Source organism: Sorex fumeus, unplaced genomic scaffold (genome assembly GCF_029834395.1).
Source record: "Sorex fumeus unplaced genomic scaffold, SorFum_2.1 ptg000072l, whole genome shotgun sequence".
In the NCBI taxonomy this organism is placed as follows: domain Eukaryota; kingdom Metazoa; phylum Chordata; class Mammalia; order Eulipotyphla; family Soricidae; genus Sorex; species Sorex fumeus.
In genome coordinates this window covers 18,247,756-18,536,113 of record NW_026606129.1, presented here as the reverse complement: position 1 = coordinate 18,536,113, position 288,358 = coordinate 18,247,756, and the positions used below count along the sequence as shown (strand labels likewise).

General features: G+C 47.7%; 1 protein-coding gene across 2 annotated transcripts; it reads left to right on the top strand.

Annotated features, from left to right (window-relative positions):
- The first annotated feature begins 47,464 nt into the window (after positions 1 to 47,464).
- RFTN1 (raftlin, lipid raft linker 1) lies at positions 47,465 to 276,101 on the top strand. Of its 2 annotated transcripts, none has more exons than XM_056129331.1 (10): positions 47,465 to 47,579; positions 69,364 to 69,516; positions 142,461 to 142,647; positions 173,764 to 173,872; positions 215,771 to 216,107; positions 225,588 to 225,791; positions 239,071 to 239,186; positions 268,043 to 268,146; positions 270,715 to 270,796; positions 274,813 to 276,101. In XM_056129331.1, exons 2-10 carry the CDS (start codon positions 69,372 to 69,374, stop codon positions 275,164 to 275,166), a joined length of 1,638 nt encoding a protein of 545 aa, XP_055985306.1. In that variant the 5' UTR covers positions 47,465 to 47,579; positions 69,364 to 69,371; the 3' UTR covers positions 275,167 to 276,101. The 2 variants fall into 2 exon arrangements, with proteins under 2 accessions (XP_055985306.1, XP_055985307.1); XM_056129332.1 differs by lacking the exon at positions 47,465 to 47,579 and adding an exon at positions 59,912 to 60,033.
- The last annotated feature ends 12,257 nt before the right edge of the window (positions 276,102 to 288,358 follow it).

Sequence of the window (288,358 nt, the reverse complement as noted above, 5' to 3'; positions counted from 1 at the left end):
CAGTATTGAGGAACACAACTGTCCATTCGAGAGACTTCAGGACCTCTGGTCTGGTTCAGTGAGTTGACTGTGACAGTGGCTGTGAGAGGTAGACTTGGCTACAGGGGCTTGGTGGTAAGGGTAGAGGCTGCCTGCCCCTACACCGAGAAGACCCTCGAGTTTCAGCCTAGCACCAGGGCACCTGAAGTTATTCGCAGTTTGTTGTCTCTACAGAAAAGTATTTGCGAAGCAGTGAAGTTGAACCCTTGGCATGGCTGCAGGTTGTGGGTGGGTTGTGGGTGCAGCTACTGGTACTTCAGCATGAGGGGTGGTCAGCCTGCCTACCTCCTGAGGTTGCCCAAGAGTTTTCAGTTGTGGGGACCAGTGTTCCCATGAATGTTAGCTGCTTGACTTGCATCTCCTCCGAGGTTTAGTCATAAATTGGCAGAGCAGGGCCAGTCAGTGAGTCAACATGGCAGTGGGGGGGGCGGGGGACTATCCATTTGTTTTTCTAAATCATCACTAACACATAATTAGGAATGAATGACGACTGATTTAAAATTAGTAGCTTTAAAATATTCAGTTTATAAGTATTAATATTGTTAAAATGGCCCTCTTACCCAAAACAATTGGCATAGTGCAACCCCTATCAAAATTCCAGTGGGATTCTCCAAGGAAATAGAATAAACATTACTGAAATAATTATGGAGACCTACAAGATAGAAAATGAATATAGCAATTCTGAGAGGCAAAGAATGGAGTTTCCACAGTTTTTCAATTTCAGGTTTGGGGAAGATAGAACACATGCTGACATGCACAAAGTCCTGAGTTTGATCCTGGGCATTGTATGGCTCTCCAAGTGTGGTCTCGGTTCCTCTAGCACTGCTAGGCCCAAACACTGAACAGTTTTGCCAGCAAAACCAGACTGAACATCACTGTGAGCAGCTCCCTCTGGGCCCTCTCTACACTGCTTGGGAACTTCTCCCACAGAAAATAGCAAAATGACTTCAGAGCTATAGTAATCTAAACAACATGATAAACAAACAAAATACTGTCCTCCCGTTGTTCATGGGTTTGCTCGAGTGGGCCCAGTAACGTCTCCATTTTGAGACTTGTTGTTACTGTGTTTGGCATATTGAATATATACTCTTGGTAGCTTGCCGGGCTCTCCAAGAGGAGCTGAGGAATCAAACCGGCTCGGCCAGGATGTCTGTGTGCAAGGCAAATGCCCTACCGCTGTACTATCGCTCCAGCCCCTAAACAACATGATACTGGAATAAAAATAGAGACTTTTTAATGGAATGGAATTGAGAGCCCAGATATAAGTCCTCATATTAGATGGACAATGAATTTATGACAAAAGGAGCTAAGGCCATACTTTGAAGAAGGGAAAATCTCTTCAACAACTGGTGTTAGGAAAATAGGATAGCACCAACAAGCAAATGAAACTATATTATCTCCCCAAACACAAAAATGGACTCAAAATGGATTTAAGATGTAAAAGATGAGACCACAAAGTACATAGAAGAAAACACAGGTAATAGCAGTGTTCTCCATACTTTCATCAGCTTCTCTGGTGTGTTTAGGCACTCAAATCCAATGACAAGAGAAAGAGTAAGCATTAATGAAGTATGCCAAGCAAAAAGTGTTGTTACATAGAGAAATAAACATTACAGAAAAATATGTCGTACTTAGTGGAAGAAAATATTCACCTATATCCAGGATACTACACTGGAACCAGAGCTAGTATCTGAGATATATAAGGAACTCATAAAACACAACAGCAAAGCAACCTAAACTCCAAAATGGGTAGAAGAGCTGAATGGACAGATATAATTAATATATCTTCAAGGAAAACAAAAGAGAAAACAGGCACATGAAAAATATTCCTTATCACTAATCAGGAAAACACAAAGCAAAATGGCAATGAAAGCTCACATAAGAATGACTTATATCCCGGGGCTGGAGCAATAGCACAGCGGGTAGGGCGTTTACCTTGCATGCGGCCGACCCGGGTTTGATTCCCAGCATCCCATATGGTCCCCTGAGCACCGCCAGGAGTAATTCCTGAGTGCAGGGCCAGGAATAACTTCTGTGCATCGCCAGGTGTGACCGAAAAAGCCAAAAAAAATGACATCCCAAAATACCAGGTACAGTATTGGTAAGGATGTGGAGAGAAGGGAGGAAACTACCTTGTACACTGTTGATGGGAATGAAAACTGGTCGAACCTTTATGGAAAACAGTTTGGAGATTTCTCAAAATCTTGAAGATAAATCTATCCTATAATCCACTTCTAGGGGTAAAGGAATAATATTACTTTGGGGTAAAGGAATAATATTACTTTGGTGGTACGTGCAGCAACATTTATTTGAAGGGATCTAACACTGCAGTCCTATGACACACAGAGTTGTAAACAGTTCCCTCTAGTTGGTTTGCTTTGTTAAAGAAACAAAAGTTAAAATATGCATCTCAGAGACCGTATAACGGTGAACTGAGATCCTGGTGCCATTCCTGGCATTGGTGGTTCGTTCTTGGCACTGATTCCTGTTTCAGACCCAACCACCGCAGAGAGGTGGCTTTCGCCCAGCATCCCCATCTTCCACCGAAACTTAATACAATCATATCGCCTGCTGGAGATCTAGGAACTAACCTCAAGGACAGCCCTCAACTGCCATTCACTTTCATACTCACGCTGTTTTCCTACTGTTAACACACACTCTCTCTCTATCTCTCTGTCTCTCCCTCCCTCCCTCTCTCCTCTCTCTCTCCCTCTGTCCCTCCCTCTCTCCTCCCTCTCTCCCTCTGTCCCTCCCCTCCTCTCCCCTCCCCTCTCCTGAATGCACATTTCCACCAAAAGGAGGGAACCAGAACACCCAGGACTGACATCTTGACAAGCTAAGTCTGAGAGAGCTTCCATATTTCAAACACACCCCACTCAACAGCCCCACAAATCCAGAGAGGTTCTGGCTCCTGCCCAAGGTCTCTTGATTAAAGTGAACTGGACCACATCCCATCCAGCACGGAAATCTGCCTTCCCCGAGAACAACCTTGAGTAATGTGTCACATGCACACTAGGTGGCGCCCTAGACCAACAAAGCTTTCCAAAGACAATGCCGGTATGGAAATTGGTTTTCTTCCATGGTTACAGGATTTTTAAGTCAGAATGAGTTTGTGGGGGTTTTTTTTCCCCTTCTTCTCTTTTTCTCTTTTAAAAAAAATTATTTCAGCACACAATATAGCATGGCTTTCATTCTAGGCGTCAAATGAAATTTGCCTTAATCCCTCGCCTAGGGAGACTGTGTTTATGTGTCACAACTGACATCTGTTAAATTTAAAATGAAGTCAGCAAGCAATGAGAAGGTCTGAAATGCATTCTTTGTTCAAGACGTCGTGCAGGCACTGATCAGCTGCTCTGAACAATTAGGAATAAAACAGGAACCGTTTGTCCCCCCACTCCCCCAACCCCCTCAAGCGCTGCGTGAAAGCCCCAGCCCAGAAGAAGCAGAAGATGGGTGGATGGTCTTGCACTCCATGGGGCTAACACTTCGGTTTCCAGTTCAGGCAAATTGCCTGTGCCCAGCAGGATGACTGCTTCCCCAGCCCTATTGTACCTGCTTCTGCTCCGGCGTAGCAGGTAAAGCACTTCATCCAGGGCGGCTACATCAGTTCCATCAGCAGCACGTTATAGCAAATCCATTCCTCAATCAAAATACGTTAGTTTTTTTTTTCTTTCAGATTTCACACCAGCAGTGTCTATGGAACCAGTTCCTCTCAAGTCCACTCTTACCATCTACTCTCACGCTTCATGATTAAAAAGAGAATGCTTACATGGAAATTAAAATTTGCTCCTTACACAACGAGTACAAAGGTCATCCAATGAGAAAGGAAAGAAAGCCTTGCCTACAGAACCAAATTCCCATTGGGAAGGATGTTTGGGTATTAGGCTTGGTAAATAATGCAGATTTTATGTATACATTTTTAATTTATAAATGTGGCAGAGAGCCCTTCCGTGTCAATTCGCTCTCTTATTTTTTGTTTGTCTTCTTTTCTCTGACCCTTAGGTGTCCTAGTGATAATAGCTAGAGCAATATTAGTGGGTTTCATATTTAGTGATATTTCATCATAACTTGCATCTCCTTAATGACTAATGATGAGCATCTTTTCATGGGGCTATTGTTTATCTTCTTTGTTTTTTCTCTATTTTATATTTTTCTCACTTTATTTAAACATTGTGGTTTTCAACTTTGTGCATAATGATTTATATCATTATCGTTCACAGGCACGGAATATTCCAACACCAGTCACACCATCACTGTCACCTTCCCTCCACCATTGTCTCCATTTTCCCAACCACCCCTCACGCCTGCCCCCATTAGCAGGCCCACAGTAATTTATTTTATAGTGCTTATTTACTACTAAATGGCTAACTGAATGATCAAAAAATATTTCTGTAGAAGAAAATTTGTGAAGATTGTTGTATCTTGCCATGAGACATTAAGTCCTTGTCTGAAGATTTACTATGCTATTGTTGCAAGTTAAGCTCTCTGGTTAATGTTTTTGTTAGTTGAGACTGATCGACTTTTATGTTACATACTATCCCTATCTGATGTGCTGCTACTGGGATGTCAGTGTTGTGGATTTTGGAGATGTCGCTCCAGAAAGTCCAGAATATTTAACTGGGCAGTCTGGCTGGAGCATGGTTGCCGGGCCTTTAATAGGGCTAGGGCTTGAGCTGGCTGATCAGAAATCAGGCTCCAGGAGGTTTCGGCTGGGAACAAGTGTCAGAGATATTTGGGGGGGGGGGCAAGTTGATCTCCTTTGAGATTTATTTATGAGTCTCTGACCAGTAGATGAGCTTCCATAATGGCAGTGGTGGGACATGGGCTTGGCTGCTGGATCTCCTGGAAGTGGGGAGATATATCTTCTTTGGAGAAATGCTTATTCAAGTCCTGTGTCCATTTTTTAAGGGAATTGTTCATCTTTCTGCCATTGATTTTCTAGCTTATTGATGGAAAATAAAAGGTTAATTGAAAGTTGTTGTTTTGCATGCAGTACTTTCCAAGGGAAAAATATGAGAGAATTCAACCAAAAATGATGCAAAAGATAAATTTTTTTAATGCTTGAGGGATACCAGTGTTACAACACTTTTCACATGTTAGTTCTTCCTATTTTAATGAGGCTACAAGGTTCATTCTATCAGCATTTCCATTTCCCAAATCAGGGATAGAGAAGAGGTGCCGAGAAGCCTGTGTTCACACAACTGGTGAGTGGTAAAATGTGAATCTGAAAAGTCTGACTCAACAGACTGATCTTGAGTAGTAAACAAGAAAAGGATTTTTTTTTCCCTCATACAATAATAAGTGTATAGGGATGCAGTATTAGAGTTGATTGGTTAAGCAGTAAAACATAAAACCAGACCCAGAGCTTTGAATTTTCATGGAAAAAAAGAAAAAAAACCATGGATTTTGCCTGGTTTTCTCCCCCCTCATTCACAAAGTAGTTGTAATAGCTCCAAGCATCACATTCTTTCCCAACAATGCCCAAATATGAGAAATAGAGGCATTGTTTAGTTTCCTTCTTTTGGGGTATGAGGGCCCAGGAGCCATGTCTGACAATGCTCGGGAGACCTTATATAGGGTACCTGGGCTTCAAAATAGGTTTTTAGCTGAAGCTGCTTGAAAGACAAACAACTTTTTGCATATATTTTCTCTCTCTAGCCCTGTTTTTTTTTCTCTTTTTTAAGAGTGAGGAGAAATTCAAACTGTACTACAAAGTGGTAATGATTAAAACAGCATGATATTGGGCTGGAGTGAAGGCACAGTGGGTAGGGCATTTGCCTTGCACACAGCCAATATGGCCGACACAGGTTCGATTCCCAGCATCCCATATGGTCCCCCGAGCACTGCCAGGAGCAATTCCTGAGTGCATGAGCCAGGAGTAACCCCTGAGTAACACTGGGTGTGACCCAAAAAGCAAAACAAACAAACAAACAAACAAAACAGCATGAATTGGAACCAAAACAGACCTGCAGACCAATGAAATAGAATTGAATATCCTGGCACAGACCCTCACATATATGAACAATTAATCTCTGATAAGGGAGCAGAAAGTATGAAGTAGAGCAAGGAAAATCTCTTCAACAAGTGGTGTTGGGAAAACAGGACAGCTACATGTTAAAAAAAAAATCATCCCTTTTTCTAATGCCATGCACAAAAGTCAGATCAAAATGGATCAAAAGCCTCAATATCAGACCTGAATCCATAGGTATGTGAAAGAAAACGTAGGCAGAACCCACTGTGACATTGAAGCTCAGGGTGTCTTCAAAGATGAAATACCAAGGACCAAGCAAGTGGAAGCAAAGATTAAACAAATGTACTGCGTGAAACTAAGAAGCTTCTGCACCTCAAAAGAAATGGTATTTAAGATACAAAGACAGCCCCCGAAAGATGAAATTGAGTTCAGTTAGCAGGCATGCGATTCATCCAGAGACCCTCACACAGGAAGTAGTCAATTCTTCAGGGTCCTGGGTCCATTCCCAGCACTCACACAGACTTGGCCAGTGCTGCCTAAGGGGGATGGTTGTTGAGTTGATGACCAAAGTAATTCTGTGACTATGGTCATTTACCTTAGTGTGTAGGAAAGTGACATCTCTATGGGCCTTTATCTGGCTCCTTTCAGATCACTCTTGCAGTATATGCATGAGAGTGTGAGCATCTGTTGTACAACTATTTGCAAAACTCTGCCAACTTTTCTTTGCTTACATTTGTCTCTGCAGACCACTGGCCCATGTGTTTCTTTAGGCTGACCTTTGCCTGTTTATACTGATTGTAGATTTAAATCTTAGAAACTTCTAGTTCCCCTTGGTTAAAAAAAAATCCACAAAGATGTACCCAGATTTACGTGGTTGGCAAATCTTAAATCCAAAGGCACAAGCCAATTTACCTTTGTGCTGAAATGAGAGCTTAAACCAGCATCACAGCACATGTAGAAGTGTCCTTAGAACTAGTGGGGATTGAGTCAGAGTTTCCCCAATGTTTTCAAGTATGCCTGAACAACCCCAGTAGAGTGAGAGAGAGACAGAGAGAGAAGGAAAGAGAGAGAAATAGATAAAGCTTTCTTCTGTACTTTTAAGTGGCCACAGAAGACTAACTCTCTAAACTGTCAACATGAAATAAGTTCAACAAATCATAAACTGGACACAGTCCTTTGAATGTCTAAATTTATATATTCCTGGGGCTGGAGCAATAGCACAGCAGTAAGGCATTTGCCTTGCGTGCAGCCAGCCCAGCCGAGCCAGGTTTGATTCCTCCTCCCCTCTCAGAGAGCCCGGCAAGCTACCGAGAGGATCTCGCCCTCATGGCAAAGCCTGGCAAGCTACCCATGATGTATTCAACATGCCAAACACAGTAACAACAAGTCTCAAAATGGAGACGTTACTGGGCCCGCTCGAGCAAATCGATGAACAATGGGAAGACAGTGCGACAGTGCTACAGTGCTCTTATTTTTTGGTTAACGTTGCTTCTAAGTCATTTATAACATGTTCCTAATAATAAAAATGAATACACTTAAATTTCAAGAAGGAAGAGGAGTGACCAGAATTTGAGATGAATGCCAAGGTGCATCTGATCCAGGGATGCCCAGACGGTACTGCATGAACACGAGCCCCTTCCATCTGCTCTGGAACGTGTGTGAGGTGGTTGTGATTTCACAGAAGCAGGCTCAAGTCACAAAGCCCGTGGTCGTGAATCCTCATCAAAGAAGGTCCTGAGTTTCCTACTACAGAAAAGTTTTAAGTCAAGGGCAGACTACCTTTTGCCCTGGGTTTCTTAGAGAATAGATGTTGAGCTTAAAGAACTGACTTGGGTTTTCTTCAAGAAAATTCCCAAGTGAGTCAGGTCAAACTCTGTGTAAAATCCTGCAGTGCTTTGCAATCACACAATCCTTAGAAACCCTATAAAAACATTTCTCTCCTTGGAGCTCCAGTGAGATCCCAAGTAGGGGCCACATCATATTTTTCGTTGAAGAGAAGAAGTTGAGTTCAGTTAGCAAGCACTCAATTGATCCAGAGCCCTCAGGCAGGAAGTAGTAAGTTCCAAGTCTTTCTGGGCCCTGGGTCCATTCCCAGGACTCACACAGGCTTGGCCAGTGCAGCCTAAGGGGGAATCTGGAGGGCTGGGTACTGGGAGTGGCTATCCTAAATATCGCAGGTGTCTTCAGGGTGCTCTTTCTTCTGTATTGTGGCTCAAAATTGCCACATCTCCTTCAAAGTGAGTTTAGCGTCACTTCTGGTTTATGTTTGGTGGCAGTTTTGTCCAATTTGGGGTATATTTCCTCTGGAAAAGGGCCCTGACTGGGGCACCCTATATATGAGGGCTGTGGGGTAGATTCTCCAGCACTCGGCATCAGCTCAGGAGAAGGGGGCGTTTCTTTGTTTGCGGGGGTCTCCCAAGACATGGCACAGGGGCTACTCCACCTAGTTGGAATTGTGTGCAAACACAAAGGACAATGGCCCCGTCAGTGGGGGAAAGAATGGTGGTGCAGAGGACAGGATGTCCCGTATCCACTCCCCCATGGTCCCCCCAGGCTCTGAAGTCCACGGCAGCGCGGGTCCCCTTGTGTGAGGGCCTGGGAACGGAGCTTTCCTCCACATGCGTCTTCCTATCAGATTCTGCCCTATTCTGGTAAGTCCATGGGAAATGAACCCACCCAGGAGTTTGGGCTGGCCCCTGAAAGGAAGGTAAGTAAAACAAAGAGAAAGTCACTGCCAATTTTAGACACCACGCGTTCACAGAAATAAACAGCCATGCAGCCGAGAGGGAAAACGGGTGTGAGATTGACACGTTCTAGCAACACAGAAATGGGCCCTCTATGTTTTGCAAGCCAGACAAGTCAGAAACAGGCTGCCTGTGTTTTTTTCTTGTTTTTTCTTTATGTAGGCTCTGTGGAGGCCAGGGCAGGAGGGGAGGGTCTTCAGGGTGTGCGCGCACACACACACACTCACACACACACACACACAAACACGCACACACGCGCACACGCACATGCACACACACAAATACACACACACACACGCATGTGCACATATGTTGCTTTCTCACTACTTTTCCTGCAACAGGTGGTTAGTTATATTTTATTTCTCTTCTTGAATCTGGAGGGTTTTTTTTTCTCTGCTTACAAACCTTTGTTCCCCCCCCCCCCCCCCCAAGTATAAGACTGTTGATGAGACCTTTTCTGACAAGGAGGCCTCAGTAAATTGACATTTCGAGGGAAGCCAAGAGACTTGGTCCTGGAAGCCCAGCTTGGAAAGTGAAGCCAGGCATTCTCCCCCTGATCCCCCAATTCTTGACTCCCGGTATTTCTGCACCCCTAGACAAGATATGGCACAAGCAGGGCCTAGGTACCCAACGCGCAGCAGGCTAGTGTGTCCGTGCTGATTTTTGTCATTCCTTTTACTCTTGGGACTTTCTCCCATCAGTCTATACGGAGGTGTCGGGAGGGATGCTCAGGCATAGAAACTAAAGCCAATGTTTCCTCTCTCCTTCCTACACTGAGCTTCAGGGTGCAGGTGTTTCAGTGCCCGAGATCTCAAGGAGTGAAAATCGTGTTTCTGCTCCAAACAACAAGAATTCGGAAAATAAATGTGGTTGTAAGAGTTGGTTCTTCTTGGGAGCACCGAATAAACGGTGTTTGAAGGATCCTCCCAGGAGGGGAGATGCATGTTGAAAGTAGACTATAGACCAAACATGGTTGCCACTCAATGCCTCTCTTGCAAAACACAGCACCCAAAAGAAGAGAGAGAGAACAAGGGGGAATGCCCTGCCACAGAGGCAGGGTGGGATGGGAGGAATGGGGGGTGGGAGGGATACTGGGATCTGTGGTGGTGGGAAATGGCCACTGGTGGAGGGATGGGTATTTGATCATTGTACAATCGAAACCCAAGCATAAAAATTTGTAAGTCTACAACTGTACCTCACAGTACTTCACTAATAAAAATTAGAGGAAAAAAAAGAAAAATGTCAATAAAAAAAAAAAGAGTTGGTTCTTCTCACTCCCGAGAGAGGTGGTGAGAGAGGAGAGATTTGGGGAACAGGAGCGTTTGGATGGGAACAGACCTCAATGAGAAAGGGGACAGACCACTCTTCCCCACCCACCCAGGGGAACATGAACATAGCTGGAGGAGTGTGAGGAAAGAGGCCTTAGAATTGGGACAGCACCAGAGAAATTCAGGGACACATCTCAAGGGGGAGTGGCCTGGGCAGGGACCTGGTGGGGGTGGGGGTGGGAGGATGGGTGTCCCTGCACACACAGGACTGCTCCTCCCCCCGACCCAGCACAGGAGGTTCTCAGAACTCAAACACGACCCCCCAAGAGCATAGAGCCAGATTCTACTTGGAACCACACACAGCTGCCACTTTGGGGATCAAATAGTGGCAACCTCATATTTCAATGTTATGTCACAGGAAACCCAAAACTGCCTGCAATTTCGTATTTATCACTCGGCAGAACCAGGCTTTGAAATGACAATAAAATTCAGTCACAGTCAAACAAAGCCATTTGGGCTTCCTGCCCAGCCCCCTGCCTGCAGGCTGCCAGGGCTCCTGAGATGCATTTGACACAGAGCTGTTGTTGCAGACACCCAGTGGCCCAGGTCAGAGTGGGGTGTCACCAAGACAGTGGGCACTGACCTGGGCCACTCCCCATGCCCTACCCTTTCCGACTTCCGGTTTCCAGCGCTTGGGCGGAGCATGCCCAGAAGCAGGGAAAACTCCTTTCCTTCGAATTCAATACAGTTTGACGTCTTCTCTGGGTCTGTGCCCGGGAGATAACTCAAGGATCCGGAGCTCGTGCTTTCCATGCAGGATCCCTGGGTTCAGGCCCAGGCTCTGCTTGGGCCTCCCAGAACTGCAAGCTGATTCCCCCAGTATCTCCCCACCCCGCCCCCCAATAAAGTCTTACCTGCATCACACAGCTGTCAGCACAGGATTCCTCACCTTTACTTTTTTTTTTATTATTTTATTTTTTTCATTAATGAAACACTATGAGGTACAGTTGTAGATTTACAATTTTTTGCACTTGGTTTTCGATTATACAATGATCAAATACTCATCCCTCCACTAGTGCCCATTTTCCACCACCATGGATAATATCCCTCCCACCCCTGTCCTCCCCATCCCACCCTGCCTCTGTGGCAGGGCATTCCCTTTTGTTCTCTCTCTCCTTTTTTGGGTGTTGTGGTCTGCAAAAGAGGCATTGAGTGGCAAACATGTTCAGTTCATAGTCTACTTTCAACATGCATCTCCCCTCCTGGGAGGATCCTCCAAACACCCTTTATTTGGTGCTCCCTTCTCTATCTGAGCTGCCCTTTCCCCTAGAATGCCCGGCTGGCCTCTAAGCTATGGAGTAATCCTCCTGGTGCTGATCTCAGCTATTCTTGGGTATTAATCTCTTATTTTGTTACTTTATATCCCCCAGATGAATGCAATCTTTCTATGTCTATCCCTCTCTTTCTGACTCATTTCCCTTAGCATGATACTTTCCATGTTGTACCACTTGTATGTAAATTTCATGACTTCATCTTTTCTTTTCTAACAGCTACATAGTACTCCATTGTGTAGATGTACCAAAGTTTCTTTAACCAGTCATCTGTTCTTGGGCACTCAGGGTTCTTCCAGTTTCTGGCTATTGTAAAGAGTGCTGCAATGAACAAACAAGTGCAGATGTCAGAAATGAACAGAAACTTTCTCAAAGAAGAAATCAGAATGGCAAAAAAGCACATGAGAAAATGCTCTACATCATTAATCATCAGGGAGGTGCAGATCAAAACCACAATGAGATACCATCTCACACCTCAGAGACTGGCCCACATTCAAAAGAACAAAAGCAACCAATGCTGGCGCGAATGTGGCGAGAAAGGGATACTCCTTCACTGTTGGTGGGAATGCCGACTGGTTCAGCCCTTTTGGAAAACAGTATGGATGATTCTCAAAAAATTAGAAATTGAGCTCCCATTTGACCCAGAAATACCACTCCTGGGAATATATCCCAGAGAGGCAAAAATGTATAGTCGAAGTGACATCTGCACTTGTTTGTTCATTGCAGCACTCTTTACAATAGCCAGAAACTGGAAGAAACCTTTACTTTTTTATGGGTAGAGCTTTACCCTGTGGTGTTCAGCCTTTCTGTGTTTGTGGACAGACACCCATCCATCCACTGACTGGCAGTGGTGACCACCATGACGCTAGACCAACGGTGTCCAGTCTTTCTACACCTGCTGTCCAGCATTGGTGAGTAGAGACCACGGCTCTAGGCTTCTCTCGTGGTTCCCCATTGGCTGAGAAATGGTGGCAAGGGCGTTGCTGGCGAGTGCTCAGCTCTCACTTTTAGCATGTTAGTAGTAACAAGAGTTTGCAGGAAGAGCGACTGGTACCACCAGGGATGACGAGATACTATGAGGAAGTAGTTCTCAAGTGGCGTGTGGAGATTTCTCAGTGAAACACTGTAGGGTTGCTTTAGATATTTGAGGCGGCGTTACACACTTTTGTGAAAATAATCCCCCTTTCAACATGAGAGATACCTTTGTGAGGCTAGTGTAGAGATAGTTGCCATCATAAGACGCAGACACTACGCAGAAATCCACGTGAAAAGGGTAGGAAGATGATGGTCCATTTGAATCCAAGGTCCGGGGCGCCCGGGCAGTAACCAACAGATAATATGATCCTCCCAGTCTTCCAAAGTGTGAGTATTCACAAATGAAATGAAGCACTCTTATTTTATAATATCTAAATGGTTATTTGGTGAGAGTGGAGGTTTAGGCCACATCTGCTACTCCTCAGGGGCTATTCCTGGCTTTGTTCTTAGGAGTCATTCTTGGTGGGACTTAGGGGACCATGTGGTGTGGAAAATCAAACGGGGGTTGCCCAAGTTCAAGATAAGTGCCTTTTCCCCTGTACTACGTCTAGGCCCCCTCTCACTGTGTTTTTTGAATAGTTACTAAGTTTTTAAGACAGGTAATTACTAAACTATTTGGACCCAACTGATTTTATTTACTTATTTTAGCGGAGCAAGAAATTGAATCCTTGGGGGTAAAGCGATAGAACAGCGGGTAGGGCATTTGCCTTGCATGCGGCTGTCCCAGGTTTGATTCCCAGCATCCCATATGGTCCCCTGAGCACCGCCAGGAATAATTCCTGAGTGCAGAGCCAGGAGTAACCCCTGTGCATTGCCGGGTGTGACCAAAAAAAGCAAAAAAAAAAAAAAAAAGCAAAAAGAAAAAAGAAATTGAATCCGTGGTCTCATACATAGAAGACAGACTCTGCTGTTAAGTTCTCTCCCTACCCTTGTCCCCAACTATATCATAGCAAATCTTCTGGGTATTTCTTTGTGACTAGAGGTGCTACAAATATGACAGATGCTGAAGGCACTGGGGCTTAAGAAAATATGAGAATAAACTGAATTTGGTCCCTGGGTGAGATGTCCTGAATGCCCACCAGCCTACATCCAGATGTAAGAATGTTCTGTTTTGTTTATCACTATGCTTTGGGTGTCTTTATTGCAAGACTTGAAACGTTTCCTCTCTAATACACTTTGTGACTGAATAAGGCTGACATTGATTGCTTTATTAGTTAAGATTTGGGGATTTGCTTCTGGCACAATAATGAGATTATGAAACCCAGCAAATCAAGGACAAGGACACTGGTCACTTACTGGTAATATGGGCTGGACAAGGACACTGGTCACTTACTGGTAATATGGGCTAGGGTAAGCTACACCACTGTCTCTTCTGTAAGTTGGCAATGATTTATCCTTTTTTCTACCCAACAGTGGCAAAATTTAGAAAAACTAATAGTCATTAAAATATTTTGAGGGACACTGAGCCAAAATAAGTCATTGGAAAATTTATAAAAAATCACATTGACTCAGGAGCACCTTTAAAAGGGGGTTATAGGTACAAAAGAAAGCCTGAATTAGTGCTGCCTGAATAATTTTGTTTCTTCTTTGAAAAAAAAATCAATCTTTATTTGTGCTAAAGTAAAGACCCATTTAAGCACTGTCATTCGGAGGCTATGTTTTAGCGATGAGTGATTTATCCCACGAAAGTCAGATTCCAGCCCCAGGTTGGCTGCTGCTGGTACACACTTCAGGACCCAAAACACTGAATTCTTTCATGTACCTAGTCCATCTTCCTGGGGTTAGCAGCTTTCAGTTATTAGGAACCTTTTGTGCCTTTGCCAGTGTCACATGTGCCTTTCTACTTCACCCAGTCTAACCTTTTGCCATAACAAACTAATAGGATCTGAATTAGTACTTATCTGGGGGTAAATCAATAAAATCCAAGGACTCCAATAAAGAACAATTTAAATGGTTCTGGAACAGAGAATAATACTCAGAGCGGATGCTGGTAGCTTAAAGGGTTTCTGGCAACTTCCCTGTCTGTGATTATCCTCTCTGGAAGGATTTTTCATCTTAATGAAGGAATACAGCACCCTCTGGATTCCTTCCAGTCTCTAAATCTATGGGAAGGTGTGTGTGTGTGTGTGTGTGTGTGTGTGTGTGTATGCATGTGTGTGTGCACGCTCATGCATGTGTGTATGAAGGAATGGAAGTTTCTATGGAAGTTACTATGACACAGTCCTTTTCAGAACACCCTTGGTTTGGGGCCAGAGCAATAGAGCAGCGGGTAGGGTGTTTGCCTTGCACACGGCCAACCCGGGTTCGATCCCCAACATCCCATATGGTTCCCCCAAGCACCGCCAGGAGTAATTTCTAAGTGCAAAGCCAGGAGTAACCCCTGAGCATTGCTGGGTGTGACCCAAAAAGCAAAAAAAAAAAAAACAAAAACAAAAAAAACAGACTATCATTGAGTCAGTGAGATCCCAATATTCTTCCAGTCATTTATTTGCTTTTCTTTTTGTCCAGCAGAGTGAGAGCACTTTCTGTTGTTTGTGTGTTGTATTGTTTTCTGAACAGTGTTTCATCATCAAAAACTTTCAGGCCCGGTCTGTAGTAATGTTGGTGCAAACATTTTGAACAAGAAGAGAATGAGAGAGATTTTAGGAACAAAGGCACTCATTTCAGTTAGTCTTGATTCAGATTCCTGAGTTGAAGACTAGGAAAGACATATCTTTAAGGAAAAAAGTCTGTTCTTTTAAAATGTGGCCGTGTTTTCATCATCGACAAATTATGCCTTTTTCATATTCTGCACCTGTGTGTGACTGCAAAAATTTATAAAGAAAAATTTCGGTTCCCAAAGGTGAACTCTTCTGTGGAAAATCATTGCTTTTTTGTTTGTTTGTTTGTTTGTTTTTAAGCTACAATCACGCAACTGAGAATGTTCATTTTACTTTACTAACATCATACAATCCAACCTCATGGGCATTCTTTGTTCTGGCACTTATAACTGAATAGGGATGAATCCGTCTTGGGAGAAAAAGCCTAGAGATTGGTTCTTCTCTAAATGTACTTAATGTTCAGTTTAAAGTGTATTTATGGAAGAGAAGGGAGAGAACCTATTTTTCTTGAGACTTCGGAACAGCTAGATATCCAATGCTATTTTAAATACTTCTAAAATTTTGGTATCAACTTTATCATCAAAAATAATTAAGAGCACATGGCTGACCTGGGTTCTATGAAAAGCACCCATGTATATAGTCTCCCTAGCACCATCAAAGTGAAGTCTAAGCACAGAGCCAGGAGTAAGCCCTGAGCACAGCTGGGTGTGGCTCAAAACCCAAAAATTAATATAATAATTAAGAACTGAGGCCTTTGAATGTGAATATTCTAGACCCTGAAAATAAAGGTAAAAGAAAATAGATGTAAGCTACTTACTATGTTTTTCTTATGTTTATACTGTAGGAGAAAATTAAGAAGGCAAATTTGTTAATTTTTGATCCATCTTTTTCTGATATTTTTTAATTTTCAATTTTTGTTTTGTTTTGGAGCCACATCCAGTGGTGCCCCAGGCTTACTCCTGGTTCTGTGCTTAGGGATCACTTTTGGCAAGCTCTGGGGACTGAATCTGGACTGACTGCACGCAAGGTAAATGCCCTACCTGCTGGACTATTGCTCTGTTCCCTGGAAACCAGTTTAATCAGTTCCTTTGAATTTACTTTCCTGCAGCTCTTCTATAATTATCTTGATATATATAATGCTACTATTAACTACCCATGTTAATTCAACCTGTAAAATGGGAACGTTTTGTTCCCAGTCTCACTCCCAACTCCCATTCTCCAATCCATTTGCAGTTGCTGGACAAGTCTTAAGAACACAAATTCAGTCACATTGTCCTCTGCCATTTAGCATTCAATGTCGCTTCTTTGTCCATCAGATAAGAACAAAAATGCTTACTAGACTGAGATCAGCATAATCATTTTTATTTTTTAGCCTTAAAAATGAGTCTTATAGTTCATCATTTCAAACAAGCAAATTTACCAGAGCTAGATTTTGAAACTCATAATTTGCAAAGGCCTCGTATTTCAATAGCTCTTCAGTAAATAATCAATCCAATTTCATACTTTTGACAAGGAATAAAACAGGAAATGGTGGAGTAACAAAAATGTCTGTGAGCTAGAATATGGAGGTTGAAGCTAAGCAAAATGGTCTAAATTAACAAACATTAGAGCCAAGAAAGACTGGAAAGAAAAGTCAAACATTTAAACATTTTCCATCAGTAGGGCCTAGAATTGTACATATACAGGTTGTAATAGATAAACCTAAAGTTGTAAGATGTGCATACAAAGCACAAATTTGACCTATATACATATCTTTAAAAAGGAAGACTGTGTGGGGGGCTGGAGTGATAGCACAGCGGGTAGGGCATTTGCCTTGCACGCAGCTGACCCAGGTTCGATTCCCAGCATCCCATTTGGTCCCCTGAGCACCGCCAGGGGATAATTCCTGAGTGCAGAACCAGGAGTGACCCCTCTGCATTGCCAGGTGTGACCCCCCCCAAAAAAGGAAGAAGTGTGTGTGTGTGTGTGTGTGCATCAATAAGAAATAAAAATAAAATAATATGAATTTATCATAAAATTGTTGGGGCTGTAAAAGTTTTCCCATGGGAAATTGGACATGCATCATTACTTCATCATAAAGAACATGGAGAACACAGAGTTCTGAGGAAGGTGTTTAATATCAGAACATTCTTCAGAAGAATGAATTGGCCATTGGCTTTCTCCAGAGCAGAACCTGCCTCCCAAGAGATGACTCATGCAAAACTCAGTGGACTTTTTTATTCGCCTACTGGGAAGACATAGATTGAGTGTGTTTGGACCCACCACTTGCTCTAGGTTGAGGCTGGAAATATCTGTAAACTGCCATGACAACTCATACTGGGGATGCATTTTTCACAGAGCCAACAGTGGCAGCTTCATTCTCTGCAGGAAAAGCTTGGGGACTCTTCTATTAGGCTTTTCCCATCTGCCACACTGCATTCTGTATTATCTTCTTATAGCACTGTAGCACTGTCCTTCCATTGTTCATCTATTTTCTCAAGCGGGCCCAGTAACATCTCCAACACACAGTCTTCTTTTTTTTTCTTTTTGGGTCACACCCAGCGATGCACAGGGGTCACTCCTGGCTCTGCACTCAGCAGTTATTCCTGGCGGTCCTCAGAGGACCATATGGGATGCTGGGAATCGAACCTGGGTTGGCAGTGTGCAAGGCAAATGCCATAGCTGCTATTAGAGACTTGTTGTTACTGTGTTTAAAATATCTTCTTATATTTTCACATAGCACAGCGATAGCACAACGGGTAGGGCGTTTGCCTTGCACGCAGCCAACATGACTGACCCGAGTTCAATTCCTCCGCCCCTCTCAGAGAGCCCGGCAAGCTACTGAGAGTATCTCGCTCGCACAGCAGAGCCTGGCAAGCTCCCCGTGACGCACTCGGTATGCCAAACACAGTAACAACAAGTCTCACAGCAGAGACGTTACTGGGCCTGCTCGAGCAAATCGATGAACAACGGGAGGACAGTGCTACGGTGCTTATATTTTCACAAAATATATGTGATTATTCCCATTTTTATAAATGTGGAGAAGAGCCCTAGACAGGTAAAATAGAAGGTTCCCCCTCCACACACACATGCAGCATTCTTCCCCTATACTTTTTTTGGTTTTCTTGAAGGGACATATCTTCCTCAGTCTTAATGGATTTGGAGGTGGGTGAGCAGGAAGATGCCCACTCATGGCATCCTGTTTTTCACTCTTCCCAAATAATTCCAGTCTTTGGTAAAGTGTCACATGGAGGGAATATGGCCACAGCTCTACCTAAAGCATCTGTAACTCTGATCCACATTCTATCCTTTGTAAATAAAGCCTAGTGCTTGAGCTCTTCTTAAAATGCTCCTTTTTCTGGCCTGAGATGCCCATTGTCAGTTTCTGTTGCTTGCAATTCCCTGGTTGAAACGAGAAATACAGCTTTCCCACACAAGTTCCAGTTGCTAGTTTCCTCCCTCTTGCTTCATGTCCTTGCTGCCCAGGGTTGTGACCACAATGTCATGGTGACTGATACACTCTGACTCTATCCCACACATAGAATGAGTGTGTGACACACTTCCTGGGCACAGCAACCCCGCTCAAGACTCTGGGCTTGTGTTTCTCAGTAGAGCTGCACCACACACAAATCAATCTCCTATCTCAGTGTGATTAGAAGAGGAACTGCGTCTGTAATTCGACTCTCACAGTCACTAGCCTTGGGTAGATTTCTAGAAAATTCTTGTTGAGTAGCACCAAAGTGCCTAGTAACTTCAGTACATGGCTTCAGTATCTCTTGATTAATATTCCCACAATGAAATCCTTTGCATCACAGAAGCAATGCATGCATCTGCAGGTAGTGTCATCATTGTGTGAGACACAGAAGAGAGTGAATCCATGGGCAACAAGAGAGAGGTGAATCTGAAGATCTTGCAAAATGTGTGTGTATACTCCACGTACACACATAAAGCCTCACGGTTGAAGGTGGGGAACCTCTGCCCAAATCTTTGTGGGATTTGTTAAACATCAGAAATAATCCTTCAGAAAGCAAGGATCACAGGCCAGAGCATGTGCCTGGGAAGTTGTGCTGGATTCCTCCTGTGGCCCAGACCCACATGGGTCCAGACTGGGGTCTATCAGGCACCACCCTCCAAAGGAGGTTTAATCTGGGGGCAGAGGTGCAAAGACGATGTTTGTTTTCTGGTTGGTTGAAAATTTTGAACCAAATCTTTTTGAGAGTTAGCAGTGGAAACAAAGTAAGTGCGAGTCCTGATTTTAGGAACTCCGAGTGTCTTGCTTGAAGAGTTTGTGCTCCAGTACATAGGCTCACAGCTGGGGTTTGGCCACCGTCCACTGTGTGGTTCATTTTTCAGCCTTGTCTGACTTGCTGTTGATAGTGTGGATCGTGGGTGGGGGAGGAAGGGATCTCAGTCTGGTGGGAGAAGAGGATATTTTATTGTGTTTTATTTAGTTAGTTTGAATTTCTGGGCCACATCTGATAGTGCTCGGGGGCTACTACTGACTCTGTGTCAAGAGGTTACCCCTGGATAGTGCATAGGGGACAATGGGAGATGGTGGAAAATGAACTGGGGTTGCCCACCAATAAGGCAAACACCTTTCCCCCTGCACTATCTCTCTGGCCCCGGTATTTATTATTTATTTTTTCCTTGGGAGGGGTGGTTAGGGTTTAGGCATCAAAACAGAAGAAAGGAAGACCTGGCAAAAAGAAACAGTGAAGGTGTGATGTAAGCCCAGCCCAGGGACTCAGGGACTAATAATGAAATCTCCAGCAGAGCCATCTTTCTCCTCAGTGGCAGGCACTGTGTGTTCACTTGGTTTCCTGGGCAGTTATCTCAGAGGCACCGGCACTGTTTCTCCTGCCTAGGGAAATAGAAACTGAGGTTTGGAATGTTAAATAAATGGTGGATCCCAGCCCCAGAACTGCTGCTTTCAGAAATCTGGCTTTCCTCCCATAGTAATTTGAAGTCTCCAGGCTTCACCTTGAGGGAGTGCGGTCCACTGCCTGTATCTGCTGCCTGGTACATTAGGGAAACCTGACGGGGGTATTTCCTGCTACCTCCATGTCCACCATCAACTTAGAGAATCAAGAAATCAATCTCAAGGAAAGGGCATATTCTCTTTAAGGATCCTGGAGGCTCAGTGTTCTCATCAGTAAAAAGGGGGTGGCATTAGGCATTATCTCCACTACAAGAATTAAGTTCATCTGGAATGGAAGGAAACAGACTAATGGTAGCCTAAGCTAAGCAAGTGAATTTTACTCTTATATAAACTCTGGAGATACACTGTCTAAAATTTCTCCCCTGCTTCTGTGGTCCTCAAATACTCAGAATTTCTATATTTTTGTCTGTCATTCTCACCAGATTACTTCGACCTAAAAACCTAGATAGCTGTTGTTATTCCAGCCATCATTTCTGCTTCCACTGGTCTAGAAATAGGGCAGGGGCAAAGAAGGGAACATCTTGCTTTTAAGATTCCCAGAAAATGCACAGGAGCGATAGCACAGCGGGTAGGGCGTCTGCCTTGCATGCAGCCAACATGGCCGACCCGAGTTCGATTCCTCCGCCCCTCTCGGAGAGCCCGGCAAGCTACCGAGAGTATTCGATATGCCAGACACAGTAACAACAAAATCTCCAATGGAGACGTTACTGGGCCCGCTCGAGCAAATCGACGATCAACGGGAGGGCCTTTATCTTATCTTTATCACTTCTCTCTCCATGGTAAGAATTCAGTCACATGTTCAACCGTAGCCTCAGAAGAAACTGAGAAATGCCTTCCTTCCATGAGCTGCTTCGAGTTCAAAACCAGGAGTTTCTCCTTCTTGAAGAAAGGGGAGAATGAATTAATGAGATAAAAATACATAAAGTTATCCAGAAGAGGGTCTTCTTGGAATTTGGAATATTTTAAATTCTAGTCATAATTTTTTCCTTTGATAGCACAGTGGTAGGGCGTTTGCCTTGCATGCAGCTGACCCGGCCAAGGCGGGTTCGGTTCCTTCGCCCCTCTCGGAGAGCCTGGCAAGCTACCAAGAGTATCCCGCCCGCACAGCAAAGCCTGGCAAGCTACCCGTGATGTATTCAATATGCCAAACACAGTAACAACAAGTCTCAGATGGAGACATTACTGGGCCCGCTCAAGCAAATCAATGAACAACGGGAGGACAGTGCTATAAGTTTCCTGGAAAAATGTTCGAATTGGTCATATCTGCATCTATGTATGTACGGGGAAAAGGCTGCGCAAGCACTTCTCTCCTGGAGTGCGTATTCCTTCCTAGGATTTTGTAGTAGAAAAAAACCTGATTTTTATGAACCATAATTTTGTTCTAATTTTCTTGCTGTCTATGAGGATTTATTAATAATGGGATGGCCTTGCTTTCTAATGTTTAATCCTTGGCTTTTCACTTTCCCTTACTATAATTTAAGCTCATTACAGAAGGCAACTAAAAATGATGTTGGTCTTAAAATATCATATTTACCCTTTGATGGTCTTGTGTTCACTCGGTGTTCGCGCTAATTTGAAAAAAGCAGGGTAGCTGGCGAAGTGGCTCATCAGGAGAACATAGGTCTTTCACAAAAGAGACCCTAGAAAAATCCTCCGTGGCACTACTAAAGAAAGAAAAAGTGCAAATCTAAAAAGCAAACCACACAACACCCAATAAGAGAGAGAGAACAAAAGGGAATGCCCTGCCACAGAGGCAGGGTGGGATGGGGGTGGGAGGGATACTGGGATCCGTGGTGGTGGGAAATGGGCACTGGTGGAGGGATGGGTATTTGATCATTGTATAATTGAAACCCAAGCACAAAAATTTGTAAGTCTACAACTGTACCTCATGATGTCTCACAAATAAAATTTTTTTAAAAAAATAAAAATAAATAAATAAATATAAAAAAGCAAACCATGGTATGCCATGTGCCAGCTATGAGAACTTAGGCAAGTCCGAAACCTTGCTCTGCACACCTGGAAAATGGGTCTGTGAGAATGAAGTGGAGTGATTGACCTGAGGGAAAGTCCAGCAGGCAGCCAAGCACGTTATAAATTCACCACAAAGTCTAGCTCAGATTTGTTTCTTTTTCAATCAAAAAGCCCATGGAGGCAAAGATGAATTAAGGTGGAGATTAAGTTCATGGCATTTGGACTTTTGTTGACTTAAAAATAAATACTTAAGGGGCTGGAGCAAGTGATAGCACAGTGGGTAGGGCGTTTGCTTTGCACACAGCCGACCTGAGTTCCCCAGCATCCCATATGTTCCCCCAAGCACCGCCAGGACTAATTCCTGAGTGCAGAGCCAGGAGTATCCCCTGTGCAGCACAGGGTGTGACCATTAAAAAAAAAAGCACTAAATAAATAGTTAAGAAGTATGTGCAAGTCACTTTATTCATAATAGCCTCAAACTCAAAAATAGTACAGTCCACCCACAAAAGAGCAGATAAACTCTGGCGAACAAAGGTGTATAAGAGCATACTGCTTTGCATTCAAAAGGAAGGAACAACTAATATCCACAGCAGTGGGGACGCATCTCCAAGACACTGTGACCAGGAAAATGAAGCCAAACAAAGAAGAGTACACCAACTATGACTCCGTGTCTTTGTGATAAAAATTAATGTATAGTAGAAAAGAAAACCAGGGTTGAGTTTGCCTCTAGAGGGTAGGTGCAGGGAATAATTCAAAAAAGGATTGGAGGGAACTTTCTCAGGTGCTGTTTCGTTTTGTATCTTGAGAGGGACTTGGGAGTCATTCATGAGAGCTTCTCAGATGGTGCAGTTCAAGATTTGTGGATGACATTACATGTAATTCTTAGCTCAAAAGGGGAAAAGTGAGAGGCAAAGAAATAATGGGTTCTGGTTTATGATATGCATGATGAAATGTTCAGGAGAGATATATTCATGTGTTTGCTAGTTGAAAATGCATCCATAGTATGATTGCATGTATGGATGGATGGAGGTAGGAATGGAAGGAAGGAAGGAAGGAAGGAAGGAAGGATAGAGGATGAGTACATGGATAGAAGGATGGATGGATAGATGATAAAACAGTTTTTTATCTTTCCAGTGGGTTTGAAAATGATCGTAAATAAAGTGTTAAAATAAGCCAGTTCTTATGTCTAACAAGACCCTGGGAAATGTTTTTTTCATGAAAAGATAATTCCTACGGCTCAATCTGTTCCAGACAACCCTCCATACCCTTATATCTGATGCTGCCTATCCAGTGGCTCCTCAGTCACCCTGGGCTGAACCCCACTGCCTTTTTCCTCCTGTTTGTCTCCACAGATTCAGCCCATCCTTGAAGCCTCTGTTCTACTGCCTCCAAACAACTCTCTAAGCTGATTCATAGGTTTACATTGACAAAAAAAAAAGGCATTTATGTGTCTGACTGATCTGATGCTCAGTGCTGAGCTCTTGTCTATGAATTCCCTTTAGCCAAAGGTGCTGGCTGCATTTTCTGACAATGAATAATCAATGCACATTTTATGGTTCTTTTTTTGTTTGTTTGTCTTTTGGGGTCACACCTTTGGTGATGCTCAGGTGTTACTCCTGACTATGCATTCAGGAATTCCTCCTGGCAGTGCTTGGGGAACTGGGCAGGATGCCAGGGATCGAACCCAGGTCAGCTGTGTGCAAGACAAATGCCCTACCCGCTGTACTAGGACTCTGGCCTCCATACTCTGGTTATTGTAGAAACAAATACTTTTCAAATTCAAGTATCATTTCTACCCTCTTCCTTCTTACTTAAGGAAGAGAAATAACACCTGGAGTTTCAACCATTAGGGAAAAGCCAAAAGAACCACAAGCTGCAAAACAGGGTCAAAAGCTAATGTCCTTAAAGTAACAAAATAGGAGACTAACACCCAAGAATAGCCGAGATAAGTACCAGGAGGTTCACTCCATGGCTTGGAGTCCAGCCACACATGCTAGGGGAAAAGGCAGCTCAGATAGAGAAGGGAGCACCAAATAAAGGGTATGGGAGGATCCTCCCAGGATGGGAGAAGCATGCTGAAAGTAGACTATAGACCAAACATGATTGTCACCCATTGCCTCTTTTGCAAACCACAGCACCCAAAAGGAGAGAGAGAACAAAAGGGAGTGCCCTGCCACAGAGGCAGGGTGGGATAGGGGGATAGGGGGTGGGAGGGATACTAGGATCCATGGTGGTGAAAAATGGGCTCTGGTGGAGGGATGGGTACTCGATCATTGTATAATTGAAACCCATGCACCAAAAATTGTAAGTCTAAAACTGTACCTCATGGTGTTTCGCTAATAAAAATTTTTTAAAAAAGCTAATGTCCTAGTGTTTCTGTCAGGCAAGAAATACAATCTCCCAGTGAGATTCAACCCCTACAATCATATTGTCTAATACTTACCTCCAAAGCATTCCTGATGAAATGGATTCCAGATTAGTATGTGGCTAGAAATAAAATCTTGAGAGTTACAGAATTAAGTATAGATCAATACTTGTTTGTTTTATTCTTAGAGTTTCCCATTACCCATCCTTAAAACTGGGGAATATTAAGAGGACATAGTTCTTTTACCCAGAGGAAGTTTACTGTTAAATAGAGCTTAAAATTTAGGCCAGTGTTGGATGTTGAACAAGGAATTCCTTCTCATGTTTAATTCCCCGATGTTGCAATTAAGCCCATTTGCTTTTTATTTCATCCTCAGCAGAGCTCAAGAAAGGCTAGTTACCATCTTCTTAAATAGGGAAGATGACTTAATTAAAATTATCTTCTGCGTGCGTGTTTGTGTGTGTGAGAGAGAGAGAGAGGAGAAAGAGAGGGGGAGAGAGTGTGTGTTTTCCCTAGTTAATTAGCAGCAATTGTGTTTATTTTCTTCATTAGTCTTATTTTTTATACCTCTAATTTTTTTGTGCTATTTGAACAAACAAAATCTACATTTAGGGGTCTAGAGTGGCTATGGCCACTAAGACTCTCTGGTCTAGCTGTGCATAAAATTTTCTTGCTTTTTGACTTACTGCTTTCACATCACCAAGTCTTGGAACTGAAGCCACACAGCTGTCCTGGTGAGAATATTATTTATTCTCCCTCCACATTCTGGAGACAGGATTGTCCCTGGGCAGAATAACTGTGTGCATTCTAGGTTCAAGGACCTATCTCTGATTGGAGGCTATGGGTAAGGATGCAAGGATCATTTTAGCCTTTTTCTAGTTTAGCAGTGGCTGCGTTCCCCCAAGGGACCCTTAATTTTCTTTATTAGGGTTCTTTTCCCTTCTCTGGCACTGTCCCTCTTCTGCTTCCCTGATTTTCTTGCGGCATTGCTGCTCCTTTCATCTCTGTCCTGTACTTTTACTGTAATTGACTCCATCTTAGTCCACAGTGACTTTGTCCTGACCAATCAGAACATAGCAGATCATCTTTGGCACAGTGATTGGCTCAGATATCATCATGTGACCCAGTCAGGCACCTCAAACTCAATGATACTTAACTATGGAGCTATGGAAGTAGTATTAGAAAGGCCCTAGGTCAAAGACTGGAATCAACCACAAGTATGTGTATGGGCTGGAGGGTAAGTAAGATAGAGAAGGAACCAGTATGACGATAATAGCTGAAAATGATCATGCTGACAAGAACTGAATGTTAAAAGTAGGTAAAGGAATATAACTGATAACCTTTCAATATCTGATTGCAAAACACAACGTTCAAAAGGAGAGAAAAAGAGGCGGGGGAGAGGGAGAGAGAGAGGGAGAAAGAGAGAAAGGGGGAGAGAGGGAGAGAGAGAGAGAGAGAGAGAGAGAGAGAGAGAGAGAAACAGGTGTATGTGTGGGTGATGGGAGGGAAACTGGGGACACTGGTGGTGGGAAATTTACACTGGTGGAGGGATGGGTGTTGGAACACTGTATGACTGAAACCTAATCATGAATAGCTTTGTAAGGGTCTATCTCACAGTAATTCAATTAAAAAAGGAAAAAAATAAAAAAGAAAGCTCCTTTACCACAGGGTTTTTTCAAGAGGAAATGACTTAAATTAGGATTACTGGCAATCATAAACCACCTTGCCACCCAAAAGGACTAGCCCCTTAGGAATAGGATCTTTAAAAGAGCAGAGAGAGCTTGTAGATAGAGAGGAGGAAAAATAAAACTAGATCCCGAAGATACTGAGTCTTGGATTCTGCCATCAACACTTCCTATTGGCTCTCTTATTTCATGATCCAGTTTCTTTTTTACTTAAGTCAATTTACATATATTTTCTATGTTCAATCCTATGTGTCTTCTGACTGGGTTTCTAAATCCTCATTGGATTAGATCATTTGAATACACCACGAATGTACTTCCCTTTCGATCCCTTTCAGCAGCTCTCATTCTAAGGATTCCTGGACCTACTGATTCAAGTGCTTCCTGCCTATCAAAATTATCCTGTGAACATGCTTTGATTTCCTGGTGGTAGCCATGGCCCTTGCACCCTAGTCAGATCCTCAGTGGTTCTTTTACTGGCTACTGCTAAAGGATCACATGGGACCTCTTTCTGGAGAAATGCCCTTGGGTCACAGGAGTTGACTTCCTTGGGGTTACCTGGTATTAATAGCCCCTCATCTGAGTGAGACAGACATCACTTGAGACATCAACTTGCCTAGTTTCTCCTTCTCTATCCTTTTATAATTGGCGCAGGATAGGTATGACTTGTGACAAGATGAACTTTCCAAAACTGGAAGCCACAATGTCTATCATTCTATGTGTTCTTACAGTGTGATCTTCTCACTGGGACGGTAGTCGTCTATGTTCCTCTTCTTGAATCTGTGAAATTGATGTGATTCAAAGCTTGGCCATACAAGACAGTAGATATTCTGTCTTTTTCATGGGAATAAGGTCTCAGAAACCTTCAGCCTCCATGGGAGAATGCTGAGAGGCCACTTGGAGGGACACTAAGACGGGAGAGAGGGATGGAGAGAGAGATAGGGAGGGAAAAAGAACAGGAGAGCTGCTGGCAACCTCGGCTGCTCCAACCTCCTGGTTCCAGTTCTGGCCGCTGTATCCTGTGACAGAATCATCTAACCAAGTCCTCAAATTTCTGATGCATAGAAGCTTCGAGTCATTTAAAAGATGACTGTAGTTATTGTTTTAGCCTAATTGGCTTTAAATTGATTTGTTGTTCAGAGATAGAATCTGGAAAATGACCTAAGACATCAATCCTTAGCCTTTAATCCGAATGTGTATTTCAGTCCAATTTTCCCTTGTCCAGCCTGGCAGCCCTAACACAGCAGGTTCTGATAACATCTGCTCATAGTCCTGTTGGCAAACCCACTTGAGAGAGCTGTGACTTTCCAGGTGTCCACAATCTGGTTATGGGTCGAGAGCATATGTGGTCGAGAGCATTTCTTTGTGACTACCATGCCCAGCAGGGCTTGTATATCGGTCTAGGTGACACTCTGCTAGAATTGTGCTCTGACAGTTGAAACAGGGGTTGTAGATTCCCTCCAGGGCATATTTCATTTGTGATATTAATAATGCTTTCTGGGAAACTCCTGGGTTTGAATATTCTGAAGCAGCTGCTAAATGTGTCTTGGTTTTAGTTTAAGTAAAAATGCTAATAAAACCTTCTTTCGGGTGTCATAATGAGAACCCAGAACAGAAACTTGAAGATGAGGTAAACCAGTGATTCTCAAAATATGACAAATACTTTTTTGTCATCGTCTGCTTATGAGCACAGGGCTGTCTCCCTGTGATCTGAGGATTGATCATGGGCTTTCTAGTAAGCCATGAAGTGTGTGTGTGTGTGTGTGTGTGTGTGTGTGTGTGTGTGTGCGCGTGTGTGCACATACGGGCTTAAAAGCATTTCTCTTGCATATTTAAGCCTACTTTGTAAAATAGTGGTGGGAATCAGCTGGGTGGTGCTTGGCCTGACTGTGCAGGAGCAGAAGACATAAGGTCTCAGGGATTGAACCCAGGGCCTTGCACATGCAAGGGCTCTGCTCCACCATTTGAGTGACATTCCTAGTCCTCCCTCAAATGACATATTTTTTTCCTCAAATGACATATTTTAAATATGAAAATGAACATCTGAAAAATATAACCCCACTGGTTTCTTTGGGGATATGATTCCATTGACAAAAAAGAAAAGAAAAGAAAAGAAAAACATGGGATTTCATTAAACCAAAAAACTTCTGCTAGGGATGAGAGAGAGAGACAGACAGACAGACAAACAGACAGAGACAGAGACAGAGAGACAGCGATAGACAGACAGAGACAGAGACATAGAGAAAACAGCAGGTAGGGTGCTTACATTACATGCAGCAGGCCCAGGTTTGATCCTTGGGACTCCATATAGTCTCCTAAGAGCAGAGCCAGCAGTAAGACCTGAATACTTCTGGATGTGACCCCCAAATTAAAAAAAAAATAAATAAAATAATGAAAATCTGCATAGAGCTAAAGATATAACCATTAAGCAAATAAAACATTCTACAGAGTAGGGGAAAAATACGTGCACACTATCATCATGACAAAGAGTTAATGATTAGGATATATAAAAAATTCATAGAACCAGTAGAAATAAACAATTAAAAGTTTAGGAGAAAACTGGAGAGAAAATTAAAAAGTTCAAGGTACTTCCCTTGCAAGCATCTTCCTTGGTTCAATCCACAGTACTGGATATGATCCCCCAAGCACTTTCAGGGATGACCCTTAAGCACAGAGCCAGAAGTAAGCCCTGAGCCCTTCTGGGTGTGGCCCTACCCTCAATCTCCTCCTCCAAAAATAGGCGAAGGAGAATAACTGAACAGAAACTCACCAAAAAAGACATACTGATGACTAATAAGCACATGATATATTAAAAAAAAGATTCAGTATTACTGCCAGGGAAATGCAAATCAAAACAAGTTACCACATCACACAAATGAAAATGGCCCATATTAAAATTACCAGAAAAAAAAAATGCTGGGTGGGAGGAGAGAGGAACATGAAAGAAAAGGAGTCCTTATTCATTATTGGTCAAAATATGTACGGGTCCATCTCCTACAGAAAAACTATGGAGCTTTCTCAAAAGATTAAATATACAACTACCATATAATCTAGTGATTCTACTTCTAGACATCTATGCAAAGAGTGAGCATCAAAGCACTAATTTGAAAAAGCACATGCATACCCATGTTCGTTAGGCAAGATATGAAAGCAACCCAAGTAATCCACAGCAATGAGTCGGTATCACTTAGTAGTGATACAAGAGTAGTATCACTTAGTCATTAGAAAAAGTGGAGTCTTTCCCCTTTTGACAATATGGTCAGAACTGGAGGGGGGTCATGCTAAGCTAGATGACCTCACTCACTCATACAAGGTATAGAAAGTAACAAAGCAAGGAACAGACACTCTGCAATGAAGATAAACCCTGTGATTCCTAGTGAGTGCAGAACTGTTGTCACTGCATAAGAAGGAGCAGTGGGCTGGGAGGATAGGAGATGTTCAATGGAAAGTGGCAGAGAAAGTTGGTTCTGTGGTGATGGGTGTAGGATAGTACACCCTTAAACATTGTTTTGTACCTGCACCATATAAATATTTAGTCATGTCAGCAAATGCTGCCTCAGTAAAATAATAAATAAGGGTCTTGGAAATAACCCAGGAGTGAGACAAGTGTACTTTGGTCCCCAGAACCACATGGTTCCCCCAGGTTTCTGAGTAAAGATTTTGACATCTCTGGGGTGGCCCTGGTGATTCTAGCACCATAGAGTTCATTTATGTCACTTTCTAGGGCCCAACACTGAGCCAAAGATCCAGGGTGCCCAAGAATCAGCACCATTGCCCTAGGGTGCTATGAGCACTGCTTGGCAAACCCCACATCCTAACAAATAAAAAAGTACATAAATAACATACCCGAGAGAGCCCCCACTCCATGTGGTCCCTCAAACACACAGCCAGGAGTAAGCCCTGATCATGGCCTGGTGAGGTCCCAAAACAAAAATGACATACCCGTATTTCATTGCCTAATTGTTTCTTTCTTTCTTTTTTTTTTTTAACTTTTTGGGTCACACCCAGCGATGTACAGAGGTTACTCCTGGCTCTGCACTTAGGAATTACTCCTGGTGATGCTCAAGGGACCGTTTGGGATGCTGGGGGTCGAACTCGGGTCAGCTGCATGCAAGGCAAACACCCTGCGCACTGTACTATAGCTCCAACCCCAATTGTTTCATACTTTATGCCAATTTTTTTAAAGAAAAATGAGTTGCAACCATTTTTTAAAGTTTTCAAAATATTGTATTGACATTCCTGAAATAAAAGAAAACAGGGTGTGATAATTATACAGTGCTCTACAGTATAGTCCTTGAAAAATAAAATATTTTAATCAGACTGGTCATCCACCCAGATAAAACACCCTTGTATCTCTGCCTTCATTTTGTTTTGTGGAAGGTGGACAAATAGGAAACGTAGGAGAGAGATGTGGAGACTTAGGCGGGGGTGCTATTACTATGTTTTTCTCCCTTTACCATCATGGTTGTGGTGACTAAGGGTCCCACAATTTAACTGCAGTGCTTGCACACACCTGGTCACAATTCCCCAGAAACTGGGCACTTTGTTGTAGCGCCAGCATCACATCAGCACACGGGGCAATGTGGGGATCACTCTTAGGGCCTCGCACCTTTAAGGTCAGTATTTGACCCCTGATCTCTCCCTGTGCCCTGCTTCAGAGTTATTCTCCCCTTCACACTTCAGAAAACAGTATGTGGTCACTAAAATGTTGGGATTTACACTTGTCGCTCATTTTTCTCCTGTGTCTCTCAAGACTCAAAGGCTCAGCAGGGTGAAAGCTATGGGAAGACTGGGCCGGTGAGAGGGTCCAACCTGAACTCACTGTTCCTGGCTCTTGTCTTCCACTCTCCTTTGTTCCTGACTTTTCCGGCTGAGCTGTGGGACTAGGAGACCTCCAACCAAGTGGTTGCTAGCAACAACCACTGGACTCTTCTTTTGATGTGTGTGAGGGACTGGGAGCAGCCTGTGATTAGCTGGGAGTGTCTTCCTTTGTGTCCACCCAGGTCCTCTCCTTGTGGAGTCTTGGGGGGGGGGGGGTGGAGGGGGAAGTTTGGCCCAACATGGTGAGTCCAGAGGGCCCAGACTCCTTCAGGGACTGTCTGTCGTGAGCATTCTCCAGCTGTCTTTTTTTTTTTTAATTTTATTGAATCACCATGAGATAGTTATAAGCTTTCATGTTTGGGTTACAATCACACAATGATCAAACACCCATCCCTCCACCAGAGCACATTCCCCACCACCAATTCTCCAGCTGTTTTAAGTGGAAGCTGCATGGTCTTCTAGCCTCAAGACTTCACGTGACCGCCGGGCTGGAGCAATAGCACAGCAGGTAGGGCGTTTGCCTTGCACGCAGCGGACCTAGGTTTGATTCCCAGCATCCCATATAGTCCCCCGAACACCGCCAGGAGTAATTCCTGAGTGCATGAACCAGGAGTAACTCCTGTGCATTGCCGGGTGTGACCCAAAAAGCAAAAAAAAAAAAAAAAAAAGACTCACGTGACCGGACTTCTGACATCTTCTATGGTTGCAACTGCTCATGTGAAGGAGAGGGAATTAGAGGCTCCCCTTTGATGGGGGATGGGCAGTGTTCTGGAGGGACACACAAGCAGGCAGGAGTGATTTGACCATCTTTGGAAAATACGATGAGCTACGGTGCACAGACCTGGCTTCCATGGACCTTGTAAGCTGCCCAAAAACCTTTTCCTGGTTTGCTTTACAGCTTACAATAAGCAGGGCCTGAGAGATAGTATTGCGGGACGTATTCAATATGCCAAACACAGTAACAAGTCTCACGATGGAGACGTTACTGGGCCCGCTCGAGCAAACCGATGAACAAGGGGAGGACCATGACCATGTACTTGCCTTGCACACAGTTTGTCCTGGTTCGATCCAAGTAATACATATGGTCCCCAGAGCCTTGAACACAGCTGGGTATAACCTAAATGCCTCACCCACTTCCCCCCAGAGACATACACAAAAAAGCAAGATGATAGCTAGAGATTTCTCTTTGGTAGGCAACAGAACCCTGGCCAGCATGCTTTTCATGACTTAAGGAGAAACTTTCTTATAGACTTTCATTGGAGCTTGCCACTGGGAACTCAGAAACTATAAGAGCTGAGATGCCCTTAGCATAAGTTACCCTGCCTAGGAGAATTAGTATGGTCGCTTGAGAAGGAAAGAGAGACTGCAACATTTTGCGGTTCTGTGTACTGGCCTATTTGACTTAACGAGCTGTCATTTCAGGCAAGGCTCACACACGTGAAGCATCGATGATTCCTTAATAACAGCATCAGCAAGGATGTTTGGTGCTGACGCCTGGCGAAGAAAGCAGATGTTTAGCCCTGAATTATTGCCATCTAGCTGTTTCCTAGCAGGGGCCAGGGGCCAACAACAAGACTCAGGCCTGTTAAAAAGCCTCTTGTGCTTTTTGCCCTGAATGAGGGGTCATCAGTGTGACTTGGGACGTGGAACTGGAAACTCCAGGCAGAGGAAGAAAAGGCCTCTGCAGTGATTGACAGCGAGTTCTATTCCAAAGCTCTCATTTCCCAGAGTCCAGAGACCCTCTAACAATGGAAGGAAGAAAGTGGGCTCACAGCCACTGACATTTAAACCCTCTAAAAATGCATTTCCACTGGGATGTGAGAGCAGACTAAGTTAAGAGGAAGGCCAAAGATGGTCTTGCTAGACACATAATATTTATTAGCTCAGTAGGAAGGGGGCCATGGTCTGAAGCTTGTGTCTCTCTAAAATTCAAATTTTTGGGAGATTGGGGGGGCGTGGGAGGGATACTGGGATTGGTGGGGGTGGAGAAGGGGCACTGGTGGCGGGATGGGTACTTGATCATTGTATAACTGAAACCCAAGCACAAAAATTTGTAAGTCTACAATTTTACCTCATGGTGTTTCACTAATAAAAAAAATTCATATTTTTAAGTTCTTACTCTCAGTGCAATAGTATTAAGAGGTGGGGCCTTTGGGGGGTAACGTGGTCAGCTCTTACGAATGGGAAATGTGCCCTTAGAATGAGCCCAGAGTGTGCCATTATCCCTTCAGCCTGATCATAGAGAAAAGTTGGCCGGCCCAGATTCTGTCTCTGATTCTATCAGTCCCAGAGTCTGCTGGTTGCCATGATCTTGGCTTTGTCAGCCTCCAGAACTATGAAAAATAAATGGGACTTAAAAGTCACCTGTTCTGTGGTATTTTGTTAAAGTAGTTGGAATGGTCTCAACCAATGGTATTCACCTGTTCTCTTCTTTATTCTTTTCTTCATATTCTCTCATCATTCATATTTTGTGAGGCAGGGAAAGGGAGAGGTGACGAGAGGAGAACCTTCATGTAGCTGGGGAGAGAGGGGAGAGAAATTCATGGCTGTCCTATTAGGCAATATAGTTGTAGAGAAATTCTTGAAGGAAGGGCCTTTTTACAATATCGTTTTTGAAAAGAAAAAAAATCAAAAGCAATTCTTTTGAGAAGTGGTACCCACCCCTTGGAGCCTGAATGATGTGAAAAGGGAAGTGGGAAGGATTCCTTCCATCCTGTGGGGGAAGGGCTGGGGGTTGGTTGATTTGTTGATCAATCTCATCACTCTTCAACTGTCTGATGTTCTCTCTTATGACGTATTTTTTGCTCATAGTAGTATCAGGACACTCAGATATTCCCAGGATGAAGCTGTTTAGACATTGACATTTCCTTTTTTTAAAAAAAATTTTTTTAATTGAATCACAATGATAGACACATTTACAAAGTTGTTCATGATTAAATTTCAGTCATATAATGTTCGAACACCCGTTCCTTCACCACTGTGCTTTACCCACCACTAATGTTCCCCATTTCCCTCCTGCCATCCACGCCACCTCCCTGCCTTTGACAATGGCAGGCACTTTTCTTCTCTCTCTCTCTCTCTCTCTCTCTCTCTCTCTCTCTCTCTCTCTCTCTCTCTCTGTCTCTATCTCTCTTTCTTTGGGGGACTTATGGTTTGCAATACAGATAATGAAAGCTTATCAGATTTACCCCTGTACCTACTTTCAACATTCAGTTCCTGTCCAAAATGATCATCTCCAACTATTATAGACATCGACATTTCTGAAACGTGCTCCCAGTCGGTTCTCAGAGTGGCCCCCGTTTTCCTAGAGCTGTGCCTGTCCCAGCAGGCTCACTTTGTACCAAAGCATCCGCGGGACTCGGTGCTCCCGATCTGTGCTATCCACATCCAGGCAGCCCCTGTGGGGGGCATCCTCTGTCTCCTCGGTTACCAGGTGTTATTTCCTACTATACTCTGCAGTCTTGCCCTCTGATCTGGTTCAAGGGCCCTGAAGAATCCAGTCTCAAAGTCTCACTCTCATGCCTTTCAATATATAAGGATACTCTTGCTGCTTTGGTACCTTCACTGACTACAGGAATCTTTTTGGGATTCTTTCTAGCCCTTGATCACTTTGGTGCTTTCCTCAAAGTTGTTCTCTTTCTTCCCTGGTACATTATGTTTCCAGGGAAACTGGGAGCTTCCTCAGGCCCATCAATGCAGACCAGTCATGCTGTGGCCTATTGGGGAAGTTGTTGTAAGTTCCTTTGATATTGGGGTTCTCCTAAGTCATCTTAGATTTCTATTACAAGTCTCTATATAGGAATTTCTGTATTTCATCATTTCTAAATTTCATCACCACTATTTTCATTATTTTAGAATTTTTATTTATTTTTTTGTTTGGGGGATCATGCCCTGTGGTTCTCAGGGTTTATTCCTGGCTGCCTGCTAAGGGGTCACTTGGCATTGTTCAGGGGACCATATGTGGTGCCAGGGATGGAACCAGGGTTGATGTTAAGTGCCCTACCTGCTGTACTATCTCCCTAGCACACAGAATATAATGTTTTGTTTTGTTTTTTAATGTTAGGGGGCAGTTAACCTTGTTGAACTTACATTTCAAATTCCTTCACCTTCACAATGGGCCCTGGTTGGGTTTTAGTTGAGATCAGTGAAAGCTTATGCAAAAGGAATTCAGTTTGGTATTCTCCAGGGCTAACTCCCTCTCGTGAAATTCTGCTTTTCACTTTCTGGCAACCAGTAACTCTAACTCTGTCCTCTGATTCCTTAGCAGGTATAACTGGGGTTCTGTCCAAATCGAGGGCATGGGAGGTCTACGTTATATTCTCCAGGGCTTGCCTGCACATGAAAAAATACACACCAATGGGAACCCTTCCCGGAAATGATTCTGTTTTTCAGTGTTGAATCTTTTCCAGTTTTGACCTTTGTAAATAGCTTTCAACTCCCAACAGAGAATTGATATTTAGATTTGCTCTAACGTTTCTCTGTAGGAGAATGGCTTCAATCTGAGCCATTTTCCTTTAGAGAAGTATTTGCTGCCCTTTCCTTATGAATAAAATGCAGCCCTTTCTTGGGTTCTGAATCCATTCACTTCTTCCTCCTCTGGGCACTCTGGTAATGTTATGTGTTGTGCAAATTAGAATTTCTTTCTACTTCTTCACATGATACCCTAAAATTTTATTGCTTATTTATTTTTTTGTTTTGTGGGGCCCTCACCAGGCTATAGTTTGGGGATCTCTTCTAGTGGTGCTGGAAATTGAACTGGGAGCCAATGCAAGCAAATCAAGTGTCTTATGCACTATGTTATTTCTCCAGCCCCTTTCCTCATAAATTTTGAGATCCCTTAGTCATTTTATACTCAAAAGACCAACATTTTGAGCCTCTTGATATTTAGTTTTACTTTTGAAACAACACTTCTCTGAGTCTAAATGCCAAAGAAAAATTTATTTTAATTTTTATTTTTTTGGTGGGAGGGGAGTTGTTAGTGCACAGCCAGCAGTGCTCAGGGTTTACTTCTGCCTCTGCACTCAGAGATCACTCCTGGTGAGGTTGGGGGAAAGACATGGTGTTATCAGGGATTAAACTCAGATAGGCTGCTTGCTCTGGGCAAAGGTGCCAAAGAGTTTAGCTGGATCCCCAATCAAAGAAAAGGAGAGATAACAGGAAGTATTGGAATTGGATAGAACATTAGTATTTCAAAGAATTATTCCTCCATTCTATGTTGAGTAACTATTTGGTTGGCAGTTAGTACAAATGAGATTAAATGATCACGATCATGATCACAATCATCCTGTTGTTCACCGATTGCCTCGAGCAGGCCCCAGTAATGTCTCCTTTGTCCTAGCCCTGAGATTTTAAAAAGTGTCATATTCAAGGCTCTTTCAGGGTTAGGAGAATGAGACCCATCATTGTTACTGGTATTTGGCATATTGGGTACGTCACGGGGAGTTTGCCGGACTCTGCCCTGTGGGCAGTTAACATTCGGTAGCCTGTCAGGTTGTCCAAAGTAAGAATGAGATAATAAGATAATGAGATTGAACAGACCTAATATTTCAGTTGCTCTAAGTGTTTAAATCTTCGTATTGTATTCATTTATTCATTCAAGCAAACTTTACTCATTAAAAAACATTCAGTGACTATTATTTGTCAGGCCTTGTGTTCTAGGTACTAATTACTTAATGAAAAGTTGTGCTTATTAAATGTTTTCCAGGTATCAGCAAACACTAAAGTGGAAGGCATAAGAATTAAATCCTACCTACTCTTTTGAGCAGACTTGGAGCAACACCCAGTCTATTCTTTTCAAGTGGTCTGAAATAGTGAAGAAAGCACCAAAATGTGGAGTCAATATGCTCTAGTTTAATTCTTTGAACTGTGTAAGTTTGGGTAAATCTCTGTGTTTCTCCAGGCTGCAGTTTGATTCATCAGATAACTGCTGAGTGTTGATGGACTGGACATTTTCTGAAACTAGAAACAGTGCCTCTTCTTTCCCCGGCAGATCCCTGTTGCTAATAGAGTATTGGCAATAGGAGGTTCAGTAAATGCACCAACAATGAATGAGTAAGGAAATGACACTCTTATCGCTGCTTTGTTCATGGACATTTCTAACTGGACAGTTTAATAACAACCAGGACTCCATATTAATGTTAAGAATGTGTCTTTGCTTGTATCCCTCTTTTACTGTCTTTTCTTTTGTTTGTTTTCATTTTTTGGTTTGGGGCTACACTGTAATGCTTAGGGTTTACTCCCGGTTCTGTACTTAGGATAACTCCTATCTGTAATCAAGGGCTATAATGGTGTTGGCAATTCAATCAAGGTTGGCCAAGTGCAAATTAAGTCACTTTATCCTCTGTACTACTCTCTAGTGCCTGGGTTCCTCTTTTATTCTTGCACTTTCTAGATGTGCTCAGGATGCATCCCAGAATGTTTGATTGGTCCTAATAAATGCATCAGGAGAAGAGTATGAAAACTTTCATTAGAGAAGCTGTGGGCACCCCTGTGAAAACAGCAACATCTTCACAATAGGCAAGACAGGGAAATAGCTCAGAAGCCCTTGGGCAGATGACTGGATAAAGAAGTTGTGATTTCTACTCCACTACTGGAAAGGAGTGGAATCATGACTTTTGTGAAGTACGCACTAGAATTTGAGGTTATTATGTTAAGTCAGAAAATAAAAGACAGTTACTGAATGGCATGCCTCAGTATAAAAATGGTATTTTTATTCTGTGGAATAAAAATAGCCAAAGAAAGTGAACTCACAAAATTAACTCTAATGCTCTGTGAAACATATACCAAGTGGGGAGGGAAACATGAGGAAGGGTTAGTTCCAGAATTTTGATCGTGGGTGTAGTGAGGCATATTACACAGGTTGGAGTGTGATTCTGTAGAATTTAAATAGTACAGTAAAGCAAAGATAGTGACATTTTATTTAAAAATGACAAACCAATAGCCTATGTAAAGCTGCAGAGACAAATGACTTGTGACCTCAAGGCTTGAAGATAAGTCATCTCTCATTCAGTCACAATAAGTAAGACAAGTTAGCAGGCTCTGCTGTTCTTACTGTCATTTGTAGTTCTAAACAGATCAGCCACCTGAAGGAATGTCGCCAGAGGCCTTCCTTGAGGGAATAAAGAGCCCTGAAAGATCTTCCTAACAATGGGAGCAGTCTTTAAAGTGATCACAATCTTCCACTCCCACCTCAGAGATCAGAAGCTATCCCACAGCCTCTTCACAAGGCAAGGATCCAGGAAGAACAACTCTACCACATGACCAAATGCCGGGGACCAGAAACAAATGGGGGTTACCCTCAGTGATAGCCACAATCTGATCTTATAAGGGAGATTGTGAGTTAGTCCCTTCAGACTGATCTAATGCAAGTCTAATGGGGAGGGTCAATAGGAGAATATTTTAATGTTTTTTTTTTTACAATTTTCCATGATGCACTGAGGATAGAAGTGAATCACACACAGACACGGAGAACCAAATCAAACACCTGGAAATTAAACAACTCGATGCTGAACAATGAGTGGGTCAGGAACGAAGTCAAGGATGAAATCAAAAGATACCTGGAAACAAATGAGAATGAAGACACAAACTACCAGAACTTATGGGATGCAGCGAAAGCTGTATTAAGGGGAAAATTTATAGCTCTGCAAGCCTATCTTAAGTCGATAGAAACGATGCACATAAACAATTTGACCTCACAGCTCAAGACCTTAGAAAAGGATCAACAGAAAGAGCCTAAATCAGGCAGAAGGAAAGAGATCATAAAACTTAGAGCAGAAATCAATGACATGGAAAACAAAGAAACAATCCGAAAGATCAATGAAACCAAGAGCTGGTTCTTCGAGAAAATAAATAAGATAGATAAACCACTAGCAACACTCACAAAGAAACAGAGAGAGAGAACCCTAATAAATCGAATCAGAAATAAGAATGGGGATATCACAACAGAAACTAAAGAAATTCAAGAGATCATCAGAGACTACTTTGAAAGTCTCTATGCCACGAAACACGAGAACCTAGAAGAAATGGATAAATTCCTGGATCTCTACCATCTCCCAAAGCTGAATCAAGAAGATATAGAGTACCTGAATAGACCCATTCACATCAAGGAAATTGAAACTGTAATCAAAAGTCTTCCCAAAAACAAAAGCCCAGGCCCAGACGGATTTACTAGCGAATTTTTCCAAACATTTAAAGAGGACCTATTGCCAATTCTTCTCAAGCTTTTCCAGGAAATTGAAAAAACAGAAACTCTCCCAAACAGCTTCTATGAAGCCCATATCTCTCTAATACCAAAAGGAAACAAAGACACCACAAGAAAAGAAAACTACAGGCCAATATCCCTGATGAACACGGATGCGAAGATTCTCAACAAAATACTAGCCAATAGAATACAACTTAATCACTTAATCACTTAACTTCCCGTTAGTCGTCGATTTGCTCGAGCGGGCGCCAGTAACGTCTCCATTTGTCCCTGTCGCGTGCTAGTGTAGCCCAATGGCATCTCTTCGCTCCAGGAACATGGAGGGCCTCAAACCGATCGTTCATGATCTTGACAAAGAAGTCTGACCATCTGGTAGGTGGGCGGCCACGCGGTCTCTTGACATCCCGTGGAATCCAATCAGTAACAGCTCTAGTCCAACGGTCGTCTTTAAATCTCATTACGTGACCAGCCCATCTGATTTTCGACACCTTGGCATATGAGACAGCGTCCCTGATCCTTGATCGTCGACGGATGTCAGAACTCCGGATTCGTTCTCTCATTTGAGTGAAACGTGATATTCCAAGCATAGCTCTTTCTATTCTTCTTTGGGAGACCTGAATGGCGTTCTCATCTTGTTTGCGTAGGGCCCAGGTCTCTGAGGCATATGTTAATGCAGGAAGAACAGTGGAATCAAAGAGATGTGCCCGGAGCCGGAGGTTCTTCGTCCTCTTAGCTATTTCTTCGACGCTCTTGAAGGCGTTCCAAGCCGCTCTCTTCCTCCTGCGCAGCTCGGGTGCCAGGTCATTTGTCATGTTGACCTCTCGACCTAGGTACACATAGCTGTTGCATTCGGAGATGGTCGTTCCATTGAGAGCGAATGGGGCGTCAGGAACAAGGCTGTTTCTCATAAACATTGTCTTCGTAAGATTCAGCTGTAGTCCTACCTTTCCACACTCACGGTCAAAGTCAGCCAGCATTTGTGCCGCTTGGCTGATGTTTGGTGTTATTAAAACAATGTCATCAGCAAAGCGGAGGTGGTGTAGTTGCCGACCATCTATCTTCACTCCCATTCCTTCCCATTCCAGTCGTCGCATGATGTTCTCGAGGGTGGCACTGAAGAGTTTCGGTGAAATGGTATCACCCTGCCGTACCCCTCTCTTGACATCAACGATCACTTCTTTGTAGAATGGTGAGATCCTGGTAGTGAATCCGCAATACAGCTCACGGAGGATTCTGATGTATTGGGCTTGAATGCTCTGATTGGCTAGGGCTTCAATGACCGCTTCTGTCTCAACAGAATCAAAGGCCTTCTTTAAATCAATGAACGTTAAGCAGAGCAGCATCTTGAACTCCCGAGAAACCTCAATGAGCTTGGTTACCGTGTGGATATGGTCGATGGTGCTGAATCCTTTGCGGAACCCGGCTTGCTCGCATAGTTGTCCTTCATCTAGTGTTCTGCCAATCCTATTCAGGATGACTCGAGTGAACAGCTAGAATACAACAACTCATCAAAAAGATCATACATCATGACCAAGTGGGATTCATCCCAGGGATGCAAGGATGGTTCAACATTCGGAAATCAATCAACATAATCCATCATATCAACAAAAGAAAAGATAAAAATCATATGATCATATCAATAGACGCAGAGAAAGCTTTTGACAAGATCCAGCACCCATTCATGATGAAAACCCTTGCCAAAATGGGGATAGAGGGGACTTTCCTCAATATAGTTAAAGCCATCTACCACAAACCTACAGCAAACATCATCCTCAATGGGGAAAAACTGAGACCCTTCCCCCTAAGGTCAGGGACGAGACAAGGATGCCCACTCTCTCCACTACTGTTCAATATAGTACTGGAAGTACTTGCAATAGCGATTAGGCAAGAAAAAGATATTAAGGGCATCCAGATAGGGAAAGAAGAAATTAAGCTCTCACTATTCGCAGATGACATGATACTATACTTAGAGAACCCTAAAACCTCTACCAAGAAACTCCTAGAAACAATAGGCTTGTATAGTAAAGTGGCAGGCTATAAAATCAATACCCAAAAATCCATGGCATTCCTATACGCAAATAGTGAAAGAGAAGCAAGTGACATCAAGAAAACAATCCCATTCACAATTGTGCCCCAGAAAATCAAGTATCTAGGAATCAGCTTAACTAAGGAAGTAAAGGACCTGTACAAGGAAAACTACAAAACGCTACTTCAGGAAATAAAAGAGGACACGAGGAAATGGAAAAAAAAACAATTTTCTTTATTTATTTTTCTTCTTATATTTATTTATTGAATCACTGTGGGAAAAGTTACAAAGCTTTCAGGTTTAAGTCTCCGTCATACAATGATCAAACACCTCTCCCTTCACCAGTACTCATTTTTCACTACTAAGAACCCCAATATACCCCCCCCACCCCTCCCAATGCCTGTGAACCTTTTCCCTATTTTTTTGATGATCCAGGCTTTGACTATGCAAGCACTCTTGGCCTCCTGGGTGTTGAGGTATTTTGTTTGTTTCTTTTGCATGGCCTGCAGGCTGCTTCTGCTGTGCTACTGAAAGCAGTTCATGTACAAATGCCAGTGGGAAGGATCAACAGCTTCTTGTCTTCCTCAGCTGGGACTATGGTGCTGCTTCTGGATGAGTATTAAGAGCTGTTGTCCATTTGTCCATAGGGTTCCAAACGTTATGGATGGATGATTCTCATTTGAGTGGAAGGTGATGGGTTTCTGAATTATAACTGATCAGTTCCCAGGGCTCACCAATTTCTCTGTATTGACATTCCCTCTGTGTCTCTCTCTTCAACTACAGTTCTTCTCTTGGAAAGAGTGTGCGTGTGTGTGTGTGTGTGTGTGTGTGTGTGTGTGTGTGTAACAGTGGGTGAATAAGGGAAGGAAAGGAAAGGATATATAATAGGGAAAGATGGTTCTACCTGATTTTCTATTTTTCCATATTTTTCTCATTTTGGTTTTGAATCTTGACTTTTGAAATTTCAAAGCAAAGAATTTGACTTTTTTGTTGTTGTTGTTCCTGGTGGACTGGAGCGATAGCATAGCAGGTAGGATATTTGCCTTGCAAGCGACCGACCAGGGTTCTATTCCTCCCCCCCCCCGCCCCCCCCCCAAGCTACCAAGAGTATCTCCCCCGCAAGGCAAAACCTGGCAACCTACCGTGAAGTATTTGATATGCGAAAAACAGTAACAACAAGTCTCACAATTTGTTGTGAGACATTACGGCTGCTTGCTTGAATAAATCGATGAATAATGGAGGACTGAGTGATAGCACAGCGGGTAGGGCATTCGCCTTACACGCGGCCAACATGGCCGACCCGAGTTCGATTCCTCCGCCCCTCTCGGAGAGCCCGGCAAGCTACCGAGAGTATTTGATATGCCAGACACAGTAACAACAAAGTCTCCAATGGAGACGTTACTGGGCCCGCTCGAGCAAATCGACGATCAACGGGAGGGCCTTTACCTTTACCTTTTAATGGAGGACAGTGCTACCCTGCTATAGTTGTTCCTGGTACTGTTATCATAACTCTCCCTTGTGGCAAGCAATACCTTGAGGGGCCAGAGAGATAGTACAGGGGTAAGGTACTTGCCTTGCACACAGCCGATTCTAGTTCAATCCCTGGGACTGCATATAGTATTCCAAGTACCACCAGGAGTGATCCCTGAGTAAGTTCTGAGCACTACCAGTCCCAAAATCAAAATAAATAAATAGATGGGAAGAGCGTTAGTGAAAAAAAAAATATGTGTGGGGAAGAAAGGGCAGGAATAGTGGGGGAAGGAAAATCATATCAATTGCTAATTAATATTGAAATATTGTCCTGCAATATATTGAGTGGTTTCTTTTCACAACCTCTTTTAATTTGGGGCGCGGGAGGGACACACCGTGTGGTACTCAGGGTTTACATCTGGCTCTGTTATCAGGGATCACTCCTGGTGGTGCTTAGGGGACCATAGCCAGTGTCAGGGATTCCAAATGGGTGGGCCAGGTTCAGAGCAAGCACCTTCCCCTCTGTACTATCTCTAACCCCACTGTCTCCAATTAGACCAGCATCTGTCGAGTAGAAACTTCCTCCATATGCTCACATAAAGGTATCCAGTTCGATCTCTGATCATAAAGTTTGTTCCAAATGTAAGTCAAGAGGCAGGAATGGAATACCCAGGAAGGCTTGTGGATGGGGTGGCTGCCCCACACACCTCTACCCCACCAGCGGTGGGAACAACACACACTTGTGCACTGCAGCTCACACTACTCCAGAAATTCAGACTTGGATGGCTTTTTGCTGCAGAGAGCAAATTCTTCTTCAGCCACAGGAGGGCCCCTGCTCCCTTACACTCTCTGACAGACTGGGAATGCAGAGGTAAAATGAGGAGTGGAATCAGGAACAGAACACGTTCATTGATACTTGCGTGCACGCGTACACACACACACACACACACACACACACACACACACACACACAGAGGAAAGCTAGGAACACTTGGCAGTGACCCAACATTTCACCAACGGGGATACCTGAGAGTGGTGTTTGCAGTGTGTCTTTGACTCCACTTGGGACTGAGTGAGTGGTCCCTGCTGTGGGTGAATGCTCAGTGCCTACAGGGGAGATGGCCTCCAGTGCTCGCTACCCCCTGCTCCCCCTCCTCAGCTCACACTCATCCCGCAGGGTTCCATGGGGCATGTTTGGGCACAGGTGTGGCCTGCTGCAATGTGACAAGGAGTGTCTTGAGGGCTTCACTGTCACAGTGAACAAAGAAAGGACAGGGGCTCCTCCGAAGACACTGATTCTGGGGCATGGAACTCCAGTCCCCTCTTTATAAGGACTGAGGGATAGGCCCAGCTTAATACAGCAGCCAGTGGGCTCCAGGGAGCCAACTGAGCTGTGATCTCACAGTTGGCTGCAAAGTCACTTAAAACACTCCTGAGGAAGAGCAAGAGGATTGATTCCTGTGTCTGGGGGCCTACAGGAGTTTACTTTTATCTCCTGTCAGTGCTCAGAGGCTGCTGCGCAGATGAAGCTGTGGACGGTAACCCCAAGACAGCAGCTTCTTCAGCTCTACAGCTTTGGCAGGTTCCTTTCTTGCCCTAAGTTGCTATGGATCTCAACAAAAGAAGAGGGACTGGGGGGTCCGTAACAACTCTAGGAGCAGGGGAGCTGAATGAAATTGCAGGATGCAGGTGAGGGGGGGAGCAGCCGAATAGGAAGTTGGTGGGGTGAGGTTCTCCTGGGAGCAAGCCTCAGTGTAACTGGGATGCAGCAAAATTGCTCTGGCTACTGGTACCCAAGGCCTTAATCACTCCGGAGTGGGGTGATGCTGCTGAGGCCAGGAGAGAGAATTACTCCAGCAGGGGGTTCTTTTAACTGAGCTTTGACAAGAATTGTACAATCTGGCCACAGCTGCTTCTTCCACTTGCCTCGGCTGGCTTAACTCCTCTCCTTTCCACGGGGGGTGTGAGGGAACTGGCTTCCCCATTAACTTGGGGCCTTGCGTTTTATCGACTGCGGGCTCTCAGGATCCCAATCCTGGGGCCATCTGTGACCTGTCGCGCTGTAATAGCTTGGTTTTCTCCGTGTTCGGCTCCCTTCCCGAGTACTTAGTGTTAAATCATAGGGGGAGGAAGTGTGAGCAGAGGAAAAACAGCACCATTACATGACCCCCGATGAGACCGCTGTGATAGAATTAAAAGCTGCCGCCCTAGGACATTCTAACAGATGACATTGTGAGGTTGCCAAGGTAACCCATCAGGATACAGTTCCAGCATCTTTGGGGTTGGTGCTGGGTAGGCGAGGTCAGTTAGAGGTGACGCCCGCTGCCCAGGGTCTATCCCCTGGCTGGTCAGTCCATGGCAGCCAAGTGGAAAATTGAGGTTGACCTCCACACAACACAAATGAACCCAGTGTTGGCTTCTGATTGGCTCTTCCAGGTGAAAGGATCACAATACTCTAGCTAATTGTTCAGTGTGGGTTACACTGAGCTTGAAAAAACTGGATGCTAATAATTCATCTATTTCATCCCTAAATGTTTACTGAACACTTACTAAGTCCGAGCAGGAAGCATCAGAATATCTCAGAAGAAATTCTAGAATTTCTTCTAGGCATTTCTAGAATTCTCAGAGAATTCTAGAAAACTCATATATATAAATATATATATATATATATATATATATATATAAAATCCAAATGGGCAAAAAGGGCACATAACACATTTACACATCTAGGTCAGGAAGCATTAGAATATCTCAGAAGAAATTCTAGAATTTCTTCTCAGAGAATTCTAGAAAACTCTAATATATATATAATATATAAAATATATATATATGCAATCCAAATGGGCAAAAAAGACACGTAACACATTTACACAGCTAGGTCAGGAACAGAATATCTCAGAAGAAATTCTAGAGTTTCTTCTCAGAGAATTCTAGAAAACTCTAATATATATATATATATATATATATATGAAATCCAAATGGGCAAAAAAGACACGTAACACATTTACACAGCTAGGTCTCAGAAACTATTGAGTGGAAGGAAAATGGAAACAATCAGAATAACTTATTAACCCCAAGGACCTGATGTTAAAAGAAAAAATTACGTGCAAAACATTTTACAGAGTGGAAATGATTTGTTGAAAAGCAATCACCTTCCTTCCTCATCCACAACCAAGTTATGCTGCGTGCTCTCCCTGTCCATCTTCTTTAAAGTATTCTGGTGTTTGCTTTTGAGTTAGTGGTTAACATCTATATGCATGACTCCCTTTCTCCAATATCAGAAGCAGAGAGGAGTACATTTCCGATGCCCTCCCTCTTCCCTTTGCCAGGACTCTGGGCTGCTAAGTAACATAAAGGTCTTCCCGTTGACCTCATAGATGGATGTTAAAAACCATTTGGGCACCACTGGACACCTGTCCCCTTCCGCTACTCTCTGAACTTGGCCTCAGCTCTTCTTCTAGTCTTGTTTCCAATTTTTCCCCAGAGAGCAACCTTGAGGGTGGTCAGATAGTGGAAGGGATGATGTAGCATGACACTTAGCCAGAGGTGTGGTAGAAAGGAAAAGCAGTAAAAAATGGAACCATGGAGGTTGGGAGGTTGGGATGTTTGGGGGAGTGGAAGAAGGCACACAGAATTGGAAGGGCTCTGGAAAAAGACAAAAGGGAAGCAAATCTCTGCAAAGCTGCTTTAACTAAAAGAAATTCCGAAAACAATAAAAATAGCGTTTTCTTCCCCTTTGTGGGGCTGAGGGTGTTATTAGTACCAAAAGGACCGCATTAAAACAGTGGGGGCTGAAACCAGCTTCTTGGCCCGTGGGCTCCTATGCTTAGGCGCCCTCTTTGCCCAGCCAGAACATGTGGATGCTTATTAGATTACTTCAACTGTCTTGTTCCAGGTCTCATAACAGTATTAACAACAATGAAAGTCTCTAAGTCCTAGAGCACTTCACATAGAAAGCCAGCGAGACCAGCGCTGCTTAACCAATAAGAAACAGGCCCTGAGCAGGCAAGTCCTCCCATACAGGTAGCCAGGTCCTGCGGGAGCCAGACGAGCTATGCTGAAATGTTGCTGTGCTTCAATAGTTCCCAGAAGGTGAGTACCGGCTAGGGCGCTTGCCTTGCACTCAGCTACTCCAGGTTCGATCCCCGGCACCCCATATGGTCCCCCAAGCCCCTCCAGGAGTGACCCCTGCGTGCAGAGCCAGGACTAAGTCCTGGGTAAAACTGGGTGTGCCCCCCCCAAAAAAAAACAAACAAAAATAGTTGTAGGAAAGACTCAGCTTCTCCACCTTCTCCACCTTTGTTTGATTAACACCCCGGGTCTGGTGTTTGTATTCTACAATATTCTCCTTGGGCAGCCTTAAAGTTCTAGAGCACGGGTGGATTCGAGAATGTTCTCCAACCTTCCTGGACAACCAGGTAGACTTGGATGTAGCGAGGAAAAGGGCCTCTCTCCTCTTTTTTTTTTTCCTAAACACTATTCCCTCTCTCCCTGCACCCCGGCTCCCACTCCCCTGTAACGTTGGCAACGCCCGGGATGCCTCGGGATGAGCCCACCTGTGGAATGGGGAGAAGAATGACCCCAACCCCCCCCATCCCCGGTGCCAGGGCAGCCCCCCCCCCCCCCCTTGCGGCAGATCGGAAGCAGCATCTCAGCTCGAGACTGCGGGGCTCCCGGGGGTGGGAGGCGGGGAGGGCGCGTGCGGGCGCGCAGGTGGCGGCGCGGGGCGGGCTCGCCGCTGCGGGCGCGGCGGCTGTCAGGGGCCGCGCGGCTTTCCCCCCCCCAAGATGCGGCGCAGCATATTTTGCACATGAGTTCAGAGGAAGAGGAAGTGTAGCCGGCGGACGCGCGGCGGCGGCGGCGGGGGCGCGGCGGGGCTGCAGCCGGAGCGCGCGGGTGGCAGGGCGCAGCGAGCGGGAGCGCGGCGGCCGCGGGCTCCGCCGAGGGACCGAGCACCGACGTGCGAGCGCGTGGAGCGCCGCCGCCCCCGGTCCGCCCCCCACCCCACCCCACCCCACCCCCCACCCCCGCGGGCGCCCCCGCCTCCTCCGCGCCGCCGCCTCTGCATGGCACAAACTTTCCTCCCGGGACGGAGCACGCTGTCTCGGGGAGCCCGCGCCTTGGCGAACCCCCCAACGGTAGGTCGGTGGGTGGGTGAGCGGCGGGACGCGCGGGACCAGCGGGCACGGTCCGGGGTGTGTGTGTGTGTGTGTGTGTGTGTGTGTGTGTGTGTGTGTGCGTGTGTGTTGGAAGGGGGGGGTTGATTCGTGCATTGGGGCCCTGCGGACCCAGGCCTTGGAGGGCACGAGAGCGCGCGTGGGGGGCAGCCGGGGGTGTGCATCTACGCGCACCTGGCTTACTAGACAGACCCCCCCCAAAAAAAACAACAACCCACTTCTCGGCCCTCGCCGTCCCGGGTAGCCTGGGTCGGGGTTCGACCCTTGGAACTCTGCACTGCTGGACCAACTTTTTTGGGGAAAAAAATTGCTCGCGCGCTCTGGAGGGGAGACAACCCCCCACCCCAGAATAGTGTCCTTAGGGCGCGGCCGTGGGGGTTGCATCTGGGCACTGCAGGCTCCAGGAGCAGAGGGGGAGCTGAGAGGCTACAGGTGGGTCGGGGACGCGGCTGCGGGGAGCCCTGGGTGCAGAGGGGGCGGGCTCGGGCGCGGGGTCGGGGTTCCTGCAGGGCGCGGGCGCGCGGCGGCCGGGCTGGCGGCGGCGCTGCTGCTCCTCCTCGGCGTGCGCCCCGGGAGCCGGGCTGCTTCCCCGCGGCTCCGAGGCCCGCTGGGTGGGAGCAGACCGACGAGAGAGGGTCTGGCAGGGAGCAGCCGCGGCTCCCTTTCCATCGGGGGGGGGGGGGGGTGCTTTCGCCCAACCCGCCTGCCACTCCGCCCCTCTACCTCGCTCTAATCCACTTTCCGAGGCCCAAGGGAGACCCCCCCCCCTTCCTTCACGGATGGGGTCCGACAGGATGGCGGTGGCATCTATTTGCATCTATTTCAGGAAGCCGCCTTGTCAGGCAGGCACACCCCTCTCTCCTACCCCCACCCCCACCCCACTGCCCTGCTCAGACTGGTGCCCTTCACCTAGTCTTGCTTCCCCCCCCCCCGCCCCCCCGTCTTAGGCAGGGGCCACCGCGTGGAGGTCACAAGACGCAGGACCCAGCGCGCGCTCTCCTGCCCAGTGGGCTGCTAGGTGGTCCCCGAGAGGCACAGCGGTGTCAGTGAGTTCTGTTCCGTGGCGGCTTAAAAACCAACCAAAAAGTAGTTTTTTTTTTTTAAAAAAAAGGAAAAAAGTCTGGCACATGTCCCTGCCTTCGAGTGGCTGCCCTGGTTTCCACGGCAGCCCCTTCGTGTAATTGGTACAGCTGTTTTCAGATGCTGCCTGGCAGGCGAGGCGTCTTCCAGCCCTGCCTGCCATCGTGTGTCATCTCAGGATAAGCGAGGCGCTGCCACTCTGCCAGGAAGGAAGGAGGGCGTCATGTGAGCGACCTCAGGGTCTGTGCAGAGGGCCTGCCCCTGCACCCCACGTGTCCCTCTGGCCGCTGGGACTCCGAATTGGTACCTCCGATGCCCTGTGAAGTTCAAATGAGCCCAGATGTCACCAAACCTCAGAGAGGGTTAGTTAAGCAACCAGCTGTTGGGGCTCTTGGGTGTGTGTGTGCTGCACTAACCTCAGTGAAATCATTTTAACCTCACAAGAGCGTTGCATCCTCTTCTGCCTTACGTGGGGTTTCTGACCAGCCTCAGCAATTCCTGCCCCAGCGCCTGGATGTCATTCTCTGCCTGTATCTGTCTGTCAAGTTGCTGGGCTGGTGTTTCTTTGTGTGTGTGTGTGTGTGTGTGTGTGTGTGTGTGTGTTTGCTTTAACTGCCCGAACTCTTGAGGCCAATGGGAGTGGAGGGTGGTGCAGTTTAGCTAATAGATTGGGTACAGGAATTGAGAGAGAATAAATTGGGAGTACAAGGCAGTGAGTTCTTTTTTTTTTCTTTTCACCCCCCTTCTCTCTTGAGCAGGAATTCTTGGCTTCTGTTCAAATCATTGCTTTGTCTGTAGGGAAACAGGCAGAAAATCTTTGGCATGAGTGATGTGAGTTCCTGTAAAGCTACTTGTGTTCTTCTACTCTTCACTTTTCAGCAGAATTGAAATTGCGAGCACCCATGGCTGGGTGTGCATGGATGTACTGCCAAATACCTAACTTGGTGAGGAAGCGGGCTCTGGGGGGGAATTATCTTATTTTTCAGAACAGAAAAGTTTGTATATATATTATTAGTGAGACACAATGAGGTACAGTTGTAGATTTACAAATTTTGTGCTTGGGTTTCAATTATACAATGTTTAAATACCCATTCCTCCACCAGTGCCCATTTCCTACCACCACGGATCCCAGTATCCCTCCCACCTCCCGTCCCCCCATCTCACCCTGCCTCTGTGACAGGGCATTCCCCTCTGTTCAGAACAGAAAAGTTTTAAGAACAGTCACCCTCCCACTCGAAATAGCAACACCTAGAGTCTGTACTTGTGCTCTCATGGCTTAATAACATCCGTGCACCATTCTCCCCTGTGTCAATCCAACTTGTTTCATGCATTTAAAAGTGAATTACAGGTCTGGGTCCATTTTAGCATGTACTTTTTCAGTTAGGGTTTAATATATGATCATGATTGTCTTAAGGGGAGATTTATGTACATACAGTGAAATGCACAGAGCTCGAGCAGATCATTTGCATAATGTTTTGACAGCTGTACCTGTGTCACCCTAGTTATCTCTATCAAGTCAGAGACTATTACCAGAAAGTTCCTTCATCCCCTATTCCCAGACACTCCCTATTGCTCCCCCTCCCCCCTTAGAGTGGCAACCACTGCTTCCATGGTCGGCTCTCCTTGCTGACGTGTAAGCCTCTCCTTGAACTTCGCAGGAGTAGAATTCTACACAATGGTGTGAGGCTTCCTTCAAACTCATCCATGTTGAACGCATCAGCAATTCTGTCTTCTTTTGTTGCTGAGCTGGATTCCAGGATATGTCTAGACCACAGTTTGTTTAGATATTTCCCTGCTGATCGACACGTGGGTTATTCCCAGTTTGGATGCAGGGAGGGGTACTGTGAATGAAGCCGCATGTTTGTGCATTGTCTTGGTAGGGACATCTGTTCTCCTTTCTCATGGGTAAAGAAATGCCTAGCAGTGGGATTGCTGGGTCAGAGAAGTGTTTGTGAACCTTTTAAGAAATAGCCAGCTCTCTGCCCACATGCTTGCATCATCATATGCTCCCACCCGCGAAGCATATAGAATCTGGGGTTCCAGAGACTTACCATACACTTTTCCTCTTTCCAGTTCAAGAGCACGGATCCTCCAGTGATCTTCTGGGATCAGAAGTAACCCAGGGGCTGGAAGCACCTGGGTCAGCCTGGCACGTGCTCTCCTAGGTGCGGGAACTGTGAGAAATCCCTGACTCTGGCAGTTAAGTGCGTTTGCACTTAAATTATTGCAGATGATCAGCCAAATATTTTATTTTTAGAGAAGGGAATTCCACAGGGGAATGTACCCGCGGTTGTGAAAGAAGATTGACTAAGTGCTTTCTTTGTAAAGAAAAATAACCCCAAGCCCCACAGAATTCCTCTAAAGTCCTGGCTTCAGACCCTTTAGGGGGGGGATTTCCGGCTCTTGGTCTGGTTGATGAGAACTTGGTGAAGAGCCTGTGTGGATTTCACTGGTGTGGGAGGCTCCTTGTTGAAATGGGTCCTGTTTGCTTTGTGAGGTGGATCTGCTTTGGCTTTCTGAAGGCGCCAAGAGCAGCTCTCCTGTCCGGGGGATCTGGAGTGTCAGTGAGAAATAGAATCTGTCAACGCTTCTCTGATTGACCTTGGTGACACAAATAGGCCTGTCCCCTAGTCCGTCCTTCCTCTACTGGAGGCTTTTCTCCTCCACCAGCCGGGTCCTGTGCCTGCCACAGAGTGACACGCAGTGCCCATTTGGGTGATGGGGTCCTTTGAGAGGTCGAGAGTGTGTCCAGGTGTCAGGGGACTGAGATGTATTTCCCTAGAGGCCACTTTACCCGGGCCTAGGAAACAGGTTGAAGGAGTTTGGGCATTAGGAAAATTTTACCATCTATGAGGCTGGCATTTGGAGCAATTCCGTTCTGATTATATTACAGACTTTTATCATTGTTCCGAACAAAATGCTTAGAACTATACTGTTGGCCAGGTATTGTGAGGCACTTTCCCAGAAGTCTATGCATCTAATTCTCAGAAAGTTCCGATATGAGGGGTGGAAGGACACACTTGGTGCTGGGAACTGAACTGGAGTTGGAGACAGGTAGGACACACTATTCAACCCCTGTACCTCTTGGCCCCCGAAGAGCCCTCTTGCTACGTATACTCTAGGTTGAGGAAACTGCAGCCTCGCAAGGTTAATTCAGTGACCCTGAGTCCACAATGTCCTGCTTCCTAGACACAAAGGAGAGAGACAAGGTGGATCTAGTTTTGCAAATGCGTACTCTCTCTTTAAGCGCAGGTTTCCAAATACATAAAGCCCCTTGCACACTAGAAAGGTAAGCTGTGTATCAGAAGAATCACGTTGCTGGAAATGACACCCCAAGAATCTCTTTCCTTAGTCTTCTTTCCTTATCCTTTTGGAGGTGGGCTGCTGCGGCCTGCAGAGAGGTCCCCAGATTGGTGACAATTGAAGGCAGCGTCGGCTGATTATGATTGTCATTGAACGGTAGGAGAAGAAAGACTCTGCCAGCTGCTAGGTTTGAGTGGCTATCTCTGAGTTGTCCACTAGTTTCGTGTGGCTATTTACATTTAAGTGGTGATGAATTCAAATGAAATAAAATCTGAAATTCAGTTCCCCCTGATCTCCCCAACCACGTGTCAGGTGCGCCTTCACTCCACGTGTGGCGTTCTGCCTACCGAATTGGACTGCACTTGTATTTTCATCGTCCCTGGAAGTTGTGTTTGAGAGCCTTCATTAGTAAGCATTTTCTCTTTTTTCCTTCTCTTCAAGAATTGGCAACACACTTGGCTTAGGCTTAGGTGAGTTTTCACTGACAAAGAGAAATTGAGCCAGACATTTCCTTCATAGTTACATTTTACAAGTGTGTGTGTGTCTGTGTGTGTGTGAGTGTGTGTTTGTGTGTGTGAGAGAGGGACAGAGAGAGAGAGTGATACAGAGAGAAATCTTTCATTTATATTCTGTTTTTGACATAAATTTGAGTTTGCCTTTTCTCCTGGGCACCTGCCCCCCACCCTCAAAGGGCTCTCGTTATTATCATTGCATATTTTCAAAAGAGACTTTCTCTTCTGAAAAGGTCGGTTCAGAAGGCAGACGATGGCCACTGCTTGAGCCCGGTTAATTCCTGGCTTTCTAAGTAAGAATTTGGTTCGGCTGTTAAATATGCATTTGTGTGACTTACTCCCTACCTGGGCTGAATTCAGGAAGGGAAAAATTCACTCTCAGCAGGCCAGAACCAAAGAGCTAGAAAAATCAGGTCACGTTCTATGTCTGATGGCTACCTGCCAAGGCTGAGACGGAGGAGACACCGTGTGGGGTACTCGAAGGCTTCCTTTGGGGGTTCTCCTGAGTCTGAGTCTGGCCTGCTGCTGGAGTATGGGAGTGCAGGAAAGCGTGGGCGGCTTATGGGTCTGGGTTGTACAGAACCATGTGGGGCGGTGGGGGATGTCTGCACAGTGCTCCAGAAACCGAGGTCAGAGGTGAGGGCCGAGAGCCCTCCCGTCTCAGCAGGGAGTTCAGGCGCCAGAGTGGCAGGGTTGGCGTCAGCTGTGTCAGCCTGTTTGACGTTGACCCTGCCACAGGCTGCCTGCTGAGGGCCACTGGAGTTTCCCCTCTTACCAGGAGGAAGCCGGCTGTGGCTGCACGTCACTGACACTGATCTTCAACAACTGCCCCGAAAAATGTCCCAGTTGCTTCTCCCCGGGGCAGGTCCCTTGATTGCCAGCTTGGATTTTTTTTTTTGCCAGAGGAGTTTTCACTAGCTTTGTGGAGTGTGTGTGTGTGTGTGTGTGTGTGTGTGTGTGTGTGTGTCTGTCTGTCTGTCTGTTTGTCTCTGTGTGTGTCTGTGTTGAAACCCTCAACTTTGTTTTGCTCCAGGAAAGGCTTCCTGAAGAATCCTACAGGTTTTATGGTCTGGCTGCCAGATTCAGCCAATTTGGAGAAATTATTATAATAGACCTTATCCATTCAAGTCACCTAAGAGGAGATTAGGCTAAATCAGACTTTGTTTAATGAATGTGACTGCGTCACGAATGACCAAATTTTGGAAATAGAAAGTATGAGAAATCAGACTGTTTATTTAAACACTTCCTTATTTTAGAGACCTTTGGAATTTTTCCAGTGTCTTAGAATACATTTTAAGTTCCCTTTTCAGGAACTTTGAGGTAGCTCTGCCTAAAGGTAGATTAAAAGGGAATCTTTATGTAACGGATAACTAGTAATACGATAATTAGGGATAATAACAACAGCCACTAATAATGATTAATATTCACATTACTTTTTTTAATGTGTTTGAGTCTTTTAAGAATTAAATATTAAGCTATTTAATTCTTACTTTACAAGTAGATTCTGCAGCCCTCTCTCTATATATACATATATATGTTTTTACAGTTGTGATAACTATAAAGATGGAGGTTGAGTGGGGTCCTGGAGGTCACACCACTCAGAAATGGGGACATCCAGGTTTTGCCCTTGTCTGGTGGCAGTCATCGTGCTCACCTCAACCCACCCCATGCTGCTGTGAGATGAAGACAGGGACCTTGAAGGGACCGGCAGCTGTTCCCGAGGCCCCTTCTCACCCTTTGCCAGAAGTGAAGCACCCTTCCTGTCAGTGGAAGGTTGCTAGGGATAGGAATTAATCAGGCATAGATTTGGGCGTTGCGGGGGGAACGCTGTGGAGCTGGGAAGGAGATGGCAGCCTGGGAGACGTTTGTTGTCACGCTGCTGAGCTTGGGGTGTTCCCACAGGCTCTGAGCCAGCCGCCCTCCCCGCACCTCCACCCAGGTGGACTTTTTCCTCCTGAAACAAGCATCCTCTCCCTCACCCCAGTTTCTCCCACTTGTCCTTCTTCTTGGAAGGAAGGGCCCCTTCAGCACTCCCAGTTACTCTGGCCCTAAGTCTCTTCTGTCACTTCTGTCGCCCTCCTCTCCTCATGTCCTTTTGCTGAACCACCAACAAGTCCCTTTCCTTCCAGAACTTGATCTCCAATGTACCCCTGAATTCCTGCTCATCTCGGCCTCGCCACTTCCATAGTCAGGCATGGCCAGAGGTGTCTCCTCTGGTCCCCAACCACTCTAGGGGCTCCCCTCTCAGAACAGCAGCGGGGACCTGACTGCAGCCCTTGGCCCTGCCCTTCTAGAAGACTTCTGGAAGATTCTAACCAGTTTGCTCCTGCTGCTTCCAGACTGGGATGTGATTTTTTTTTTTTGCTTTTTGGGTTACACCGAGCGATGCTCAGGGGTTACTCCTGACTCTACACCCAGGAATTACTCCTGGTGGTGCTTGGGAGGGCCATATGGGATGCTCGGAATTGAACCCAGGTCACCCGTGTGCAAGGCAAACGCTCTACCCACTGTGCTATCGCTCCAGCCCTGGGATGTGATTATTCCCATCCCATGAGAGCCCCCTTTTACTTTCCAGGATTTTGCTTCACACCATCTCCCCCCCCCCGCCTTATTTGTTTTTGTTGAACTTTCTTTAGTAATTGAACTTAAACAAACAAACACTGTCCTCCTGTTGTTCATCGATTTGCTCGAGCGGACCCAGTAACGTCTCCTTTTTGAGACTTGTTGTTACTGTGTTTGGCATATCGAATACGTCACAGGGAGCTTGCCAGGCTCTGCCTTGCAGGTGAGATACTCTCGGTAGCTTGCCGGGCTCTCCGAGGGGGGCGGAGGAATCGAACCTGGCTCGGCTGGGCTGGCTGCGTGCAAGGCAAACGCCCTACTGCTGTGCTATCTCTTTGTCATCTCTTCCTCTACTCCTGAAGGGTAGGTAGGTGAGAGGCAGAGTTCTTATTTTTATTTATTTATTTATTTGTACTCCAGCATTCAGAACTGCCTTGTGAGTAATAAGTGCGCAGTAAAGGAGAAAGTGTTAGTTAATTTTTTTTTATCACCTTGGCTTGGCTGTGCTGCCCATTTTGGCTTCAATATTAGTATTTTGTGGAGGGGGTGGCGGGGAAGGGTAACTGGGGGACAATCTATTTCCAGCACTGCTCAAGGCTTACTCTTGGCTCTGTGTTCCGAGATCACTCCTGGTGGTGCTCAGGTTTGATCCCAGCACTGTGTATGCTGGGATCAAACAGAGGTGTGGTATGTGGTATGAGCATGGCTAACACCTTACCCATTGTACTATCTCTCTGGCCCCCAGCATCGGTCTTTAGTGTGAGTGACCTACATGTCGAGTGTGAATCTGCTTTGAGCACTGCAGCTCAGCCTCCAAATTTGGGCGTGGGGGGATGGTGTGTATGTATGTATGTATGTGTGTGTGTGGGGGGGGTCTCATCTAATCAGCTGAAGAGGGCTAAAGAAGAAGGACTATTTCTCCCCCTAAAGAAAGAATTTTCGGAGCCGGAGTGATAGCATAGCGGGTAGGGCATTTGCCTTGCACGCAGCCGACCTGGGTTCGATCCCCGGCATCCCATATGGTCCCCCAAGCTCCGCCAGGAGTAATTCCTGAGTGCAGAGCCAGGAATAACCCCTGAGCATCGCTGGGTATGACCCAAAAAAAGCAAAAAAAAAAAAAAAGAATTCTCTCTCCACTCCTCCACACCGACTTTCCCCTGGGTCAGCCTGCAGATTTCAGCCTTGCCTCACAGCCCCATGGGCCAGTTCCTTAAATCAGCCGCTCAGCGACCCTCGCTCTGTTGAGTCTTTCTCTCCCACCCCACTTGGTGATTCTGTTTCTCTGGAGAATAGTAATACACCAAGAACAGAGGGTTAAGGGGGGAAGGTGGGATGGTGAGGAGGTGGGCAGCTTGGAGGCTGGCAGCAGGTTTAACACATAAGTGCGAGCTCGGCTTCCTCAGACCCCACTCCAATGCACAGGCAGGGGGCCTGAGGGAGATGGGGCAGGAGGAGAATGTCAATGTTGGGGTGAGGTTGGGGGCAGGGCTCCAGGCTCCCTGAGTTGCACGGGGTTGTGGTTTGTACCCTGTGAGCCTCTTGTGCACTCTGCAGGGTCCCTGGATGAAAGAGCCAGGGAGGGGGAAACCAGGAGGATGGCCAGGCGTGGCCCACAGACACCAGAAACAGGAGGAGGCTTGTTGGGTGATACATTGAGTGCTCTTGACAGCACCTGCATCTGGAAGAGCCTGGAAGGTTCCAGGGGAGAAAAGTGGAAAGAGGTGATTGAGCGTGCCTACTTGGGGCTGGAGAGAAGCCGGGCCAGGAGGGAGGTGGAATATTTGGGCCTTGAGCAGGAAAAGTGAGAGAGGAGAGGGGACGAGCAATTCTGTCACTTTTGAGCTGATATAAACAGAACCAGAGGGGCCAAGACTCCCCAGACTCCGCAGGGTCCCTCAGCAAACTCTCAGGACTAGTGGGTCTCCTGGTGGGTGTCCTGTCCTTGGGAAGCTGGATTTGGGGTGGTGACTCTCAAAATCATGGGGGACAGGAAAGGCAGCTGATGGTGTCCGGCAAAAAAAAAATTCACAGTCTGAAAACTTGGTCCTGGACATCCAGGACTCTGGTTTGGTGACTTAAGCATGAAAGGAAGAGTTTTCCTTGCAGTTTATGGACTCCGTTTTTTTTTTCTCCAAGGACTACCGAGTTACTTGGACATAGTTATGAAGTTCTTTGAATTTGATCCCTCAGTCAACAGAGCCATAGGATTTGCTTTAAGAAAGGTCGGGGCCTTCTGTAAACGAATCGAGGTGCTAAGGGGTTCAGGTGCTGGGAAAGTCCCAGAACCATTTTGCATACACAGTTTTGGCATCACTTGTGGTTGTAGAGAGGAGGTGCAGGGTAGAGGACAGGGGAGAAAGAGAAGCACGTGAGAGCGACCCTCTCATAGTGTCTTCAATGACAGATGTGAAGCAAAAGCCAACGGAAGCGTCTGCCATCCCAAAGAAGGGCTCTGTCCTTATCCGTGAGTCGGAACTGGCTTACAGTGGAAATGATTTAAGCAAGGGGGCTCAAAGGAAAGTGGGGAGAGAAATGGAGGGTACAGGGTGTTTGAGAGATCTCCAGAGAGCCATGGAGGAGGCCTACCGAGCTTCCAAAGAGCCAAGATATGGGGTGTGGAGTGGGGGTGGGGGGCAGGGGGCTCAGTGGGGTTGCATTCTTCTGGACCTATGTTTCTCAAGTGAGGGCGGGATATCCCATGGGGACCACAGATAAAAATGGGGGAGCCATGGCATGCGACTAGGGAGCCACCTGGTACAACAGGGAAACCACAGGAAGGAAACCAGGCCAGAAGGGGATGACCGTGGAAGAAAGGTCGAGAAACTCTGTCCTAGACTATGGCCTTGCTTATGCAACTTCTGAGGAGGCCTGGGAATGTAGGTGAGAGCGGAGAGAAGTGGAAACAGGGAGGTTAGATTAGGGTTTTATTTCTTCACTTGATCACTTGACTTCCCGTTAATCGTCGATTTGCTCAAGCGGGCGCCAGTAATGTCTCCATTTGTCCCAGTTGCGTGCTAGTGTAGCCCAATGGCGTCTGTTCGCTCTAGGAACATGAAGAGCCTCAAACTGATCGTTCATGATCTTGATGAAGAAATCTGACCATCTGGTAGGTGGGCGGCCATGCGGTCTTTTGACATCCCATGGAATCCAGTCAGTAACAGCTCTAGTCCAGCGGTCGTTTTTAAATCTCATTACGTGACCAGCCCACCTGATTTTTGATGCCTTGGCAAACGAGACAGCGTCCCTGATTCTTGATCGTCGACAGAGGTAGGAACTCCGGATTCTTTCTCTCATTTGAGTGAAACGTGATATCCCAAGCATAGCTCTTTCAATTCCTCTTTGGGAGACCCAGATAGCTTTCTCATCCTGTTTGCATAGGGCCCAGGTCTCTAAGGCGTACGTTAATGCAGGAAGAACAGTGGAATCAAAGAGATGTGCCCGGAGCCGGAGGTTTTTCGTCCTCTTAGCTATTTCTTCGACGCTCTTGAAGGCGTTCCAAGCCGCTCTCTTCCTCCTGCACAGCTCGGGTGCCAGGTCATTTGTCATGTTGACTTCTCGACCTAGGTACACATAGCTGTTGCATTCGGAGATGGTCGTTCTGTTGAGAGCGAATGGGGCGTCAGGAACGAGGCTGTTTCTCATAAACATTGTCTTCGTAAGATTCAGCTGTAGTCCTACCTTTCCACACTCACGGTCAAAGTTGGCCAGCATTTGTGCCGCTTGGCTGATGTTTGGTGTTATTAAAACAATGTCATCAGCAAAGCGGAGGTGGTGTAGTTGCCGACCATCTATCTTCACTCCCATTCCTTCCCATTCCAGTCGTCGCATGATGTTCTCGAGGGTGGCACTGAAGAGTTTCGGTGAAATGGTATCACCCTGCCGAACCCCTCTCTTGACATCAATGATTACTTCTTTGTAGAATGGTGAGATCCTGGTAGTGAATCCGCAATACAGCTCACGGAGGATCCTGATGTATTGGGCTTGAATGCCCTGATTGGCTAGGGCTTCAATGACCGCTTCCATCTCAACAGAATCAAAGGCCTTCTTTAAATCAATGAACGTTAAACAGAGCGGCATCTTGAACTCCCGAGAAACCTCAATGAGCTTGGTTATTGTGTGGATATGGTCGATGGTGCTGAATCCTTTGCGGAACCCGGCTTGCTCGCATGGTTGTCCTTCATCTAGTGTTCTGCCAATCCTATTTAGGGTTTTATTTCTTAAAATACTGATTAGGGTTAGATTAGATAGATTAGGGTTTTATTTCTTAAAATACTGATGCTGCATCCCCCACCTCCTCCAAAGGCCCGAGCATTAAGACTTGAAATGGTTCTCCAGAGGGCTTCCAATATGCTTCCAGGATGGAGAAACACTGCAGAGCTCAGGAAAATGTAGACTGGAGTGAACCATATGGTTCACAACATGTTCACTACATGTTCGCATGTAGCTCCTGGGGCCCAGTACCGCCGGATGGGGGCCCAGTTTAAAAAGAAAAAAAAAGTGGTAGGTGGGTTCCAGAGCCTGGGTGGGGGCTGGGAGTCTGCATGCCCACAGCCTTGGGACATGCCGGGCAGTGGGCTGAGGAGCAGCAGGTCTAAGGGGAAGGTACGTATGCCCACACTGAGTAGGTCTGAGGGGGAGCTGTGTGTGGGAAGGGCCCATCCTGAGCAGAGTTGAGGAGGAACCGTGTGCCAGAGGAGCTCACTCTGAGGAGCAGGTCTCAGGGGGTGCTGGTGTGTAAGAGGGGGTCTTGAGGGATATTCTGGGCGGGACATCTACACTGGTGTTGGGGAGGGGGTGGGGGTAGCAAACATTTTCTTTGGATAACACGAATGCCCAGAGCCACCGTATCATTTCCTGGGCCACACATTATTCTTCAACTCGGCAGCTGGCAGCTACAGTCAACATTGATGATTGTGCAGGATTTCTGGGGGGAGGGAGGCCCAAGGCCGCTCGGTGGGGTGAGTCAAACCAGGGTGCTCCCTAGTGGTCAAGGTGTGGGCTGACTGAGGGCCATTGGGGTGGGGGTGGGGCGGAAGGATCTCCTTTGTCAGAGGTGTCCTGTCCTTGCTGGTCAGGGGAGAGGCCTCAGGTTCCTATCTTGGTTTATTTCTTTTTAGATGTTTTTTTTTGAGGTGGGGCATACCTGGCTCAGGACTTACTGCTGGCTCTTCTGAGAGTCACTTCTTTTTTTTTTTTTTGGCTTTTTGAGTCATACCTGGCAATGCACAGGGGTTACTCCTGACTCTGCACTCAGGAACTACTCCTGGCGGTGCTTGGGGAACCATATGGGATGCAAGGAATTGAGCCCGGGTTGGCCGTGTGCAAGGCAAAAACCCTGCCCGTTGTGCTATCGCTCCAGTCCCAAGGGTGACCCTGACAGGCTCAGGAGACTCTTTGTGGTGCTGGGGACTAAATCAGGGTGGGCCTCATACAAGGCGAGTGACCTACTTGCTGTCTCCCACCCTGTCCTGCTTGACTTAACCTTCCCACAGTAGTCATGGCTGTCCCCACAAAGAGATAGAACCTCCAGAGTTTGGGTCCTGGGCTCTGACACTGGTCATTTCTGCAGTGTCCCCTTAACTCAACAGGTCAGTCCTGTTTAGTGGGGGTGGGCGGGGCAGTGAGGGGATTGTAGTGTGGGGGATGTCGGAAGGATTATTCTAGAGAAGCCTGGCAATGACACCCTCTATTGTCTTCCATCCAGGAAGCAATTCATGCACGATGTAGATATCTTGAAAAGTAGAGAAAACTGTTGAGATTCTGTCCCTTAATAATCCCATGGAGCAAAGTCCGATAACACTGTGGTTTCCATCATGCCACTAAAAGAGAAGAAAAGAAGGTGGATTTTTCAGATCCGAATAACACATATAGACACTGTGCCCAAACAAACATGCCTTCTTAAGGATTGATAACTCCGTGGCGTTGAGTTAAGAGCCTTTCCATGGGTACATCTTCTTTTGCCTTCCTGGATTGCCTTTCTTAGATGATATTTGTGGAACATAAATATTTGATGCCATCTGAATAGTTGAATACATTTTCCCTTTTTTATGGCTATTTCTTGGTTGATAGAGATGTCCCCATGATGTAAAAGATGTCTTCATTTGAATTATCCGTTCTTAACTTTGAGCACTGGCATGAACATATTACACACGCCCATGTCTTCAACGATGGGATCCATGTGGAGGAACAAGAATTGAGTTTGTCAGATGATCTGGCATCATAGGTATAATTACCCTGTCACCAGTGGCTTGTCATGGGCTGTTGGCAATCGTTAAAATTAGCTTTGCAGTCTGCCTTTGATTAGCAGTAAGTGTGGTGAACGAGGCCCACTGTTAATGAAAGTTATTGGTATTTGAAAATATAGCTACGTTTATTGTCCCCATTATTTATATGTAAGTGTACTTGTTGGTAGTAAAAATGAACCTTTAATAAATCTATACAAAATTCTATCTGAAAAATAATCTTGTAAGAAGGGTGATCCTTTCTGAAGTGGTTTTCCAGTGTTTACGGGCACCTGGGGAAGCATTTCAGAAACAAATGGGAAATGCCTTTAGAATAAAAATTTAAAGTTTTAACATTGAAAATGACACAGAACTTTGTCTCCCATTTCCAGTTAGCTTCTTTTGCTCACTCCTTCCTTTTTTCCTCCTTCCTTCCTTCCTTCCTTCCTTCCTTCCTTCCTTCCTTCCTTCCTTCCTCCTTCCCTTCTCCCTCCCTCCCTCCCTCCCTCCCTCCCTCTCTCCCTCCCTCCCTCCCTCCCTCCCTCCCTCCCTCCCTCCCTCCCTCCCTCCCTCCCTTCCTTCCTTCCTTCCTTCCTTCCTTCCTTCCTTCCTTCCTTCCTTCCTGGGATGTTGGGTCAAACCCAGCTGTGCTCAGGGCTTTCTCCTGGGAGTCATTCCTATCAGTGCTGGTGGACCATATGTGATGCCAGGATAGAACTGGGTTACTATGTACATAATAAACTCCTTAATACCCCAGTACTACCCTTGGGCCCTAGCTTCTTCTGGAAGCAAGTGTGTCTGATGTCAAATATATATATATATATATATATATATATATATATATATATATATATATCACGATCACAATAACTACCATCCTGTTGTTCGTTGATTGCCTCAAGCAGGCCCCAGTAACGTCTCCTTCATCCTGGCCCTGGGATTTTTTAAAAAAGTGCCATATTAAAGGCTCTTCCAGGGTTAGGAGAATGAGACCCATCATTGTTACTGGTGTTTGGCATATATGTGTGTGTGTGTGTGTGTGTGTGTGTGTGTATCTCCTCCTCCTCCTCCTCCTCCTCTTCTTCCTCCTCCTCCTTTCACCCTAGACCTGCAGGAGAACAGGGATTGACTTTGCCATTTGGGGAATTTCTAGTGGAAGGCCTGACTCAAATCTGACCTTCATGATTGTGTAGTGACTACTTGACCCCTGGGTTTGACCGTAGGCCTCGGCCCACCGTCCGCATTTATTCTACTCTCCCTTATTCTACTGCATGTGCCCTCACAGCAGTAGAATAGGTGTGCGATGGTGCGTGTGTGAATGTGTAAATTTGGAACGGAGCTGCCTTCCCTCAGAGAGCTGACAGTCCCTGCAGGAAGCTGGTCCATCCTGTCCTGGACAATCTCCATTCTCAGTTGGATTCAGAGAGAGTCATTTCCCAGACTGTCACCATTTGCAAAGTTTTGCTTCCTGCTTGTTTGCAGTGTCAGTAATGACTTTATTTTCCTCCCTCACCATCTTCCAGCTCCCTGTGACTTTCAAACAGTTTCTGCTAGAGAGTCTTTCCTCTGGCGCCCCACCCCTCACTGCCCTCCATGCCCATACCCTGCTCTTTCGCCAAGCCTCTCTTGGGGATTCTTCTGGGGCAACCTCGCCTAATAATCATGGAAGTTTACAAAACTCTGCAGTGATCTAAGGCACTATCCTCTCTTCCATTAACTCTTTCCAATTTGTTTGATCATAGTCAGAACGATAATAACTGTTCTTGGAATGATAGTCATGTTTTTCCTCCTGTTTTTGTTGGTGGGCATGCTCTCAATCAGTGCTCAGGAGACCCACGGCCTCCACTGGTGATTAAGGGCTGTTGGGTCAATGCAGAGCGATAGCACAGCGGTAGGGCGTTTGCCTTGCACGCAGCCAGCCCGGCCAAGCCAGGGTTCAATTCCTCCACCCCTCTCGGAGAGCCTAGCAAGCTACCGAGAGTATTCAATATGCCAAACACAGTAACAAGAAGTCTCACAATGGAGATGTTACTGGGCCTGCTCGAGCAAGTTGATGAACAATGGGAGGACAGTGTTGTGTTTGGGTCAATGCGAAGACCCTAAGATAAAATGCTGAGGATACTCAGGCCATACCAGCTGTGCTTTTGGGGAGCCTCTCGGCCATACCTGGTGATACTTCAGGGGTCACATGGTGCCAGGAATCAAACCCAGGTTGGTATAAGATAAGCACATCCCTAACCACTGTTCTCCCTTTTTGAGAGGAGTGGGTTGGTGAACCAATACAGGAGAGGACTAAAGGAGACAGGGGTGTGCCATGAACCCACAGGGAGGACCCTCAGCTCAGGAGAGGAAAGGAATAGTCTCTCTTTCTCGCTCTGGTTTTTGGGCTGGTGGTAGTCAAGAGTCACTCCTGGTGGTTCTGGAGAACACTGGGGGACTGAATCACCCCAGAGGAGCCAGCCTCATAGAGCATGCACTTGGCCCGTTGAATTATTAGAACCTGTTTTTTTTTTTTCCTTTCTGGAACAAATTCTTTTTTTGTTTTGTTTTATTTATTTGTTTTTAGGTCACACCTGGTGGTACTTAGAGTTTACTCCTGGTTTTGTGTTTAGGGATCATTTCTGGAGGGACTCAGGGGACCAAATCTGGTGCTGGGGATTGAATCTCTGGGTGGCTGCATGCAAGGCAAGCACCTTGCTGTAATAACTGCTGTATTATCTTTCTGGCCCAATGGAAAAAATTAAAAACATTTTTTAATAACCATGAATCACAGACTTACAGCATTACTCATTATTAAGTTCAGACATACAGTGTTCCAATAGTAATCCTCTCACTGGTTTCCACTTTCCTCTACCAATGTCCCGTTTCTCTCCCATTTCTCAGCCTGCCCCTAGAGCAGGCGCTTTTCCCCTCCACCATGGTCCCATGTTCCCTTCCCTAGTTTATCCCTCCACCTCCAATCCATTGGCAAACTGCCTACTGAGGAACAATTACTACTGCATATATAATCCCCTCTCTTCCACTTCTTTCAACTCCATTATTTCCTTGCTGATTTTCAGTCTGGTTTGGTCTGTCAAGATTTGACAGAGTGGTGTTGAAGTCCCAGCTATTACTGTGTTGCTTTTGATGTCTTTCTTCATGTCTATTACTTGTTTTAAGTATTTTGCTGATCCCTCACTAGGTGCATATATGCTTAGGAGAGTGAGTTCTTTGTTTTGTACATATCCCTCGATCATTAAGAAATGACCTCCTCTGTCTCTCGTAACTTTTATAAGCCCGGAAGTCCGTATTGTCTGATAGAAATATGGGCATATGGGTCTATTTGTGGGACTTGTTTACTTACAATATTGTCTTCCAACATTTGAGTCTGTGTTTGCCCTGTTGTTCAAATGTGCAGCAGAAGGTTGGATTCCATTTTCTAATCCATCCAGTCATTCTTTGTCTCTTAATCGGTGCATTTAGGCTATCGGCATTAAGTGAGATTTTTGTCATGGAGTTTTTGTGCCATCTTTCTGTGTGGTTGTGAGATTTGTCTTAAAGTAGCCCCTTTAGTTCTTCTAAAGATGGATTCAAGTCTGTGAAGTCCCTGAGCTGTTGTTATATGTGTAGTTCTGTATTGTTTCTTGAAATCTAAATGAGACTCTGGCTGAGTCAAGTATTCTTGGTGAGATGTTCACTTCCTTAAGTGTTCTTGCTATATCCCACCATTGTCTTTGGGCCCTGCAGGCTTTCATTTGATATGTCTGCTATAAATCTTAAGGATGCTTCTTTGTAAGTAATTTTCTTAATTGATCTTACTGCTTTCAGTATTCTATCTCTATCGGTGGGATGGCTGTTATCATTCTGGTTCGGATGTGTCTTGGAGTCTTTGTCAGATGGTACTCTTTGGGTCTTTTGAATCTGGGTGCATGTTCTCCTCAACTCTGGAAACTTCTCAGTAATGATTTCTTTGAATAAGCTTCTTCATCAAAATTGCTTTCCTGGGTTTCTGGGACCCCAGTGATTCTTATGTTGTTTCTCTTGAATTCATCCCAGAGTTCTCTTGTCCGCTCTGCATTTATCTTGAGACTTTTTTTTCCATCTTCTTCTTTTATCTGGAAGTTTTCTGCAACTCATCTCAGACTTCACTGATTTTGTCCTAAGCTGCTGTTACTCTCAAGTGGGGTCTTCTGGTTTTTCACTGTGATCCTGATGGGGTCTCCAGGTGACTTGTGTGAAGCAGAGAGGAGAGAGACATCAAGAAGGGGATCTGCATTTTCTTTCTATCCACCTCTGCCACTTGGAGAATGTCTGCGGAAAACTAGGTCTGGGAGCCTTGCTCCTTGCAGGAAAAGAAAGTCAGTCTTAGACCTTACTCAGGCCTTTCAGGTTCTTGCCTTTCTCTCAGACAAGAATTTCAGGAGAAGAAAATATAACAGACATAATATAACAGCAGTGAAAATATAACAGATTTAATTTGGAAGTTTTGAGGAAGAGGCTGGGGAGGGGAGGGGGGGGAGAGAGAGAGAGAGAGAGAGAGAGAGAGAGAGAGAGAGAGAGAAAGAGAGAGAGAGAGAGAGAAAGAGAGAGAGAGAGAGAGAGAGAGAGAGAGAGAGAGAGAGAGGAGAATATGCCCAAGAGAGAACGTGGGCTTCTCCAGAGTCGCGGGTCCCCCAGTACATATCCCAAGAGGGGAGATGCAGAAAACATGTATACTCGGGCACCACATATGCTCGACAGAAACACATGGGCTCAGGCAGCACATGTGCACTCTTCTTTGTTGAAGTTGGCTTTCGGATTTCTCCCAAGCTGCCCCACAAGGGATTTTCTACCTAGGTAAGAGAACTTTGCTAAGGAGGTTACAAAGGGGGTAGCTTTGTGAGTAGTGGATGATCTTTGATATTCATTTCCTGACCTTTGTTCCTGCTGTAACTTCTCTCGGAGGGGGGTCCAGCCTTCTCTGGGTCTGTGTTGGCGCAGGTAAAAGCCTTATCAGGACTTCCTTAGTTCCTGGGGCTTTTGCAACTTGAGGGCTGTTGTTGGTTTTATTACCTTCCAGGAACCCCTTGCCATGGGGTGGGGGGTGGGGGGGGTCCTTCTCTATCCACTTGCCAGCCTGCTTTAATTTCACCTACCAAGCGTTTTAGTTTGGTCATTTCTGCTTACAGCTTTCTCATTGCTGCTCTCATCTCCTTTTTTGTTTTATTGGCTTTCCGTTCCATTGTTTCTTTGAGCTCATTAAACATCCTCCACCGTGTTTCCACTTGGAAGCCCTTATCTGAGAGTTGATGTGTCTGTGGAGTACCGGTTGAGTATTCAGGGCTGCTATATTCACTCTCTAAGCTTCATGGGGGTTCTGCCCCTGAGGCCCCATTGTGCTTCTGCAGACTGGGAGTGAGTCTCTCCAGTGAACTGCCTACACTCCACCATCTTACACTCCTCGACCACCGGGGATATCTCTTTGTACCCTACTGAGCCTAACCAACCTATTTTTTAGGGGTTAGAACATTTAGGGGTTCTTGTGCTAGTCCCAGAAGATGTTGTATTCCCTATGTGATGGGTGGGGGGTGGGGTAGAGTGGCCAGTGATAACAGGCCTGTGCCTCCACCTCTAGGACCCCTCGGGGCTGCTTACCTGAGTCCTCTTGGTGACCTTGGCGCTGGTCTTGTAGCTGCCCACCCAGGCACCAGAATCTGCTTTCTGCGCGTGCCAAGGGAGCAAGTTCTGATGAGGTTTTTGTTGGCCAGTGACTGCTTCAAAAGTTCTCCCTTCCCTGAGAGAGCTGTGCTTTCGAGCAGATGCTCAGCAAGGACTTCCTCTCCAAAGACAGGAGAGCTCCAGGATGCAATTATACTACAGAGTTGCTATGATGGCCTTTCCTGAGGACATCAATAACATGCCCAGAGCCTCATCATGTCTAGGAAGATAGGTGCAACAACCTTCAGGGTGAACTTAGGCAGAGACTTCAAGTTTGGGACGGTCTGACTGAAACCTTAAACACAAGTTGCACGTGGGGGTGTGTTTTCCTTATAGGTCTAGGTTCCCTGTGCTCCCTCTTATCTGAGTCTTTATAGTTTTTCCTTTTTGTCAAGGCAACAATCCATTAGAGAAGATGAAATCTAACTAAAATGTCCATCAGAGCTAAACTGGTTGCCCTTCAATTGGGATTATCATTAGCTTCTAAGGAGAGGCTGAGATTGGATGAATCAGACTTCAAAGGCGTGAACCTCTCATGTGAAAATTTGCTTACAAAGACAGGAAGAGTTTTGAAGAAAAGGACTCGTTCCTTTTGGCAGTCTCAGACATCCAGTCTTCATGGCAGGGAGAGGAGAGAGATAGGTGAGAGACTTGGAGAGCCTCTGGGTTATTTCCAGTTCAGTTCTGCCAGTGAGGGAATGTCTTCAGGTTACCAGCATCCCCTGCACCCCCACTGCTCTTCTGCTTTGCCCCATGGGTAACAGTTTGCTCAAATACATAGCTTCTGTCATATCAGCTATGCTATCTGCAGAACGATGGAGTATTTTACATGCAGTCAGTTCATGAAGATTGCACATAAATCTTGCCTGCTCCGGCCCTTTGGACACTAATGTTCCCTTATTAAGGCAAAAGTAAGCCTTCCTGTTCTCATCCATCCTTCCAGACTTTTTTTAATTACTGAAAAGTATTGCCTGGTTGTCTTTGCTGCCCCCCATCTTGTGCAGGCACGCGCGCGCACACACACACACACACACACACACACACACACACACACTTGCTTTTTGGAGGTTCATTCTGTTTCTCTGGAGCTTGCCAAATTGCCTTAGGAAGCTGGGCGTCTTGTCAATAGGTTGAACAAAAGGAAATTCTTATCTCTGAGAGGAAGCAGTCACCGTGTTTCTGTTGGTGATATTCTTGGCCGGTTAATATTGTCATGGAATAGATTTGGGTGGCAGCGGCAGCACCCTGGAGGGAAGTATTGCTCCTGCCCCGTGCACCCATGGAAGTGCTCCCCCACGGATTGTGCAGGCAGCGGAGGGAAAAAGTTATTTCGTGACTGTTGTTCTGAGGAAGCAAATGGAGATCCTTCATGAATTTGTTTGCCCAGCAAGCCTGGAAACTCAGCTCTTGGGCGTCCACACATTCTTTGAACCTTTCTCCACTTCCTTTTCCTGCTCTAGCTTCCCGTCTTCCCGCTTGCTCCCATAGGTGGCTGCCTCCACTTCCTCCAGCCCTGCCATTAGTGTGGAGCCCGTTTTCATTTTGGTCTGAAATGATTCTTGAAAAGCGTGGAAGCATACTATTATTCCCCATGGTTTATTTGAAAAAGAACAAAAGGGGGACTTTTAGGCAAGGCCAATACAAATACCACTCTCTACTCCGAGAGATGGTTTATGAATACAGATTTCTGTCTAAATAATTACTGTTGAGGGCAGAGAGGACTTTGGAGTTTGGAAATTGTAACAGCCTCGTATTATTCTCTCTTAGCAACCACAGTGCCACTGACCCTGCTCTGGTTTTGTGGAGGGCCGACACTATAATCCACCCCACGGCTTTTAGAGCCCATTTTTAAATCATGTACATAGATGAGAGTGGAACCAAGGTGTTATTTTCTGCAGCAAGAGAAAACAAATAAATATATAAACCAGCTCTGCTTTCAGTGCAGGAAGAATCATAGGTTGGCTGGTCACGGTGTTGAAAGAGAAAGTGGAGCTTTCGGGTACCAAGCCGAGGTTCCCCTGGTGCTCAGGTCAGATGCTAAATTATCCTCCAGATTTCATGAATGTCAAGGCCTTTGATGTGCCCTTCAGTGATATTACAGGGCTCTTTTCTACCATAGTGCTTTAAAAAAATCTCAGGAAAAAAAATAAAATTTCGGGGCTTGAGAGATAGCACAGCAGGTAGGGCGTTTGCTTGCATGAGGCTGATCCGGGTTCGATCCCCAGCATCCCATATGGTCCCCTGAGCACCGTCAGGAGTAATTCCTGAGTGCAAAGCCAGGAGGAACCCCTGTGCATCACCAGGTGTGACCCAAAAAGCAAAAGAAAAATAACAATAATAATAATAAAACAGAATTTCACCCTGCCTTCCTCTTTTCCCCTTTGCTTGCAGCTGCTGAAATGGGTTGTGGACTGAATAAGTTAGAGAAACGTGACGACAAACGACCTGGAAATATCTATTCGACTTTGAAGCGGCCGCAGGTGGAGACCAAGATCGACGTGTCCTATGAATACCGCTTCCTGGAGTTCACGACCCTGAGTGCTGGTGAGTTGGGCCGTGGGGTTCCCCTGGGAGCTGAGCCCCAGTCTCACTCCAGAGCCAGCTCAGGGCTGCTGAGCGAGGGGCTGTGCAAAGGCTCTGTTTGGGGAGGTGAGTGGGGAGGGTCCTGTGGGGAACTGAGAAGGCTCAGCCTATAAGAAAGGCCATTGCCGAGACGATTGGTCCACGGTTGGAGCCGGCCTCAAGTGCTGGGGGCGAAGGCAATTGGGATGGAGAAGGGACCATTATGACAAAGATAGTTGGAAATGATCACTCTGGATAGGAACTGTGTGCTGAAAACAGGTAAAGGAACAAACATGATAATCTCTCAGTATCTGTATTGCAAACCATACTGCAGAAAGAGAGAGAGAGAGAGAGGGAGACCAGGAGAGAGAGAAAGAGAGTCTGCCATAGAGCATAGAGGCACGCTGGGGGAGTGGGGAAAGGGGGTGGTGGGAGGGAAACTCATTGTATGACTGAAACCCAACCTGATCATGAACAGCTTTTTAACTGTGTATCTCTGTCACTGTCACTGTCCTCCCGTTGTTCATTGATTTGCTCGCGAGGGCCCAGTAACGTCTCCAATGTGAGACTTGTTACTGTGTTTGGCATATCGAATACGTCAAAGGGAGCTTGCCAGCCTTGGCTGCGTGGGCAAGATACTCTCAGTAGCTTGCCGGGCCCTCAGAGAGGGGCGGAGGAATCGAACTTGGGTCAGCCATGTTGGCCACTTGCAAGGCAAACGCCTTACCTGCTGTGCTATCGCTCCAGCCATATTTGTACTAAATAAATAAATAAATAAATAAATAAGGCCATCGCTTAGAGAAATCTAGTTTGCGTGCACCAGGGATTGAATGCAAGGGGCCGTGGCATCCCCATCTCTTTAGGGAGGCCCAGATCCCTGCAGCGGGCAGCAGTGAAGGGCAGGAGGTGTAATGCAGGGGACACGCTGGTATCAGGCAGAGCTGCAAAGGCCACCCACCGCACCCCTGATCCTACATCATCCTAATGTGGATCATACATGGTGAAGCATGCACCAGAGAACCATGCTTCACCTGAGCGCCATGCCTACCCTCAAAAATTTAAATTTAAAAGGGGGCTAGAGAGGTGACACAGCAGTAAGGCACTTGCTCTACGAGAGACCACCCTGGGCCCCAACCCTGGCACCACATATGTTCTCCCCCATGCGCTGCCAAGAGTGATCCCCGAACACAGCCAGTTGTGGCGCAAAAAGAAAAATAAATATGCTGAAGACAGATATCAAGGACTTACACGGTGCTACATTAAGCCCAGGTGTGAGCCCAGTGCTACACTCAGGAGGCTGTCTGGGGCTCTGGTGGGTCAGTGTGCAGACTTGGTGGCATAGCCCACCACACGGGAAAGGACACTTCGCCCCAGTCGCCTTGTATTCCTTCCCCGGTGGTCTGCCCACTGTCTTTCAAGAGAGTCTGTTCTTCTGGCTTGACTTTATCTCACAGAGCTGGGTAGTGTCCAGGTGACCAGTGTCCCAGCAACCCTGTGGCCTGGAGAACTGGCAAACGTTGGATAAGGGTTTTGTTCCCATGCGTTTGCTGACCATCTACTCAGACTGATGACGATTGGGCCAGAACTGCCAGGAGCTGTGTGTGGAGCTTCCGAGCTGTGGGGGAGAGGACAAGGTACGCACAAACAAATAAACAAAAACAAAGCAAATCCCCCCAAAATGAACCCGCACCGGAAATCTCTGCCTATGGAGGGCTGAGCAGACGAAGAAGATGAAGAAGACGGGATGTCCACCATGGATCTGTTCTACGAAGAGAGGAAATCTCGTGGCCTCTGTTCAAATGGCCAAGTGAAGGGGCTGGAGTAATAGCACAGCAAGTAGGGCATTTGCCTTGCATGTGGTCCAACCCAGGTTTGATTCCCAGCATCCCATATGGTCTCCCGAGCACAGCCAGGAGTAATTCCTGAGTGCGTGAACCAGGAGTAACCTCTGTGCATCGCTGAGTGTGACCCCAAAAGCAAAAAACAAACAAACAAACAAAAACACAAAAACAAACAACAACTACAACAACCACACACACACAAAAAAAAAGGCCAAGTGAAGTCCACAGAAAGAGGAAGAGAGGAGCTCATCTCTGCGTGGAAGGAAGGACACAGCAATGAGCAGTTCTAACAACATAATGATAAATGAAAGCGCAGCTGCACTGCTCAGAGTGTCCTTGGGGGCTAGGGTGGGAGCAAGGACGGAGCGGGTGCGTCCTCTGGATGGGTGGAGGTTTTATTCATTCCATACCAAGGACAGAGAGAAAAGCTTCAGCAACTTGGCAGTGCACGCGGGGGATGAGGTGAAGTGTTTCAGAGGCGCGGCGTGGCTTCTGCTCTTTGGTGGGACCGGGGGCATCTCTGGAAGGCTCCAACTAACACGAAGCAGGTGCAGTGCAGTCACTGCTCTTTCTCCCTGGGCTCGGGGTCTCAGTTCGGGGTTTCTGAACAGAGCAAAGAGTGATCTGGGAAGGAGCTGGGCCAAACCTGGACTCCCAGGCCTCTGGTGCCTGCGTGTTGGGGCAGCGGCAAAGGACAGGGCGTGTCATGTAGGGGACATGTTGGCACCAGGCAGAGCTGTAATGGTCACTGCACCCCTCTCAGCCTCCACAGCTCCACCACGACCACCTCCCTCAAGGTTCTTGCTGCTCCTGGAGTCCTAGGAAAAGGGATAGCAGGTGCCTCCTCGGGCCCTCCTGTCGCCCCTTCCCTACCCCACACCCCCAAAACTGAACTCAGCTTGGTCCTCATCCGATGGCATCCTGCTGGCCTGGGCAGAGACTGTCCCTGCTGTTCTATAATCGTCCAGACAGCCAGGCCTGACCGGGGCCTTCAATGGCAGCTTTCTTCTGGACCACCTACCATCCCCATGCCATCAACTAGAGGATGCACCACTCTGCTCCCAGACATCCGTGCAGCATTTCGTCCTCCATTCCTTGCCCAAGGGATATCTGAGTGTTTGCCAAGTTTGTGGGATTGTAGAGCTCTTAAGGGGACCAAACCCCACAGCACACGGAGGGGGGAAGGCAGGAAGGAAATCTTCCAGCTGGTTAGACATATGTTGCTCAGGTGCAGGGTGGTGGGGGTGTGCTTATGCTTTTGGCCTTGGGGTTCTAGTTATTATTATTATTATTATTATTATTATTATCCAGAAGTATGATTTGTACTTTTCAAAGCTCTGTGTGCTCCGCGGCTTCCTTCCCCACCCTGCCCTCTTCTGTGCCCCTCCGTGGCCTTGAACCTTGGTCAGCAGCACGGCTTTGAGCTTCTCGGAGAGGAAGTGCCTGCTGTTTTCTGATGATAAAGTGAACACAGGTCCATTCAAGGCTGTCGGTCTCTGGAAAAGCCCCAACCATCCTGCCTGCTGCTAACCCTTGACCCTGTGCACATCACTCTCTGCTCACACCATCTTCCCGCTGTCCTCCTCCTTCTGCCACTTGTCGAGGACATCCTTCCCCTTCCACCAGGTCTCCTCAAAGGGCTGGCACTGCCTGATTGTCACTCTGCCTGGGAGTCGTCCTAGATATGAGCCCTGATCCCAAACCCTTCTTCCTAGCATTCATCCCTGACCTCCTACCCACCCTCCCAGCCAGCTTCTCGTTTCCCTTTTTTGATTTTCTCCATGGCCCTTTTTTAATTTTCTCTTTGCTTTTTTTTGGGAAGGGTCACACCCGATGATGCACAGGGGTTACTCCTGGCTCATGCACTCAGGAATTACTCCTGGTGGTGCTCGGAGGATCATATGGGATGCTGGGAATCAAACCCGGGTTGGTCACATGCAGGGCAAATGCCCTACTCACTGTGCTAGTGCTCCAGCCCCTCTCCATGGCCCTCTTACCCTTTCATCACTCTTGTAGATTTGACTTACAGTTTCTTACGTTCCCTGTGTGTCTTCATCCGAGGGTAGAATCCCATTTTACTTGTTTAGTCCCCTCCTCAGGCTGGAGAGATAGCATAGCGGGTAGGGCGTTTGCCTTGCACGTGGCTGACCCAGGTTCTATTCCTCCACCCCTCTCGGAGAGCCCAGCAAGCTATTGAGAATATCTCGCCTGCACAGCAAAGCCTGGCAAGCTGCCTGTGATCTATTCGATATACCAAAAACAGTAACAATAAGTCTCACAATTTGTTGTGAGACGTTACTGGTGCTCACTTGAGCAAATCGATGAACAATGGAAGGACAGTGCAGTGCAGTGCAGTCCCCTCCTCTGCCCTAATACCTCTTCCAATGCGTGCAGGAATTGTGGCGATTTTCTCTTCCACTAAATCCTCTGTGCTTAGAGTAGTGCCCAGCTCAGGGTAGATGGTCAATGGAGGTTTGCTCAGGGAATACTTAATGTGTATTTTTACATCCATTTTTTTTTTTGCAACTTAACTTTGTACCATGAGGCATGCCCCCTGTCATTCCATACATTCAGAAGATGGGATTTAATGGCTGTTTATGATTTAATCACTCGCCGGACCATAATTTATTTAACAGTCCCCTTTTATTGGGCCTGTAAGTTATTTCAGGCTCAAGCTATTATAAATAATGTTGTGGTAAGCAATGCTGTAGATAAATCTTGGGGCGCATTTCTGATTATTTCCTCGGGAATTACTGAGTTGAAAGATACTGCTGGCAGGACTCTTGATAAATGGCCAAACTGCCCTCTAGTTAGGACCTGTCCAAGAAAAAAAAAAAAAGCAAACAAATCTGGTCCTGCCCAACTCTGGAACTGCTTCTTCTGGACCTGGGGGATGTGGGTTCAGGCTATGGGGATGTGACTCTCTGGGGGTATATGTGCATGGGCCCTTGTCATTGTTTATCTTCTTCCAGAATCCTCCCTCCCCCACAACCACCCTTGATCCTATACGAGACCAGGGTTGTTCACCGACCTGTGCTTCTTCCTGCTGGATATGCGCCCCCTGGGGAGGTCTCTCTTCCTCAGGGTGGTCAGGACCATCCTCAGCCCAGCCCGGTGACAGCCTGCGTTATACTTAGGGCTGGGCACACACCTGGCTTTGCTCATCCTTCCGTTCGTCTTTCTTGCTCATGTTTTCTACCTGACAGTAGCACATCCTGAATGATGGATTTCTCATAAACCTGCAAAGCAAATGTGATGTGTGCATACTCGTTTCTCTGGTCGCCTTGGGAGTTCTCTTCCAGAAGTTTCCACGAGAGCGCTGGCCTTTGGTTCCCCCGCCTTTGTCAAGCACCAGTTCTGTGCCAGGTCTGTGTTGGTGCCCTTGGAGTCCTGAGTGCAGCGGGGTCCTAATTGAAGTCTGTTGTACTTCTCTCTGGTCGCGGGAAGTGTTCCACCCTGTGAATGTTCTCCTTCACGGTGCAGAACCATCCCCTCACCGCAAAGGTTTCCAAATGTGCCTTTGTTCTCTCACCTTCCTTCCCACCCCCCAGTCCCAGCACTGACCTTATTTACCCCTGGCTCTGCACTCAGGGATCACTCCTGGTAGGGCTCAGGGGACCATATGGGGTTCTGGGGCTCAAACCCACTAAACTGTGTGCAAGGCAAATGTCCTTCCATTGTGCTATATCTTCGCCCTACTTCTAGATTTTTCCTGTAAATGGAATCATTGAATCAGATGATAGGATTTTTTTGGATCTGGTTTTCTTTTTTTTCGGTGGGGGAGGGGTGGTCACACCTGGCGATGCACAGGGGTTACTCCTGGCTCTGCAGTCAGGAATTACTCCTGGCGGTGCTCAGCGGACCATATGGGATGTTGGGAATCGAACCTGGGCCAGACTAGTGCAAGGCAAACGCCCTCCCTGCTGTGCTATCGTTCCAACCTGGATCTGGCTTTTTGGGATCAGGCTTTTTTATTTCTAACGGGTTAACTCCTTTCTGTGGCTGTACTGTTGTCATGACTTCCTGTTTCTTTTGCTGATTGGATCTGGTGAGTGGAGGAACCACAGTTCCTCCATTTACAAGAGTGCTGCCAGCAGTATCTTTCAACTCAGCAATTCCTGAGGAACCAAAGTTTCACAGTGGGTCTTCGAGGCATCTGCACACAGACCTTCTGTGCCTTTTGCAGGTGACTTTCTGTGCTTCTGTGGTCATTTTGTTCTCTCTGGCCTTCATATGGTCACTGAGTATCTTCACTCTCTTTTGCAGAGGAGGGGATACTCAGAAAGGCAAAGTCACATTCCCAGAGATGCCAGAGCGGCACGAGAATACTTATTTTCCTGTGGTTTGGGGGATTTCTGGGTAGCATTTGATAGGCTTGTTTTTTCCTAGGGAAGATGCTCTGTGGATTCTTTAGCAAATTGTAGGTTGGGAAAAGCTGTTGGTCCCTCTTCCACACAGTGGCAGGAAAGGAACTTGTACCCTTCATTGAATCAACAAGTGCATCAGCTGTTTGCTTTGTTCCTTGCTTCAGATTCGTAGCCATTGTGGGCACTTCTGGAACAAGCAGCCTCCCTTGAGGGTTTGCAGAGGAAACAGAGGAGCAGCAGGAAGCCAGCAGCAAAGCCTGGAAGCTGCCAAAAATCTCGATTCTGGGTGATTGTATTGGGTCTTAAGTTTTCAATTAACTCTGGTCACTGATGGGTTTCATCGCAGACAGAGATCCATCCAGCTTCATAATTTCTGAAAAAATGGAGCCTCATTATCACCTTTATGTGTGTATTTTGCCAGCTTTACTCGCTGGGCCACTCTTAACGCCACGTGAGAGCTACTGCATCCAGCACCGGCTCCCAGAGAAGTGGCTGTGTCATCCTCAGTGATGGGCTTCTGCTGAACCTGCAAAATCACCTGTTTGGTACATGGTGAATCGTATTGAGGGAGGCCCCATGCCTGGAGCTTGATTCTTACTTGAGCTGGCTAGTCCTCTGCCTTCCAGGACGGCAGCCACAGGGCTCTTTAAAGGGAATAGCTGATCCAAATGGAAAACCTGGTTCCTCTCTCATACCAGCCACACTCCAAGCGATCTCACAGCCAGAGGTAGCTGGTGGTTCTCATATTGGACAGTAAAGCCAGAGCCTCCTTGCTGGCAGGGGAGGGTGGGGGTGTGAGGAGTGGGGAGAAGAGGAAGAGAGAGAAAAAGATGGGCGGGGGAGCTCTTATGTTTTCCTTATAAGGCCATAATCCTTAATCCTATTGGAGTAGGTGCCCCTTCCCCACCATGATCTCATGTAACCCCCATAACTTCCTTACTCCAAATGCAGTTCCTTTGGGTATCAGTGTTTAGAGATGAAAAGAGTGGAGTTCCATAGCACAGTCTGTCCCACTTATCTAGATTGTTCCAAAACCTCCTTCAGTTGAGGAATCAGTGATTGTTTATAGGATGATATGAGAATGCTGGTGCTTAAGGGGATGTGATAGTCTCAGTCTTGTTTGGGGAGCGTGTACGCCCAAGCCAGCTTCGGATTTGCTGGTGGATGTGGTGTTAGCCAGGCAAAGGATGGACAGAAGGTGGAAGGGGATGATCTTTTCAAGCACTGGGGGTTCCATGGGAAGGATCAGAATCCAGTGTCCAGAGAGAGAGAGTACAGAGGTTAAGGCACTTGCCTTGCAGACTCTGATTCAATAGCTGGCACCAAACAGTCCCCTGAGCACCACTGGGAGTAATTTCTAAGCACAGAGCCAGGAGTAGTCCCTGAGTACTACTGAGTGTGTCCCAACCACCTTTGCCCCACACCCCAAAGAAAACCCCAAAGACAACATTGCATAATGGGAAGCCAAGAGAGGGTCAGAGGTTTAGTTCGATTGGAATGCGGCCTGTGGGAGAAGTAAGCAGAGACCAGAGACCAAATCTTACATGTTGAACAGAGAAGCCTGACACATCATGAGGGAGTGGAGTGACCTCTGGCAAAGAATTAATTGAGATCCGGAGTTTGAAGAGCTAATACGAGGGACTTGCCCTTGGTCTCCACACTGTGAGGTGTTTGCCCTGTCGTGTTTGCTCCTCTCTGATGAGCGGAGTCTTTGGTTCTCGAACAATCTGCTTACAGTGGTAGATTCGCAACCCATTGATGGGTCAGCCCTAGAACTTTGAGGAGTGATTTGTTTCCATTGCCTGTGTTCTTCAAGCATCTCTCCCATTTCTCCACTTAAATTCTTGCTTGTGAGACATTCCCACCACATACATTACAGTTTCTAGATTGGTTCACACTGCCACATTTTTAAAATTCCCGTCTTTGTGGTTTTCCTGTCTGAGTGGTCTTTAAGGCCGACCTTTGGGATGTTTTTCTTCCATTTTGTGCTGACCAGACTCATAGTGGGAATTTAGTCTTAAGTTCTGTGTATAAATTTTGGTGGGAGTTGTGATACATGTCGGGAGTGACATTTATTATTCAAAACAGATACATATTGTGCAGTAAATAATGGAAGAGATTAATTTTAATTTAATTTCCAGTCTGTGTAACCTTAGCTGTCCACACAACGGCAGAAGTAGTAAAAATCCTTCCCTGTCTAAGTTGTTCCTTTAATCTCTTTATCAGAAAAAAGGCTAATCTGAAATGATGGATCCCAGGGACCAAAAAAGACAGTATAACACAGAGGGTAGGGAATTTGCATTGCACGTGGCTGTCTCGGGTTCGATTCCTCCGTCCCTCTAGGAGAGCCTGGCAAGCTACCAAGAGTATCCCGCCCACACAGCAGAGCCTGGCAAGCTCCCGGTGGCCTATTCGATATGCCAAAAACAGTAACAACAAGTCTCACAATGAGACGTTACTGGTGCCTGCTCGAGCAAGTCTATGAATAATGGGAGGACAGTGCTACAGTGCTACCAGGATTAAAGTTCTTGCCTTGCATGCCACTGCCCTCACCTCCATACTAGGCATCACATGGTCTCCTGATCATTACTGCAGGCAGCCCTGTAGGCCTCTGAGCATCACTGGGGTAGCCCCGGGTACCTCCCAGCACTGGAAGGCCTGAGCAGTGCTATATCCTCAGAACCTCACATTGAATCCACTGACCTGGTGGGCTGAGAATTGTTGGTGGGGCCCTGACCTCCTGAGCACTCTTGGGAGCTCTTCCACCTCACCCTAAATGGATCAAGCATATTAAAGTTTTGGAAGACTAAGAATTTGAACTTGGTACCCAGTGGCTGGCTGTCAGTCTTGGTGCTGTTGACTTGTCTGATGTCAGGGTCATGGAGGGAGGTGACAGGAAAATTCCAAGTTCTCATCCACCATCATCTTCGTGCCCAGAGAAAAACTGTGCAAGCTGAGGGTGAATCAGAACTACTGGAGGTCTCTTTAGTACATAGAACCCAGGCACCCAGCCCAGAGCTTGTGAGGCCTGGGAAGAGGCCTGAGAGTCTATCTTTTCAATGAATTCCCAGGGGAGCTGGTGCTGGTTTGGACTCTATATTAAGAGAATCTCTGAAAAGCACGTGGAGGGCAGATTTTTTTTCCCCTTCTGAGTACAGATGGCAGACCACAGCAATACTGGTATGATTTCTTTTGAAAGTCTAAAATTAATCCACCCAGTGCTTATGTAGCAATCTGGATATTATGACTATTTCCGGATCTATTTCCTTGAATTAGTGTGTTACATAAGCATGCACAGACACACAGACACACACACACACACACGCAGATACACACACACAAACACGAGGCCATGTTCCTGAAACAAATAAATTCTGGCTGGCAACCATGTTCTCAAACTTTGCTTAAAATTCCCATGCCCAGGTTGCAACCCAGATCAGGTAAGCCGATCTAGGTGGAAGGACTGAGATACCAGTCTTTCTCTGAAACCACAGGTGATGCCAAGTTCAGTCGAGCTCGAGAGCCATGTGCGGTGAAGTGGCAAATGGTTGGTAGCAAGGAGGCAGATAAATGGGAAGGGAAGAACTAGTTTGAGAAGCATGGGTTTTTCTAGTAGAGATTGGGGAAGATTTGACGGTGCCCCGGGGTGCTTGGTTCTTGGTGACTCTAGGATGTGCAAGATTCGGGTAAATAGGATGTTTTGCTGCTCACGGAGCAGCCCAGTGGTTTTCACTGTTATCCATACAGTGGCCACAACAGTGCCTTTTTAATTTGCTGCAAAGGCAGAATTGGGCATCTTCCTCCGGACTAACAAGATCTCAGCAAGACAAGTTCCAACAAGCCCCCAGTGGGTCCAGATGAGAACTGGATCCACTAACTACAGGTCTGCTAAGGGGGCAGTGGTGACTCCCAGGGGAAGTATGGAATTTGGAGATGAGAGGCTGGGCCGTGAGGAGGCCATGCCCAGCTGAAGGAGGTTGGGAGGTGGGTTTGGGGTCAGTTTCCTGCTGCTGGAGGTCTGGGGTCTGCAGATATTTCCTCTTTGGTTCAGCAGTTGTCTGCTTCCTCTCTGCCTACCCAGGAGGGCGGATCTGACTAGAGGTGGGCGGGGCATGGAGATCTCTGGCGAACACACTGTGCAGAGAGAGGAGGCCAGTTGTACCCCCATATTTGGATGGGTCTTCATTTTCAGTTCCATGCTTGTCAACTGTGACTGCAGTGGCCCATTCTAGAAGAATGAAATCCAGCACGCTTGTGTTCCAGCCACCCCATCCCCCTTCTTGATTCTTCTTTCATGGGATCTCTGCCACCTCCATTTCCTGCACCCGGGCTGCCCTCGTCTGGTCTCTTGCTTTGTCTTTGCAAGCCTGATCGGGCCCCATAGAAATGACCTTGAGTAGATAAGTTAGCACCAGTGTGAATGGGCTGAGCTTGAGTTTGTGCGGTATCGGGCAGTCACTGGGCAGCACTGACCTGGCTGGCCACCAGTGCCTGCAGGGATGGGTCCTCCTCTGGAGGGAAACCCAACATCAAGCAGCAGCCCGGCAAGAAAGGGAGAGAGTTTGGGGGGATGGGGTGATTATTTGCGTTAAGGGATTTTTGCTTTAAAGTGGGTTTCACCGTGGGGTTCCTTTAGATGGAGCCTCAGGTGCCCTGAAGTGTTTGTTTTGCCATCCTTAATGAGGTATTTATTATCTCTCTCTAAATACAAGACCTGCAGCTTTGGAGCATAACAAATTAATCTATAGCATTGGTGGCTCCTCAGCGGAACTGAACATAAAGTCCCCGATGTTGATGGCATTTCCTTTCAGGTAAAGAAAACTTGAAGCAAACAATCAGAAGGTCTGAAGGAGGGAGAAGGGGAACTGGCAGGGCAGACCCAAAGCATCATATGTTCTTAGAGCAGAAGGCAGAAGGTCCCTGGTTCAAGTTGGGGGAATGATTTTTTTTTCATTTTTTTTGGGGGGGGGTTGGTCACGCCCAGTGATGCTCAGGGGCTATTCCTGGCTCTGCACTAAGGAATTACTCCTGGTGCTGGGGAACCATATGGGATGCCAGGGGTTAAACCCGGCTTGGTCCTGTGCAAGGCAAATGCTCTACCCGCTGTATACTATCACTCCGGCCCCCAGGAGGAGTGACATTTTATATCCTCTCAACCGTATCCTAGAAGAGTATCCTGCTTCTCCAGACCTTCCTTTTTTGAGTTTTTGTTTTGAGACCAGATCCAGCAGTGCTCTGGAAATTCTTTCAGCTCAATGCTCACAGGTCACTTCTAATGGATTTCAGAAAATCGTGGTGCTAGGGATGAAAGCAGGCCTCCAGCATGTAAAGGATGCATTCCTGCCCTGCCCTTTAAGCTATTCCCCCAGATTCTCTGGTCCTAAATGACAAAAAAGCTCTTCTGAACCTATGTGCTCTCTTAGTCTCTGTGCCTGTGTCTTCTCGGGTTGCTGAAGGTCCCACAGACGGTGAGGCATGATGAGAACTTCATGAGCGATGTAATAACAGCTATAATTACCAGGCATGGATATCATGGACGTTGATCTGCACAGGATCCTGATTTTACAGATCCAGAGTCCAGGCTCTCCAAGGTTTACCTTATGTGCTCATGGCCACACAGCACCTATGGGTTGGGGCTCGGATTTAAACTCACACTGGCCTCCTTCAGATCCTCAACTCTTAGGCGGCACCGGAAGCATGGTGGTTTCTAAGGTACAACTTTGGGATTTGGTGGGCTCTGATCTGTGCTTTGAAGATCCCAAGTGGGATGACTTCTCCCCTGGGGCCATGCTCTCAGAAGCAGTTACCTGAATGTTCACGGGGGTCAAATGAGCACGGCGCTCTCTGCTGGTGGCTGGTGGCTTCAGCTCAAGGACTCCTCAAGACTCAATAGGAGTTTTTCCAGTCTTTGAGGCTAGGTCAGACCCAGCGCCATAACTTGAACTGGGTCTTTTGACTCAGTTTGATTGTATGCCCAGGAGCTGCTCAGGACCCTCATTGGAAATTAAGGGTCATCTTAATTTGGAAAAAGGACAATAAGATCACATTGGAAATAAGATCACATTGTCCCATTACCTATGATGGACCACTTTTCGTAATTGCCAAGAGGCTGAATATTGGCCCATACCCCACTCGAGTAGGGTATTGATTGGCTCCCACTTGTTGGTTTTAAAACCAACAAGGGCTGTTTGACCTCTAGCTCAGATTTGGAAGGCCAAGCCTGAACTTGGGTAAGCATGGATGGCTGCCACCGAGTCCCCGTATTGTCAGTGTGCCAAGCTCAGTGCTTAACCTGTGCTGAATATAGACTCCTCCTTTGCTGAAAATAGTATGTGCTGTAGGGTAGGGAAACATTTTTCTTTCCTAGAAAATCGCTGTTTGCTCCTCTAGGTAGCATTGACTTCTGTGAAACCATCTGTTCCTTCCGATATAATTTCCAGACTATTAGATTGAACAGTTTCCCCTGACCCACTTTCAGCTTCTGTTTCCTTTCACTGTTCATTAATAAATTGTATAGCGGGGTTTTCATGGAGAGAGAGAGTGTGTGTCTATTTATTTATTTAATCTCAGTTTGGGAACAGTAATTGTTGGGTGCTGTGCACTGAATTTCCTCCCTGGGCTTCATTTTTGTTTTCATTTTCTATAATTGATCAGAGTTGGTAGCATTGGGGAGGGGCGTTGGGGATGGTTGTTTTTAAGACTTGTGAAAGGAAGTCAGCAGCCTGAGTTATGAGTTGAGGTTCTGGTTGGGAGGTGTGCTAAAAACAGACCCTGTTTTTAAACAGGAGGTACAAAAAAGTGGCAAGGAAATCAGTTTCCATGAAACATGTCTCACAGCAGAGAGCTCTGGTGTTACAGTTTGGGGGCATTTTTAAAGACAAATGAGATAATATGTATGACATTGCCGTAAGCTTTTTCTGAGCAAAGCTACTATATGCATCTTCTATATTGTCCTTGCTTCTGATAAGGCAACCACTGCTCTTCTCACTAATGTTATTGTTAAATATTCACTAATAGAGATAATAACATTAGATTTAAGAGGGGAAAAATGTTATTTTCTGCATCTTTTTTTAATATAAAAATTCTTGTTGCACTTTCCCCATCTACACTAAATTTGACTAAGAAACACACTCTGAAGGGCTCATGGGTGTGTGTGTGTGTGTGTGTGTGTGTGTGTGTGTGTGTGTGTGTTTGTGTGTGCAATAAATTTGAGCAACTTAAGCCTGTCTTCAGTGAAATGAAATTCCTTGGCGATGACTGTTATCTGTCAAAGCAAAACCAAATTATTTTTCTACTGGGATTCATAAAAGCAGTGCTGTGGTCGTGGTAATAATTTTTTAAATCTAATTTGGTTAAAATGGAAGAGAAAACAAGTTAATGTTCTATGCACCCTACTAATTATTGTTATTACTGATATTGCTTTCAGAATTTCTTATAGAGAGTCTTTATACACTCCTTTGGTTAGATTTGCACCAACACATCCGGAGAACGGAGAGCTGTCGAATCTTATTCACAGAATGTTTTAAGAAGTAATCCCGATGTGGAAAGATAGAAAACTGTAGCCTTTGGTGACAGTTCTCTGAGCCTAGAAAGTCATTTCCGCACTCTTTCACTCGTCTTCATTTAAAGGTGGGAGCTCTGATAAATAAAAATTATGGAGGCAGGAGGTACTTGGTAGCCGAAATTTTGTTGCATACATTCTCTTGAAAAAAAAAAGAGAAAATGCTTTCCATACGCACACGTGATTTATGGGGAAGTATGACTTTGACAACTCTATGGGGGCCTCTTGAAAGAGGAAGGGGATTATTCGAGTCAGGCTTCCCAGGTGTTATTGGAGCATTGCTGGGTAAGCAGGAACACAATATGTCGTCTTCTGGAATGAAGGCTGCCCTGATGCAGGATTGGAAAAACGGCCCCCAGGGAGCTGGCATCCTTGGTGGGATGAACTTTCTTTCCTTCACGAGCAAACGCTGTCTTGTCTGACAGGGTTCTGCAACAAAATTCATTCATCGGATATTTATCGATTCCTTGCTCTTTCTTGGGCTCCAGGCTGGGCCTGCAAAGGTGAATCAGATGGTGAAGTTGTTCAGTGTAGGCACCAGAGGCAAAAACATCCCATCCAAGTCTCAGTTATTAATACGCGGGCCCTGCCTGTTTGTCATGTCTGGGAACCAGGCCAGCGTGGTTTGCAGGCTTCGCTGAGCGCTACCTTGGAGAAGCACCTGCTTGACTTCCCATTGTTTCTCTTGCGCCTTGTGGGCCCGGACTGGTTGGGGATTTTCCCATTCTGTAAGTTCAGGAGGTCTGTGGGAATGATAACCAAGTCTGACCACTCGACCTGCAAGACTGTATCTGGCCAAACCCCTGGTTCAGTTTCTCAGTCAAACCAGTTTCCTGGGCTGAGGGGAGCCACTGGCTGTTCTAGCCCATAGACTGAGTTTTTGGCATCTCAGGACGCAGTACAGTGTGCGTGTGTGTGTGTGTGTGTGTGTGTGTGTGTGTGTTTGTGTGTGCAATAAATTCAGCATACTCAGCACAGTACGCGTTTCAGGCATTCTTGGTGAGAAATGGTCTATTATGATAAGCTTGTGACAGAAAACGCAAATTGCTGGGTCCCTGCTGCGACTGTCCAGCTGGCTGAGAGGCTGTCGGGGGTGTAGGTGGGGGTGGGTGGGAGATGCAGGGTCCTGAGGGTGTGGGTGTCCCGGTTTGTGCCTTTGCCCCAGCCGGGTGGCCGATTGTTCTACTCATGCCTCTTGCCAATGTGGAAGTGAAAATAAAAACTTACTTCTAGTCAGCGGGCTTCACCTAATTCATGCATCAGACCCAGACAACTAAAATAAATCCAAGGAAACTCACCTTTTCTCCTGGTCCTGCTTCATTCTGTGCTGCTCAGTGAGAAGTCAGAAGTGCATTGAAGTTAGGGAACCAGCCAGGCAGGGAGGGATGAGAGCGCAGTGGGGCTGGGATCCCTGTGAACCTTCCCACAGAAACTTCAGGTGGACACCCTCAGCTGACTCTCTAGCTCAGCTCTGAGTCCCCTCCAACCCTCTGTAGCAGAGGGCCAAGTGACTTGCTTCTAGCCGAGGAAACAGCAAAAGCCATGGGATGTCACTTCCCAGGTTGGGTGAAAAAAAAACCACGGTGACTTTCATTGTGGATTTTGCCTCGTGCTCTCTCTCTCTCTCTCTCTCTCTCTCTCTCTCTCTCTCTCTCTCTCTCTCTCCCCCTCTTTCTTTCTCTCTCCCTCTCTGTCCTTCTCTCCTCTCTCTCTCCCTCTCTCTGTCTTTCTCTTCTCTCTCTTCCTCTCTCTCCATCTCTCGCCATGTCTTCTTTCTCTCTCTCTTTCTCTCTCTCTCTCATGCCTTCTGAGGGAAAGAACCCCTTGGCCATGTGGTGAGCTGCCCCATGTGGAGAGCCCATGGCAGGTCCTCTGGGGCCCTGCCCCTACCACGTAGGGATCAGGGAAATAGCTTATCCCCTCGCAGAGCCTTGAGATACCTTTACCTTGGCTGTTGTCCTCAGGTCACCTTCGAGGACAGAGGCACCCACCGCAGCCACTGGCTTCTTGACTCAAAGAAACTTTGCTCATATCCATCTGCCCGGGGCTGTGTCCCCCAAGCAGTGTCAAGAAGGTTACTCCTGGCTATGCTCGCCCACCAGGCCAGACTGACGCTTTGATGCCTGGGCCTGGCAGTGTGGCACTGTTCATACCAGGGACCCACAAGGCCACACTGGGTGGTGTTGGGGTAGGGCTGGGGCTCAAACTTGGGTCCCTGACCCCTGAACCAACTCCTTGGCCCCTAAATCTTGATTGTCTTAAGTCCTCAGGTTTATCGGTGATTTGTTACTCATCCTTGGAGCACTGAGAACAGTAGTTTGTCTACAGAGTCTTGCTCCTCAAGAAGAGGCAGTGGCGTGGAGTGGTTGGGAGCACCAGCTCTTGAGGTCGTCTTTAAATTAGGCCACATTTTAGTAGCATGACATTGGGGAAAGGCACTCCACAGCTTTGGGCATCCTCTGAAGATGGGTAGCGGAGTTGCTTTCTTCCGGTCTGTATATTCCAGGAAGTAATCAGGAAGAGGCAGGAGTGCGTTTCAGCTGACAGTCCACAGATTGTGCCACAGTGAATAGAATCAAGGGTCTACAAGAGTCTGTGTGACTCTCCTGCATCCTGTACTGGGTCGTTCCCCTTTGGAGAGAAGCGCTTTGCAGTCCCTGAGAGATGGGGGGGGGTCCCTCCTCTGAGCCATCTGGGCACACATAAGCCCTGCTTGTTCCTCTGTCCTTCGTCCTGTATCCTTTCTTTGATGCCACTAGCCACATCCACAGCCACTCCCTGTCACTGCATGTTGTAGGCCTTGCTGAGCGGAGCCCATCTATTCTCAAGGCAAAATTATATGTTTGAGGAAAAGCCTCCTGCTTCCACCTCACTTATTCATCAGCGTGGATGCAAATCGCTAAACCAGAGTTCCTGCTGTGAGAGTCAGGATTGGTGGCATTTAAACCTCCTGATGAAATGCAAATGCCCTGTGGTTGCCCATCCACAAGGCCTGGCACCAAGCTAAGTGGATGGAAGAGGGGACCTTGAAAAAGATCAGGCATCTCTCTGACTGGAGGATTGGTCTTTGCATGGATGCCAGCTTCTGCTCACCTGGCAGTAGGCATGAGGGTCTCTTTTCCCAGAGACCCCTGTTCACTGTGGGCTATTTGCTTATGGAAACAACTAAATTTCCCCTCCCAGGACGCCCTCCCTCTCTTCTTCCCTAATTTAGAATCCCTGACTCTTAAAAAAAAAAGCTTCCACTTTTTGTCGAGAGAACAACAAAATACAGAAATGATGCCAGCTTAATTTTTGAGAATTTCTTGTATCTTTGTGCTGTTTTCACTTTTTTTTTCCCCTAGCAGGAAAACAAAATTGCATTCGATTGACATGCTCTCCTGCTGTGAGCCCAAGATCTATTACCCCCTATCTGTGTGTTCCCAGTTGTGGAAAGTATCTGACACTGGAGCGAGGCACTGGTGATTTCTCCAGTGCTGGGAATCAAGCAATTCCCTTGTTTTTCTACATTACAAAGCCGTGCCATCAGAGTCAAGACACAAGGCCCCGTGAGCGTGAGTGTGCCTGATGGAGGTGCCGTTAATAATTTCCTTTAATAGTGTAATCGTTGCCATTTTTTGTGACCAAAATTTTGTTTCAGCCCCTTGGCTTTATGGATGAAAAGTAGGATCAATTAATATTGAGTGATGGCAGCCTCCCTGCAGAGAGAAAATGGGAAATCTTGGTGTCGTCATCCGCCTCGTGCCTAAGAAATAGCTTTTCTTAATTGTACGGAACAGAGAAACCCAGGGGGATGTAATTCATTTCTCTCTGGCTTGCGATGGAAATTGAAAGGCAAAGAGAAAGAACCACACGCTTGGAGTGATGGCGTGAACGGCACCACGGAGCGAGGTCTCGGTGGCAGGATCCCAGGATCCCTGGAAGCCTAGGGACAATGGTCCCCACAGAGACAGCTCCTTCCTCCCTGCTTCTAGTCCCATCCATACCTGGGGACCAGGACACCTCCCTGTAGTGACCCAGAGGTGCTTGGACAGCTCTGCTCCCTGATCTTCTCCTGGACATTGGGGCTCTCCTTCACTGCTGCTATTCTCAGCAACCCGCACAGTAAAGGACTATCTCTATCCCCACCCCATCTACTTTCAGCCTTTGTTTCCTATATATTTTTTTTTTTATTTGCGAGTCACCTTGAAGTACTGTTACATACTTACAAACTTTCGTGTTTGTGTTTCAGTCATACAGTGATCGGGTACCCATCCCTCCACCAGTGTCCGTTCTCCACCACCAATGATCCCAGTATCCCTCCCACCACCCCAACCCATCCACCCCACCCCACCCCACTCCACCCCACCCCACTCCACCTCTGTGGCAGGGCATTCCCTTTTGTTCTCTCTCTCTCTCTCTCTCTCTCTCTCTCTCTCTCTCTCTCTCTCTCTCTCTCTCCTTTTGGGTGTTGTGGTTTGCAATAGAGGTATTGAATGGCCATCGTGTTTGGTCTATAGTCTATTTTCGGCACTCTCAACCTGAGCAGGTCCTCCCAGCACCCTTTACTTGGTGCTCCCTTCTCTGTCTGAGCTGCCTTTTCCCCCAGCATGTGAGGCCGGCTTCCAAGCAGTAGGGCAAATCTCTTGGTCCTCATCTCTACTATTCTTGGGTGTTAGTCTCCTATTCTGTTACTTTATATTCCACAGATGAGTGCAATCTTTCTATGTCTGTCCCTTCCTTTCTGACTCATTTCACTTAACATTCCTGTGTAATTTTTTTTGTCATGGAACACACAAGCATCTGAAATCACAGTTTTGCGGTATATATGTGTGATTTTTGGTTATTCTCCTGCCATCCATGGTCTAAGCTCTCTGTGAGATGGCCTTGTGTCATGGTGAAGCCCTGAGTTCCGGGGGTTCTGAGTAGAAGGATCAATGAATGATGTGACGGCTGCATACTGTGGAATGAGAGAACAACAACCCTACAGGCTCCTAGCAGCCTGCTTTGAAGGACTCAACGTCAGGAAGATAACTCGGTCTGATTGTTGCTCTGAATGCCATCTGGGGCCATCATCCTTAGGTACTGGTGCTGTGAGCCAGAAGCGCCAGCATGTGGCTCTCCTGTTGATATCATCCTGAGCCCCTCCGTGATAGGCTCTCAGGAGGGCTCACGGTCCCCTCTTTGTTCAGTGTCTTCTCCTGTTTTGGATTTTAAGTAGACTGAGGAGAGAGACTCTTTCTGTCTCATTAACTGCACTGTCCTCAGCATCTCCACAAGGCTGTTTGGGGAGTGTGGAATGATGCTGAAGCCAGCTGCTGCCCTGATGCTCGAGTGTGTCCCGATCAGAGGGAAGCTTCCCTTTCCCTCTGTCCCCTGCAATTTGATCTCCATCTGGAGCGCCCACTGGCAGTACCTCGGAGGCAGTCGGCTGCCAAAAGAGAAATGGAGTTCGCGGATTCCTCGTTCCCAGCACAGGGGATGTGGAGCCGAGTCAGCAGCATGCCCAGCACGGCTCACCCCTTCTGAGTTGCAGCATCCACACATCCTTTTGCACATTTTTAACTGGATGTAACAACAAGATGATGTTTTCGGGTTTCCTGTGGTGCTGCCTTGAGACAGTGCTGTCAGTCTTTGACCAAAATCAGAAGAGACACAGCCCCAGCTGGCTCTCTTGTGTGCCTCTGGGTGACCTGAATTGTTTTTCTACCCCAGTCTGAGGGATCCAGATGGGACTAGTGGAAGGAGAAGAGGAAGCAGGGTTGCTGAGAGAAGGATACTATGCCCACTGGGTCTAGACTTTGCTCTCGGCAATGTCTGGGTGTTAGGGACTCATTACCCTGGAATGGTCGCGGCATCTACATCCTTAGTGATTCTTAATCATGCTTTCTCTCACTTGAGTTTTCATTAATATTTACTCTCAGGCACGGAAGTACCAAGAAGGTACTTCTGGAGACTTCCCTGAGCTGCATCTGATAGTAAAGATTCAACTTCCTGTTGGTGGTTAAGATCACTCACCCCCAGCAGTTCACTAGCCACCTGCTCTGCCTTTTGTTTCTGTGCAATCCCCAATCCAAAGCGGCCACAGGACCATCTCAGCATGAACTCAGAGAGGCCACGGATGTATGACCTTGTGTGATCTGGGGAAGTGTTTTCCTCTGGGGAATGAAGACCTCCAAACCAGCAGGAGCGAGAAACTGTAGGGGGAGCAGGGAGCAGAAGTTAGAGTTCAGAGGAGAGACACCACTTCTACCTCTGTCCCCTGCTGGGTAGAGTTGAGTGTTCAGGCAGTGAGAGAAATAGAACCGATTCCATTTTTTCCCCCACCCTCAAGGAGTCACCTCCAACCTGCTAGGAGCTGCTGTCTTCCAGACGGTTCCATAGGAGGAGCAGCAAATCATGCTGCTGGGACCGATGTGGGAGGCCTCTGCAAACAGTGGTGGCCAAGGCTCTTCCAGACCAAATACTGCACTGCATGGTGAATCAGTGATTGAAAACGGCATCTTGGAACACATTCTTTTTGGTCACATCTCCTTGAGTGCTTCAAAGTGGCTGTCAGTCACGCCTAGAGGTCCAGACCATTGATCCCAGCATCACTCTTCACTGCAGTGCTTACTGCCTTCCTAGGGGGTTGTGTCGATGTCTTTCTCATGGCCCTCTTTGAGGGAGCGGAGTAAATAGGAGTGCCAAGCGCTAATGTCAGTGACTGTTTCTCAGGCCATCACTCGGTTCTCTGGGGGGAGGGGTGAAAAAGTATGTGGATCTAATGGTCCATTTTTCTCCACTCCGTGACCTCCACTGAGTTATGTAGCCCCACTGGGTCTCAGTTTCTTATCTGTAAAATGGAACTGCATTCCCTGGGGGTGGTAAGAAATGAAAACAATCATTGTCTAAGGCATTGGATTGGCCCACAGACAGGGCACAGTTAATGAAAGCTATTTTAATTAGAGCACAAGCAAAAATGAGTCAAATAGGATTCTTCCCATGAAGAGGCCAGAGTGATAATACAGCGGGTATGGTGCTTATCTTGCATATGGCCGACCAGGATTTGATCCCCAGCACCCCATATGGTCTCTGTAGCCCCATTGGGAGTGATCCCTGAGCACAGTCAGGAATGGCCCCAAAACCAACACCCCCACACAGAATCCTCTCCATGAGCATCTGACAGGATTTTCTGCCCACAATGGAAGTACTACAAATGATTCCCTGAGCCTGTTTCCTCACCTGCCAAATGAGGTGGTCCTTCTTGTCACCTCCCTCCCACCCCCAGGGCATTGACAGACTGTGGCTCACTAACTGAAGTGGGAACTGTGAGGGAAAGCCAGGTGGGATGGGGCACAGCCCCAGTCCTGAGGCCCGCCCTCTCCTCTGAGCGAAGGTCAGGGTTCACTTGTGGGAAGACTGCCCAGAGGCGTCAGGCTAGATGGTTCCTGAGTGCAAGACAGGACAGAGAACTGTGGGGGACTTTGGGGGAGAAGTTCCCTCTCTGTGGTTGAAACCTGGACAGGGGAAAACAGGAATGCTTTGTACTAACAGAGTGTTTGTAAGGAAACAAAAGTGTTTTTGTGGACCTTATCGTATTTGATCATTCGGCAATAAAGAACTTGGAATCTCTCTGGGTTTTTCAGTAGATGGGCTCAGAAGATAAACTATTTATAGTACCTGGTCGGGTGACCCAGTCCTTTGATAGATCGCCCAGTTTTGGGTGCTGAAGACTTGTTTGCTTTCAGAGCAGAGCAGCTATATTGCAGGGACGAACACTCATGACAGTGTCAAGTGATTGTGAATGTGTGTGCACGTGTGCATGCGTGCACGCACACACTGATTCCTAGCCACCTTTGAAAGGAGAGGAGCCTCTGAGGTCACCCCACCCATGTGCATGTGTGACCCCTATTGGTGAGTTGGAGGCTATTCATTGGTGGAGAAGGAGCTCATCTGGGGCCAGTCAACTTGGTGGCGCCAGCCCCTGGAAGAATGCAGATTCCTTGGCGACTCCTGGTCGCATCGTGGTTCCAAACCTTCCTCAGCGTTTGCTCACTAAACATTGTGTTCATGGCTTCAGGTTCGGACGTCCTGTGTTCTTGGGCTTGGGAGACGAGACAGTAGGCCTGTGAAGATCATCATGTGTGGGGACAAAGCCTGTCCCTGTTCAGACAGGAAGTCGCATTCATAGGACTTGGAAACTCAGCTGAGAATTGTTGGGGCTCCTTGTCATTCTAGAACACTCCAGCTGAGTTCTCATCTATGCCTCCCCGTTCTGGCTTCCTGCCGACACCTGTCAGAAGTTCCAACAACCTTCAACATCTGCATGTTCTTCCTTCTCTGCCTGGGCTCTGATTTGATGGGTCGGGGACGGGGGGGGGGGGGCAGAGGGGGAGCTCATTCTAAAATCTGTCCTCAGGTTCAGATCATCTCTCCTACTGCCTGAGGCCTGGCATCAAGGCTCCCGTCCTGGCTCTCTCTCTGCCCCTGCAGGTCCTGACCCTCCTTTGTCTCTGTGGCTTCATGGTTGAACTTGCTCCTGTATTTCACTTCTTGAGGCCTGTTTTTGGTCACAGCCAGGAGGAGGGCTGTGTGGGGAGGACATGGCATCTCTCTCGGTGGCTCTCCATTCCCACTGCAGTTGTTTCTTATAAGGAAAAGTTCCAGATTTTCTAAACAATGGTCACACTCCTTGTATGGCTCAGAAAAAGAAGTGTGACTTTCCCTCCTGAACTCAGGCTCTGGGGGTGGGCATGGGGGGACAGCTTTAACTGGGTGGTACGATGCCAACTGTTAGGGAAATGAGAAAAAAGGGAACTTCTCAGGAGGCCACTCCTCACTGAAGCTTGTCATGGGACAGAAGGATCAGGGTGGAAAGCTGCTCTCAGGCACTGAGCATGAAGGAGCCCAGGACACTGCCCGCCCGGGAAAGAGGTCGGGAAACAAGCAGACAAGAAGCAGACAAACACAGTTGGATCACCTTTGGGTGTCTTCCCAAACCACCTCTCAAGTTCACAGCAGCAAGAGGAGGGGTTTAAAAACAAAATATTCTAAATTTGAAACAATTTTGGATCAAATCTGTGACATGGAAGAACTATGCTTTTTTACATGCATCTGCAGGGTGAACACTGCTTTGGGAACTTAGAATAACTCATCTAAGTGTGTTTGTGCTTTTTAAGAAAAAGAACTTTCCTGGATCTGGGGTTTTGTAGGGAGGACAGATGAGGGTTCAGCTTCTGCTTCTCCGTTTGCCTGGCCAGGAAATGCTTGTGGACCCTCCCCTCTCCCTGCCAGCTTAATCGGTACTTGACTGTGTGCCAGGTCTTTAGTGTTTCCTTTAGTGAATTATCACAACAGTCCTGCAAGGCATGTACCATTATGGTCTAAGGTTTCCAACAGGAACTGAGTACCGAGAGATGGCCTCCTGGAGGGAGACGTGGGCTTCTCTGCTCGTGCTGGGACCTGAGCCCAGGCTGTTTGTCTTCTAAGCTCCATAGCAACCATAGTGCATGCTGCCCCCACTCTCACCCCTGGAATCAAATAGGCAATGGCATATGACCCAAGTTTGCTTTTTAAACAGATTTTTGGTGGCATATAGGCATCATAGGTCTTGATTTACGGTGACATATTACCAGTTTTCTTTAAGATGTATTTAAAAACTGCATTTGGGGAATGGAGAGATAGTACAGGATGTACTATTTGGTCAACCTTGATTCTATCCCCAACATTGGATATGATTCCTTGAGAACCGCTTGAGGTCACAGACCCATGTATAACTCCTGAGCACTACCTGGTGACCTGAGTCATCCCCACCTCTGCCAAAATAAAATTTTGGCCAGAAATTCAGACCTTGAGTGTTACTTGTTCATGGAAGAACGGTGATACATAAAAATGGTTTACTTTATGGTGTGATTTCTAGACATAGGCACGAACAAATGGGAATCACCTGTATTTTTATTTTGTACGCATAGTGTATGTAGAACTTTTTGTTCAAAGTAAGTTTTGCTTGCTTGAGCAAACCTTAGCGTGAACATCTCTGTAAGGTAGGTTGGACTGATAGCACATGTAAATGGACTTGAAAATGGGTTGAATTTTGAATCGTCAGAATTCAGTATTGCAGAAACTCTGAGTTTTGTTATGTTCCTCTGATGTGTGTTGACTTTATTCATTTGTTTAATGATTGGACTTCAACCGGAAAGGTTGACTCTTATCTAGAGTTGAAATCTCAGTTTATTCCTTCACTCCCAATTGGTCTGGTAAGGGAGTACCTCAGGCATGGTTCAGGGATCAGACAGAGATTAGGACAGTTTAGACACAGCATCTTCTTTCTAAGATTTTCCCCTTTCTAGTCTTACAGTTGATGTGGCTTGGACTTGGTCTTCTGTTTCCTTAAGACAATAAGGCTGTGGGTTACTGTCTGAGTTTGAGCTGCTCCTATACGACAGGCCATGGCTTGCCTTTGACCTCATGGCCAGACACCACAAACACCCTGCTTGTATTTCTTCCTCATGGTGACTCTTCCTCCACTACATCTCTGTCTGGGTTCACTTTCCAGCACTCCAGATAGATTTTTTGTTTGGTTTTGTTTGGTTTTGTCTGGGGTTTCCACTTGTCTGCAGGACAGTCGGCCTGAGAGTCCTGGGCCATAGGGAAATAGAATTAGATTGTCAAATATCAACACTCCAATTTGAAGTGTGGACAGATAATGTCCCCGAGGAATGACTTTCTGTGCTTGTTAATATGACAGAATATGTCTCCGGGCCTTTTTTCTTTTCTACCCCTGCCTAAGGACCTCTGTCCAAGAGGATCAACATAGCGGCTGTCTCCTCAAAGCTTCTTTTCTGCTTTGCTACGACTGAATGTGCCTCTTGACGCCCTGATTCTGATGACTGGTCATGAGGGGAGGCTGGACACCCGGGATCAGCAGACAGGGTCTGTGTGAGAGTCTTAGTCAGAATTCATGCACTTCCGGTTTGCCCCATGACCCAGAGGAGGCCTCTGAAATGACCATTTAAGGTGGGAGTGGGAAGGGGGTCTTTGTCGGGACCAAAGGAACTAGCTTATCCAGAGTGCCTGGTGCTGGGGAGCCCTCCGGGACACATCTCTATCAAGCTCCTTGGGGATGTGTTTTTCTGTGACTTGGCGTCTCATGTTCTCATGATGTGGAAGAGGAGAAAAGGTTAAGACTCTGTGTTCAGGAAGATCAGGGGTTCTCCAGGCCGAGGCTGTGCTCCCTGGATGTCTCGGAGGAGCCTCAAGGCCTGGCTGTTGCTCTTCTCTGCTGCTTCCTGCTTTCCTGGGCCCTATTTTCATGTGCCCCTCAGGGCCCTATCACGGAGTTCAGTTCCCTCTCCTCCTATCCCTGGTGACTGTGGAAGGATGAGGGTCTGTTTTCCCCTTAAGAATTGGTCTGGGCTTTCACTTAACTCCTCCATCTCGATAACCAGAAGCCCTCAGGCTTGTCCTGCACAGACAGAGGTGAAACCGCCCCACCAGCTGCTGATGACAGCTCTTGCTTTGGTGAGATAGTTCATACAAATCAGGAGGCTAGAACAAGGTCTGGACTCCGATGAAACCCATTTTACAGACGAGCAAACTGCTATGGAGTAGGAGTTGAACCTCGCTACTGCTTGGCTAAGGAGTAAGATTTTTTGTTCTTTTTTTTTTTTTTCCCCGTTGGATTGGGCAGGTACCTGCGGGGAAGGGAGGCTGTTATTCCTGTGCTTATTTGGATGTAGAGAAGGAACTCCAGGATTGTCTGTGGCCTGGTGCCAAAGGAAACTCCACCTTTGTGGCCTGCTGTCGGCTGTGGTTCAGGGGAGCGGGGTCGGCATTTGGCCAGCATAGATGTGCTGCTCGCCTGCCTTGAGAGGTCGGCCACAGGAAGGGGAAACATTTGTACCCTATTCTAGCTGCGTCTAATTAGGTGGCATTTTCTGTCTCTGTTATGAAGATTTAATTGCTCCATTGTACTGGGGCATGGGGGCCTCTTATAAGTCATCTTTTACGATTGGTGATAATTGACTCAGCTTGAATTGGCTTCAGTGCCTCGCAATTTTCTTACCATTTTAAATCTCAGATCTGATTTTAACCTTCTATTTTTTCTTTCCCTGGATCATTTTGTTCCCCCCCTCCTCATCTTTAATGCCAAATGCTGGGTTGTATGCGAGGAAATGCTTCAGCCTTTTTGTCTACCCCATCACTCTGCTTGGGCTGACTTATGCATTAAGCAGCTCATCTAAAGATAGCAAAGACATGGGGAAAAAAAATCTGAAAGGGTTTTAGTGGCTTGGAATAGAAAACATCACCAATAGGAGGGGGAAGGAAGGAGGGTCCTCTCATTCTGTCAGTACTCTTAGCATCTGAAGCTGGATTACAGTCATGGAGTATAGACAGATAGCATCTAAAGTAGCCCTGCTTATCTAGAAAACCCCAGACAGAACACAGCACATCAGAAAAATCAACGACAGCAAAGATTTGGAAAATCCTAAAGATAAGTTTCCAAATGAAAAAGATAAAAAGCTTGTCGCCTGAAAGGGAATGAGGTATGAGCCACATAAATTAAGTCGACAGAATTTCTAGAAAGCAAAAAGTGTGCGGAGGCCCCGCCGACCGTGGAATATAAATATCTCTCATCCTGTTATCGTTCCGGGGTCTGTAGTCTTCATATTGATGTTTCTGTGTTTTGAGTAAGCACTTCCTGAATGCTCCAGTCTTTGAGTCTGGCGGACTTGATTTATGAAGAAACAATGACAATAACGAATGAGAGAGGTTTGCCGAGGAATTAATTTGGGGTTAGGAAAACCGAGCCTAACTCTCCGGGCCTCTTTTTCCCAAAATGTAACCCTCCAGCTGGGTATTGCAAACTTGTGGGCAGGGTGGGGTGCAAGGGAAAAAAATGCTTTACAACTTCCCTTCCCTGTGGGTTGACTCCTTGCTGCAGCTGCCAACACTGTTAGCGGTGAACAAGCCCCATCCATTTCTTCCTTCCTTCTTTCAGCCCGAAGTAGTTTCCATTTGCTTTTACCTCGTGTAGCTTTTGATGTTCGTGAGCTGCGGTGAGCTTTGGGAATCTCTGGCTTCTCTTCCGTGATCCGGCACTATTTGTCTCTCTGCTGACTCATCTCTGTGCTGTTTTCTGCTCCTCCCTCTCTTCCCACCGCCCCCCACCCCCCCCAACCTCCTGCCTTCTGCTCTGGGCATTCCCGAGGTGCAAGTGTGCCCAACCTCTTGCTTCTAGAGCTGCCCTGGAGCGGGGAGCTGGCTGGTGTGTTGAGAAACCGGAAGGAGCCAGTGCGTCAGGGCAATGTGGTAGGTAGTGAGGTTGGGGAGGTAGTGGGGGGTGGGGAGAGGGAGACGCAGGAACTTGTCTTTTTTCTCTGAGTGGCATATCAGCCACTGCAACGAGGTGTCTGAAAAAAGGGACGACTGTGCTCTGAATGGCTGAGCATATGAGCTGATGGCCTCCGGAAAAGAGAAAGGTGTCATAACCTTTTGCTCTTTGTCTCCATCTTTGAAAAACCCGAGATTCTGTCATTTCTTTTCCTCTCCCTTTCTGCCATTTCCAGTGCCACCAAACCCACTTATCGCATCTTTCCAGCACCTTTCTGTTCATTTCTTGCTCATGTCCCTGACGCAGCCCCTTCTTCTGAGCCTGCACCTCAGGAGTGGATTGCTGTGGTGACCCCCTAACCTTTACGCCTCCCCCACCATGTCCCTTTCTCCTTGTTTGGCACAATAGTGTTCTACAGAGCCTTTGTAGGGTAAGAATTGGCCTTGAAGTCTTAGGCTCCTCCCCTTTCCCGTAGCATAATTACTATGTCTTGGCCTTGTTAGTCACTTGCCATCTACAGTTTGTTTCCGATCTCTTTTGCTGCATTTACCAACTACCCTGAATTGGTGGCTTCACATGTCTTGTTTCCTCAGAGTATAAAAGTCAGCTGGGCTGAGCCAAATGGTTCTGTTGCCCCATGTGGTGTCCTCTGAGATTACATGGATGGTGCTTGTCTGGGAGACCCAGTATGGCCCCATTCCCAGTTGTCAGCCGGGCCTCTACATGTACTTCCCCAAGGTCATGCTCTCCTTGTGCCTCTCATTGAATCGTCTTCCCTGAACTGGGTCCCCATGAAGGTGAGGTGAACACTGCCATGGGTCTAGTCTAAGTCTGGACATTTTCCAGTGTCATTTGGGCCACACGTCACAAGATTATTGCAGATTTAGTGGGATGTAGTGTAAATTCTACATGGAAAGAGCATCGTGTGAATACACAAATCCAGAGACAGGAGGAGCTGGAACTGGTCAACAGCATAGAACAAACTATGTCAGAAAGTGGACCTCTCAGTGTAAGCAGTGATAGCAAGAACCGAGATTCCTCTCATTCATTCACTCTAGTTTTGCTGCATACTTCCTGTATCCCAGAAGGGCTTAAACAAAGGTGGATAAGTCTTTTTTCTGAGATGCTCTCCAGAAAAGTGAATTGTGTAGAGATTAATCTACCTCCAGTAGACCATAAAACTCCTTGTTTCCCTTAGCCTTTTTCTCCCACACTGGCCATTCTTGGCCGCCAGCCAGATTGAGCTTTAAAACATGGCTTACTGACCATTTGCCTTTTAAAAATAGGTAGTTGGGCTTTTCAAATCTATAGCTTATTTTCTCTTAAGATACATGTGTTTTATTTACCAACTGATAATCTTTTTTTTTATATATGTTGAGGATTTAAGATAATCCATTTCGGTTGTAGGGGTTAGGTTTCATGTATTTTTATGTGAATTTTTCAACTGTTGCATAAATTCTTTAGGTTTAGAAACCCATTTTTACACTTATAGTATCAAAGCATTATGTTTTGTAAGAGCTTAGAGTAAGCCCTCAATGGCCTCCTTTGTTTTCAGCTATGAGATATATTTCTCTGTGTGTGTGTGTGTGTGTGTGTGTGTATTTACACTTATTTCCTTAGTGGACCATTGCTTTGTAGATGCTGAATTTTCTTTTAGTTGTTGTTATTGTTATCCTTGATGCTGTGGGGTGGAGGAGGCACACCCAGGGATATTCGGAGGGGCCATGTGGCACCAGGGATCAAATCCAGGGCTTCACACTGGCAAAGTCTGTGCTCTCTCCAACTGGAGTCACACCCTGCATGCCAGGTTGGAACCCCCACCTTTGGTAGAAAAAGTAGAGTGTTTCTGAAATTCTCAGATGACAAGGTAGAAGGAAGTGCTGCCATCTTTTCCATGTTAATTCTCAAGTAGAACCTGACTGCCATGCCAGCAGGGGTCCCGAGATGATGTGTTTTGCAGGAATTCACCATTGCCCGAGCATCTCAGAGCAGGCTCCATGAGACTGACAAAGAGGCCAGAGAGAGGCGGTGGCGTGGAGCTGTGTATGCCTTCTTAGGGGCTTGGCCTCCCAAAGTGGGAACTGGGGAGCCATTGAGAAATTCAGAGCATGAATGGCACAGAACGATGCCCCTTTACCTGTCTCACTCATGGAAATGGGAACCAAGTTCTACTTTTGCCTTTGCATCTCTGAAGACTCAGAGTCCCTGGGAGAATGTTGTGTGCGCTTCTGTCCAGCCGGCCCATAAAGCATCCCCGTCTCCCGAGTCTGTGACTGACCTCTTGCAGGAGGCACGTTTCTCCTTGGCAATCAGGGCACATTTCACCTACTTTCATAAATCAGTCTCTCTTCTCTCTGATGCCTTGTTCAACCTTTTCCAGCCTTGAACACGTTTTCCCTGGGAAAAATGGGCGGGAGGGGGCACTGTTACTGACAGATGGGTACTCCCTGATCATCCTGATTTCCCCGTAGCAGTGAAATAATTGATGTGATGAGAAGTAAAAGACTAACTACCTCCTACAGGGCTTTTTGCATGGGGAATAATTTTGGTGACCTCATGATTCCGAAATGTTTAGCATCCATGTTGGTGTGGGGTGCTGAAGTACACTGCTCTTCAGATGGTATAAATTTATTAAAATGAACCAAATTACCATGTCTTGTCTTAAGCAGAGACTGAAAGGGGAGGGTCGGGGGGAAGGAAGATAGTCTTTCAAGTCATTCAAGTCACTATTAATTTTTGGAAGAGTATCAGCTTTTTAAAGTTGTTTTGCTTAAGCATAGAGTGTGTGTGTGTGTGTGTGTGTGTGTGTGTACGCATGTGTACACATGTGTACACATTCTCTGTCTGTGTGTGCTAACAACCACTAGCCAAATCTACTTTTCCAAGTTGTTTTTTGTGTGTGTATTTGTGCTTAGCTCAAGGAACAGCCTTGATGGTAGCTTTCAGCAATCCACTGGATAAAAATGGAACACATTTTTTTTTCAGGATTCTTACCATTGTTCTGTTCTGCGTGTTCATTTTCCAAATGACATCACCAAAGCCCTATGAAATAGTAAGACTTCCTTGCCTCAAAGTGGCATCCTTGAACACTTGCCTTCTGTTATTTGTTTCAGCAGATTTCCAAGGTGAATGTCGAAATTCCCCCAGATATGCTAAAGATAAAATGGTCCTTAATTGTGTTTGCTTGGACTTCTGTTTTTCAGACACTTGGGACTAGCTGGTTTATACTCATCTCTTTTTCCTTATATTAATATTTTTTAAAAAGATTATAATAAATCATCATGATAGGAAGCAAATTAGAAGAAAAGAGAGGTGGGTGGAGTAAAAATGAGGGGCCTTTGATGCAGACTTCTCTCTAACACTTAACTGGTAGGTCACTGGGTGTGTCTCATCCCCAGTTTCCTTCATTTAAAATGGACTGAAGACTTTCTGTAAAGAGAGAGTGAATACTTCTGGTTTTGCAGGTCATGCGCCCTCTCTTTCCCTCCCGCCCCCTCTCCCCCCCTTTGTGTCTTTCATTTTTGGGGCCACACCTGTCAGTGCTCAGGACTTACTCCTGGCTCTGCACTCAGGGGATCACTCCTTTTGGTGCTCAAGGGACCATAGGCTGGGATGCCGGGATTGAACTGGGGTTGGCGGTATGCAAGGCAAGCACCGTACCCACTGTACTGTATAGCTCTGGGCCTCATATGTTCTTTCTCATCACTGCTCAATTCTGCTGTTTTGATAGCAGAGCAGCCCCTGAAAATATAATGTGTAGTCTAATGTTATACAAATTATTCAGGCAATGGGCCGAATTTGACCTGCACCTCATGGTCTGTCCAGCCCGATCTCAGTGTCATCCTTGAGTACTATCAAATAATAAAAACTACCCTATTTTCCCACATAGATTTGTAAGAGAAAATTAAATAGTATCATTTTAATTTAGAATTAAAATACTTAAAAAATTGAATATAGTGAGAGCACTTTGAAAAACATATAGGAGGGATTTCTGCTGCTGGGTAAGATGGAGTTGTTTTGAGGCGAACTAATGTTCCAGAGAAGAACAAAAATAAAAGCCATAGAAAATAACAAGAGCCCTTGGGTGTAAATGCATCTGGGAGGTGTTAAAGCAGTGAGGGCTGAGATGCTGGGATCGAAGAACCGGAGGAGGTGAGCTGAGATCCTCAGATGCCTCCTTCCTCCCTGGAGGCAGTTTTGATTCTGAGTGCAGGTGATTTGGAAAGGAAGGTTTTGCCCAGGGGCCACAAAATTGATCTAGGAAGGAGGAATCAGCCAGGCTTTGGTGATTTTCTGAGATTGGAGAGCAGAGACTCATGGTGGGGGACTTGATGAGTCCCAGCTACACTGTAAATTTTCACCACCTGGCAGGCAGTTTGATTCTGATGTTGCAGGAATGGAAGGATCATAGGCTTATAAGGAAGTGTCTGAAAAACAAAAGGAATGTTTGGTGTTCCAGAGAGAGAGGTTAGAGCGAAGAATCTGCTTTGGGAGGGGGAGAGATTTTGGGGCAAGGTGAGCACATTGGGGTCTGAGTTGAAAGTCCCAGAGGACAGGCCCTAGGAGTCGAGTAATCCTAAATCCCTCCTAGTTTGGGTGATTATCCCCATCCTCCACCCCAATTTTTTCTGCCTAGCCCAAAAAAGAACGAGCCATCTCTTGAGGAAGGTAACTTACTTCATCAGAAGTTTCCACAGTTTTTTTTTAAACAGATGATTTATGATATGAGTCAATAATAGTAAAGCCTGCCAATATGTTCTAAAAAAATATAAAACAGATAATAGAAACAGACTTATGGGTAGCTCCGAAGGAACTAATTTGATTTAGTGGGAGAAAAAAATTTTAGTAACTGATTAATGCAGTCAAGAAAATTGTATTAAGTGAAAATTGTAAGAAAGATGAAAAAGATGAAAAATTTCAGCAGAGAATTGGAACCTATATAGAAGACTCGAATGAACATTCTCATGGTAAGATACGTCTAAAATTAAGGACTCAATAGAGTAGGGTTTAACAGATCATATGTCACCGAAAAATGAATAGAGAATAGAAAGAAGGTTAATGGAAATTATTAAAAAGTGAATTGGAGAGAGGAAAACATGTAACATATAGAAAAGAATATGAGACAAGTGGAATTCCATGAACAGTCTGAGTCTGATATATGTGTGTGTTTTTAATTGTTCTCAGAAAAAAGGACAGGACAGAAGTGGTACTGAAAAGATAATGGCTAAGAATTTCCCCATGCATATGAGAGATAATAACATACAGATTCTAAAAGCTGTGCAAAGTCCAAGCATAATGAATACCAAAAAAAAAAAAAGGCTATTGAGCAGTCAAAGATCATAAAACAGCAATACTTAAAAACAAAAGACTTACCAGCATTTTAGATTACTGTAACTGGTAGATGAACAGTTTTATAGGGTGAGCTGCCACCTCACAAATGTCTTTACTTAACTCTGACTCTGCTCCTTCACTCCAAACCTGTTCATTCAGTATCTCTTGCATGCTACTGCCCTCTACTTTTGTCTGACTCACTGGATAATCCAGGATAAACTCCTCTCAGGATCCCTAATTAACCTCATCTTCTGCCTCACAACCAGTTACACTGGCCTTTGGGCACTTTCCACTTGCAACCACCTTGGGCCTTATCATTGTGGTTAACACTGTCACGATGCAGCTGAGAGTTCCCCAGGCCTGTGTCCATTAAGGTGAGTATATTGGTTTCTAGGACTGCTGTAACAAGCTACCCTAAATATGGTAACTGAGGGCAACGGAAATTCATTTCCCCATAATTTTGGGGGCCTGAAATCAGTGAGGTAAGAGTGTTAGCTGAGCCACATTCTCTCTGGAAACTCTTTGGGGTGAATGCGTTCCCTTCCTTTTCCAGATTTTGGAGACTGTCAGCATTCTTTGGTTCCTAGGAGCCACGGCATTCTCTGTCTTCACACTCCCGTTGTGTACATGCTTCTTCTCTCTGTTGGTCTCAAACCCCTTTGCTTCCCACTTTAAAGGATGCGTGTGATTGCATTAGGGCTTAGCTGGATAATCCAGGATAAACTCCTCCTCTCAGGATCCCTAATTAACCTCATCTTTTGCTTCCCAAGATAATAGTCACAGGTTCTGGAGATTGTATTCTGTCAGATATATATATTTGAGTTGGGACAGCACCATTAAATCCATTGAGGACACTGGGGATGATGTAATAATAATGGCATTTTGAAAGTGATAGTGCTTCTCAAGAACTGCCCAAATGCTTTACCTTACATAATCTTATGTTGCCCTAGAATGAACCCTATAAGGTGGTTGCATTATTTCTACCATTGTTCAGAGGGAGACTCTGGGACTCAGAGAGGTAAAGATATTTCTAGATTAAATGAGCCAGGATCAGAGCATAAGCCTTTGGGTTTTAGGGCAGCTTCCTTTGATGCTGTGAGTTGGTAGATTGGATTTCCATTTGACCACTGCCCAAAGTACATTTTAGATCTTGGGCAGGGTATAGTACTTTATAATCTCTAAAATTCTTTGAGTCTGACTTTTAGACAAAAAAAAAAAAAACCCACAAAACCTTTCAAACCTAGATTATTAACAGCATAACCAGATTTTTTTTTCTTTTTGGGTCACACCCAGCATTGTACAGGGGTTACTTCTGGCTCATGCACTCAGGAATCACTCCTGGTGGTGCTCAGGGAATCACATATGGAATTCTGGGAATCGAACCTGGGTTGGCTGAGTGCAAGGCAAATGCCCTACCCGCTGTGCTATCGCTCCAGCCCTCAGCATAATAAGTTTTGATCTGCTTGATAATGGAGAGAATTTACTTGTACTGCCTGTAGACAAAGCTGATGTGAGTTTGCTCTTGTAAATTTTGACATTTGTGATGGTGGGTTTGTTCTAGAAGGAGAATTTCCTTCTGGACTCACAGGCCAAATCTATATCATCGGAGTGAATTGAGGTAATTACTCAGATTATTTAGATTCTGCCTGCCAGATAATTGAGGTAAATGGAGTTATTAATTTGAAGTAGCTAGGAAATTGGTTCTGCCTCTCTTTGATAATGTAAACACAGTCATATTACGTAATTGTATAATTACCTGAAAGTGCTCTATTCTTTCTGTCAGAAGCCTCTGATATTGTCTGTGGCCTGCCTATTGGGTTATAGTATGTTCATTATTACAGACAAACCTGGGATTTCCTACTGAAAAATACATAGATATATATACGTATATATCTATGTATTTACATACGTGTGTATACGTTGTAGATTAAAAATGAGAATATCTTATTTCAAAGCTCCATGATTGCTTATAAATCATAAAAGAATTTCAGAGAAAGATGTGCCTGAAAGAGAATCCATTTGAGACAAGAGGTTTCTTTTGTTGACCTCTGTCTACCATAATGTCTATTTTTAAGTGTTCCAGGAAACTCATCTCTCATCGGAGTACAACTTCTTCCTCATCAGAGGTACACAGAGGAAACTGAGGTTCACTTCCTTAGCTTCTCCATAGGCCTTGCCTCACAGCTCCAGAGTTTGGTTCTGCTGTTGAACTGTGTACTTTTTATAGGGAAGGCCATGATGCTTTATCTTGCTGACTCCGGCCATGTTGTCACATTGCTGGGTGGCCTCGAGGGCCTCCCTGGTCCTTTCCAACTTACTTTCCCAAATGATTGGATCATGTGCTCTGAGATGTCCCTGTTCTGTGTTGGATCCCATCTTGCCTTGTCTGTTCGTTGGCAGAAGTCTGGTCATTAAGAGTGAGGATTTGCCTTTCAAAATAAATCTGGGCTGAAGGGGTGGAAGGGGCCCCATGCGAACCATCACAGCTTCGGGGACCCCATGTTTGAGGATTTCTGAAACCATTTGATTCCCAAATATTCTTTCAGGTTTTAGGCCTTACCTCCTGAATTTTGGTTCAGAAAATGAGGAGCAGAAGTGATATCTGCTCACATGTCTCTCACATTCGTTATTTGTGTCTGAGGCCTCTGATGGAATTTCTCTACCCTAACCAAAAAAGGAGAAAACTGGGAAGATATTTTAAGTTAAAAAAAAAAAAAACCTCCCCACCCAATCTTTGATTGAAATGCGAGGTTTTGGTTTTGGCCAGTGGTGGTAATGGTTGACATCACTGAACCAATTATTCTGTTTCCTGTTTCATGTTGCTTGCCCAGATGTGTTCCTAGAGGAGCTGTTCAAACAAAACTGAGCCCAGAAAATTCAGATAAAATGTTCACCTGTAACTCCCCAAGTCTTCCCTCTGGGCTGAGTATTTATTTATAAACCTACTGGGCCATGAGGAACAAAGGAATTTGTTCCTAAACTGAAAACCAAGTATGGTGGCTATAAAATCTCCCCATGTGTGATTTATTCCATCAGCTCCCAATAAACACACAGATAAAGAAAAAACAAAATACATAAAAATCACATTGGAAAAAAAAAGCAATTTTGATGTTTTAAAGCACCAGAATTAGCCACATAATTTATTCCCCTTGCAATATATATTTAGTGTGCTATCTTATCTGGTTTTATTATAGTATTTGTATGTGATTTCAGGATAGACTCTAATGCATAAAAATTCAGACCAAAGCTATTTCCAGACAATATTGAAATGAACCAGTCATTTGGAAAACTCATGCACTCAAAAATATATATCTGGATTTTTTTTTAAAAATCGCATTGATTTTTTCTAGTTACAGTTTGCTAATATTGAATAGTTGAAAATTCTAGAAACAAACACAATAAACTTCTTTCAAAACTTATTGTATTTTAATCTTAGAATTTACTCTCCCTCCCCCCTAATATTTAAATAACAATGGTCAGCATTTCCTTAACTCTGAGTTCACAATGTGGGGTGTAACTTCTGTGGCAGAGAGTCACCTCCTCAGATTTCTAGCAGAGGAACAAAGAGACTGGGGACTCACCGGGCAAGGGGGTTGGGGGGCGGAACTCATGGATAAATGGTAAAAATGGCCCCTTAAATGCAGAACTACTAGCATACTTAACGTCTGAAGGGGTTTAAGGTATAGAACTGCACATAGGTGAGATTGATCATTTACAGAGGTAAAGCATTTTGGTGGGGGCAATTCTCTTGGGGGCATTAACTCAAGGAGATTCCCCCGTCTCTCAGGGACATCTATATTGCTTTTTCTGTTTCCCTTTAGTTGTAGATATTAAACAGTTACATTTACTTCTTATTAATCACTTAATCACTTAACTTCCCGTTAGTCGTCGATTTGCTCGAGCGGGCGCCAGTAACGTCTCCATTTGTCCCTGTCGCGTGCTAGTATAGCCCAATGGCATCTGTTCGCTCTGGGAACATGAAGGGCCTCAAACCGATCGTTCATGATCTTGACAAAGAAGTCTGACCATCTGGTAGGTGGGCGGCCATGCGGTCTTTTGACATCCTGTGGAATCCAGTCGGTAACAGCTCTAGTCCAGCGGTCGTCTTTAAATCTCATTACGTGACCAGCCCATCTGATTTTCGACACCTTGGCAAATGAGACAGCGTCCCTGATTCTTGATCGTCGACGGATGTCAGAACTCGGGATTCTTTCTCTCATTTGAGTGAAACGTGATATTCCAAGCATAGCTCTTTCTATTCTTCTTTGGGAGACCTGAATAGCGTTCTCATCTTGTTTGCGTAGGGCCCAGGTCTCTGAGGCATATGTTAATGCAGGAAGAACAGTGGAATCAAAGAGATGTGCCCGGAGCCGGAGGTTCTTCATCCTCTTAGCTATTTCTTCGACGTTCTTGAAGGCGTTCCAAGCCGCTCTCTTCCTCCTGCACAGCTCGGGTGCCAGGTCATTTGTCATGTTGACTTCTCGACCTAGGTACACATAGCTGTTGCATTCGGAGATGGTCGTTCTGTTGAGAGCGAATGGGGCGTCAGGAACGAGGCTGTTTCTCATAAACATTGTCTTCGTAAGATTCAGCTGTAGTCCTACCTTTCCACACTCACGGTCAAAGTCGGCCAGCATTTGTGCCGCTTGGCTGATGTTTGGTGTTATTAAAACAATGTCATCAGCAAAGCGGAAGTGGTGTAGTTGCCGACCATCTATCTTCACTCCCATTCCTTCCCATTCCAGTCGTCGCATGATGTTCTCGAGGGTGGCACTGAAGAGTTTCGGTGAAAAGGTATCACCCTGCCGCACCCCTCTCTTGACATCAACGATCACTTCTTTGTAGAATGTAGAATGTAGAAATACTTCTTATTAATACTTGAAGTTATTTGGATTAACACAGTTAAGAGATATAGGCCCCAAAACTTAGCTCTCTGGAAGCAAGCAAGGCTTTTATGGTAAATCCCAGACTAAGTCCTTAGGCTGGTTCAGCTTGTCTTTCTCCATGGGGGGGGTCCTGTCTCTTAAGTCATAACAAGGTCCTGCACCAAGACCATGCATTTATGCTTTCTAGACTGTCCCATTTCGATGCTGGAGTAGCTTCGTCACTCACCCCAGGTCCATCCCAGTCCCATGGCGGGACCCTCCCTTTAAGGGTGTTAGGCACTACAGCAACCAAAGCCTGAGTTAAGCAATTCTGGTGGATGCCCAGTAGAGGATATATTTTGGAGTCAATCAACTCCCAACTACTAGGAGCATAGCATTAATGGTCTTTCTGTGTTTAAGCAAAGAATATTGCTATATAGTAAAATATAGGGGAAATAGAAAAACAGGGAATTCACTTCAAATACAGAGTCCAGAGTCACCTAAATTTTGGCTTATAAGTAACCAAGACTGACTTGGGGAATTGTGACAATGAGAGGTAAAACACAAAGGAAAGGTTAAAGATAAACTCAGAGGATTAGGGGTGCTTGCAAGAGCACTGTAAGCTTCTCTGGGGGGAAGGAAAAGGAGCAATTCACTGCTGAAGCCTAAAACACTTGGGGTTAATATCCAACACCTAATAGTGGTTTTTCATCTTTTATTTATCAGGATGATACTGAACAAACTCGTTAAATATGTGTGATAACTATTCAGGCTGGTGGGTTCTGAGCATGAACTTAAATTTGGGGTTTGTGGAGGTGGGGTTGGATCACAGCTGGATGTGCTCAGGACTTAACTCCCAGCTCTATGATCAGGGATCACTCCTGGTGGTGCTCAGGGGGCCATATGGTCGCCAGGAATTGAACCCAGGCCAACTGCATGCAAGGCCAGGGCCTTATTTGATATTTATTTTTCTAGCCCCTGGAATTGAAGTTATTTGTTTTCTTGCTACACCCAGCTGTGGTCAGGGTTTACTACTGACTCTGCTCTCAGGGATCACTCCTGGTGGAGCTTGGGGGACCATATGGGGTGTTAGGAGTTAAACCTGGATCGGCCACATGTAAGGCAAGCGTCTTGCTAGTTGTACTATATAACCCTTAGAATAGAATTTTTAAGAAAAAATTCAAAACATTTTGATTATATACTTGGATTATTTTTTCTTTTGAAATATGAATAAAATAGAAAATAGTCTTTCACTAGGATAGATGACTTTTTATGCAAGAGTTTAGATACAGAAACTTGCATGGGCCTAGCTTAGCCCTTCCTGATTCTGTTAAAAACTAATTTCTTGCAGTAAAATCCAACCAGTACTGCTGGTTTGCAGCTTCAGAGAATTACCGAAGCCAGACATCACATTCCCAGTTAATTCTCCAGCTTTTTTATGCCTATTCTACTGGGGTAGGGATGGCCAAACTCTCCACCTGTATGTGTAAAGTAAAGGTAACCACATCCAGAGACTACAGGGGATTGAATTTTGTCTAGAGTTGCTTGGTTGGAGAATGACTTGGACATTTGGGGTGCTTCCTGTGTGTTTTGCCTACATCTGGGATTTTAGGTGCTGGTATTTGACATTTAAATAAGAGGCTGTTGCTGTGATATGTAAATACAAGGGATGGGTTGAAATGGTTGTCAGTATAGACACTGAAAGGACCATTTACAAAGAGGGAAAAGCTTGTAAAGAACAGGTACAATCCGAAAGCTGTGGATGGATGGATTTCTTGTAGTGAGTGGAATTAATGAGAACTGCAAGGGAAAAGTCACCTCATGGCCAGGGAAGTGTTTCCCAAAAGTCAGCAAGGACAATGCTTTTTCCTGCCCTGGTCTTGGCAGAGGACACTTCCCGGCCGTCTAGCTCCCTGAGCATAGCTGGACTTTTGGGGGCAAGCAGGCTTCATATCTGTCTATTCTCTTGCCTGCCCCTGCGGTCAAGACTCTGGGTCTGTCCACCTTGTCTGGAGTCCCTGTCTTTCCCCATTTCTTCCTGTGAGCCTGGCATCTGGTCGGTGCTGGACAAATGCTCTTGAGGGGCTTCAGAGAGTACATCGGGTAAGACACTTGCTTTGCATGTGGTCAACCTAGGTTCAACTCAAGCCTTCACCTATGGTCCCTCAAGCACTTCCAAGAGTGATCCCTGAGCACAGGTGGGTGTAGCTAACAGGCCGCCCCAAAAGAAAAGCAATAAAATAGAAAACTAAATGTTACTGACATAAGTCTTGATGGTTTTTTAAAAAACAACTATCCAGCCAAAACTTTTCCTTTGGAAAAATTATTTGCATGTGCCTCTTATTCCCTGCCTCACGATGAAATTAGCGATTTTTTTTTCTGGCAGCATTTCCCATTTTCATTCAGAGGGATAGAGAGAAGCAAAATTTACGATCCTGTTCTTTAAAATTCTGAGGACCAAATAGTGTCTGGGGTGTGGGGAAGGGATAAGTTTCTAGTGCTTACACTTCTAAAGTTTCAGCTGACAACTATCTTAGACTTTTTTTTTAAGTGAAGCAAGATCGTTTTATACTTAGAAGGACGTGAGAGCAAAGAAAGGGGGAAATGTATTCCAGAGAGAACGGCTTCTCCAGCATGGAAATAACCAAGCACACTGCAGGCTTAGATGTTGCTTTGCATGTGGCCAATCCCAGTTTCAGTCCCGTATGTGATACTTAGCACCACCAGGGGTAATTCCGGAGCATAGAGCCAGAAATAGCCCCTGAACACTGCCTGGTATTGCCAAATGCCCTGAACCCCTCAACAGAAGATATAGTAATAGCTGATGTTTATTGGGCTGGAGCGATAGCACAGCGGGTAGGGCATTTGCCTTGTATGCAGCCAACATGGCTGACCCGAGTTCGATTCCTCCACCCCTCTCGGAGAGCCCGGCAAGCTACCAGCTACCGAGAGTATCTCGCGCGCACGGCAAAGCCTGGCAAGCTCCCCGTGGCGTATTTGATATGCCAAACACAGTAACAAGTTTCACAATGTTACTGGGCCTGCTCAAGGAAATCGATGAACGACGGGAGGACAGTGACAGTGACAGATGTTTATTGGGGGATTTCCTATATCTTAGGCATCCAGTCTTTTCAATTTCTGTAAGACCCTCTCTGGTAAGTAGAGTTGCATTTTATACTTGGGGAAACAAAGTCACTCAGTTTGACTGAAAACCCCCAGCCCAAGGTGGACTGCTAATACAGTGGGTCGGGCACTTGTCTTATTACACATGGCAAGAGTGAGTCCTGAGAGTAGAGCCAGGAGTACTCATATAAACTCCCACACCCAAAAATAAAATAAAAAGACTCCCTGCCAAGAGCCAGGATTTGGACCCGGGAATTCTCACTCAGTCACTCCCAACCACAATGCTGAATGGCCTGGTGGGAACGGCCCGCCTGTAGCAGTTGTTAAGTTTAACTGACGCAGAAAGGCCTGTTCCATGGACAGGTCATGGAGGGGTCATACCGCAGTCCTGTGTAGAAGTAGTACGTCATCTGTACTCGTGGAGGCCATAAAACAGATGTGGTGAGCTGTAACTATTAAAAAGTCGGTTTTCCTGTCATCGACTTGAAAGTCCCACATGCAACTTATTGAAGTTCTCCTAGAGTTGGCATCCTATTTGCTAAACCTTTTACTGATGCCTAAGACACAGGGTTTTTATTTTTTATGAGTTTTTTTTTGTAGCAGGGAGGTTGGGTGGGAGTGGGACATATACCTGGCAGTGCTCAGGACTTATTCCTCTGTTCAGGGATAACTTCTGGTGGGGGTCACCATGTGAAGGCAAGTGCCTTGCTTGCTGTATACTTACTGTCTTACCCTCTCCGGCAACCTTCAAAGGGTTTTTTTTTTCCCTTTATTTTATTTTTTTTTAAAGTTGTAGATTTACAATTTTTTGTGCTTTGGTTTCAATTATACAATGATCAGATACCCATCCCTCCACCAGTGCCCACTTTCCACCACCATGGATAATATCCCTCCCACCCCCATCCCCCCATCCCCCCTGTCTCTGTGGCAGGGCAATCCCCTGTGTTCTCTCTCTCCTTTTGGGTGTTGTGTTGTGGTCTGCAAAAGAGGCATTGAGTGGCAAACATGTTCAGTCCATAGTCTACTTTCGACATGCATCTCCCCTCCTGGGAGGATCCTCCAAACATCCTTTATTTGGTGCTCCCTTCTCTATCTGAACTGCCCTTTCCTCTAGGATACCCGGCTGGCCTCTAAGTTATGGAGCAATCCTCCTGGTGCTGATCTCAGCTATTCTTGGGTATTAATCTCATACTTTGTTACTTTATATCCCCCAGATGAATGCAATCTTTCTATGTCTATCCCTCTCTTTCTGACTCATTTCGCTTAGCATGATACTTTCCATATTGTACCACTTGTATGTAAATTTCATGACTTCATCTTTTCTAAGAGCTACATAGTACTCCATTGTGTAGATGTACCAAAGTTTCTTTAACCAGTCATCTGTTCTTGGGCATTCAGGTTTCTTCCAGTTTCTGGCTATTGTAAAGAGTGCTGCAATGAACAAACAAGTGCAGATGTCACTTCGACTATACATTTTTGCCTCTCTGGGATATATTCCCAGGAGTGGTATTGCTGGGTCAAATGGGAGCTCAATTTCTAATTTTTTGAGAATCGTCCATACTGTTTTCCAGAAGGGCTGAACCAGTGGACATTCCCACCAACAGTGAAGGAGTGTCCCTTTCTCGCCACATCCGTGCCAGCATCGGTTGCTTTTGTTCTTTTGAATGTGGGCCAGTCTCTGAGGTGTGAGATGGTATCTCATTGTGGTTTTGATCTGCATCTCCCTGATGATTAATGATGTAGAGCATTTTCTCATGTGCCTTTTTGCCATTCGGATTTCTTCTTTGAGAAAGTTTCTGTTCATTTCATTGCCCCATTTTTGGATGGGGTTGGATGTTTTCTTCTTGTGGAGTTTAACCAGTATTTTGTATATCCTGGATATCAACCCCTTGTCAGATGTGTATTCGGTGAATATCCTTTCCCATTCTGTAGACTATCTTTGTATTTTGATCACTGTTTCTTTGGAGGTGCAGAAGCTTCTTAGTTTAAGATAGTCCCATTTATCTATCTCTGTTTTCACTTGCTCGGCCAGTGGCGTGGCATCTTTGAAGATACCATTAGCTTCAATGTCATGGAGGGTTTTGCCAACTTTATCTTCAATGTACCTTATGGTTTCTGGTCTGATGTTGAGGTCTTTAATCCATTTTGATCTTACTTTTGTACATGGTGTTAGGCAGAGTTCTGAGCCTATTTTTTTGCATGTAGCCGTCCAGTGATGCCAACACAATTTATTAAAGAGGCTTTCTTTACTCCACTTCACATTACTTGCACCTTTATCAAAGATTAGATGAGCATATGATTGAGGGGAGATGTCAGTGTATTCAACCCTGTTCCATTGGTCTGCAGTTCTGCCTTTGTTCCAGTACCATGCTGTTTTAATTATTACTGCTTTGTAGTACAGTTTGAAGTTCGGGAGGTTGATTCCTCCCATTTTCTTTTTCCCAAGAATTGCTTTAGCTATTCGTGGGGGCTTATTGTTCCATATAAATTTCAGGAGTGTTCTTCAAAGGGTTTTTAAGTTTCAGGTGTCTCTAAGTTGACATCTCTGAGATATGTCTCTGCCAACCAGATGTGTCTCCTGAGCCAGAACCCAGAAGATCTTAGTGTGTTCTGGAATCCACCCCCCCCCCCCGCCACATACATATACACACACACAATCCTGGGAAGGGGGGAACAGTGGATGCTAAAGACAAAGTGATTTTTGAAATAATTCTCAGATCTTTATTTGTTCTTTTCACTGGTGGTCCCATCCAAGTGTGTGGTGGGATTTCCTGGGTTCTGTGTGTCTAGTCATCTTGATAGTTAATTCCTGTGTGCTTGGATATTTTGAGTTTTTAAGCTGTGTCAGTTTAAAATCTCCTCACATAAATGAAAGCTCATAGGGAGACCTTGAGTTTACAAGAATGAAAATAATAATTCTGAAATCTTTCTCAGATTTTGGTCAGTGAAGAGAGTGTTTTTTCTTTTGTTTGTTGTTGTTCTTGTTGTTTTTGCCCACATTTAGCTGTGCTCAGGGCTTACTCATGGCTCTGTGCTCAGGGGTCATTCATTCCTGACAGTGTGTGGGTGCCTGGGATTGAACCCAGATCAGCCACCTGCAAGGCAAATACCCTGCCTGCTGTATTATCTCTCTGACCTCAGTTTTCATTTTCCTTATAATTTATTCCAGTTTTTGCCTGACTTTGCAATCCCCTTCCAACGTGTGAGATGCTGGTTGAGATGAAATTTGCCTTTGAAAGATAAACTATGCTCCTCTTTGAGTTACCTGCCATCTTTTAGGGTAACTCCCAAAGCCCCGAGCAATCTCCTCACAGAAAGAGTATTTTCCACCTCATTTCTCCAAAGATTGGATCTTCATTCTAACTCGCAGAGCATTATTTTGGAAAGAAAGGCCCTAGTTACTGTAATTGTTAATAAGGCAGCCTGCTGAGCGCCAGAATCCATTTTTTTCCGAAGCCGCCTTCCTCCTTCCCGACATTTCATCCACTCCGCTTTCAAGATTTTAAGAATTAGCTGTTCACAGATTAAGTGCCCTTAATCAGTTCGTCTTACATTACAATGTAAAGTTTCTCCCATGTTCAGCAGAGAGCATGATTTTCATTTGATGGCCCCGATCACAGCAGAGTAAGTGGATTTCCCAGGAAATTTCATGAAGAGGAATGGTAATGCAGGATAGGGTGGCGGTCGTGGGGGATGTTGAGCTAATTGATTAGTTTAGAATCTTCTCATTTCCATGAGGAATGGAGGAGCCCAATTTGTATGTCTCCTCCTTGGCACGGTATTCGCACAGATTGTCTGATGTTTCATTATCATCTTGACAGAGCAGCTGATGTATAATTCTGTTGAATAGGAGATCCGTTGTGTTTTTACTGTGTGCACTTATTACTTCATGATTAGATTATTTGGACTCTATTAGTTGATTATCTGAGAGCTGGAGGGATGAGCTCAGAGCCTGGACCCCTCTGGGTGCTGAATTCTCAATGTCTCTGGCCCGTGACTCGGATGCTTTCTGCCCTGGGAGCTGTTCTGCTGAGCTTAAGGTTCCCTGAGTGACTGGTGGTGTATGTTGTGTGACCTGTCTCCTAAAACTTGTGGGCAGAAATCTCCCTAAGCCAGAATCTTCTGTGTGGTTGGCCTCATTGATTCTTCTCCGTCGACATTAGCTCTTTGCCTGATCCCAGAGTTCATTTGCACACTTGTCGTGGGCTTGGTCCACCAGCACCCAGCCTGTGTGTGGAGTCTCTTTCCAGAGGATGTGAAGACTCCGCCTCCTCCTCTGAGGATTTCCACATGCACAGGCCAAGCTGAGGTGGAACGAATTGTGCTCCTTTCCCCAAGAGCCTCTTTGGTGTTCCCTGTTCCCTAAAAATAAACACCATTCCTCCAAGTGATTGTGAGAGAAAAAATCACTTCAGAACACATTTTCCTCACAGACACGCACCCTGCAAGCCAGTGCGGGCAGAGCTGTGTGGCTGCTTCTGCAGCTGGTCCTTGGGGTTGGGGGCCACACTGGGCAGTGCTGCTTAGGGCCTAGTACACCAGATGCTGTACTTAGGGATCACTCCTGGTGGTGCTGGGGGGATCCTGTGAGGGTACCAGCTATTGAACCCCAGTTCGATTTTGCATAATGTAAGTGCCTTACCCCCCGCCCCACTCCGTACTACCTTTCCAGCCCCCAGAATCTGCCTTTTTTAAGCAAGTGTGCAGCTACCCTCCCCCCAAGGGAATGTCACCACTGGCACTCTCAGCGCTAGTGTTGAGAAATAGTTTTCTGGCAGTTTCACTTAATTTACATGAGTATATTCCTGGAAAATTCAGTGACTATTAAACTGCAAAATTATCTTGTTTATGTGTAAAACAGAATGAAATTCTAGGCTCAAATAGCTATCAACAGGCTTTTCGGGTGCTAAGAATGCCTGGTGAGGTTTGAAAACGTGCAGGGGGTGGGATGAATTGTTCAGAGGTGGGTGGCTCAATGCACTGCCGGTGCCCTTCTTCCCCGACCTGTACCTGCATTTTCAGTCATTGGGCAACGGACAGTACCTTGAGCCCTCCAGCTTCCTAAACACTCCCCAGGATGCAGTCCTCTCCCCTGGGAGAAGTTTCTAGACCCAATGGTGGGGCCCTGAGGTTCCAACAGGGGAAAAGGGGAATGACCTTGTGTTTGAACCAGATCCCCGAGCCTTAGTGTAGATGGACACAGAGCCCAGTCTGGAGGGAAACCTGGTTGGGGTAGGGAGGGAAGGGGAGGGAAGCAAGGTGTTCCAAGGCTGGCAGAGACTGTGAGCAGGAAGGAGATCAGGATAGGGGAGCTCAGGTTTCAGGCTGAGATGTGCACTCCCAGGAGGCAGATGGCAGAGCAAGTCCTGGAAAGGCAACAGGTTTGGCTTCGAACATGTGGAGCCTCGATGGCTTAGGATGTGCAGATGGAGCTTTCTCTGAGCTGGCGGCAGATGTGGGTCTGGAGCTCAGAAGAGGGGCGCTTGAGAGTGTGGGGGCGCATGGGGTAGCAAGGAAGGAAACAGAAGCAGAGTAGGATGAAGGCAATGCGGTTGAGTGTACAGTTCCTCCAGACCATTCAAGAGAGAGCATCACAGGGACGTAACCAAGAAGACCTCGTGAAAGGTAGAGACCCGGATTCCGTGTTTTGAGTCCCTTTAGCAGGGCCCACATACATGTATGGACCAAAAGGCCTAAGTTTTCTTATTTGTGAATTGGGGGACCCTTCCAACGCTAAAATTCCAATAATGTGCCTTTTGAACGGCCAAGAAAAACCCTCTCTTTAGGCATGAGCACAAGGAACCAAACATCTAAATCTGAGCAGAAGAGGTGGGGCAGAGGTAGTTCTCCACAGCTTCACAGGGAGGGCGGTGGTGGGTGTTGAATTCCGGCACCTGCAGGCCTGTTGACCTCCTCTGGCCAAAGCTCCGTCTTGGGACCACTGTCACATGTTTACAGCCAGTATCTGGGGCCCAATTGGAGACCAAGAACAACCCATTGCCATGGTTAGCCCTGGAAGCCCAATTCAAGCATTTAATGATCCCGGGGGGTCAGTGGCCTCCCCTGGAACTTTCAGCAGAGGGAATTTCAAATGTAAAAATAGTTAATCCAGTCCTTTCCAAGTAAGTTACATATAAGCTAGGCCCTTTACATTTTTCAAAGTTTTGACAACATGCAACTTTAAAACTTTTAGATGATGAGAAAACCAAATAATATAATAATAATAATAATTATAACATGTACGGGCTGGAGCGATAGCACAGCCGGTAGGGCGTTTGCCGTGCACGCAGCTGACTGGGCTGACCCCGGTTTGATTCCTCCGCCCCTCTCGGAGAGCCCGGCAAGCTACCGAGAGTATCTCGCCCACATGGCAAAACCTGGCAAGCTCCCCGTCACGTATTCGATATGCCAAACATAGTAACAACAGGTCTCACAATGGAGACGTTACTGGGCCCACTCGAGCAAATCGATGAACAATGGGAGGACAGTGATAGTGATAAGATGTATACCAGATTAAAAGAAAACACCAAGACCTACTTTATAGAAAAATCTGTTTATAGATCAGTAAGAGATAAACTGGGTTATAGAGAAGTGAGCAACAGAAATCTTAGCTGATAAGTAAGAAATGTATATTTATATATCTAAAAATGTCTCATTGTTACTAATTTAGAAATTAGGAATAAAGCCATCTCTGGTTAGTGATGACAGCTGTTGGCATGGTTTCACTTGATAGTTGGGATGTGAGTTGGGAAGTCTAGTCAGTGGGGCCAGCTTGGAAGCTCCCATCAAATATTCAGCCTGTAAGAACCTCTTAGGTTTGGGGGCTGGGTAGATAGTACAAGGAGTCAGGCACTTGCCTTGCACATGGTCAGCTCTGGTTTGAATCCCCAGCACCACATAGAGTGCCCTGAGCAGAACACCACCAGGAGTGATCTCTAAGTACAGAGCCAGGAGTGAGCCCTGAGCAGTGCTGGGTGTGGCTCAAAACCTCTGCCAAAAAGGAAAAGAAACATAGGTTTTGAGAAAACACTGAAAATGATTGTCCATAGGAGAATAGAGGTGAATGAGAGGACTTCTTGCAGTAGCTTCTTGTCCTGCCAGAGTGGGCTCACTCCAGATTCAGTTCATGCTCTTTATAGAGGTCTGCCAAGATGCCCTATTTGTGTCTACATTGTGGGAGCCCAGAGGCCTGGAAATAGCACAAAATATATTAACTTTCACTTTATACATGTTAAATTGCAAAGATGTGTATGCGTGTGTATGTGAGTGTGTGAACGTGCATGTGTGCATGTGTGTTCATTTGTGTGTGCATGTATGTGCTCATGCGCACGCATGTGTGTGGATGTGTGTGTGTGTGTTCATCTGTGTATGTGTTTGTGTGTGTGAGCTGGGGATTGAATCGAAGATCTCTGGCAATTTCTCTACTGCTGAGCTCCATCTTCACCGCCTGAAGAGCACAATTAAAAATCGAAGGTTGGATTTGCTTTCATCTTATTGCTCTGCAGGGACAGAACTCCTCATAGTGCTCAGAAGTAGGAGGATCCCTCCTGGTGACTCTGAGCCAGCTGGGCTGGTGCTCAGTGCTCAGGTTCGAGGTCAAGATGCTTTGCATCCAACTCTTCTTCCTCTTCTTCTTCCCCTCCCTGCCCCCGACCCTGATTCCTGCCCTTCTCTGTCCTTCTACTCCCTATACTCTGTAGCCAAGGGGCATGTGGATTTTGATGTTGGACCTTTGGGACCTGCTGCTAACGGTGTCATCCCTGTGGACATCCTTGTCCAATTTCCATGTGAGAGGAGTGGCTTAGGTCATGAGAGAGATATCAGTGTCATCTGAAGCACACACTCAATAGCTTGCTTTTGAATCTGGGACTTGCAGCCTTGGGAAAGTTAGTCAACCTTTTTGGTCTAATGTTTCCTCTTCTTTAAAGTGGAAATAATAGTAGGATATATATCACAGGGGTTGTCTGAGAAGTATACAATGGTGCCTGTAAAGCACCAAAGACATTGTCTTATTTATAGTATATGTTCCATGGAAACTAGTTATCATCACTGTGGTATAATTTCTGTACTACTGATATCATCATCCTTCAGGCTTTTTGTGCCATAAAGTCCTTTAAGATCATAGTTCTTGCGCTAGAGAATTAGTACAGGATGTTAGTCACTTGTCTTGCATGTAGCAGAGTCTGGTTTGATTCCCGGCATTGCATACGATACCCCAAGCAGTGCCAGGAGTGATTGCTCAGCACAGAACCAGACTAATCCCTGAGGAGAGTTGGGAGTGGCTCATTCCCCCTGCCCCCAAACATACACACCAATTCTTCTGAAAACGTGGTTCTCAAAAGTTCAAATTGCCCTGGAATAAAGGGAGAATGAGGAACATTACCCCCACAGTCATAAGTCTGCATTTAAGTCTTTTTGGTTTGGGAGCCACACCCAGCAGCTCTTTGCTTGCTATAGATCCTAGTGGTGCTGCAGGATTGTGTGTGTGTGTGTGTGTGTGTGTGTGTGTGTGTGTGTGGTGGGGGAGATGATGGGGGTGTGTGTGGTGCCGGGAATTGAAGCCAGACTCCCACAGGCAAGCGTTTCTCCAGTCCTTTAAGCCATCTCCCTACCCATGTGTAATTCCTACCGGCAATTGTCCCTTGATGTGTGTGAGGGATTGGTCTCAGGGTCCCCTTGGAGTCCCTAATCTATGGATGTTCAAGTCCTCTTATACTTGACTTTTGGCTGAATTGTCAGTGTGGAGTTGGTGTACTGGAGGGCCACTTGTAGTTATTAAAAATAACTACAGGTAAGTAGATATGCTTGGTTCAAGCCATGTACAAAGGTCAAAGGCATTCCAGAAATCTCTAGTGTAGAGTCTGCAGAGTACAAAGGTAGACACTGCTCGATATGCCTTTTACCTTCTTTTTTTCTTGGTGGGGGCAAGGTTTGGGCCACACTGGGTAGTGCTCAGGACTTACTCTTGGCTCCGTGTTCAGTGATCATTCCTGGTGTGGTTCAGGGACCTTGTGTGGTACCAGGAATCAAACTTGGATTGGCCACATGCAGGGCAATCACCCTACCCCATTGGACTCATACCCATTCCCTACCTAATTTCTTTTTCTGAGTCTGAATATTCTTGACCCTTCTTTGGCACACATTCAGAAGTGAATATGAATTATACCAGCATTTCAGAGAGGGTTGCAGAAAAATCTGCCAGCCTGTGGCTTAGGCTGAGAAAGTCAAATCATGTGTGAATATTGATGTAGAGCTGGAGTGGTTTCAGACATAAGGAACAACTTTTGAACATGAAGATCTGTCATGCTTGGTAACAAGTTGGGAGGCGATGAGGGTTATTAATAATAATGACACAGGCAATAATGATTTTAGCAGCTTTTATATGCAGGACTTCAGACTCCCCGTGCAATTCTAGTACTTTGCATGATCTCACTAAATCTTCATGCCAGCTCTGTGAGAGAGACATTACTTCTATCTGACACAGGCATAGCAGACCCATAACTACTCCGGACTCCCCGAAAGTTGTCCAACCTGCTGGGGGTTGCATTGGAACTTAAACCCAGGTCGTTTTAGCTGTAGAGCCAGAACCCGGGCTCTCCTCTCTTCCCCCACTCTACATTTCTCTGCCTGGACCAGATATGATCCATCACTCTCTGTCGATCCTTTCATTCCATTCCAGATTCGTGTTCTCTCGTTAGCCTAATAGGTGCTGTTCCATTTAGAGTGAAAGCAAACCACACAGAAATTCTAAAAGACTACTCATCACCGTTCCATTTTACCAGTGGGTCAGAATTCTGTTGAACGTACAGTGTCCCTGGTCTGTTCCCCCTAGGAACCAGCCAGGAGGAGAGGGAGAAAGACAGCGCTGGGGACAGGAAGCTTTCCATACACAGACACGTACATTATTAAGTGTACAAGGGAGAATCTGTGTTTCTGGAAGGCAGCATAAATCATGGGAAAATCCAGTACTTCTAGGGACTGGACCAGACTGCAGCGCCCACTGTTTGCTATTGGTCCATTGATGTTTCTGATATGGGTGGTCTTTGCTGGGATGCAGGATGCAGGCTGCCTCTGGTGGTTCTTTCCAGGCTTGCTGGACCAGTGATTCGAGGCTGAGATTCTCACTTGGGGGGAGATGTGCGACTTGGGAGGATGTTGGAACCCATGAGCAGAGGAGGGCCAGATAAGAGGAGAAAACATTCTTGCTTCATAGCAGTGGACATGTCCGCTTCAGGGCTGGGAGCAGGCTCAGAGGATGGGAGCATGTGCTTGCTTGTGGAAACTGCAGGTTGGATCCCCAGACTCTTGGCTCTCAGGTATTGGACCAAGGAAAATGACTCCCCTCCCACCTTTTCCCATACCCACCCCCAGCACCAATAAGAGAGAGAGAGAAAGAGAGAGAGAGAGAGAGAGAGAGAGAGAGAGAGAGTTCAGAAGAGGGTATGATTGTGTTACTAAAGATTCCAATTTTTTAAAATTTATTTTGAATACCCATCCCTCCACCAGTGCTCATTTCCCACCACCACGGATCCCAGTATCACTCCCATCCCCCATCTCCTCCATCTCACCCTGATTCTGTGGCAGGGCATTCCCCTCTGTTGTCTCTCTCCTTTTGGGTGTTGTGGTTTGCAAAAGAGTTAAGTCTGATTTTCAGGGAGAAACCTTGGTTGATTTACTTTCCGTTGATCACTTTGTATATAAGGAGATGTCACGCGGCCGCTTATTCAGCCACGCAGTTTGGAAAGAATGTCCTGGTGCCCACTTGCAGGTTCATGGTCATCGGGGTTCCATCTGGAGAAGGCGGGATGCACACCTACCCCATCTGGGACCTCCCGGTGATGTCGACTTTGTTTGGGACCTGGAGCATTCTCCAGGAGCTGTGGGGCCCCCCAGACGGTTTTCTTCTTTGTTGCTGTGTGCTGTAAGATGGCGCTGGGGGGCGGGTTGTGGGGTTGTGGGCGTGACTTCCGGAAGATTCCAACTTTTAAGGGTCTCAGGGACCAAAATAGCAAATATGATGGCAATGAGAAACTGTTCTTTTTTCTTTACCCTCTGAGTTGAAGTAGGGATAGCTCCAAACAGGTTACTCATTTGGTCCCGCACTAAATATTTTGTGACTTTTTCCCTTTCTTGGGTTACTGAGGGATTAGGTGTGTTGATTTGCACGAAAAGAAGCAACATCACTCTTTTTCAGCTAACTTTCCAAGGCTTTTTATTTTTTGGTGGCGGGAGGGGGGAGGTTGGTCATACCTGGTGGTGATGGGGGTCTTTGTTGGTGTTGCTTGGGGACCATGCAGTACCAGGAGTCAAACCTGCAACCACAGGCAGACCATGTGCTTCAAAGTTTTGAGTCATCCCCCAGGCTCATGTGTAGATACTTGGAAGTTATTCCCCAGCCTTATTTGTAGAAACTGAATTGGGAGGGCCGGAGTTGTAACTCAGTAATAAAGTACTTGCCTTACCTGTGTGAGTCTAGGTTCAATCCCTATAAACACACACACACACACACACACACACACACACACAGGTTAAATTAATAAAAGCAGAGAAGGAAATACACTGTTATGGAGTGAAAACATTCTAAAGCAAAACATTATGAAATAGATCCGTCTAAGTGATTTATTATGGGAGCCAAGGAAATAACTTAAAATTATCTAATGGCCTTATTTTAAAAAAATGTCGAAATTGGGGTCAGAACAGTAGTGCAGTGGGTAGGACACCTGCCTTGCACACAACGGGCCCGGGTTTGATCCCCAGCACCACATGTGGTTCTCTGAGCTCTTCCAGGAGTGATCCTTGAGTGCAGAACCAGTAATGAAAAGCACTGAGCACCGCTGGGTGTGCCCATCCCCACCAAAAAAGAAATTATTTTTTTTTTACATCCTTTTGAGTGTTAAGGTATTTTTTAAAAATTCTTATTAGTGAGACATCATGAGGTACAGTTGTAGACTTACAAATTTTTGTGCTTGGGTTTCAATTATACAGTGATCAAATACCCATCCCTCCACCAGTGCCCATTTCCCACCACCACGGATCCCAGTATCTCTCCTACCCCCCTATCCCCCCATCCCTCCCTGCCTCTGTGGCAGGGCATTCCTTTTTGTTCTCTCTCTCATTGGGTGTTGTGGTTTGCAAAAGAGGCAATGGGTGACAATCATGTTTGGTCTATAGTCTACTTTCAGCATGCTTCTCCCATCCTGGGAGGATCCTCCCAGCACCCTTTATTTGGTGCTCCCTTCTCTATCTGAGCTCCCTTTTCCCCTAGCATGTGTGGCTGGCCTCCAAGCCATGGAGTAAAATTCCTGGTACTAATCTCGGCCATTCTTGGGTGTTAGTCTCCTATTTTGTTACTTTATGTCCCCGAGATGAATGCAATCTTTCTATGTCTATCCCTTTCTTTCTGACTCATTTCGCTTAACATGATACTTTCCATGTAGTACCACTTGTATGTAAATTTCATGACTTCATCTTTTCTAACAGCTACATAGTACTTCATTGTGTAAATGTACCGAAGTTTAAAAGAAATTATTTTTATTTTATAGCACAGCGGGTAGGGTGTTCGCCTTACAAGTGGCCAACATGGCCGACCCGAGTTCGATTCCTCCGCCCCTCTCAGAGAGCCCGGCAAACTACCGAGAGTATTCGATATGCCAGACACAGTAACAACAAAGTCTCCAATGGAGACGTTACTGGGCCCGCTCGAGCAAATCGACGATCAACGGGAGGGCCTTTACCTTTTATCTTACCTTATTTGAAAAGGGGATTTGGGGCTATGCCCAATGTTGCTTAGAACTTATTTCTGGCTCTGTGCTGGGGAGTGAATGGATATATGTGGTTGAAGGATCGAAGTGAGGTTGCCCACATGTAATGCAAAATCCCTTAACCCCTGTACTGTATCTTTTCAGCTCCAAAAATTACTTTAGATTTTGTATATTATTCAACCCATATATTAAAATTTTAATTTTGCATGTAATGAATTAAAAAAATCATATTGAACTATTTTATATTCATCTTTACAGGAAGGCTTTGAAATCCTATATTTCACCACCCTTCATCACACCTCACATTACACTGGACACATTTCTTTGTTTATTTTATTTTATTTTATTTTATTTTATTATTGAATCACCGTGAGATACAGTTACAAGCTTTCATGTTTGAGTTTCAGTCATACAATGATCAAACACCCATCCCTCCACAAGTGCACACTCCCCACCACCAATGTCCCCAGTATACCCCCCTTTCCAACCCTCCCCCTGCCTCCATGGCAAACAGTTTCCCCCGTACTCTCCTCTACTTTTGGGCATTATGGTCTGCAATATAGATCCTGAGAGGCCATCAAGTTTGGTCCTTTATCTACTTTTAGCACACATCTCCCATCCCAAGCAATTCCTCCGACCCTCATTGACTTAGTGATTCCTTTTCTATTCGAGCTGCCTTCTCCCCCAGCTCATGAGACAGGCTTCTAACTATGGGGCAGTATTCCTGGCCCTTGTGCCTACTGACCTTGGGTGCACACTGGCCACATTTCAAGGGCTCAGTAGCCACACCGGGCATGTGGTTGGGCTGAGGAGGAGGAAAGCAACAAGTGCTGAGGGAAAGGGAAGTAGATGTCGGAGACACCCCAAAGATGTCTTCTAGGCACAAAAGGCCCATCAAAGTCTCTTCTGCCACTGGCCCAGCTTCCCAGAGGCTCATTCCAACACATGATCAGGATAGATCATGGTGGAATCTCCTTCATCTGTTCAGGTCTCACCTTCCCATTCTAATGACCACTGTTAGTAAGAGGAGCATTTTTCTGGGTGTTATTACACATTTTTAAAAATCTCACTACTTCTGTTCTTATTATTCTAGTGGACATTGCTCAGCCGCAGTATACTCCTTGGTCTTATTCTCCAGCTTTCCGCTCTTCCCCCGGACTGTGTAAGATGTCCTGTGTCTGGGAGGGATGTACTTGTGTGCTTACACCCCATATACCATCAGGGACCCTTGCTTTATCTGGAGCACCCAAGTGTGTCTTCAAATCTGCCTCCCAAGGCCTGGGAGACCCCCATCTCTTAGATGGGCGAAAAAATAAAACCGGAGTGAGCAGATGACAATTTTGCATGCAAATTGCTTTGCGCAGCCTGAAGCTGCTCAACTTGTGTGCACGATTCTCTATTTCCATGCACCAATTTGGGAGTTTGCGCATGAACACAGTAATTGTTCATGCAAAGCTGAAAATGCAGGTGCAGAAGCCTTTTTTTAGAGCCTGAGAACTGTCTGGCCCTAATCACATTTGACTGAGTTTTATTGAATCTTTTGTGATGTCAGACACGCAAGAATATTATTTATGAAAATGCATTTTCAATGCGTGGGACTTTGTATAAGTCTTATGAATGGTTTGTGTGACTGTACCTCTAATAATGATATGCCCCCACTGACTCGAGGCATAGGAGAATCTATTGATATAAATTGGGTGGTGCTGCAGTAACTTTGAACGAATGAGTAGGTAAAAACTAAGCCCCCAAAGAGTGTGATTGGTTCTTTCATTGGTTCAGTTTCATCTTGAAACTGGACTTGCATGTGGTGAAATTTCTTGCTTTCCAACAGTTTCCAGAGCACATCCTTTTATTACCTTTTGGGACCTCCCCTCGGTGTTTGGGCAGCGAGGGGCCACTCCAGGCAATGCTCAGCCCTGTGGCATGAACTTAGTTGTCTAGTTTGGTGCTTGGGTTGCTGTGGTTGGTACCCCGACACAACAAGTGCTAGAGACCCCCAGGACCACACCCACAGGGAAGGAAGTGGGTGCCTGGGCGGCACCAGGGATCAAACTCGGAGTCTTGTGCGGGCAAGGAGTACTCCCCAGCCCTTTGAGCTTTCTCCCCTTTCCATGCATACTTTGACATTATTTTACTATTAAAAACTTAAATATGGGGGCTAGTGAGATAGCACCAATTGCCTTGCACACAGCCTACCCGGGTTCGATCCCCAGCACCCCATATAGTCCCCTGAGCCCACCAGGAGTGATCCATGAGTGCAGAGTCAGGAGTCAGCCCTGAGGGTGTGCTGGGTGTGGCCCTCAAAATTCCAAAAATGAATATAATATTTTTATATTATATATAACATATCAGAAATTGTATGTGAAGACTTTGTTCTTACGTTCTTATGAAATTCTGTTCACAGAGGTATGCCTGTCTGCTTTAAGTTCAGATCAAGAGCCATCATCATCTTTTTGGGGGGCTGGAGCGATAGCACAGTGGGTAGGGTGTTTACCTTACACGCGATCGATCCGGGTTCAGTCTCCAGTATCCAACATGGTCCCCTGAGCACCGCCAGGAGTAATTCCTGAGTGCAAAGTTAGGAGTAACCCCTGTGCATTATTGCCAGGTATGACCCAAAAAGAAAAAAAAAGCCATCATCATCTTTTTTATATCTTCTGTGGGTGCCTAATGGGCATGCACTCCTGCTCTTGGGGCATCCTCTTTGGGAGAATTTTTTCGTATATGATTCTGTTTAGGGTTCACATTCCCAGTCACTTATTCCCAGACCTGGTCTCTATCTTGTCATTCTTTAGCCAGCTCGGCACAGCGGGAACTCGGCAAACTTTCCTGTGTCCTTCTGAGATCAGCCATTTGTCCATCCAGTTGCATGTTTTCATGTGTAACTTGGTATAACTTGGTGTAACTCTTAGCTGATGATTTTTCCTCTTTTGTGTGTGTGTGTGTGTGGGGGGTATAGAATGGGCCACATCCCACAGAGCTCAGGGCTTACTTCTGTCTGTGTGCTCAGGGGTCAGTCCTGGTGTCGCTCAGGGGACCATATGGGATGCTGGGGTTCAAACCCCAGGTTGGCTGTGTGTAAGCAAGTGCCCTACCCACATTACTACCACCTGGCCCCCGTTGCTGCTTTTTGATTCTGGCTTCTGTGTGTCTTCTGCTCATCTCAGAGGGGACAGGAGAGTGGACCTGGAGGTGAGGTGTCCTGTCTCCCTGTGGGAGCCGAGTTGGCTGGGCAAGAGGGCAATGTGACTACGACGGTGACTTAGAAGTGAGTTTTCTGGAGGTGGCTGGCACGTGGCAATGTGTACGTTCTATAGGAGGTGAAGTCGTACTTAGCAATGTTAAAAGGTTTATGTTTTGCAGAGTTTATCTCAGTGTTTAAAAAAAAATTCCAAGTTCCCTCTGAGTTTTGCATTAAAGGATGCCTTCATTTTGGTCTCATGTCTTACCTGTTTTGTGGCTGGCATCGGGGGAGTTCTGGAAGTTAACCAATCCCCAGAGAAGCAGTAGCTGGCACTCTGCATTGGGCTTTCTTTATTTGGGTGGGGAAGCTGTGGTTTGAGAGGGTGGTCTTCCTTCCTAGTGGTGCTTAGGGGACATGGGGGGCCCTCCGGACAATAATTGGCTGAAGTCGGTAATTCAGTGTTAGGACCCAAGTTCAGTGTTCAGTCTCTGTAGTACTGGGGCTTGCCCGAGCACCCCAGCAGTGCTTGTGGGCCTCCAGGGCTGTACCTAGCAATGCTCAGGGGACCCTGTGGTGGAGAGGATTAAAACTGGATGGGACAAGTGCCCTAAGTGCTATGCGGTATCTTTCATTGAACTTTCTATAATGGAGAGTGTCTGTGCCCTCACAACAGAGACCATGATCACATCAGAGGAGAAGGTTTTCCCTAGAGATGGCAGACCTTGGGCTGGAGAGGTACCCCAAAGGGCTGGTGCATGTGCTTTGCCTCAGCTTTGGTCCCTAAACTGTGGTCTGTTGTCCTTCCAGAAACGTGGTTATTCATGCCCTCTCTCACACCCTAAAACTGTTCTTTAAACAAGTCTCACCAAAGGGCTAGAGAGTCCAGTATGCAGCTGACCTGGGTGATCCCCAGCATCCCATATGGTCCCCCAAGCCTGCCAGGAGTGATCCCTGGGTTCAGAGCCAGGAGTAATCCCTGAGCACTGCAGGGTGTGGTCCCAAAACTAAACAAAAAATGACTTCCCCCTTGCTTACTTGTTTTTCATCGTTTGAACCCGAAAGCTAGTGTGTGTTCACGCAGGCAGCACAGTTCGTTCATATCAGATTCTGAGGGCTGAACACTGCAGTGCTGATTACCATGGTACAGAGTTTTGACTTTAACATAGAAATCCATATAGCGTCCCATTTACATTCCAAATAGTTCATTTCCATATTGTTTGTACATATTCATTAGTGGCTGGGCTTTGATGCAATCAGTTTATTGTATTCTCAAAATCAAAGGAGAATTACCAGAAAGTCAGCAGTTTTGTTGTCAGGCTTCATTAGGAAAGTGGCCAGGGAGATTGGGAACCTGTCTCCCTCTGATTTGGGCTAAAGCTTTCTTGGAATTGGTGTGGATGGGTTTGGTTAGAAATTCTGAAGACTTGGCTATCCCCTGTGTCTTTGATTCTCTATCAAAAGTCCTTTTAAATGGATGAAATATTTTATTAATACTCTGGGCTCAATTTCAAGCTGGTGGCTTTAAATATTTGAGAACCCCCAATGCAAGACCTCAGCAGCCTGGGGGCCCATGTTTCTCTGACAAGCTTCCTTGATCAGTCTTTGCCTGTGTCTTCTCTGGTAACATGGATTGATTGGTGAGGTGGGCAGTGATCAGTGGGAATTCTTGAAGCAGCCTCCCTACATACTCTGAACTCTGAGTGTTTTCTTTGCATATTGATTGATAGATAATGATGATGATGTGTGGGAGTGTGAGTATATGGGATCCTCTGAAATGACAAGCTGACCGATAACATCATACATCTCCAATATCCCCACCACCACCACCACCACCACCACCACCAGACACACACACACACACACACACACACACACACACACACACACACACACAAGCGCGCGCCTGGTTGTCATGGCAGAGAGGGTCTGGTGCTTAACTGTCATTTGTGCTAAACTGGCCTGCATTTTAACTCATTTGATGAGGCATCTGTTGCTTTGCCAATTACTCCCTGATTGACCTGTAAAATCCTGGATTTTACATAAGTTTAACCCTTTGGGGAGGGTTACAGGGGAAGGTTATAGGGAGGGTTATAGGGGAGGGTAAAAGGAAGAGTATTAGGGGGAGGGTTGTGGGGGATATAGGGGTAGGTTTGTGGGGAAGGGCTATAGGAGGAAGGTTTGGAGGGAAGGTTAAAGGGGAGGGTTATGGAGGAAGATAAGGGGAGGATTACAGGGGAGGGGCAGGAGCGATAGCACAGCGGGTAGGACATTTGCCTCACACGCGGCCTACCCTGGTTCGATTCCGCCGTCTCTCTCGGAGAGCCTGGCAAGAGTATCCCGCCCACATGGCAGAGCCTGGCAAGCTCCCCATGGGATATTGGATATGCCAAAAACAGTAACAACAAGTCTCACAATGGAGACGTTACTGGTACCCGCTTGAGCGAATCCATGAACAGTGGGATGACAGTGCTCAGTGCCCTTTGGGTTTCTCTGTGATTTAGTTAAGGTACTCAGAACTGTTTATTGATGTTTGCCTGAGTCAGGGAGGGGATGCTAGGAGAATGGGGAAGAGTGGAATGGGGACTCAGGGCATTAGGTTTCCTTTGGCCATTTTAGAACCTGAGGGGATGGTTTGAAACATTACGGATGTGCTTGATGCTCCTGACTTGTTGGTTCAGTTGTTGTTGAGGGCTCAAGAGATGACCCAGAGGGCTGGAGGGCATGATTTTCCATGTGGGTGACTGGGTCCCATCCCTTGTACCTCACCCGGTTCCCTGGCACCACCAGGAACTACCCTCGAGCAAGTTTCAGGAGTAGCCTCTGACCAGTACTGAATGTGACTCCAAAACCCTCCCCACAGGGGGCCAGGAGCAATGACACAGCAGGTGGGGTATTTGCCTTGCATAGAGCTGACCCAGGTTCAATCCCCCAGCACCCTATAAAGCCTCCTGAGCTCACCGGGAGAGTTCCCTGAGCACAGAGCCAGGAGTAAGCCAGAGTACCACTGGGTGTACGCCGCTCAAAAAAAAAATCCTCTTCAAAATTATTTGATGATCTATTACATGATATTCATGTTTCAGTGGTGTGGTTTCCAGAGCACAGATAGGTGCTCTCTAAGTTTCAGAAACACAATGACAAATATGAATTTGAAAGAGCCTTGAATGGAAAGTTTATCACTCATTCCACTGATTTTTGAAATAAAAAAAATCTGAAAGTCTGGGCTAGAATTAAAAAAAAATTCAATCCCTTTTCTTCCTATTCCTGTTGCATATTGAATGCAATGAGAAAACCCACAGTGAAAAATGATGGATTTTAGTGTTTTTGTTCAATTGGATCTACTGCAAAGCCCAGGCAGATTGGTGCTGTAGAAATAGTTGCCTTTAAGGAACTCTGTGTATGTGTGCGTGCGTGCGTGCGTGCGTGCGTGTGTGTGTGTGTAGGGGTGTGTGTGAAAAGGAGGGGTGGGGTATGCGATTGAATAGTGTCATTATCAGCTTCACCTGTGAGGGTGATGACCGAGAGAGGGAGGAGGGACTCTCTGTGGAGGATGCTGCTCTCTTGGTATTGACAGATCCATTAGGGGATGTAATTAGAAAAAGCAAAGTCGTACTTTAAATAATTAGGTTAAAGTCACAAATGATCACCGGGCTAAATAATGGAAGCTTATTGCAATTGGTTGTGCTGGTGCCCTCTGGGGAGAGTTGAATGAGCTGTGTGCTGAGGAGGCTTCTCGCTGGTGCTGGAAACTGCTACTTTCCCAATAATAGAGTTTGGAGGAGCAAAGGCATTGCTTAACTCTTCTGCAGAGCTCAGAAGAGCTGCGTTCTCAGTGAACAAATATTCCTGCCAGCAAAAAAAATAAAAATAAAAATAAAAAAGCATCGGAGGCAAAATATACTTCATCCCAGGAGTGTTAAGAAATGTGTGGGTTTGTGGATTTCATTATGCCCCACTCCCCACCCCCCGCCTCCACCTTCCACCACCACCATTTGGGGGAAAAAAAAACCAACAACTTCTGGGATAATTGTTTATTTATTTGTAGGGGGTTAGTTTCTGAAAATAAAATCACTTATTTCAAAAGACTTTTGGACTCTCTTGCCATCCCAGATACCTTTCTGACAGTTCTTTCTTTCGTTCTTTCTTTCTTTCTTTCTTTCTTTCTTTCTTTATTTCTTTCTAAATTGAATCACTGTGTGATATAGTTACAAAGCTTTCTTGTTTGAGTTTCAGTCATATGATGATCGAACACCCATCCTTCCACCACTGCACACTTTCCACCACCAATGTCCCCAGTGTCCCCCCTTCCCAACCCTTCTCCTGCCTCTATGGCAGACAGTTTTCCTCATAACTCTCTCTACTTTGGGGCATTTATGGTTTGCAGTATAGATACTGAGAGACTATCACGTTTGGTCCTTTGTCTACTTTCAGCACACATCTCCCATCCTGAACGATTCCTCCAGCCATCATTGACTTAGTGATTCCTTTTCTATTCGAGCTGCCTTCTCCCCCAGCTCATGAGGCAGGCTTCCAACTATGGAGCAGTATTCCTGGCCCTTGTGTCTACTGTCTGACAGTACTTTCTACATCTTTATTTTACAAAAGCCATTATTGATACTTGAGCTAAGGAGAAGGGAACTGCAAATATAACTATGTGGTCCTAAAGTATTAGTTTTTCTCTACGTCCATGAGATGTAATGGGCCTGGAAGCTAGTACAGGGGTAAGGTACTGGCCTTGCACACTGTCATCCTTGGTTCAATCCCCAGTGCTGCATATGGTTCCCTGAGCAACGCTAGGCAACTCCTGAGTACAGAGCTGGGAATAGCCACTCAGCGAGGTGTGTTCCAACAACCCTCCACAAAATAGCATTGGGGAGCTATTTCAGATTCCCAGAGATGTCTCTGGGAGGATGGAAGTGGTGATGATGTGGAGATGTAGAGCTGCTCTTCAGGTAATCATTCATGCTAATGACTCACACAGATGGTATTAGGATCTGAGAGAGAAACGGGGTGGGGTATACTTCCCCACACCTACCAGATTCCACATCTATCTGGATTCGATCTTGTCTTGGCTTTGAGAGGTTGAAAGTAAGGCCTGGCATTGTGACTCTGCTATAGACCACTGGTCTCACGTGCGTGCTCAGCCCCTAACCACCAAGAGAAATTTGTAAAGAAAAATAGGAACTATTCGTCAGCTCTAAGTACCGAGAGGGTTCCTGTGTGGATCAGGATTTCTGACTTCCTGCAGGAAGACATCCAGGGTTTCTTCCGGTCAGGTGCCATGCACCCTGCTGAGGAGGGTCTTCCCCTGCTGTATCTGCACTTTCCTTCCTCCATCTGACCCCCGGTTCCCAATCTGGGGCTTTAGAATCTGTGCAGTCTCTCTACCAGATGGTGAAATGAGAGGCAGCCTGAGCCCAGGTGGGTACCAGCAGCCAGCAACAGCATAGACCTAGATATAGCAGAGGACAGATCCCTGATGAGGCTGTCTGGTGGGGACACAATCCAGCCTGGTCTCGGGCTGGCAGATCGTCAGGATAGGTAAAACCATGGCATGGTGGCCGGAGAGTGGAGAGTGTGATGTGCCAGTTATGGGGTCCTGCTACAGACTAGACATGAACATTGGTTCCCGAGCCCTCACCTAAGCAGGGACTCAGTGAGAAAGGATGATGCACCGTGACTACCATGGTTCAGTCCTGGAATGGGAATCTTGTTAGAGTCAAAGTCATGTGCCTTGCTCATGCTTTTTTTTTTATAGAAGTCAACCCCAAACCCTGTAGATACTTTTTGGTTTGGGTTTGGGACCACACTCTGCAGTGCTCAGTGGGCTACTCCGACTCTGCTCAGGGCTTGCTTTTGCTGGTGCTGAAGGAGAACAATCTGGTACTGGGTTTGGAACCCAGGCCTCCTGCATGCAGTTTGATTGGCATGTGCTTAGTCCTATGCGCTACCTTGAGTCAGCCCCTTAGCTACTTAGCTCTTAGAGGCAGTTCTTAAAATCCCCTTTCTCTCCCATTGCTGCTCAGACCCGTGTTTCCTAGAACTCCCTGGAAAGTTCCATGCCTAGGGGCACAGGGGTAGACAGTGCCCCATCTTGTCGGGGATGGGAGGAGGCATTGATTTGCATTCTGCCATCCTGGGACCTGTTTGTTTCTCCCAACGTCTCTTCCCAGGGACTTGCACACCTGCCTGATCCTTGGCCTCACTTTAACCCTGACCTGAGAGCACTCTCTCGGGTCACATGGAAATTGTGTATTCTCTTATCCATTGTCAAGTTTGACCTAGAAACCTTCAAATTCATATGCAGTAAGCTTGCATTTTAACGTTAGAAGCCATAGTGAGAGAAGAAAGGTGCCAGACATAGAAGCAGGCTGGGATGGGGGGGGTTGGCTTGAAGCGGGGGTGGAGGGGTGGGGTGAGCAGGGAAACTGGAAACACTGGTGCTGGGAAATTACACTGGTGGAAAGATGGGCATTGGAACATTGTATGACTGAAACACAATTATGAACAATTTCGTAATGCTCTATCTCATGGTGATTCAATTAAAAAAATTTTTTAAGTTAGAATCTCCTTTCAGAATTGCCCATATCTTCATTTGACACATGAGGACCCTGAGAGATGGGATGGGAAGTCCATGGTTTACCCAAAGTTACATAATTTGTAAATGAAACCAGGCAAATGTTGCAATGTGGGGAAGTTGGAATGGTGGGTGGGAAATAGAACAAGGCTATAATTGGTATATCCACCCAAACAGATAAATTCTTCCTTTATTTTTGTAGAAATCATGGTGGGGTGGGGGTGGGGGTTGGTCACTTTACAAGAAGTAGATTGGTTTTCTTTTAAGGTTCAGGTTCAACTAGAAACATGAAATTAAGTCCTTTAATCATATTTTCAATAGGAACCTGGACGGTGGTTTTTTTTTATTGCAATAAGATGGCTGGTATTCATTTTTATTTGTTTTCTAACCACGAAGCTAAACTTACTTTGACAGCGTGCATACCAAAAATTAAAGCCATAAAATTGCCGAGTTTTGACATCTTTAGATTTGAAGATAAAAATTTAAAAGGTATTATGTTTTATTCAGGAAGCATTTAACTAGAAAGGGGTTGATTGACTTCCATTTACAGTGCATTGACTTGGGAACCTGGAGGTACAGGGGTGCAGGTAGTAATGGGGCGATATCAATGGGCTCACCAGTTTGTCTTCACCATCTGAAACAGACCAGTTCCCCTGGCCAAGTCCCTGGGCATGAAAGTTTTGTCAGTTATACATAAACCCCCATTTGGATTCTCACATTCACTCTTCGATGGAGAAAAGGCTGATGTCATCACCTCCATTTGTTTGGTCATTCACTTATTTATTGCCGCACCAGCAGTACTCAGGGGCTATTCTTGGCTCTGTGCTGGCAGTCCTCGGGTGACCATATGCAGGGCCAGGGATCGAATTACGGTCAGTAAGACACATGAAAGAAAAGTGCCTTCACCCCTGTCCTATCTCTCTGACCCCTCATCATCTCCATTTTGTTCTCAGAAGCTGAGTGTCCACAAGCTCAGCATGGTGCTAGATTTGTATTTAAATCCCAAGTCACAGGTGGACTATTTTTTGTTTAGGGTTTATTTTTTTTTTGCTTTATAAAAAAAATAGTTGGTATGGTGTGATGCCAAAGAAGAAATGAATATAACTTAAACAAAAACCATGACACGGCCATATGGACAGCCATAAAAGTTTGAAGTACTTGAAACGTTTACAAAATATTAAACTGAAGAGCAGAGGGTCTTTATGTCATTTGATGGAGAAGAACGAAGCTTTGCGCTGGGGAGTTTCTAGGTTTCACTGATCATGTGAAATTCCCTTCCAGAAATTCTTGTGCATTTATCCATTTTTATTTCTAATATCACAACTATTGTTTCTGCTACCATGGTTATGGCCATTAGACCCCGGTGTCTTGACAGCAGAGGAAGTTTCCCCACTTCTGTATAGATCCACTTCCGTCCTTCACTGGCCCTGGGGCCTGGGTGCTAATAGAGAGTCCAGCACTGAGGGAGGCCACCTCTGAAAAAAGGTCACCGGTCACAGGGCCACACCGAATCTGAGCTTAAGGCCGAAGGAAAATCTCTAATATTGATCTTGGCCTCATTAGGGCTTTTTTGATCCTTTGTTCCTCATGCGTTTGTTTTTATTCACAGAAGCATTACTTCCCCTGGTCACTGAACACTGTGGGCCCCTTACATTTCTGCTCCTATCGCTGAAGTCTCCTCCTTAACCTCTGGTTCCCCCTTAGTGGCATACACATTGGAGGGGGAGGGGGGCTGCCTCCACCCCTGCTTCATACTGGGGAAAAGCCTGCACAGATCCCAACAGTGCACTCAGGACAGGACCGTTCCGGGTTGTGGTTGTGTCAGGGTGTTCACACACCTTCGGTACTGTGCTTGCCAGCGGAGAGCAGAGTCTGCGGGTGCGTCTCAGCTGAGTCATTGAGTGAGGTTGGTGGGGGCGGACTTAGAGTGTCCCAGTTTGAGCAGTAGGTTGGGTGCAGCTTGAGTCTCTCGTTTCCCAAGTGTTTCTAGAATCTTTAGATTCTAGGTCCTTGATGGATCAAGGGACATACTCAGAGGACCCTTCTCTAAAAGGTGCAGTCCCAGGGCAAAGTCCCTCTCATCTAGATCTAGAAACATCATGCCAGACCCCTTACCAGGTTTCTGCATAGGCAACTGGGAGAGGGTGAGTGTTCTTTACAGACTTTATTTAGATCTTTGTGTTTGTTTTAGTATTAAGGCCACATTTTGCTGTGCTTAGAGTTTATTCCTGGCTCTATGCTTAGGTTTCACTCCTGACAGTGCTCAGGGAACCATATGTGGTGCCTAGGTTTGAGCTAGGGTCTGCCATGTGCAAGGCAAGCATCTTATTCCCATTATGCGCTCTCTCTCTCTCTCTCTCTCTCTCTCTCACACACACACACCTTTAGATTTTTTTCTTTTTGGGTCCACCTGGTGATTCACAGGGGTTACTCCTGGCTCTGCACTCAGGAATTATCCCTGGCAGTGCTCAGGGGACCATATGGGATGCTGGGAATTGAACCTGGGTCGGCCGCATGCAAGGCAAACGCCCTACCTACTGTGCTATTGCTCCAGCCCCACCTTTAGATTTTTTAAAATCTAGCAGAAGATCCCAAATGTTTGGTTCAAGGGCAAGTTGCACACTTGCCTACTCTCCTGACCTATCTCGGACTTGTCACTGTTATTCACAGAGCATTCTCCAGGAGACCAGCCCCTTGCCTTGGAGGGAATTGTTGCTCTAGATTTGCATTTTCTGTACATTTTTTGCATAATGAATTGGAAACGAGAGCTATACTATCTGATGTTAAATAGTATTCTTAAGTATCCCTAGGTTTTAAGTGTGTTTTACAGTTACATATTCAAAGAATATCTTAATAACTCCTAAATAATATTGCCTTTGCATAGAAAGAAAGCAACTAAAATGTCTCATAACTGTCCACTGAATGACCCCTGAGTGGTAGTTGTACTCAATGTATAAAATAAAATCTTCCCCTTTTCTATATTGTCCCCTCCCCTCCAGTTATTCTCTCTAAAATTTATGTTTTGATGGTGTCTTTGAGAAAATAACTATCTCAGATTCTGTGATAAACACCAGTAGTCTCCTAGGAATGGATCTTGGACATGCTTTCATCAACAGGGAATAGATTTACCTTCATCTTCCCACTGGCTTCTTAGAGTCACAGCTGGAGGGTCCTGTGTCCATCTAGCCCTCCAGTGAAGTGCTTGTTGGGATATTTTTGTGTTTTGTTGCATTTTGAAAATTTGGGGGGGCTGGAGCAATAGCACAGCGGGTTGGGCATTTGCCTTGCATGCAACCAACCTGGGCTCAAATCTCAGCATCCCATGTGGTCCCCTGAGCACCGCCAGAAGTAATTCCTGAGTGCAGAGCCAGGAGTAACCCCTGTGCACCACTGGGTGTGGCCCAAAAAGCCAAAAAAGAAAAATGAAAAGAAAAGAAAATTTGGGGTCACTCCTGATGCTCAAACCGGGGACTACTGCACGCAAAGCTTGCATTCCATCTCCATCCTCTTTTTTTTATATCTGAAATGATCCTTCCAGGTTCTTACTCTCCAAAAAGCCCTGTGGTGCATGACTTTATCTGTAGATCTTAAACAACATTTACGAGCCTAGCTACAACCTACAAACCTTGATATTAGTTTGCTGGACAAAGGGAAATCTCCCCTACACACACACACACACACACACACACACACACACACACACACAAGTCGGGATGAGCAGGCCTCTTACCAGCATTCAGGCCGACAATGGATTTCATAAAAATAAAAAGAAAATGAATTCTATTATTCCAGTAGCAATAAATATAAAATAACTAGGAATAAACTTGACACATGTGCAGTATCTGTGCAAAGAAACTTTAATATGCTCCTGAGGGACACAAAAAAAAAGTCTCAAATAAATGAAAATGATGCTAGGTTCTTGGGTGGGAATTGGTAGCATGCTCGAAATAGCCATTCTCTCACAGTTAAACTCTAGTTTGAATATGAGCTGGTAAAAATATCAGTAAGACTTCATTTTTCTTTTTTGTTTTTAAGGGAAATATAATGAGCTGGGTTTGAATACCAGTTGGAAAAACAAATAAGAATAGGAAAATTAAGAAAATAAACTAGTGACCAGAGAGATAGTACAGATGGTATGGTGCTTTCAACCAACCCTGATTCAATCCCCAGCATAGCATAGGGTCCCCTGAGCACCACCAGGAGTGATCCTTGAGCACAAACAAGGAATAGCCTCTAGTGTGGCACAAAAATTAACTAAGTAAATAAATAAATGAGCAACTTTTTTTTCAAGGAAGTTAGGAATTTTTATAACCTATCCTTATATTAAAATATAATATGAAACTAAAGTTGTCGAAGGTTGATAGGACACCATTTAAAAAACATGGTGCCATGGGCTGAAGACATAGTACAGTGGATAGGGTACTTGCCTTGCACTCAACCTACAGACGTTTGATCTCATGCACCCTGTATAGTCCTCTGAGCCCCACCAGGGATTATCCTTGAGTGCAGAACCAGAAGTAAGCTCTGAGCACTGTTGGATGTAGCTTAAAAAACAAAAACAGCAAAAATAGCAAAAACAAGCAAAAAAGTGTATATATATATATATATGTATGTGTGTGTGTGTGTGTGTGTGTGTATTTACACTCAGGAATATAATACATAGTAAAGGTAGTGGTATCTAAAAATAATGAGGAAAATGGATAAATGTATAGGGTAGTGATGTTAAATTCACATGGCAGAAATTCCAAATGGACCAACAATTTCTGTATAAAAATAAACTGTGCAATCAGTAAAAAAATACTTGAAAAGAGCACAGTGCATCCCTATCGTGAAATACTGGGCAGCAATGTGACATATTGATTGGACATGTTGACTGTCTCAGATATGCTTAAGTGTATACAATAGGATCTTAGTGTTTGTCAAACAAGAACTATGACTTTTGAACATAAAAAAGACATAAAAGGAGTTGCCTATCTGGCAGATGAGGTGAAACCAAGGCGGAGCTAGACAGCAGTAAAAATAATGCCATGTGTACGGAATACCAAATACCATTCCATTTATGTAAGAACATGGATGCACACAGGCTTATATTAAAAGCATCAGAATCTTTTAAAAAATAAGAAGGACCACTTTGTCCTACAAGAAACCACGGAGTTTTTTTTTCACTCTCTGATATCTTCACTGTGGCATAAAACTCAGAGTGAAGGCAAGGTTGACGATGACTTCAATTTCAGCTTTTAAAAAGCACATGAGAAAATGCTCTACATCACTAATCATCAGGGAGATGCAGATCAAAACCACAATGAGATACCATCTCACACCTCAGAGACTGGCCCACATTCAAAAGAACAAAAGCAACCGATGCTGGCACGGATGTGGCGAGAAAGGGACACTCCTTCACTGTTGGTGGGAATGTCGACTGGTTCAGCCCTTCTGGAAAACAGTATGGATGATGCTAAAAAAATTAGAAATTGAGCTCCCATTTGACCCAGCAATACCACCCCTGGGAATATATCCCAGAGAGGCAAAAATGTATATTCAAAGTGACATCTGCACTTGTTTGTTCATTGCAGCACTCTTTACAATAGCCAGAAACTGGAAGAAACCTGAATGCCCAAGAACAGATGACTGGTTAAAGAAACTTTGGTACAATGGAGTACTATGTAGCTATTAGAAAAGATGAAGTCATGAAATTTACATACAAGTGGTACAACATGGAAAGTATCATGCTAAGCGAAATGAGTCAGAAAGAGAGGGATAGACATAGAAAGATTGCATTCATCTGGGGAATATAAAGTAACAAAATATGGGATTAATACCCAAGAATAGCTGAGATCAGCACCAGGAGGATTACTCCATAGCTTAGAGGCCAGCCGGGTATTCTAGGGGAAAGGGCAGTTCAGACAGAGAAGGGAACACCAAATAAAGGGTGTTGGGAGGATCCTCCCATGAGGGGAGATGCATGTTGAAAGTAGATTATGGACTGAACATGTTTGCCACTCAATGCCTCTTTTGCAGACCACAACACCCAAAAGGAGAGAGAGAGAACAAAAGGGAATGCCCTGCCACAGAGGCAGAGTGGGATGGGGGTGATGGGGGTGGGAGGGATATTATCCATGGTGGTGGAAAATGGGCACTGGTGGAGGGAAGGGTATTTGATCATTGTATAATTGAAACCCAAGCACAAAAATTTGTAAATCTACAACTGTACCTCATGGTGTTTCACTAATAATAAAAAAAATTGTTATGGAAAAAACTCTTCAGGCAAAGTCAAAGAATAAATCGGAAAGATAGTTCACAAATAAGAACTAAAACTCCTCCTATATAAAGAGTTCTTACAAACCAATTGGAAAAAGAACTAGTAACTCAATAGAAGATGAAACAGATTATGAACAAAGCACACAATAAGAGAAAAAAATATGTATCATAGCCATCTCTTGAGGATGATGAGATTAGCCAGGCTATGGATAAACAAAGACTTTTGTATCTTTCTGGCAAGAATCAAATGTGAGTTACTTTGTGAAGGAAATCTAGCAGTAGCTGGAAAAAAAAAGCAAAGTATTTCTTTAGCCCAGAAAAAAGTTCACACATCTAAGCATTACATTTTTAGGTAACTATATATTCACAGAATCATACAGGAGCAGTGTTTTTTCATTTCACATCACTTATAGGTGCAAAGATTCACAAAATCCATGGTACAACACACAATGGAACACTGAGCATCTGTGGAAAGAATGTGGAATAGCTCTGTATATTGAACCGTCTCTAAGGAGAGTATACTGATCATTTATAAAAATTGATTAAAAGCCAGGTAAATAACATTATGCTACCATTTGTGCAAAAGGCAGGGAGATATATAGACTTATTTACCTGTGTATGAATTGAGCAATTAATAACATGTATGCCAAAAAAGAAGGCTAGTATTGATTGCATTTAGGAGAAAAGCCGGGGATAGATCTGGGACGTAGACTTGACTTTTAAATTCTATCTTTCTCAAACATTCTTTATTCAATTTAAAAATATTTCAGTATGTGGAAAAGATTGATCCGTTTTGAGATTCAAAGTTAATGTTGAGTATCTTTTCCAAAATTGCTTAAACTTTTGTATTGTTTAGGATTATTAATATAAGCCTAGTTTGCTCATTTTTCATTTAAATTTTTATGGGGACCTCACCCAGCATTGCTGGGGATTGGGGTGGGATTTGAACTCTACACATTGGTGCTCCATTTTCTTGGTTTCTTTTCCTTTCCTTCTTTTTTTCCTTCCTTCCTTCCTTCCTTCCTTCCTTCCTTCCTTCCTTCCTTCCTTCCTTCCTTTTTTCCTTTGTGATTTTGCAAATTGGGAAAATTAACCCTTTCCCCTTAAGAAGCTTGAGGCCCTGGGAGCACAAGCCCAGTGGGCTGGAGCACATACTTTGTGGGCAGGAGACCTGAGTTCCATCCCCAGCTCCGCACAGCCCCCCACAACCACTGAAAGAAACTCCCAGACATTGAACTGGGACGTAGACTTAAAGGACTGCCCAGTATGGTCACACACACACACACACACACACACACACACACACACACAATGTTCTGTTTTGACTTTGATTTTCTACTTTCGCCACAGGGCAATTTTATATTTACATGTCATTGTGTTTTCTCTTCCTAGAGCACCTTTTCTTTTTCATTCTTTCTTTTTCGTTTAATTTTTGAATCACCCCGTGGTGGCATGCAGGGCCTCCTTCTGGCTCTGTGCTCTGGGGTCACTCCTGACAAGTTACAGGGATTGAACCCAGAGTGGTCACTTGCAAGGCAAGCGCCATAACTTGGTACCTTCTTTCTGGCTATATATGTCACGGTCATGGTCCTCCCGTTGTTCATCGATTTGCTCGAGTGGGCCCAGTAACGTCTCCATCGTGAGACTTCTTGTTACTGTGTTTGGCATATCGAATACATCATGGGTAGCTTGCCAGGCTTTGCCGTGCGGGCGAGGTACTCTCGGTAGCTTGCCGGTCTCTCCGAGAGGGGCGGAGGAATCGAACTCGGGTTGGTCATATTGACTGCATGCAAGGCAAACGCCCTATCTGCTGTGCTATAGCTCCAGCCCATATGTGTGTGTGTGTGTGTGTGTGTGTGTGTGTGTGTGTGTGTATGAATCACAGTGAGATAAAGTTACAGACTTACAAACTTTTATGATTACGTTTCAGTCATACCCATCCTTCCACCAGTGCCCATTCTCTACCACCAATGTTCCCAGTATCCCTCCCACCACCTTTGTCCAAACCCCATCTGCCTACCCCCCGCCTCTGTGGCAGGCACATTCCCTTCTCTCTCTCTCCTTTTGGGTGTTATGGTTTGCAATACAGGTATTAAGTGGCCATCATGTTTGTTTTATAGTCTTCTTTCAGCATGAATCTCCCATCCCGAGGGAGCCCTCCTATTATCTTAGTGATCCCTTCTTTATTCCAGCTGCCTTTTCCCCCAGCATGTAATCAGCCTTCCAAGTCATGGAGCTATCCTCCTGGCCCTTATCTCTATTATTATATTATAGTGTTAGTCTCCCATTCTGTTACTATATATTCCACTAACGAGTGCAGTCATTCTTTGTCTGTCCCTCTCTCTCTGACTCATTTCACTTAGCATGGTACTCTCCATATTGATCCACCTATGTGCAAATTTCATGATTTCATCTTTTCTAATAGCTGCGTAGTATTCCATTGTGTAGATGTACCAAAGTTTCTTTAACCAGTCATCTGTTCTCAGACACTTGGGTTTTTTCCATGTTCTGGCTATTATAAATAGTGTTGCAATAAACATACAAGTGCAGATGTCATTTCTACTGTATTTTTTCGACTCTCCGGAATATATTCCCAGAAGCGGTATTGCTAGGTCAAATGGGAGCTTAATTTCTAGGTTTATTTTAATTAATTTATTTATTTTGAATACCCATCCCTCCAACAGTGCCCATTTCCCACCACCATGGATCCCAGTATCCCTCCCACCCCTTATCCCCCCCATCCCACCCTGCCTCTGTGGCAGGGCATTCCCCTCTGTTCTCTCTCTCCTTTTGGGTGTTGTGGTTTGCAAAAGAGTTAAGCCTGATTTTCAGGGAGAAACGTTGGATAATTTACTTTCCATTGATCACTTTGTATATAAGGAGATGTCGTGCGGCCGCTTAGGCCACACGATTTTGAAAAACTGTCCTGGTTCCTGCATGCCATAGCTATGCTTGTAGAGGCTCATGGTCACCGGGGCTCCATCTGGAGAAGACGGGATGCAGCACCTACCTCATCTGGGACTTCCCGGTGATATCGGCTCTGTTTGGGAACTGGAGCATTCTCTGGGAGCTGTGGGGCCCTCCCTTAATTTCTAGTTTTTTTGAGAAACATCCATATTGTTTTCCAAAAAGGCTAAACCAGTTGACATTCCCACCAGCAGTGAAGGGACTATCTTAAACTAAGAGGCTTCTGCACCTCAACAGAAACGGTGACCAGAATACAAAAACAGTCTACGTAATGGGAAAAGATATTCACCCAGTACCCTTCTGATAAGCAGTTAATATCAAGGATACACAAGGCCCTGGTTGAACTCTACAAGAAGAAAACATCCAATCCCATCAGAAAATGCGGCGATGAAATGAACAGAAACTTTCTCAAATAAGAAATCCGAATGGCCAGAAGGCACATGAAAAAATGCTCTTCATCACTAATCATCAGATCCAAACAATAATAAGATATCATCTCACATCACAGAGACTGGCACACATCCAAAAGAACAAAAGCAACTGGTGTTGGCGTGGATGTGGGCAAACGGGGACTCTCCTTCACTGCTGGTGGGATGGCCCTTCTTTTTAAGGATTTCTAATGCCGTCTCTGAGAAGGTTGACTGTCAGTTCAAAACCTCACTGTCTCACTGCCTTGGAGTGAGCTGGGAAATGGGCAGCCCCTTGGGTGTCCCCTCGAGGCAGGGACAGAGCCTTGGGCGGCAAGGGCGGGAGGAGGTTTGGCTGGGCAGTCACTGAGTCTCTCCTTTTCTCCACTCCAGCTGATCTCCCGCGCTCCTCGGCCGTGAGATTGGCCTCGCTGCATGACCTGCCCGCCCAGCTGCTGGAGCTATACCAGCAGGGCTTCTCGCTGGTGGCCCTGCACCCCTTCCTGCAGCCCACCCCCAAGCGGGAAAAGTCACCCCTGGAGCACATCTTCAGGGCCATCCTGATCAAGAAAACTGACAAGTAAGTCCTCTGGGGGTTGATGGGCATCATTGGGTGGTACCTTGGGGGTGGGAGGTGGGGCCAGAAGGAGGAGAGGGCTGGGATTGTGCATGTTGGCTGGGGGTGTGGTTCGGCCGGAAGGTACTTGCTTTGCACATTGAGATTCATTCCAGATGCAATGAACGTGTTTTCCCCCAGTACCCTGCCCTCTGGCAGGTAAGACCCCCAGAGAGGAGTTTCTGAGACCCTCTGCCCAGGACTGCCTCTTTAACGGGTCTCCTTGGACTTCCTGCCCTCCTGTATTGGATTCAGATACAGTAGACACAAGTCCCCTCTGAAGAGGCATCATCCCAGAACGGGCTCCAATGATGCGTGCCTGAGTTGCATCACTGGAAGCTCTGAGCTTTATGTAAAGGCCACACCATGTCTTGCCCACCCTCCTAAACGTATCTGCCTTCTCCCCTTCTCTTGGGAAGACCAACACCCCTCTCTGGAGTCAAGGGCTGTAACTGCCTGGGGTCTGTTGATGATTATCAAGGCTTTGAAACCATTTCTTGGTGTCTCTTGTTCATTTGAATGTTTATCCAGACTTTTATTGTGTGTAGGAATTGAGATGGTTTCAAATGATTTATTTTTTTAATTTGTTGGTTTGGTTTGGGGGCACACCCAGCTGTGCTCAGGACTTACTCCTGGCTCTGTGCCCAGGAATCACTCCTGGTGGGGTTCAGGGAACCACATGTAGTACTGGGGATTGAACCCATGTCCAGGAAGTGCAAGGCAAGCCCCTTAACTGCTATACTATCTCTTCAGCCCACAAATAAATTTTTTCCTTTCAACAATTGAAGGTATGTTACAGAGTATAGTATCTTTTTTCTGCTTTCACAAAAACAAAACTTGAAATAAAGTTTGGGAAAGGAAATTGCATTGCTCACCTGAGATCTGGGCTCGGGTACCAAGTGGAGAGAGTGAAGACTATGGAGGGCTGAGGGATGTGGGCAGGCTGAGCTCTTGGGGTGACCTGGGAGGGGGTGTCATGCAGACAGGCCCCTCCCGGGAGGCCAGGCCCTTGCTTTCTGCAGAACTCTTAGCCCGGCCTCCATCCATGCCTGAAGTGGACCTGGCATGTCTGTGTCATTGCTCATGCTTCAAGCACTGTGGGCTGTGTCCAGGGACACTTTCCTTGGGGCCTGCCCGTGCTGCCCGCTGGTTTCTTCCTGCTGACTGGCTTAGGATCCAGATTGGGTTTAGCTGCCAGAGGGAGGGCATCTGGGAGCCCAGGCAGTTCCGTTTCACTGATTCATTCATTGTGAGGGAGGGTTCCCCAAGCAATGTTGGCTAAGCGCACCCGGGGACCACTCCTGCACTACTTAGCCTCATGGCTCAGTGCTCAGTGCTTGAAGCCCTGATACAGTGCTGGCCAGCTTAGTTATGATGGGGACCACCAGGAAACACACCAGCAGGGTTCGAGGGATATGCCTAGAGGTGCTTGGGGGCCAGTGCAGTGCTGGGATTCTACTCAGGTCATCTGCCGGGCATTCGCTCCATCCCCTGGGAGCTAGCTCCCTGACCCCTTTATTTTCATCTTACTAATTGGGGGTCGAGGGGATGCAGCTCCCAGCAGTTCTCAGTCAAACAGCCAGTGGTTCAATGTAAGGGTCCAGTGAGGTGGTGCTGCACGGGTCTTGTGTTGTTGGGGACAGCCTAAGCAACCCCAGTGCCCAGGGACCTCCAGGCCTGCACCCGGCCATGGTCTGGGGCACCATGTGGTTCTGAGAAAAGGGTCAGCTGCACACAAGGCTTGTGCTTTGACCTCTATACTATCCGTCTGGCTCCTTATTTCCATTTTAAAGATGAGAAACTGAGGCCCAATGTTGGGCTGTTTGCCAAGGTCTGGCTCTGACTAGCTCCCAGGCAAGCTGACCCCCCATCACTGCATCTGAGCCCTGACAGGAAGTGCCTGTCATGTTCCTGTATCTCTGAGTCTTCTGGAGAACCCCTTTATGAAAATGAGTGGGAGGGGGTGGCGTTGATGTTCCGTTGAAATAGTGATATATGACTCACCTTTCCTCTGCTTTCCACAGAATGTTCTTTTTTTTTATTTTCTTTTTGGGTCACATCCAGCGATGCACAGGGGTTACTCCTGGTTCTGCACTCAGGAATCACCCCTGGCGGTGCTCAGGGTACCATATGGGATGCTGGGAATCGAACCTGGGTTGGCCGTGTACAAGGCACCTACCCGCTGTGCTATTGCTCCAGCCCCTCCACAGAATGTTCTTTTAAAAAAATCAGAGAGAGAGAGAGAGAGAGAGAGAGAGAGAGAGAGAGACAGAGAGACAAAGAGACAGAGAGACAGAGAGAGAGACAGAGAGAGAAGAAAAAAGAAAAGTGCCTGCCCATAGAGGCAGGCTGAGTAGAGGGGAGGTTATGGGAGAGAAACTGGGGACACTGGTGCTGGGAAATGTGCACTGGTGGAGAGATGGGTGTTAGAACACTGTATGATTTAAGCCTAATCATGAACAGCTTTGTAAAGATGTATCTCACAGTGATTCAATAATAAAGTCTTAAATAAATAAGTCCTCGGTAGAACTTAAATAAATAAATAGCACAGTTTTTGGGTCAGTGGGTAAGGCCCTTGCTTTGCATGTAGCTGGCTGGGGTTTCATTCCTAGCACCACACATGATCCCTGGAGCCCCTCAGGAGTGATCCCTGAGTGCAGAACTAGGAATAAGCCCTGAACACTGCTACTGGACACCAAAACAGAATATCACAATTTCAGAAACAAAATAAAACTGACTGACCATGTCTCTCCCCTCACCCCACCCCCAAAATATAGAAGCACGCACCCTGTTCAGTTTTTCTGCTCCTCGGAGCTGGCTCTTGGCCCGGGTATTCAGAGGTGAGGGCGTCTCCTTTGTCCAGGTCATAAGAATCCCTGTGGCACCTTCTTTGGTAATGTTACCGCGGGTCTTACCAGCCCAGTGCAGATGAACTTGACTCTAATTGTGAAGATGTCTTTTTACCCCTTTGTGCTTCCTTTCAACCTCCCAGAGATTAGATTCAAGTGTGAAGTCTGGCTCGGTAGAACTGGGCGAGTTCGGGTAATGCTGGTTCTACTGGTCCATGGCTCAAACTTTGAACAACCAGCGGTGTAGAGGACCAGTCTGACTCTCTCTGGGCTTCAAGCCTGACATGTACCTCCACTGTGGTAGGTTGCCACTCCCAGCGAGAGTTGAATTCTGGGGGGTGAGCGGCCAGAGCAATGGGTATGTGGTTTGAAGCCACCCACAGGCCTGGCTGCAGGGAGTGTTACGACTTGGGCTGGCGCCTTGATTGGTTTTCCTGGGTTATATGTGTAAGTGCTAAGAGGGGTTGGAACTTACTGATTTGGAAAGCAGGAACTCACTCCAAATATCTGGTTGATGGAGGCAGCTCCTCTCGAGGAGTGAAAACTGCACTTCGGGGGTGTGGTTGCTCACAGCCACTGATGATGTGGGGGAGTTCAGCAAGACTCTTCCCTTCTACCCGGCAGAGGCCGTGAGCTAAGGAACTGACATTCCAGAGGAGGTCAGCAGTAAGGCCATGCAGGAAGAACAGCTCTGGCGTTTAGGAAGGTTTACGAGCAAGAGGAGGTAGTGGTGTTTTGGGGTTCTGCCATACTCAGTCCAGTGGTGCCGATGGTACATGGGCCTGGGCCGAGGGGGAGGGAGATGCCACTAGGATATACCTAGGGTTGTGTTCAGGGAACCATGCAGTGGGAGGGATGAAGGTGGGGCCCCCAAGCACACACAGCATGCATTTCACCTTTTTACTATCTCCAAGCTCTGCTGCTTGTCTTTGTGTTTGTATATGTCAAGAATGACTGCCCGGTTGACTTTAAGGAACATTTCAGCTCCTTGATAAGTGAATAATCTTGTGTCTTGTGCTATGTTTTGTAACCCCTCCCCCTTTTTCCCCTCAAGGGAATTTGCCAGAGATTGGTAATTTACCAAGTATGGTAATGAGAGGGGTAATTTACCAAGTAGGTAAGAACAAGGATAATTTGCTGTTCTCTTGGCAAAAATGATTTAGGGACTTGCCCCACTTTCAGTTTCCATTGGTATAGAAAAAGAAGTAGTAGTGGGTGGGGCTGGAGTGATATCATAGAGGGTAGGGCATTTGCCTTGCACGCGGCCAACCCGGGTTCGATTCCCAGGATCCCATATGGTCCCCTGAGCACCACCTGGAGTAATTCCTGAGTGTAGAGCCAGGAGTAATCCCTATGCATCGCCGGGTGTGATCCAAAAAGCAAAAAAAAAAAAAAAAGCAGTGGGGGCAAGTGAAGTCACTCTCCAATATAATTGTAAAATGCTCACGCTTTTCTAGTAAGTGCGATAACTGTTTTTGCAGCCCGAGGAAAGGACCGCACACTATTAAAACTAAACAAACAAAAACCATCAGGACTTCTTCCGAATCAGTGGGGAGTGTAGTGGTACAAACAAAACAAAGGAAATTTTATATGATTAATTTTTAATGCAGGCAGTTAAAATGGCATTTTTCACCAAGTCTGCCAAAGTTCTGACAGTTGTAGATGCTGTTAAATGAAATGATTTAGCTCCCAAAGAGGAAGCAAATGCCTGGTTAATATTTTCTAAGTAGACCACATTGAAAGAGCTGAAGATAAATTTTTGAGATTACTCTCCGCCCAGATCAAGTTTGTTAGCAAAAATCACCCTGGGATAGACTACTTGAAACTTGGAGAGAGCCTTACCATGATTGATGGATGTGGTTTTTAGCCAATAGCTATCACGAAGGGTCTATATGACAGAAAAAGCACCAAACTGTGCAAGCTTGCATCCATTCCTTTTTCATTCATTCTTTTATTCCAAAACACTTCCTGAGTCTGGAATCTTTGTTGGCTGTTGTTCATGGTATGGATGGGAAGAAGTACCAGTACAAGAACCTCCTGGGCATCTATTCAGCCTCTGGGGTACCTATAAGCTCAACATGTAAAGGTAAGCTATGTATCTCATACCAGCAGGATTTGGAAATCCCTATGCCCCTTCCACTGGATGGAACTGTCTGGAGGTAGAAACACTGAAATTGGCTCTGATTTCTGTTACACAAATATAACAGTGAAACCTACCAGGTGGGGAAAAGCAGTTTCTTAAAAGAAATATTTTAGGGTGGAATCTGGTCATTTGAAAATGGCAGTGATGGGTCTGGAGGGATCATTAATGGACATTCCTACAATTCAGTGTAACCACTCGCAGCCAAGCACTCTACCCTTTAGACAAATTTCACTTCAACTCATGAAAGATGGCCTGATCTTTTCTATTGCCAATGCTGATAGCCACCCTGTCCTTCGAAGATGGCACTCTGACCACACAGCCAACAGAAACCTGCTTGAGCATAAGTGTTGTTGGTTGTAGTCCAAGTTGGACCCTTTGAAAACTGACTCAGGAACAAAGAACTAAAGAGGAACTGCTAAGTGAAGTGAGTCGAGAAAGCCTTTCTACTTCCTACTCATTGGAAGAGTTAGTGATTTTTAGCAGAGAGTATAGTCATAATCACTCTGAGCCCTAAGTACAGTTAAGTTGTCCTTCTTTCCTGTAGGGCAGTTTTCCTTATAATAAGTAGCCAAAGATCTCAGAATTTGATGGCTAAGGGAAGTCAGTGATTAAAATGTCACTTGTGATGTTTGTGAGCGTGGGTTTAATTCTAGGTCGTTTTACAGTTGTCGATATAAGTAGAAAAATGCATTGTGTCATTCCATTCCCCAGCATTTGAATTGTCATCATTTACACACAGAGATAATTCAGGGTGTTACTGATGGGGTTTTCATCGCTAATGGATTGAAGCCATTTGGGTCTAGGACCCCTGAAACAATGGCTTTTATGGTATAAGGGAACCAGGACGTTTGTGAACGTTGCGCTCATCAGGTGCCTTTGGTCAGAGGGCTGCGGGCAGGACTTATATAGGAGCTGCTGCCAATGCTGGGTAGGATTCAGAAATCTTGGGGAGGGTGGAAAAAGACAACCATCCAAACGACCCTTGAACATCTCTTTAATGGTCCATGAAATGTAAGGCCGTTGCATCCTTTACTTGACCCTTGCATTTCCCTTTGGAAGGAAATCAAATGGGTGTTTCCTGACCCTGAACCCCACCCCACCCCCACCCCCACCCCAACACACACACACACACACACACACACACACACACACACACACACACGCATGCATCCTCAGGCAGTGTGTGGAGTTGGCAGCGTTGAGAGTGAGCTCATTAGAATCACACCTACAGTGGAGAGACACTGGTACTAGGGAGGTGTTTGTGGGAACTGAGATGGAAGGATCTCATTGCCTCTCTCACATAGATTCCGGGCCACAGCTGCCTATTGAATCTAGTCACTGACACTGTTTTAAGTGGTAAAAGTTCCTCCCTTTCAGTTAGATTTTTCTCAGATAAACAGATGTTATAGAACTTCACCGTGCAAGCTAACTTTTAAGATCTCCCAGCTCACAACTGCTCTTCTCCAAGGGGGGGTGGATACAAAGCCCCATGCAACCTGAGGGTTCTGGTTTTTTACCTCTTAATTTGATCATGAGGATGCTTTAGGTCCAGGACTCCCTTTTTTGTCTGGGTCTGGAATGATTGGGTGGGTTGGTTTGGTCAGCGGGTGGGAGGGAGGTTCCCTGGCTGACTCTGGGGCATGGAGGCCCCCGAGGGAAGAAAGAGAGATAGAAGTCACGAGAGGCATCGAGCCTGGATCTGGAGGCCTTAGAAGGTCAGGTGAAGGAGCATGAACTGAATCCTGACCTGAAGTCGTGAGGGACCATTGTGATACTGTTGTTGCTCTATGCAGGCTGAACAGCCATGAGAAGTCTTGAGTTTCTAGAAGATGTTATTCGTCGATTGCCTCGAGCAGGCCCCAGTAACGTCTCTTTCATCCTAGCCCTGAGATTATATTCAAGGCTATTTAGGAGAATGAGACCCATCATTGTTACTGGTATTTGGCATATTTGGTACGCCACGGGGAGTTTGCCAGACTCTGCCCTGTGGGCAGGCTACATTCGATAGCCTGCAAGTTTGTCCAAAGTAGGAATGAGACAATAAGATGTCGTAAAAAAAAGTTCTAGAAGATGTAAGAGAGAAAGAATGCAGAAGCTGAGGAGTACTCGGTCTCTGCTCTGAGGGGAGATGATTGCAAGAGGTTGTAGACAGAGACGGAGCAAATGGTACAAAGAGGAAATGTTGGACTTACTGTTCATTTTGCTGGAGAGGAATAGCATAAAGGAAGAGGAAGAATCAAAATATAAGCTAGCTTTTGGCTTTGAGTGGCTGGGAGGATTCCCTGGGAGAGGAAGGAGTCAGCCCGGGGAAGGGATGTCTGGGTGGAGCTTTCCCACCGTACGACTCTGAGAGCAGGATTCACATGACAGGGACTGTGAAGGAAGTGCTTCTGGGGAGGGATCCTTTGGAATGTGGAGTCCTTTGGACAGAAAGATGGGATGCGACCTCAGCCTCTCCCCATTCTGTGGAAAGCCAAGTGGAGGCTGGTAACCAACGTGAAATAGTACTGGAGCCGCCAGGAGGTTAGCTGCCCTGAACACTTCTAGATCAAGGACCCACTATAGAGCATGCAGATGTAGGAGGGAGACACACAGAGCCTGTATTATGGTGATGGTGATGGAAAGATTGGGGTCCTGGGGCAGATTACAGAAAGTAGCCAGGATGTACAGGATGTGCTTAACTGCGAAGAATGGTTCCTGTGTGTGTGTGGGGGGGGGGGGGGGCAGGTGCTGGGTAGGTGTTTGCTGGGAGATGTCATCTGTCAGTCTGGACCAGGAGAGAAGCTGGGGGACGCCCCCGTGGAGCTCGTGAGGACCCAGCCCACTACCCGGTTGCTAACTCATGAGCCAGACCGCACTGGACCTCATCTCCTACACCATACGGCCTTCTGGATCCTTAGAAGAGATGCTTTCATGCAGTGGCTTGCAGAAAGCTGAGCTAAGTGAGTCGCTCTCTTCCAAATTGACCATATGCTTGAGTCTGAGAGGTTTTTCCTCCCATTCTGCATCAGCAAGATGCACTCCCACGTCCTCCCAAGCAGCACAGATTGCTGGATGAGTCAGCTCTGGCCACCCAGTGTCAAGTGATGCAGAGACTTTTTTTTGGGGGGGGGGGGGGGGGAGGAGCCTTTTTGCTGTCTTATTTCCAGGAAAGCAAATTTATAAGCATGCACTGCCTTTGCCTCCTGTTCTCCCTTGTGGGGTCCAGCGCCTGAAATCCTGAGGATTTGGCCTTTACTCTGAGACAGGGTTTGCAAATCCAGGGAGCCTTGGGGCATGGCCTAGGCTCTGGCAGCGGGTAGTCCCTGGGCCTGGGACCTTCCCTCTCTCTCTATTGTTGCCGAGTATCTCAGATCTCAAGATGCTTTTCCCCCAGAAGAGATAGGAATCTGGATTTCTAAAGAAAAGCTCATTTTCAAAATGTCTCCTCCCTTTTTTAAAATAACATTGTACACCTCCAATTCACCCGATGACTGCCATCTTGCAGTCCTCGAGATTTCTGTGTGATGCTTAGTTCGGCGTAGTTAATCATCCAGCCTTTGAAAGGTCCATTCTTCCTTTCAGACACAGCTCACAATGGCTGGAGACTCTCTTATGATTGTTTTTTATAGATCCGCCTTGCTCCTTTCCCCTTGCTACACCTTCTTTCATTCCACTGCTCACTTAGAGTGTCCAGTATTGAGTAGGTATTGCTCAATAGAATCTTCTGGAATGGACTGGGCTAATACCTTGCCCTGGGATTTTGGTGCTCTTATTCAGTAAAGGACCATAAATCCACTGCAAGATGGATTTCTCAGGGGCTTGCATATTTACCATTACCAAGAATGCATCTTAATGCAGTCACACAGACTGAACCCCAAGTAATGGAAAACACACACACACGGAGACACACATACGCACGCGTGCACACACACAACGCACGCACACACTCACACACACATATGGTTCTTTCATTGCCCAAATAACAGTCATTTGTCACAAGGGTATGTTATTTTTCATTCTTTTTTATTTCTTCTTTAGAAAAAAAAAAGCATCAAAAGTATGGTCTTCAAAGGAAAGGGAATCTTTATGGACAGTAAATGGAGTACAAATGCATTACATTGCCTTTCATTATAGCCACGAGATAGCATGCACATTTTCTTTGGCATTTGAAAAGGGCAAAATAGGGAAAGTACAAAATTATATTGGGACTAAAAAAGAAAATTATTTCAAAAATTAGAGTCGAAAGTGTCCTCTTTAAGTGACCTTTGTCTCTTTATGACTAATTTTTAACCAATTACTTTGACTCTTGGGAAAATTACAGGGCTTCTAGAAAGAGGTCTTATAATTAACAGAAATACACAGGAGGTGGTACCGTCTACCGAGGTGTGCCCCAGAAACTTCTCACGCCTGGGGCTGGGGTTCAACCCTGCATCTGTTCACGTGGGACACACATGTGGGGATGCAGTCACTCTGGGTTTCTCAGTGATCGGCGTGTGCTTCCGTGATGGGTAGAAGACAGAGCTGTCGGCTGATTCCCTGAGAGTGAAGCGATACTTAACTTACATCAGAGAGGGCATGGAGGCTCTGCGTCCCTTGAAGGGCCTTGGTCATCTCAGAGATGGAAAGGGACCCTGCTCTTCCCTCTCAGCGGTCCCCTGTGGCTGGCCTGGTCACCTCCTTCATCTGATTTCTGGCTGGAGCTTCCCCAGGTGTTTGGAGAACATGATTAGCCCTCTTGAGCCCCCCCTCCCTACCCCCCCACCCCGTGGTTCCCCCACCCCCTCCCCCGCCCAGGAGTTGTCCAGCCTCCCTGAGACTGCCTTAATTTATTCCTCCCATTCTCCCATCTCGCTCTGGAGTGACACCCTTTGCTGGTGTGTTGAAGTTTCAGGATTCACTGTTAATTATTGTGTTTGCACTTTCCAATCTAATATGCCAGCGCAAAGCCACATTCTCTTGGGTAAAGAGAGTTCTTTTCCAATCCACACCCCTAAATGGCTTGCCTTGTTACTCCGGTTCCCTCCCAGCTCAGCCTGGGCTTTTATCCCAGAGGAGAGGGGTGGGGGGAGCGTCCTTATTGTTCCTCTGAGGGCTCATTTCCCCCAGCTTTATAGCTGTCCTTGATTGCCTGGGTCTTCGCCTATGTTCTATTTTCTTTTTAAATTTCCCACCGCCCCCCTCCTCTGAGAGAGAGAATTAGCATAGGAGTGATTTCCAGCCTTTCCCACAAGTCGATTAGAATGGCAGCGCACAGGCAAGCAGGTACCCCCAAACACACAAGCAACAAGGGCTGAATTTCCCTGACATTTCCCAGTTGATCTTACAACATATGCAAATACAGCAGCACCCTGAAGTGCCTGTAATTTGCCTTAAAGATCAGTAGCAGCCCCCTCCTCCCACACATGAAAAATGGACCCTTAGAAGACTTTCTCCCACAGCCTTGCAGGTGGTTGATGGCAACACTGTCTATTTGGAGGGCCAAAGGCCCACGGAGCATAGACGTTTCTGTGACTAATAGTTTGGTTTTTTTTTTTTTGCTTTTTGGGTCACACCCGGCAATGCACAGGGGTTACTCCTGGCTCTGCACTCAGGAGTTACTCCTAGCGGTGCTCAGGGGACCATATGGGACGCTGGGAGTCGAACCTGGGTCGGCCGCGTGCAAGGCAAACGCCCTACCCGCTGTGCTATCTCTCCAGCCCCTGTGACTAATAGTTTTGCAGTCAGATTTTGGTGTTTGGATAGCCCACATTAAATTTTAGAATTCAGATCATCTTACTTTAAATATTCTGGGATTGCAGGGATCAGGGCGATAGCACAGCTGGTAGGGCTCTTGTCTTGCACGTGGCTGACCCAGGTTCGATTCCTGGCACCCCATATGGTCCCCTGAGCCCACCCGGAGTGACCCCTGAATGCAGAGCCAGGAGTAAGCCTTGAGCACTGCTGGATGTGGCCCAAAAGCCAATAAATAGATGAATAAATAAATAATGAAGTAAATATTCTGGGATTGCTAGCAAAACCTTTTTTATCCTTTCTCTTTTAATCAGAGGAAACGTAAATGGTGTGTGGTTTTTGAGTTGAGAAAAGCCGTAATGAGCATTAACCAGACCTAGGCCCTAGGAAGATGAGACCTAATTGGATTTTCCATTTTAGCTATGAATGCAGTAGCAGGTGAGAAATAACTTTAGCTCCATATAAGTACATTATTAGCGATTTCAGCATTCTTGAGATTTTGATATAATGATTATCTCTATAATCTAGCTATTTTCTATAATTTTTAAATGGTTGGAATATGGGACCATTTTACAAAGAGGTAAATGCTATAAATATGATTTAGTGAAGTACATCATTTCATTTGCTTCCTATTCATCCACCATGAGTTGCGGCTCAAAATGGCTATGAAGATTTTAAAAACCAAATTAGTTACTCGCATTCAGACAACACCTGTTTCTGAAGGTCTGAGAGCCCTTTTGCTTCATGCTTGTATATGTTAAGTATTAGCATTGATTCTCATTATGTCCTCACGATGCCTGTTTTTGTTGTTAATATTTGTGGAAAACATTGCACGTTCAGCAGAGATTTGGGATGTCTTCTCTTTGGTAACTGGAATGTATTCCTTTCTGCTTTACTTCCTCACCCTACTTTAGCAGCCCTGGAAATTTTGGGGTAAGAGCAGATGTATGACTTCTGGGTCCAGGTGTGGAAATGGGTATTGGCATATATGTTCTGTCTCAAGTCTCATGGCTCAGAATGACACCGTAGAACTCAGCTTGCTTCAACATTTTTCTTTCTTTCTTTCTTTCTCTCTTTCTTTCTTTCTTTCTTTCTTTCTTTCTTTCTTTCTTTCTCTTTCTTTTTTTCTTTCTTCCTTTCATCACCATGAGATACAGTTACAGAACTTTCATATTTGAGTTTCAGTCAAACAAGGATTGAACACCCATCCCTCCACCAGTGCACATTCTCCATCACCAATGTCCCCAGTATTACCCCCAACCCTTCCCCTGCCTCTATGGCAGACAATTTCCCCCATACTCTCTCTCTACTTTTGGGCATTATGGTTTGCAATATAGATACTAAGAGGCTATCACATTTGGTCCTTTATCTACTTCCAGCACACATCTCCCATCCCGAACGATCCCTCCAACCATCATTGACTTCTCTATTCCTTCTCTATTTCATCTGCCTTCTCCCCCCTGCTCATGAGACAGTCTTCCAACTATGGAGCAATGTTCCTGGCCCTTATATCTACTGTCCTTGGATGTCAGTCTCATATTATGTTATTTTATATTCCACAAATGAGTGCAGTCCTTCTATGTCTGTTCCTCTCTTTCTGACTCATTTCATTTAGCATGATACTCTCCATAATTGTCCACTTATTAAAAAATTTCATAATTTCATCTTTCCTTACAGCTGCATAGTGTTCCTTTGTGTAGATGTACTGAAGTTTCTTTAACCATTCATCTGTTCTCGGGCACTTTGGTTAAAGAATTCTGAGAGAGAGAGAGAGAGAGAGAGAGAGAGAGAGAGAGAGAGAGAGCCTGCCATAGAGATAGACTTGGGGTGGAGGGATGGCAGGAGGGAAACTGGGGACATTAGTGGTGGGAAATGTGCACTGGTGGACGGATGAGTATTAGAATATTATATGACTGAAACATGTCCATGAACAGCTTTGTAACTGTGCATAAAAAAAATAATTCTCAGAATTTTCCAGGCATTGCCATCTGCCCAGTCCCCGTGGTTAGATTTTCGAGACTAGAAAGCTGGTTATCCACAAACTGCCATTGCAAATTCTTTGCCCCACCCCTTCATTCAGCTGGTGGAATCTTGGCAGTGTTTAAGCTCATTGGTCCTTGAGCCCCTCACTGGATTGTATTCCCGCCTGCTCCCTCAAAACAATCAGAATGTCCTTGCCAGGTGTCTTCTGTCTTCTAAGGTAGGAGCCTCAGAAAGAATGAGATGGGCACAATTCTTGCTCTTGGCGGGGGAGGAGGGGAGTTATAACTTCACTAACTTGTTGATATTTCCATTCTCAAACTTCTATAGTTTCAGCACCTAGACTGTTGCGTGCAGCAACCTGCTTTGTAGGAAAACCAAAAAGTTCATCTGGGGCCAGGCCAATGTAACCCTGTGGAGCGACTGCCTCCTTGTTTAATCCTTGACACTGAGGAGGGAGAGGAGATCCCACTTTTCTTGTGAAGAAATGTTTACAAGACCATCTCTCCCGCCCCCCCCCCACCCATTTAAAATTAATTTATCATGAGCTTGGGATTTATCTTGGGATTTCTAGGGTGTGAGTTTTGCATGCCCCCACGTGTCCCTTGGGCTCACCACACCCACCACCCCCTCGTCAGAAAGACCCTTCCACACATTCCTCCCAATCATTCTCTTTCCCTCCACTCTTCTCTCCTTGAGTCTTCCCCAGAGCTAGGAGTCAGTTCTGTTGTTTATTGCTGATGAGGTTGCATATTGCTTCTTCATATGATAGATCGTTCATATGGGAATAGCCACAGTAGCTACTGTTTATTTATGATCGTGACTGGTCCGAGTCCCCGCATGTTGCTTTCTAATATACATGATCTTTATTCCCGAAGACCGGGGCGGGGGGAAATGCACCACAGAATTCCGTGTCTAATGAGTGGAAACCCTGGGCTCACAGTCGGGTCTGCTCCTAACACTCATTTGTGTTTTATCATGAAGGTTAGGTCAGGGTAGGATTTCTCAACTGACAAGATTTCTCAGCTATTGACATTTGGACTGCATGTGTGTTGGGTCAGGAGAAGGGAACCAGGGGTTTGGGGGCATTTTGGTGCATTATAAGGTAGTGCATTATAAGGTGATGCATTAGAAGCCTCCCCGATGCCTCCCCAACTGACTCTCAAGCAAACACCCCTTCCATACACACACTGTTTACCACTGAAGTTATGATAATCAAAAATATCATCAAACACTGCTGCATGTTACCTGACAGGCAAAACTGCCTTCCACTGAGAACCAGGGGCTTAGAGTGAGCGTGTGAGGTAGGGGCTGCTCACTTTACTTCCCTCTGAATAACTGTGTCTGCCAATAGCCTGTATTGTATCAATGAAATACGCCACAGAACGAAATGTCACATTTATTCCTGGTTGGGTATCTTTATTCACCCAAATTTATTCTTGATTTTTGTTTCTGGTTCCCTAGATCTACTGATGGAATTTGAAGGGCTCAGGTGCTCGGGGGGCCCTGTTGGCAATTCCCAGCCAACCAAGCTGTGGGTTCAATGCAAGGGCCTGAGGATGCCATGTGGTTCGGGCTCTGCAGTGCTGGGATACCTGGGCCACCCCAGCAATGCAGGGGCCTCCAGTGCCACACCCTGTGGTTCTTGGGGGACCAGGGGACCAGGAACTGAACCCAGGTTTGGGGCATGCTAGACCCATGTCCTAATGGCTGCTCTTGCTCCCAGCTGCTGTTGATTCATTTTTATGCTAATATCGTGCTATTTTGATTATAGTAGGCTTTCTGTGTGCATTAATATCAAGTAGAACACTATTCTTTTTTTAGGATCTTGGCAACTTGTGCTCAATGATTTTTCTGTATAGTCTAAAAGTAATTTTCTCCAGTTCCCAGTAAACACGGTGGAAATTGTAATTACATTTACATACTAATTTGAGAAGAATTTCCACCATGTGTTTTCAAGAACATGGAGCTTAAAATTGTTGTCGGAAGTGAAATTTTATTTTAGAGCTCTGTGATCATTCTGAAAATTCTGTGTACATCGTTAACCAGAGTGGGGATACACAGACCCAAGTGGGAAGAGAGCTGACAATTCTATTCATACTTGTTTTTATAGAAATCTTAGGAAGGAAATGATGCTGGGTAATATTAAATAGCCAAGTTGAAGGCCAGAGATCATCTGTCTGGGCAGAGCAGGAGGAGGACCTCAGGGAGATGGGGTTCAGAGGATCAGGGAGACACAGTTCAGAGGAACACTTTTAATTGAGAACAGTGAAGTGAATTGGAGAATTAAAAAAAAAATTAACTGAATTAACCCTAATGAAATGTACACATGGTTTAAAAAAATTCCTGTAAAGTGAATGCAGATTGAGGAGAATACCAGTAATTTAATGTAAAATCCCCCCCCCAGTTCTCTCTCTCTCACTCACAACACAGACACATTTACAAACTCTCTCTCTCTCTTTCTCTCTCTCTCTCTCTCACACACACACACACACACACACGTGTGTGTGCGCACGCACATGCGGAAAATGATTACATTGATGACGCATCTCTCACTGTTGCTTTACAGCAAAATTTGAAAACCCAAACCGACCTATTTAGATCTGACAGGAAAAGATGGTCACGAAGACATTTTAAAATGTGCATTTACTGCCTTGATTGTAATCAGTAAATCTCACTGAAGAAGTGTACTTTGCCTTCAGAGGGAGATAGCTTGGGGACGGGATGTGTGCCTTGCATGCGAGGACTCCAGCCCCATCACCTGCCCTGGCTGGCTCCGAGCACCAACAGGAGTAGCCCTGACACCGAGGGGGGGTGGGTTCCCACCTACACTGGAACCAAGTACTGAGCCACCGACTCAGGTTGGCAGAGCATCATGGACGTGACCTCTCGGTCCCCTAAACATTTCTTGAGACTTGCTCCCCAAAAGTGTATTTATGCCATGAAATAGAATTTTAATGATACAGACCCACACAATTATAATTTAATTTTTTTTCTTATTCCATCCATTTCTCACCTTTTCAATTTTTTTTCCCTCTGTGACTTTTGGGGAGACCATCCCAAGGGGGTCAACTGGGCATTGGTCCGATGGAAGGACCCCATGAACACCATGCTGCTGTTCAGGTCCTGCGCTGCCAGGGTTCATCTGGTCACCTTGGCAGTGCTGTGGGCCTCCAGGCCACACTCAGTGATGTTCAAGTGATCATGTGGTGTTACAGAAATGGAAGTCGGGTCTGGCACAAGCTTACCTGCTGTGTTTCCTGGTTCCTCTAGTGTTTTTTCACCAGAGGCTGTTGGTACCATGGAGGATGCAGGAGCTGTTTACCGGCCAGATGTGTCATCAGAAAATTGGAAACCACTGACTGACAAGGCTGTCGGGTCCCACCTGTGGTTCCGGAAGCACCCAGAAGCCTGACGATCATCACGTGGTCCATTCACCCACAGCTTTGGGGTCTCCTGGCAGTGTCTTGGAAATGCAGATCTCCAGGTCCCACCCTGTCCTAGAATCACAATCTGCATCTTCCCATGATTCTGGGTCATCCACATGTACCCAAGGTTTGAAAACAGGGTGAAGATGTTTAGTGGTAAGCTATGACAATAGTCACTTGCCCCACATGACTGCTATATAAATTGAATTTAAAGGAAATAATTTTTTTAATTAAAAATTTTTTTTCGGGGCTGGTGAGATAGCACAGCGGGTAGGGCGTTTGCCTTGCACGCGGCCAACCCAGGTTCGATTCCCAGCATCCCATATAGTCCCCTGAGCACTGCCAGGAGTAACTCCTGAGTGCAGAGCCAGGAGTAACCCCTGTGCATTGCCAGGTGTGACCTAAAAAGCAAAAAAAAAAAATTTTTTTTCAATTGAGTCACCATGAGATACTCATTTACAAAGCTGTTCATGGTTGTGTTTCACGGGTTTTAGTCATACAATGTCCCAACACCCATCCCTCCACCAGTGCACGTTTCCCACCACCAATGTCCCCAGTTTCCTCCTGCCACTCCGACCCCCCAAACTGTTTGTATGACAAACATACAGCCACCTTCCTTTCTCTCTTTCTCTCCTCTCTCTCTCTCTCTCTCTCTCTCTCTCTCTCTCTCTCTCTCTCTCTCCCCCCTTTGGGGTTTGGGGTTTGCAATGAAGATACTGAGAGGCTATTATGTTTGTTCTTAAAGGAAATAATTTTTACAAACCAAGTCCTCATTGGTACCAGCCACCTTTTCAGTGCTCTGGAGCAACGAGCATGTCAGGGCTGCTGAAAGGGCTGGTGTAGGTATACAGGAGGCCCTGCATGACAAGATCTCAGACAAAGGAAATGAGGAGTAGGCTTTTACTTAGAAGGTACACTTTCAATGGCGATGAGAAGGGATGTCATGCCATTTGACCCGACTGGCCTCTGAACATCCTACACAGACCCTTCCTGGCTGTAGCACTCATTGCTGTTTCTGTTCACAGATCCCGTGGGTCTTCTCAACCTGGACCACCAGGCTGGCTTGCTCTGCTGAGTGAGGATTCAGTTAGCGGCCAGATAGAATTGGTTGTGCACTCTTGTTGCTGTTAGAACATTCCCCTTGGTTAGAGCAGCCTTTTGCTTTGCAGCTTTCCCCAAAAAAGCAGAATCCTGCCCAGATCTACCCTGTTGGGGGTTGGTTTTATCCTGTTGCTGTGCTGGCTGAGTATTGAAATATTTCCTCAACCCCATTACTCTTACGCATGGATCTTTGGGGTCTTCGTGAGTTTGCTTTCCTCTTGCCTTTTAAGGTCTGGGGTGAACTCCTTGTGTGGTGCAGTTGCTGCTGGCTTCCCTGCCAGGGAGCTGGCCTCAACTGTGAACAGCGAGACAGGATGTGGCTAGATTGCTCTAGAATAAACAGTAGTTGCTGGAGACTTAGGTGCCCAGAGTGACACGCACCTCCCTGGCAGGTCACAGCTAAGAGAGTGTGTGGTTAGGCTGCCATTTGCATATCCTCTCCTTCATTTCTAGAACATTCTTGGTTATAGGTACCAAATCCTTTCCCGCAGAATTGGTGAATGTCTGTTGAGACAGTCTGTGATCAGAGGAAGGGAAAATGGAAGAAGACCCATCTATGCATTCGTTCTCTCTACCTGCTACTTCTGAACTCACCCGATGGGCTCTAGAGTTAGGAACTTTATATAAAGAATCACTAGAATTTTTTATTTTTGTGGGTTCCCCCATCCCACGCATTTCTGAAGCGTTACATATTAGAGAAACTTTCAAACTCAATTGCCTCATTTTGATGGGCGTAGGGGAGGGGAAATAAGATCTGTTTGATCTCAAAAAGAGTCGAGGGAGGATGATAAAAATGGTTGGAAATCTTTTCCCCACTGTCGTGAAAGCATTTCTGGGAAGCAGTGGTTTAAAGTTAACCCTGATACTCAACCACCGCCAATTCAGGGTCAAAAATTCCTGAAATCTCTCTCCCATGCATCTACTCCCTCCGCAGAAAACTTAGCTCAGTTTTCATATCCTCCTCCCGCTCTTAAACTATTCTTACCCCCTTTCTACATCGCACACAATATCATCAACCTAATCTTCCTAAACATCTCTTATCTTCATATCTTGTTTCGTCCAAGTTCATGTGTGATTGCCCTTGACCACGGGAGGAAATCGAGTCTCATTTGTAGTGATGCGTTCCAGCGGCAAGCTGGCTTTCGGGGCTGGGAAATAGTTCAGCACTTTGGGTCTGTGCCTAGCACTTTGGGTCATGAGCCTGACCCTGGCTCACTGTTCTCAGGCATTGCCGGGTACAGTGTTGAGTGTCCCAGCATCACCAGGGGGTGACCCAGGTATCCCCTGCGCCACAGGGTCCTGGCAGCGTTGCATCTTTAGGCCCTTGTAAGATCCACTGGCCCATTGGCTAGGAATCCCTAGGGGAGCACCCAGGCCTCTCAAACACTACTTGGGAGCCCTTTTAAAAAATAATAATGTAAAATAGCATTTTTAAAACATGTGGCCGGCTCTTCTGCTATAGCCGCTGAGTTCTTTGCACAGAGATGCAAGAAGCTACCTAGAAGAAAATAACATTAGATGCTCCTGCCCAGTGCCCAAACTCTGAGGCTCAAGCATATATTCATTAGGCTGGTGTTACCTAATCCAGCTGGTTTAAAACAATCAACCTTACCTCCATGCATGTTTTACCTAGCTGAGCATTCTGTTAATATAACTCATGTTTTTACCCTGCTCCCTGCACACACACACACACACACACACACACACACACACACACACACACACAATAAGTTTATTAACTTCTGTTCTCCCTCTCAGGAAGGTCCTCTTTGTCCATTGTCTTGTGAATAGCCCACAGTACAGTTTCAAAGATTGCACACGTGTTGGCTTACTTTGAAATTTTCCTAATTCCCCATTTTTTTCACTGGAAATGGGATTCTCTTACGTCATCTGTTTTTATATGGCTCAGCTTTCCTCATAGATGTCTTGTGGGGTGGGGATCTAACTCAAAGTCTCATGGCCAGTGGTCAAGAAAGTGCTGAATAGATGATGACTAGATCTTTATATTGTCTTCACTTTTATATAGCCCAGTGAAATGTTTCTCTGTCATGGATAAGTCTCTTTCAGATCTGTTGTTCACTTTCCTTCTAATTGCTCCTTTTAAAAATAAAATCTGTTCCAATCATTCTACTTGAACCTGGTATAGCCTTGGGGAAAATATCTTAAAATTCCTTCCTGTTTCCCAGAAATAAAGAATTCATTTCTGTCAACTGACATTTAGTGATTCCCGCCCCCCACCCCCACTCCCAGTTGGAGAGGTGCCTAGTAATCTCAGTTTGTATTTGTCACTGTTTCTTTCTGATTATTCCTAGATGAAGCAAAAATAGCTCTATTGATGATCTGCACATTCTCTGCTTTTCATAACTCGGTTCAGACTCTGCCTCGTGTCCTGGGAAAAAGGAACTGTTTAAACTCCTGGCCTTTGAAGCTATCTCAGGGATTTATGAGTTGAAAGTGAGATGTTACATGTTTATTATTGAAAAGTAGTGTGTTCGGATGGTTTTTATTCACATGTTTATTATTATAACGTATAGTTTATAATACTTTTTCACCAGGCATTTGTTTGTTTGAAGCCTGATTTTGAAATCAGATTCTGATTTGCCTGAGGCCAAAAAAACTGACTATTCAACTGACTGCTTGGGAGGGGGTCAGGATCACGTGAGCATTAACCCAAGAGTGGGCCATCACTTTGCATATGTCATGCGCTCCTGAGTGTTACAGGGCATGCTGGTAAGCACGTTCTTCCAAGGCTCAGAGAAGGGTTATGTTGGAGGCGGTGAGTGAGCAGATGGGCCTTGTAAGTGAGCTGGCATGGTTTACCTGGGCCACACGCACAGAGAAGAATCTGCTGAGTCACCAAGAGGGCCCAGTGATCTGGGTTGTGTTTATGAGCTTGTCCTTCTGACTCTGATACAGATAGCTATGCTGTTCACTCTCATCTTCTCTTTGACATCCTGCCTGGGGTGCCTCAGCTTGAAGCTTTGACTCTGAGGCCAGTGATGGAGAGGTCAAGTTCAGTCTCAAACATGGGTGGCGTACAGATCAGTGTTTGGGGAGTGGAGAGATAGTACAGGGGCTGAGGTGCTTGCCGTACATAAGACTGACTCAGATTTGATCCCCAGTATCACTTACTTGGTGCCCTGAGTACCACCAAGAATGATCCCTGAGCACAGAGCTTAGAGTAAGCCCTGAGCGTGTCTGGCTGTGACCCAACACCCAAATCCTCCAAGGAAAGTCAATGTTTGGATTCAAAATTTGACTGCTTTGGCTAACATAAAAACAAAACAAGACATGATTGAATGATTTCTTTTTTTTTTAAAGTGGGGGTGAGGAGGGAGAGGCTTTGGAAGTCTAGGTCTGGAATTCCCAGGAATGACAGTGTTATTCCCCACCTGGCTGACCAGAGCGTATATATGCCTTCCCCATTGTCCCATCTGTAGTGTCATGACAGGACTCCAGTGACACCATTTGGTTTGGCGCTGTACAGTGACCTCTCTCAAGGTGGACACATATGTCTTTGCAGCCACGCAAGTCTCAGATGTGAATGTGAGGGCGAGTCTACTGTGTGTTTGAAATAAAATACAAGAGCATATTTCTTGCAGGACACGAAGACTGTTCCTGTATCTTTCACCTGAACACAAATTGCCTGTAAATTGTTTGTTTGGATCAAAGCAAGATGCTTTCTCACTCCTGTGGACCTTTGGGTTTGCAATCCTTAGTGTGACCTTCAGCCTCTTTGGCTGCCTGAGGAATAACCACACAATTGTGGGGAGACAGGGTTTCTGTGATGTGTGAGGATCTCTGGGTTTGACTGAGTCTGGCTGTTTTAATTATGGTTGATGTTTGCATATGAGAAATGAGGTCGACAAGGCACAGACTAAGGTGGTCTTTTATCAGCAACTGAAACAAGCCTGACAACTATGAACATTTGTGTTGACACTGAAGGTTCCTTACTCTCATATTTTACATGTAGAAAAGATTTGTGTGCAGATGCTCATTGTCTAAGTCCACTTTTATGTGTTTGTTTGAAAAGCATTTAAAAATTTTTTCTCACTTGTTCACATGGGCCCGTCCCATTTATAGGGCTGTCAAACAAGTGAGGATTGTTTGAGAGGATGAGAAGATGCTGGAAAGAGAGTGGCAAGGCTTGCCCTACATTGGGAATTTACTAAAATGGCACTGAATTGCATGCTTCGAAATGGTTAAGATGGTATATGCTATGTTTTTTTTTACTTTATCACCATGAAAAAATTTAAAGGGGGCCCAGAGAGATAGTACAGGAGCTAAGGCACTTGTCTTGAGCATGCATCTAATCCCAGTTGGAATCTTGACACAACATATGGTTCCCTGAACTCTGCCAGGGGTCATTTCTGAGCAGAGAGCCAGGAATAGTCGCTAAGCAATGCTGGGTATGGTCTACCCCCACTCCCACCCCAAAGAAGTAAAAATTAAAAGGTCTGTGTGTATAGCTCAGCAGTAGAATGCATGACACATAATATATTGATTGTTAGTACAAAAAAATAGAGGCAGATTGGTAATGTGAAAAATGTTGGCAGTCTTTTTAATTTTTCCTGACAAAGGAGGCGTAGAGAAAGATTCTCATCCCTCTCTTCCACTCTCGGTCCTTTTCTTGGAGCTTGGTCATCTGTGGACACAGGAGTTGCATTATGGGTCCTGCAAGTCATTCTCACTGTTTTTCTTTCCAGTGTACTTGCTCAGTTACTTCCCAAGAATGGTCCCCAGAAGTGTGGCACTGACATCACACCCGATGTAGGCCATGCTCCTCCACCCTGCGTGCACAGGGGAATCATCAGGGAGTTTCTAGAGCCCCTTTGCCCAGGCCAGATGCCTCATCCCAATGGAATGGAGCTCAGCCTGCATCCTGTGAGCACTCCCCAGTGTAATCCAGGCTTAGTGTCTAGCCTGGGGGATACCCCACCTGCGTCACTGAGTCCAGGGATGCTCTCTGCATGGTGTCTGTGCCAAAAGTTGGGACATATGCAAGGAAATGATGATTTCCCTCCGCGCCCCCCCCCCACTCCCACCAAGTTCATTTATTTTGATGTTGCAATTTTGAGTGTCTCTTATACGACAAGGTTAGTCCGGGAGAACTCTAGAGATGCAGACTCAGAACAAATATCACATAATGAAGCCAACGCTCCATGGTAGATGACGGTCTTTCTTTTCTTTTATTTATTGCTCAGGGGTCACTCCTGGTGGGGCTCAGGGAGTGCTAGGGGCACCAGGGTCAGTCCCAACACAATCTGGGTCAGTAGCATGCAAGACTGTACCTACTGTACTCTCTCTCCAGTCCCTATTTTTCTTTTTTTTTTTTTTAGAAAATTGTGTTTTTTAAAGAAATGTATATATATATCACTGTCACTGTCACTGTCTGCCCGTTGTTCATCGATTTGCTCGAGCAGGCCCAGTAACGTCTCCATTTTGAGACTTGTTGTTACTGTGTTTGGCATATTGAGTACGTCACGGATAGCTTGCCAGGCTTTGCCATGCGGGCTAGATACTCTCAGTAGCTTGCCGGGCTCTCCGAGAGGGGCAGAGGAATCAAACCTGACTCGGCTGGGCTGGCTGCATGCAAGGCAAACGCCCTACCGCTGTACTATTGCTCCTATATGTGTGTGTGTGTGTGTGTGTGTGTGTGTGTCATGGCAGTGATAATGCCATAGCACAGTGGGTAGGGTGTTTGCTTTGCATGCGGCCGACCCTGGTTCAATTCCTCTGTCCCTCTTGGAGAGCCCAGCAAGCTACCGAGAGTATCCAGCCCGCACGGCAGAGCCTGGCAAACTCCCCGTGGCATATTTGATATGCCCAAAATAGTAACAACAAGTCTCACAATGGAGACATTACTGGTGCCCAGTTTGAGCAAATGGTTGAACAACGGTAGGGCAGTGCGACAGTGCTATAGTTGTCATGGGGACACATGCAGGGAGCACATGTGGTGCCAGGCATCAAACCCAAGTTTCCAACATGCCAAGCATGTGTGCCACAAATCCTGGCCCCTTCAGCCTTTCTCAGAAAAAAAAATTTTTTTTTTCATGAATTTCAAAGTTAACAAAAAAATTTACAAAGACACAGCAGCCTTTGCATGGATACTGCGCCAAGATTGTCCTAGGGGGAATACCTTGCATTACCAGGGAACACTTAGTGGAATGATGATGTTGACCCCGGGACTTGTTACTGTCCACCAAATCTTGGGTCTGACTGCCATCCCATCAGTTTCTCTCTCAGTGCCATCTTTCAGTTCTGGGACTTGCTCCAGGACCTCACACTGCACTAGTTGTCACGTCGTGATGGCTTTTAAAAACATAGCCGATGTCTTAGCTACTTCTCCAGGACCATTCTGTTTTATTTCTTCCAACAGTCTTGTTAGTGCTCTGCTGCTACACGTCCAGAATTTGAATTCGTTTTGTCCTGCTTTTCAGCACAGCACTTTTCTGCTCAGTAATAGCCTCTTAGTCCCTCTTCCTTCCTTTCAAATAATCTCCTTGGAAGGATGAACCTTAACCTGCCTCAGCTTTTCAGTGCAATGCAAAAATTGGTGAGGGGGGTGAGGGTGTGTGGGGCTGGGAGGAAGGAGAGGAGGGCATGTTTGTGGCTTCGGGATATTTCTGAGAAATGACCCAACAGCAAAGATGTTTTCTTTCTTTGCCAGGATCCAAGCAATTCACAACCCAAATTGACAGATTAATTTGACAATCACCCCAGTTGACAGCACGATCATATACTGAATGCAAACTGATTTGTCACACCCTACGAGGGAGTTAAATCCACTTCCTTCTTGGAATTCCAAGAGGATAAAGTAAATTGAAGAATTGATTGTGAATTCATTCATTGGGGCAATTGACCAGACGGCCTCCTCCTCAACTTCCTAACTTGTTTCCTTGGTTCTACTTCCCCATCAGGACATTAAAAAAATTGTTTAAGGAATTGTAAATTCCTTCTTCCTGGTTGCTCCCTCTTCACCCACCTGCTCCTTTCTCCTCATTTCTCTCCAGCCTCTTCATGGCAGAGGGTCCCAAACCCCAGCCCTTGGCTGTTGTTTTTCTGCATCCATTGTGATCTCATCCCATCTCATACTTTACCATCTGGAAGCCGATGATTCTCAAATTTACATCTCCCACTCTCTCTCTCTAAGTCCAGATTCACATATATATTTAGCTAGAGCTTCCACACATCTCTTTGGATATGGACTAAATCTGTCACCCTTGATCCATCGGAAACCATATTTTTGATCTCACTCCCCAGTCCCTCACATCTGCCCCACCCACAGTTGTCCCCATTTGACTTTTGGTAACTTTGTCCATTTTCCAGCTGCTGGGGAAGAAAGGCCCTCCCGTTGATCGTCGATTTGCTCGAGCGGGCCCAGTAACGTCTCCATTGGAGACTTTGTTGTTACTGTGTCTGGCATATCGAATACTCTCGGTAGCTTGCTGGGCTCTCTGAGAGGGGCGGAGGAATCGAACTCGGGTCGGCCATGTTGGCTGCGTGCAAGGCAGACGCCCTACCTGCTGTGCTCCTTCTACTTTCTTTTATACCCCACCACCTGGATATAAGGAAGCGTTGAAGGTTCTTGCCTTCAAAATGTATTCAAGAGCCCAGAAATGTTGGCAGCAACTACATTACTCCCAGTGCACTTTGAGCCCGATCATCTCCTGCTTGGACCCCTCAGTCAGTCAGCTGCCCCCTACAGCTAGATCCTTTGCAAGGTAAATCAGACCAGGAAGCTTCTCCCTTGCACACCTCCCTGGTCATTGAGTCAAAGCCGTTGACTTCAGTGTGCCTTCACACCCCATTGGTTCACTGGTCTTATTTTCTCCTCCTCCCCTGCCCCTGGTCCACTGAGCTCAAGCTGTAGACTCCGCATGAATGAGGTCTTAGAGCCTTCGCATTCACTATTTCCTCTGCCTGGAAGTTTGTGTCATGGATTCCAGTTTGTGCATCTCCCTCACCTCCGTTAGAACTTTATTGCAGATGCGACTTTTCCAAAGAGGCCATTCTGATCATGCTCCTTAGAACTGCAGTTCTACAGCCCCACTCCTGGCTCTCCTTATCACGTTCCATTTCTTTCTCCTTGCACACACATCGACCACCACTGAAATGCCCTTGGAAGAGCTCATGCATATTTTTTTGATGGCCTGCCCTTTTCCACGGTGCAAGCTCCATGAGGGCAAGAGATGATGTTTCATCTGCTTGTTGGTGTAAGGCAAAGTAGAGTCAGTATGCAGAACATAGTGGTGAGGTGGCCAGTGTTTATTGAGCGAATGAGAAATGATGTACTGTGCGGGGTGTTCAGAAATTAAAGAAAGCAGCTATACCTGATCCTGTAGGTCCGCGGGCATCGGTATGTGTTGAGCCTGGACATTTTGCAATATCCGCTATAAAGAGCTTGATGTGCCTCCGTTGTATTTAATCTTCACAATGACGGTAAGAGAGAGAAACACCTAGTACTCTCATTTAACATCCACAGAAAGTTTAGATAAATGGTCCAAAGACCCAGAGCTGGTAAGTGACTCACCCTGTTAGCTCTGGAGCCTGTACTTAGCCTCTAATGAATAAATGTGGAGGAATGATGGGGAGGGGAGGGCAGTCGAGAAGCATCTATCAGTGTCCAGAGGACTCTCTCTGACCAGCTGCATTTCAGCTTGGAGTATCTACTGTTTCTTTCCAGATAAGGAGTCTTTGGCTGGTCATTAAGCCGGCGTGTCCCACAATGCTTCCTGTGTTTCTCTCTTCCCTTCCGAATTCCCAGCCAGTCCGTCCTTCCCAGAAGTGACATCTGGGCTGCCTTTCAGGGGAAGTTTGGTGCTTTCCCCTTTGCTTTCCCAGGATGACACAAGGACACGATCTTGTCCTGAATTTGTCTTGTGATGTTCCTCTAACCCCAACACACTCTCACAAACACCCATGTGTGGGAACACACATGCACACACATACACATGTGCACATATATGCCCACACACAGGGACAGCAAGTGCCTGAGAGTTTAGCAGAGTTTCAGGACAATGCTTCTTCCTGAGGAACTTGATAAATTGCAAAGCACCTATTCCCTCATGTCATGGTCCCGCGGAAGGCCAGCAGTTCTCCCTGCTTTCAAGGACACAGGACACTCAATCTTCTGATAGACACTGCCTCAGGTGTCTGCATCTTGTGGGACAGGCCCTCCCCCAGGATGGGGGTGCTGTTTCTGAGATGAAGCTGGAAGGCCGTCTTCCTCAGCAGTTCTATCACTTTTCTGAGCTCTATGAGAAATCATCACAGACACAGTGACTCGCAGCACAAGCAATTTCTGTCCCTTTTCTGAGTTCTCTTGCTGGGGTCTTGTCAGGCTGTAACAGAGCTGGGCTGTGGTCACATCAGAAGCTCATCCAGGCAAAGACCCGCTTCCACGCTCCCTGACTTGTTGGCACATTGATCTCCTCGGAGCTGTAGAACTGAGATCCCTGTTTCTTGTCGGCTGTTGGCCAGGGTTGCCCACCATTGCCCCTGCCATGGGCTTCTCTCTTAACGTAACCTTAGTTCTTCACAACCCACGGGGGCCATTTCTAACGCCAGTCGCTGAGAGAATCTTGAAATCCTGAGTGAAATTTAAGAATGAGATTTTACCTCCTCTGCCACATTGTGTTGGTCAGAAGCCTATATAGGCCCTGTCCCCATGTAAGGGGAGGGTAAGCACAAAGGAAGAATTCTAGGAGGTGGAGATTGTTAGGGAGGGGAGGGAGCATCACCTGAGGGTGTGTCCACTTCCCTGTTCCCACCAGTGCTCAGGATAGTCCCCATCAGTGCTCAAACCCCCTGGCTTGCTGTTTTTTGGTGCTGTTCTTGTTTTGCTTAGGGTTAGTGTTGGGGAGAAAGGGTTCCATGGGACTGTATCTTCCATCCAGCTATAGCTCAATGGCTTTAGTCCTCCGAGGGTCTTCATCCCCTCCCTTGACCTGTCAGTGTTAAATCCTTTCAGTTTTTGATTATCTGCCTAAATGTGCAGGAAGGTCTCATCTATTCCCACAGTGTGCATCAGGACCTTCGTTTGCGTTTTTCAAGAGATCACAGGCTCGCGGGCAGAGATTGTTTTCTTCATGGTTTCCCTAGAAAAGTTGTAATTATGCCCATTTTTGTTGAGCTTTTGTACTTCCTTCAGCTCAGCTGTGACTGAGAGCTAATGTCCAAATGCAATTAGCCAGAATGCCTCCCTTCCAGAACTTATTCCAGAACCCAAAGTAATCATTATTAAACTTGTGCAACAGTCATTCCTTGTGACTCGGGACTGGAAATTCCTCTCTTATCCCTCCACTTATCTCCTGGGCAGGATGCTGAGGGGGTAACTTATTTAAAATGATTATTGTTTTTCAATTGAATTCTTTAAAATGTAAGTGGGTGAGTTTAAGTAAATCTCACCAATTCAGCTAAAGCTCATCATGTCGAATTCACCCCCTCAGAATTCTCCCTCCCATGCCTGGCTTGGCTTGCAGTCTCACACAATACACAGGGACCATATTTTTCGCTAAATCTTCTCTTTAAAAAAATCTGAGCTTTTACTGCTCTCATTACTCTAAACACTCCCTTCCATGAGGCCAGGAAGTACCTGAGGACAGACAGGAGTCTGGTCTTCCTAGCTGGAGTGCAGACTTGGTTTATTTGTTTGGAATGGGTGTGCTTAGAGTGTAAACAGTTTGGAGTCAGCTTGTTGTTTTGCCCTTCAAAAGTGTGTGCTACCTTCCCTCCTGCTAAAAGGATATGTCAGAAGGAAAATTAAAGTCAAAAGATGCTATTAACATTTGATTCCCTGATCACAGCTGGGTGCCTGGGGAGTACCCAATCTACTTTACTTCGTTCACTTTTGGATTTCAGGTAAATCATTCCCAGAAAGTTAATGGGCACATAAATGGCTTGGGGTAAGGGGACTGGGGGGATGGGATGAACCTAGCAATGTTCAAGGACTATTCCAGTCTCAGTGCTCTAGAGTGACCTCCGGTGGTGCTCGGGGGAACCCTCTGCGGTATCAGGGATTGAACTGGGGCCATTGGGATCCAGGCAAGTGCAATAACCCCAGTCATATCTCTTCGGACCCCTATAAATAACCTGCAATAACATAGGAGTTTTAGAAATTCTTTTTTAAAAATACGACTGCAAGTAGACATTTGGAAACTTCTTCTTTGATGAGATAGTTGTGTCTGAGTGCTCCTGGTGAAATGCCCGCTTTCAGAATTTTCCACGGAGAGGTGAGAGAGCGAGATGGCTAAGAGAACAAGAGCACCTACTCTGCTATAACATTCTCTAGGGCTGGAGCGATAGTACAGTTGTAGGGCGTTTGCCTTGAGTGCAGCCAGCCCGGCTGAGCCGGGTTCGATTCCTTCGCCCCTCTCGGAGAGCCCAGCAAGCTACCGAGAGTATCTTGCCCGCACGGCAAAGCCTGGCAAGCTACCCATGACGTATTCGATATGCCAAACACAGTAACAACAAGTCTCACGATGGAGACGTTACTGGGCCCGCACAAGCAAATTGATGAACAACGGGAGGACAGTGCTACAGTGCAGTGCTACTCTGCCTGTGGGAGCCTCAGGTTTGACTCCCAAGCATCACCATAGATGGCCCCCAGATTTTTACAAAACTGCGTTCTGGGGTCTTCAGGGGTCTCCTTGACAAGGGCGCCTGCCTTGCAGGTACGAGGCCATGAGTGGGACCCCTATCCTTGGTTGTTTGGGAGCCTCAGCGCTCTGTGCTGAAGCACAGTGTGAGCTGGGTGTGAGGGAGCTTCGCAGCTGCTGTATACGGCGAGGCTTGGCGCCAGCTCTGTGCACTCCTGAGTGACCTCTGACAGGCACTGCAGCCTGGATGTGTGGGAGCATCACATCCAGGTGTGCATGCCCCGCCCTGTCATCATAGCAGCAGGAAGGGAAAGGGCGGAGGGAAGAATGTTCTGGACACATCAGCTCTCCTGGGGTCAGTCAGCCACCCCCTGCCCCCCAAGGTAACGATCCTCAGGAACAGGCAGAGAGGACCCCACTCCCACTCCCCTCTGGAGAGCAGCTGTCTTAGGGTGGAGCCCTGGACAGAGCCCTCGAGCCTTCCTTGTCCTGACTGGCTCCTCATGAGAGAGCCTGTCTGAGTGAACTGAGTCAGAAAGAGAGGGTCAGACTAGAAAGACTGCACTCATTTGTGGAATATAAACTAACATAATAGGAGGCTGACGCCCAAGGACAGTAGACACAAGAGCCAGGAATATTGCCCCATAGTTGGAAGCCTGCCTCAGGAGCTGGGGTAGAAGGCAGCTGGGAGAGAGAAGGGATCGCTAGGTCAATGATGGTTGGAGGGATCGTTTGGGATGGGAGATGTGTGTTGAAAGTAGATAAAGGACCAAACATGATAAACTCTCAGTATCTGTATTGAAAACTATAATGCCCAAAAGTAGAGAGAGTGTGGGGGAAATTGTCTGCCATAGAGGCAGGGTAGGGGTGAAGGGGGGGATACTGAGGACATTGGTGGTGGAGAATGTGCACTGGTGGAGGGATGAGTGTTCAGTCATTTTATGACTAAACTCAAACATGAAAGCCTTGTTACTGTATTCAATTCACCATGGTTCTATTGAAAAAAAGGGGGGGTGCTGGAGCAATAGCACAGCAGGTAGGGCGTTTGCCTTGCACGTGGCCAACCCGGGTTCCATTCCCAGCATCCTATATGGTCCCCTGAGCACCGCCAGTAGTAATTCCTGAGTGCAGATCCAGGAGTAACCCCTGTGCATTGCTGGGTGTGACCCAAAATTTTTTTAAAAAATTAAATAAAAAAAGAGAGAGCATGTCCTGTTCACTGAGCTGCAGCACTACTTCCTGTTCCCTTCCACCAGCCCCAGAAATCACCTTAAACCCCAACAGTTTTGTGCTTCCAAAAGTTCCTCAGCCCCACATTTGTATTATGTCAAGCTCTTCAGAGGAGTGATGGGAAGTGAGAGAGTGTCTGCTGGTGACCGCTTACCTCAGAAGCCTGAAGGTGTTTACCACAGACAAGCCTCTCTGCCTCCCCACCCCCCACCAACCTCTGCTCCAATTGGCCTTAGAGTCTTTTTGAGGCAGCTTTCATTTTCATAGGTTTTTTTCCCCCAGATTCCCCTCTGCATGGGCTGGACACTTCTCATGCCTTTTTAGGGGCTGAGGAGATCACTCAGCACTCAGGAGCCATTCCTAGCCAGAACCCTAATTTTTCCCCAGCATTTTGTGGCCCCCTGACTGGACCTGATTCTGGTGACCCCCAAAACCTACCACATTGCTGATCCCTGTACAATTAGGCATGGTACACCAGGTCATGGGGAGGGGGGTTTCTGGGTGTCTCCTACAGCACTGGCTGGGCATCCCCCAATAAAAACGTGAAAAACCTAAAGTTTTGTAAAAGTCAAATTTTAATATTTGAAGTGGTACGTGGATACTTAAGGTCACTCTTCTTCCTCCTGTCCCCGTTCCTAGGCAGCCCTGCTCACCCCAAGAGCTGCTGTAAGGGGGTGCTGTCCTCCTAATCCTTTTCTTCCACCCTGGCAGATGGAAACCAGGGAGGGATATGCCTCCCCTGGTGGGGGGTGAGGACAGGAGAGAGTGGTGTGGGGGAGAATCTAACCATATTGTACACATTGTACCCATGTTCCGTAATGATGTGTTTCAGTTAATGACACCTCTTGGAGATCCTTTCATGATGGAGGTCTCAAGATAGTATTTGAGTTGTTTACCATTAAGTTATTTTTCAGCAGTGCCTTCTGGCCCTTGCTTTCAGGAAAGAATTTGGAATTTCATTAAACACCCAATGATTTTCTTTTTTTTTCATCTCCTGCAAAGTCTCGACCTTGGCGTGTGTTCTGTTCTCTCTTCAGATCTCAGAAGCCCGATCTTCACAATGACGGCTACGTCTTGGAATTAGATTGCTGTTCCTCCTTGGACCACCTGACCGACCAAAAACTTATCCCCGAGTTTGTGAAGAAGGTGAACTTCGCGATTAGATAGGAGGGAGAGGGTTGGCAGAGTAGCTTGCCGAGTGATCGGGCCGGGGGCTGGCTCGGGGCTACTCATCCTTCGGGCCCCCTGTGCGGCCAGCCAGGAGCTATTCCTCATCCAACCCTGGCCTTTGGCTGGACCGGCTGCCTCTCTTCTGGGCTGGTGAGCATCTTCCCCCCCCCCCCCCGCCCCCCGCCTCTTAGCACTTGCTCAAGATCAAGGGCTGGCGGGCCTCCAGGCCAGCAGGACCCTCTGCTGGGACTCTGAGCTCCCATAGTGGCATGAGGTCTGCAGGGCTCACCCGCCCCACCCCCCTTCTGTGTTCCCAGGAGCCCACGTCCTGGCCAGTGAGGAGTACACTGAAGTCCCCTGGCCACTGGCATGGGATGGGTCCTGGGAAGGTCGCCTCACTGCAGGACATTTGCTTTCTACCCAGAAACGTGCCCAGCTTCAGACTTCCGCTCGCACTGCATCAGGTCATCTGCCTAATTGTGGGGTCCGCTTGTGCTAAGTGGGACAGCGTTGACTGCAGAAGGAATGCTTTGGCCTGACCTGGGGCTCCTGCCACAGTGCTCACATTCTTGTCCCTTACACCCTCTCCCAGAATAAGAGCCCATTCCTTGGACTGTTGCGGTGAGGATGGGATGGTTCGATCTGGTCATGAGCCAAGTCAGTAACAGTAAGAGTCGGCAACCAGCTTGGATCAGAAATAGTCCGAAGTCCTAGGACACAGGGGACAGTATCGCCCTGGCCCACGCCCTCCCCATGGATGAGTGTGAGGCAGGAGTCTGACAGGAGGGGCCTCAGCGAGGGGCCTGGGGTCGAGACACTCCTGGGGATGGGGCTACGCTGAGGCAGGATGAGACCCCTCCTTAGCCCCCAAGGGAGCAGCATGTGTGCGGCTCAAGGTCCTTCAGGAGAGAAAGAAGTGAGAGGGGGTGACAGGGGGCTGAGACTCAGCTGTAAACACAGTGGCAGACCATTGAGAAGTATTTTGCAGAAGAGGGAAATCATTAAATTGTCAACTTTTATTTTGTTTTGTTTTAGAGGCAGGGGATAGGGGGTGTTGGTGGTTTGGGCCACACCTGGCAGTGCTCAGGGCTGACTCCTACCTCTGTTCTCACGGCTCACTCCTGGCTCTGTGCTCAGGGCTGACTCCTGACTCAATGCTCAAGGGTCACTCCTAGTAGGGCACAGAGGATCATGTGGGATGCTGGGGATCAAACCCAGGTTGGCCACATATAAGGCAAGTGCCCTACCCTCTGTGCTATTGCTCCAGGCTCCTGTCACTTTCATTTGTTGAGGTGAAGAGAATGGGAACGGGATGCATGTTTGGGCCACACCCAGCCGTGCTCAGTACTTACTCCTGGCTTTGCACTCAGGGATAACTTCTTCGCAAGGTTTGGGAGACCGTTTGGGGTTCTAGGGATCAACCAGGGTCGACTGTGTACAAGGCAAGCACCCTGCCTGCTGTACTGTCGCTCAGGCCTGGGTGGTCCCATTTAAACCCAGTAGCCGGTGCTTCTCCAGGAAAACTGTGTGTTAGGGGCATGGGGATGTAGCTCAGCACGTGCAGGCCTTGGCCTTGACCCCCAGCAGTGTGTGTTAACCTCTACCCCTGGCATTGTGAGATGGGACCCTGGCAGCCCCTGAGTATGCCAGATGAGGCCCCCAGAACAACAGCAAAAAATTATCCTAAGCTATATTTTACGAATGAGAGCAAAACTGAAAAAAAATTTTTTTTAATTTATTTTACGACAGAAAAATAAATATAAGCCCAGAGATTGTTTTGGTTCCCTGCTGGGGGTCCTTCTCTTTCACACATGCCGAACTGCTGAGCAGCTGGTTCTGTGGGTCCCAGGAACCATCTGCTGGGAGGGAAGAAAGGAGAGGAGGAAATACATGACTTCTCAGGGCAACTTTACTGATCATCTAAGAAATGGGGGTGTGTGGGAAAGTTCGCGTTTGCTCACATGTGCATGAGCCTGAGAACGCGGGTGTTTGTCTGACTCCGGGACCTCTGGGTAAACAGGGCTGTGGCCTTTGCATCGCTGCAGATAAAGTTTCTCAGATAGTTGGGTTGGGATGTGCTTGAGGTGTAAATGACCCTAGGATCTGAGCGGTGGGGGTTGGGGGGGGGGGTGGGAGGGGAGGGGGGGGGAGCCACAGCTTTCTTTGTTGGGTGAAATGCCTGAGGGGTAAGTGGGAAAGATGGGAGGGGGCCAAGACTGTCCAGGAGCAACTGTTCTCTGGTTTATTTATTTACTTTTTTCAGTTTCACACAGCTCATTCAGAAGTTCCACGGTTGGAATGCAGGCATTTCCCCCCTCAAACAAATCATTCCTTCTCTTACCCAACATGCACTCAGCCCTTTGAGTTGGTGGCAGGAGATATAACCTGCCCCATACGGAGGTATTTCAACTCCCAGTACACATCTCCCCCAGAAAAAGCAAACAGACTTGTTAGTGCTTTAGTCTTCCCTGAGCCTCGCGTGGTACCCAGACAGTCTGCAATGCCGTGAATGATGCTCGGATGCTGTTACAGTGACATCAGCAGCGCAGGTGACTGGCTCTCCAGAATAAGAGATCATCCCAAGGTTAGGATCTGGAAACGTTCAAGGGCATTTGCCAGTTTCATCTCTAATGACTTGGTGTTTCTATAAGAACGTGGTCTTGGAGACTGGAGAGAGAATACAGAAAAGGTCTTTCATGCCTTGCATGCAGTCATCCCGGGTTCGATCCTTGTTCTGACACAGGATCCCCTGATCACTATCAGTAGTTGAACCCTGAGCACAGAGCGAGGAGTAATCTCTGAGCACAGTCAGATATGGCCTCCAAACCAACAATAAACAAAAACAGACAAGAAAAGTAAGTGGCTGACTTTTCCCCGTATGTGTTGCCTTGATAGGCAGAATTTAGGTAGATCAAATCCTTCTGAACCTCAGGAGAAACTGTTACCATAACCTTAAAGAACACAGATTATCTAACTTTAGAGACATTTTTAGAAATATATATATATATATTTTATATATACAAAATATATAGCACTGTAGCACTGCTGTTCCCGTTATTCATCAATTTGCTTGAGCGGACCCAGTAACGTCTCCATTGTGAGACTTCTTGTTACTGCGTTTGGCATATTGAATACATCATGGGTAGCTTGCCAGGCTTTGCTGTGCAGGTGAGATACTCTCAATAGCTTGCCAGGCTCTCCCAGAGGGATGGAGGAATCAAACCTGGCTTGCCCACACCGGCCGCACACAAGGCAAGCGCCCTACCACTGTGTTATCGCTCCAGCCCAATATATATATATATATATATATATATATATATATATATATATATCATGATTATCCTGTTGTTTATCGATTTCCTCAAGCAGGCACCAGTAGCGTCTCCTTTGTCCTAGCCCTGAGATTTTAGAAAACACCATATTCAAGGCTCTTTCAGGGTCAGGAGAATGAGACCCATCATTGTTACTGGTTTTTGGCATATTGAGTACGCCACGGGAAGTTTGCCAGACTCTGCCGTGTAGGCAGGATACTTTCGGTAGCCTGCCAGGTTCTCCAGAGTAAGAACTAGAGAATAAGATGTCACGTGGCCACAAATGTGGCCGTGCACTTCCGGTAGCTGGGTTTTATAGTCTCTGGGTCTTGGCCGTTGATGGGACCACAAAAGGCGGGGGCAGTTGATGGGTGTGACACCTACCTACTGGAAGATGGGGGATCTGGGTGGAGGAGGCCCAGTCCCGATCCAAGCAGGCTTGAACATCTTAGGCCCCGAGACCCGCATGCCTGGGTTCCTCTGCCGGTTCCTTCATGCATGAGGCTTGTCCGAACATGTGGAGAGGTCTCAGTATGGCTATGGCTGGTTCCGGAGGTTTTCGGCTGCCGTGGCTCTGCTTGGGGTGGGGAGGGAAACTCAACCCCCCCCCCCCAAGGGGCCCCAGTGAGGACAGCCAGGCACAGGGGCGGATATATATATATATATATATATATATATATATATATATATATATATTCCCACACAGCAGAGTCTGGCAAACTCCCCGTGGCGTACCCAATATGCCAAATACTAGTAACAATGAGGGGTCTCATTCTCCTAACTCTGAAAGAGCCTTGAATATGGCACTTTTTAAAAAAATCTCAGGGCTAGGATGAAGGAGACGTTACTGGGGCCTGCTTGAGGCAATCGACGAATAACAGGATGGTTGTGATTGTGATATATATATATATATATATATATATATATATATATATTGCTTTTTGGGTCACACCAGCGATGCACAGGGGTTACTCCTGGCTCTGCACTCAGGAATTACTTCTGGTGGTGCTCAGGGGACCATATGGGATGCTGGATGCTGGCAAATCAGACGTGGGTCGGCCATGTAAAGGCCCTACCCGCTGTGCTATTGCGCCAGCCCCTCCAGAAATATTTTATTAGATACTTTTATATTAAGGCAGAGTGAACATCTAGAAGCAAGGTTTTGTCACACAGAGCTGCCTCTCCTGCTTATGTGAGTCTTCACCTCTCTTGATGACAGTTCAAGCTACTATCCAATTCCGTAGCGCAGGACACAAGCTCCCAGTTGATTGCAAACTCATTTGAATTTACTTGGACATATGTTATAAAATTTACATGTCCACATGTCACTGTCACTGTCACTGTCCTCCTGTTGCTCATCGATTTGCTCGAGCGGGCCCAGTAATGTCTCCATTGGAAACTTTTGTTGTTACTGTGTTTGGCATATCGAATATGTCACAGGGAGCTTGCCAGGCTCTGCCGTGTGGGCGAGATCCTCTCGGTAGCTTGCCGGGCTCTCCGAGAGGGGCGGAGGAATCAAACTCGGGTCGGCCATGTTGGCTGTGTGCAAGGCAAACGCCCTACTGCTGTGCTGTCACTCCAGCCCATGTCCACATGTATGTTATTAAATTTTACCTTTTTTTTTTGCTTAAAAAAAAGGAAAGAAAGAAAAGAAAAGTAGGCTGTTTGGGAGATTCTGGAAATGACACACCTTCCTGGTGCCCTGTGCAGTTCAAGCACAGTGGGAGCCCAGGTTAGCAGATCCACTTGTCAGATGCAGACGGCTACACAGCTGGCCCCTGGGCACCTACCTGGCCACGCCAGACCAGGACAGGCACTGGGAGGAACTGAGCTCCCTTTCTGTTGGTACTAGGCAGGTTGTCAAGTTTCTTGGAGCACGGCCATGCCAATCAGGAGAAGAGGAAGGCTGATGACATAAGTCCTCCTTCCTCGGAGCCTCTTTTCTGATCTTAGAGCTGATTTATGGGCCCAACACCCATCAGCGTGCAGAGAACAGAGCAGAGCTGGAGGCCCCTCGGCACACTTCACACCTCCTCCACAGGATGGCGGGATCTCCCACACATGGAAATGTTTCTGTCATCGCACAGGTAGATGATCACAGGCGCTTCCTTGGGAGGAGACGGTCCCCCGAGCCAGAGGTATTCTGTGTACATATATGTGCTCCGTATTTATTTATAGTGGTGACACTTGTTAATTGCCATTCACTTAGGCCAGAATGAAGCTGGGCCACAAGCGCCTCCAGCTCACAGTCATTACTTTGATCTGGGTCATTATTTTGTGTGAAATAATGGCTCCCATGCCTCTGACAAGGAGATCCATCTTGCGATGAGACGGTAATTAACTCATTTTGTCATTGTACCCTCACGCCCCGGAGACGCTCATATTCCTCTCTGCGGAGTGGCATTAAACTCAGAGCCATTAGAATCTCTTTTTTTTGCCTAAAGAACAATGCCCGGGTATTATTTTTCCCACCAAATGTTTCAAATTAGCCCAACCTTTGGATGGAGAACAGGCGTAGAAGGAGGGAGGGCAAGGAGGAGTTCATGGTTTTTCCACCACAAGGAAAAATAAAAGTCATTTGTGTCCGAGCGGTGTCCCGTTGAACTGAAGCTGCTGCCCTTTTCAGCTCTCCTCCCTCCTGGTTTGGGGTCAAGAAAGTGATGGAAGCCCACCACCCCGCCGCCCCTCCCAGTGTGCGGGGGTCACAGTCAGTGAACACTCTGGCTGGGTCTCTGGATGTGGATGGCTGCGTTTTGTTTTCCCTCTGCTCTCCCGCTGTGCTCCATCCAACAGACCCTTTATGTAAATGACATATTAGGGACCGTGCAACATTTGAAATGCAGATTTATGGCAGCCTCTCCAAGACACTGTGTTTTTCCAAATCCTGGAATCGGATGCACAGGGGATGAAGCGATTCGGAGCCGGAGGAGAAGTGCCAGTGGCTTCTCTGTTCCTCTGGGCTAAGCAGGGAACCCGCCACGATCTTCTGGAGCTGGTCTCGCCTGGCTGGTGGATTTGTGGACCCCCCTGGAATTGTCTTTCTGCCAAGTTCCCACCGGAGTGTAGTGTAGAGAAGAAAAAGTGATGCGGAATGGAGAGTCTCCATAGATTTATCTTCCAATTCCTTTACATTCTTCAGTGTTTCCTGGGAAATTGTATCTGTGTTTGGAAAGCACTTTTTTAAAAGACCTTGGTGATCACACAGTTTCTGGGCTCTGCTCCCCCATAATTCCATTCGGTGGGGGGAGCGCCCCGGCAGAGTTGTCTGTTCTAGACAGGAGGAAACTAAGCTCAGAGGTTAAGCGTGTGGGAGGTGGGCCTCTGTCCAGGGGGAGACCTTAGAGGAGGGACAGTGATGGGCAGCACTGAGACCAGGAAGGATCAGGAAGGTTTTTTAAGCCAGTTGGCCAGGGGAAGGTTTGGAGGGTAGCGTTAAATGAAGGCTCTGAAAAGGAAGGCACGAACTCCTGTGGAGATACAGAAGCCAGGAGGCAAGTGAGGTTCCTGTCTGGACTAGATGGAGGCTCGGGGCTGAGAAAGAGCCACGTCCTGTTTGGCATGTAGGATGCGGGAGGAAGCATGTCTTGATTGCGTGGAACAGGGTCCCACTCAAGCATGCATGAGGCTGGTGGGGTTGCTCTCAAGAGGCAGAAAGTGGCTGGGGTCTGAGCAGGGGTGGGGGGGTAGGGCGGGGTCGGGGGGATACGGGGAAGAGAATGGAAAGGAAGGGAGGTGAGCTGATGCCTCTGGCGATATTAGCTCCTGCCTGCTGGCCTTCTTCTACCCATCAGTTTATTTGCACACACACAAAAAAAAGTTCGCTGCTCCAACGCACTTTCGCACTCCAACGTCTAGCACACTTTCTCAATGAGCCAGCAGGTAAAGAAACCAAGGCACAGAGAAGCCAGGCAGTTTGTACTAAGTGACAACTGTATAAGGCAGGGGTTGGGGCAAACTCAGCATCTCCTCTGCTCCCGAGAACGGAGCCCCTGAGAGCTGGGCTGGGCGTGAGAAACAGAGGCCTGGGATTGTGTCTGTATGTGGGCCCAAACTTGGGAGCACGTCCGAGGCCACCCCTGAGTAGAGGTGAGGACTCGGGCTTTGATGGCTGAGCAGGAGGCCATACTCCCAGTCACTGTCAACAGGAGTCTTTGGGGCCTTTGACCCAGGCCCTTGGCTCCAAGCTCTGGGGCTAAGATTGGCCTTCAGAGCCCACTTCGAACCAGCCTGCTCTGACATGACTGAGGACCCTTTAGAAAGAAGACAAGGAGTCCAGGCCACCCAGCCTTGCCCTGTGTGGGGATTGGCGGACGAGTCTCAGAAACTCGGTGGAGACAAAACCAGACCCAATTTTAGTCCTTCAGTGAACCTGTGTTTACTGCCGCCTGACCCGCAGAATCTGAACGTCTCAGAGGCTCCCTTTAATAACGACACCGAATCTCCCAGCGCCTGAGGATGAAGAAACTGTTCCTGCGGTATATAAATGACTCATCATTTACTTTCTGACTGATTGTGGAGTATTGAGAGCCTCATTGCTACAAGAGTAGTGCAGAGTGCCTAATTTTAATTAGCGCAAGACGCTGATTCAGAGTGAAAGGAAAATTATGTTAAAAAAAAGCCCTTTCCTGCGCCCCCCCTCCCCGCATTCCTGTTCTCCACAAACCAAGAGGATGGGGTAGTTTTCTTTGGGGATTGGGGGTGGGGCTATCTCCCAAGCAGCCCTCTCAGGGGATCTGCAGGCCACTTCCGGTGATGTTCTATTTTCTGTGGAAGCCTGACAGCTTGATGCTGGCAGTGTGGTGCTGGGGGACAGGAAGGGGCAGGGTGAGGGGTGTGACCCTACAGAATCAGGGTTTGACCTCAGGTTCTAGCATCCGCAAGGCTGAACCCTGAGCCATGTCCCCCAGGCCCAACAGCACAATAATATTTTTTGCAAAGGCCAATCTGGAGGGGTGAAGACAAAATGGAGTGTAACTTGAGTGATGAGTGTTCGAGCTCTTGGTATGGAAGAAGAGGGAACAGACCAGGCAGAGATGGGCCAAGGTGGGAAATTTGGTGCTGCTGTTCCAATACTGTTGTATCTCCAGAACTTAAATCTGTGTTTTTTGCGTGAATGGGGGACTTTGAAAGGAAAACAGAAGCTGAGAGAGGAGCTCAAGAGTTCACTCAGCTGACTAGTGTGTGGGTTGAGTTCATTTGTGGTGACACATAGTCTCACGGTGAGAGAAGCAGCGGGAGGCAGAGAGGATAGACTGTTGGCACCGAGGGGCCTTTGGGATACACAGGGGAACATTCCAGAAGGCAGTTGTGGTTGTTGGGCTGGCACTCAACAGGTGGTCCAGAATGAGCTACAGTTGTTCTGAGGTCCAGTCTTTGAGGGCCGCAGAAGCCCCAGAGCTGCAACGATGAGGAAGCACATCAGGAGGTCATTTGAACGGCCCACGTCCACCTCTTGGGAGCAGATATTACCTCATGGATTATTGCACTGGGACCTATGTCACACTTCTGTTTGTTCGATTTGGTTTAGAAAAATTGATCACATGACTGAATTTTTGTAATGTGGTGAGGAGAGTGTAGCAGTGCTCAGGGGCTACTCGCAGCTCGCTGCTTGGGAATTGCTCGCAGCAGTTCTGAGGGGACCACAGGATGCCAGGACCAAATTGGAGTTGACCCCATGCAAGGAAAGTGCCTTAACTCTCTGTACTCTATCTCCGGTCCCACTCCTTTTTCACTGTCAAATCCTCTGGGTTTTTCCATGTAGGTAGATCAGATCAATTGAAAATGGAAGAAACAGGTTTGTGTTTCTCAAACTGTGTTGAGGGACAAAGTTTTGCTTTCTACCCGATTCAGAAGCTACACGTTTTTAAAATGCAGTGAAACGTGGAGCAGCATTGAAGATGACTTTAAAAGTGCCTCATGCTCCCTTTCTCTCTTGGTCCCTGTCTTGTCCCACGCCTGTAACAGAAAATTCCTGGAGCCACAATGGGATGACAACCAGACTTGGGAGTAGCTTCCTGAGTAGCTGCAGAGCCTAGAGACAGGATGAATTTCGATGTGAGATATTTGTACCCATGGATGGGAGAGAGAAGAGCAGTGTACCCAGAGCTCTAGAGAGGATCCAGAGAAGAAAAAGATCACATGTTTTATAAGAGAGAGTGGGAACAAAACACATGATTTTATTTATTTATTTATTTTGCCTTTTGGGTTGCACCTGGTCATATACAGGGGTTATTCCTGGCTCTGCACTCAGGAATCACTCCTGGCAGTGCTTGGGGGACCATATGGGATGCTGGGAATCGAACCTGGGTTGGCCGCATGCAAGGCAAACACCCTACTTGCTGTACTGTCACTCCAGCCTAGCATATCATTTTACAGAATCTGAAGAAAGATGAAAGAGCTGGGGCTGGAGAGTTAATACAGTGGGTAAAGTGCTTGCCTTAAAGGTGATGAATATGGGATTAATTCATGTCACCCTATTTGGTCCTGTGAATCTGCTGAATTGATAGCTAAGCACAGAGCCAGTAGAAATCCTTGAGCACTGCTGGGTGTCTCCAACCCATAAAAAAATTAAAGGAAAGAAAGAGAGAAAGAAAGAGAAAGAGGAAGGGAGGGAGGGAGGGAGGGAGGGAGGACTCAGTACAGGAAGTTTTATAATTATACAGTTACAGTGTAACTATGAGAAAAAAGAATCAGTCTAAAATCAGGAAAGTGGTCTCTGGATGGGCCCTCTGGCTCTGACCTCCCCAAGGGCCGCAGGGCTGAGTCTCACAAGAACAGGTTTGGACATCGATTGACACTGGGTTCCTTTAGGTCAAGGAGAAGATTGTGACCAAGATAGGACACAAGGGGTAGAGGCCTTTTGATGTTTTCTTTCTTTCTTTCTTTTTTTTTTTTTGTAAGGAGGTGATCCATTTTGAGGTTCATTTGTGAGTCTCTGGATCAAGGCCTCTTAAATATCACCGGGAGGCAGTTTCTGGGCATGGCAGCCAAGATCCCAAAGGGGCAGGGGGGTGGGGGAGACGGGAAGGGATGGCCGGTCCCCACCACTGCCACGTGGCCTGCAGTCTTCAGTCCCTGGTTTTTCTTCTGGAAGTTTGTGGCCACCGGGGGTTCATCTGGAGTGCGCGGAGAGAGGACACCCGCTCCATCTGAGGTGCCCCTGTGAAATCAGCTTATCACGGGGTCTGGAGAGATCTCCAGAGGGCTGCTGTCTTCTGGGATTCGCTGCCTAATCTCTGGAAGGAGGTTTTGTCTTAAACCGGATTAAGCATCTCTAAAAGCAGAGAGTAGGAAATGTTGATAAAGCCACAAACGGGACATCCTTTCATGAGATGAGGATGGGAAGGGTTGGGGAGGATGAGATGTTCTTAGAGACCTGGTGGAACCAAGACCCCCATAGCTCTGCCCTTGTCAGGTGTCCAGGTGATGGGCCAGAGGCCTGCTGGTGAGTTCTGGCTAGATGCTATGTCTCCAGCACCTGCTGGGGTCAGGGGGTAACCGACATGCACTTAACTCCCATCTATTGCCTGAGAAGGCCAGGAGGGGCTGGCCAGCAGGTACTGGGTCCTTTGACCCCTGCGTCATGCTTCTAGTGAAGACTGATTCTTTGCTTGGAAGGGAGTCACAACTGGCATTGCCAAGGAGGCTATTCCTTGCCATGTGCTCAGGGGACCATTTGTGGTGTTGGGAATTGAACATGGGTTGGCTGCATGTAAGGCCTTGTACTAGCTCTGCAGGTATTCTTACCACTACTACTGCTGCTGCTATTACTACTACTATTACTCTTACAGAAGGGCTGGCTGAGTATCTGGAGTTTTCTTCCAGTACCTCTTGGCATGTGTCCTCTCAAGATGTCCCTCAGCCAAGAGATTGTATGGTCACAGTGTCTGGTAGCCGTGCATGTGGGAAGTTCATGGGGACGATCCTGATACTTCTCCGACGATTCAGGGTTTGGAAAAGATCTGCAGAGGACACCGACTGCGTTGCTATTCCTTCAGGGTGTTTAATCACCTCCTCTCTTTCCCCAGGGCCCTGCTTCCAACTGAGGCAGCACCTTTGAGGAAATTTGCCCCATCCTCCAGCACTCCGCTAACCCCGCAGCCTCCGGGGGCAGCCCGGGTCTTTCGGGGGCCCAGAGCCGCCTCTTATCCTATTTATGCTGCTTTCTCTGGTCCTGGCTGTCCCTACCTAATTTGGCACAAGCTGGGTCCCGTCTGGTATTTTCTTGGCTTCACTAGAACACTCTCTCTGCCCAGACCCGGGGTGTAGCTGAATTCACCCCCGCCCTCAAGCCTCAAATGGAGGGAAGATTTGTAATCGGCTCATTGAAAACTCCCTTCTGTCTTTTGTTGCCCGGGACAAAGCGTATCATGGCCTCTGTTATTCTTCTCTGTCCTTTAGTAACAGACAACGCGGTCTCTGAACGCTCAGCAAAAAGGGGTCAGCCCTGGGGTTTGCTGCGAGGCCAGAGCTGCTCCCAGTTTATTGGACCAAGGTCTCTTAAAGGAAGGACTGAGTCTTCTTGAGGTGGTGGATCCTCCTCACCAGACACTCCGTCTCACCCTGCCCCGGACTGTTTCTGTACCGTAGTTGTTAATCAGCTCTTCATATATATTGCTTTTTATTTCCAGCTTTGATTTCTTATTCTTTTATGCCTTCCCGATAGGTGTGGATTGAAAGTGGCATTTTATTCTCCTTAGCAATAAAATCCAATAGAACTAGAATGGGAGCAATCTATCTCTTCTATCTCAGCATATTCACATATTTTTAACACGTAATGAGATCTTCCGCATGCTCTTTTTGTGAAGGAAAGTAGTTTTATTTAGAGAACGGTAAAGAGAGTCAGAGAGAAAGTTCACTTCGCCAGTTGTGATGAGCGTGGCTGAGAATGGGCCGTCCTTCTTCCATTTATTCCTTGATTTTAATTGTAGTTGAAGTAACAAGGTTGTAGTCATGTTTATGCTTCTCATTGATGCAACCTATGACTGTTTTGTTGGCTTTGGGGATTTGGGGTACTCGGGGGCTGCGTCTGGCTCCTGGGCGTGCTCAGGGGATCACGTAGTGCTGGGGATCAAACTCGGGCTCCTGCACACAGAGACGGTGCTCAGCCCACTGAGCTGTGTCCCTGCCTCACATGCAAAGTCACTGTACCTTCACTTTCACCAAAATGCCTGAAACCCTCCACTGTTGTCTTTCTCTCACTTGTCTCTCCACTTCCTTCCCCACCCCAGTCCCAGCCATCTCCCCTCATTGCACGGGAGCCTCAGGCCTGTTATCATCATCCAAGGGATTGTCATCATTAGACACTGCCCATTCCCTTCCTCTGCTTCTTTTTGTCGCACACAAGTGACGTCATCCTGTACAGGCCCTTCTCCCGCTCACTTATTTCACTTAACAGGACCCTCCTCTAGCTCCATCTAAATTGCAGCAAAGGACCTATTTGGACATTTTTTTCTAGTTGAGTATGGAATATACCACACCTTTATTCAGTCACCAGATGTTGGACATTTGGATCTTTTTCAGATCTTGGCTCTTTTACTTTGTGGTGCAAAGAACATAGGTTTTACTTTTCCTACCTAGTTTTTTTTTGTAACAATTCCACCATATTATCTCTCCAACCACCAGAATTTGGGCACTTTTAAAATTCACATCTGGACTGGAGTGATAGGATAGCAGGTAGGACACTTGCCTTGCACACAGCCAAACTGAGTTTGATCCCCAGCATCACATATGGTCTCCTGAAGCCGACAGGAGTGAGCCCTGAGCACAGAGCCTAGAGTAATCCCTGAGTGCTACCAGGTTCTCTGCTTCCCTGGCATCATACCACCTCTGGAAACATCCATTTTTTATTTGCACCAGGTGCGATAAAAATAAAATGAAACTCACATCTGATGCTCTCGCTGGACACTCTATCCTGAATCTTAAGTATCCCAAGTGCGTATTCATTTCATATCACAATAGTTGTTTTTCCAGGCTGGAAAAATTGTATGGAAGGGAAGTCACCTTGCTCACACACAGCTGACCCTGAATTGATCACTGCCAGCTGCACCCTGTTCCTCTGTAGAGGATACTGGCTCCTTGCTTGCAGCAGCCCCTGAAATGTTTCCTGTGACAGAAATTATGTGGACTTTTTCATTAAATCTGTATGCCTCCTTTTTTAAAACTCAAAGCTCCTCAGCCCACTTCAAACTATGCCCCGAGCCAGTGAGGATGAATGCGTCTTCTGCAGTGTTCCGTTGCTCAGAATGGAAGAGAAGAGAGACCTGGTATTGAGAGATTTTGTGAAAATCTCTGAGTGTCTCAAGTAATTCCCTCTGTTCTGTGGCATGACAATTTCTGAGGTGAGAGGTGGCAATGTGCAGGTGATGTCTGGGGGTTTAGGTGTGAGAGCAGGAACAGACTCTGCCGTTATGTCGGACAGGGATGATGTGTGACTTTTGCACGCAAGACACTGGCCATCACTCCTGGCTTCACTGGCGCCTGGGAGCCCCTTGCATAGCCCTTCCCCCTTCGCATCTCTTCCAGGCTTCCCTCCTTCACTTCCTCCCATCTTTGTTCAAGTTCACCTCTGTCTGGTTCACTGTGCCCAGTCCCGCTGCCCACCCATTCCGAAGGTGCCCTTAACTGCACCCCACTGTAGAGATTCCATATCCTTGCCGCCTCTGGGTCTTTCCCCCTCTCTAGACACTCGAGTGGACTTTGTTCTTACGTGTATTGTTTCTTGCAATTCTGCCACACCAAGAAGCGTGTGGAGCACTGGTGCAGTGGAGACTGCATGAATATTTATGGAAGGAGAGACCGTGTGTTTCCAAGACTCGCTGGGGAGCTGGATTGCACTGGAACAGATGCTTCCAGAGGTGGTGTGATGCCAAAGAAAAGAAGGTAGACAGGCGCTGGAGAGATGGTACAGGGGGGAAGGCACACAGCTTTCATGAGGCTTTACACGTGACTGACCCTGTTTCATTCCTTGCACTGGATTTGGTCCCCCAAGGCCCAGCAGGAGTCACCCCTGAGCACAGAGCCAGGAGTAAGTCCCGAACATAGCTGGGTGTGTCCCAGCCCTCCTCCCCACCTCCTCCCCCAAAAGAAAATCTGGATGGACTACAGAAATTCTCTCTCTCTTTTTTTTTTAACTGGTAAAGTCATGGATGCATTCTTCATTCTTTGGGGTGCCTGACACTTGAATGACCAGCCCCTCCCGGGAAGGGGTGAGTGTCCTGTTCCGCTTTCATCCTTCTCAGCAGACATAGTTACAAACGTGGAATCCTGCTGTTATCATTAGACAGGCTCCCCAAGTGATATGCCTCTGTGTATGTGTGTGTGTGTGTGTGTGTGTGTGTGTGTGTGTGTGTGTGTGCGTGCAGAGATATGTATGTGTGTTTATGGAGGGTATAGATTGAGGGGGAGGGTGGAGATGGAACATGTGTAGGGTGCTAATTATGCACTGTCAGGGCACACATGTGGCAGCTGACGGCTTGACAGCACAGGTTGAACTTGCCCATCTGGGATGTGCGGAGGTGCGGTGTGGGCTCGCTCTGTGAGACCTCCTGTCTGCCGGATCTGTCTGGGATCCAGCACAGATAATGAGTGTGGGAATTTGGACTAACCTTGTGGCGTGTGGGGGAAGGGTGTCTCGTGTGAGAAATGGAGTTTATCCTGGCAGGCAATCAAGCTGGGAGATTTCACTCTTACAGCTTCAGAGGAGGTGGAAGCTTGTTGGAGAGTTTTCAGAGCCTGTGGGGACAAGACTGCAGCCCCAAGGAAGATTTTCCTCCTCTTCTGCCGTTGGGAGGAGCATTCCTGTGGAAAGAGCCCCAGGTCCTGCACAGACCCATAGGAAAGGAGGGGGTGGGGTGGAGAAGAAAGTGGGGGCCACCTTGGACACAAAGGAGTCAGTGACTGAGACTGGGAGAAATCAGGGCTGTTAAAGGCTCAATTCTAGAATAATCTTCTGATTTTAGGCAAGGACACTAGCTTCTTAAAGGGGTGTTTAGACAGGGTACCTGACTCGCTTAAATGCTTGTTTTTCTTAAGACCTTTGTACATGGACAATTTCAACAGTTGCCTTTGATCATACTGTTCTGCGACTGTGTGGCCAGTTTGGCTTTTAAATGATTTTCTCCTTATTATCCCAGGGGCTTTGTTGCACTCTATGAGGACGTTGTTGGACTCTCAGCTCTAAGAGGAGGCAAGTGAAACAAAAGCACCATCAACTCTGCCTTTGTAGAGTTTTTCTCAGCAGAATTACCAATGCATCTTTGTTTTCCCTCTGCTTCATTCACTCCATCAGTGTTTACTGAGAACTGTCTCTGTGCTATCCCTTAATACCAATAAACTCTTACTTACTGTTCAACATTTCATTTCATTCATTCATTCATTTCATCATCCTGTTAATCGTCGATTGCCTCGAGCAGGCCCCAGTAACGTCTCTTTCATCCTAGCCCTGAGATTATATTCAGGGCTCTTTAGGAGAATGAGACCCATCATTGTTACTGGTATTTGGCATATTTGGTAGGCCACGGGGAGTTTGCCAGACTCTGCCCTGTGGGCAGGCTACATTCGACAGCCTGCAAGTTTGTCCAAAGTAGGAATGAGATAGTAAGATGTCGCGTGGCCGCGAAAGTGGCCGCGCGGTTCCGGGATCTGTATTTTATAGTCTCTGAGTCTTGGCCGCTGATGGGATTACACGGCGCCAGGGGGCCAGGTGGTGGGTGTGACCCCCGCCTACTGGAATTTGGAGGATCTGGGTGGAAGATGCTCGACTCCAATTCGAGTAGGCTTGGAGGTCTCGGCCCCAGAACCCGCGTGGCTTTGTCCCTCTGCCAGTACCTTCAGGTGTGCGGAGAGTGGTCTCAGCATGGTGGTGGCTGGTCCTGGAGGTCTCCGGCTGCCGTAGCCCTGGCCGGGGCGGGGAGGAAAGCTCAACCCGCTCCCCTCCAAGGGACTCCGGGAAGGAACATCCGAGGCGCGGGGGCAGAGACTGCACTGCTCTCGTCCGGGATCTGTATTTTATAGTCTCTGAGTCTTGGCCGCTGATGGGATTACACGGCGCCAGGGGGCCAGGTGGTGGGTGTGACCCCCGCCTACTGGAATTTGGAGGATCTGGGTGGAAGATGCTCGACTCCAATTCGAGTAGGCTTGGAGGTCTCGGCCCCAGAACCCGCGTGGCTTTGTCCCTCTGCCAGTACCTTCAGGTGTGCGGAGAGTGGTCTCAGCATGGTGGTGGCTGGTCCTGGAGGTCTCCGGCTGCCGTAGCCCTGGCCGGGGCGGGGAGGAAAGCTCAACCCGCTCCCCTCCAAGGGACTCCGGGAAGGAACATCCGAGGCGCGGGGGCAGAGACTGCACTGCTCTCGTCCGGGATCTGTATTTTATAGTCTCTGAGTCTTGGCCGCTGATGGGATTACACGGCGCCAGGGGGCCAGGTGGTGGGTGTGACCCCCGCCTACTGGAATTTGGAGGATCTGGGTGGAAGATGCTCGACTCCAATTCGAGTAGGCTTGGAGGTCTCGGCCCCAGAACCCGCGTGGCTTTGTCCCTCTGCCAGTACCTTCAGGTGTGCGGAGAGTGGTCTCAGCATGGTGGTGGCTGGTCCTGGAGGTCTCCGGCTGCCGTAGCCCTGGCCGGGGCGGGGAGGAAAGCTCAACCCGCTCCCCTCCAAGGGACTCCGGGAAGGAACATCCGAGGCGCGGGGGCAGAGACTGCACTGCTCTCGTCCGGGATCTTCAGGTGTATTAATCCCCTGTATGTTCAACATACAGGGGATTAATTTTACAAAGTTCCTTATTTTATAAAACTCAAAGTAAATGTTGGGCTGGAGAGATAGTACGGAAGTCAAGATCATTGCCTTGGTGGCAGCAACTCTGGTTCAAGTCATTGGCTACACATATGGGCACTGCCAGTAGTCACTCCTTAGCACAGAGCCAGGAGTAACCCTGAGCACCACCAGGTGAGGCCCCCGCAAAATCCAACAACAATACACACACAAAATTCAATGTTGCCCTATGACACTCCACTGGATAAAACTCTACTCTGAGAAAAATCGAAACTTTTAGTGACTTGTTTCTTCTGTGTGTGTGTGTGTGTGTGTGTGTGTGTGTGTGTGTGTGTGTGCATATCTGTGTATGTTTCCCAGGTTCCTCACACATGTGTTGCATGCACTTTGATTGAATCACATCCCCTTTCTTCACCTGAAAGATAAGTTTTTAAATATACATAAGACTGAAAAATAGGATTATTGGTGGTGCTGGTGGACCTGTAGTCTGTAGAAGTGACCTGAAATATGTGTTTAGACAAATGGCACAGGTATTGTAATAGCTATTTATTATATATACAGCCCAAGCAATAAGGCAAAATAGATTTAGTCGCCACTTCCTGTTGGACATTTCCAGTCTGTTTTTATCACTAAAGATGTCTCTGGGAAGAGTTTCTAGCAGGGGGGTTACTGGCAGAAGTGATAGGAATTTTGGGGGTGTAGTAGGGATGTTATTTTCGTCCAGCTTCATTAAGATATAATTGACAACACTGTATAAATTCAAGGTATACGATGTGCTGATTTGACAGATGTATATATTGTAAAGTTCTTACCATAGTAATGTTAATTAACACACTTGTAGTTACTGTGTGTATGATGAGAGCATTTAACATCAACTCTCACTCACACCAATTTCAATGATACAATACAGTATTATTAACGATAGTCACCTTGTTGCTACCATATCCCCAGAAATTCATCTTCCAACTAAGGGTTTGAGAGCCTGGAGCGATAAGAGCCTAGAGCTGTTAGGATGCTTGTCTTACACACAGCTTACCCGGGGTTCCATTCTGAGCACCCCATATGGCCCCTCTAGCTCCACCAAGACTAACCTCTGAGCACAGAGCCAGGAATAAGCCATGATCACTGCCCAGTGAGGCCCCAAAACAAAACATATGAAAAGTTCAAACCCTTTCACAGTTGGGTTCCCTATTTCTCCCTAAGCTCCTCTCTATTTTCTGCTCTAAGCGTTAGACACATTCTATATTCCACACAGAAGCAAACTTACACAATATTTGTCTTTTTGTCACTGATTTATTTCACTTAGCATAATGTTCCACGGTCTAGGTTGCCCCCAAAGGACCAAGGTCTCCTTTTTGTGTGGCTGAGTAATATGCTGGCATATCTGTAGACTCTTGTGTTACTTAGCAGTGGGGATGCAGTTTCCTCTTTCTGCAAATCTCACATTGTGTAGTTACCCACACTTGGGAGATTTAGCTGCTCTGGACTTAGGCTGTGTGATAGTCCCTTGGGACTACCGACATGCGAGTGTGACTCTGTGTAAGTCCCTTTCTTTTGGTTTATCATTGACAGCAGCACAAAGCATGAAATTAGTGTGTAATTAAGACCTTACTAGGCAGAAGAAATTTAAACTTTTGGAGAGAGAAATTAGTGCCATACTCAGCGGTGCTCAGGGCTTAATCCTGGCTCTGTGCTCAGGGATAACTCCTAGAAGTGCTCAGAGGATCATATGTGGTGCAGGGAATCCAACCAGGGTCAGCTGCATGCAAGGGAGACGTCTTCACCCTTTGTTCTATCTCTCTGGCCCCTGAGACATTTCAGCTTTAGAAAGAAATCTTAGAGAAATGGTTGGAATGTGGCAGATACACAACACAGAAGTCAGAAGAGATGGAAGATGAGGAGATCGGAAACCATGAAAAGAAAATATTCTAATATATTCCTAGTAGAAACAAAGCTAGATTTTGTTGGAATTAGTCACTGTTCAGTTGTTGCTGAAACTTTACTTCAGAGACTTACGTGCTGAATGTGAGCGGCAGTTATTACTCTGACGGGCTTCTGCGACAGTCCCAGAGGACGATAGAAGCTTCTCTTTATGGTGCCTTAAGAATAGTGGAAGGATTTTTTTTCTCCCCGAAGCCTCAGGTACAGGGGTCACAGGAACCTTTTCCGACTCCGATGGCGCCTGAGAATATGGGCATCCTTCAGTGTCATTCTTGAATAGTAAAAACCTCATCATTAATTCATGTTCTGCACATTTGTAACTTGTGATAAACAAGACCTGAACCCAAGTTTGCCTACAGGTTTGCTGAGTCTGGGCCATTAATAATGTAAGGACTGCTGCATGGGGCAGTGCTCACCTCAGGGCACCTGCCTGCTCCAACAGTTTGGGTGTCTCTTCACGAACTGCGAGGCTAATTACAAACTGTTCTTATCTCTTTACCAAAGATGTCCCTCAAGGCCCACTCCTTGAGAGTGTCTGTGTCAGCCTTGTTTATATCTCGGTGTGTTAGAGAGTGCTGCTAGCCGCATTCTTTTCTAAAGGGCTGTGGATTTTACGAAGAGGAATAGCTCCAGCCTCGGCTCTTCCCATGGGTATGAATTAGCGGGGATTACTGTATATTTTAAGAGGCTTTTTATTGCTGTGTTTCCAACCCTCCCAAAACATTGTCCCTGAGAATGACAACAGTCCTATATTGTATCTCATAGGACTTGTCAGAGACTGCCTGTCTCTACTTCTTGTGGATTCCTTTGGGGTGGCTTGTGGGGAGTTTCGTGTGCCTCTTCAAGATGGTCCCTCCTCCCTGGGTAGTGGTGGTCATTGGCTCCAGTTTTTCCCACTGATGCCAGCATGAGGCTTGGCATATGCCTTCCAGTGTGTGTGTGTGTGTGTGTGTGTGTGTGTGTGTGTGTGTGTGTCGGGTGTGGGTGAGCGAGGGGGAGGTGGAGGCCAGTGTGGAAGGTCGTGACTCCAGAGTACCTTTAGCTTTTTCATCTCACTCATAACCATCTTGTGATCCCAGCTTGGCTCCCCAATTATTGTGCATGTGGGGTTCACTTCATCATTGAAGTCCATTGGGATATAGCGCAATCTGATTTTATTGGAGGGACCCACAGGACAGAACACTGCATGCAATTCAGACAGCTCAGCTGGTAGGGAGGGTTGGTCAGTCAACTTCCAGGGGTCCTGGGTGGTCTTCACTGGAGAAAATTAAGAGTGTCGAGATAGAGGGTGTCTCTGTTGGGCATAATTCAATGTCCCATAGTACACCGTGTTTGCAGAGATGCTTTATCAGACATCTACTGATATCATTGCCAGGGGAGGCGAGGGAAGATAGGAGCAGCGGGTGTCTCTCCAATAGTTGGGTTTTAGAAGCATTTGCCTTCTTTTTTTTAAAAAAAAGTATTTTTTTATTTCTTTTTTCTTTTCTTTTCATTTTGCCCACTTTTTAACACGTGGCTGCTTCAAATTGGCAAGTCTCTATTGCCACCTACAAGCCACCCCAGAGGAATCCACAGAAAGCAGAGACAGGCACTGGCAAGTCCTATGGGATACAATGTAGGACTGTTGTCATTCTCAGGGTCCAACCCGGGTCCAACCCTGGCATCCAACTCACTGAATAAAGAAAGAAACTGAAGGCAAGAAGTGACCATGAAAAGGTAGCTATTGGGAAAAAAGATTACTGGGGCATGGAGCGATAGCAGGGCTGGAGCTATAGCACAGCCAGTAGGGTGTTTGCCTTGCACGCGGCCAACCCGGCCAACCCAGGTTCGATTCCTCTGCCCCTCTCAGAGATCCCAGCAAGCTACTGAGAGTATCTCACTCGCACGGCAAAGCCTGGCAAGCTACCCCTGACTTATTCCATATGCCAAACACAGTAACAAATGTCACAATGGAGAAGTTACTGAGCCCGCTCGAGCAAATCGATGAACAATGGGAGGACAGTGACAGTGACAGTGACAGGGGCATAATCTTTAATTGTCATTCTAAATAGTGGTCCCCTGTATGTACATTGGTGAGGCGCTGTTAATCTGGTGCCCCCTGCCAGTGTTCCCCAGTCCATGCCATGATGGTGTTGATGCTTATAACTCTTGAGTCTATCAGGCGCACTGTAGTATCGCTGTATCACTGTCATCCTGTTGTTCATCAATTTCCTTGAGCAGGCACCAGTAACGTCTCCTTCGTCCTAGACTTGAGATTTTGGAAAGTGCCACATTCGAGGCCATTTCAGGGTCAGGAGAATGAGACCCATCATTGTTACTGGTTTGGGGCATATTGAATACATCATGGGAAGTTTGCCAGACTCTGCCGTGTGGGCAGGATACTTTTGGTAGCCCGCCAAGTTCTCTAGAGTAAGAAATAGATAATAAGATGTCACAGCTGGGTTTTATAGTCTCTGGGTCTTGGCCATTGATGCGATTACATGGTGCGGGGGTGGGGGGCAGATGGGGGTGTGACGCCTACATACTGGAAGATGAGGGATCTGAGTGGAGGAGGCCCAGTCCCAATCCGAGAAGGATTGGAGATCTACGCCCCGGGTCCCGCACACCTGGGTTCCTCTGCCGGTTCCTTCATGCGTGAGGCTCGTCCGAACGTGTGGAAAGTGGTCTTAAGCATGTTTGTGGCTGGAACCGGAGGTGCCAGGACAGCCAGGCACAGAGGCAGGAGACTGCAGTATCAGTACATGAAAACACAAAGGCCATTGCTGGCACGGATAAAGCCCCCCCCACCTCCACCTTTGATGTGGGGTGTGAAGGGCTCCAATTACCTAGGTGGCCTCAGAACTCTTGCTTTGACCCTCTTAGGAAAATGTAGCCTGTACTGATAGTAATTCAGATGTGTACGGTTTATGTTCATTCATTCTCCTAGGAAAGAACTGTACAATACATTAAATACCCCAGGCCCAGCAGACTGGTAGCCCCCAGCCCTGATATACCTGAGCAGCACCAACTTGTCAGACCTGCACCCCTGGGCTGAGTACTGACAGCAGTGAGTGTTGAGCCTACTGGGTGCTGATTGGGACAGGACTGCGGCTTAGTGAAGAGGCCCTGTCTCTCCTGTGTGGGAACCTGGGTTCGACCCTGGCATCCAGCTCACTGAATAAAGGAAGGAATTGAAGGCAAGAAGTGACCATGAGAAGGTAGCTATTGGAAATAAAGGTTACCGGGGCGAGAGAAATAATTTTTAATTAGCACAGCGGGTAGGGCGTCTGCCTTGCACGCAGCCAACGTGGCCGACCCGAGTTCGATTCCTCCGCCCCTCTCGGAGACCCCGGCAAGCTACCGAGAGTATTCGATATGCCAGACACAGTAACAACAAAGTCTCCAATGGAGACGTTACTGGGCCCGCTCGAGCAAATCGACGATCAACGGGAGGGTCTTTACTTTACTTTATTCTAAATAGTGGTAAATACACAGTCCCTCCAGCAGCCATAAAAACAAACAAACCCCCAAACCTCTGTTTGTTACTCAAAGAGATCACATATCTTCAGGAAATCTGAAACTCTCTCAAATCCTTTCCATCTTCCAGAAAAACCGTCCCAGGGTTCTCCGGGGTATTTACAAAGGAACAGTAAAACAGTCACTTCTTTAGCAAGTTGTAATGAAAACCATCCCCAAGTTCTTAGTTTAACTGCTCTCTTTACTAGGGGGTTTCCAATGCCATGAGGACTGTGTTATATTTTGTCTAGAGTTAGGACTTAAAAAAAGGGGGGGTTGAACCAGGGATTGAACCAGAATAGCACTGGTTCAGCCATACTGTCTAAACCTTGTGTTAAAGTGCTTTTCATTAATGTTTGGGGAGCTTATGTAAATCAGGGGGTGGTGGGAAGAAACAAGTCACGAATTCTGGATGTTAAAGCAGTGTGGTGTGAAGACAAACATCTGCTCCTGGTTGAAGTTCTTTAAATTTAGGCTCTTTCGCCTTAATCATTTCACTGGGATACAGAGCTCTGAGTTCCATGAGGGCTCTGTAACTGGTTTTCCAGAACATTCCTAGGAATCTAAATAAGCTCTTGAGCTTCTTTGCCCCAAGTTTTATATTTCTAGGGTCAGTGTTTTCACCAAAGTATCAAACTGGGGGTTGTCATCCCCAACAGCTTGAGGATTTTGGATACTAGCTGGTGTGGAATATAATTTGGGCATGGAGGTATGTTTTGTAGAAAGCTTTTTAGTTAGCATTAAAAGGGAAAAAATAATCTTTGGAATGGGGACTGGAGAGAGTACAGCGAATAGGGCTCTTGCCTGGGTTCAGTCCCTGGCATTTCGGATGGTCCCCCAAGCACTGGTAAGAGTACTTCCTGAGTACAGAGCCAGGAGTAAACCCTGAGCATTGCCAGGCATGATTGCCCCCCCAAAAAAAACTTTTTGAGGGTCCAGAGTGATAATACAGTGGATAAGGTGTTTGCCTTGTATCCAACTCACCCAGATTTGATTCCTGTCACCCCATCTAATTCCCCATGCCCTGCTAGGAGTAAGTGCAGAGCCAGGAGTGAGCAGTAAGCATCACCAGCTGTGCCCCCCCCCACCCAAATACAATGATCCAAACAACAAACAAAGCATTTATACTTAAAATTCCACATTTCCTCTACCTCCCAGCTCATGCGCCTGGCCAACCACTGTTTGCTCCCAGACTTGCCAGTAGTAAACCCTGAGCACTGTTGAGTGTGACTCAACCCTCCCCCACAAAATAAAATCTCTGAGTGCAAGTGCATTTTTTTTCTCTTGTTCAGCCAGAAAGTTGAGAATTACCATATGCCTATCAGAAGTCAGAAAGCAAATGCTTCATCTTTTTATAACGATTACTTGCATGTCAGTTTTTCCTCTATCAAGAATGACCCAGCTGTCAGCATAGCGTCTATGCTAGCGTTTGCTAGGATGAGGGGAAACAGCTCAGAACTCTTCTTCGTGAGCCTCTTCCTGGCGGTCCTAAACTTTAATCTCTGACAGAAAATTCTCTTTACACCATGAAAAGGTTCATTTAATTTTAGTTAACTTAAATTTGGGGGCAGGGCCCTACACCCAGCAATACTCAGGGCTCACTCCTGACCCGCACTCAGGGATCACTCTTAGCAGGCTCAGGAGATCCTGTGGGATACCTGGGATTGAACTGAGGTTGGTGTGTGTGTGTGTGTGTGTGTGTGTGTGTGTGTGTGTGTGTGTTGGTGGTGATGGTGGTGGTGGTAGTGTGTGTGTGTGTGTGTGTGTGGGTATGTGTGCAAGGTGAGTACTTTAAGCCTTGCACTATCTCTCAAGCCCTCCACCTTTGATTTGAAGAGTAGGGAGGGACATAACCAAAGGAGAAATTCCCAGTGCTGAGGCCTTTTTCACCTCGACAGGAAGTGCTGATACGAACAGTTTGTGGTTGCATGTTTTCTTGTTTTCCTGAGGGGAAGATTGACCTGCTTTGCTAAGAGATGGGCTGGAACAGAGCAGTTTCTTCAGCCCTTAGACCTGGCACTCCTGAATTTTCTAGGTCTCAATTTTCATTGCTGGTTGAAGGATACAAGCAGCAAACATTGTGAAGATCTGAAAAAAAAAATCTCAAACGAGGGTATCTGCCAAACATCATTGGGCCCAGATGTCTGTTTCCTGACCTCGTGGACTCTAGAAGCTTCCCCCTTAGGCATAGCATCAGATTCTACAAATTTACTCCTATTTATTCCCACTCCCTTTTTAACAAGAAGAAAGTTGTATTATTTATTTATGAATAGTTTATGCATGTTGCAGAAGCTTTTATTTTTTTTAAATGACGTAAAGTTTTCTGTTTCTTTTCTGGTGCTGCCAGGAATTGAACCAGGGCTTCACGCACGCAAGGCAAATGCTCTACACTGAGCTGTAACCCCGCTCATTGCTTTAATATGTGTTTATGGCGCATCCATGAGGTGCCAGAAAGGGATGTTTGAGATGCTGCGGACTCAGAGGGAAATGAACACTGTCCCCACCCTTGTGGGTGGCTCTTTTGGCTGCAAAAGATGGATCAAGTAGCAGGAAAATGGGGCCAAGATGATATGAACAACGTGTAAGGTGATTGCCTTGTGTGTGGCCCACCCAGGTTGGATCCTCAGGGCTCCATTTGGTCCCCCGGCACCACCAGGAGTAATTCCTGAGTGCAGAGCCAGCAGTAAGCCCTGAGCATCACTGGATAGGACCCACAAACAAAACAAACAAAAGTACTGGGAGTAAGGGATATGGGAGCTGCCACGTGAGGGGAACCACCAGACAAGGCAGAGGCACCCGACACTGCAAACTGCTCTGCTCCTTCTCTGCCCACCTTCACCTTGACCTTACCCCTGGGAGGTCAGGAAAGGACTTCCCTGGAGCCCCGTCAAAACCCAGTTCCTGCAGGTGTTAAATCTGTGGCCCGGGTTCTTATGGGGAGGCAGGGGGACAGCGATTCTCGGGTGGAGGCAAGAGGCAGCTCTTCACAGGCCCAGGGACACCTATCCTGACCCTCACCCCGGGTCTCCAGGTCCAGCGTCTGTTCTCACAGAGATTTCAGGAAGAAACAGAGGGAGACAAATATTATTAGAAAGAAACAGAGAAAAGGAAACATGTTGAAAGGGAAAGCAACCTCTCCAGAGAGGAAGAGCCCAGGCAGGCCTTGGGAAGAAGTTATAGGCAAGTTTCCTCCAAGTTCTCCAGACATGGAGTTCCCTGCGCCTGTTAGGAATTATCAGGGCCAGAAAGATAGTCTAGTGGTTAGGGCACTTGCTTTGGGTATCCGATTCCCCAGCATGGCATATGGTCCCTTCAGCACTGCCAAGAGTGACCCCTCAGCACCCCCCGGATGTGGTGCAAACCTCTCATGCACCCTCCCCCCAAAATGAAGAATTGTCAAGGGGAGGGGTTTGGAACTTTTGGTGGACTTTCATATTCTTCAGTCTCTTCTAAAGGGGTCTTGCCCTCTTGTCTGTGCTGGATCCTTCAATCTTATTGGACCTTAATTCCTATGAAATCCTCTCCAAGGGAAGGTCCAACCTTCGCCTTGTCGGGGCTGGCCACAGAGTAACCCTTTTCAGATGGAGCTTGGTTTCATGATTTCCTGAAACTCATTCCGTGCCCCTACCTGCCTATCTGCCTCCTCGCTGAGGGACGGGAAACTCACACAGGTCACTCTTGACCAGGTGATCAGGTGAGACTGGGGTTTCAAGGAGGGCTGTTGATGGGCACCGATCAGGAGCAGACGGAGAGGAACAGGGCGGCAGATGGAAGCATGTGCTCCTGCCATTCCCAGGCAGACACTGTGAAGGGTACAAGAGTACAGGTGTGTGCTGCAGAGGCTCAGTCACGCTGTAGAGTAGGACAAGGACAAGCTTGTGACCAGGGCAGGAGGAGGAAATCTCATGCCAACATTACAGACAAGGTGTCTGGATGGGAAAATTTCAAGCTTCCCTAGGGTGACTCTGAGCAGATGTGGGACCCTTGCAATTGGCAGAGGGGCTGGGCTGAGCAAGGCAAGGAACAGAGAGCTCGCAAGAAGCCGAGGACAGCCCAGCCAGGGAGCGGGAAGCAAGTGCGACATTGGTGTGTGTGATGCCAGCCTCTCTGGGTTCTCAATGCTGGGCCCACTGGAGGGGGTGATGTCCGCTTGCTTAGACAGTCCAGCTCCTGCCTGGCATCACAGTGGAATTATCAGTAGTTTGGGTGCCAGAGCAATAGTACAGCGAGTAGGGTGTTTGCCTTGCACTCAACCGACCTAGGCTCAATCCCTGACATCCCATATGGTCCCCCAAGCACCACCAGGAGTAATTTCTGAGTGAAGAGCCAGGAGTAACCCCTGAGCATCACTGGGTGTGACCCAAAAGGCAAAAAAAAGAATTAGTAGTAATTTGATTTGTAGGTCTGGAGAAATAGGGCAGCAGGGAAGGCCCCTGCCTTGTATAGAGCTGACCTAGGTTTGGTCCCCAGAACCCCAGAAGGATCCCCCAAGCACTGTTAGAAGTGATCCTTGAGCACCGAAATGAGAGTAATCTCTGAATCAGCAGCACCGCCAGTCATGATGCCAAACCGAAATAAATAATAGTTTGACTTTCCAAAGTTCAGTTCCTGATTTGGATGACAGATAACTGACCAGTTGTGTAGCATATCCGGGCCCCTGGAATGTGGCCTTTGAGTCCCCAGATGGCTGTCTCCGCTTCTGTCCCACACACACCTCTCGTCCTTTCCCACGGAAAGCGTGGGTTCTCACGGCCCCTTCTCCGCTGCTAGGCCCCAGCCACTTGCTTCGCTTCCTGTCTGTTGGCCTCTATTACTGCCCACCCCATGCCAATCACTCCCACGCACATCCTGTAGTCAGTCAGTTTCCTTGGGATAAACCTGATTCTGTCACCACAGCCAGAAACCGTGATGACATCTCGATGCCTTCGAAGGAAAAGTCCAGATGCTGTCACTTCCAGCAGTCTTCAGGACAGTCTTCCAGCCCTCTGATTGCACAGCAGAGTTTAGAAGTTAGGGTGTCAGGGCTGGAGTGATAGCACAGTGGGTAGGGTGTTTGTCTTGCATACGGCCGACCCGGGTTTGATTCCCAGCATCCCATATGGTCCCCCAAGCACCGCCAGAGTAATTCCTGAGTGCAAAGCCAGGAGAAACCCCTGTGCATTGACGGGTGTGACCAAAAAAGGGAAAAAAAAAAGAAGTTAGGGTGTGTTCCGGCAAATGCAGAGCTGAGCAGTAGGAAACAGGGGAAGTAGGAATATGGATGATGGAACTGAACAGCCTAAATCCCTAAATCTGAGTCCTCCCTGCCATTTCCTCATATGTGTCGTGGGTAAATCTCCCCGCCTCTCTGTATTGCTGTGCCTCTAAAGAAATGTTTCTAGCTCTCCCCCTCCTTTTTATCTTCCTCCTCTTCACTGTCCCCCTTCCCTTCTCCCTGACATTCTCCTTCATCTTCACTTTCTCCCTCACTTTCCTTCACCCCACACCCTCTTCCTCTTTCTGGCTTTCACCTTTACCCCCATCTTCTCCCTCTCCCTCCCTTTCTCCTCTCTTCACCATCTCCCTCTCCTTTTCTCTCCCCCATCTCTCCCCTTCTCCCCTCATAAGAAAAATCATTTGTTCACATAGCCAAGAAGGTGACTGGGTCCAAGCCAGGAAGGGAGCCCCCATCGGAAATCTATAGATGTAGAAGGGGAAAGATTCAGTTCAGTAGCCCAGGGTAGTGGGCTGGAGTGATAGCACAGCAGTAGGGCGTTTGCTTTGCACACAGCTGACTCAGGTTCGATTCCTTCGCCCCTCTCGGAGAGCCCGGCAAGCTACCAAGAGTATCTCGCCCGCATGGCAAAGCCTGGCAAGCTACCCGTGATGTATTCGATATGCCAAACACAGTAACAAGTCTCACAATGGAGACATTACTGGGCGCACTTGAGCAAATTGATGAACAATGGGAGGACAGTGCTACAGTGCTATATCCCAGGATGTGACAGGAGTGTGGAACTTTTTCTTCTTGAGGATAAGTTGCACTACTTTGATTTTCATATGAATTGATGGACAGGAGAGTTCTGAACATCCCCTGAAGGGGTCAGACTGACGAAGTCTGAAGATTAGACCCAGTGGGACCCCCATTCCTTTCTTCAAACAAGGGATTCTATCTTCTTTCCTAGTCCACCTGCCTCCCTTTGATGCAACGTGCTTCTTTTTCACTTGTGACTGCCTAATCCACAAAACCAGCGGACAGACACTTCACCTCTTTTGAGAAACTTATCTGGCTTGATGTACTTCTTCTTGATCACCCTTTCTATCTTACTTGCTTGGTTCCAAACATAGTACTTCTTCACCCCTTAAATGACATTATATACACACACATATACATAGAAATTTTCTAATATGTAATCTTATGTAGCTTCCGATTTAGATCAATAAATAATATTTGATCTTTGCCTTTATTATTTAGAGCAAGAAATAATGTTTGATTTTGTGGGGGGGCACAGGGCTCCTGAAACTCTAGGGATTTTCTAAATGAAAAATTCATCGAGGAGTTTTTTTGTTAAGATAATATCATGGGACAGGGGACAAGGCTTTGTGGAGATCTTGCCATGCATGTAAGAGTCCCTGGGTTCATTCCCAGTACTGCCTCTACACACACACACACACACACACACACACAGAGAGAGAGAGAGAGAGAGAGAGAGAGAGAGAGAGAGACAGAGACAGAGACAGAGACAGAGACAGAGACAGAGAGAGACAGAGTCTTGGAGTTATGGATACCAGAGAGAATGTACTGGAAGTAAGGTCCTGCTTTGCATGTGGCTGACACCCCCCCTTTGATTCACGGTACCGCATATTGTCCTCTGAGTGCTCCCAGGGGTCACTCCTGAACCAGGAATAGCCCAACGCTGAACATGATCCAATCTCTACATCCCCCCAAATATGTAGTGAGATGACTTTTGAACCACATCTTAGAATGGAAGGGAGAAAGGCCAAAGGCTTAAGCAGTCACCAGTGACTAACAATTTATTCAGTTGTGACTAAGTAATGAAGATGCCATTAAAAAAAAAGATGGGGGCTAGAGAGAGAGAGAGTACAGAGGTTCAGGCACTTGCCTTGATGCCACTGACTTTGTTTGATCCCCAACATTGTCGGGATCAAAAAATTGCATATTGTCCCCTTAGGACCACCAGGAGTAAGACCTATGCATGACCAGGTGTGTCCCCAAAACAAGCAAACAAACAAACAAACAAAATCCCAAAAAGATGGTTCCAAGAACTTTCTGGGTTGGTAGCATGTGGCAATCGGAGGTCTGAGCACCATCGCCCCATATCTTGCCCTCTGTATCTCTTGCATATGGCCATTCCAGGGTTAAATCATCTTTAAAAAAATTACTATCTTTACATAAAATGGTTCTTTGAGTTCTGTGATCTCAAAGGACCAATAAGTAGCTTTAGCTACTTATTGGATCTCAAAGAAGGGTCCTTTAGGACTTTCTAGTACCATACATAGGTGATAGCCTGGGCTGGTGACAGATGTGGGAAATAGAACTGGCCCTTGAGCTTGTGAGAATGGTGTAGTGTGGGTACCAGTATTGTCCCAGTTGAGAAGAACTCCCAGCTGGCATCAGAGGGTTGCTTGTTGATTGGGGGATCTTTGTGCTACCCCTCACCCCCTACCCTGCAACACCGCATTGGAATTCAGCTGAGAATATTTACATGAGGATAGGATAAACTGCTTTCTTTTTTCTCTTTTTTTTGCTTTTTGGGTCACATCCGGTGATGCTCAGGAGTTACTCCTGGCTCTGCACTCAGGAATCACTCCTGGCGGTGCTCAGGAGACCACATGGGATGCTGGGAATCGAACCCGGGTCGGCTGTGTGCAAGGCAGACGCCCTACCTGCTGTACTATTGCTCCAGCCCTAGACTGCTTCTTGTCACTGCTCTATTACAGGGACTCAGGCGGTGGGGGTGGGGGGGAGGGAAGGTTGGGGGAGGGGTCATGCACATCAAGTTTAGGCCTGTGAGTCCTCAGCTCCTTAGGAGGGACTTTGATTGCAGGCGTTAAGAACCATTGGTTTTCCTTCTCTCATAACTTCAGATACTTCCTGGCCTTTTCACCTCCGCAGACCTTGTTTGCTATCAGGCCCTTTCCCCAGCCATTTCTGCGGTTCCAGATCCTCAGTGGGTAAAACTTTCTGCCTTGATTTAGGTAGCCACGAATCTGACAAACCAGAGGCTTGGCACCATTCTTTGACTGCCAAGAGACTAGGACCAAAGTCTCTTTCAGTGCTCTGCTGACGCAATGTTTTGAGATTTGAGATCCTGGTTTGATGCCACCAGTATCTGGTGGTTTGGTAGGCACCTGCGGATCTTACAGCTTTGGCAGGTGATGGCAGCTTCTCCTGCCAGTTCTTGCCCCCACAACGCTCCTCCTTGGGTGGGGGCAGCTCTTAGCCCAGGGTCTTTGTTTAGGCTCCAAGATCTTGGACTGAAAAGGGTGTTGTGAGCACCCTCAGTCTGTCTAGGGCATCCCTTGCTAGAGATTAGGGATATGCCAAACTGAGATCTGCTGGAGGGGATGCCCGTTTGCCCCGTGAGCCCCTGCTCTAGGGTGGGTGCTCACTACCACACACAGCGCTGGTTGAGGGTGAGACGGTGAGTCCAGAAAGTCTTTTATTTATACTATTTTTCTATTGCATCTCATTAAGGCTGGGGCAGTGTGGGGAGGCGGATGATGGTGGACCACGTAAATGAATCTCAGGCAGACCTAATGAAGATGCTGCAAAGATGTTGATGCCAGATTAGAATGACTATTGTGTTACTGCTTAAGCCACTGAAGCTGGAAGCTCTTTGACCACTTTGTTGTGATAAATAAGGATTTATTTGCTTTGTTTTGTTCAGATGTCTGTCACTCTCCTCCCCGGGAGTTGTTCATCGATTTGCTCCAGTGGGCCCAGTAACATCTCCATTTTGAGACTTGTTGTTACTGTGTTTGGCATATTGAATATGCCACAGGTAGCTTGCCAGGCTTTGCTGTGCAAGCAAGATACTCTTGGTAGCTTGCCGGGCTCTCCAAGAGGGGCGGAGGAATTGAACCCAGGTCTTCGAGGCAAATGGGCTGGGCCTTGCACCCAGGCCATGTGCAAGGCAAATGCCCTGCCCCCTGGACTATCGCTCCAGCCCTGATGTATTCCATATGCCAAACACAGTAACAACAAGTCTCAAAATGGAGACGTTACTGGGCCTGCTGGAGCAAATCGATGAACAATGGGAGGACAGTGACAGACAGTGACAGTTTTGTTCAGATTAACTCTTCAGTTTCTTTTATGACATTGACATATTCTTTTTTAAAAAATTTTTTATTGAATATCCATGATAGGGGGCGGAAGCATAGCACAGTGGGTAGGGCGTTTGCCTTGCATGCGGCTGACCTGAGTTCGATTCCTCCGCCCCTCTTGGAGAGCCTGGCAAGCTACCGAGAGTATCCTTCCCCGCACGGCAAAGCCTGGCGAGCTACCCGTGATGTATTCAATATGCCAAAAACAGTAACAAGTCTCAGAATGGAGATGTTAGTAGTGCTCGCTCAAGGAAATCTATGAACAGCGGGAAGACAGTGCTACAGTGCTATCCATGGTAGACCATTACAGAATTGGGCTGTTCAGAATTGGGCTTCAGTCATACAATGATCCGACACCCATCCTTCCACCACTGTACATTTTCCACCACCAATGTCCCCCATTTCCCTCCCACCATCCCCCAACAACCCCTTCCCCCTCACATACCTCCAGATTGCCTCTGTAGCAGGCACTTTTCTTCTGTCTCTTTCTCCTTTTGTGTGTCATGGTTTGCAATACAGGTACTAAGAGGTCATCGTGTTTGTTTAGGACGTTCAGCATTTTTATTGGGAAGGTAAGGCTGAAGTAGCTTTTTTTAACTGGGTGGCAGCTTTGGGGTGTGGACATGACGGTTGAGGCTTCTGGAAGCCAGGGAAGTGCGGGGAGGTAGCCCAGCTGACCCTGCGAAAGCCTGGGGATTTCAGTCACAAAACCTGTATACCTGAATTTTCAGCAGATTATATCTCAGTAAGGTCTGTCCTGAGACAGTGGAGTCAGGCTGGGGCCATAGCGGCAATTTCAGATTGTGGAAGCAAGCGGCTGCCCGGAACTCTACTTGGGCAGTCATCAGACTGACTCACCCCTCTTCGATTTACCTTGGTCTGTTCAGCCTTGCGCAGGTCTGAGATTAACTCCGGCTTTTGATCTCTTTTGAGATTTATTTATGGGTTTCTGAAGCGAGGCCAATAAATGAGCTTGTACAGCTGAGTCAGAGATGGTGTGTGGGCATGGTTCCCACATATCTAACTTTTGGCCATTTAATTTCTCTGGAAACTTGGTCCCGAGTTGTTGGGGTCCGGCCAGAGGCACAGCAGCAATTTTGGAGTATCAGGAAGCCTGAAGGCACCACCAGGCTGCTGATGCACTCGCCCCACAGGTACAGGTTGACCTGTTGGCAGCACCGCACCTCTACATTGACATATTCTTGTCTTCATTTTAGTACTTGCTAATACTGCACAAATATTACACCAGATGATGAGTCTACATGAAACATAGTTTATCTGCCTAAAATCCTTCTGGGAGCTGACTCATCCCTACAGGTAGATTATATGGTTTCCATGGGGATCCCTTGACCTTGACCAGAGCTGATTGGTTCAGAAATGAACCTAATCTAAGCTGAGCCAATCAGAACCCTTTCTTGGTTTTTGTTTGTTTTTTCCTATACGTAACCAGGAAGTTTAGACATTCTATCTTCAGTAGCTATGCCGTGAACAGAAGAACTCAAAATTATTTAGGATGGCATGATTTTCTACCACATGGGGGAAAAATGACACTAGATAAGAAAGGCGAACAATACTGGCAAATAAAGAGAAGAAGGCATAATACTTTCCCTTCCCTTCCCTTCCCTTCCCTTCCCTTCCCTTCCCTTCCCTTCCCTTCCCTTCCCTTCCCTTCCCAATCTTTCCCTTCCTTTCCTTCTCCTTTCTTTCCCTTCTTTCTCCTTTTCTTTGCTCCTTCCTTTCTTTATTATTTCTTCCTTCTCTCTGTCCTCCCACTTCCCTCCCTCCCTTCATCCCTTCCCCAAGACTGATAGGAAATAGCTTTATTTTAAGAAATTGGATCATGCCATTGTGGGAGCAAATCCAAAATCATCAGAGTTGTCTGGCTGAACCTTCTGGTAATAGTGATGGTGCAATCTTTGATGATTGAAAACTCAGGCATATTTGCTTTGTTGTTGTCAAAAGGCATAATTCTTTTTTTTAAAGTCTCACTCTTCACTCAGAAGGTCTCCCACTGGTTGGATTAGGCTCCCATTCATTATAAGGAGTTGTATACTTTATGTTAAAGCCATTGATTGTAGGGTCTGAGAGGTAGTATAGGGATTGAGGTGTTTGCCTTGCATGCATCTGGCCCTGGTTGGATCCCTGCCATCCCATTACCCCTGAGCACTTCCAGCTGCAGCCTGGGAGCCACTAGACCCTGCCAGAGTGGCCTGGCCTGGCAGGACCCAAGCAGCACCACATCCTCAGGCTCCACATTGAACCACTGGTCTTGTTGGCCTAGAGTCACCAGGAGGGACTGCCAGGACCCTGGAATTCCACTTGGAAACTAAAAAACAAAAACACCAAATAAAGCCATTTATTTGAGACATTAATCATATCTAAAAGATAGTTCCACAGCAACATCTAAAGTAAGTTGAGCAAATAACAAATTACATAATGTAGGGAGGTTGAGGCATAAAATAACCCATGACACCCTCTTCATTGGATTCAGACAAGATGGTCTTAACCTTCCCCACACCAACCCATATAGACTGTGGGCTTCCAAGGGGGAGTCTTTCTCCCTTTGGTATAGGAAAAATCTGCTTCTTTTTTCTGTGCCACATGAAACTTCCCTTGTTAATAATTCCAGCACAGGTCCTACTTATCGCAAAGTGACTACACCCTGACTGATAAATGCACTCGAAAACACGAGCATATGTACTAGACAGAGTACACATTTGCCCTCATCATTAGCAAGCACAGTATGTGTTTTAAAAGTAAAATGAGAAACAGTGTGCCCTCAATTTTTTAGCACTGTCATAATGTCATGTTGTAATTTTTAATTAATGTTATTCTTTAAATCTATAACCAAAAAGTGTTATGATTTTTACACTGTGTTGAACCATTTCTTATAAGTGAATTTTAAATAAGCACAGTGGTAGGGCGTTTGCCTTGCACGCAGCCAACATGGCCGACCCGAGTTCGATTCCTCCGCCCCTCTCGGAGAGCCCGGCAAGCTACCGAGAGTATCTCGCCCGCATGGCAGAGCCTGGCAAGCTCCCCGTGATGTATTCGATATGCCAAACACAGTAACAACAAAGTCTCCAATGGAGACGTTACTGGGCCCGCTCGAACAAATCGATGATCAACGGGAGGGCCTTTATATATATGTATATTTATTATTTATATATATGTATATATAAAATTTATATATTTTTCAAATCTGACCTCTGATTTTTCATGCTGGGAAAATAGTTACCTCTGTGTTTGTTTTCACTCACTATTAACCAATTGAAAAAAGTTTGAGTTAGTCAGAAGTGGCCTTAAATAATTTTTGGTTCATAGACTCAACATTATTATTTCTTTTAGTGTTGGAGAGTGACTCTTTAATGGAGCAGAGCTGAGAAGGAGGTGAATAAGGTGCATTTCAGGCATGGGTTGGATTTAGGAAATCCAGGGTCAGATTGTAAGCATTGGCTGTGATTAGCCTGGGAAGTTGGACCAGTCCAGTAATGGTTACAGGCAGAATCTTTTTCCTCTTTTCCAAGGTATGCTGAGAACTTAGTTAAGACATGTTAAAGTTCTTTGGAGAAGAGTTGTCCTCTCTTCAGCAGCTATTTGAGGAATTCTGTGGTCATGTGATGGTCAGTGGAGAAGAACCAAGGGTCCTGGTCTTCATGGCAAGATCTTACACAGTGATTTGACTGCAGGCCAAGGCTGACCCAACACAGACATAAAGTGGTGTCCAGGACTCATGTGACATCTGATGATGAGGACAGCACCAGCACTTTAGTGATCCCAAAAGCACGGAGAAATGGGGAGGGATTCCAGAGATGTTAGGGCTTAAACCAGATAGGATGAAGTGTCTGTACACACAGAACTAAGGAAAGAGAAATGCTTAAGAAGGTGCCCTTGGGTTGGAGAGGTGGAACAGTGGGAAATGCCCTTGCTTTGCATGTGGCTGACTCAGGTTCAATCCTCAGCACCTCATACAGTCCTCCAAACCCACCAGGAGTGATTCCTGAGCACAGAGCCAGGAGTAAGCCCTGATCACTGCCAATTGTGCCCCAACCCACCCCCCCCACCAAAAAAAAAAAAAGATGCCCTTGACTCCAGTTTGAGGGACAAGATTGATAAGTGACCCCCTCACTTCAGTTGTTGGTCTTAGCAGTCTGAACCCCAGAGGAAAGTCAGGGCTGGGGAGGTCCAAATTTGAGGATAATTAGCATATGTCTAAAGACTGAATCCAGGTGAGTAGATATCACCCAGGGAGTGCAGAGCGAGGAGAGCTGGTGGCCAGGGTGAGCTCTGCCGAACTCCAGCTAACATTCATATCCACCATTCTATATCCAGGAGTTACTCGGCAGAGGTTATCGATGAAAGAAGTCACGCTGAGTAATCAAATGAGGAAATTAATCAGGTCCCATGCGGCAGACACAGTCCACGGTCTTTGGGAAATAACAGAGAGAGTGCCTCAAGTCGAGGGAGGTAGAGGACCAGAAATGTCAGGGTCCTGAGGGTCTAGCCAAATATTGATCTTTCTGCAATGGGAATGTGGTTCTTCTGGTTCAGAAGAACTGCTCATCCTTTCTGGTAAACAATTTGGCAGCCTGGACCAAGCCTTTGAAAAGTTAATATCCCTTGACCCATTAATTCCACTTCCAGGAATCTACCCGAAGGAAGTAAATAGAACTTAAGACAAAAAAAATTATGCGCAGGGCGTTTCATATTCCAGAGGCATGAGTGTCCATGGAAGGCTTGGGCGGAAGGAATGGGATGGGAATTTAGTTTGGCATCTTTTTAGGAAGTTTGATACTAAGCAGCACTGTGGTGGAGGATACACAATTTCATATTTAAGGTTTAAAAAGAGGAGCATTTAGATTAGTCTTGTGCTATGCCTACCTACCTTCTCTCCCCTCTCAGAGTTACTTGTTGATGATGGAAAATTTGAATACACTGGCCTCCAGGAAGAAGAGAGAACCATTGTTGACCTGGTACCCAGTGACATCTATGGTTTGTCCTCCTGTAGTTTCTGGTCCAAGCTCAGTGCTGGCCACTCATTATGGGAAAGGTGACATACATTTCCAATCATTACTTATGTGTCCATTCATTTATTCATCAGGTGCTTATCAGTTACCTACTCTGTGTTGGCATCATCATAGAACATTTGAAACCCCAAGTGTCCCAAACCCCCATCCTCATGAAATGTATATTCTAGAAAGTGCTTTTCAAACCCAGGGCTGTCTTGCCGTCACAGGCAGGGCTCGATAAATCACAAATCTTGAGAGCCCCACCTCCAGACTTTCTGGTCAGAAACTGTTCTGATTCAGCAGGACTTGAGAATTTGCCTTTCTCATGAGTTCCCAGTTTCTGCAGATGCCACTAGGATGGGAGCACTTGGAGAACCCCTGGCATAGAAGATAAGTTGGAAAGTACAGGAGAATAGAGGATAAAAGATGTGGTAGAAGAAAGGCATGTATCAGAGGATGTGAAAGTCTCTCCTCATCGGACACGGGGTGGGGATAATATCCTGTGTCCACTGGCCTTCTCTTTCTGGACAGAGGACTCTCTGCCCTCTCTGCAGGGTTAAACAGCAATGAGGTACACGGTATCTTCACTCTGCCGAGCCGTGGGCATATCTGCCCTATGCAGGCTCTAACCTTCCGGGCAGCACCAAGGAGGAATTGTCCACCCTTTAAATATATATATATGTGTGTGTATATATATATATATATATATATATATATATACATACATATATATAATCACTGTGGGAAAAGTTACAAATATTTCAGGTTTAAATCTCAGTTATCCAACGATCAAACACATTTCCCTTCACCAGTACTTATTTTTCACTACCAAGAACCCCAATATTCACCCCCCTGCCACCCCTCCCAATGCCTGTGAGGCAGATGCATTCTACCTAACACTCTATCTACTTTGATTACATTCATTATTTTGACAAAAGATGCACCATTATTGCTTAGAGTTTACACCCAACAATCAGGACTGCTGAAAAGGCACCGTGAAATAATTTTTTTCTACAGTTAGTTATGAGACCCATATGATGTCTCGCGGCCACTGATACTTTACTTATTAAACCTGGAGGTATTTCTACCAAGAGCCAGATAATTACAAGATTGGTTTCTGTGGCTCTGGAGCCATGGCCATGCCAGAGAGCCGCTCGTGGGGGGCAACTCGTGACCTAGGGCGTGAAGGATGAGCTGGGAACGCCTCCCTTCCCATGAGGTTTCAGTTGCCCCATCACCGCTGTCTCATATCTGGCTTTCCAAAAAGCTCTGAGGAGGCCGCCATCTTGCTGCCAGGGCGGAGATGGGCGGAAGGGAGCGACACCCCTTCCCTCCCAGGCAGGCATGGTACTGAGGATTAATGAATAGTCCATTCATTTTTCTGCTGCAAGCTGCTGGGCTCTGCATTAAGCCCCTGCTCTTCATGGACCCTTTGTATGAGCAGACACTGGTGGCAGTTGAGCGCCCCTAGATGACATCATCACACGGCTCCTACCACTCATTAAAAGGAAGAAATTTGGAACTTAAAACAGGGCACTGACTTCACAGATGAGAAGACTGAGACACAGAAAGCTTGGCTTGACAAGTTTTTGGTCTCCCCTCTCCAGGGAATCACACAGCTGGGGCTTGAAACCAAGCCTTTCAACCTCCAAAGACTTTTGACTCAAGCTGAAACCAGCCTGTGACCAAGCTCTTAGTAGGACCAGTTTTTTTTCTCCCAAGTCTTCAGTAGGCTTTTTTTTTTCAAAGTCTTCAGCCAGAGCTGATGCTGGGCTGATTCCTGCCGCCCTCTGCTCCTTCTTGCAGCCACAGAGGGAGGAGCCATGCGGGATTGGGAGAGGCACACTCCCTGAGACAGATCCCTGTGGTTGGTGTTTGGGGGATCGGGGAGGGGAGCATCGTTCATTTTCTCTAAGTACTGGAGATTATAAATATTCTTTTCACCAGTGTGGAAAGTTGGGGCCGCGTCATTGGAGCTTACTCTCATTACAGGTTTTGCGTATTTGCAGCGCATGTTCAAAGTGAAATGTTAAGCCAGTCTTCACAACCAACCGCCATCCAGAGACGCTCTTGGCCGCATGATTTGGTTTGGTTTGGTTCCAACTGGGGAGGTCCATCAGGGCTCTCCCCGCAGTGGGAACCTGAGAAGGTTGTGCTGAAGTGGCCCCACTCCCCCACTCTGCCCAGTTTAGCATGCTGTGGTGGGTCACAGCTGCCCACGTCGGTCAGCGCCCCTCACTCAGTTCCTCTTCGCCCCACTGAACTGAGTCCGGGGCCTTCACATGCCTGCACCTTCTGTCAGGGTTCGGAATCCTTCAGAGTACGAAAACCCAAGGAAGCCATGTGCTGTGTAATATCCCTGGGAAATTAAGCATGTTTTAAATTCTATGCTTCAGAGAAAGTGAAATTTCTCTTAGAGACGTGGTGATCTCAGGTGACCCCAATTCATTTGAGGAAGGTCAGATCCTTTCTCTTTTCACTTGTGTTGCTAGGAAGCTCAGGACTGACCTTTGTCTGCAAATAGCTTTCCTGAACCCATAGTTTCTTGGTTTCACTATCTCCTCTTTTTTATTGTTTGTGTTTTTTGTTTTTGAGCCACACTGGGCGATGCTCAGGGGTTACTCCTGGCTCTGCACTCAGGAATCACTCCTGGCAGTGCTCAGGGGACCATATGGAATATCGGGGATTGAGTCTGAATCCGCCTTGTGCAAGGCAAGTGTCCTCCCCTCTGTACCTGTCACTCAGGTCCCTGTCTCCTCATTCTTGGAAAGCTTTGGTTTCTAGTGTCTTTGCAGGTTTTTTTAAAAAAAAAGTTTTTAAAAGCAGGTGGATATCACAGAATGATGCTGGAGAAATGGATTTTTGGAAAGGAACGATGGATTTTCTTTTTATTTTTAGACCTCTGCAGAGTGAATTGACGTGGCATCCCGTTGGCAGCCATGGGCATAGGTGTGGCTGCTCACCTGTCTGAGAATGTGTATGCGCTTAATCCCATGAGGTGGATCTGCGTGATCTCATTGTTAAGAGAATTAACTTGGAACCTAGACCAACCTCACTCAGAACCCCTTGCTTTATGATTTGTTTGGGATTAGGGGGCACACCCAGCAGTGGTCAGGAATTATAGGCAAACCCAGAAGTGCTCAGGGCTTATTCCTGACTCTGTGCTCAGGGATCAGTACTCAAAAGACCCAACTCATGAAATGTTGGGGATCAAATCAGGGCTGGCCACGAGCCAGGCAAACCTTAACCCCATCGTACTCTCTCTCCACCCCCTTGCTTTGTGATCTTAATGTCTGTAGACCTCAGTGTCCTCATCCAGATAGAACCATGTTCCCTTACAAGGTCACTGATGAGATGAAGGAAGATGATCTGTAGGGTGTTTAGCACAGTGCCCGGCACATAGTAGGTGTCTGGTAGGTAGCAGTGACATTCCTGTGGCTCTCACTGTGTCCAGCACAGGCTACACACAGTGAGCGCTTCAGGCTGGGCATTGGCCACCACTTGATCATCTTCTAGAATGTGCAGTGTTGAACTTGAATGACCTTCTGCTCATGTTAGGCGGGTTCATCCAGGGAGAGCCGTCAATGCTTCTCCCTTAAGAGAAGCAGCTCCATGCGGCTGTTCCTGGCGAATTCTCAGCTGACAGCAGATGCCCGCGGTGGGGCTGATATGTGTCAGGGTCAGTGACTCAAGACTTGGGCGGCTCTGAGAATGCCTCTCTGGGTTTGGCTATAGAGTGAGTGGCTTCTTTTGCTTGATTTCCTGACACTGTTAATTTCCACTTCTTTTTCGCTTTGGACTATGACATCAGGTGCCTGCGTCTCCTTCGTAGGAACGGGAGAGGGAAGTCTCCACAGTCATCTGGGAGGCTGTGAGTCCCCCATAGGCAGCTCAGGAAGTGAGACGTTACCCATAATCTAGACAGTGTGCTGGGAGGAACATGTTGGCTCTCCAGAGTTGGGTGTGGTGTGGGAATGTGATGCCCCTGAAATAAACCAATGGTGCTATATTCAAATTAAAAAAGAATTAAAGTCTGAAAAAAATTGAATCAAGGCTGGAGACATGGTACGGGCATTAAGGTGCCTGCCCTGCACATAGCTGACCCTGATTTGAGCCCCACCATCATCTGTGGTCTTCTGAGTACCACCAGGAATGATCCCTGAGTGCAGACCCAGAAGCAAACCCCTAGCACTACACCAGGTGTGACCCCAATACAAAAATGAATGAACAAGTCTGCCCAACCTTGTATGATCCATGGACATCCCTGGCGGCCTGCCTCTGGGCAGGGAAAGGTTCAAGGAGCTGGTCTTCACCAGAGTTCCTCCCTCAGGACCATGTCCACCAGCTTTTGCCCAGGGCTTTTTTCTGTTAAAGCATTCTCTCGGAAAAGGAAGCTCTTTGGGTCCCAAGGGTCATCTGGCTGTCAGTGCTAGGTGCTATGGACATGTTGATGAGATGATGGCCTGGCAGGCTGGAAGTGGGCGGTGCATCAGAAAAGAAGAATAACGGAAAAGTAACACCAAAACAAACTTCCTCTTTCCAACCATCTTTACTTTCAGCTCATCATTTTTAGAGGCTATTTTTTATTTTTATTTTTGTCTCATTTAAAAAAGTAAACAATACAAAACCAGGGACTGATTCATTGTTTTATTCTAAAACATGCCCATCCTTCCTTTCAAATGCTTTCTTTTTTCATTAGAAAGATAGTTGAAAAAAACTAAAACTCAACAACCACACACACACACACACACACACACACACACTGGGCCATGACTAGTATGTGGACAGAGCCTTAAAGACATGGAGCCTCCGGTGACGTCACCAGCCAACCTACTAGATGGCACATTCCAACCAGGTAGATGCCATCTTCTTGTCCGATCAATACCACATTCCACCTGGTTGCTGCCACGGGCCCATCTGGTCGATTTGCACACAGAGAGGTTTGCAGCAGCTGCCTGCCTGTGTCTGCCTTTGTCCATATCTCCATTCACTTGCCCCTTATGTTTCCTTTGCCTCACAGGTCCAGGAGGCTGCGGGTCAGGGCCTGAAATTCGTTGGTGTCATACCTCAATACCACTGCCCTGCCAACAGCACCCAGAATGCCAGAGACTCTGGAAAAGAACCTGCCGGGTGCCGGGGGGAGAACCCGGGGACCCCCGACGGGCCCCCAGCCGAGACAGATGGAATCCCAGAGCCCAGCCGGGACCCAGGCGGGGAGGCCCCCGGGACCCAGCAACCCAGCAGACCCCCCTCCGGAGAAGGAGATGGGGCAGGATTGCCCCCACACCGGATGAGCAAGACCCTGGATGGCCCTGATGGTGACCTGACGGAAGTGCTCGAGGAGCCGGTCTCGGGAAGTAAGTATCTCTGTGTGGCTCCCTCTTAGAGGAGAAATGGAAGTTGTGGGTAGAGATGTGGTTCTCTGGGCCTCCTGACAGTTTTTTTTTCTGTAGTTGTGACTTCCGGGGAGAGGGAGCCAGGTGCACTTGACTTGCAGTTGTTCTGACCTGTCACGTGTGAAGCCAGTTCTAGAGGGCGATTTATTTTCTCCCTCTCGTGTCTGCACTTCCCCTAAACTACTCCTCTTCTCAGTGTCACGGGTTACACGTTTCACTTTCTGTTCACTTTTTTTGCCTATCTGCCTTAAGAAGGAAATCAGGAACGCAGGTGATGGAGAGATTGTGCTGAAGAGCCAAAGAGCCAAATTTCAGGGAGTTGATGTGGCTGACAAACTAGGGCTTGGGAGAGAATACTGGACCAAGGAGGCGAATCCTCTTCATCACATTGGAATTGCAGGAGACATGCAGTGTAGGTGGAGGATTTCAAATAATGGTTCAGTGGGCTGGAGTGATAGTATGGTGTGTTGGGCGTTTGCCTTGCATGTGGCCAACCTGGGTTTGATCTCCGGCATCCCATATGGTCCCCCGAGCACCGCCAGGAGTAATTCCTGAGTGCAGAACCAGGAATAATCCCTGAGTATTGCTAGATGTGACTCAAAAAGTAAAAAAAAAAAGTTCAAAGACAAGACACATAACAGACATGCATCAATATTTCCGGTGCGTCAGGTCCTAGGGCTAACACACACTTTTTGTGACTGATCTCTTTGTTCTCCTGATAGCCCTGTCATGTAGCTGAGCTCTGCAACCACGGCCCATTTCCCAGATGAGGAAGCTGAGGGTTCCCAGGTCGGAAATTGGCTTTTGGGGCTTGTGATCCAGGCAGGCCTAACTGCCCTCTCGTGCGTTTCTGTGAATGGCTCTCAGAGGCTAGTAAGCGCCACACAGGTTATGGGGTGCTGTTGTTCCTCTGCTTCCCCAGCATTTCCGCTCTTCCCCTGGTTCTTCCTGAGCCCCAGGGTAGGACTCGCATGCAGGATTCTCTTTAGGCAACATCCCTCTGGTTACTGTTATTATTTATTTACGGATTCTGAAATTCGATCCATGAGGAAGAGTTTCTGCTTTGAAAAGAACTCAGGATCCATGGGAAAAGGAGGTTTCTGCCTCCGTCCACCTCAGAGAAGGCTCAGAAGAGAATCATTAGATAAGGCAGAATTCTGCAGAGAAGCCCTCAGAACTAATCACTTTTTCTTTTCGGCCAGTACTGGCGTAACAAAAGAAGGGGTGTCACCTTCTGGATTGGGCATTTTCTTTTCCATTTATTTTTTTTTTCTTTTCCATTTAGATCTGAATGCTCCTTCTCTTGAATGTGCAAGTCTTGTTCTAGAAACATCCATGCCCCGTGGCCGTGACTGCTTGACTGTGTGTGCTGAGTCCTGCAGTCTAGGACTATGGGAAGAGAGGCTGAGGACAGGCGGGACCCTTAGGGAAAAGGGGCAAAAATTCTGGGGAGGCAGGTTGCACAATGGTTAGAGCCAGACCCCAGGGGACTTGCTTTACACGCAGCTGATTCTGGTTCGATCCCTGGCACCACATAAGCCCACCAGGAGTGATCCCTAAGATGTTTTTTCTGCCTCTTTCTGCCAGGTGGGCTTAAATGAGCAACCACAGCAAGACAATTAAACGGAATCTGAATGGACCCTCCTTCACCTCTTCTCATGGATTTTCTTTCCAGGGTCTTGGGGAGCTGGTTGAGGCTGACTACAACCCCCTTCCCAAACTGTCGACCTCCCCCCACCCGGGAGCAGAGCACCCCCACTCCCATAGGCTCCTGAGGCCTGTGGTCTGGAGGCTGTCCCCCATACCCATCCTGCTCTTCTCTCCTCGCTCCTTTTCTGGTTGATTTCCTGGTCCCTCTCCGGTCCTCTGAGTGCAGAGCCAGGAATAAGCCCAGGTGTGGCCCAAAATTAAATTTGAAAAAGTGAGACGCAGAGATTTGGGAGTTAGTCCAGGGGTTACGATGTTTGCCTTGCCTGTGGCTGGCCCCATTCCACCCCCAGATCTGCCTAGATCGAGAGCACTGCCAGGAGTGACCGCTGAGTTGCAGAACAGAGTAAGCCCTGAGCACTGTGGGTGTGGTCCAAACCCGCACCCTATCCCCAAGTAAGCCCTTGACGTTCTACTCTGCCACCTTCGGGCACCCGGCAGTACCTCCATCGCCCCCCAGTACAGGAGAGCTGCAGGAGCGGCTTCTGGTTGAAAGGTTACACAGGAGGCGTGTTTTAAGTTCTCATAAATCCCTTTAATCCCCACCCCTGAACTGCTGTCTTTGCCTCCTCATCCTGCTGCTGACCTTCTCTGCTGGGAATCCCAGCTGGGGGAAAGGGGACAGTGAAGCTCGAAAACTCCCCTGGGGAGGGTTCAGACACTCCCCGGGGCCCAGACACCCCCTTTCTCCGAGGCGCCTTCCAGACTTCTTGACTTCTGGGTGGGAGTTGGGGAGGGACACCCTAGGGAGAATTTGTTGGGAGATTCAACCAGAACCTTCCGCTGCTGCTCCCCTCCCCTCATTCCCCTTCCAACCCCCCGAAACCAAAGGCACAGATGCCGCTGGGCACCCCAGTGTCTCTGCCTGTCACCCATTTTCCCAAGGGTCTGCCATCTCCTCGGAGGCCAGGTCCTCGGGGCTGGTGTGTGTGTCAGAGGCAACAGGCCCTCGGGGAGGATGTCGGAGTTTCGCCACCTGTCACTGGCCAGGCAGAGGCTCTCCGTGGCCTGTATGTGACCCGGTCCTCATCACTGTGTTCAGGAGTCGCCAAAGGTGACAGCTTGTGGCCCCTCAGCCTCCTCTGCGGGTGGCCCACGACTGTCTTCTCCCAGCTCACATATTCTTGGGCCTCACCACTCTTCCGGGCACAGGATGGACGAACAGACAGTTGTCCCCATGGCCACCTCGGCACGACCTCGCACACAGAGCTTTGTGACCCCCAGAGACACGCGTCCCTCCCCTGCCTTCCAACCGCTGCACATCAGCGCCCCAGTGGCCGTCTGGCCTTCCTGAGGCGAGGACATCCTCGGGCCCTGTCCCAGGGTTCACAGCCCCCGGCTGACCCCAGTGACTCTCCTATCTTGTTCTGGGCGAGTCTTGTGGTTTCCTTCCCAGGGAAGTCCAGGCGCTGGTCCCCTGTCCCCCGCTGCCCCCCTCCCCCACCTCCCATAGTCCGTCCCCGCTTCCCCTCCCTGCTCGGCTCAGCGCTCGGCTCTCTCAGGCGCCCTGAGGAGGGTGAAGTGTTTTTCCTCCTCTTTCTGCCAGGTGGGCTTAAATAGGCAATCACAGCAAGACAATTAAATGGAATCTGGAGGGACCCCCCCCCACCTCCTCCTCTCGTGGATTTCCTTTCCAGGGTCCTGGGGAGCTGGTTGAGGCTGACTACAACCCCCTTCCCAGGCAGCTGACTTCCGACTTCCCCCCACCCGGGAGCAGAGCACCCCCACTCCCGTGGGCTCGTGAGGCCTGTGGCCTGGGGTGGGTGCTGGTGTCCCTTCTTGCCTGCCGGCTCCCCAAGACCCATCCCTGCTCTTCTCTCCTCACTCCTCACTCCTTTGCTGGTAGACTTCCTGGTCCAGAGGCAGGTCCTGCTGGTTGATATCAGGGCGGGCATCTGTGCAGGGAACACCTCAGGTTGTCAGGGGAGCCCGCCCACCTGGCCCCTCGGGTGTGAACACCCTCTCCCCACATCCTGTGCGTGCGGCATTTCTGCGCTCAGGGGACCGCTGGCTTTCTTCCTGTGCAGCCAACAGGTGGGGTGGGCAGATCAGGAAGAAGCAACACTCAGCCCTCCACTTCTCTCCTGCCTCCCAGGAGACTATGGCTGGGTCCTTCCCTGGACATCTCTGGGGCTGCTGCTTGGGTCAGAGAAACATGGAGGCCTGTGGGTCAGTGTCACACTAATTTGTCCCCTTAGGGTGTCCTCCGAGAGTGGCCTGCACTGACTCATTCGAAGCTAAGAAATGCAGAGTCTCAGTTGTGCCTCTGGCCACAGGCTGCTGTCCAGGGGGCTCTGAGCAGAGAGAGGACGCACGCTCAGCACCTGGCGTCTCCATCTGGGACCTCTCCTTGAGGAGGGGTCTCCTCCCATTCCCCCACACCTCCAGAAGAATTTTGCCCCAGCTGCTGCTCCTGCCCAGACCTGCCTCCCTCTTCCTGGCCCTTTCCACGAAGGCCATTAACGGCCGCTGTATTGAGCGCCCCCCATACTCCTAGCTCCTGCTCTCGGCCGCCTGATCAAATGAGCTCTTGTTGGATTTAGGACACAGCCTGGGGTTTGGAGCTGGAAAGACACTTGGCTTTGCCACTTAGCAACTTGATTTCAGGGGAGGTGGGGGGTAGCCACTTAAGGCTTGTGGGCATTGAATGAAAGGGCCCCTCTAGTGAGTTCTGGGAATATTCTGTGAGGCACTGGGGGGTGTGGGGAACCCTCAGAATGACAAGTGTGTGCCCTTGGCTGCTGCCAGCCTCCCTGTAGGTCCAGAGGGCCGAGCCACGTGCAGCTGTGCCCACACTTTGCCCTGGCCCAGAGCTGCCCATGGTTGGTGGCAGCCAGGGGGAGCTTCATGACGGCCCAGTGCTTCTCGGTGCCTCCTGCCTGCCAGAGCTCTCCATGAATATGGAATTCATTCTGGGCGTGAATTCCATATTTTCATTTTGGATTTGCTGCTGGTGATACGGGTGGTGCTCAGGGGCCGTGCAGTGCCAGGGACCAAGGGGGCTCCATGCTTGCAGGGCACACACTCTGCCTTGGGGATCATATATCCAGCCTCCAAGCCTTGCATCTTCTCTCCTGTCCTCGGGTGCCCAGGAGAACCCCCAGACCTCAGTGCTCTCCCTGCTCAGCAATCTGGCCAAGCCTGACATCCACTGACGCTTTCCAGCCCAGCTGACGGTGGGAGCCCCAAGCTGTGGGTCAGACTAGGAACCCTTTTGTCCCTCCAGCCTGGGACCCCAGGAGCTGTCCGGCCCGCCTGCTTCCTGACAGGGACGAGGCCAGGGTTCATCTGTACTAAGTCCTCACTACCCATGGGACTCAGTACCAAGCACCAACCTCCCGTCTCCTGCCCTGCAGAGCTGCGTCTCTCCTCTGCTCACTTGTGGTGCTTGTCTGGCCCCTGAAGCTGCTCTGACCAGATGTTTCCCCGGGAAGTTGGGTCTCAGTGGACAAGGCAGAGGCCTCGGTCAGGGGAAAGAGAAAGAGGAGGAGGAGGAGGAGGAGAAGGACGAGAAAGAGACAGAAATAGAAATACAAGGTCCTCAGGCCTGTGCTGCTTGGGTGCGAGGGTCAGTTTTCAGTGCTTCTCAGGACGTTCTCAGGAAGCAACGCCTCCACCCCACCTCTGGGACTTTCTGTCCCACGTCTGGGAAAATCTTCCTGCCAGGGTCACAGCAGAGCCAGCAGGCTGCTGAGAAAACCTCTGCACGCCAGGGGCTGCTCTCTGCGTGCACTGTGTGTTTGCGAACCAGGACGGGGGACCATGGGAGCCCTTCATGGCCGCTCCCGGCTGCTTTCCAAGGGCATAGTGAGAGGCCTGTGTGCAGAGATGGGGGCCGGGGAGTGTGTGCGCTGCACACAGGCTGCTCCCTGTGCCTCCATGGAGGCTCCTGAATCTACCTGTGTCTCCCTCTCCTTCCAGGAACGTGTGTTTATGCCAGTGCTGGCGTCTCCGCCCTGGGGAAGATGCAGGAGAGGAGGGACAGTGATGGCCCTGTCTTCCCCCACCCCGCCCCTGCCTTCTTGCTTCTCCTTCTTCACTTCCTCCTCCTCCTCCTTCTCCTTCTTCTCTTCCTGCTCCTCTTCCTCCTCCTCCTCCTCCTTCTTCTTCCTTTTTTTTCCTTTTTGAGTCACACACAGCAATGCTTAGGGGTTACTCCTGGTTCTGCACTCAGGAATGACTCCTAGTGGTGCTTGGGGGACCATATGGGATGCTGGGGATCGAACCCGGGTCAGCCACATGCACGGCAAACGCCCTACCCGCTGTACTATCGCTCCAGCCTTGGACCTTCTTCTTTCTCTATTTCATATTCTATTGGGGCAAAGTTGTGTTTGGCTGGGCCTATGAGTGAGGAATCCTGACCTAGTATCCTCCTCGTGTCTTTCTCAATTCCCTTACACACACACACACACACACACACACACACACAGAGTCTTCAGGCTGGGATTCTTCCCCTCCATAACCCGCCTGCGTCTGGTTTGATTGTGATGGGTTTTGGCACCGGAGATGTGTCTCGTCCTCCTTCTTGGGGTCACCAGAGGACAGCTCTCCTATCCAGGTATCCGCTCGAGTGAGGGTGTGCCTGAAGGCCCCAGGTCTCCAGATGTCCTGTCTCAGGAATGACTCTCAGTGACCAAGAATGAGAACCCTGACTTCCTGGTCTCTTGGTGTGCCCACCTGTGGTCACTCTGGCATCTCTGTTTTCCATGACTTGAGCCCTAATGTCATAGTGGTAAGCCGCTGAAGAATTCACACTCCACTGACTTTCCTGGCTTCCCTCTTCTCATCCCTCCTCCCTTCCTTCTGCCCAAGAAAACAGCATGTACCCAGAATTTCCAGGACCTGCTTTTGAAGAAATCCGGAGGAGGTTGAGGACCAATACAGCACTGCTTATCCTCTTACCTTTAGTAGCTCTGGCTTTTGTAAGAACCCTGAGAACACCAGGACCTGAAAACACCCCATCATTCTAGCTCACTCCTGACACCCGCCCCATTTCCCGCCAACCCAACTCCAATGCCTGACTTGACTCCACTCCATTACATACCTTTCTCCGCATAACTCCAGTCCTGAAGTTTGTATTTCTTTTTTTTTTAATTTTTTAATTTTTATTAGTGAGACACCATGAGGTACAGCTGTAGACTTACAAATTTTTGTGCTTGGGTTTCAATTATACAATGATCCAATACCCATCCCTCCACCAGTGCCCATTTTCCACCACCACGGATCCCAGTATCCCTCCTACCCCCCCTCCACCCCATCTGCCCCTGCCTCTGTGGCAGAGCATTCCCCCATTCCCTTTTGTTCTCTCTCTCCTTTGGGGTTGTTGTGGTTTGCAAAAGAGGCATTGAGTGGAAGGCATGAAACAGTTGCACTGGTTTGCCAGTTCTATGGGCCCAGGCTTGATTTCTCAGATGCAAATATTTCTTGGCTAGAGCTGGCTTCTGGGTCAGGCCAGGGCCCGGAGAAAAGCCATTTGACAGAATGGACCAGAGTAGGTGATGTCTGCTGCAGAAGAATTGGAGAAGATGGGAACATTTCTCTCTCTTTGGTTCTTTCCAGTGGATTCCTGGAAGTGGCTTCTCCTGATAGCTGAACTTCCGCTGGTAACTGTCTCAGGGCCTGGCACTGCTGCCCATGGCCCTTGGACAGCTTGCTCAGACGCTGCTGGGGAAGGACTTCCTTTGTCCCTGAATACAATACTCCTGTGAGATAATTTTAGCTGGGACATGGATGGACATATTTGGTGTTGATGTGCCTCATCGTTCCCTCCTGTTTATGGCCCAGTGGTCATTGTTTCTCTTACAAGTCACGAGGCTAAGTTTCCCTTTTTGCTGCATTTATTTAAATAAAGGAAAGTCGGTCTGTTTAGAAAAGTCATAATTCAGCTGATATTTGGTTCCTGCCAGGAATTGTGAAATCCTGAAAAATGGGACGCAGCCCCCCTGGAGTGTGGGTCCAGGCCAGGTGTCAGGCATTGTTTATGACCTTTCAAATATTTCTTTGAAAGAAGGGTGGAGATTGTCTTCTTATCCAAATAGATCTTTTTTGGAAACTGAAGCGTATTCCTGACTGGTCTGTGTAAGCAAAGCCGCTGAAGCCGGGTGAACTCTTGATTGCTTGACTCAATGAGGAACACAAAAATAGACCTTCGGACTTAGATTGAAATTCCAGGTATTCGCTCCCGGAGGCGGCTGCAGCTTGCTCATGGCTGGCAGCACGTACGACCGACCGGCGCGGGGGAGCCGGTGGGGGGCAGTGAGTATTGATTGTTGAAGCACCGAGCTATAAATGCAACCCTGGAGAAGCCCAGTGCCTGCCTGGCTGCTGGAGTAGCTGACCACTCCAGGCAGAAACCCTCGTTTACGGGAACACATTTATATCAATGATGTATTTTTTGATACACTTGAGTAAGTAGTGTGGGTTCAGCCCCAGGAAACATCACCGCAGTTTATAAATAGGGATGGGGTGTACAAGTACCCCAGGATGATCATGGTGTTTCAGGGGGGTTTCAGTGGGGCTCTCAAAGAGGCCTAGGGGGTCCCCAGTGGTTCTCAGCTTGTTAGGTCGTTCCTTCAATGCAAGGACCCACAAATGTGCTTCTGCTCATGCCCTGTGGTGGGTGCTGGGGACACCACCGAGCTGTGTGGGGGACCTCCAGGGTTGCACTTAGCAATGCTCAGTCCACCAGGTAGTGTTGGGAATAAACCCAGCTCAGACACATGCCAGGTAAGTGCCCTAACCACTGCCCTACCCCATCCCAGACCCCATCCACCTGCACATTGACTTTATTTCAATTTTATCAGTATTTACTTTTTTTTTTTTTTTTGAGAAAACAACTCGGGCCCAGTAGGCCTGCTCTTGTTTCCAAATGACATTTTGATACGGATTCTTAGAAATGAGTGCCAGGTCCTTCTCGCAAATAATTATGAGTGGGTGAACTAATCCCAGGTCACAGCTCTTGCTCAGAAGCCAGATCCAAAAGGGAAGTCCCCGGACACCCCCTGCTTCAAGCTCAACCCTTGAGGGCCACTGTAGGATAATACTCTTTTGTCCTTCCTCAGGTAGCTTAGGTTTATCGGGTCACACCCATCTAAGGTCACTGAACTTGTATTGTAAGCAATGCCCTTTCTGTATGGACACAGGAAGACAGTTAATATTATGCTTTGTAACTTGGGAGTTGATTGACTCCAAATAATATTTACTCCTGGGCATCTGATTTCTTGACTCAGTTGCCCTTAGTTCCTAGCACCCCAAAAGCAGGGTCCCGACGAGGGGCTGAATGGACCCAGGGCAAGCAGTGAGCTACCCTGGCATCGAAATGGGCCAGGCCAAAGAGCCACGATACTCAACTATAAATTGAGGGCATGATCATGGACAAATGCTGTCATGATCCAAAAGTAAGTAACGACGAGACTAGGACCCTGCTGGAGCTAGGAAGATTAACCTGGCCTGAGGACTGCGGAATGTAGTGAGATGTTCTCAGGAAGAACCAAACTAAGTTTATATCTCTTACTGTGCTCATACAGAATGACACTGCTAGAAATATTAGAAGTAGATTTATTACAACTATTTAAATAGATTACTAACTGAAGGAAGAACACACCCTTGTTGGGATCCCACCCTTGAGCAGATCTCCTAGTAATCTGGAGTAATCTCTTTAGATGAGACCCAGCAAGGGCGGCGTAACTCATCATTTCCCCTCTTCTCCCCCACCCTGTTGATAAACCCCAACAGAGATGGAGATCTTTGCCCTGTTCAACAAACCGAAGAGCCAGCAGAAGGCCCGCCAGTACTACCCCGTCACCATCCCCCTGCGGGTCTCCAGGAATGGCCAGACGGTGAGCAGCCTGGATGCCAACTGGCTGGAGCACATGAGCGACCACTTCCGGAAAGGTGGCGTGCTGGTGAACTCGGTCTTCTACCTGGGATCAGTCAACGGTAAGTGAGGCGCAGCCCCTGGTGGTCCCTGCTCCTCCCTCTTGTCACCTCAGCCCATCTTTCGAGCCTGCCCCCTTCAGCACAAATGCTTCACAGCTCTAGGAGAGACTGTGTTTGCTGTCGAAGCGAGACCTCTCGAGGAACTTTCCAGAAGACCCACGACCTAGGGCTCATGCCAAGCCTAATAGTCCAGCCAGGTAGCTTCTGAAACCGCAGAGGAAGAGAGGGAGGGAGAGAGGATTTTTCTGTTTCCTGGGATGGTGGCCTCAATCTGTGTTGCTTTTAAAGGCTTTTAGAGAGATGGTTCCCTGGGTTAGTTAATTACCCCCTGGGACCGTGCCTCTCGGAAAGTGCAAATTGTTTATAGACACTATTACAGTTTGAAGTCGCAGTAGCAGCACCTTGGAATTAACAGCAGAGAAGTGAATTGAACAGCCTGGTTTCTGCAGGCTCCACAGGGATGCACACTGTTTCTGGGTCTTGTGGCTCCCCAGGACTCCCTCCCCAATTATGGGTTATCTCCCGGGGCTCGCACCGAGGCATCGCGCCGGCGGTTGGAAGGCAGAATGTCCCCGCACCCCCATCCCCACCCCTGAGTGGGCAGGAGTGCCAAGTGAAGAAAGCGCTCAGGGTTCACACCCAGGTGCTCAGAGTCAGTCTGGGAAGCAGAGAGGGCAGCGGGCCAGCCTGCCAGCGCGTGTGGTTCCTAAGGGCTGGTAGCTGTGGGATTCCTAAGTAAGTGCAACACCAAACTTGCTGATCCCAGCAAGACCTGGCAGGGGGCATCGCCAGCCTCGTGGCTTGGGAGTTGAGCAATTTCTCTCCACAAAGGAGCGGAGTCAGGAACAGCATTTGTTTGTGTTCTGTTTTATTTGCAGCCAACTTTTAAGATTGAGACAGTGGTCTGACTGCACTCATTTTTGTGGAATATAAAGTAACATCATGGGGGACTAACACCCAAGGATAGTAGAAATAAGGACCAGGAGGATCGTTCCACAGCTTGAAAGCCGTGCCTTACATGCTGGGAGAAAAGGCAGCTCAGATAGAGAAGGGACCACCAAGCAAAGGATGCTTGGAGGGCTCACTCGGGATGGGAGATGCGTGCTGAAAGTAGACTATAGACGGAACATAATGGCCACTTATTACCTATATTGCAAACCATAACACCCCAAAGAAGAGAGAGAGTAAAAGGAAATGTGCCTGCCACAGAGGTGGGGTGGGGGGGATGGGATGGGGGTGGTGGGAGGGATACTGGGAACATTGGTGGTGGAGAATGGGCACTAGTGGAGGGATGGGTACTCGATCATTGTGTGATTGAAATGAAATCATGAAAGTGTGTAAGTCTGTAATTGAATCTCAGGGTGTTTCATTTAAAAATTTTAAAAATGAAAGAAAAAAAAGACAGTGGTTTTAGAGTCACACACACACACCTCCTTCTCCTTCACGTTCCCTTCCCCCCTGCCCCCCAGGCCTTGGACACTGATACAGCACCAGGTTTAGTTCTGGGTGCAAGTCCTCCTGGTGATCTGAGTGTAATGAAGGGTGGCGTGATCAGTGGGCAGCGGCTGGCACTGTACAGGAGTTGGGACGGATCACTAACAAGACAGTTGGCACCTGCAGTGGTGCTGTCCAGCAGAAGTTTCTGCCTTTGGTAGGACATTCTCTGTCTCTGCTATCCATTATGGGAGCCACCAGCCTGGTGCTGAATCCTTGGAAAGTGACCAGGGTGACTGACGAGCCAAACTTGACGATGCTTGGAATTTTCACTGATCTAAAGAGCCCGGGGTAGCTGATGGAATGATGGGATGACGCAGTTTTTCAATTTCCTGACTAATTCCCTGACTATTTGTGAAGATCATTGGCTTCTCACTGCCAGTGGCCTCCCTGCAGGACCTGCAAAGCCCCTTGAAGTCAGAGATGGTCCTGGTTTGGTTTGAGATGTACCCTGAAACCCCAGGGGCTGTGCATGCTTGGGCCGATGTAGATAGCACCAGCAGCAGCTGTGGGGTGTGGCGGAGCCACATGGTTATTTTGCTCTCTTCCCAGTGCTCATGGAGGCTCTGTCAGGCTAGTGCAATTTTCCATCTCTCCCTGGGGAAAGGGTACAGAGTTGTATCGTCTTTATTTTTTTCCCCACCTGTTGAGAGCTTCCCTAATTTGGGGGAGTGGGTGAACTGTTTGGGGGCCCTTGGGGGCTATTTCTGGTGGTCCTGTGCTCCGGGCTCACTCCTGGTGTGCTTAGGAGATCCTGCACTGAAGCTCAAACTGGGTTCACATGCAAGGCAGGTGCCGTCATCTGGAACAATCTCTCTGGCCCTCGATACACTTTTTTTTTTCCATCTCCTAAACGGTGCTCAGGGAACCCAGGCGGCATACTTGCAGTTCTTGGCCAACTAGGAGAAGGATTCCATTTGAGGGCCTGAGATTACTGGGACCAATTCAGGAGACCATCTGGTGCCAGGGTCAAACTGGGTGCAAAGGCACTTGCCTCGCGTGCAGCCAACCCGAATTCACTCTCCAGCACCATATGTGACTCCTCAAGCACTCAGGGAATGATTCGAGAGCACAGATCCAGGAGTTGGCTCTGAATACCACAGGGGGTGACCCTCTCAAGACAAAGTAGGTGCACGGCACACATCGTACCCTCTGGACTCTCTCTTTGGCCCCAGTAGCAACATTTATTATTATTATTATTATTTGCTTTTTGGGTCACACCCAGCAATGCTCAAGGGTTACTCCTGGCTCTGCACTCAGGAATCACTCCTGACAGTGCTCAGGGGACTATATGGAATGTCGGGGATTGAACCTGGGTCAGCCACGTGCAAGGCAAATGCCCTACCCACTCACTGTGCTATCCGCTCCGGCCCTGCAACTTTTTTTTTTTTTTTTTTTTTGCTTTTTGGGTCACACCCGGAGATGCTCAAGGGTTACTCCTGGCTTTGCACTCAGGAATTACTCCTGGCGGTGCTCAGGGGACCACATGGGGTGCCGGGAATTGAACCTGGGTCGGCCACATGCAAGGCAAATGCCCTACCCACTGTGCTATCACTCCAGCCCCATGCAACATTTCTTTTTAAGGTTTTGGGCCATACTCGCCTGTGCTCAGGGCTTACTCCTGGCCCCGCTTTCAGGGATCACTATTAGCAATGCTCAGGGGACCATATGTAGTGCCAGGGACCAAACCCAGATGGGCCACATGCAAGGCAAGTGCCCTGCGTGCTGTACTATCTCTCTGGCTTCCTTAGCAACATCGTAATGATGTACAGAGAGGCTGGGGGAGCAGCTATGCCAGCAGTTGCTGGTCATTTGCCCCCACCCCTACCAGGAAAAGGTGAAGCCTCAAAAGGAAGCACTTTGGGGGGCTGGAGTGATAGTCAGCAGGTAGGGCATTAGCCTTGCACACTGCCAACCTGGGTTCAAATCCGGGCATCCCATATAGTCCCCCAAGCACCTCCAGGAGTAATTTCTGAGTACACGAGCCAGTAGTAACTCCTGTGCAAAAGCCAGGTGTGACCCAAAAAGGAAAAAAAAAAAGGAAGCACGTTTTTATACCCCAGCACATCAGGCTGAGCCCCAGAAGAGCACCCCATGTCCTTCTTCGACTCTGGCTCTGGTGGCCATGAAAACCAAGGCTGATCTTCTTGTCCCCTGACCCATTCTCCCACCCAGACTCACCGCTCATGGTGGTCGTTACTTCAGAATTGCCTGCAGTCTTGGCAATGCTGCTCGAGGCACCCTTGGCCTCATGGTGTGACATTGGCCTTCCTATCTGGAACAGAGCAGGACAAATGTCCTGCATGGCCAGCGCTGCGGGCAGGGACATCTCCGTGTACGGAGGCCCCATCCAGAGTCCAGCATGGCTCTGGGATACTCCAATCAAAATGAATTCAAATATTGCAGGATGCGAACAGGTTTCACTCTGAGGTTTCTGATAGGGGACAGTGTGGTGGGGGGGCGGGGGGGCGCTTCACTGAGTGAGGGTATCTATGCCCCAGGAAAAGCCTGTCCTGTGGCCGGGGACACTATAGACTTACATACATTTCCAGAATTAAGAAAACTTGCTAATATTCTGATTGGAGGAACCTGTTTCTGATAGTCAGTGACCTTACGATAACCCACAGCAAGTCTTTGAAGTCTTGTGCTATCTGGAAGAGCCACAGCTTCCACTTTGACGTGATTTTTGTGTCACAGTCTTTCTGCAGCTTGGAAGGTTGTCCCACAGACTCGGTGACGCGGTAGCTTAAATTGCCCGGTTAAGACTCCAGCTTCTGGGGCGGGAGTAATAGACAGTACAGCGGCCAGGATACTTGCCCTGCATCTGGGCAACCAGGTTTGATACTCAGCACCCCGAACACCATCAGGAGTAGTTCCTGAGTGCAAAGCCAGGAGTAACCCCGGAGCACCACCAGATGTGACCCCCAAATCCTCCCCCAAAAAACTCCAGCTTCAATTTTCGAGACTTTACTCCCACCCCCACCTCCACCCCGAGGACACGGAGCTCATACTCACATTTGAGTGGCTGCTCTGGATTCAGGGGCCCCCATGAGCTCCCGGGTGACTCATAACCTTGGTGACAAAGGGACAGCCAGGGAAGCAGGCACTGTTGGTAGCACTGCATGACGCCTGTGGACACGGAGGCAGAAGTCCTGGCCATTGACCGAGGGTACTGTTGCAGTCCTGCATAGAGTGTGGACAGGGGACACAGAGGGCAGGTGTGGGCAGGGGGAGGAGGAGCGGGGCTGGGGTCGGACAAAGATGAGGTCCTCAGGAGGGGCACTCTGGGGTCCCATGGGGGAATGGCAAGGTCCTGAGTCAGGAAGCTGGTCACTCTGCAGGACGGATGGGCCCATGGACACACTCCGGCCGGTGAGAGAATGTCCCGATCTGTACTTCTAGAGGGCGGGAGAGGCCAGAAGGGGACCCTCTGCTCTGCAGCACAGCACTGGGACTCAGGGGAGACCAGGGAGCAGGGCTACCAAGTTGCTACCTTGCCCTCCAAGCCGTGCTCTCCCCCACCTCCTCACCTTTGTCCCCACCTCCTCTCCCCTTCCCTCTGCCCACCTCCCTTGCCTTCCCTGTCCTCTCCTCCATCCCCTTCCCCACTAACCGCTCCCCTTCCTTCCTCCCCACTTCCTCCTCGCCCCTCTGCCTTGCTCCACTACCCTCCCCACCACCCGTCCGTCCTCTTGTCCCTTTTCGCGATCACGACCATCCTGTTATTCGTCGACTGCCTCGAGCAGGCCCCAGTAACGTCTCCTTCATCCTAGCCCTGAGACTATAGAAAGTGCTATATTCAAGGCTCTTTAGGAGAATGAGACCCATCATTGTTACTGGTATTTGGCATATTGGGTACACCACGGGGAGTTTGCCAGACTCTGCCGTGTGGGCAGGTCACATTCGGTAACCTGCCAGGTTGTCCAAAGTAAAGAATGTCCCCTTTTATCTGCCATATTCCGTGTCCTCATGCCATCAGCAGGGACCTAGGCACCAAGTGTCGGTCCCCGGGTCCCGCCACAGCAGCACCGCGGGCCCACATGTGCTCACGTCTCTTGCCCGGAGAGATTTCGCTGCCCCTGAACAGCCCCTTCCCGCTCAGGGGCCAGTCTGCAGCGCTCCTCCCTGGTGGCACGTGTCTCCTTTCTCTCATTTCTCCTGTCTCTGCTCCCCCTCCCCCACCAAAAACAGTGGCATTGAGTTCTGAGGCCTCCATAGAACACGCACGTGTGACCAGAGAACATTGAGCCCATGCAATGGTCACCCCGGGGACATGGGCGGCCTCCACGTCCCTCCATTCTTATTCATCCTGTATGTGTTCGAGGGGAGGGTGTGCCACATCCAGTGGTGCTGGGGATTGAAGCTGGGCTGGCCACTTGCTGGGCAAGTCTCTGAAGCCTGGCCCTCTCCTGCCCTCTCCAGACCACTCCTGCTCATTCCTGCCCCCTCCTCCCCTCCCTGCCCTTCTTCTACCCTCTCCTGACCACCCTGCCCCTCCCCTGCCCTCCCTGCCTCTCTCCTGCCCTCCCTGCCCCTCCCTTGCCCTCCCTGCCCCTCTCCTGCCCTCCCTGCCTCTCTCCTGCCCTCCCTGCCCCTCCCCTGCCCTCCCTGCCTCTCTCCTGCCCTCCCTGCCCCTCCCCTGCCCTCCCTGCCCCTCTCCTGCCCTCCCTGCCTCTCTCCTACCCTCCCTGCCCCTCCCCTGCCCTCCCTGCCTCTCTCCTGCCCTCCCTGCCCCTCTCCTACCCTCTCCTGCCCCTCTAATGCCCTCCCTGCCCCTCCCCTGACCTCTCTGCCTCTCTCCTGCCCTCCCTGCCCCTGCCCTCCCCTCCCTGCCCCTCTCCTGCCCTGCCTGCCCCTCTCCTGCCCTCCCTGCCCCTCTCCTGCCCTCCTTGCCCCTCCCCTGCCCTCCCTGCCCCTCTCCTGCCCTCCCTGCCCCTCCCCTCCCCTCCCTGCCCTCCCCTTCCCTTCCTGCCTTCCACTGCCCTCCCTGCCCCTCTCCTACCCTCTTCTGCCCTCCCTGTCCCTCCCCTGCCTTCCCTGCCCCTCTCCTACCCTCTTCTGCCCTCCCTGCCCCTCCCCTGCCCTCCCTGCCCCCTCTCCGGCCCTCCCTACCCCTCTCCTGCCCTCCCCAGCCCACTCCGGCCCTCTCCTCTGAAAAGAATCTGGTCTTGGCCCAACCCAAATGGCTCTTAGCCTTTATCCCACCCATAATGGCCCAGAGCACAGGCTCCAGTGCCTTGTGTGTGCCAGGAGCACCTGTGAAGATGTCCCAATGTCACACAGCGTAGGGAGGCGCTGTATTTAAACAGACAGACCTGCAGGCACCGGGGCCGCTCCAGGACCCGTGTACAGGAGGGGCCAAGAAAGGTTTCAGGATGATGCCCAGGAGTGCTGGTGACGATAAGAAGCTGATGTTGGGGTCTTGCATCAGCAGCAACTCCCTACAGCTAGGGGACAGGGGTGGGGTAAACAGGGGGAAGAAGAGGGTGCTGGTGGTTCTCACCGAACACAGTGTCTCCAGAACTGTTGGGCCTCGTGCCACCAAGCCTGGCTTCCGCTTCAGAGCAGCCAGGATGCTCAGTGAGGTTGGCTTTGAACTGAGTTTTGGCTGGGGATCCTGCAGTCCTGCTGCCCAGCATTATGCGATGCTCCCACATTCATAGTGGCGACCCCCCGCTTCAGAAGACAGGCTCAGAGGGCTGGCCCATTTGCACCAAGCATGCAGGAAGGAAGCCACGCTCGGAGCACTGCCTGGAGAGCTCCCACGGAGAGAAAAGGAGAAGCTTGCTTGTTCCCATGTTGGCATCAGTGGGTTCACTGCAGCGTGATGGCGAGCAGGGCTGCACCTTCTTCCGGGATGGAACCAACACTGACTTCCCGGCAGTCAGAAACTATACTTTAGTAGGACCATATTCGTCCTTGTGGCTGTGCCAATGGTAGGTGCCGATCCTGGACCCACGATGGTGCTGAGGGCACCGTGCAGAATGGGAAGAAAGAAGAGTAGTGAGATTCACAATAGCCAAAATCTGGAAAAAACCCAAGTGCCTGAGAACAGATGACTGGTTAAAGAAACTTTGGTACATCTACACAATGGAGTACTATGCAGCTGTTAGAAAAGATGAAGTCATAAAATTTACATACAAGTGGTACTACATGGAAAGTACCATGCTAAGTGAAATGGGTCAGAAAGAGAGGGCAGACATAGAAAGATTGCATTCATCTGGGGAATATGAAGTAACAAAATGGGAGACTAACACCCAAGAATAGCTGAGATAGGTACCAGGACGTTCACTCCATGGCTTGGAGGCCAGCCGCACATGCTACGGGAAAAGGCAGCTCAGAGAGGGGAGTACCAAGTAAAGGGTGTTGGGAGGATCCTCCCAGGATGGAAAATGCATGCTGAAAGTAGACTATAGACCGAACATGATTGCCACTCAATGCCTTATTTGCAAACCACAGCACCCAAAAGGAGAGAGAGAACAAAAGGGAATTCCCTGCCACAGGGGTGGGGTGGGATGGGGGGTGGGGGTAGGAGGGATGCTGGGAGCATTGGAGGTGGGGAATGGGCACTGGTGGAGGGATGGGTACTCGATCATTGTATAACTGAAACCCAAGCACAAAAATTTGTAAGTCTACAACTGTACCTCATGGTGTTTCACTAAAAAAAATTGAAAAAAAAAAAGAAGAAGAGTAGTGAGGCCAGCAACCCCAGTACGGACAGCTTAGTCCCATCTAATATTTAAAATTGGGGAAAAAAGAAAAAGAAAAAGAGGAAGGGCCAGAGCCATAGTACAGCAGTGCTTTTCTTATGTGGCTGACCCAGCTTTAATCCCCAGCACCCCATACGGTCACCTAAACTCACAAGAAGTGCTCCCTGAGAGAGCCAAGAGTAAGCCCGGAGCCCTGCTGAGTGTCGCCCCCAAACAGAACAACAGCGATAATCAAGAAAAATGGGACCAGAGGAATTGCATAAGGGATAAGATGCTTGCCTTGCATGTGCCTACCCCAGTTCAGTCCCTGCTACTGCACCACTGGGTATGATCCCTGAGCACAGAGGCAGGAGTGAGCCCTGAGCACAGAGGCAGGAGTGAGCCCTGAGAACAGAGCCAGGAGTGAGCCCTGAACACAGAGCCAGGAGTAATCCCTAAGCATAGAGCCAGGAGTGAGTCCTGAGCACAGAGGCAGGAGTGAGCCCTGAGCACAGAGCCAGAATTGAGACCTGAGCACAGAGTCAGGAGTGAACCTTGAGCAGAGAGTCAGGAGTGAGTCCTGAGCACAGAAGCCAGGAGTGAGAGACCTGAACACAGAAACAGGAGTCATCCCTGAACACAGGCTGGTGTGGCCCACCCCTCCTCCCCCAAATAAAAGTGCATGTACCACCTTGTTTTAGTCCCACAGAGTTAAGTCCCCCGCCCTGAGCCCAGTCCCTTGGGCTCATTGAGGCTGCATGTGGATGTCCAGCCCCTGGGGACAGTGTGGAGCTCCACAGTCTAAGTGTCCTGGAAACCCTCAGGGGAAGAGCACTTGTCTCGCAGAATTTCCCTCTCGGGATCATCGGGTAAATCTCCTTTCCCCACATCCTTCCTGTAAATCATAAGCTTGGGACGGTACGTGGCCTTTTACCCAAAGGCCAGCATCAAATATTTATATACTTACCAGGGCAAATGGCTTTTGGTGCACAGTAGGGAAGCATCTTTCCTTTCATAAAAAATGCAGCGATAATGGAGTGTTTCCCAGCCATGGAGGGCAATGTAACCTTTCTCCATCCGGCGCCTTCGCCCCATGATGGAACTATTTATACCCAGCCCAGTGCACATCACCTCCAGGCTGCTCTGTGGAGGGAAATGAGATGGGGAGTGAGTGGACGCGGCCGTCAAAACAAGGGGCCGAGGAAAAACCCAGCTGTCTGCTTTCTGTGCTTCATTGGCTCTTCCACTGTTACAGATGACCAGGTTCTGACAGCTGTTCTAAACTTGCTTCCTTGGATAAGTAGGTAAATCAGCACTTGAGATTCAGAAGAGCAGAACCACAGGCTGAGAGGCAGACGCTGGGAGGAGGGTGGTGCACGGGACCTTCCTCGACAACCCCCGACGTGGCCGGGTCTTCGTCCGCTGCCCACAGGAACCCTCTGGGCAATTGTCCAGATGGGCCACTGCACCTTCTGTCCTTCTGGTGCTCAGCAGTGCAGGACAGCCCTGTTGCTTGAGGCCTTTCTCATTTGTGTAGAATCGGGTGCCCTCAGACTTAAAGCACGGGGTGGGTTTATTTAAAGAGCCTTGCTGTTTTCCATGGGGAAACTTGCTGTGTTAGATTTGACCTATTTTGAGAAGCCTGGAGGAATGTGGGCTGAGCTGATAACATGCTGAAGGACTCAGTGAGTATCTTCGGGTCCCTCTCTTGATTCTGAGGGACTCCCGGGGGCACCCCTACTGGGGTCTGGCCTCCTGATGGACCTGCAGTGTCTACCGACAGGTACCATACAAGTGAGCTGACTGGATCACCCCCTCCAAGTGTTTGCAGTGGGATTTAGCCGAGGAGCAGTTCCGTTTCTCCTCAGTCACCTCTGTCGGGGGAGGCAGGGGTGGCAGGGGTGGCAGGGTGATAGACACACACTTGGGGAAACTTTTCTCAGAGCCCATGAGAGGGGCAAGTTCCGCCCTTCCACGGGTGCCAGTTTGATGCCAGCCTCTCAGACAGGAAGTCGGGAAGAAACTGGAGCGGGATATTGATTAAACCCCAGGGGTTGGGTTTGAAATTGGGCATTTCTAGTCAGATTGGATGACACTTAGGCGTAAGGGTCCCGTGTTTCAGAAATTACCCTCACAGCATAAAACAGTGATAATTTACTGTCACGGAAAATCCAAATTATCCTGAGTTCTGCCACTCATCACCGCAGGGAGCATGTCGCATATTTCCTTAACGTTTGCCATGCTCCTTAAAGAAACTTCCACACACTGTGTAGCCAAGGTGAGTCACGGTGTCGCCATACCCAGCTTTTCTGTAGCTGAATATGAGGGTTTGGGAGCCGACTGATATTTGTAAGTAATCTGACAAAGAGGCTGGCAGAGAAGCACTGCGCTGGGGGTTCCTGTCTCAGGGGAGACCATGAGAGGCAGGATATCTGGGTCAAAGAGAATGAACTTGGTTTGGGCTCTCGAGACCGCATAGGATTGCCCCCGGCATGGAAGAAGTGCAGTTAGGATTTTCTTAGCCCTGTTCTCATTTCATCCTTACCGGAGGCGACCGTTTCTTGTTCAACATTTGCCTGTGAAATTAAAACGGTTATTATTTGAATTTTCCCCCACATATTTAGTGGTCGTCGAGAGGAAGAGGATGCATGCGTTAATTATTCTTGACGGTTCTTTTCTAATGGTGTTCTAATATTGGGGCGCCTTCGGGGTCACATCTGGTGGTGCCGGGGAGTCCCCTCACCTCTGTGCTCTGGGCTCGCTCCCAGGGGTGCTTAGGGTGCCCCTGAAGTGCAAGGGATCAAACCTAGGCCTCCAGCATGCACTCAGCCCTTTGAACTCTTTCTATTTTAGTGTTTTTAACCCTTGCTTTATTGATTTTTTTATGCTGTCAGTCGTTTTGTTTTTTTGCATGCTGATGGCCGTGGATCTGGTGTGGGAGGGCTGTCAGCAGACAGAGACTAAAGATGATCTCTCAATTTCCGTGTTCATCCTTGTTCCTGTCTCTTGCACAGTACTGGCAGTTCCGTGGACCCCTTGTGTGGTTTGGGGGACTTTGTGACTTTCTGAATCTGTCTCCTTCCTTTGCTAGGAGGATGGGGCAGAGGGGGGAGGAAAATACATGATGGAAATTATCCTGCTAAAATCAAAGTGGTTTATCACTAAATATACATCCTACATGGGTCACTCTAGTCAGGCTGTTGTAGCAAAAAAAAAAAAAAAAAACCCAGACTAAAGGGCTTGGGCAAGACCTTTATTTTCGCATTGTTCAGGCACTGAAATGCTAGATCAAGGCGCTGGAAAGTTTGTTTTCGGGCAGAACTCTTGCTAACTAGCGGGCACTCGCTGTATCCCCTGATATCTCTTCCTCCTCCATTTTGGGGAGTCTCCCAAGAGATACTCAGAAGGTGGGGTGGGGTAACTGGTGAGTCTCATGCAGCCAGATCAGCGGTTCAGTTAAAGGACCTGAGAGGCTGGAAGGATAGTACAACAGATCAGATGCTTGCCTTGTGCACAGCTGACGTGGGTCTCATCCCTGGAACCCCATCTGGTCCCTAGCCCCGACGGGAGTGACCCCAACTCCAGAGCCAGGAATAAGCCCCAAGCACGGCTAGATGTGATATCCCCCAACCCAGAGAAAAGACAGAAAAAGGAACGGGCCTAGAGGGTGGGATGCGGCTCAAGCAGGTCCTTGCAGCCTCTGGGGCTGCAGGGGACAGTGCTTGGGGAACAATGTGATGGAACCGGAGTTGGACGCCTCAGCCCTCACCACTGTAGTGTCTCCCACTTCTTCCCTTCAGAAGAACTTTAGTCCCGTGGAATCAGGCCTACTCGTACGACCCTATTTTACCAGTCACCTACCTCCTTTTTTTTTTTTTTTGGCTTTTTGTGTCACACCCGGCGATGCACAGGGGTTACTCCTGGCTCTGCACTCAGGAATTATCCTTCGTGGTGCTAGGGGACCATATGGGATGCTGGGAATTGAACCCGGGTCGTCCACGTGCAAGGCAAACGTCCTACCCGCTGTGCTATTGCTCCAGCCCCTCATCTACCTCCCTTAGTGCCACATTCAGGCTCCACATTCAGTCCTTCGGGAATTTAGAGCCCTGACCTGTGAATGGGGACAGGCAGGGAGCCCAGCTGTTGCAGCGATTGGTAATGAAAGGACCTAGGCAGGGGAAGGGTTTCTGGATGACCCACTTCACAGATGGGAAGGCTGAGTCTCTGAAAGGGGTCTCACCGGTCTCCGTGACAGACCCAGATCACACACACACACACACACACACACACACACACACACACACACACACTGTGCATTCCCGTTCCTCTCTCCCACAGTCTCTGATCTGGGCACTCTGAGGGATTTGGGGACCTTCCACCCCACTGTGGGGAGCAGGACACCCGTCTCTGTCCTTTGGTTCCTTCAGTAGAGCCAGGCTGCCCCGCAGTTTCACATCCTCAGCCCCTCTGCTGAATCATGCGGAACTCAGGGCTGGTGCCCAGAGAGCCGTGCCCACCATAACATTTTCCGGGGTCAGTCTGGTGGGGCTCGGCCCCCTCAAGGGCTGTTTCTCCAGCAACCCACATCCTCCCATCTTTAGAAATCACCACCTCGAAAGGTGGCAGCAAGCACAGAGCTGGGGCGTCCCGACTCCCCCTGCCTCCCCCCCCCAAAAAAAATTATCCCAAAAACCAAGAAGTCTCCTTTACCTAAATATAGTTTTCTTCTGAAAACCGTTGCTAAATGGCTGTGTTTTCCTCGGAATCCGTTCTCCCCTGGTGCCTCCTGACGTTGCCGCGTGCAGAGGAAGGTAAACGCGTGAAATCAGATGGTGATTGCTAACAATGAAATTTGGGCTCATAAAATCAAGGATATTATTCAAAACGGCGAGGTAAATTAGTCTCATTCATTCTGAGGGGGCTAGACTCAGGGGTTGTGTGTGCCTTCTTTAATTAACATGCTGAAAAGATGTTCTGATTAGGATTATTAATGAATGCAGTGAAAATTTTTGCTGCTTGTACGGCTTCTGACACAGACGGTTTCCAGAAACCATACCCCTCCTTTTTTTTCTTCTTTTTTTTTTTAATTCCCACAGATTCCTTACATGGCTTGACAGATGGAGTTTTCATCTTTGAAGCTGTTTCCACAGAAGATAGCAAAACCACGCAGGGCTATGATGCTATTGTTGTCGAACAATGGACCATTCTGGAAGTAAGTGCAGATTGGCAGCGGGGCAGCTTCTGTCTGACCATGAGTGTTCTAGCCGCCCTCTCGCTCTGGCCTGGGGGGCCACTTATCTCCTCCCCGCCAAAGTCTGTGGAGCTTGGAGGAGAACCCCTTCCCTCTCTCCTCACACTCCTACTCTTCCACCCCTCTCCCCGACTTGGGGAGTGTGCCTCACTTTCCCCTCCCTGTTAGAAAAGCAGTGTGTGTATCCCTCCGGGGTAAGATTCTTCTTTCATTCCCGAAAAGTCCAAGGGACGTGAGCGGCCTCGGAGATAGAACAGTTTTTAGCGTTAGACCCTCTAACCCCTTCTACCTGGTGTCTGGAAAGGGAAGCGCAGCCCACCACCCTCTTCACTTTCCACGAGAAGCCTACCAGGTAAGTCCCTCGGGGCCTTTTATGGATGGGGAAACTGAGGCCCGCCAAGCTTAGGTCGTACGCCGAGGGCTTCACATTCTGTGCTGAGGTTGCCTCGGAGAAGCATGGCACACGGGGCGGAGGGCTTCCTCAGAGGAGACCCAGGGCCCTTGCAAAGGTGTTTCTCTGGCTAAGGGACTTTCTTTCTTTCTTTCTTTCTTTCTTTCTTTCTTTCTTTCTTTCTTTCTTATTAGTGAAACACCATGAGGTACAGTTATGGACTTACAAATTTTTGTGCTTGGGTTTCAGTTATACAGTGATCAAGTACCCATCCTCCACCAGCGCCCATCCTCCACCACCACGGGTCCCAGCATCCCTTCCACCCCCCATCCCCCCCATCCCCCCCTGCCTCTGTGGCAGGGCATTCCCTTTTGTTCTCTCTCTCTCTCTCTCTCTCTCTCTCTCTCTCTCTCTCTCTCCTTTTGGGTCCTGTGGTTTGCAAGAGAGGCATTGAGTGGCAATCATGTTTGGTCTATAGTCTACTTTCAGCATGCTTCTCCCACCCTGGGAGGATCCTCCCAACACCCTTTATTTGGTGCTCCCTTCTCTATCTGTGCTTCCTTTTCCCCTAGCACGTGTGGCTGGCCTCCAAGTCATGGAGCAAAATTCCTGGTACTAATCTCGGCCACTTCTGGGTGTTAGTCTCCCATTTTGTTACTTTATGTTCCCCAGATGAATGCAGTCTTTCTGTGTCTATCCCGCTCTTTCTGACTCATTTCGCTTAACATGATACTTTCCATGTAGTCCAACTTGTATGTAAATTTCATGACTTCGTCTTTTCTAACAGCTACATAGTACTCCATTGTGTAAATGTACCAAAGTTTCTTTAACCAGTCATCTGTTCTTGGGAACTCAGGTTTTTTCCAGATTCTGGCTATTGTAAAGAGTGCTGCAATGAACAAACAACTGCAGATGTCACTTCGACTATACATTTTTGCCTCTCTGGGATATATTCCCAGGAGTGGTATTGCTGGGTCAAATGGGAGATCAAGTTATAATTTCTTGAGAATCAGCTAAGGGACCTTCTTAATGAGTGTGCCCAGGCACATGAAGTGTGAAGGAAGGAAGCAGGGATTGGTGTGCAGAAGGGTAAATTTCTGAGTGCTCTAGAGAAGGCTCTGACAGAACACGGAGTTGGCGTTATTGGGGGGGGAGAGGGGAGGGAAGGGTCTGCTGCTCTTTGGAAAGAACCTGAACCATCACCTCACTGGAAGCTCGGGAGGAGCAGAGAACCCGGGAGCCGGGTGGCTCAGCACAAACAAGATGGGGTGTCGGGCTGCTGGGGACCCACCTTCCTCTGAGCAGCAGCAAGAGAGAACTGCTCGCAAGAGAGCATCCAAAAACTCGGAAAGCTCCCAAACTAGCAACGGCAGAAATGTCTCCTGGGATCTGAACTCCTGGACCCCCAGGTTGAGGGGAAAGCCCTCAAGGATGACGAGTCTGGGATCAGGCCCCATCATTATTTTTTTTCTTTTTGGCGTCACATCCAGTGATGCTCAGGGATTACTCCTGGCTCTGCACTCAGGAATTACTCCTGGCGGTGCTCGGGGGACCATATGGGATGCTGGGAATCAAACCCGGGCCGGCCGTATGCAAAGCAAATGCCCTACCCACTGTACTATTGCTCCAACCCCAAAACCCCCTCATTTACTTTCTCCATGGCCAACGTAGACTTGAGGTGCAAAGAAAGGGAGCTTCATCTGCAGTATAGAATCTAGTGTGGGAGTCTCGCCCCCACACACACACCCCTGGCGTGACCCTGAATTTCCTCCACTGCCTGGGACGCATGGCAGAGTGGCAGCCTCAGATGGTGGCTGACAAGCTGCAGGGCTGAGGCGGGACTGAGCCCTGGGCACCCCGATATTTGGGAACTCTGGGCTCTAACAGCCAGCAGCGCCTGGGCATGGGCAGATGCATCAGCAGCTCCCAAGATATGTGACAATCTTGCCTTGAAGGAGTCCTTTGTGTTTTCCCGGGGAAGGATGGATCCATGGTCATGTTCCAGAAGCTTCTGAAAGAGCCTTTTTCCAGAAGTGGTTCTGGGAAGTGATGGGCCATGCAGGTTGTGGCCTGTCGGTTGAGAGACTCAGGGCTGGGACCCCGTGAGCTGCCTCCAGAGCCCTGGGGAGGCTCCCAACTACAGGCTGCTTCAAGGAGCAGTGACTGAAAGAACCCTTGGGCCATCGGCTTCTTGGGGTGTCAGTGGCTGCTGGGCATAGCCCCGGCTTCTCTGTCTCAGGCCCTGGAAATGGAATGTGACCTTAGTGGGTCAGGAGAAGGGAGAGTGTGGCCCATTTAGGGAGGCCGAGAGGCTCCACAGTAGAATGGGGACCCCTGAAGAAGGACACCGCGGTCTTCTGAATCCAGCCAGAGCTCAGCTGTGACTTTTTGGGGGAAAGAGGAACATTTACTCAGAAAGGTTCCCTGGTTCCTGGTTATGCTGGTGGGTTTCCATTAGGTTTCTCTGTCAGTTGTCTTTCTTGTAAATATTTTTAAACTTTCCTCATCCCAATCTCTTGGGGTGGTATTAATCTATCAGAAGATGTGAGTTCAGATCATTCCATCCTGGGGACACACATACCCGCAGTACCTGTGACCTCCCTCTCTCTCCCTCTCCTTCTCTCTCTCTCTCCCTTCCTCTCTCCCTCTCCCTCCCTCTCTCTCTCCTCTCCCTCCCTCTCTCTCTCCCTCCCTCTCCCTCTCTCTCTCCCTCCCTTTCTCTCTTCCTCCCTCTCTTTCTCCCTCTCCCTCTTTCTCTCCCTCTCCCTCTCTTCCTCCCTCTTTCTCTCCCTCCCCCTCTCCCCTCTCCCTCCCTCTCTCTCCGCCTCCCTCTCTCTCTTCCTCTCCCTCTCTCCCTCTCTCTCCATCCCTCTCCCTCTCCCTCTCTCTCCCTCTCCCTACATCTCTTTCTCTCTCCCTCTCCCTACATCTCTTTCTCTCTCCCTCTCTCTCCCTCCCTACCTTCCTCTCTCTCTCCCTACCTCTCTTTCTTTCTCTCTTTCCCTCTCCCTCTCTCTCCTCCCTTCCTCCCTCTCTCTCCCTCTCCTTCCCTCTTTCTCTCTCTCCCTCTCCCTTCACTCTTCCTCTTTCTCCCTCTCTCCCTCCCTCCCTCTCTCTTCCCTCTCCCCCGACCCCACCTCTCTTTCTCCCCTTCCCCCTTCCAAGACTGGTTTGGGTTTTCCTCTACAGAATTCTTGGAAAGAAATCATTTTTCAAAGACCTCTGATGGGCCCTGTTCCGCACCAGCTTGCGAGACCAATTGCACGCTTCCCAGCATCCCATTCACGGATGGTTTCGGTCGTGTTGGTAGCTTGGAATCGGTGCTGGTGGAAGTCTTCTGCAATTGAAATTGTCGAACACTAAAAATCATGATTCTCTGCTTCTCCTCCTCCCCGCCCCGCCCCCGCTCCCCCCTGCCTGAGAGCTGCTCGAAAGCATTTCCTGGCATGCCACCGAATTATTTCGTCATTTGTCACCCTTTTGGTACTCAGGTGTGGTTACATCCTGCTAGGCGGAAACACCGTGTCTGAATTTTTCTGACAGTGATGACAAGTGGATTAATGATGTTGTTGTTCCCAGTTTTCCCTGCACGAGTCTTGGGTCTTACTCTCTCCGGTGTCTTTGGAGAATCCCCCAGTTTCCCTCGATGGAGGTTGTGTCTCTCAAAGAGTCAGGAGGGTCACTGTCTTCTGGATAGATGACAACCCCTGGTGTGCAGGATTTTCTTCCTCTTTGCAGCTGAGGTAGGCGACCTTCAGGAGTCAGCCCACAGGTCACCTACCCCAGAAAGCCTTTCAGGAATAGGCCCATAGGTCATCTCCTCTAGGAAGCCTTCCAGGAACCAGACTGAAGGTCACCTCCTCCAAGAAGTCCTTCAGGAGTCATCCCACAGCGTCACCTCCTCCTTTCAGACTCTTCGAGAATTAAAGACCACTCCCCCTGTGTTCTCCTGGGGTTCCTATTGTGCTCATTGTTATTGATTTATCCATCTTCCTCCCTTCACTGTGACTCTGGCCTGGAATGTCTGCAGCCAAGGCACCCAGCAAGTGATTCCTGAATTGGGTTCAAGGCCTTTGGGTTCATTCCCAGGGTGGACCAGTTTCTCAGAATGGAGCTTGAGCTATCTGGAGAGCTTTGTAAAACCCAGGTATGCAGGCTCTGTTTCCTGACTAGAGGGTCCTAGTCAGCCCACTTGGAGAAGCTCCCCCTTCAGGGACCCCCATTTACACAGCCATGTCCCGGCCAGGACAGGTCTGCCCACCGCCCTGCTCTTTGAAAAGGCCCCGTGAAGCCAGTTGGGCCCACAGCCCTCCGCTTTCCCCATGGACCCCACAGCATCGGTCCAGCCTCACCGTTTCCTGGGGTTCCTGTTGTGCTCATTGTTATTTATTTATCCATCTTCCTCCCTTCACCCACGGAGCCAGCAGGCAGAGCTGACCTGGGCAGTCCCAGGACTGGGCAGGCTAGCGAGGGTTCTGAGGGTAAGAGCTGAGCTTGTCTTGACCAGCTGTCTCTTTTTCTCCCCGATGGAGCGGACTTCTCCCATCCTGTGTGTATCACCTGAGCATTGTTGCATCATGGTCCTGTGCAGATGTGTGGCTCCATAAGCCTCACTTACATACGCACACACACACACGTACACATGCATGTGCATACACACACACAAACACATACACACACATGCGCGCGCACGCACGCATATCCTAGTGCTTTGATTCCCAGATGCTGAGCTAAGTGGAGGAAAGTACACTTGTGTTTCTACCTTGTCTAAATGGGGACACTGGCAAGACCCTCTCAAAGCTGATGACAATGAAAAGCGACGCCATGGAACAGTTCCGAGTGCCAGGCCGGGCCTCTCAAAGGGCATTGCCACTTGCTTTGAGCTGCTATTGGCACTTAGGAAGACCCTCTGCCTGCCGCCTTGATCTTACTCCAGAAAAAGGCCGAGGAAGTTGGGCTTCGGGGGAGTGTGGTGCGTCAAAGGCAAATGTTTGAGTCCGACTCGGTTGGAAACTTCAGGCCTACAATGAAAGGCTGTTGTGAGTCCACAGATTTGCAGCAGGAATTTTGTTGACTCTGAGCATGCCGTCCAGTATGAATGGGATGGGTAATTCTTCCAAGGAGCGGAGGGGCCTGTCCTTCTCCCTGGGGCTGCCATAAAGGAGCACAGAGGCCTGGCAGCACTTGGAGCTGATGGAGCACGTGTGGAGGCTATTGGGGGGATGGGGAAGGCCAGTGAAGGAACCCCCGAGCCAGTCCTGACTTACAGATTCTACTTTCATAGGAACGTCATTAGCCAGACTTCGATGGGAAGAGAGGAGGGTTGTGTCACACCCAGCGGCATTCAGGGCTGACTCCTGGTTCGGTGCAGTTATCACTCCTGCTGGGGATCCTGGGGACCAGGTGGAGTGCCAGAAGTCAAATTGGGGTCAGCTGCGTGCAAGGCAAGCTTCTTAACCCCTGTTCTCTCTCTCCAGTTCTGCCCAGTCTTTTTTTGGAGGTGGGGAGCTAGTGGTTGAATTCCACCTCACCTCTCTCAACTGTTCTGCACCCATGTCCAGGCTCTTGGATTCTGTCCAGCCTGGTGGACATATGATTCCTCTTGACATGATTTTCCCTTTTTCCCTTTTCTTGTTCCCAACGCTCTCTCTCTGTCTCTCTGTCTCTATCTGTCTCTGTCTCTGTCTCTGTCTCTGTCTCTCTCTCTCTCTCTCTCTCTCTCTCTCTCTCTGAGTTTATCTTGAAGTAATGCCCTTTGCATTCACTATTGGTTTCAGTCATCTCAGTTAGGACTCCCGGGGATGATAACAGATCTCTGGAGGCCACCAGCCTTGCTGTTGCATGCTTTCATGAGACAGGGCTGGCGTCCTGGCTGTCAGCTTGCTCTGTGGTTCTCGGTTCTCCCGAGCACTGGCCAAGTGTGTTCTGGTCTGCCTGCATTCGTCTACCCTCTGGGGCCGCCCTCAAGACTTGGTCACAGGAGGCTCTGCCTCTCCCTTGACCTCATTTCTCTGGTCCCTGAAGCCCTAACATTCTGTTCTTCCCAAGGGATCCAGTTGCTTTGTTAGACCCATTTGGCATTTTTTGCATTGCCAAGGTATGTCGGGTCCTTTGTTCGGGTTCTGAGGTCACAGCCTTGGTGGCCAGAGCCTGTGGTTCCCCTGCCTACCTTACCCCCACTCGGATGGAGGAGAGGCTTCCCCGAGCGATGTGTCCCAGGAAAGGACCAGCCAGACTAACACCTACGTCCCACGATGTCACCTCGGCATCATTTCCTGCTCCCTCCAGCCCTGCACCTGTCGTGGGGGTGGAGTCACCCAGTTCTGTGGGACCAGCATCCAGTTCTGCAGGACCAGCGCTCACTTCCGTCACTTTCATCCGCCCCTGGGGTTCCCCTGTGGCTCTGACAGTGGTCCCCCCAGGTGGGGTGCGTGGTTACGCCTCCTTAGCCTCCAGCTCCTTGGCTTGCTGCGTCCCAGGGCGCGTTTCACAGTTGGGAGGTTGCCCTCTCTCTGTCCCACTCCTGCAACGGTCACTGTGTATTGTCCATAGACATGTATGTTACATATCTGAATGCTATCACATGTCCGGGGACAGAGGCAAGGGTCCAAGCTGGGAGAACCAGGCTCCTTCCTTCCCTCCCCTCCCCCACGAGCAGGCCGGTCACCTGAGGACACAATCAGGCCACGTCCCTTTCCCAAGTCTGACCCGCCGCTCGTCAGCCCTTCAGATCTGACTCTGCCCTGTACATCTTCATCTTGCGGGGCCTGAAAAAGCCCCAGACACGCCCGTGGACACAACAACGACTGCAGGAGGAAGGGTCCTGTGTGACCCTTGGCTGGCCGGGCCCTTTTGTGAGCAAATAGAACCTTTCCCGGAACCCTCCAAGCCAAGGGTCTCTGGACTCCTATGGCAGGGCACTCTGGACTCAGTCAGGTAGGGGCTTTGCTGGGGCTGGGGGCAGAAGCAGCTTGTTGGTGGCAGGGGGCACTCCCGAGGCCAAAGAGGACCAGAATTGGCAGGAGAGAAGGATGCTGGAGGGGGAGAGAGCCTGGCTCTCGTCTCTGTCTGCACATTAGTTTCTTCCCACAAACACAGTTGTACTGAGTATATAACTCCCTCCACGTCCAAAGCTTAGGCAGCTCAGAACCTTCTCAGTGGGGCCTGAGAGGTAAATCACATGCACCAGACTCTGAGTTGGGTCCCCAGCATTACAGATGACACTTCCCCCAACCCCCGCAAAAAATAATAAATTATTCAGGGATTATATATATATATATATATATATATATATATATATATATAGAGTTCGATTCCTCTGCCCCTCTCGGAGAGCCCGGCAAGCAACCGAGAGTATCTCGCCCACACGGCAGAGCCTGGCAAGTTCCCCGTGATGTATTCGATATGCCAAACACAGTAACAACAAAGTCTCCAATGGAGACATTACTGGGCCCGCTCGAGCAAATATATATATATATATATATATATATATATATATATATATAGCAGGGACAGATATTTAGTGCCTTGTATGTGGCCAACCCTGGTTCATATCCCTGGCCCTGCCTAGGGTTCCCTAAGTACACCAGGGAGTCATTCCTGAGCACAGAGCCAGGAATAGCCCCTGAGCACCCTTAGGTATGGCCCAAAATTCTTCAGCAACTGTCTTTTTATTTTCTGCTGTGTGTCATTGTGTGGTAGTGATGGGTGGAGACTGGGCAGGAAGGATCTGTTTCTGTAGCTGGAGGCAGTAGAGCAGTCATTCACACACACACACACACACACACACACACACACACACACACACGTCTTCTGCACCCACATAGTCTCCTCCTTGATGTCAGTCTGCCTGCGGTATGGTGGGACACCTCCAAACTCACCAGGAACTTTTTAAAGCTGATGAAGACCTCCGGGGACCAAGTAGCACCTGACTTGCAGGGAAGATGGGCAAGTCCTGGGCCGTAAAACAATCAGTGCAAGCCCCATTGCAGCGTGAATGAAGCAGTAATCCTCATTGTAATCAAAAAGGCTTGATTCCACTTGCTTCCAACTGATTCCCGGGCCTGTCCCTGTCTCTGTCCTGTCCTGTCCTGTCCTTCTTCCAGTGTCTGTCTGTCTGTCTGTCTGTCTCTCTCTCTCTCTCTATCTCTCTCTCTCCTCTCTCTCTTACCCACCACCCATTATCACCTCACAGTTGCTGTCATTCACAGATCCCAACGGCCTGAACTAGGTCCTCTATTTCCATTTCCACTCCTGCAGGCTGGGTCCACACTGTTTCCTGCGTAGGCCCAGTGGCAAGCGTCCCCTCCCGAGCTCATTGGATCGTTGCTCGCTTCCTTGCAGCTGAGGGACAGAGGTTCTCGTTGCTTGCCGGCTACTCCTCAGGACAGCACATACTCCTCCTCGGGCCTTCCATGAGCCCCTTATAAAAGCGTCGTAGATGCCTAGAGTCTGGGAGCCATAGATGAGGATAGAACAAATGCTTAAGGCAGGAGACCGCTGACTCTGGGGGCTGGACTGTCTGTGCTCAGGGGAGATCTGGGCCTACTCCCTGCCATGTGCTCTGTTTGAAGTGCCCCACACTAAAGACTGCGTCAGACTAAACAAAATCCAGGACCTCTGGATTTTGGGGTGGAGAGGCAGTCTCAGAAGGAGAGTTGATTTGGAGAAGGTCTTTATTTATGGGCCCAGTGCTGCCTGCTCGGGCCTTGTCCTGTGTTACAGCTTTTCTGTTGGTGTTTGTAGAGAATCTGGAAGGAGCCTGGACCCGGTGGACCCCCAAAGCTGGGAGGCCATGCACCCTGCTGGGTGGACCTCGGGGTCTGCAGAACACAGATGTTCCTGGACTCTGCAAAACCAGCAAAAGCGGGCATGGGTGGAGGGTCAAGGAGGAAGAAAGTAGTCAGTGATAGAGACGTTCAAGGACATCTTTGAGTCTAGGTGAGTTTGTGGGCAAGTTACTGACACCACTGTAAACCAGAGCTGCCTTTTTCAAGTTTGTCCAGGGGGCTGTGAGGTTTCTAAATTAAACTTCAGCTGATGTTTGTAGAAAATATCCTACCACTTAATTTAAAAGAAGGCGTGGGGGGGGCAAAATAGGATTCCTTGAAAATAACTTATCTAGATTCTCTTTTGAATAGGTTTCTGACTTCTTAAACCCCTTGGAATCTCATTATGTATTAGTTTATAAATCTTGGATCAAAACCAGTCCAATAAAATGTAATGGGATACATTTAAGTATTAAAAAAAAAATCAATTGCACTTAAGTTAAAAAAAAAACCAATGATGGAGAAAGGAGGATACTTGATTTGACATCAGTTCTAATGAAAGAGCATTTAATACGGGTCAGTGCTCTATCTTCTGCCCCCTTCCAAATGCTCCAGAGGCCCGGGCTGTGACAGAGTAGGAGCGTCCGGCCGACACCCTTTGTTGATCTGTCTTCTCCTCTGCGGAGATCCTGTCACCCCTCCCGTCCTCTCCTTTGACTTCCTGGAAGGTATTATGGGGTGGGGGGGGGGGGAGCAGGGGTGCAGGTCTGAGGGTTGGGTTTTCCTGTGGAAGTGACCAGCACCCCCCAGAGCCCAACTGGAAGTGCACTTAGCAGGAATGGCATCCTGAGAGGACACAACTGAGGGACTTACGCCACATCCTTGAATTCTGGGGGAAAGAGTGACCGGTGGGTGAGAGCAGCAGTTACCATGGTTATAAGGAACCCCAGACTCACCCGCAGTGCCGTGTGCAGTCACCCTTTACTTGGTTAGTTTGGGGGCCATATCTGGCAATGCTTGGGACTTACTCCTGGCTCTGCACTCAAGGATCACTCCTGGTGGGACTTGGGTCTATATGGGGAGCCAGGGATCAACCCTGGGTTGCTTGCATGCAAGGCAAGCACCTTAACCCCTAGACAAGCTCTTCAACCTCAGAGAGGCTCTTTCTAGACCTTGTTTTTTCCCTAAGGAGTAGATGAGATGGGGGAAATGGGGGACTAGGGAGGGGTTGTAGAATGGTTAAAAACCATTGGCAGGAAATTATCTGAAGAATAAGAACGTGGGGAATCCCATCTACTGCCCAGCACGTCTAAATTTCCTCTCATTCATCCAGCCTGGTGGTAGATGCCCAGCTGGACAAAAGCAATCTTTGCTTAATTGTCAGCCACAAACCGTTTCCAGGTCTATTGGCAAGGACACTCCCCGTCCCCCAGGCTCACCTGTAGCCTTCACCCCACCCTGCGTCCCCTGCTTGTGCATAAAACACCAGCATCAGAAACCCCCCATGAACCCCACCCCCACCCAAGTGAGCAGGCAGGATAGGACCATGACTAACAGTCAACATAGCATTAATCACAGTTTCCCTCCCGCGCGCACAGCCGCCCTTCCCTTCTGTCCTGGCCAGCACCGGCGAAACTGCAGTGTCCGGTCCCCCCCCCCCCCGCCTCCCACCGTGGCCCCCAGCATCATCCAGGCTCCGCTGAGGGCCTCATTCTTAGCCAGTGTGTGCTCTCTCTGCAGACAGCCCCAGCCCTGTGCGTCTGTGCCCTGGTGCAGGCACCAGAGCCGCGGCCTGGCCGTGCCACCCCGCCGGCTCCGGCTCCATCCAGAAGTGCGTTATCTTGCACATGCAGCCCTGGGACCCAGCCAGCTTGGCACGCGCCAGGCTTGGGGAATAGCCGGGGCAGTGTCTCAGCCAGTCGGTCAGGCCCGGAGTGGGCGGTTATCTCGCCCTCCCAGGGCACGTGGGTAGCCGTGCTGGGCCTAAAGGAAGGGCCTCACCCGTGAGACTCTTAGGCCCTGGGTGTCACGGGAAGTGTCACAGAGATCCCCGTGGGTCTGGCGTGGAGGAAATGGAGTCAGCTGGAGGTCTGTCTGGGTGTGCCAGCGCGGTGGGTGATGAAGAAGGGTACCACTGAGTGGGTCCGGTAGTGCAGTAACATTTCATCCCTCAGCTCAGAGTAGGGGACCATCACAGTGATTTTTTTTTCCTCCCTGACTTGCACCCACTGTTTAATTCTTCCTCACGGGTGAATTGTGTTTTAGCCTCCCACCTAGAAAGAAGCCCACCCCCATGTCTCAGCGGGTCAGGGTTAAAGTTCAACATGGCCAGCCTGGGTATGGTTCATTTGGGCGATTCTGTGGATGGAGCTGGGCCCTTTGGGCTGGGCTCACCCTGCATTAATCAGGGGCTGTTCCTGGCTCTGTGCTCTGCAGTGACCCCTGGCGGTGCTAGGGATGACTCCCGGGTGCTGGACCCCTCCATCCTTTCTCTGACTCCTCACCTGTGTTTTGGATGTACCTGGTGGGGGCTGCTCTTCCAGTGGCGCCCGTGACCTGTCGGCTACTTGGTTGGGTCACTGGTCTGTCACCATCCCACAGGTGAGCCTCGGAGCATGCGTTTGAGAGGGCAAATGAGAACAGTTGGGTGCCGCTGGGCTCCTTGAGGGAACTTCCAGAATGTTCTTCTACAAAGTCACAAGCAGCCAGCAGCAGGCAGGGGGCCTGGAAAGAGACTGGACCTTCAGGGGCAGAGCTGCAGAATCTGTGTAAAGAGGCCGGGATGCAGGGAGGTAATAATTGAGACCACTTTTGCAAATAACGCGTCCCCAATAATAATAGCGGTTACTCTCATTATCGGGCCGGGCACTCGGAGGGCTGCTGCCGCACTCGCCTGCAAGAGAAAACCGGGCGAAGATGTGAATTGAGCAGCAGGGGTGAGGAAAGAGGCTTCCTTTCCAGCCATCGGTCCCTTTTCTACTACATCTGAGCACTAAGCTTTTTGTGTTGTGTGTGATTTTTTTTTTCCTTTCAGCTTATTCTCTCTGAACACTGTGAAAGCCAAAGTTGTCTAAAATGAGACCAAAGGCTTTCTTAGACTCTATTATGTTAGCCTAATTACATATCAGCAAAATGTTTTTCTGGGGCATTGTGTGTAAAACAAAGAGGAAAACAAAATCTCTGCTGCCTTTGCCTGCACTCCCAGAGGCGAGGGTCCCCTATCCTTCAAGAGGCCTGGGGGTGCGGGTGGGGCTTCAGGCAGGCTTCCCTGGGACTCGCAGGAATTCGAAAGACAAGAGGGGAAAGTGGTTCTGGAACCTTCCATGGGGGGGTGTCCTTCACGCTCCCCCATCTCCCAGCTCCCCTGCAGCTGGGACCACACTGCAGCCAACATCTCTGTCCATGTTACCTGGCCCTTTAGGATCCTGATGGATTCACTGACTCTCCTGTAATGTGACCGCCAGGGTGGAGCCCAGGGCCTTGGACTGTCCAGGCCACCCACTCAAACCACATCCACCCCACCTGCCTGTGTGGCTCAGTGTCCACCTGGCTTTTGCTAAGCACAGATGGGATGTTCTGTCTTTCCAACATGGGAGAGATCTTTTTACTTTTTCTTTTTGGGTCACACCCGGCAATGCACAGGGGTTCCTCCTGGCTCTGCACTTAGGAATTACTCCTGGAGGTGCTCAGGGGACCATATGAGATGCTGGGAATCGAACCCGGGTCAGCCACGTGCAAGGCAAACGCCTTACCCGCTGTGCTATCACTTCAGCCCCATGGGAGAGATCTTTGCAAGACACAGCGACACTTGGATTTTTTTCCCAGTGCCCTGCGATGGTGGCTCGGCCAGGATCAAAGCAAGCCTATAAGTAGCCAGAGCCCACGTGCATGGCCTATCCTCCCTCCCGGCTCTATCCCTCAGCTCCGATTCTCCTGAGCCCCCTGAAGGCCCGGGATCTTGCTCTCCCCGGGAATTTAGACTCTGTTATGTTCACGACATAATAGAACAGGACAGGACAGGAGGCCTGGCTGCAGGTTTCCTTCTTTCTGCTTCCCACCCTGGGCAGAGCCCTACCGGGGCAGTGATTTCCACCCAACTCTGCTGACTCAGGCCCACAGAGCCCCTCACGGCAGGGCCCGAACCCAGGCAACCTCACACCTCCTGGAGTTTTCGTCTCTGCTGCATGGGCAGCATCTCCAGCTCTCTGCCTCTGCCCTGCCACTGAGCACTGGTTTCCAGGTGCCGCTGTCACTGACAAATGTGACTCAAAATATGGCTGAAGCCACTGGACGTGGCCATTTGTGTTCATTAAGCCACACTCAGAGGTAAGCCAGTAGTGGATACGTGCCAACATCCGCGTGTTTAAACAACACCGAGTGTATCCTTATCCCATTCTGGAGGTCTGACGGCCAACATGGATCTTAAGAAAGTAGAGTGCAGGTGTTCACCGACCTGCCTGCTGTGTTGTGGGTGGGTTGGTCTTGTTTGGGGGGCTTGTTTGGTTTTGTTTTGGTGCTCAAAGGATCAGGCCATGCTGGGGGCGTTGAACCCAGGCCTCCTGCCTGCAAAGCGTGTGCTTCAGCCCTGGGAGCTCCATTTCCCACTCACAGAGCTGTTCTCCAGACTTCACGAGAGGGTCTGCCCCTTGCTTTTTTCAATTTTGAGAGTCTAGGCCATGTCATCGAACCTGTCTCCATCCTCACTTACTGTGACAATCAGGCTGCATCTCAAATGGTAGAGCACATGTCTGTGTTATGTAAGAGGTTCCATGTCTGGCACCATATACCAGGAAAAAGGGGGGTGGGGGAGAAGTGTGTCAGCTCTGACTGCCCTCCTGCCACTCTCTCCTAAGACCTCCCTGAAGATGGTGAGCCCATCTCAAGCTCCTCCTAATGCCATCCCATCTGCCCAATCCTCTTTTACTTTTTTTTTTAATAGTCACCATCTGTTTATTAAGAGCCAGGGATTGTGTCAGAAACATGACCAGATAATAAATAACAATAAATAGTTCTATTGGTAAATATGGGTCTGAAATATTACATCAAAAATTACTTAAAACTCTCCTTTTGAAACACAAAATGATTTATCAAAAATGATGTCAGTTTACAAGATAATCTGGAAATGTTTAAATAATGTGTGATTATATTTTAGAAATATTTGTAAATAAATGTTAATAAAGTAAGAGGGCAATAATGACTAATAATTTTTTAAAATTTTTTTTGTTTGTTTCTTTTTTACAGTTGTAGATTTACAATTTTTTGTGCTTGGGTTTCGATTACACAATGATCAGATACCCATCCCTCCACCAGTGCCCATTTTCCACCACCATGGATAATATCCCCCCACCCCCATCCCCCCATCCCCCCCTGCCTCTGTGGCAGGGCAATCCCCTGTGTTCTCTCTCTCCGTTTGGGTGTTGTGGTCTGCAAAAGAGGCATTGAGTAGCAAACATGTTCAGTCCATAGTCTACTTTCGACATGCATCTCCCCTCCTGGGAGGATCCTCCAAACACCCTTTATTTGGTGCTCCCTTCTCTATCTGAACTGCCCTTTTCCTCTAGGATACCCGGCTGGCCTCTAAGTTATGGAGTAATCTTCCTGGTGCTGATCTCAGCTATTCTTGGGTATTAATCTCATACTTTGTTACTTTATATCCCCCAGATGAATGCAATCTTTCTATGTCTATCCCTCTCTTTCTGACTCATTTCGCTTAGCATGATACTTTCCATATTGTACCACTTGTATGTAAATTTCATGACTTCATCTTTTCTAACAGCTACATAGTACTCCATTGTGTAGATGTACCAAAGTTTCTTTAACCACTCATCTGTTCTTGGGCATTCAGGTTTCTTGCAGTTTCTGGCTATTGTAAAGAGTGCTGCAATGAACAAACAAGTGCAGATGTCACTTCGACTATACATTTTTGCCTCTCTGGGATATATTCCCAGGAGTGGTATTGCTGGGTCAAATGGGAGCTCAATTTCTAATTTTTTGAGAATCGTCCATACTGTTTTCCAGAAGGGCTGAACCAGTCGACATTCCCACCAACAGTGAAGGAGTGTCCCTTTCTCGCCACATCCACGCCAGCATCGGTTGCTTTTGCTCTTTTGAATGTGGGCCAGTCTCTGAGGTGTGAGATGGTATCTCATTGTGGTTTTGATCTGCATCTCCCTGATGATTAATGATGTAGAGCATTTTCTCATGTGCTTTTTTGCCATTCGGATTTCTTCTTTGAGAAAGTTTCTGTTCATTTCATTGCCCCATTTTTGGATGGGGTTGGATGTTTTCTTCTTGTGGAGTTTAACCAGTATTTTGTATATCCTGGATATCAACCCCTTGTCAGATGTGTATTCGGTGAATATCCTTTCCCATTCTGTAGACTGTCTTTGTATTTTGGTCACTGTTTCTTTGGAGGTGCAGAAGCTTCTTAGTTTAAGATAGTCCCATTTATCTATCTCTGTTTTCACTTGCTCGGCCAGTGGCGTGGCATCTTTGAAGATACCATTAGCTTCAATGTCATGGAGGGTTTTGCCAACTTTATCTTCAATGTACCTTATGGTTTCTGGTCTGATGTTGAGGTCTTTAATCCATTTTGATCTTACTTTTGTACATGGTGTTAGGCAGAGTTCTGAGCCTATTTTTTTGCATGCAGCCGTCCAGTGATGCCAACACAATTTATTAAAGAGGCTTTCCTTACTCCACTTCACATTACTTGCACCTTTATCAAAGATCAGATGATCATATGATTGAGGGGAGATGTCAGTGTATTCAACCCTGTTCCATTGGTCTGCAGTTCTGCCTTTGTTCCAGTACCATGCTGTTTTAATTATTACTGCTTTGTCGTACAGTTCATTTTCTTTTTCCCAAGAATTGCTTTAGCTATCGTGGGGGCTTATTGTTCCATATAAATTTCAGGAGTGTTTGCTCCATTTCTTTGAAGAATGTCATGGGTATCCTTATAGGGATTGCATTGAATTTATACAATGCTTTTGGTAGTATTGCCATTTTGACAATGTTAAGTCTCCCGACCCATGAGCAGGGGATATCTTTCCATTTCCTCATGTCCTCTTTTATTTCCTGAAGTAGCGTTTTGTAGTTTTCTTTGTACAGGTCCTTTACTTCCTTAGTTAAGCTGATTCCTAGGTACTTGATTTTCTGGGGCACAATTGTGAACGGGATTGTTTTTTTCATGTTGCTTTCTTCTCTCTCACTGTTTGCGTATAGGAAAGCCATGGACTTTTGGGTATTGATTTTATAACCTGCAACTTTACTATACGAGTCTATTGTTTCTAGGAGTTTTTTGGTGGAGGTTATTGGGTTCTCTAAGTAGAGTATCATATCATCTGCGAATAGTGAGAGCTTGATTTCTTCCTTTCCTACCTGAATGCCCTTAATATCTTTTTCTTGCCTAATAGCTATTGCAAGTACTTCCAGTACTATATTGAACAGCAGTGGAGAGAGTGGGCATCCCTGTCTCATCCCTGATCTTAGAGGGAAGGCTCTCAGTTTTTCCCTATTGAGGATGATGCTTGCTGTAGGCTTGTGGTAGATGGCTTTAATTATGTTGAGGAAGGTCCCCTCTATACCCATTTTGGCTAGGGTTTTCATCATAAAAGGGTGCTGGATCTTGTCAAATGCTTTCTCTGCATCTATTGATATAATCATATGCTTTTTATCTTTTCTTTTGTTGATATGATGGATTATGTTGATTGATTTTCGAATGTTAAACCATCCTTGCATCCCTGGGATGAATCCTACTTGGTCATGGTAAAGGTAAAGGTAAAGGCCCTCCTGTTGATCGTCGATTTGCTCGAGCGGGCCCAGTAACATCGCCATTGGAGACTTTGTTGTTACTGTGTCTGGCATATCGAATACTCTCGGTAGCTTGCCGGGCTCGTCATGGTGTATGATCTTTTTGATGAGTAGTAGGATTCTATTTGCTAGTAGTTTGTTGAGGATCTTTGCATCTGTGTTCATCAGGGATATCGGTCTGTAATTCTCTTTCTTTGTGGTATCTCTGTCTGCTTTTGGTATCAGTGTGATATTTGCTTCATAGAAACTGTTCAGAAGTGTTTTTGATATTTCAATTTTGTGGAAAAGCTTAAAGAGCATTGGGAGTAAGTCCTCTTTAAAGATTTGGAAGAATTCACTAGTGAATCCATCCGGGCCAGGACTTTTGTGCTTGGGGAGACTTTTTATTACCATTTCAATTTCCTTGATGGTGATAGGTCTGTTCAGGTATTCCAGGTCTTCTTGGTTCAGCCTTGGGAGTCTGTAGGAGTCTAGGAATTTATCCATTTCCTCGAGGTTTTGATGTTCTGTGGCATAAAGCTTCTCAAAGTACTCCCTGAGGATCCTCTGAATTTCTCTAGATTCTGTTGTAATGACCCACTTTTCATTTCTGATTCGGTTTATTAGGGTTTTCTCTCTCGCTTTCTTTGTGAGTTTTGCTAGAGGCTTATCGATCTTGTTAATTTTCTCAAAGAACCAGCTCTTGGTTTCATTGATCTTTCAGATTGTTTTTTGGGTTTCCATCTTGTTAATCTCTGCTCTGAGTTTTATTATTTCCTTTCTCCTGTTCGGGTTGTGCTCCTTTTTTTGGTCCTTTTCCAAGCTCTTAAGCTGTGAGGTAAGGTTAGTTATGTGTGCTCACTTCTCCTTCCTGAGGAATGCTTGTAGAGCTATAAACTTTCCTCTTAACACAGCCTTTGCTGTGTCCCATAAGTTTTGGTAACTCATGTTCTCATTTTCATTCGTTTCTAGGAATCTTTTGATTTCCTCTTTGATTTCCTGTCTAATCCACTCGTTGTTCAATAGTGCACTGTTTAATTTCCAGGTGTTTGATTTAGTTTTCTGTTTTTGTGTGTGATTTACTTCTAATTTCAGCTCATTATGGTCTGAGAAGATTGTTGATACAATCTCTATCTTCTTAATTTTATGGAGGCATGTTTTGTGGCTCAGCATGTGGTCTATCTTGGAGAATGTTCCATGTACGCTTGAGAAGAATGTGTATTCAGCTTTTTGTGGATGAAGTGTCCTGTATATATCTACTAAGTCCCTTTCTTCCATTGTTTCCCTCAAATGAAGTATGTCCTTGCTAAGCTTGAGTCTGGTTGATCTATCAAGAGGTGACAAAGCAGTGTTGAAGTCTCCCACTAGTATTGTGTTGCTATTGATGTCTTTTTCCAAATCTATGAGTAGTTGTTTTAAGTACTTTGCTGGTCTCTCATTAGGTGCATATACATTTATTATTGTAAGTTCTTCCTGTTGTACAGATCCTTTGATCAATAAGAAATGGCCTTCACTGTCTCTTATGACCTTCCTCACTCTGAAATCGATGTGGTCTGATATTAGGATGGCTACCCCAGCTTTTTTATGGGAGCTGTTTGCCTGTAGGATTGTTTTCCAGCCTTTGACTCTGAGTCTGTGTTTGCTTTGACTATTGAGATGCGTTTCTTGCAGGCAGCAGAATGTTGGGTTCAATTTTCTAATCCATCCTGCCACTCTATGTCTTTTAATTGGTGCGTTTAGCCCATTGACATTGAGAGAGATTATTGTTATGGGATTTTGTCCCATTGTTCTGTTAAAATTTGGTGTATTTGAGGGGGCTTTCTTGCCTTAAAGTAGCCCATTTAGTTGTTCTTGTAACCATGGTTTTGAGTCTATGAAGTTCCTGAGCTGTTGTTGTCTGTGAAACTGTGTGTTGTTCCTTCTATTATGAATGAGAGTCTTGCTGGGAAAAGTATTTTTGGGGAGGCATTTATTTCATTGAGTTTTTTCACTATGTCCCACCACTGTTTTCGGGCCATGAGGGTTTCATCAGAAAAATCAGCTGTGAATTTTAAGGATGCTCCTTTGTAAGAGATTTCTTTCTTTGATCTTCCTGCTTTCAGAATTTTGTCTCTGTCTAAGGTTTTGGTCATTTTGATCAGAATGTGTCTTGGGGTATTTTTATTCGGATTTCTTCTAGCTGGTACCCTTCGCTGCCCAATCCTCTTCACCAAGAAAGGTAGCCCCAGGCCAGGGCTCCAGAAAGTGGATAGAGGCCTACCGTGAGGGCTGTTCTCATCCCAGACCATTTCCTGCCTCCTGGACAATAGCACAGGCTCCCCACCCATGCCAAGTCTTGAATGAATCCTTCCGTCCCTGTCCCCCTTACCTGGCAGGCTAGGTCTCCCGGGCCCACTGGGTGGATGAAACATAACCCACTCAGCCAGCCCACGGTAATGGATCCTTGGGTGGTCTTCAGAGCTGGGCTGGTGCCAGCAGGCCCTCCAGGGAGTAACTTTGTGCATTTGTCATGTTTAACATAGAGGACCAGTTCCCAGCAGTGAGGTTGCTGGGTCAGAGGGTAAACGTATTTGTAATTTCGAGAGATACTGTCAAGCCGTTCTCTGCGAGGTTGGAACAGGATGCCCTTCTGCTTTTCATGTTTGAGAAGGCTTGCAGCCCAGTGCCTGGCAACAAACAGCTGTCAGACTTAAGTTTTTCCCGTATGATCTGTGAAAATAGGGTAGCTCGAGGCACTTTTAATTTGCTTTTTCTTTTATTGTGCTATTTGGCCTTTCTTTCCATGTGCTTAATGGCTATTGGAATTTCCTTTTCTGTGACTCTCTTCCTTCCCTTACTCATTTTATCATTCGGGTCACTGTGCAGTTTTCTCATCAAGTTTTAGGAAGTCCTTTACAAAGATTGTCCTTTTGTGTCATTTATCTTTTGCTGATTGAATTTGTCTTTTGTCATGCAGAAGGGTTTTTTGTTTTGGTCACCAAATTGTTATATGAGTGTGTGTGGGGGGGGTTTGGGGGCCACACCAAGGGGTACTTAGCGCTTAGTCCTGGCTCTGTACTCAGGAATCACTCCTGGCAGTGCTCAGGGGTAAGATGCCAGGGATTGAACTCATGTCAGCTGCATACACCTTACCCTCTGTACTATTGCTCTGACCCCCAAATTTATAATTTTTACTTTATGGCTTTGATATTCTGAGTTATTTTGAAAAGACTTCTAGTCTGCCCTGTGAGAATTAAAATAAAAGTGGAAGGTTAGACCCAGGCATCCGTTTCTTCTCTCTTCTGAAAAACCCCAGTGAAATGATGCTAAAGAAATGATGAATAGGTTACATCAATAGATGGATCAATTGATGGATGATAGAATCAATCCCCATTATTTATGGATTCTACTTGCTAAAATATTTTGTAATTCCCCAGTTAACACTCGTGTTTTTCTGTCTCTTAGGGGCAGATGCTGAGCAAATAGTGTGACTCCCCCAGACTCAAACCCTTGCCCAGCCAATGCGGACCCTTCCCCCCTCTCACTACAGCTTCTGTCCTGAACACAAGCATTCTTCTCACAGTCCTCTGAGAGCCAGACATTTCCCCAGTGTTACACCCTCTTTTCTGGGCGATTTTCCTATTTAAAATGGCTCTAGGTATAGCCTAGAAGTGTTGTCTGAGTCCCTGTACTCAGGAGGGTTACGATGCTCCCGTATTACATATGCTTTGGCCAGGTGTGAGTTCAAGAACCCTCAGCCCTGAGTTCCGAGTTCATAAGTTAATGATGGAAATTAAACCAAATGCTAATTGTCTTCAAACACACAGTACACACACACACACACACACACACACACACACACACACACACACCGAGGTTTAGTCTTTGGTGACAAAGATGTTGTGATCAGAGGCTGGGGGAACCAAATCCTCAATTTCCCCTGAAATTTAGGGCTCTTTATTTAGTCATTTGGGGCAGAAACATTCCAGAACATGTAACTCCTTCTATCCTGTGAGGAGCCTGTGAGGAGACCCAGAGCTCCCCACTCTGCCTCACCGAGCCCAGTAGCTGGAATCAGAAGAAACCATCAAAAATAAAGAGAGGAGATATATGATTCATGAAGCAAAAATAAGATGCTATAAAAAAAAGAAACAATCTAGAGATAGGAAATAGCTCTGGGGGCCTTAAAAATAGGACAGCAGAAACTGTGCATGCATACTAAGAAAACGGGGAAATAAAGCACTCACAGAAAGTGAAATAAAAAGACAGAATGAGAAAATGAGGGTAAGCAAGAAAATCAAAATATCTAGGGCTGGAGCCATAGAACAGCGGGTAGAGCATTTGCTTTGCATGTGGCTGAGCTGGGTTCCAGTCCCAGCATCCTATATGGTCCCCTGAGCACCGCCAGGAGTAATTCCTGAGTGCATGAGCCAGGAGGAACCCCTGTGCATTGCCGGGTGTGACCCAAAAAGCAAAAAAAAGAAAATCAAAATATTAATCCTACCTTTTGACTAGTAGAAGGTTGAGGGGTTGAAAAGAAAGAAAGAAGAAAGAAAATGGAGTGCCAGGGGTCAAACCCAGTTCTACGCCATGCAAGGTGAGCACCCTGCCTGTTGAATGGTCTCTCTGGCCTCAGAGAGTAAGCAGAGACAAAGAAAAATAATCACTGAGCAAAAAGAGAACTAATTTCTATATGGAAGAAGAACCCTCATATTTTATGGTCTTCTAATGTATAGCCCTGAAATAACCCACAACAAGACACACACATTATGAAATTCTGAAATTTGGAGAGAAGAAAAATATTTTCAGATCTTACAAAGCAGCATAAAAGGGTACACTCTGAGTATTTTTAATCAAAATAAATATTAAAATAGCAGTGCCGATGAAGCTAGGCATCGAGGCTATTCTTTTGAATTTTTTTTTGGAGGGAACCTCCCAAGCAGTGCTCAGGAAGGACAGGGGACCCTCTTGGTGATTCTCAGTCAGCCACGGTGCTCAGAGACCATCAGGGTTGTACCTGGTGGTGCTTGGGGGACCATGTGGTGCCAGGAATCAAACTTGGATCAGCTCCATGTAAGGCAACCACCTTCACCCCTGTATTAGCTCTCTGGCCTCAATACTTCTTAATAAGAAGTGTGCATAAGCCCAGACTACATTAATCAAATGTTAGTTAAGGGTGAAGATGGACACCTTAGATGCACAGGCTTCAAATGACTTTCTAGGAAGTGACTGGAGGATGTGTTTCAGCAAAACAGCAGATACCAAGCCAGGAAAAAATAAAATCACCAGCCCTGGAGAGCAGGGGAAGGGGAACTCGGGTGGGGAAAATGGATCCAGTGGAGAAAAACATAAACGTGGAAATGTATTTGGATACATGGGATACTTAGTGATGGGCATAAAGTAGAGGTGTTAGGGACATATGGAATAAAATAGTGGTGGCTACATGATGTAGAGCTAGGAAGATGGAAAAAGAAACAATTGAAATCACCATTAATTCCAGGAAGAGGAAAGGATTGTGTGAAGAAGAAGGCCTTGTTGCAGTGCACCATTTAACCCAGCACGGAGCAAGAAACTAGTCCCTGGGTATCTGGCGAGTGCCTCCAGGAGTCCCACGGATAACTACATCTGGGATACTCAAGTCTCTTTTATTTTTGGGTTTTGTTCTGGAGTTTGTTTGGGGCTTTTTTTGGGGGGGGGTTGTTGTTTGTTTTTTTGGGTGGTCACGTCTGGCTGTGCTCAGGGCTTACCCCTGGCTCTGCACTCAGAAATCACTCCTAGTAGAGATCGGAGGACCATATGGTTTCTGGAGATTGAACATGGGCTGGTCGCATGAAAAGGAAGTGCCCTACCCACTGCATTGTTTCTTCAAACCCAACAAGTCTCTTTTATAAAGGGTGCAGTTTTTGCATGTAACCTGTGCGTATCACCCCCATATACTTTAAATCTTGTCTGGGTTACTTCATAACACCTAATGCAACACAAATGCTATGTCAGTAGTTGCTGGTGCTGTTTGTTTTTAAGAAGGACGTGAGTCTTTGCGTATCTGCTGCAGTCTCGGCCACTATAAATCTAACTACTTGTACTGACTTCTGATCAGCGGTTGGATCCAGGGAACTGTAGAACCGTGGAATCAGAGGGAATATTGCATTTGCTAATTTTTGTGTTTTTCTTTAATAAGTCACATTATCGTAAGTCTCAAGTTGGCATTATTGTTATAATAACACTACACCTGACTTTCATTTTCATTAAATGATAACTGAGGAAGAAGTTAGAATGGAAGCATTCAACCTTTATTTTCCAATGTAGGAAGCCAAAAGAGAGTTCGAATTGGTGATAAACGGCAGTGCAGGGGCCAGGGAGAAGGTGCAGCGGGAAAGCACAGGCCCTGCGTGCATGACTCTTGGGAAAGTGGTGACAATTGGCCACTTCACAGCAGTTTTATGAGATCAGAAGTTACTTTTTTTTCTTTTTTGTTTGTTTTGTTGGGTGGCAAAGCCTGGCAAGCTACCCGTGACGTATTCGATATGCCAAACCTAGTAACAAGTCTCACAGTGGAGACGTTACTGGGCCCGCTCGAGCAAATCGGTGAACAATGGGAGGACAGTGACAGTGTTTGGGTGGGGAGACTCTAGAGCGATGCTTGGGACACTAGGGCCACAGCTAGTGGTACTCAGCCAACTAGGCTGGTGGTTCAGCTTAGGGCCAAGGGCCACCGAGATAGTACAGAAGTTTAGGGTTAGGGTTAAAGATTTAGGCTCTTGCCTTCCACACAGCCTGGACAATGGTTTGAATCTTGGCACCACATAGTCTCCCAAGCACTCCAGGTGTGCCCCCTGGGTCATGACCAGTGTGCTGCCCCTCCAAAAAAAATATTCTGGAGTCCAAGATGTTGGCTCTTTGCCAGCCTTGTGGTGCTGGGCACCACCGGGGCCATCCCAATGCCCAGTGGTGGTTAGTGCCCTCTCGACAGTGCTCAGGAGCCTGTGGTATGGAGAGCCAGCCCGGTTTGGCTTAGCATGTGCCTTCTTCGCGTCACTGCCTCCTGGCCCAGAAACTGGAAGCTTTTTTTATAGAAAAAAGAAAAAAGCTTGTTCTGGGGGCTGGAGCAATAGCACAGCGAGTAGAGTGTTTGCCTTGCACGTAGCCAACATGGCCTACCCAGGTTCGATTCCCAGCATCCCATATGGTCCCCCAAGTACCGCCAGGAGTAATTCCTGAGTGCATGAGCCAGGAGTAACCCCTGAGCATCGCTGGGTGTGACCCAAAAAGCAAAAAAAAAAAAAAAAAAAAAAAAAGAGCTCGTTCTGGGTAAGGGCGCTTATTCTCTGAGCAAGGTGACAGTTCAGGCAAAGCAAGAGAGTAGAGACAGACCTGAATCCCTGTTTCAGGGCCAGAGACCTTCCCAAAGCCGAAGACCCCCACGCCACTGCCACACTGAGCAAACGTTAAATTCCCCCCTCTTGACCTACGATGGCGAATAAAGAGCAAAGTTCTTTCTTCTAAAGTTGTCCTTCTGCCAGTTGCTCCCGCACCCTGGAGCTAGAGAAGGAAGGAGGGCAAGGTGACATTTGGGGGGGCCTCCTTTCTCCCCGCCTCCTCCTCCTTCCCATCCCACACCCAGGATCCTTCAGAAGCAATCACTAGACCCATGCATTTCCGAGCGCCGCGTTCTGGAGGGTACGGGAAGGTTGTGCGGTATGTCCCGTGGCTCTAGCTGATTTGCAGCCAGTGGAGAAATGAGAAGGGAACAAAGGCAAAAAAAAAAGGGGGGGGGGCCGAAAATACAAATAAGTTCCTTTGACACAAGTTGGGGAGGAAGAAAAAAAAAAACCACAGGACATACATGCTCCTTTTTTAAAAAAAAAAAAAATTTTTTTTTTCCGACCGCTCCAGGTGTGATGGGAGATTATATGAAGCCACACAGGAGAGTGGAGAGTTAATTAAAAAATTGTTGCTCCTACTCCTTGCCAGCCGCGGCTTTTCTGTTTGATAAGCAGGCTGGCTTTGGAGTGCCGTTTGCGCTTCTCTCCTCGCTGGAGAGGCACAGAAAGGCAGATGAAAGGGGCCTGCCACGCGGACAGACACCCCACCTCCTCCCTCCGCTAATGGACTTGAAAGCCTTCCCCACCTCTGCTGCTGCCGCCCGCGTGGGGCTCATGGCATGTTCCAGAAATGCCTGCTCTAGACTATTGATAATATGCAAACAGGCTTTGATAGATGCTTATGGAAAACCACTTCCAGCAGTAATTAAATCAAGGCCTGCCCGGAGGGTAGGGGCGGAGGGCCTGGCGGAGCATGACACCTCACTCTACCTGCTTTCTCTGTCCCTCTTACGTTCCCCGAGTGACAGCCCCCCATTAATGCTCGGGAGCTGGCCGGGGGCTCTCCCGTGTTTTGTTGTCATGTTTTCCCTTTGCCTTTGAGTCTGGATGCTTCTGACCCTTCGAGCTGACATCCCCTACCCGGAGGAGGGTGGAAACTCCATCCCTCCATCCCGGCTGTCATTCTCCCAGAGTGACAAAATGAAATACAGAAAGGGGCGGGGGGGGGGGGGGGGGGGAGGCTTGTCTGAGCAGCAGGTCAGGCTGCGGCGGGGATTCGGCCATTGTCTTGAGTCTCCGGGTGCCTGCGGAGAACCCCCTGGCACAGTCACCAATAAAAGGACTGCATTCCGCCTCCTCTCAGGGCTTTGTCAGGCGCCAAAGCTTGTCCTGGTTGCCATGGCTACTGTCTGATTGTGGCGGGATTGTCCCCGCTCCTGATAAAGTGGGAAGGTTATTTTTGATAGACCCAAGTAATCATAACCTTGCCAAGCTGGGGAGGGGGCTTTCCCTCCCCTCTCTTCCCTTCCCTCCCCCCGCCGCCCCCCCCCCCCCCCCCCCCCCGCCAGCAGTCCTCTAACTCCGGTGCAGGCTGAGGCCAACAGCAGCCTGGCAGCCTCTGCAACCAGCCAGGACAGGAACTGCCGTACAGGGGCCCTGCTGATCTGGAAATAGGACCCCATGTGTCTGGGGGGCTGCTGGGCCACCAGCTGCCTCCTTTTGCCTGAGATGGGGCTTCGGGATGGGGCAGAAGGAGTCTCTCTCTCTCTCTCTCTCTCTCTCTCTCTCTCTCTCTCTCTCTCTTCTGCATCCTTCCTTCCCTTCCCTGCATTCCCTGGCCCAGCATGGGCAGCTATAATGGCACGTCTGATGGGGCTGGAGCAATAGCACAGGAGGTAGAGCGTTTGCCTTGCATGAGACCGACCCGGGTTCGATTCCCAGCATCCCATATGGTCCCTTGAGCACTGCCAGGAGTAATTCCTGAGTGCATGAGCCAGGAGTAACCCCTGTGCATTGCCGGGTGTGACCCCAAAAGCAAAATATATATATTATATATATAAAACATATATATATAATATATATTAAATATATAATGGCACATCTGAGCTGGCCTCGTTGTGCTTTGCAGGCCGGACCGGGGGCTCCTGAAATCAGCTTCACACAGCCCCGCCCCCCAGGGCTTCTGCTGGGGGCTCTCAGGCAACCGTGCCTGTGTGACCCATGTCCTAGGCAAGGTCCCCATCCCTCTGAGAACCGCTGAGGGTGGGAAGGATTGGTTCGTGCTCATAGCAAGGAACCAAGCAAGTCACCTACTGGGGCTACAATGACACAGTCACCATGCCCCGGCCAGGCCCCCAAGATGGTGCTTGTCTAGCCCCCTGGAAGGACCAGGCTGGGGCCCTCTGCTGTCCCAGGCACCGCTGGTCCCCGCCCTCTAAGTCCCCCTCCTCAGGCACTCCGGCTCCTGATCTGTGCATGTGGGAGGCCTGAGCCTCTCCTGGAGTGCCACACTCCCAGATGGGCCACCCCATGGGCCCAGCAGCCTACCTTGACCATGTGACCTCTGTGGCCTCTACTCCGTAGCCAGCAGGCCCTGTTCAGCAGGTGTCCATGTGTGCTGCAGGAGCAGACCCCTTCTGCATTTCCAGGGACACCTGCTGATGAGGCCACACCCTGGGGAGTCAGTGACAAGCCTTGGGACAGAGAGGAGCCACGTGTGCAGGGCTACAGGGGCCCGGGCCTGGAGAATCCTGAGAAGGGCCTCGAAACTGCCTCGCTGGGGTCCCCTCGGTGGGAGCAGGACTGATTTTAGATAAAGGCCAGTGTTGGTCTCCACCCACCCTCACCGAGAAGGAAGCACAGGTGGGTCAGTGAGCCGCCATGGCAGGCTACAGCCACGGGCAGATGGGGTGCATGTGTGTCTGGGAGGGACAGGTGGGATAGGTAAGCGGGGAGGGGGAATGTGGTGGTATGTATGTGATGTCTGTGTGCAATATGTGTCCGTGTGGCATGTACACTTGTGTGGTGTGTTTATGGTATGCCTATGTGTGGTATATATGGAATGTATATATGTGGCATGTGTGTTTTGTGTGTGTGATATGCCTGTGTGTGGTGTCTGTATGAAGTGTGTGTGGGGGGGGTAGATGTGATGTTTCTATGGCTTATATGTGGTGTGTGGTATGTATAGTTATATGATAGCACTATCTATAGCACTGTCCTCCCGTTGTTCATGGATTTGCTCGAGCAGGCACCAGTAACATCTCCATTGTGAGACTTGTTGTTACTGTTTTTGGCATATCGAATATTCCACTGGGGGCTTTTACCAGGCTCTGCCGTGCAGGCAAGATACTCTCAGTAGCTTGCCAGGCTCTCCAAGAGGGACGGAGGAATCAAACCCAGGTCGGCCACATGCAAGGCAAACGTCCTACCTGCTGTGCTGTCGCTCCAGCCCAGTATGTGTGTGGAATTTTTGTGTTGCGTATATGGTGTGTGTAGTATGTGTAGGGGTTATGTGTTGTCTGTGGTATGTCTGTGGTGTGTGTATGTGTGTGATGTATGCAAGTATTGGTGAAGGAGGTGTGTATATGGGGGTTTATGGTACGTAGATGTATGTGTATGTGTCTGGTGTATGAGGTGTATGTGTGTAAGTTTGTATGGTGTGTAGGTGGTGTGTATGTCTGTGATGTTTTGGGTATTGGGATGTGTGTGGTCTGGGTATTAGCAGGGTCTGTATTGCAGGTACTTGAGGGTTTGGTGTATACAGGAATGGGGATATGTGTGGGTATGGGGGAGATGGTGTATATGAGTATTGAGTGCATATGAAGGTATTGGGGGCATGGCATATGCAGGTTAAGGGGGTGTATGTGGCTGTTGGGGTATGTGTGGTATATGCAGGTTTTGGGTGTGTATGCAGGTAATGGGGTGGTGGTGTATTCGGGTTTTGTGTGTGTGTGGTGTATGTGGGTATTGGGTGGATGGTGTATAAGAGTATTGGGGGGGTGTGGTGTATGTGGGTATTGGGGTGAGTGTGCGATATATGCAGATATTGGGGGTATGTGTGATTATGTGAGTATTGGGTTTGTAGTATATGTGGGTATTGGGGGGTATATTTGGGTATTGGCATATGTATGGTGTATGCGGGTATTGGGGTGTGTGGTGTATGTGGATATTGGGGTGTGTGGTGTATGCGGGTATTGGGGGGTGGTATATTTGGGTATTGGAGTGTGTGGTACATGCAGGTGTCGATGGGTATGCTACTACTGCTTGCTGAGAGGGGCAGAGAACTTGCTCATTTGTCAGATGTCCTCTAAGTCCCCAGGACAGTGAGGTTGTCCGATGCCCCAAGTGCGTCTCTGACCTAGGGCGGTTTTGCCTTGCTGGTGGAACTCAAATATCAACAAATCGGCGCCTTGCCTGGGATTCCCGGCTGGGACTCAGCCTGCGTCAGGCCCAGGAAGGGCTGGGCGGGAGCTGGCCTGCAGACTGCGGCCACCACTCCCACTGCACAGCAGAGGTGGAGAGTCGTGGGATGAGGCCAGGCGCCCTCACAGCATCCTTTGTCCCCAGGGTGTGGAGGTGCAGACTGACTATGTGCCCCTGCTGAACTCACTGGCGGCGTATGGCTGGCAGCTCACCTGCGTGCTCCCCACACCGGTGCTCAGGACCACCAGGTAACCAACCGGCAGGGCGCAGCGGTGGCTTCATCATAGCCGATGGTTCCAATAAGAGACAGCCAAGCACTGTCTCTGCACAGGACCCTCCTCTCTTATCAGTGGCCCCTGGGATGAGCCTGGGAGCAGGGGGTGACCCCGACGGCTCTCCAAGCGGCCAGACTTAGGTTTCAGGTTCTTGATTTTTGTTGGTGAGCCTCCCGCCCCACACACAGGGTCCTGCGCCGCCACCCCCCCCCCCCCCCGCCGGCTTCTCCCAGATGGCTCTGTGCTGGGGGCAGGTGACACAGCACTGCGCTCTCCCACCCCCTACACTGTTAATGCCGGGGCCGCCAAGACCCCGTGGTACCAAGGATCCAACTCAGGCTCTGGGTTCCAGGCTCAGGCCCCAGCCCGCTGAGGCATCACACCGGGCCCTTGATTTCAGGTTCTTAACTGCCCTGCACCTCCGCTAGAGAGTGCCCTGGTGCTCCCCTCCCCACACAAGGCACCCAGTTATACCCGTTTATACCCAGGCGGTCATCCAGGAGCTCTTGGTATCACTAAATAAATAAATAAATAGGCAATTCCTCCTCTCGGTGTCCTGCTCAGTAGACATTTCACATGCAAAATGAATATCCCATTCACTTCTCACTCCCCACCCAACACCCAGTCCTCTCCTTAACTCAGGGTCACAGAGTCGGGGGAGGGTTCCAGGGGCTACCACAGCCTCAGCAGCTGGGGGCAGGGCCCGCCAGGCTGAGGGACATGGGCCCTGCTGATCTGAAAGTAAGAATGCTGTCATTCAGCCCGTTTCACAGCTAACACAGGTTGTAGGGCTTGCCCGGGCTCATGAACCGGGCTCATCAACTGGCCCCAAGAATGGATGGAGGGGCTGGAGTGATAGCACAGTGGGTAGGGCCTTTGCCTTGCACGCAGCCAACCTGAGTTCAATTCCCAGCATCCCATATGGTCCCCTGAGCACCTCCAGAGGTAATTCCTGAGTGCAGAGCCAGGAGGAACCCCTGTGCATCGCCAGGTGTGACCCAAAAAGAAAAAAAAAAAAAAAAAGAAAAAAAAAGAAAGGATGGAGTTCGACTCTGCTCGTGGTGCTTGAGTTTCAGGTTCACAGTTATTGATCTACCCTCCACCTGGCCCTTCTTCCGTTCCCACAGCTGTCCCCTGCCACCTGCGCCCAGTGGGCTTTGCTGTCTAAATGGGGCCTCTAATCCCCCCATTCAGGGCCGTGGCATAGAGAGGACCCCCTTTAGTCCTGAGGACACTGAGGCACAGAGACTCCTCCTCATGCCTGAGGCCGCATAGCCAGGAAGCAGCAGGACACATGAGCCTGAGTCATGCCTCCTCCACCAGGCAGCCTCCTGGCTGACCCCTAGGGATGCTGCCTCCCAGGACCCTCAGTGCCCCTCACCCATGCAGCAGGGTAGAACTGCCCCGAGCACAGTCTGAGTGAGGGTGGAGGATGACGGTAACAGTAGGTGCCTTTCCTGGGCCCCTCCTCCTCACACCCTACTGGGCCCCCACCTTAAGCCCCTCCTAACACCAGACTCGGGGTCTGAGAGCCCGCAGGAAAGTCGGCTGCCATTGTGCTTCCAGCAGCAGCAGTGGGCACAGGACAATGCAGGTGTGTGGTCTGAAGGCCGCCCCACATCCTGACCTGCCCTGGGCTAACTGTCCACTCAGCACAGTCACATAGGGCTTCTGTGAGTCTGTTTCTGAGGGTCCCAGGGGAGCATGTCACCCCCCTCCCCAAGGATGAGAACCATGAGGATGGATTTGAGGGGGCACCTCAGCTGGCTCAGACAGGTGTGTTTGGGGTGTCCACAATGGAGAACTTATCCTTTGAGCACCCTTAGAGCATTCTACGCGCCCCCATACAGCAGTGGAAAGCCCTAGAGTGTGTCATACGCCCCCATGCAGAATCACTGGTTCCTGCCTGCCAGCCTGGGGGATGGGAGGGTGGGGAGGTAGATTCTTTGAAGCCAGGCAGGAAGCAGCAAGAGCTGTTATGTATGAGAACAGCTCTCCCGGCCACCCCCAGAGCCAGCTCAGAAAGTTCGGGGTTCCCCCCTCTCTCTGCTTCGGGGCCCTGTGGATGGTCCTGTAGCCTCAGCAAAGGACGATTGGAGGAGGTGGTGGCCATCTCCCGGGCAGCATCTCCAGAGGGGCCCTACCTTCCTTCAGGGAGGAAAGCATGGTCACCACCCTTGGGTGCTCCTCTGACACTGTCAGACCTGGCCCTATGACCTGCTACTCCGTGGGGGGCTCGGCCTGGGACTGAGGACACTGGGCTGGGCTCACCCCCAGGTCCCCTCTGCCCACCCTGGGACCTCGATCCCAGAGGCTGAGTGCAAGGCAGCCCCCCACCACCACCCCCGGGACCATGGGTCCCCATCATTTGGGCCATGGTGCTGGGTGGTTGCTCCTATCAGGGGAGCTGAGTGGGTGGCCAGGAAGCGGCTTCCCAGGGGCCCTGGCGGATGGCCTGGAGGCGGGGGAGGCTTCTGCCCGGAGGGGAGGTGTGGGGTGCCTGCAGAAGAATGGGGCTCACTCTCTACCGTGTGCCCGCAGGGAGGGCAGCGTCTCCACCAAGCAGATCGTCTTCCTCCAGAGACCGTGTCTACCTCAGAAGCTGAAGAAGAAGGAGTCAAAGGTGAGCGGGTCCTGCCTGCCCCCTCCGTCCCAGGCCCTGGCCCAGGGGCTCCACAGCCCAGCACCCCCAAACCCCACCCGAGGCTACCAGCAAGGTCCGGGGAGGCACTGCACGCCAGAGCAGGGGAGGGGGCTTAGTGGGGACATCTCCCGGGTGTCCTGTAGAGCTCAATCCCAGCTCTGCCACACCATCATTGGGGTGGGGGGGAGGGGGAACGGGCAGAAAGATGCTGCCAGAATCTTCCAGGTGTTTGCAGTTGATGGGGACAGGACAGGCTATTCGGGGCTGATTCGCTGGGCCCCAGGGGAAGTAGCCACACAGTGTCTTTAAGAGACCATGACTCTGGTACTGGAGCAGTAGCACAGCGGGTAGGGCGTTTGCTTTGCACATGGCCAACCTGGGTTCAATTTCCCGCATCCCATATGGTCCCCTGAGCACCACCAGGAGTAATTCCTGAGTGCAGAGCCAGGAGTAACTCCTGAGCATCACAAGGAGTGACCTCTGAGCATCGCCAGGCATAACCCCCACCACCAAAAAAAAGAGAGACCATTCTCAGGATGTCTCCACCCCCCGAGGGCAGCGCAGAAGCTTCACCCCAACTCTCAGCCATCTGTGGGTGCCTTTCCTGTGGGGGGTTCACCAGCCTCTCAGTAACCCTGCCATAGCCGGCCCTGGGGCCCCTTGGTGGCTGAGGCCAGGCTCCCCGCCCACCAGCACCGTCCCCAGGTGGGTCCTGAAGGGTCCCTGGATCTGCAGGCCACACCAGAGGGGATTCGACTGGAGTGGCCCCTCGCCAGGCAGCAGAGCCAGACAAAGCTGGTGGAGGGGACACCAAGGACAAGGTGTCCCGGCGCCAGAGGGCTCGGGGTGCAGAGGAAGGCCCGCCTCCGAGCTCCACGGCGCTGATGAGACAGGTGACAGCACAAAGGCCATCATCAGCCACTGGGAGCTGGCGGCCACTGGCCAGGAGGATGGACTGTCCACTGTCACTTAGAGTGGAGTGAATCCCAGGGACACAGATGCCCCACTTGGCGAAAGCCCCCCCCCCCACCTACCCATTGCTCTGGGCAGCCTCACGGGATACACAGTCCCTCTGGTACTGCTTCAGAGTGGAAGTCATCCCACAGCATTCACTGTGGGGGTGACGCAGAGCTCGGAGCACCCTGCCTTGGGGGTGGTACTCTCTGGGGCACTGCCTCCCTGCCCCGTCTCAGCTCGCTCAGACACCTCCCTTTTTTGTTGTTTTTTATTTGGGGCTACACCAAGCTCTGGTAAAGTTTCACTCCTGGCTCTGTGCTCCTGGGAGTTGGGGGGGGGGGGACAGGGGGAGGGTCACACTTGGTGGGGCGCTGGGGAACCAGATGGGGTACTGGGAATTGAACCCGACTCAGCCGCTTGCGAGGCCAGCACCCACCCACAGTATTCTCTCTCTCTCTCCAGCCCCACACCTCCTTTTTCTAAGCCTTGAGATAAGAAATGCAGTTTACCCTTGAGCAACACAGGCTTTTGTTTTTGTGGGTTTTTTTTTGGGGGGAGGGCGTTGTTTTTAAAATTTCATAGGACTTTAATTTGATTTTAATGATTTGATTTTTCCCCGTATATCCGGTAGAATATATATGAGCCCAGATCTGTAAACAACACAGACTTGCTTTTTTTTTTTTTTTTTTTTTTTTTGCTTTTTGGGTCACACCCAGCGAGATGCTCGGAGGTTACTTACTCCTGGCTCTGCACTCAGGAATTACTCCTGGCAGTGCTCTGGGGATCCTATGGGATGCCAGGGATTGAACCCAGGTTGGCCGCATGCAAGGCCCTACCAGCTGTGCTATTGCACCGGCCCCCCAGCACAGGCTTTTGGGGTGCTGACGCAGGTTCTGACTGCAGTGGCCTGCTGCTGTCATTGAACGCAGTCCAGTGACACCTCTTGTATGGATGCGTTGCTGTACGGCCTGATAGTCAGATGAACTAGAGGAAGGAGAGGGTCTACTGAGGCAGCCCTGGGAAGACATGCACAGTCAGGAACTGGACATAGCTGCCCTAGCTGCCCACTAAGTCTTTCATTGGTTTGCAGGGAAACCTGCATCCCAGGGGCCCCAGCTGTTGCCCAGTGCTTTCCGGGCTCAGACTGTGATCCCTGAGCTAGTACCGTCGTCCTCAGAGTAGACGGGCCCACAGCACAGCACACTGCGTCCGGCCACCTTGGCTGTGCTTTGCTGCCCGATAACCAAGAACCTGCACTGAAATCTCAAAGCCAGGGATGTGGCCCAAGGGGTCCCTGTGTATGTAAGAAGCCTCGTGTTTAATCCCCAGTACCCCCTAATCCCCACACCTCCCACCATATGCCTGTGCCCCTCAAACAATAAAAAATGCAGAGTCGGGGCTGGAGCGATAGTACACTGAGTAGGGCATTTGCCTTGCATGTGGCCGACCCGGGTTCGATTCCCAGCAACCAATATGGTCCCCTGAGCACTGCCAGGAGTAACCCCTGTGCATTGCCTACTGTGACCCTCCCCCCAAAAATGCAGGGTTCTCGCCTTCCAGGAGGCCAGCAAAGTGAAGCGGGGGGCAGAAGGGTGTCTGTCACACAGACATCTCTGGGAACCTCTCACCAGGCCTGGCCTGGTGAGTTTGGGAGCCAGTCCAGGCCTGCCTGCAGACCCCACTCACATTTCATTTACCATTATTGATATTTTAAAAATAAGCCTGTTCAAGCTAAGATATGATTATACCATCATGAGACGCAATTAGAAAATGAAATTTAATGCAATATACTTTTTAAATATATATATATAGTGAATAGAAAAAATATTCAGATCTTCAGAGTTCTCACCGAAAGAAAATGTTTTCTTTGTTGTTTTCTTTTTGTTGTGTCTGGAGGAGAAGATGGATATTAGCTGACCTGTTATAGCAATCACTTCCCAATATGTGATGCTAGAGCAGGAAGCAGCCTGGACCAGTCCCTGGATGCTAGAGTATGCTGCAGCCCAGAATGGTCCCTGGATACTAGAGCAGGAAGTAAGCCAGAATGGTCCCTGGATGCTAGAGCAGGAAGCAGCCTGGAGCTGTCCCTGGATGCTAGAGCAGGAAGCAGGCTAGAATGGTCCCTGGATGCTGAGTGGGATGTAGCCTGAATGGTCCCTGGATGCTAGAGCAGGATGCAGCCGTATTGGCCCCTGGATGCTAGAGCACATTATTCGTGAGCACTGGCACATTAGAGAGACTGCAGGTATAGACTCTGTTAGCGATCTGAATCCTCCTGCTTTTATGCACAGTTCTGGTGGCATCTTGACCAGACTTACGAAAGGCAGGCTGAGTCTTCAAGATCACTCTGAGTGCCAGTGGGCTTTCCTGGCAGGTGGGGAAGCACTCGGTTCTGGCTTCAGCCTGGGCAGGGCATTTATGTGGAACATGTGTTAGGCGAAGTGCTGTGGGGTAAGGAGAGGTCAAAAGGGCCGGGAGGCAGACCCAGCTGTAGCCGCCAAAGCTGCCTTGAGTATCTCTGGGCTGGGACAGCCTGTGAAGTTGTCCCGAGCTGGGACAAGGAGGCCGCTATGGTGCCCACCTGGTCATCAGGGCCCGGAGGGAGGGAGTGTGACCTTGCTGAGATGGAGGGACGCTCAGAGGGCTCTGTGGGGCCATTAGCCCCCACGATACAGCCCCCCACCCCCATATCTGGGCCCTGTGACTCAACCATGAGAGGGTGTCAGACCACACCTGGTGGTCTACACCCGCCAGCGGGAGGGAAGTGAATAGCTGAACCTTGGCACTTGGGAAGGGCGAAGCCAGGTTCCATTTTCATCCTGCTGCTCCAAAGTCTAAGACTTCAGACTTCAATAGAAAGAAATTCCCTCCCCCACCCCTGCAGAGCTCTGATATTAACCTGTGCCACTCAACTGCATGGCTGGAGGCTTGCTTGCCCCCTTGGGTCTCTGTTTGGGATGACGGGGTTTGCTGCCAGCAAACATTCAGGGCTCACGGGTGGGCTGTGTGTATTAATCCCCACCCGCTCTGATTCCTAGTTTCAGTGGCGATTCTCCCGGGATGAAATGCACAGCCGGCAGATGCGGAAGTCCAAAGGCAAGAGCCGCACCAGGGACAAGCGACAATCCGAAGAGAACGAGAAGAATCTCGAGGAGCCGTTTTCCAAAGCCGAGGGCGTGGGAAACTGCGTGGCAGGCCAGCCACGGGAGGAAGGCGCCTCGGAGGAGCTGAGGGGCCACGCGGGGGAGGGCCCGGGAGAAAAGGGGGGCCCGGGAGACAGGGCCATGCAGAACGGCCCAGCGCACCACTCAGGCCCTGAGCCCGGAGAGGAAGCCCTGGAGGGTGACTTGGAGGAGGCGGCTGTGGAGCCCAGTCCTGAAATTGACAACTGAGCCTTTAGAATAGGCAGCTCCCCCCTCACCCCCAGGCCCTGGCCGGCCGCAGCCGGTTGGGGTGCAGGTTGCCCTGAATGTCGTGTGTTCCCCCTTTGGCTTGGCTTCAACTCTCCTTGTGCGCTGACCGGGTCCCTCACTGTGTTGGTCTGCCACATCCATCCACATGTGTCGCGGTGCCCCAGTGTCACAATGCAAGAGGTGGGGTGATACCCTCAGGACCTCACACCTGGAGGCCGGCCTGGCCCCACCCAGGGAAGGGTTTGGACCAACCAGTGCCTGTTTCCACCCCTGGTGGGGGGAGGAGCATTTGGGGCCAATCCATGGGCCCTCCAGGCTACAAACCAAGGTGATTGGTTGTTGGCTTCCACTCGGGCAGGTTTCCATCCCCCGAAGCCCCCTCCAAACTGCTCTTCTCCATAGAAATCCCTCAGACCCTGCTGCTTTGGCAAAGAAAGTGACATGTGGGGGGAGGAGAGGGAGAAGAGCACCCACCTTTGGCTTTTCTCAGAGTGTTCCCCCCTAGATACTTACTGATAATCGGGAAGAGGTTAATTCTGTCTGTGCACCTGCTTTATCTGCAGAATGTCTGAGAAAGTATTGTGTTAGTCTTAATGCCAAAAAAAGTTTTTAAACGTTTTGTATTCAGCACCTACGAACACATCCTATGAACACATGTTTTTCTGTCGTTTTGGGGGGTGACCCAGCTGTCGGGGAGACCCCACTGTGTGCTATTTTAGTCCATGTGCCATTGGCCAAGTTGTCGCCTATGTAATGCTCTCACGTGTTTTCGATTGTCCAAAAAGTATTGTTAAGGCTTTAAGTAGATGCACCTGGAAACCCCAGCGAGAGAATCGATTGTCTTCTAGACCAAAACAACAGCCTGTCTCTTCTCTTGTTTAGTTACTTAAAGCAATAAATCATCTATGAGTTCAGTGCATCCTGAGTATTTATTGTATCACAAGGCAGTCCTCACACAAAGAACTTGACCCCATTTCTTTCTCTTTTTTTTTATTAGTGAAACACCATGAGGTAAATCCAAGTAGCGATGGCACAGCGGTAGGGCTTTTGCCTTGCGCGTAGCCAGTCCAGCCGAACCGGGTTCGTTTCCTCCACCCCCTCGAAGAGCCCGGCAAGCTACCGAGAGTATCTCGCCCGCACAGCAGAGCCTGGCAAGCTACCCGTGACGTAGTCAATATGCCAAACACAGTAACAACAAGTCTCAAAAAAAAAATGGAGACGTTACTGGGCCCTCTCGAGCAAATTGATGAACAACGGGAGGACAGTGTCCAGTGTCCACCATGAGGTACAGTTGTAGACTTACAAGTTGTTGTGCTTGGGTTTCAGTTATACAATGATCGAGTATCCATCCCACCACCAGTGCCCATTCTCCACCCCCACCAATCCCAGTATCCCTCCCAAACCTCCCATCCCCCATCCCACCCTGCCTTTGTGGCAGGGCACTCCCTTTAGTTCTCTCTCTCCCTTTGGGTGCTGTCTGACCACATTTCTCATCCACTTTTTTTTTTTTTTGTAAGTTTCTCGATCCTGGCAGCCTAAGCTGGGAGAATGAAAGTTCATCATATTTTAGTAGCTGGAGCAGGAGGTTGGGGGTCTTTTGAAGGGAGGCCACACCCAAGTACGCTCAGAGCCTACTCCTGGCTCTGAGCTCGTGGATCATTCCTGGCGTTGCTCAGGGAACCGTAGAGAGAGCCAGATGTAGACTGAGTCCAGGACAGCTGCATGCGAGGCAAGTGCCTGACCCACTGGACTATCTCTCCAGCCCCATTTGTTTGTTTTTGTTGGCGGGCCGCACCCAGCAGTACTCAGAGCTTACTCCTGGCTGTGCACTCAGGGATCAGTCTTGGAGATGCTCAGGAGACCGTAGGAGGTGCTGCGGATGGAACCCAGAACAGTTGTGCACAAGGTGAGTGCCTTGTTCTTTGGCCCGTAGTTGGCCACATTTTGGGAAATGAAGTCTAAGCCTTTTCTGTGCTTACAGAGAGGGGACAGGAAGTAGGATTGAGATGCCACCCAGAGCTAGGAGAGGCCACATCGACTTGCCTGGGCAGGTGGGGACAACCTAAGCAAGGGGTGAGAGATAGCTAGAGTGCACGCCAGGCAAGCGCCAGGTCTGAGTTTGATGTCAGCCCCTCCATCCTCTCTTGGCAGCATCACCACCCCCTCTCCCATGTGCCCCTCTAGGCCCCTGGTCACAGAACCAGCAACCACCAGGCTGAGCATTGCTAGAAGAGTCCCAGGTCTGGTTACTGTGGGGTATGGCCTCTATTTTTAAAAAAAGTAAAGCGATAACCCTTCCCTCCATCTCTAAGCTTTAGATTCAGTTATTCAAGATAAGTCTTTTTCCCTGTTTGCAAGTTTGCTGAAATAAAATGCATCGTGTGTGTGGGCTCTGGCAGCCCAAGACCTCCAGAACAAACCACCACCATGCTGAGACCACTCTCCACAGGCATGAAGGTACCGGCAGAGGAACAAAGGCATGCGGGTCCTGGGGCTGAGATCTCCAAGACTGCTTGGGTCTGGGCTGAGCATCCTGCACCCACCCAGATCCTCCATATTCCAGTAAGCAGGGGTCACACCCACCAACTGGCCACCTGGCACCGTGTGATCCCATCAACGGCCAAGACCCAGAGACTATAAAACCCAGCTCCCGCGACATCTTATTATCTCATTCTTACTTTGGACAACCTGGCCAGTTACCGAATGTAACCTGCCCACACGGCAGAGTCTGGCAAACTCCCCGTGGTATACCAAATATGCCAAATACCAGTAACAATGATGGGTCTCATTCTCCTAACCCTGAAAGAGCCTTTAATATGGCACTTTTTAAAAAATCTCAGGGCTAGGACAAAGGAGACGTTACTGGAGCCTGCTTGAGGCAATCAACGAACAACAGGATGGTCGTGATCGTGTGTGTGTATGTGTGTGTGTGTGTAGCACAGCCACATCACACAGGTCCTTTCCTCCTGGTTGTTTGGGTTTGGGGTGATACTCAACAGTGCTCAGGGCTTACTCCTGACTCTGCACTCAGGGCTCACTCCTGGTGGGATGCAGGGACATACCGTACTCACTTTACTATCTCCAGTTTCACCCCCTGCCTTTTGAGCAACATTCCCCGACCCCACTCCAGAGGTTGCCAGGAAAGGTGGGAGCTCTGTGTACAGAGAAGCTGACTCTCACAGTGACCTTTCCTGCCACCCAGCAGTAGCTCTCATACTGAATTTGGATTCAATGAAAATCGCAGCTCTTAGCCCAGATCTTGTAAGATCCCAACTATCCAACCGGGTTCGTTAGCAGCAACCTGGGATGATGCCAGCGTTTAGCTTTCCCAGCCAGAATAAAGGGGGCAGCTCAGAGCATCTGGGCAGGCGAAAGTGGGTGCCGGTGGCTGTTGGTCTTCCCCGGGAACAAAGCTATCAGGACTAAGGGACCTCCTGATCACACCACACAGCCCAAAGGGGTGTTTCTGGGATTCCAGGGTCCAGATATGTGGCGAGGTCAAGAGCAGCCTCTGAGGGCACAAGAGATGGCTGTGCGGGGTGTTCTTGAGGGTTCTTCGGCCATCTGCAGGTGTTTAGAGAGAGGGAAATTCCCTCCCGGGAACAAGGCTGTCCCTCTGCAGGGAGGCCCAAATCCCCATCCTTCAGCTGGGAAACATTTTCAGGATTTGCTCTTGCCCTCCAAAGGCATGGGAGAGTTGGGGCAGAGCTGGGATCCCTGGACAAAGGGAGCAGCTGAGGGTTTTTTGTTTGCTTGTTTGTTTGTTTGTTATTGAATCACCGTGTGATAGAGTATTCTGTTCATGAACAAAACTGTTCGTGATTGCATTTCAGTCAAACAGTGCTCCAACACCCATCCCTCCACCAGTGAAATTTCCCAGCACCAGTGTCCCCAGTTTCCCTCCCACCCCTTCAAGATACCCCCCACCCCTGCCTGCCTTTATGGCAGCGCTCTCTCGCTCTCTCTCTCTCTCTCTCTCTCTCTCTCTCCCATTTTAGGCATTATGGTGTGCAAAACAGATGCTGAACGATTATCATGTATATCCCTTAACTTGCTTTCAACACTCAGTTCTTGTCCAGAGTGATCATTTCCAACTAGTACTGTCATAATGGACCCTCCTCTCTCTCTTAACTACTCTCCATCCACCACACCCTTGTGGTCATTCCCAACCATTGACCAGTCCTCCTGGGTCATTTTCCCTGGTCTTGGATATTAGTTTCAGACGGTTCTATTTTAACATCCCACCAATAAAAGCAGTCATTCTCTCTCTGTTCTTCCCCTGCTGACTGTTGCACCAGCAGCGTGGCTTATGGGCAGGAATACATGGACCTAGGTGCCCGGTGTGGCAGTGGCCAGGCCTATTCATGAACAAAACTCTTCATGACTGAGTTTCGGTCACACAATGTTCCAAAACCCATCCCTCCACCAGGCTTAATTTCCCCAGCATCAAGTAGGTCCGGGTCAGCAGTTGGGACCCCAGGTGGCATGTGAAATGGGAGAGAGAGAGGGAGAGGGGGAGAAGGACTGTAGCAGGCAGCCCCGAGGCCCTGCCCCCACCCCCACCTCAGTTTCCAGCAGCCCTGCCGGAAGAGCTGGGAGCTGTCTGCGTGAGCCAGGCTGGGTGGCCACTGCTGATTAGCTCACTGTCCTCTCTGCGACCTTCCAGAAGCACAGATGCCGCTCCCAGGGGAGTCTGACTTTCCTGAACCAGCTCCTGGAGCTCGGAACAGGGAAGGGAGCCGTGAGGACATGAGCTCGGAGACCAGATGCGTCTCCCTACGCCTTTGGCTGGAACTTTCCTAGGTGATTGTCGCCAGAGAAGGAAGCAGGGCGATGTACTCGGGTGGGAACCGGGTGGAGGGCGGGGTGCGGGGGGGGGGGGGGAGGGGTGTGATTTCCTGCTGATATTGATCACTTCCGGCAGGTTCCTGTTGATATTGATCAAGCCTCTGTTCAGACAAAAGAAATGCGCTGGCTGCAGAGGGCTGGACTAGCTCTGGCTTACAGATCCTGCCTCCCTGGACTCCAGGACAGTGTGGGGTACCCCACCCCACAGGCCCTTCCCCCTCAGCCCCCTGGAGCAGATGGATTGTAGGCCACTCGGCTAGATGGAGGAGACACACGCCCAGCCTGGTGCCCTGGAGCTCACATGAGGCATTCCATGAAAGTCACAGGACTAGAAGAACCGGAGTCCTGCCCGAGACTTCTTCTTTTTTTTTTTTTTATTTTAAATTTAAGCCGACCTTATTTTTTTAAAGTATGTAAATAGAAAACATTTATTTTCATTATTTTCCAAGATTTTTTTAAATTGAATTACTGTGTGATAGACCCTTACAAAGCTGTTTATGATTAGGTTTCGGTCATCACCAGTGTCTCCAATTTCCCCTCCCTTCACCACCCCAACTCTATGGCAGGCTCTCTCTGTGTCTGTCTGTCTGTCTGTCTGTCTGTCTCTCTCTCCCCCCCCCCCCCCCCCCGCCTCCCTGCCCCCAGTTCCTTTTGGGCATTGTGGTTTACAATACAGATGCTTAAAGGTTGCCATGTATATGTAGACATCCCATTACGTAGTTTCAACACTCAGTTCTTGATTAGCACGAGCATTTCCAACTATTATTGTCATTCTAGGCCTTTATCTTACCTACCCTCCACCCCCCCCCCCCCACACACACACACTTGTTAATTCCAACCAATGGCCAATCCTCCTAGCCCCTGTTTTCCCTGGCCTTGGATATTAGTCCTCTACTATATATATGTTTTTATATCCCACAAATGAGTGCAGTAATTCTAGATCTTCCCCTCTCCTTCCAACTCATATCACTCAGCATGACACTCTCCATGTCCATCCGTTCATAGGCAAATGTCTTTATTTTTCCTAAGAGCTGTATAGTATTCCATTGTGTGGCTGCACTATAGTTTATCCATTCATCTGTTCTTGATGCCCAACTACGGCAGACAGTTTGCAGGGAGCACCAAGAGATGAGCAGTGGAGTAGTCCACACTGAGGAAACAATTCCCAGGCCTGGAGCCACACAAGGGCTTAGAATCCTGAAGCCTGGACAAGCTGCTTAACCCCTTGGGGCTTCTGGCACCAGCGGGGAGAATTAAATGAGTGGAAATATGCAAAGGACAGAGGTGATGGCTAGTGTACAGCTAGTGAGGAGGAGAAAAAGCAAAGTCTAGTGCGTGTGTGTGTGTGTGTGTGTGTGTGTGTGTGTGTGTGTATTAGAGAGCTGGGCCAGAGTGAGCCACGTGAACTACTAGAAGTTTGTACCACAGTGGAGTAGGTGATATAAAGGGTCTGACAGGCAGAAGCTGCCTGTAACCCAAATGAGCTTTTCTTCTCTCCTCTCTACCCTCCCTTTCTCTCTCCATCCTCCCTCTCCTTCCTTCCTGCCTGCCTGCCCGCCCGCCCTCCCTCCCTCCCTCCCTCCCTCCCTCCTTCCTTCCTTCCTTCCTCCCTCCCTCCCTCCCTCCCTCCCTCCTTCCTTCCTTCCTTCCTTCCTTCCTTCTTCCCTCCCTCCCTCCCTCCCTCCCCCTTCTGCCTTTTCTTCCTTCTCTCTTTCTTTCTTTCTTTCTTTCTTTCTTTCTTTCTTTCTTTCTCTCTCTCTCTCTCTCTCTCTCTCTCTCTCTCTCTCTCTCTCTTCTTTCTTTCTTTCATGCTTGGACCCCCATGCAGTGCTGCTCAAAGACAATTGGTTCCAGGGACACTCCACCCCCACCCCCAAGGCTATCCTGGTGGTAGGGGGGCCAAACCTTGATCTCTGCACCACCTCCCTACCCTCTATCAATGATTTTTAATAGTGACACTGGCAGTTAAAGACAAGGTTGACACTTTGTTTTGGAAAATGGGGTGAATGATTCTTCCACTCCCAGTGATGGTTTCAAAATATGCTACGTTAGGACTGAGGACATGGCTCAGAGGGCTTGGGCACAAGCTTTGCACATGTGAATCCTGGACATAAGCCCCATCTCTGTATCTTCCCTAAGCACCATCGGGGGTGACCCCAGAGCATTGCCCGGTATGGCTCCCAAACAAACAAAAAGCATGTTGGTTGATGAGAAACGTTTTCACCCTATAAATGTATTGCTCATTAGTCTTTAATTCAGTAGTGCTTTCAGGCCAGAGTGATAGTGACCACCCAGGTTCAATCCCCAGCCCCCCATAGTACCACCAGGAGTGATTCCTGAGTGCTGAGCCAGGAGTAAGCCCTAAGCATAACCAGGATGGTGCAAAACAAATAAATAAAAATCAGTAGGATTTTGGATATTTCCCTTGCTTCTGAATAAAAAGGGAAAGTAATGCTGTTAAGAATTATCTTTCATAGATAAAGGACCAAAGGTGATAGCTTCTCAGTATCTATATTGCAAACCATAATGCCCCAAAGTGGAGAGAGAGTACTGGGGAAATTGTCTGCCATAGAGGCAGGGGGAGGGTTGGATAGGGGGGTATATATTGGGGACATTGGTGGTGGAAAATGTGCACTGGTGGAAGGATGGGTGTTCGATCATTGTATGACTGAAACTCAAACATGAAAGCTTTGTGATTGTATCTCATGGTGATTCACTAAAAAAGAAAAAAAAGTAAAAATAAAAATAAAAAGACACAAAAAGATTCTAACAATAACAACAAAAAAAAGAATTATCTTTCAGGGCTGCAGAGATAGAACAATGTTTTGTGTGCTTGTCTGGTACATAGGCAACCCAGACTCAATCCTTGGCATCCCATGTGGACCCCTGAGCCCCATCAGGTATAGATTCTTGAGTCAGAAGTAATCCTTAAGCATTGGTAGGTGTGGCCCCTAAACAAACACAGATTACTATTATTTTTAAAAGAATTATCTTTCAATTAGAGTGCGGGTCATCTGCGATGATCTCGGTGTTAGGAACCTTTGGGGCTGGGCACCTCCATTTCAACTAAAAGAATAAGAAAAGCATCATGAAAGGAAGGACAGCCAGCAAGCTCACCAAGTTTCTAAATCCACAAAATGCTGAATTAATAACTAAAACGTTTCCTTTTCCGGAGCTGGGGAACTATGCATTCAGCCCCTGTCTCAGTCCAGCCCACCTGCAGCCCCAGTAGGCAAATGCTGTCAGTTTCGTTTCTTATTAATGGTGAATCCACCTTTTCTCTGGGGCCACAACTCCAGAATTTAATCAGTAGCACAGTCCAAAAGTCCTTTCCATCAACCAAAACTTTCCCCTTGCTTCAGTCCAAGGCAATTTCTTCTGATTCTGTTGATGCTGGAGATGCAAACAACAGTTGCTGCAACAATTCATCAAACATTTGCAGACAGTTAAGACAATCCTTGGCCATCTCTCATCCGAATGGTCAGTCTCACTTTCCCCGGCATCTCTAAGGTCCAATTTGCCATCAGGAAATTGTAAAGCTGAAAGGGGTTTTGAGTCACATAGCCCTAAACTCTTGACAGATAAGGCAAGCAGATTCTCAAGGGAGGAGGTGTGAGCCACACAGGAAGCAAGTTGTGGAACAGACATGATTTACATTTCTAGATGCCTGGCACCCTGTTCTTCCCATTATTCCATGCAACCAACCAACCTCTGTCCCATTCTTTGTTTTTCCTTTTTGTTCTTGGTGTTACACCCAGTTGTACTCAGGGCTTACTCCTGGGCCTATACTTACGGATCCTTCTTGGGAAACCATATGTGGAATCAGGGATCAAATCAAAGTTGGCTGCATGTAAGACAAATGCCTAATCTCCTGTGTGATCTCTTTGATCATTCTTTATTTTGTCTCTCTAGGCTCCTACAGTTTCTAACAACTGGAGAAGCAGAGTTGGATCAAAAAAAAATTTTAAACCCAGGCACTGCATATGGTATCCCAGACACTGCTATGAGGGATCCCTGAGCACAGAACCAGGAGTAAGCCTGGAACACTGTTGGGTGTATCCCAAAACCTCACCCTTTTAAAGTCTTCAGAGAACCCTGCTTTGGAGACTTCTCTCTCAGGCCATGGGCACCTTCCTGCCTTTTCCCTTCTTTCTAATTGCAGCAATTTTTTTTTCTGAATTAGAAAAAATTTGGGGCTGGAGCGATAGCATGGGGCTAGAGTGATAGCACAGCACGTAGGGCGTTTGCCTTGCACACAGCCAACCCAGGTTCGATTCCCAGCATCCCATATGGTCCCCCAAGCACTGCCAGGAGTAGTTCCTGAGTGCATGAGCCAGGAGTAACCCCTGTACATTGCCGGGTGTGGCCCAAAAAGCAAAGGCCCTCCCGTTGATCGTCGATTTGCTCGAGCGGGCCCAGTAACGTCTCCATTGGAGACTTTGTTGTTACTGTGTCTGGCATATCGAATACTCTCGGTAGCTTGCCGGGCTCTCCGAGAGGGGCGGAGGAATCAAACTCGGGTCGGCCATGTTGGCCGCTTGTAAGGTGAACGCCCTTACCCGCTGTGCTATCGCTCCAGCCCCACCTCACCTCCATATGGTAGAAAAATTTAATGAAATAAAACAAAGTACTCAAGTGCGATGTTCTGTTGTCCTATTCAACTGATAGAGCACTACCCAAAATCTAGACTCCATCAAGCTTAGGTTAAACTGAATTACTGCTTCCCATCCCTTTCCATTTATTAGTTTACCTGTGAAAGTGGCGTTATGGAGCTGTGCAGACTCATAAAAGAAATAAACACAAATTTCTGGAGAAGTGCACCAAATACGCTATGGAGCTAAAGTAATTAAAACAGTTTGGGATTCCTGGAGGAGGAACAAAGACTTAGGAAACAGAACAGAGCATCTAAGGGAAAATCTGTAGGTGGGAATTTAGTATTTGAAACGGAGACATTTCAACAACTGAGGAAAGGATGGAATATCTGATAAGTGGGATAAGACAACTGGAGAGTCATATGGTCAGCCAGATGGGAAAAGGCAGATCCTAATCTCCCAAAGGATTAAAGACACTCAACTATTAGGAAAACATATACCCATAAAAGTCATGGTGGGTGGAGGAGATAAAGGGATAAAGCACATGCCTGGCATATACAAGGGTCAGTGTTCAAGCCCCAGCACCACTGGTCTCCTGACACTGGGCGTAGTCCTGGTGGTTCCTAACAATGCTGAGCCCCCTTAAAAAAGTAACATTTGGAGACAATACAGGAGTTGGAGCACAAGGAACTAGGACAGGAGTTAGTCCATTCAGCAGATCTCCAGCACCACGTGGCCCCTAGAAATACCACCAGGTGCAGCCCTAGAGGCTCCCAAGCACCACTGAGGTGATCCTGGCACTCCCTGACACCACAGGGCCTGAGCAGCCCCATACCCTCAGTCCTAGCAATAAACTAACTGGGCCAACTGGCCAAGAATCATAGGGATGGCCCCTGGTCCCCTGAGCACTGCTATATGAGTTCTCCCCTCCCCCCCCAAAAAAACATAACAACAAAAGCCAAGGAAGAAGACCTTGGCTGTTTTAGAATAATTTAAATAGACTAAAATTCTGGTATACACTAAACAATTCAGAACAAGTAACAAACTGGAGGAAATAGCTGTAGTATACATAGGCCTGAGAGGATTCACATTCATTCTCTTTCATAATGAATTACAAAGCCAGCAAGACATCAAGATGGACATCAAATGTGGGCATGCCAATCTCACAGTAAGAGAAATGAATAAAACACATTAGGAAAAAATGCAAGGGGGCAACAGGGAATTAATTTTTAAAGTACCTTTTACTGGGGCTGGAGTGACAGTAAAGTGGGTAGGGTGTTTGCCTTGCACGCGGGTGAGCCGGGTTAGATTCCCAGCATCCCATATGGTTCCCTGAGCATCAGGGAGTGATTCCTGAGTGCAGAGTCAGAAGAAACCCATGAGCATCACCAGGGGTGACACTCCTCCCCTCCCCCTGCCAAATACTTTTCATTAAGGAGCCAGGGCTTTTTTTTTCAACCTAGGTTCAATCCCCAACACCCCATATGATCCCCTGAGACTGTCAGGACTTATCCCTGAGTACAGATCCAGGAGTAAGACTGGAGCACCGCCAGGTATGGCCAAAAACTAAACCAAAAAAAAAAAAAACCTTTTACTCAACTAAGAAAAACAATAGATTATCTAAGTGTTGGCTAGAGATAGAGAAAAGAAGACTTCCGTGCCCTATTAAAATACCTTTACATTAGGCATTTTTAAGGGTAATTTGACAATTATACAGGTTAATTTTGAAGGCAGAAATGATACTTCTAGGAACTCTACAAGGAATATGTGCACTAAATTTTATGACTTAGCTTGTTTATACAATATTGTTTACAATAATCCCTAAATGGGAACAATCTAAATGTCAGTCAAAGCTACACCTACACCCAGATAAGTATAGATGCCTGAATATATATACATATATATATATATATACATATATATATATGTGCTTGGGCTGGAGTACAGCACAGGGGTAGGGCGTTTTGCCTTGCACGCAGCCAACATGGCCAACCTGAGTTCGATTCCGCCGCCCCTCTCGGAGAGGCCGGCAAGCTACCAAGAGTATCTCGCCCGCACGGCAGAGCCTGGGAAGCTACCCGTGATGTATTCAATATGCCAAACACAGTAACAACAAAGTCTCCAATGCAGACGTTACTGGGCCTGCTCGAGCAAATTGATGAACAATGGGAGGACAGTGACAGTGATATATGTGCTTAATATGCTGTAAAATGTCTTAAAAGGTATCCCACCAACTGTAGAGAAGTTCATTCTAGGCAAAAGAATAGGATGGGGGAGAAGAGGGCTTCAGATATTTGTAGGAGGATAAAAACATATGGGAGCCCTGTACTGTTTTTGCAGCTCATCTGTAAACCTTCACCAATTTTAATTTAATAAGAAAGCATTCTTATACTGATACGAAATATAGGAGCTGGAGAGATAGTATAGCGTGTAGGGTGCTTGCTTTGCAGGGAGCCAACCTGGACTTGATCCATGGCATCCCATACGGCCCCCTGAGCACCGCCAGGAGTGATTCCTGAGTGCAGAGCCAGTATCACCAGGTGTGACCCACAAAATGAGAGAGAAAAGAATAAATATAAGAATGATATAATTTTAAGTGAGTTCTCTAGACCCACTTCCATTTCTATGATCCTAATCCTAACTTTTCCTCTAGCATAAAGCTGTTTGAAATCTTTATAACTTACTAATCGAATCATTTCTTTCCTCTCAGTTGTTCCTAAACCGCTTACAATGTTTTAGTCCTCCTAGCTATCTTATAAAGATCACCAATGTTGGCTAAGTCATCGCTGGCTCATCCAAATTCACCCTTTACTGTCGTACATGAGTATGACAGGCTGACCAGTCCAATCTTCTTGGAATACTTCATCATCTAGCTTCCTGACCCCATACATAACTCCTTTTTCCTCCAACCTCTTCTTTGCAACAGTTTTGCGTCTCTTAGAGCCCTGAACCTCGTCATCCTTATGAATTAGTGTGTGTGGGCCACTAATATAGCACAGGCAACCCCAAACAAGCAGAACATGGAATAAGTGACCACAATGGGTAAAAACAATCACATGTTTGAAAAAACATGAATGAAAGAAATCTTACCTCATCTCTTGAGGTTTCTTGGGCTACATAATGACTAATTGACAGAGGGAAAGAATCAGGCAATCATTTGGTCTTTTCTATTCAAACTTACTGGGGGGGGGGTGCATTTAAAGTCAGGGCAACTAATCCCTCATGAAATAGAAGGTCTAGGCAATGATTAATAGCTACTAAGATGATCTTGTGAAAGGTTGACAAAGTACTTAGCATTGGATATATCAGAAAGATGACCGCTGAACCCAGCAGCCCATCTTATCAGCATTGAAAGTTGACCACTTAGACATTACATCCCTCCTTGTGTGATGAAACAGGAAGCACAGAACATCGTCTGCAATGTACGCTTGGGGGGGAAAAAATCTTGACTTTAAATCTGAAGAAGCTATACATTCAATATCAGTTTACATAAAGGAGGTTAGAGAACTGTTTTAAATTATCCTGAGAATACAGTAAGCAGGGATCAAAACCCGGGAACGTCTGTGGGACAAATGACCCCGAGACTGTGAGAAAAGTCTACAGGGGACTGGTTATCATCACTCGGATTTCATTCAGAATATATGAGCAAAGAGACATGGAAGGTGGGGTGAGAATGTTGAAGCGGTGGAGGATGTGGGGAGACTCTGCGACAAAGGTGGGGGTTAAAAAAT

Excerpts from the sequence above, each read along its gene's own strand:
- RFTN1 (XM_056129331.1), top strand. The coding sequence starts at position 69,372 with ATGGGTTGTGGACTGAATAAGTTAGAGAAACGTGACGACAAACGACCT. Across the intron at positions 173,873-215,770 it reads TCCCCGAGTTTGTGAAGAAG|GTCCAGGAGGCTGCGGGTCA; the intron begins GTGAACTTCGCG and ends TTTGCCTCACAG. Across the intron at positions 268,147-270,714 it reads CCGGTGCTCAGGACCACCAG|GGAGGGCAGCGTCTCCACCA; the intron begins GTAACCAACCGG and ends GTGTGCCCGCAG.